Consider the following 288,358-nt stretch of genomic DNA (forward strand, 5'->3'; position numbering starts at 1 on the left):
TCTCAAAACATGGACACATTAAAACATAATTTTTTTGTTTCAAAAATGCTATTATTGTGTAAAACTTTAATAAATAAGAAAAAGTATACATATTAGGTATCGCCACGTCCGTAACGATCTTCTCTATAAAAATTTCACTTGACCGAACCCCTCAGGTGAACGCTGTAAAAATAAATAAATAAAAATTGTGCTAAAACAACCAATTTTTTTTGTCACCTTGCCCCATAAAGTGTCATAATGAATGATCAAAAAATCATATGTAGCCGAAAATAGTACCAATAAAACTGGCACCTTATTCCCTAGTTTATAAAATGGGGGTGCATAAGGGGGGCTTCAAATGGGACATGGCATCTAAAAACCATGTGGCGCTCCTTTTCTTCTGCGCCCTGCCGTGTGCCCATACAGCAGTTTATGACCACATGTGGGGTGTTTCCGTAAACCGCAGAATCTGGGTAATAAATATTGAGTTTTTTTGGGCTGTTAACCATCGATGTGTTAAAGAAAAAATTGGATTAAAATGGAAAATCTGTCAAAAAAGTGAAATATAAAAATTTGATCTTCATTTTCCTTTAATTCTTGTGGAACGCCTAAAGAGTTAACAAAGTTAGTAAAATTGGTTTTAAGTAACTTAAGGGGTTTAGTTTCTACAATGGAGTCATTTATTGGGCTATCCACTATGTAGGCCCCACAAAGTGACTTCACATCTTAACTAGTCCTTAAAAAGTGGGTTTTTGCAATTTTCTTAAAAATGTTAAGAATTGCTTCTAAACTTCTAAGCCTTCTAACATCCTAAAAAAATAAAATGACATTTCCAAAATGATGCCAACATAAAGTAGACATATGAGGAATGTTAAGTAATAAATATTTTATGAGGTATCACTTTCTGATTTAAAAGCAGAGAAATAGAAATTTAGAAAATTGCGAATTTTTCAAGATTTTTGATAAGTTTGGGATTTTTTCATAAATAAAGGTGAAATATATTGACTCAAATTTTTGACTAGCATGAAGTACAATGTGTCACAAGAAAACAATCTCTGATTGACTTGGATAAGTGAAAGCGTTCTAAAGTTATTACCACATAAAGTGAGATACAGTCATGTGAAAAAATTAGGACACCCTTTGAAAGCATGTGGTTTTTTGTAACATTTTTAATAAAAGGTTATTTCATCTCCGTTTCAACAATACAGAGAGATTAAAGTAATCCAACTAAACAAAGAAAACTGAAGAAAAGTCTTTTCAAGATCTTCTGTAAATGTCATTCTACAAAAATGCCTATTCTAACTGAGGAAAAAGATAGGACACCCTCACATGTATTCCCTCTTAAATTGGCTCAGATCTCACACAGGTATATCACACCAGGTGCACATAATTAGTAGATCGTTACTCTGCATGTTGAATGAGGCTTGCCCTATTTAAACCTCAGACATTTAGTTTGGTGTGCTCCTGACTGTTGAAGTGAGAGTGAGCACCATGGTGAGAGCAAAAGAGCTGTCAGAGGACTTCAGAAAAAAGATTGTAGCAGCCTATGAGTCTGGGAAGGGATTTAAAAAGATCTCAAAAGATTTTGAAATCAGCCATTCCACTGTCCGGAAGATAGTCTACAAGTGGAGGGCTTTCAAAACAACTGCCAACATGCCCAGGACTGGTCGCCCCAGCAAGTTCACCCCAAGAGCAGACCGCAAGATGCTAAAAGAGGTCTCCAAAAACCCTAAAGTGTCATCTCGAGAACTACAGCAGGCTCTGGCTACTGTTGATGTAGAAGTACATGCCTCTACAATCAGAAAGAGACTGTACAAGTTTAACTTGCATGGGAGGTGTGCAAGGAGGAAACCTTTGCTTTCCAAGAGAAACATCGAGGCCAGACTGACATTTGCCAGAGATAAAGTTGACAAAGACCAGGACTTCTGGAATAATGTTCTTTGGACAGATGAGTCCAAAATTGAATTATTTGGACACAACAGCAGAGGACATGTTTGGCGTAAACCAAACACAGCATTCCAAGAAAAGAACCTCATACCAACTGTGAAGCATGGAGGTGGAAGTGTCATGGTTTGGGGCTGCTTTGCTGCAGCAGGACCTGGTCAGCTCACCATCATAGAATCCACTATGAATTCTACTGTGTATCAGAAGGTGCTTGAAGAACATGTGAGACCATCAGTTAGAAAATTAAAGCTGAAGCGGAACTGGACCATGCAACATGACAATGACCCAAAACATACTAGTAAATCAACCAAAGATTGGCTGAAAAAGAAGAAATGGAGAGTCCTGGAATGGCCAAGTCAAAGTCCAGATTTGAATCCCATTGAGATGCTGTGGGGTGACTTGAAAAGGGCTGTACGTGCAAGAAACCCCTCAAACATCTCACAGCTGAAAAAGTTCTGCATTGAGGAGTGGGGTAAAATTTCCTCAGACCGATGTCGAAGACTGGTAGATGGCTACAAGAACCGTCTCACTGCAGTTATTTCAGCCAAAGGAGGTAACACTCGCTATTAGGGGCAAGGGTGTCCTATCTTTTTCCTCAGTTAGAATAGGCATTTTTGTAGAATGACATTTACAGAAGATCTTGAAAAGACTTTTCTTCAGTTTTCTTTGTTTAGTCGGATTACTTTAATCTCTCTGTATTGTTAAAACGGAGATGAAATAACCTTTTATTAAAAATGTTACAAAAAACCACATGCTTTCAAAGGGTGTCCTAATTTTTTCACATGACTGTATGTCAGATTAGCAAAATTAGGCCTGGTCAGGAAGGGGGCAAATGGCCCAGATGTGAAGTGGTTAAAAGTAGGGATGAGCGAACTCGAACTGTATAGTTCGGGTTCGTACCGAATTTTGGGGTGTCCGTGACACGGACCCGAACCCGGACATTTTCGTAAAAGTCCGGGTTCGGGTTCGGTGTTCGTCGCTTTCTTGGCGCTTTTGTGATGCTTTCTTGGCGCTTTTTGAAAGGCTGCAAAGCAGCCAATCAACAAGCGTGATACTACTTGCCCCAAGAGGCCGTCACAGCCATGCCTACTATTGGCATGGCTGTGATTGGCCAGAGCACCATGTGACCCAGCCTCTATTTAAGCTGGAGTCACATAGCGCCGCCCGTCACTCTGCTCTGATTAGCGTAGGGAGAGGTTGGGGCTGCGACAGTAGGGCGAGATTAGGCAGATTAACTCCTCCAAAGGACTTGATTAATCGATCGATCTGCAGCTGTGCATCATTGAGCTGCTGAAATTCAATTGCTCACTGTTTTTAGGCTGCCCAGACCGTTTGTCAGTCACTTTTTTCTGGGGTGATCGGCTGCCATTTTGTGTCTTGTGGTGCGCCAGCACAAGCTGCGACCAAGTGCATTTAACCCTCAATGGTGTGGTTGTTTTTTGGCTAAAGCCTACATCAGGGTGAAGCTGTCACACCAAGTGCATTTAACCAGCAATAGTCTGTTTATTTTTTGGCCATATACTACATCAGGGGCAAGCTGCGCCTGTCACCAAGTGCATTTAACCCTCAATGGTGTGGTTGTTTTTTGGCTAAAGCCTACATCAGGGTGAAGCTGTCACACCAAGTGCATTTAACCAGCAATAGTCTGTTTATTTTTTGGCCATATACTACATCAGGGGCAAGCTGCGCCTGTCACCAAGTGCATTTAACCCTCAATGGTGTGGTTGTTTTTTGGCTAAAGCCTACATCAGGGTGAAGCTGTCACACCAAGTGCATTTAACCAGCAATAGTCTGTTTATTTTTTGCCCATATACTACATCAGGGGCAAGCTGCGCCCGTCACCAAGTGCATTTAACCCTCAGTAGTGTGGTTGGTCAAGCTGTCACACCAAGTGCATTTAACCAGCAATAGTCTGTTCATTTTTTGGCCATATACTACATCAGGGGCAAGCTGCGCCTGTCACCAAGTGCATTTAACCCTCAATGGTGTGGTTGTTTTTTGGCTAAAGCCTACATCAGGGTGAAGCTGTCACACCAAGTGCATTTAACCAGCAATAGTCTGTTTATTTTTTGGCCATATACTACATCAGGGGCAAGCTGCGCCCGTCACCAAGTGCATTTAACCCTCAGTAGTGTGGTTGGTCAAGCTGTCACACCAAGTGCATTTAACCAGCAATAGTCTGTTCATTTTTTGGCCATATACTACATCAGGGGCAAGCTGCGCCTGTCACCAAGTGCATTTAACCCTCAATGGTGTGGTTGTTTTTTGGCTAAAGTCTACATCAGGGTGAAGCTGTCACACCAAGTGCATTTAACCAGCAATAGTCTGTTTATTTTTTGGCCATATACTACATCAGGGGCAAGCTGCGCCCGTCACCAAGTGCATTTAACCCTCAGTAGTGTGGTTGGTCAAGCTGTCACACCAAGTGCATTTAACCAGCAATAGTCTGTTCATTTTTTGGCCATATACTACATCAGGGGCAAGCTGCGCCTGTCACCAAGTGCATTTAACCCTCAGTAGTGTGGTTGGTCAAGCTGTCACACCAAGTGCATTTAACCAGCAATAGTGTGGTTATTTTTTGGCCATATCCCAGTCTAATTCTGTCAGTAAATCCATACCGGTCACCCAGCGCCTAAATACTAGGCCTCAAATTTATATCCCGCTAAATCTGTCGTTACCGCTGTACTGTTCTGGCTGGGCAAGTTATTTAGTGTCCGTCAAAGCACATTTTTTGTTCTGGGTTGAAAAACAATTCCCAATTTAGCAATTTCCTAATTTAGTGGTTTCTGCTGTATCAGAGCTATTTTAAATCTATCCCTAAAAGGATATATAATATTCAAGGTGCACATAGGGTCATTCAGAATAACTTCACACACACGCTACTGTGCATTTCCAAGTCTAATTCTGTCAGTAAATCCATACCGGTCACCCAGCGCCTAAATACTAGGCCTCAAATTTATTTCCCGCTAAATCTGTCGTTACCGCTGTACTGTTCTGGCTGGGCAAGTTATTTAGTGTCCGTCAAAGCACATTTTTTGTTCTGGGTTGAAATACAATTCCCAATTTAGCAATTTCATAATTTAGTGGTTTCTGCTGTATCAGAGCTATTTGAAATCTATCCCTAAAAGGGTATATAATATTCAAGGTGCACATAGGGTCATTTAGAATAACTTCACACACACGCTACTGTGCATTTCCAAGTTTAATTCTGTCAGTAAATCCATACCGGTCACCCAGCGCCTAAATACTAGGCCTCAAATTTATATCCCGCTAAATCTGTCATTACCGCTGTACTGTTCTGGCTGGGCAAGTTATTTAGTGTCCGTCAAAGCACATTTTTTGTTCTGGGTTGAAATACAATTCCCAATTTAGCAATTTCATAATTTAGTGGTTTCTGCTGTATCAGAGCTATTTGAAATCTATCCCTAAAAGGGTATATAATATTCAAGGTGCACATAGGGTCATTCAGAATAACTTCACACACACGCTACTGTGCATTTCCAAGTCTAATTCTGTCAGTAAATCCATACCGGTCATCCAGCGCCTAAATACTAGGCCTCAAATTTATTTCCCGCTAAATCTGTCGTTACCGCTGTACTGTTCTGGCTGGGCAAGTTATTTAGTGTCCGTCAAAGCAAATTTTTTGTTCTGGGTTGAAATACAATTCCCAATTTAGCAATTTCATAATTTAGTGGTTTCTGCTGTATCAGAGCTATTTGAAATCTATCCCTAAAAGGGTATATAATATTCAAGGTGCACATAGGGTCATTCAGAATAACTTCACACACACGCTACTGTGCATTTCCAAGTCTAATTCTGTCAGTAAATCCATACCGGTCACCCAGCGCCTAAATACTAGGCCTCAAATTTATATTCAGCTGAATTTGAATACAATACATTGGGCCAAATAATATTTTTGTTGTTGTGGTGAACGATAACAATGAGGAAAACATCTAGTAAGGGACGCGGACGTGGACATGGTCGTGGTGGTGTTAGTGGACCCTCTGGTGCTGGGAGAGGACGTGGCCGTTCTGCCACATCCACACGTCCTAGTGTACCAACTACCTCAGGTCCCAGTAGCCGCCAGAATTTACAGCGATATATGGTGGGGCCCAATGCCGTTCTAAGGATGGTAAGGCCTGAGCAGGTACAGGCATTAGTCAATTGGGTGGCCGACAGTGGATCCAGCACGTTCACATTATCTCCCACCCAGTCTTCTGCAGAAAGCGCACAGATGGCGCCTGAAAACCAACCCCATCAGTCTGTCACATCACCCCCATGCATACCAGGGAAACTGTCTGAGCCTCAAGTTATGCAGCAGTCTCTTATGCTGTTTGAAGACTCCGCTGGCAGGGTTTCCCAAGGGCATCCACCTAGCCCTTCCCCAGCGGTGAAAGACATAGAATGCACTGACGCACAACCACTTATGTTTCCTGATGATGAGGACATGGGAATACCACCTCAGCATGTCTCTGATGATGACGAAACACAGGTGCCAACTGCTGCGTCTTTCTGCAGTGTGCAGACTGAACAGGAGGTCAGGGATCAAGACTGGGTGGAAGACGATGCAGGGGACGATGAGGTCCTAGACCCCACATGGAATGAAGATCGTGCCACTGACTTTCACAGTTCGGAGGAAGAGGCAGTGGTGAGACCGAGCCAACAGCGTAGCAAAAGAGGGAGCAGTGGGCAAAAGCAGAACACCCGCCGCCAAGAGACTCCGCCTGCTACTGACCGCCGCCATCTGGGACCGAGCACCCCAAAGGCAGCTTCAAGGAGTTCCCTGGCATGGCACTTCTTCAAACAATGTGCTGACGACAAGACCCGAGTGGTTTGCACTCTGTGCCATCAGAGCCTGAAGCGAGGCATTAACGTTCTGCACCTGAGCACAACCTGCATGACCAGGCACCTGCATGCAAAGCATGAACTGCAGTGGAGTAATCACCTTAAAACCAAGGAAGTCACTCAGGCTCCCCCTGCTACCTCTTCTGCTGCTGCCGCCTCGGTCTCTTCTGCTGCTGCCGCCTCGGCCTCTTCCTCCGCCTCTGGAGGAACATTGGCACCTGCCGCCCAGCAAACAGGGGATGTACCACCAACACCACCACCACCTCCGTCACCAAGCATCTCAACCATGTCACACGGCAGCGTTCAGCTCTCCATCTCACAAACATTTGAGAGAAAGCGTAAATTCCCACCTAGCCACCCTCGATCCCTGGCCCTGAATGCCAGCATTTCTAAACTACTGGCCTATGAAATGCTGTCATTTAGGCTGGTGGACACAGACAGCTTCTAACAGCTCATGTCGCTTGCTGTCCCACAGTATGTTGTTCCCAGCCGCCACTACTTCTCCAAGAGAGCCGTGCCTTCCCTGCACAACCAAGTATCCGATAAAATCAAGTGTGCACTGCGCAACGCCATCTGTGGCAAGGTCCACCTAACCACAGATACGTGGACCAGTAAGCACGGCCAGGGACGCTATATCTCCCTAACTGCGTACTGGGTAAATGTAGTGGCAGCTGGGCCCCAGGCGGAGAGCTGTTTGGCGCACGTCCTTCCGCCGCCAAGGATCGCAGGGCAACATTCTTTGCCTCCTGTTGCCACCTCCTCCTACTCGACTTCCTCCTCCTCTTCTTCCACCTGCTCATCTACTCAGCCACACACCTTCACCACCAACTTCAGCACAGCCCGGGGTAAACGTCAGCAGGCCATTCTGAAACTCATATGTTTGGGGGACAGGCCCCACACCGCACAGGAATTGTGGCAGGGTATAGAACAACAGACCGACGAGTGGTTGCTGCCGGTGAGCCTCAAGCCCGGCCTGGTGGTGTGTGATAATGGACGAAATCTCGTTGCAGCTCTGGGACTAGCCAGTTTGACGCACATCCCTTGCTTGGCGCATGTGCTGAATTTGGTGGTGCAGAAGTTCATTCACAACTACCCCGACATGTCAGAGCTGCTGCATAAAGTGCTTCCGGCGTTCACATCCTGCTGCTGCTCGCCTGTCTGCGCTACAGCGTAACTTCGGCCTTCCTGCTCACCGCCTCATATGCGACGTGCCCACCAGGTGGAACTCCACCTTGCACATGCTGGACAGACTGTGCGAGCAGCAGCAGGCCATAGTGGAGTTTCAGCTGCAGCACGCACGGGTCAGTCGCACTACAGAACAGCACCACTTCACCACCAATGACTGGGCCTCCATGCGAGACCTGTGTGCCCTGTTGCGCTGTTTCGAGTACTCCACCAACATGGCCAGTGGCGATGACGCCGTTATCAGCGTTACAATACCACTTCTATGTCTCCTTGAGAAAACACTTAGGGCGATGATGGAAGAGGAGGTGGCCCAGGAGGAGGAGGAGGAGGAGGAAGAGGGGTCATTTTTAGCACTTTCAGGCCAGTCTCTTCTAAGTGACTCAGAGGGAGGTTTTTTGCAACAGCAGAGGCCAGGTACAAATGTGGCCAGCCAGGGCCCACTACTGGAGGACGAGGATGAGGAGGAGGTGGAGGAGGATGAGGATGAAGCATGGTCACAGCGGGGTGGCACCCAACGCAGCTCGGGTCCATCACTGGTGCGTGGCTGGGGGGAAAGGCAGGACAATGACGATACGCCTCCCACAGAGGACAGCTTGTCCTTACCCCTGGGCAGCCTGGCACACATGAGCGACTACATGCTGCAGTGCCTGCGCAACGACAGCAGAGTTGCCCACATTTTAACGTGTGCGGACTACTGGGTTGCCACCCTGCTGGATCCACGCTACAAAGACAATGTGCCCACCTTACTTCCTGCACTGGAGCGTGATAGGAAGATGCGCGAGTACAAGCGCACGTTGGTAGACACGCTACTGAGAGAATTCCCAAATGTCACAGGGGAACAAGTGGAAGCCCAAGGCCAAGGCAGAGGAGGAGCAAGAGGTCGCCAAGGCAGCTGTGTCACGGCCAGCTCCTCTGAGGGCAGGGTTAGCATGGCAGAGATGTGGAAAAGTTTTGTCAACACGCCACAGCTAACTGCACCACCACCTGATACGCAACGTGTTAGCAGGAGGCAACATTTCACTAACATGGTGGAACAGTACGTGTGCACACCCCTCCACGCACTGACTGATGGTTCGGCCCCATTCAACTACTGGATCTCTAAATTGTCCACGTGGCCAGAGCTAGCCTTTTATGCCTTGGAGGTGCTGGCCTGCCCGGCGGCCAGCGTTTTGTCCGAACGTGTATTCAGCACGGCAGGGGGTGTCATTACAGACAAACGCAGCCGCCTGTCTACAGCCAATGTGGACAAGCTGACGTTCATAAAAATGAACCAGGCATGGATCCCACAGGACCTGTCCGTCCCTTGTCCAGATTAGACATTAACTACCTCCCCTTAACCATATATTATTGTACTCCAGGGCACTTCCTCATTCAATCCTATTTTTATTTTCATTTTACCATTATATTGCGAGGCTACCCAAATTTGAATGAACCGCTCCTCTGTCTGGGTGCCGGGGCCTAAATATATGCCAATGGACGGTTCCAATGTTGGGTGACGTGAAGCCTGATTCTCTGCTATGATATGAAGACTGATTCTCTGCTGACATGAAGCCAGATTGTCTGTTACGGGACCTCGCTCCTCTGCCTGGGTGCTGGGCCTAAATTTATGAAAATGGACTCTTACAGTGGTGGGTGACGTGAAGCCTGATTCTCTGCTATGATATGAAGACTGATTCTCTGCTGACATGAAGCCAGATTGTCTGTTACGGGACCTCTCTCCTCTGCCTGGGTGCTTGGCCTAAATTTATGACAATGGACTGTTGCAGTGGTGGCTGACGTGAAGCCTGATTCTCTGCTATGACATGCAGACTGATTCTCTGCTGACATGAAGCCAGATTGTCTGTTACGGGACCTCTCTCCTCTGCCTGGGTGCTGGGCCTAAATTTATGAAAATGGACTGTTGCAGTGGTGGCTGACGTGAAGCCTGATTCTCTGCTATGACATGCAGACTGATTCTCTGCTGACATGAAGCCAGATTGTCTGTTACGGGACCTCTCTCCTCTGTCTGGGTGCTGGGCCTAAATTTATGACAATGGACTGTTGCAGTGGTGGCTGACGTGAAGCCTGATTCTCTGCTATGACATGAAGACTGATTCTCTGCTGACATGAAGCCAGATTGTCTGTTACGGGACCTCTCTCCTCTGCCTGGGTGCTGGGCCTAAATTTATGAAAATGGACTCTTACAGTGGTGGGTGACGTGAAGCCTGATTCTCTGCTATGACATGCAGACTGATTCTCTGCTGACATGAAGCCAGATTCTCTGTTAAGGGACCTCTCTCCTCTGCCTGGGTGTTGGGCCTAAATATATGCCAATGGACTGTTGCACTGGTGGCTGACGTGAAGCCTGATTGTCTGTTACGGGACCTCTCTCCTCTGCCTGGGTGCTGGGCCTAAATATCTGACAATGGACTGTTGCATTGGTGGGTGACGTGAAGCCTGATTCTCTGCTATGACATGAAGACTGATTCTCTGCTGACATGAAGCCAGATTGTCTGTTACGGGACCTCTCTCCTCTGCCTGGGTGCTGGGCCTAAATTTATGACAATGGACTGTTGCAGTGGTGGCTGACGTGAAGCCTGATTCTCTGCTATGACATGCAGACTGATTCTCTGCTGACATGAAGACAGATTCTCTGTTACGGGACCTCTCTCCTCTGCCTGGGTGCTGGGCCTAAATATCTGACAATGGACTGTTGCATTGGTGGCTGACGTGAAGCCTGATTCTCTGCTATGATATGAAGACTGATTCTCTGCTGACATGAAGCCAGATTGTCTGTTACGGGACCTCTCTCCTCTGCCTGGGTGCTGGGCCTAAATTTATGACAATGGACTGTTGCAGTAGTGGCTGACGTGAAGCCTGATTCTCTGCTATGACATGAAGACTGATTCTCTGCTGACATGAAGCCAGATTCTCTGTTACGGGACCTCTCTCCTCTGCCTGGGTGCTGGGCCTAAATTTATGAAAATGGACTCTTACAGTGGTGGGTGACGTGAAGCCTGATTCTCTGCTATGACATGCAGACTGATTCTCTGCTGACAAGAAGCCAGATTGTCTGTTACGGGACCTCTCTCCTCTGCCTGGGTGCTGGGCCTAAATTTATGACAATGGACTGTTGCATTGGTGGCTGACGTGAAGCCTGATTCTCTGCTATGACATGCAGACTGATTCTCTGCTGACATGAAGCCAGATTCTCTGTTAAGGGACCTCTCTCCTCTGCCTGGGTGCTGGGCCTAAATATATGCCAATGGACTGTTTCACTGGTGGCTGACATGAAGCCTGATTGTCTGTTACGGGACCTCTCTCCTCTGCCTGGGTGCTGGGCCTAAATTTATGACAATGGACTGTTGCATTGGTGGCTGACGTGAAGCCTGATTCTCTGCTATGACATGCAGACTGATTCTCTGCTGACATGAAGCCAGATTCTCTGTTAAGGGACCTCTCTCCTCTGCCTGGGTGCTGGGCCTAAATATATGCCAATGGACTGTTTCACTGGTGGCTGACATGAAGCCTGATTGTCTGTTACGGGACCTCTCTCCTCTGCCTGGGTACTGGGCCTAAATATCTGACAATGGACTGTTGCATTGGTGGCTGACGTGAAGCCTGATTCTCTGCTATGATATGAAGACTGATTCTCTGCTGACATGAAGCCAGATTGTCTGTTACGGGACCTCTCTCCTCTGCCTGGGTGCTGGGCCTAAATTTATGAAAATGGACTCTTACAGTGGTGGGTGACGTGAAGCCTGATTCTCTGCTATGACATGCAGACTGATTCTCTGCTGACATGAAGCCAGATTCTCTGTTAAGGGACCTCTCTCCTCTGCCTGGGTGCTGGGCCTAAATATATGCCAATTGACTGTTGCACTGGTGGCTGACGTGAAGCCTGATTGTCTGTTACGGGACCTCTCTCCTCTGCCTGGGTGCTGGGCCTAAATATCTGACAATGGACTGTTGCATTGGTGGCTGACGTGAAGCCTGATTCTCTGCTATGATATGAAGACTGATTCTCTGCTGACATGAAGCCAGATTGTCTGTTACGGGACCTCTCTCCTCTGCCTGGGTGCTTGGCCTAAATTTATGAAAATGGACTGTTACAGTGGTGGGTGACGTGAAGCCTGATTCTCTGCTATGACATGAAGACTGATTCTCTGCTGACATGAAGCCAGATTGTCTGTTACGGGACCTCTCTCCTCTGCCTGGGTGCTGGGCCTAAATTTATGACAATGGACTGTTGCAGTGGTGGCTGACGTGAAGCCTGATTCTCTGCTATGACATGCAGACTGATTCTCTGCTGACATGAAGCCAGATTGTCTGTTACGGGACCTCTCTCCTCTGCCTGGGTGCTGGGCCTAAATATCTGACAATGGACTGTTGCATTGGTGGCTGACGTGAAGCCTGATTCTCTGCTATGATATGAAGACTGATTCTCTGCTGACATGAAGCCAGATTGTCTGTTACGGGACCTCTCTCCTCTGCCTGGGTGCTGGGCCTAAATTTATGACAATGGACTGTTGCAGTAGTGGCTGACGTGAAGCCTGATTCTCTGCTATGACATGAAGACTGATTCTCTGCTGACATGAAGCCAGATTCTCTGTTACGGGACCTCTCTCCTCTGCCTGGGTGCTGGGCCTAAATTTATGAAAATGGACTCTTACAGTGGTGGGTGACGTGAAGCCTGATTCTCTGCTATGATATGAAGACTGATTCTCTGCTGACATGAAGCCAGATTGTCTGTTACGGGACCTCTCTCCTCTGCCTGGGTGCTTGGCCTAAATTTATGAAAATGGACTGTTACAGTGGTGTGTGACGTGAAGCCTGATTCTCTGCTATGTAATGAAGACTGATTCTCTGCTGACATGAAGCCAGATTGTCTGTTACGGGACCTCTCTCCTCTGCCTGGGTGCTGGGCCTAAATTTATGACAATGGACTGGTGCAGTGGTGGCTGACGTGAAGCCTGATTCTCTGCTATGACATGCAGACTGATTCTCTGCTGACATGAAGACAGATTCTCTGTTACAGGACCTCTCTCCTCTGCCTGGGTGCCGGGGCCTAAATATCTGAGAATGGACTGTTCCAGTGGTGGGTGACGTGAAGCCAGATTCTCTGCTATGGGACCTCTCTCCAATTGATTTTGGTTAATTTTTATTTATTTAATTTTTATTTTAATTCATTTCCCTATCCACATTTGTTTGCAGGGGATTTACCTACATGTTGCTTCCTTTTGCAGCCCTCTAGCCCTTTCCTGGGCTGTTTTACAGCCTTCTTAGTACCGAAAAGTTCAGGTCCCCATTGACTTCAATGGGGTTCGGGTTCGGGACGAAGTTCGGATCGGGTTCGGATCCCGAACCCGAACATTTCCGGGAAGTTCGGCCGAACTTCTCGAACCCGAACATCCAGGTGTTCGCTCAACTCTAGTTAAAAGGTATCAGTCAGGAGAAGGGTACAAAAGAATGTTCAAGGCATTAGATATACTATGAAACACAGTGAAGACAGTAATCATCAAGTGGAGAAAATATGGCACAACAGTGACATTACCAAGAACTGGACGTCCCTCCAAAATTTATGAAAAGGCAAGAAGGAAACTGGTCTGGGAGGCTACCAAGAGGCCTCCAGCAACATTAAAGGAGCTGCAGGAATATCTGGCAAGTACTGGCTGTGTGGTACATGTGACAACAATCTCCAGTAGTCTTCATATGTCTGGGCTATGGGGTTGAGTGGCAAAATGAAAGCCTTTTCTAACAGAAAAACATCCAAGCTAGGCTACATTTTGCAAAAACACATCTGAAGTCTCCCAAAAGCATGTGGGAAAAGGTGTTATGGTCTGATGAAACCAAGGTTGAACTTTTTGGCCATAATTCCAAAAGATATGTTTGCCGCAAAAACAACACTATAAATCACCAAAAGAACACCATACCCACAGTGAAGCATGGTGGTGGCAGCATCATGCTTTGGGGCTGTTTTTATTCAGCTGGAACTGGGGCCTTAGTTAAGCTAGAGGGAATTATGAACAGTTCCAAATACCAGTCAATATTGGCACAAACCTTCAGGCTTCTGCTAGAAAGCTGAACATGGAAAGGAACTTCATCTTTCAGCATGACAAAGACCCAAAGCATACATTCAAATCAACAAAGGAATGGCTTCACCAGAAGAAGATTAAAGGTTTGGAATGGCTCAGCCAGAGCCCAGACCTGAATCCGATTGGAAATCTGTGGGGTGATCTGAAGAGGGCTGTGCGAAGGAGATGCCCTCGCAATTTGACAGATTTGGAGTGTTTTTGCAATGAAGAGTGGGCAAATCTTGCCAAGTCAAAATGTGCCATGCTGATAGACTCATACTCAAAAAGACTGAGTGCTGTAATAAAATCAAAAGGTGCTTCAACAAAGTATTAGTTTAAGGGTGTGCACACTTATGCAACCATATTATTTTATTTTTATATTTTTCTTCCCTCTACCTAAAAGATTTGTTTGTTTTTCAATTGAGTTATACAGTTTATAGGTCCCATTAAAGGTGGATAAAGTTCTGAAATGATTTATCTTTGTCTAATTTTTTTACATCACAGAAACCTGACATTTTAACAGGGGTGTGTAAACTTTTTATATCCACTGTATGTCTTTTACTGAGGAGAGGCTTCTTTTGGGCCACTCTGCCTGGTTGGTGGAATGCTACAGTGATGGTTGATCTTCTGAAAGTTTCTCTCATCTGCACACAGGATCTCAGCTGGAGAGGTCATTGGGTTCTTGGTCATCTTTCTTTCCAAGGCCCGTTTCCCCCAATTACTTAGCTTGGTGGTGCAGCGAGATCTAGAAAGAGTCATGGTTGTTCCAAACTTCTTCAATTTAAGAATTATGGAGGTCACTTTACTCTTGGGAACTTTCAGTGCAACAGAAATATTTTGTACCGTTCCTCAGATCTGTGCTTCTACAAAATCCCTTCTTTGAGCTCTACAGGCAGTTCTTTCCTTCTCATGGCTTGGTCTTTGCATATGCACAGCTGTGAGACCTTATAAAGACAGAGGTGTCTTTCCAAATCATGTCAAAATCAACTGACTTTGCCACAGGTGGATCCAATCAATGTAAAAAATTTTCAAAGATGAGCAAGAGAAATGGGAGGCTGCCAGAGATAAAGTGGACCTATAACCACAAAATGCAATGCAATCTGAAAGCATCATGTTGTAGAGCAGGAGGAGCTGAATAGATTGATATATAGTTTTATGGAAAAAGATTTAGTAAAACCTGTAATTTATACATGTAAACCCCTGCTTTTTCTGCCTCCTCAGAACACCTATTGGTAAAGGAGGGAGGGTTATCAGTGATTGATAGCATTGTGTGTATAAATGTGTATATAGAGATAGCTGTCTTTTAATGGTAACACCTCTCTCCTGTACTGATAGGTGTTCTGAGGAGTCAGAAAAACCAAAGATATAAATGTATATTTACAAGTTTTACAAAATCTTTTCTGACAAAAAATATTTATCAATCTGCTCAGCTCCTCCTGCTCTATAACATGGTGCTTTTAGATAGCATTTTATTTTGTGGTGACAGGTCCTCTTTAAATTTCAGGTATCACAGCAAAGGGTCTGAATAATTACAGTATTTCCATGTAAAATTGTACTTTTTCCTTTTTGTTTTTTCATTTTAATTTACATTTTTTTGGGGGGGTTGAGTAGAAATTGATGTGTATATCATTAACATAGTTTAAAATACCAGAGTCTCCTGCAGTACATTTACGTCAATAGCTTTCCTACATGACCTCATCGATACATTATTATTCATTCACATGACAGCATTAGAACATTATTATGCATAGCAGAAGTTACAACTCTTTGTCATTCTTGATTCACTAAAAGTTTTTTGGCACAGCCAACATGTGAATACCTAATACATTCTCTGAGGAGCCATATAACACTAATTTTTGATCTAGCTTCCTTTCTTTGCTCATACAGGCTAAAATAATACATTGGACAAAAAGAAGGTAATATATTAATCTGAAATAGGCCTAAATTAGGCGTATTTCAGGCAGAGATTGCGCCACAATTTGCAACTTTTCCCCGTTCATGCCAGGTCTAAAATTGTGGGCATGGTGCGGGGCGGGAAGGGGACGAGCTGGTAGGCCCGTCTTATTTACCATTTTCTACACCTGTTTTAGGCGTAGAAAAATGTCTAAATGTAAGACAGCTAGGAAGGTATCTTACATTTAGAACTGGCAGAGGATCCGCCGAAGTTATGAAGAGCTAAACTATTTGAGATAGGGTGACATAAAATATCTGACTTGGGACAACATGGCTGACTATCCGATAAGACCTCATTCTCCTACAATGTTACTGCAGAATACTGTGGTTGCCATGCTGGTTAACTATGCCTTGAATTTTGAATAAATCACCAACCGTGTCACCCACAAAGCATCCCCACACCATCATCCTCCTCCTGCAGACATCATTGTGGGAACCACATATGTCAAATCCATCCACTCACCTTCTCAGTGTCTCAAAAAGACATAGTGGTTGAAACACAATTTTGACCAAAGTATAATTGTCCAGTGATCTAATGTCCATTCCTCTTGTTTCTTGGTCCAAACAATTCTCTTCTTCTTGTTCCTCAGTAGTGGATTCTTTGCAGCAATTCGATCATAATGCCTCTTTCACATGATCAAGTTTTCCTTGAGGGTGCGATGCGTGAAGCCTGACTGAATCCTGACCCATTTATTGATGTTGATATGTGTCTGGTACTTTATTTCTGTAAACATTTATGTAGGTTCTAAGGCTAGTTTCACATATGCGGCAAGAGATCCTGCAAGCTGTTCCAGCAGAGAACAGCCTTCCAGAGCTCTCTGGATCCGGCATTGCCGGATGGTACCAGAATGCCTGCAGGCCCTATTAACTATAATCGTCATAGTGTTTGATAGTTTTCATAACTGACACTTGATGATACCTTTAAAAGTCTGGAAATTTTCCAGATTGATTGACCATCATGTCTTAAAGTAATGATGGACTATTGTCTCTCTTTACTTAATTTAGTAGTTCTTGGACTAAACACTGTATGGTACTGTATACCAATCCTACTTTAACACAACTGATGTTCTCAAACACATTATAAAGGCAAGAAGTTCCACAAATTAACTCTTGACATACACTTACAAGCAAAAGGGTAACAATGTTTTAAACTTTTTGACTTTCAGGCTGCATATCTCACCATCCATTACAGCTTCGAACCTGAGACTACCATCATTTTATAGACAATCATCTTTGCTATCTAGTAACTTACAAACCGGATTCCCAAAAAGTTGGGACACTATACAAATCGTGAATAAAAACTGAATGCAATGATGTGGAGGTGCCAACTTCTAATATTTTATTCAGAATAGAACATAAATCACGGAACAAAAGTTTAAACTGAGAAAATGTACCATTTTAAGGGAAAAATATGTTGAATCAGCATTCCATGGTGTCAACAAATCCCAAAAAAGTTGGGACAAGGCCATTTTCACCACTGTGTGGCATCACCCCTTCTTCTTCAACACTCAACAGATGTCTGGGGACCGAGGAGACCAGTTTCTCAAGTTTAGAAATAGGAATGCTCTCCCATTCTTGTCTAATACAGGCCTCTAACTGTTCAATCGTCTTGGGCCTTCTTTGTTGCACCTTCCTCTTTATGATGCACCAAATGTTCTCTATAGGTGAAAGATCTGGACTGCAGACTGGCCATTTCAGTACCCGGATCCTTCTCCTACGGAACCATGATGTTGTGATTGATGCAGAATGTGGTCTGGTATTATCTTGTTGAAAAATGCAGGGTCTTCCCTGAAAGAGATGACGTCTGGATGGGAGCATATGTTGTTCTATAACCTGAATATATTTTTCTGCATTGATGGTGCCTTTCCAGACATGCAAGCTGCCCATGCCACACGCACTCATGCAACCCCATACCATCAGAGATGCTGGCTTCTGAACTGAGCGTTGATAACAACTTGGGTTGTCCTTGTCCTCTTTGGTCCGGATGACATGGCGTCCCAGATTTCCAAAAAGCACTTCGAATCGTGACTCGTCTGACCACAGAGCAGTCTTCCATTTTGCCACACTCCATTTTAAATGATCCCTGGCCCAGTGAAAACGCCTGAGCTTGTGGATCTTGCTTAGAAATGGCTTCTTCTTTGCACTGTAGAGTTTCAGCTGGCAACGGCGGATGGCACGGTGGATTGTGTTCACTGAAAATGGTTTCTGGAAGTATTCCTGAGCCCATTCTGTGATTTCCTTTACAGTAGCATTCCTGTTTGTGGTGCAGTGTCGTTTAAGGGCCCAGAGATCACGGGCATCCAGTATGGTTTTACGGCCTTGACCCTTACTTACAGAGATTGTTCCAGATTCTCTGAATCTTCGGATGATGTTATGCACAGTTGATGATGATAGATGCAAAATCTTTGCAATTTTTCGCTGGGTAACACCTTTCTGATCCTGCTCCACTATCTTTCTGCGCAAAATTGTGGGAATTGGTGATCCTCTACCCATCTTGGCTTCTGAGAGACACTGCCACTCTGAGGAGCTCTTTTTATACCCAATCATGTTGCCAATTGACCTAATTAGTGTTAATTGGTCTTCCAGCTCTTCGTTATGCTCAAATTTACTTTTTCCAGCCTCTTATTGCTACTTGTCCCAACTTTTTGGGGATTTGTTGACACCGTGAAAATTTGAATCAACGTATTTTTCCTTTAAAATGATACATTTACTCGGATTAAACGTTTGATCTGTCATCTACGTTCTATTACAAATAAAATATTGACATTTGCCATCTCCACATCATTGCATTCAGTTTTTATTCACAATTTGTTTAGTGTCCCAACTTTTTTGGAATCCGGTTTGTAGTTTATAATGCTGACAAAATACATCTGTCCATCTAGTTCAGCCTGTTATCCTGCAAGTTGGAAGGCAAAAAAAAACTTAGAAGTAGAAGCCAATTTTCCTCACTTTAGGGGGAAAAAAATGAATTCCCGACTCCAAATAGGCAATCAGAATAGTTCCCTGGATCATCAGCCCCTCTCTAGTAACTATAACATGTAATATTATTACACTCCAGAAATACATCCAGGCCCCTGTTGAACTCTTTTAGTGAATTCAAATTACTGTATGTATCTCATACATAAATTGGACTTGCAACTATTTAGCATATGATTAGTTAAGCAGAATCTCGTCATGTAACTGCATTGTTTCTGTTTTGTTCGTAGAACAATTTTTTTCTCTTCCTGTATACTACAAATTACAACCTTTTTCTCACATTCCCTAATAGCTCAGTGTGTTATTAGGTTGATTCCCAAGCGAAAGGTCACAGGCTCAAATTCAGGAGAAGCCATGGAGAAGATTTCCCAAGAAAAGAGAAACAGCATTATTCAGCTCATCGATAGCAGTATCTTGGCCAACAAAATTGCCAAACTGTATCATGTGAGTGGCATGACAGTTGGAAGATTACGAAATGAAATCCGTCCATCCATTCCAAAGCCAAGAGGTGGATGTCCAAGCAAAATATCGGAGTCAACAAGTCAGCTCATTGCAAGGTCTATCAGTTCTGGTGCGACAAACACGGCAGTGGAGGTGGCTCGTATGCTTCGTGATCACAGATCATCATGTAAGTACAGTGTGATGCACACTGGTGCATGAAAAACGGTGAAGAAGCCTCAATTTCAATATCGTAATAAAAAACGTTGGCTCAAGTTTGCAAGAAAGTATGAACATTGGACAGATTGGAAGAGGGTGATTTAGCGCGATGAGACAAAAGTAAATAGACTGTGATGGGTGCAAATGGGTCTGGAAGAAACAAGGGAAAAAGGGGCTAACAGATCAAGAAATTGAAGGAACTGTCAAGTTTGGTGGAGGATATGGAGTTGTTTCATAGCCAAAGGCATTGGATACTTGACCAGGATCGATGGTGGTCTCAATGCTGAGTTGTACGTGAGTATCCTACAAAACGAGTTACTTCATACACTCCAGTACTATGGGTATGAAAAGGACGACATAGTGTTCCAGCAGAAGCATACATCGTGATTGGAGAATAAATGGTTTAATGACAATGAAGTAGAGGTTCTGGATTGGCTCCCACAGTCCCCAGACCTTAACCCAATCAAACACTTGTAAGTAGAGTTGAGGAAAAAGCTGTATTTGTACCCAAGTGAGTCGAACAGTATGCACCAGTATTGGAAACATGTAGAAGAGACCTGGGAACCTTTCGGTCTAGACATGCTTGAGTCTAATTAAGAGAATGCCCAGAAGGATTCAAGCAGTGTTGAAAGCCAAAGGTGGATTTGGAAAATAATAAAAATTTAGAATTTTAGGAGCAAAACAGTAACAATGCAGTTACATGACAAGAAAAGCTGCAAGTCCAATTTTTGTATGAGATAGTCAAGATGATTGTCTACTGGCGTCGCTCTTAGAATCACTGCACACTTCACTTATTTGGGCAGTTACGGGGCCAAAACTGACCAAAAAACTCAAGTGTGAACTCAGCCTTACAGGTCAATGTTAGAGTCAAGAAGAAGCGCACTCCTTTTACAGCATCGTCAGCTGATTCCACATAGATGTCTACAGAACCTGTTCTATTAAACGCTTATACAAGTAGAGCCCCCCCCCCCCGCGCAACAGAGTAGAGAGGGTGTCAGCAGTAAGTTTGTGTTGGCGTTGATTATTTTGCCCTTCTTTTGATCCGTCAGAACAATAACCAGCAAAAAACAGATCCTGTCTGTGGAGCATCCACCTTCACTCAGTCAGCATTTGGTCAGTAATCCATCAGTATTGCTAAAGCCAAAACAGGAGTGGATCCAAAACAGAAATGACACACAAATGGAATATTTGTATGTCTTCTGTGTTTTGTACCCACTCCTGCTTTTGGCTACCAAATCATAAGCCAATTCTGATCCAAAATAGGGACCATGTCATGCAGGACTTACAGCTGTTACATAGATAGGATCCGTTGTGCGTCTCATTTTTCCATTCTTTCTGACAGATCAGAAAAAAGGTAAAATAAATGATGATGTCAGCCAGGCCGAAAGGCAAATTAGTGGCGCAGTCATAAAGTGGGGAGGGTAGGAACAGCATGAGAAGTCCACAGATTGGCCATGTGGCATAGTGGTGAGGTGTAAGCTGCATGAAGAGCCCACAGAGTGGCCCAATGACAGAGTCTGTAGGTGGCAGCAGCATCAGGAGGAGGCCATAGAGTAGCACAATGACAATGTGGAGGTGGCAGCAGCAGCATCAGGAGGCCACAGAGTGGCACAGTGACAGTTTGGAGGTGGCGGCAGCATCAGAAGGCCACAGAGCAGCACAAATATAGAGTGTGGAGGTGGTGGCAGCAGCAGCATCAGGAGGAGGCCACAAGGTGGCACAATGACAGTGTGGAGGTGGTAGCAGCAGCATGAGGAGACCACAGAGTGGCACAATGACAGAGTGTGGAGGTGGGTGGCAGAAGGAGCACTTGGCATCAGGCGGGTGGAAGCATCAAAATAGTAACTGAGGCAGGTAGCCAGAAAAAAACTGTCTTTTTTGTCAAAGTGTTGGCACCATGGATGATCTAGTATGATGCATCAGGCATTGGTGGGTGGAAATCCTGGCTGATCCACGCCTGATCCATCTTGACAAAGGTCAGTCTCTCCACATTTTGGATGGACAGGTGAGTTCTTCTTGGGGTAACTATGGCCCCCGCTGCACTAAACTCCCGCTCTGATGCCATACTACTGGCTGAGCAGAACAGCTATTCCAGGGCAAACTGCCAGTTGCGGTCACAAATCCAGTTTGGCTGCTCAGTAGTCCAGCAGATCTTCAATGTGAGGTGGCAGGGTACTGTCCAAGTATGCCACCACCTGCTGGTTCAGATCCAGCTCCAGGTATAGCTGCTGCTGCTGCTGGTGAGTAGTTTTTTCACAAGGCGGGTGAAGAAAGCTTCTCATCAGCAACTCTAGACTCAAGTTGCTGCTGATGGAGCTGGAACTGCTCCTACCTCCCCACCTTGCCACAGCAGCCATGGCAGTGGCACGTGAGTGCAGAGGGACCCCCCCCCCCCCCCCCGGCCAGACCTGTGAGAGGATGGACGATGGAGCAGACAGGCAGCGGCCAACTGACTATATAGGATATCTCTATAGTAGTTCAGTTTGTCCTCCCTCTCAGTGGGTGTAAAAAAGGCCCCCATTTTGGACCAGTAGCGTGGGTCCAACAAGGTAGAGAGCCAGAAGTCATCCCTCTGCCGAATGGTGACAATTCGGCTGTCACTACCCAAGCAAGTGAGCATGCATCAGGTCATTTGTGCAAGTGACTTGGAGGGACTCCCTACCTCCATCTCCACTGCATACTGCCACGGTGTGTCTGGGTCCTCTGCCTCATCTTCCTCATCACCCTGTAGCTCCTCTTGCTGCTTCTCCTCTCCTGTCACCTGTGTAGAAAAACCACCCATTTCGCTAGACATTGCTTGTGCTCCAATGTCCTCCTCCTCCTCCAGTTCAGCCCCCACAGTGCTCATGTGGCTGTGAGATCTAGGCACCACGTCTCCAGTCTCCTGACTAGCCAAATTTATCAGCATCTGTTCCAGGACATGAAGCAGTGGAATGACATTGTTCAGCCCGTAGTCTTGGCGACTGACAAATAACATGGCCTCCTTAAAGGGCCTGAGCAAACGGCAGGTGTCACGCATGAGCTGCCACTGGCTGACATCGAAGTCACACAGGGAAGTACTCCTGTCCACTTGCTCATTAAGAAATCATTTATGGCCTTTCTCTGTTCGTATAGTCAGTCCAACACATGGAGGGTGGAATTTCAACGGGTGGAAACGTCGCATATCAGCCTATGTTGGGAGATGCTGTTCTGCCGCTGCAGCTCATGGAGGTTGTGCTTTGTGGTGTACGAGTGGCTGAAGTGTATGCAAAATTTCCTGGCCATTTTTAGGATGTCTTGCAGATGGGTGGAAGACTTCAGGAACCGCTTGACAACCAGATTGAACACATGTGCCATGCAGGGCCTATGGCTCAGCCCTCCTTGACGCAGCGCCGACACCATGTTCTTCCCGTTGTCGGTCACTGTTGTTCAGATTTTGAGTTGTCACGGAGAAATCCAGGATTCGATTTCTTGATGAAAGACACGGAGCAGTTCCTCCCCTGTGTGACTCAGTTCGCCCAGGCAAACGAGGTGCAGAACAGCGTGAAACTGCAGTGCCCTGCACATGTGGTATGCTGGAGGGGCACTGTGAATTGTCCCTGCAGTGGAGGCTGAGGACAAGGTGGAGGATGAGGAGGCAAAGGCGGACATTGTCGCAGGACCAACGGCGTGAGAACGTGGAGGCGAAAGCGGCGTCACCTGGCCAAGTTGCTGGTGTGGCTATGCAGGAACCACATTCATCCAGTGGACCTTAAAGGACATATATTGTCCCTGACCATAGTTACAGCTCTACACGTTGGCCCTGCCTTGCACTTTGGCAGACACCGACTGGCCCACCTTCTGTTCTACATACGCGTGCAGGGCTGGAATTGCCTTTTTAGCAAATAAATGACGGCTTGGGACTCTCCACCTCGGCTAGGCACAAGCCATCAGTCCCCTGAAAGGTGCAGAGTCCAGCACTTGGAAAGGGAGGGACTGCAGCACCAGCAACTTGGCCAGGAGCACCTTCCGCTTCTGCATCGTTGGATGAGTGCACGCATACTGTTGTCTCTTGGCAATCGCTTCGGTGATTGATTGCTGATGGAATGAGGAGGAGCAGAAGCATCAGGATCAGCAGATGATGGGAAGGACAGACAGCCTTCAGCTGAGGTGGTGGAGCCTTGCCTTGACTGCCTAAAATCGGGTGCATGCCACAAGTTGCTGCGGTAGGCTGGACCACACCAAAACTGCCACACCGCCGAGTAGGTTAATTTACTCCCAACACTCCGCACTGACTGACTGCTACCGCCACTTCTTCCGTGAACCCCTGCATCACTACTTTCCGGGCCGGTAGGCTCCTGTGAAGAGAGTGGTCTCTACCCCGGGCACATTTGGCTGCCGACCTCCCACTACTGCCACCCTGTTGACTCCCAGCCATGCTAGTGACTTGCTGGCTCCGCCTCAGCCTCACGGGCAAGCTGCGACCCTCTTCTACTGATGATGATGAAATCCCTTATTCACCCAGCTCCCAAGTGCGATCAGCTACATCATCATCATCATCGAGTACTGTCTGCACGTCACTGATGTCCTCATCAACAGTCTCTGGGTTAGGAGCCTGACCGCTCGCAACACCAGCTCCCACGCCATTCTCCTCATCACTACTTGCCCGCCTACGGGAGGAAGCGAAGGATGTCTCCTCCACATCTTGGCTGGCCAGTACTGCTGACTGTCCTCTAGTAGCTCGTCCTCTTTGTATAGTGTAGCTGAGCCCACAGCATATAATACTTCTCTGGCTGAGGGAACAGAAAAGGACAGAGGCAGGTTGAGAACAGGTGAGGGCACAGGGCCTGCTCCCGGGCCATGCCAACTAATGGTTGTGTCTGATGAACCCACCGACTCTTGGCTGGGGGTGTCTCATGTCACTTTGGACGAAGTGGATGACCGAGTCAACCATTCGAGAACCGCTAAATTGCTGCTTAAGACACGCCTGCTAGATGACACCGGGAGCTCAGGCCTCTCGCTGCGACTCTGGCAGCCACGCCCCCTTACTCTACTGCAACCTGTGCCTGCTCCAGAAACATTTAGGCCTCTGCCACTCCCTTGTGCAGGGCCTTGCACTTCTCTGTCTGACATACTGTTAGATCAAATAAATAAATAAAAAGGAAATTAAAACACCCCAAAAAAGTCTGTATTTTTCTCACTTCACCACACAACGGCTAATAAACCCTTTTTTTCCCACTAATACATGCCAAAAAGGGCTTTAGAACATATAACTGCACTGCTGAACAGCAAATAATCTATATTTTTTGCCACTAATACACGCCAAAAAGGGCTTTAGAACATATAACTGCACCGCTGAATGGCAAATATATATTCTTTTGCCACTAATACACAGCAAAAAGGGCTGTAATTTTCTCACTTGACCACACAACGCCAAATCCTTTTTTTTGTGCCACTAATAACGCCAAAAAAGTGCTTTAGAACATATAACTGCACAGCTGAAAGGCAAATATATATTTTTTGCCAGATCTGTAATTTTCTCACTTCACCACACATTGGCAAATACTTTTTTTGTGCCACTAATATACACCAAAAAAGGGCTTTAGAACATATAACTGAATGGCAAATATATATATTTTTTGCCACTAATACATGCCAGAAAGGGGTGTAATTTTCTCACTTCACTACACAACGGCAAATCTTTTTTTTTTTTGCCACTAATACACGCAAAAAAGGGCTTTAGAACATATAACTTCCCTGCTGAACGTCAAATACGGTATACATTTTTTTGCCACTAATACACGCCAAAAAGGGCTTTAGAACATATAACTGCACTGCTGAATGGCAAATATATATATTTTTTGCCACTAATACATGCCAGAAAGGGGTGTAATTTTCTCACTTCACTACACAACGGCAAATCTTTTTTTTTTTTGCCACTAATACACGCAAAAAAGGGCTTTAGAACATATAACTTCCCTGCTGAACGTCAAATACGGTATACATTTTTTTGCCACTAATACACGCCAAAAAGGGCTTTAGAACATATAACTGTACCGCTGAACGGCAAACATATTTTTTTGCTACTAATACATGCCAAAAAGGGCTGTAATTTTCTCAATTCACCACACAACGGCAAATACTTTTTTTTGTGCCACTAATACACACCAAAAAGGGCTTTAGAACATATAACTGCACAGCTGAACGGCAAATAATATATATTTTATATACAGCCTACAGCTGTCAGCCTAGTTGTAGTTTTACAACACCTGGAGGGCCGCAGGTTGAGCATGCCTGCTTTAAAACATATAACTGCACCTCTGAACTGCAAATAATATATTTTTTTTGCCACTAATACATACCAAAAAGGGCTTTAGAGCATATAACTGCACCGCTGAACGGCAAATAATATATATTTTTTTGCCACTAATACATACCAAAAAGGGCTTTAGAACATATAACTGTACCGCTGAACGGCAAATACGGCCTTATTTTTTTCCACTTACACACACTACAAAAGGCTTTAGAACACACAACTGCACCGCTGAGTGGCAAATAATATTAATTCTTTTGCCACTAATACACGCCAATAGGGCTTTAGAACATACAACTGCACCGCTAAACGGCAAATAATATATATTTTTGTGCCACTAATACATGCCAAAAAGGGCTGTAATTTTCTCACTTCACCACACAATGGCTAATAAGCCCTTTTTTCCCACTAATACAAGCCAAAAAATGCTTAAGAACATTTAACTGTACCGCACAAGGGTAAATAAGCCGTAGAATTTTTTTCTTTGTAATAAACCCTGTTAATGGCTGTATCAAACAGCACTTGCACCTCAATAGAAAAAACGGTTTGCTGGAATTACAGAGCTGTATAATGGCAATTTGGATCCACAGTCAGTGCAGCAAGGTGTAATAGGATTGTTCCTATTACCCGGGCTGTAACCTCCCCTACTGAACCCTGTTGTAGATAAATGCTGTGGAATGATTCCTCCCTATCCTTTCCCTGAACTTCTATACAGCAAAAAAAAAAAAAAGTTTTAAAGTCTTTCCTAGCACTGTCCCTAGCTCCTGCTGACGTCTCTCCCTGCACTTAGTACAATGGCTGAATCCGAGATGGCTGAGGGTATTTATAGGGCTGTAACATCACAGGGCTGGCTGGCTGCTGATTGGCTGCATGCATGGCATTGTGGGTGATCCTTCGTTCCCAGAGTTCCTTGCTCCATGTCCTAACACGTGCAGCAGCCATTTTAGGGAAAAATGCGATTCATTACCATGAAGCGTGAGGAAATTCGGATTCAGTGCGAATAACATTTTTGCTGAAATTCGGATTGAATTCTACTTCGTCAACTTCGATTCGCTCATCTCTAATGATGAGATATGGAGCCAGAAAATCAAAATTGTTACCCTTTGTGTATCTGTTAATTGAAAATGATTACAGGCAACCATCTCATGAAGTTGATTGAAAGAATTCCAGGAGTGTGCAAAGCTGTCATCAAAGCAAAAGGAAGCTACTTTGAAGAATCTAAATCTAAAATATAAAACATATTGTGGTTTGTTTAACAGTTTTTTGGTTGCTACTTAGTTCCATATATTCATCGTTCATTTGCAAGCAAAGCACAAGAAACAAACTTTATAATTGTCTTACAATGGTATTGAGTTTCAGCTGTTATTTACATGTTGCATCTGAATACATGTCCAGTGCTAGGAGGGATGCATGCTCAATAACATAGTCCCACTGCCCAGACCATCTTGTGCACCCGCATCAGAGTGATTCTTGACATTCAAAAGAACACCAGGGGATGCCGTAACAAGCATGTAACCACAACAGGTATATTTTTAAAAAGGATAAAAAAAAATGTATTTGGCGTGGTGATGTAACAGAAACATTTAATATTGATTTCCCTTACGTCCAAAAAGCATCACAACCGGGGTATTACTGCCCCTGTGAACAATCAGGACAGCATGAAATCTAATACTGAAGGACTTCTTGGTAGAAACAGAAAACATATGATGGGTGCAATATTGCTCACTTGTAATATATGTAATATACTTGTAATATATGTAGTATAGATAATATACATACATGCATTTGTAATTTTAACACTCTCCATAAACAATGAGACCGAGTTCCCAGGTTTAGGATACAACAAGGGCAGATAAATAAAGCTTTAAAATTTTGCTTATCAGCAATTTAAAAGACTGGTTGAGCAATTAAAGCGGCTGTCCCATAATCGTTAATTTCTAATGATAATTTGTTTTCCCTTAGTCCTAACAGCAGCACAACCGGGGGTATTACTGCCCTTGTGAACATTTAGGACAGGTGGAACTTTTATTAATTAAGTCAAACAAAGTGGTAATTAACCAGGAGTGCCCCCTATAAAGCCCACCGCCAACACACAGACTGTGCGTTTTTTTTCTTTCCTACGGACAGAAAGGACAGGTGGTGGTCTATTGAGACCAATTTCTACTTTATTCCTGCAGTCCAGGGGTCCGTTGTGCGTACCCCTTGGGCTCCCGCCACCCCCCCCCCTCATTTTTTACCCTGTGGGTTTGGAGACAAGCATCTACTCGTCTGACCATAGTCTTTTTTGGTATGGGGTGACATGGGGAGGCGCCTCCATGCGCCGCTAACATAGCCTCGGGGTTCTGTGTAGTACGTACTTCCGGTTCGGCTCCGGACCGGAGGCCGTAGGATAAGTTGTGCCGTCCGGCCCTGGCAGTGAAAGGTTGGGTCCTCTTCCTTATTGGCGTCGGGCTCCAGTGATCCTCCAACTTCCGGTCGCTGCCGGACCAGAAGCGGAGCCGCACAAAGGGTTAAGAAGTCTGTTATCCTTAGTTCCAGCTAACAGGTAGCTAGGAGCTTTTACACTTTTTTGTCAGCTGTAGGCACTAATTTTCTTCCTTTCTCTGTATTTGGAACTTGAAGCAGCAGTAAACGTTGGCTCCTCCCCTCTTACCTATTAAAGTAGACCTTCCATTCAGCTGTCTCTGAGCCACACTTTTGCTGAGAGTTGCTAACATTGGTGCAGTCTAGTGAGTACTACAGATGGTTACTCCCTGCTAGATTGTCCTGCCACCTCTGCTGCTGTAAGCATCCAGCTATTATTTTTTGCAGAAGTCCTCTCCAGGCTCTGGCGAAATGCCCTCTTCGGGACGCAAAACTTCTTCCAAACGCAGACACCTGTCATGTTGGGAATGTGATACTCCGCTGCCTGACGATTATCTCTATAATAAGTGCCAGAGTTGTCGCCCCCCTCCTGAGACCCAGTCTCTGCATATGATATCCTGGGTAAAGGAATTTGTAGGGAAGTCCATAGCTAATGCATTGGCCCAGAGGAGACTTAGACAAAGTTCTCCTAGGAAATCGACATCTCTGGGAGAAGACTTGATGATTATCGATGAAGTCCATTTCTCTGCTTCGGATAGTGAGGAAGAGGAGAACACTACCACCGAGATATTTCTAGTGGAAAAGGTGCAGCAACTTTTAAGATCCATCAGGTCTAAGGACCAGGATGTTGATCAAGGGAAAGCTTCTGCATCCACCTCTAGGGGGCCTAGGGCCTTCAAGGTGGAAAAGTCGCTCAGGAGTCTGATGACAACTGAATGGAAGCATCCTGAGAAGGGACCGGTGATATCTAAGAGATTTAAAACCTTATACCCCTTAATCCAGGACCAACTGGACGACTGGGATCTGGCTCCTAAAGTGGATCTAGTCATAGCCAAGCTGTCGAGATGCACTGTGGTCCCCTCGGAGGATGGGTCTAATCTCCAGGATCCACTAGATAGAAGAGTGGAATGTACTTTAAGAAGAGGCTATTCTGCCGCTTCCGCCTCCGCCTCAGTTGCAGTTGCATCATCAGAGGTTGCTAATTTTCTAAGAAAGAAGCTCCTGGAAATTCAGGCAGATTTAGACTCTGGTGTAGCTAGAGCTGACATCAGTTCCCAGTTCAGGTCTGCTCTCTTAGGTGCGGATTTTCTAACTGAATCGGCTTCTCAACTACTTAAGCTGGCTTCTAAGTCCATGGCCCTTTCCATAGCCAGTAGAAGGCCCCTCTGGCTTAGACCCTGGAAGGCAGACAATGCCTCCAAATACAATCTTTGTGGTCTCCCTTATGAACCTGGTAGACTATTTGGGTCCGAGCTGTATAAGATAATGGAGGGACTCTCCAATAAAAAAGGGATGTGTCTCCCTCAGCAATCTTCTAGAGGGAGAAGTAGGCAATTTAGAGGATCCGGATCCCAATCCTACCGTAGACCTCACAGGGGACAAGGCTTTCGCGGCAGAGAGAATCAGCGCACCCAGGAGCCTAGAGAAAATAATCCGAGCCTTTGACGCCATCTCTACTCCTCTGGCAGACCTTATTGTAGACCCGTATTTTCTCCCCGGCTTGATCACTCTGGTAGATGGATGTCTCCGCCACTTCCAAGGAGATTGCGAACACAAAATTTCAGACCCGTGGGTCCTTCAGGTCATAAGAGAGTCTGTGTGTTGGGGGTGGGCTTTATAGGGGGCATTCCTGGTTAATTACCACTTTGTTTGACTTAATTAATAAAAGTTCCACCTGTCCTGATTGTTCACAAGGGCAGTAGTACCCCCGGTTGTGCTGCTGTTAGGACTAAGGGAAAACAAATTATCATTAGAAATTAACGATTATGGGACAGCCGCTTTAATTGCTCAACCAGTCTTTCAAATTGCTGATAAGCAAAATTTTAAAGCTTTATTTATTTGCCCTTGTTGTATCCTAAACCTGGGAACTCATTGTTTATGGAGAGTGTTAAAATTACGAATGCATGTATGTATATCATCTATACTAAATATATTACAAGTATATTACATATATTACAAGTGAGCAATATTGCACCCATCATATGTTTTCTGTTTCTACCAAGAAGTCATTCAGTATTAGATTTCATGCTAAACTGTCCAGAAAAAATTCAGGCCATTGTACTATGTGAATGTTACATTGTAAACTCTATGGGAGGAATGTGTCATTATAGGTGTATTTCAGGTTATATTTTAGACTGGAGTTGCTATGCGCACCTGCACAGTAATAATAAATTTGGCACAAGTACAATGTGGTTGCGCCTATATCTGTAAAAGTACGCTGGGGGATGCCTGGCATGAAGTTGAGATATTTTAATGGGCATCTGTCAGTAGATTTGTGTCTATGAAACTGGCTGATCTATTACATGTGCACTTGGCAGCTGAAAGCATCTGTGTTGGTCCCATGTTCATATGCAGTGATGGCCAGTTCGCATTGTTCGCCCGCGAAAATAAGCGGGCTGCCATCTTTTTTCACTAGTCCGGCGAGGCACAGGTACGCCCTCACCTGTGCCACGAGCCGGTCTGAAAACAAATGCGGTCACCGTGAGCAGGCAGTTCTGAGAACAGCCCAATGAAGGCCCCCGGTGGCTGTTCTTGGAACTGCCTGCTCCCGCTGACCGCACTTGTTTTCAGACCGGCTCGCGCACAGGCACAGGTAAGGGCTTACCTGTGCCTCGCAGGACTTGTGAAAAAAGATGGCAGCCCGCATATGTTTCGCGGGCTAGCAATGTGAACTGGCCATCACTGTTCAAATGTGCCCACATTGCTGAGAAAAATGATGTTTTATTAAATGCAAATGAGCCTCTAGCAGCAACGGGGGCATTTCTGTTACACCTAGAGGCACTGCTCTCTCTGCAACTGCAGCGATGTCTTCAGCTGCCAAGCACACATGCAACAGGTCAGCCAGTTTCAGAGGTACAAATCTGCATCTTTTAAGCCCCAAGTGGATATATCTTTACAGCTATACTATCTTCAGTATATTTTGGGGTTGGGTGAGAGCAAAACAGATCCTTCAAGGGATTCTGTCATGACATTTTAGGCCTATAACCTAAACATATGGCCAGGTCCGTACTAATAACCTGAATCCGTAACTGTCCTTATTAAATCTGCCTGTGGCTCTATTAGCCCAAAAAACTGTTTTTTTATAACCTGTCAATCACCTACCTAAGGTGCCCAAGGGGACATCGCTTCATACAGTGTGCCCGGCTGCACCCAACTCCGTCTGGTGCCCTTCCCAGTTGAAATCGCCGCCCTCCCTGTGTATAGTGCCGCCTCCGCAATCGTCCGGTCCCTCAGCTGAGCAGAATAAAATGAAGGAGATAATCTTACTTACAATTGCTAGCCAGAACCCCACCCTTATGTCTGTTTATCAGATAGATTTACTAAGCTGTCTTTTCCTAGAAAGCCTAGTCAATGATTTGCATGCACTTTCTCATCTCAGCCTGTAAGTGAATACTATATAGTTATGTGGCAGATGATCCAGAAGAGGATCTCAATACCGAAATTAAACAGATCCGTGGCATTTAATACATCTGGATTTCTGGATTCATCCGATTGTATTAAATGAAAACTGAACAAACAGATTGGTATGAAAATCATTGTAAGTCAATGGGTGCCAGATTGTTTTTTTTTTGTTAAAAAAAAACCCAGATCCAGACCATAGATTTTCATTTCAGATCTGGTTTGTTCCATTTTACAAACCAGACACAAAACCGCAGCTTGCAGTGACACCAAAACGCAACAAAATGAAACGGATGCATACTTATGCATCCTGATCAGCTTTGTCCCCATTGACAAAGAATGGGGACAAAACTGAGCCATTTAATTACGGTTTTGAGATCCTCTGCCGGATCTCAAAATCGGAATTGAAAACGCAGATGTGAAAGTAACCTATCAGTTGCTATAAAGTTGTCCTGGCTTCTCTCTCTGCAGGTGACTTTGCATCTCCTCACCCCCTTTGCGACCAAAAGGAGAAAGGATACTATTTGAATATACACTCACCTAAAGAATTATTAGGAACACCATACTAATACGGTGTTGGACCCCCTTTTGCCTTCAGAACTGCCTTAATTCTACGTGGCATTGATTCAACAAGGTGCTGATAGCATTCCTTAGAAATGTTGGCCCATATTGATAGGATAGCATCTTGCAGTTGATGGAGATTTGAGGGATGCACATCCAGGGCACGAAGCTCCCGTTCCACCACATCCCAAAGATGCTCTATTGGGTTGAGATCTGGTGACTGTGGGGGCCATTTTAGTACAGTGAACTCATTGTCACGTTCAAGAAACCAATTTAAAATGATTGGAGCTTTGTGACATGGTGCATTTCCTGCTGGAAGTAGCCATCAGAGGATGCGTACATGGTGGTCATGAAGGGATGGACATGGTCAGAAACAATGCTCAAGTAGCACGTGGCATTTAAACAATGGCCAATTGGCACTAAGGGGCCTAAAGTGTGCCCAGAAAACATCCCCCACACCATTACACCACCACCACCAGCCTGCACAGTGGTAACAAGGCATGATGGATACATGTTCTCATTCTGTTTACGCCAAATTCGGACTCTACCATTTGAATGTCTCAACAGAAATCGAGACTCATCAGACCAGGCAACATTTTTCCAGTCTTCAACAGTCCAATTTTGGTGAGCTCGTGCAAATTGTAGCCTCTTTTTCCTATTTGCAGCATACCTCGGTTGTAACGAGTGGTTATTTCAGTCAACGTTGCTCTTCTATCAGCTTGAATCAGTCGGCCCATTCTCTTCTGACCTCTAGCATCAACAAGGCATTTTCGCCCACAGGACTGCCGCATACTGGATGTTTTTCCCTTTTCACACCATTCTTTGTAAACCCTAGAAATGGATGTGCGTGAAAATCCCAGTAACTGAGCAGATTGTGAAATATTTAGACCGGCCCGTCTGGCACCAACAACCATGCCACGCTCAAAATTGCTTAAATCACCTTTCTTTCCCATTCTGACATTCAGTTTGGAGTTCAGGAGATTGTCTTGACCAGGACCACAACCCTACATGCATTGAAGCAACTGCCATGTGATTGTTTGACTAGATAATCGCATTAATGAGAAATAGAACAGGTGTTCCTAATAATTCTTTAGGTGAGTGTATATAGTGGCTCACCGCTTGAACCATAAATAACCTGAAAGGCTAAGTGGTGAGAATATGCTTTCAGTGCTCACAGAGCTGAAAAAAGTAATAGGAAAAATATAGATTCCCCTTAAAAGGCATAGGTGGACTATTTAAAATATTTAATACAAAAAAAAGTAAAACAATATGTACCATATAAAAAAAACAAAAAATACAACACAGTATAAAATATATATAATATATACAGTGGATATAAAAAGTCTACACACCCCTGTTAAAATGTCAGGTTTCTGTGCTTTAAAAAAATTTGATAAAGATAAATAATTTCAGAACTTTTGCCACCTTTAATGTGACCTATAAACTGTATCACTCAATTGAAAAACAAACTGAAATATTTTAGGTGGAGGGAAGAAAACAAATAAAAAACTAAAATAATGTGGTTGCATACATGTGTGCACACCCTCTTATAACTGGGGATGTAGCTGTGTTCAGAATTAAGCAATCACATTCAAAATCATGTTGAATAGGAGTCAGCATACACCTGCCATCATTTAAAGTGCCTCTGATTAACCCCAAATAAAGTTCTGCTGCTCTAGTTGGTCTTTCCTGAAATTTTCTTAGTCGCAGCCCACAGCAAAAGCCATGGTCCACAGAGAGCTTCCAAAGCATCAGAGGGATCTCATTGTTAAAAGGTATCGGTAAGGAGAAGGGTACAAAAGAATTTCCAAGGCATTAGATATACCATGGAACACAGTGAGGACAGTCATCATCAAGTGGAGAAAATATGGCACAACAGTGACATTACCAAGAACTGGACGTCCCTCCAAAGTTGATGAAAAGACGAGAAGAAAACTGGTCTGGGAGGCTACCAAGAGGCCTACAGCAACATTAAAGGAGCTGCAGGAATATCTGGCAAGTACTGGCTGTGTGGTACATGTGACAACAATCTCCGGTATTCTTCATATGTCTGGGCTAAGGGGTAGAGTGGCAAGACGAAAGCCTTTTCTCACAAAGAAAAACATCCAAGCCAGGCTACATTTTGCAAAAACACATCTGAAGTCTCACAATAGACATCCTAAACAAGATAGCAATTATGTGGATGTGATAATCAATATAACAATAGGACATGTTGGCTAATCTCTCAATTTTAAAATCAGTTTGAGGGTCTAGTAAGACCGCAGAGTGCTCCTGTCTTTGCTATTATTTTGTTATATTGATTATCACATCCGCATAATTGCTATCTTGTGTAGGATGTCTATTGTGGTATTTGTGGTTCGCTGCGGGCATCCTCCATTGTATGCATTTTTGCTGGGGATCGTCATTCATAACGGGCCACAAGTGCAGGATTTGCTCCCCTATATATATGCACAACTGCATGTGGGTTTGAGCACTTCCTGCCTGTTTAATACCACGCCATTCTTTTCAGTTTGTATATAGAGATGCATGGAGGTGTATAAACTCCAATTTAAATGTACCTGTTTTCCATCCACAGGCTACATTTAGGTGCACCTGTGAGGCCTGGGCCATACCAGCCAGTCTTGAGTGGGACTCGCAGACTCCTCCCACCTCCCATTGCTAGCATGGTTACATGCTGGAGGTAACTGGTGAGTTGTTTGTGAGTTGGCCTCATGCTCCTGTAATTTGCCCACTGGCTCCTGGTATTGCCCACATGGCACAGGTAGGTGAGTGTTAGGTCCCGAGCTACTTGAGAAACCTTGGCGCGGTGCTCGGGCTTGGCTAATCTCTCAATTTTAAAATCAGTTTGAGGGTTTAGGGCTCTTTCACACCTGCGTTCTTGTCTTCCGGCATAGAGTTCCGTCATCGGGGCTCTATGCTGGAAGAATCCTGATCAGGATTATCCTAATGCATTCTGAATGGAGTGAAATCCGTTCAGGATGCATCAGGATGTCTTCAGTTCCGGAACGGAACGTTTTTTGGCCGGAGAAAATACCGCAGCATGCTGCACTTTTTGCTCCGGCCAAAAATCCTGAAGACTTGCCGCAAGGCCGGATCCGGAATTAATGCCCATTGAAAGGCATTGATCCGGATCCGGCCTTAAGCTAAACGTCGTTTCGGCGCATTGCCGGATCCGACCTTTAGCTTTTTCTGAATGGTTACCATGGCTGCCGGGACGCTAAAGTCCTGGCAGCCATGGTAAAGTGTAGTGGGGAGTGGGGGAGCAGTATACTTACCATCCGTGCGGCTCCCGGGGCGCTCCAGAGTGACGTCAGGGCGCCCCAAGCGCATGGATCACGTGATCGCATGGCACGTCATTCATGTGCATGGGGCGCTCTGACGTCACTCCTCTGGAGCGCCCCGGGAGCCGCGCAGACTGTAAGTATACCGCTCCCCCGCTCCCCGCTCCTACTATGGCAACCAGGACTTTAATAGCGTCCTGGCTGCCATAGTAACACTGAAAGCATTTTGAAGACGGATCCGTCTTCAAATGCTTTCAGTACACTTGCGTTTTTCCGGATCCGGCGTGTAATTCCGGCAAGTGGAGTACACGCCGGATCCGGACAACGCAAGTGTGAAAGAGGCCTAAGTAAGACCACAGTGCACCTGTCTTTGCTATTATTTTGTTATATTGTTACATCTGAAGTTTCCCAAAAGCATGTGGGAAAAGGTGTTCTGGTCTGATGAAACCAAGGTTGAACTTTTTAGCCATAATTCCAAAAGATATGTTTGGCGCAAAAACAACACTGCACATCACCAAAAAAACACCATACCCACAGTGAAGCATGGTGATGGCAGGATCATGCTTTGGGGCTGTTTTTCCTCAGCTGGAACTGGGGCCTTAGTTAAGCTAGAGGGAATTATGAACAGTTCCAAATACCAGTCAATATTTGCACCAAACCTTTAGGCTTTTGCTAGAAAGCTGAACATGAAGAGGAACTTCATCTTTCAGCATGACAACGACCCAAAGCATACATCCAAATTAACAAAGGAATGGCTTCACCAGAAGAAGATTAAAGTTTTGGAATGGCCCAGCCAGAGCCCAGACCTGATTCTGATTGATAATCTGTGGGGTGATCTGAAGAGGGCTGTGCACAGGAGATGCCCTCTCAATCTGACAGATTTGGAGTGTTTTTGCAAAGAAGAGTGGGCAAATCTTGCCAAGTCAAAATGTGCCATGCTGATAGACTCATACCCAAAAAGACTGAGTGCTGTAATAAAATCAAAAAGTGCTTCAACAAAGTATCAGTTTAAGGGTGTGCACTCTTATGCAACCATATTATTTTATTTTTATATTTTTTCTTCCCTCTACCTAAAAGATTTCAGTTTGCTTTTCAATTAAGTTGTACAGTTTATAGGTCACATTAAAGGTGGAAAAAGTTCTGAATTGATTTATCTTTGGCCTCCTGCACACGACCGTTATGTGCACCCGTGGCCGTTGTCCCGTTTAACGTGTTTTTCTGCGGTCCCATTGACTTTCAATGGGTCCGTTGAAAAATCTGGAAATGCACCGTTTGGCAGCCGCATCCGTGATCCGTGTTTCCTGGCCGTGAAAAAAATAGGACCTGTCCTATTTTTTTCATGGCCAACGGTTCACGGATCCGTGAAAAAACATGGATGCACACAAGATTGGCATCCGTGTCTGTGATCCGTGGCCGTAGGTTACTTTCATACAGACGGATCCGAAGATCCGTCTGCATAAAAGCTTTTTCAGAGCTGAGTTTTCAGTTCGTGAAAACTCAGATCCGACAGTATATTCTAACACAGAGGCGTTCCCATAGTGATGGGGACGCTTCTAGTTAGAATATACTACGAACTGTGTACATGACTGCCCCCTGCTGCCTGGCAGCACCCGATCTCTTACAGGGGGCTGTGATCCGTACAATTAACCCCTCAGGTGCCGCACCTGAAGGGGTTAATTGTGCGTATCATAGCCCCCTGTAAGAGATCCGGGGCTGCCAGGCAGCAGGGAGCAGACCCCCTTCCCTCCCCAGTTTCAATGTCATTGGTGGCCAGTGCGATCCCCCCCCCGGCCCCCCCTCCCTCTATTGTATTTTTATAATTGGTGGCCAGTGTGCGGCCTCCCCTCTCCCCCCCCCCCCCATCATTGGTGGCAGTGGAGAGTTCCGATCGGAGTCCCAGTTTAATCGCTGGGTTTAAACTCTGATTATCCGATGCCTGCCCTGGCTGTAGGCTGACTACTGTACTGAACCATTGCTGCCTGCCCTTACCTCGGATTGGTTTCACAGATATGCACGAACTCTGCCTGCATCAAACTCACCCTGTTTCTGACTCCAAATATTGCCTGATCCTTTGGGACCATCTGAAGTGGTAGCAGCTCGGTCGGTCACCGCAGCGAAGGCCAGATCCCTGTATAGGCGTTGAAGGGTGAAATCCAGTGGACCACCAGGATAACGCCCTTAGGCCTCATGCACACAAACGTATTTTCCTTCCGTGTCCGTTCAGGTTTTTTTTTGCGTACCGTATATGGAACCATTCATTTCAATGGGTCTGTGAAAAAAAATGGAAGTTACTCCGTGTGCATTCCATTTCCGTATGTCCTTATTTCTGTTCTGCAAAAAAATAGAACGTCTTATTATTGTCCGCATTACGGACAAGGATAGGACTGTTCTATTAGAGGCCAGCTGTTCCGTTACGCAAAATCCGGAATGCACACAGACGTCATGCGAATTTTTTGCAGATACGTTTATTGCAGTCCGCAAAATAAATACAGTTGTGTGCATGAGGCCTTAGAGATAGCCTAAAGTCAAACCAGTTAATTGGCACAGTGGGTCCATCCCACTTTGCCTCTCATTGTAATCATTAGTAATAAAAGCAACAAAAAGGACATCTGTATGATTCCGCAGATAGATCAAAATGTGTACTGTAAGTCCTAAGAGCACCCTCTGTACAGACTTCCAAACCAGAATGACCGCACTTCTCCTCCAATCTCACAGTTGCCAGCCCAATTTTCTTCTTCTGACCAACTTGGTTATAAATTACAGGAAGAATTTTTTATTACAAATTTTAAAAACCAAAATGAATGATTGATAAAAATTAAAAGAAATACATGACCGTGGTTTAGATACCAATAGAAACATATTGGGGACATTTATTAAAACCAGTAATAAGAAAAAGTGGCTTAATTGCCCATAGCAACCTATCAGATTTCACCTTTTATTTTTTCGAGCTCCTTCCTTAGAGTTTTCCTTAGCATCAGTTGTGATAAATCTCTCCAAGACTGCATTTTCTGTAAAATGATCATAACTGGCATGAGCTCCCTGCTTGAAAAATCATGGAAATCTGCAAATATGTGGACAGCTGGCAAACCTGTAGTGCACTCTCCTCCTGCTCACCCAGAAGTCCAAATTATATTGAACCCTAGATTCAAAGACTATAGCTTCTGTAAAACTATTCTGACAGGTTTCCCTTTAATGGCATGTAGAAGAAACACAACCAAATGGTTTAGGATCCAGTCTGGCATTTTCTAATGGTTAATGTGAGTTTTGCTGTTATCTGATGATTTCCCTATGTGTTCTTTGATGTGTTAAAGGAACATCCATAATTTAGAAGCAAATATTTAAATAAAGCATTGTATTTAGAAAAGTCCAATATGATCTATATAAGATGACCGTGCACGTTTATCTAGGTTGTCACTAGAGGGCGCTCCAGCTTTCCTTATGACTTCCTCTCAGGCCTGTAGAACACAAGAATTGCTCAAGCATCTTTCCAAACAAGGATGTTAATTCTTAACGACTTGACATCAAATTACATGAAATCAGTTGCTCAACTCACACATTAAACCTCTAACAATAACAACAGACTTCATGCTTGTGCATGGTAATGGAAACACACAGGTGGGGAGCAAGTGGAGGATTTCTGAATCAATATATACACAAGTGCAATATAGAAACATAGAAACATAGAATGTGTCGGCAGATAAGAACCATTTGGCCCATCTAGTCTGCCCAATATACTGAATACTATGGATAGCCCCTGGCCCTATCTTATATGAAGGATGGCCTTATGCCTATCCCATGCATGCTTAAACTCCTTCACTGTATTTGCAGCTACCACTTCTGCAGGAAGGCTATTCCATGCATCCACTACTCTCTCAGTAAAGTAATACTTCCTGATACTACTTTTAAACCTTTGCCCCGCTAATTTAAAACTATGTCCTCTTGTAGCAGTTTTTCTTCTTTTAAATATTCTCTCCTCTTTTTTTACAAGCTGTGTCAAGGTCCCAAAGCTAGGGAGCTCCATATAGGTTTCATATATAGTATAAAAGGGAACTATAAGAACTCTTCACAGCCCCATTATAAAGATGCTGTTCTTTATGGGTAGGGGACACTAGGGCCTAAATGTGACTGCAACTTCTGAATCCACTACATGATATATGTTATCTCCCCAGCTATATCCTGTCTTTATTCGCTCTGAGAGGCTGTATACCATGACCAGTGCTATGTATGCACAGAGGTTGTAAATCTTACTAATATTTGCTTGGACTTGTTCTGGGTACTTCAATTAACATAACCTAGTAGAGAACAGGGGGTATCTGCAAATGGTTTATTGTTAAAATGTAATGTAATATAATGTTGAGTTATGTAATGTCATGTATTACTCCCAGCATAGCTCTGTATGTTAGTGGCAGAATTAACTAATTTTGACACAGCCCTTTGCAGAAGGTTGTTAGGTGTGGGCTGGCTCCACCTCTAGCTCTAGAGCAGGCATCCTCAAACTGCGGCCCTCCAGCTGTTGTAAAACTACAACTCCCACAATGCCCTGCTGTAGGCTGATAGCTGTAGGCTGTTCTGGCGTGCTGGGAGTTGTAGTTTTGCAACATCTGGAGGGCCGCAGTTTGAGGATGCCTGCTCTAGAGTGTTATAGTCAGAGTCTGAGGGAGAGCTTGAAGAGGGAGGAGGAAGACACCATGTGCTCCTCTCCTCAGGTCAAAAACCTCTCAGATACTCACAGTTTTCTGCATGTTCTTGAAGAAAGAAAGGAGAACAATCTAAAAAATAGAGAATCTGTATGGCCAATCAAGGAGTCAGTCAGCAAGGTAACCTGCGTTTACAGCTATGCAGACTTTGCTGTCCTGGAGGGATAACAAGTTAAGGCTACTTTCACACCTGCGTTAGATGCGGATCCGTCTGGTATCTGCACAGACGGATCCGCACCTATAATGCAAACGCTTGTATCAGTTCAAAACGGATCCGATTGCATTACCATGAACAAAAAAAGATACTGAAAGTCAATATGAGGCGGATCCGTTTTCAATTGCACCATATTGTGTCAGTAAAAACGGATCCGTCCCCATTGACTTACATTGTAAGTCAGGACGGATCCGTTTTGCTCCGCATCGTCAGGCTGAACGGAGCCAAACTGATGCATTCTGAACAGATCCTTATCCATTCAGAATGCATTGGGGCTAAAAGCCCTGAAACGGATCTCACAAGCGGACCCAGAAACGCCAGCGTGAAAGTAGCCTAAGACTTGGAAACAGATATGGAAACAGAAAAACTAAAAGAACAGTGGCATCTGACAGATGTCTTTGACTACAATGAGATCCACTGGGTTTCCATGAGGGAGCCCCAAAATTATTTAACAGAATATTACACAGGGGCTACTACAGAGACTCTACCTAGCCTTACATAGGTCTAGTATCTGGAAGCAATAGGTGTATTACAGTATGCATGCAGCAGTTTACTGCTTGTAGACATGTTGTTTCAAAGATCCATATTTTCTCATTTAGCTATATAACATACTATTGTATGTAACATGTTATTTTCAGAAATTTTGAGTGAACACGGCTTTATGCTTTTCTAAACAACCAGCAAAATCATTATAAGAGCTAATATACACAGGGGCTAACAGATCAAGAAATTGAAGTAACTGTCAGGTTTGTTGGAGGAAGCATGAAGATATGAGGTTGTTTCACAGCCAAAGGCATTGGATACTTGACCAAGATCGAGGGTGGTCTCAATGCTGAGCTATATGTGAGTATCCTACAAGACGAGTTACTTCCTAAACTCGAGTACTATGGGTATGAAAAGGACAACATAGTGTTTCAGCAGGACAATGACCCAAAGCATACATCGAGGTTGGTGAAGAAATGGTTCAATGACAATGAAGTAGAGGTGCTGGATTGGCCCCCACAGTCCCCAGGCCTCAACCCAATTGAACACTGGTGGGTAGAGTTAAAGAAAAGGTTGTACCCAAGTAAGTCGACCAGTATGCACCAACACTGGGAACGTGTAGAAGACCTGGGAGCAGATTTTGGCTGAGACATGCTTGAATATGATCGAGACCATGCCCAGAAGGATTCAGGCAGTGCTGAAAGCCAGAGGTGGATTTACAAAATACTAACAAAATAATAAAAATTAAAATTTAGAGTTTTAGAAGCAAAACAGTAACAATACAGTTACATGACAAGAATCTGCATAACTAACTATATGTTAAATAGTCCAATTTATTTATGAGATAGCATGCTGCGGTTTCTGTCCGGCCGCCTCTCGGCATGTTTGCGTGCTGCGACTGCATCTCCCACCCGTCCCCATTATAGTGAATGAGGCCGGGCCAGACTTCCGGCAGCACACGAGTGCAAGCGTTAGTACACCTGCAGCAGGCTGTTCCCCTGCCGGACAAACTAGCGCTAGTGTGAAAGTAGCCTAAGGACGCAGTGTGCGTCAGAAGTGCATTGGCGATGTAATAAGTGGTGAAAGTGGTGATGAGTCCAAGGTTGGAGTTTTAATATGTACCACGCTGGGCAAATCATTTATTGGATTTATAACCCATACCATGGTGTTGTAACGCCTATATGCATTGCTGTACACGATGTACGACCTATACCATGGAGTTGTACAGCCTATTTGCACACAGCTGTACAGGATTCATGCTTGTGCTTATGAGCTCTTGTCTTAACTTATTAGTTACAGCTGATAAACAGTAAGAAAAAATGTTACAGAAACTTCCTGTTCTAATTTTAAAAATCAGCAAATACAAGAAAAAAAGAAGAAATGACCGTGCATGCACTACATTGTGTAAATTCATTACAATCAACTGAGGGCATTACAGAAAATACTTTCCTAACTTAGGAAGTCAGCATTTCAAGAGACTAGAAATCAGTTATAACTTTAGGCACTCGTCTTAGAAACAGGAACTACTGCACAATTACCCAATACTTGTAGGTTTCCAGCTAAATGTGATACAAGACGGCCGCAGAACTTCTCATATTATAACGGCAGAGCTTCGGTGGAGAGGCTGGTGGCTCAGGATGTCACGGATTCCACTCTCTCTACTCTTCATCTTCATGCTGACGGATCTGGTTTACAATGAGGAACCTTTCCATTTCATGTATCCTATCAACAACATTGCCGTTGGGGGAAAATATGTCATAGTTGCCACCGAGAATTGTCTATACCAATTTACTTACACTCTGCGTTGGCTAAAGACAACTGGACCTCAGGGGAACAATGACACAATCTGCATGAGAGAAGAAAAGCGTGACCACAATACGACTTATAACAAAATCTTACTTGTCTACAATGACACTGTGCTGACGTGCTGGAATAGGAAAGAAGGATTCTGTAGGGAGCTACATATCGACAACTTAAAGCCTGCAGGAGAAATTGTAACAGGTGTGGTGCCCCAGGACCCAAAGCATCCAGCTAGAGGTTTTATATTCTTTGCAGAACAGTCCATCAACTTATTTGTCGCAACATTTCCTAATAAAGAGTTAAAAACAATCATTTTAAGAACAAAAGATATTACTGGCACGTTTATAATTGATAATGAAGCACTTTCTGTTTCATTGAAGGCCAGAGCAGCAGATCTGAACTATGTTGATGCATTCCAGTGGAAGAACATGTTCATCTTCCCTTATTACCCGTCTGTTGGTGGCAGTCCCAGGGTTGTCGTGTTACATGTAGATACAACGACTTTGATATTTCATACCCAGTCCAACCTCATATGTGGGAGCAACCCACAAAGAAAAATCATCTTATCTTCATTTGCATTTGAGTCTTCAGAAGGTCTCCTCTGGGCAGGAATATTTACTACAAACAACACAGCGTCCATAGACAGAACCGCATTATGCATTTTTAATTTCACTGTCCTGGAGACACGAACCAGAACATGTATCAATGAAGACTTTGAATTTAACTATAACAGTTATAATTGTGTAAGTATTAACTCCATTTATGAAACAATTGTATATTAACTGTATTATAATAAGCACAGAAGTGTGCCAGGTGTGACAGCACAACAAACCCCATGGACTTAGCCACTGGGGCTCTGTTATTTGAATGGAAAGACTAGTGCTACGTGTGATGCTATTCTTTCCATAAAATGTAATGGAAACCCCATAAACCTTTACCGAGGTATTGAATGCAGGTGTGAACATAGGGGGTCATTTAATAATCTGAAATACACCTAAATTATGCGTATTTCAGACGCAGATTGGGGTGCAAGGGTTAGTTGCGTCACAATCAGCGACTTCTCCCCACTCATGCCAGGTCTAAAATTGTGGTCATGGCGTGGGCGGGGAAGGGGATGGGCCAGCCGATCCTTTATTTTTATTTTTATTTAATTTTTTTATATGCTTTATTTTCAAATTTTTAAGACAAGAAAAGCGAACATGAAAGAAAAGTAAAGTCATTGACATTCAACTGACAACCAAATGTAATATCAATTGCATATCAATTAGGAGTAATACACCTCCAAATTCGGACGATAACCCTAATATTTCTGATTATGAAGAAGACCAGTGGTCTGCGATTGCCTAACATTCACACAGCACACATACAGGCAGCGACCCACAGAGTCAGTACTATAGATTACCCTGATGTTGAGTTAGCCAACCAGAGGCCCCAAATCATGTCAAAGTGATCCGGTGTACCCCTGGCAGCAAAGATTAGTTTGTACATAGGTAATGCCGCATTAATAAGCAGAACTCAGTAGGATAAGAAAGGACTCTTTGGGGGCTTCCAATTAAGTGGCATAAAACAGTAATAACCTATAGAGAATTCTATTGTGCTTCTTAGGAGTCATTTCATTAATGAGGCCCAGTAGACTAACTTCTGGAGATATAACTGCCGGGAATTCAGTCTAGATTTCAGATAGACATGGACTTTCGTCCAGAGGTCTGCAATAACCGTACACTCCAAAATCATGTGTCTCAACGTCCCTCTGCCCCCACTGGGTCGGCCGGTCTTAATAAATGTGCCCCATAGACTTTACTTATTGCATGCTAAATAAAAATGGAGTGCGTCAAAATGGCAGCAGCACTGGATGAGATGTCAAGGCTGGGACAAGGAGTAGAAATCAGTTTACATGCATGTTACTAAACGAATCAGGCTGATAAATCAACAGTTATCTTTCTCACAACTTTCTTGCCGAGTCTTGGGTGGATTGCAGTTTTAAAGGCGTTGTCCAAGATAATTACATATGTATGAGTGCATACTAAGTTCTTTCTCCAGCTGCATTCTCTGTGGTGTTGGTCCAGTCCTCCTGCCGCTGCTTTACTACAAACTGCAGCACTGATGTGTCCTAATATGGCATGTGACCACTGCAGCCAATAACTGCTCTCAGCAGCTTAAAGTATACAACCGGTCGCAAGACCGAAAATCCCTGTAGGGGCGCTACTTATTTAAACTAAAAGATATAAACTTTATTGAGTCAATTAAAACATGGTCTATAGTAAACCATAACCCCACAAAACTATCAGGAACTGTGTTGGTTTCTAAGTTGCTATTTCTTGTGATCCCCTCAACAATGTTGCAAGGAAGGGAAAGAATGAAAAGGGGGAGGGTGAATGGTTGCACCTTCTGTATGCAGTTGCACTGCACAGAGTGGAGATAGGTCCTTAAATAGGAGATATGAATTGATTTGGGCCCAAATCAATAATTATATATTCCTGTCTCCGCAATCTGCACTCATATGTGCATTGCTTATTCACTGCCTCTTTACTGCCATCAAGGCTATGACATTGACACACTCCCTCGTGCAATGTGATGCGGCTTCATCAGGGGTTCGGGGTATTAGCCTAATACCCCGAACTCCTGATGAAGCCGCATCACGGCGAAACATGTCGGGTGAGGACTAGTATTAGGCGCATTACTTTTAGGCAGGTTATTAGTGCTCTGGTCTGGTGCATGTAAAAATATTACAGTGCAAAACGCGCAATGAGTGTAATTGCACGAGGGAGTGTGTCAATGTCATAGCCTTGATGGCAGTAAAGAGGCAGTGAATAAGCAATGCACATATGAGTGCAGATTGCGGAGACAGGAATATATAATTATTGATTTGGGCCCAAATCAATTCATATCTCCTATTTAAGGACCTATCTCCTCTCTGTGCAGTGCAACTGCATACAGAAGGTGCAACCATTCACCCTCCCCCTTTTCATTCTTTCCCTTCCTTGAAACATTGTTGAGAGGATCACAAGAAATAGCAACTTAGAAACCAGCACAGTACCTGATAGTTTTTATGTTTTGTGGGGTTATGGTTTACTATAGACCATGTTTTAATTGACTCAATAAAGTTTATATCTTTTAGTTTAAATAGGTAGCGCCCCTACAGGGATTTTCGGTCTTGCGACCGGTTGTATACTGTTGTATACTGAGGGTTTACCTCCCGAGGGTCTCTACTAGGGCCCATTTATAAGTGTCCAGCAGCCTAAAGTACACAGTAGAGGTATGGTGGGGGGGGGGGAGGGGGGGGGTTATTTCACCCGGTGGTTAAGTTTAGCTGGGTGAGATAACTGAAATCCAGAAATAGTGCTGCTTCAGCAAGGCATACCTTGCTGGAGATTGTGTTGTTTAAACTTGTATGGGCTGGATTTCCTTGGACTGGGAGACAGGTTGGTAGTGGGAGTCTTCCAGTCCACACCCCTAGTCCACTACAGATATTACCTTTAGCTGAGGAGATCACAGGTGAGGTCAGCTGGGCTATAATCAAGGAGGGATAAGACAACCCCCTGTGTATGACTGGGGGGAGAAAGTGACCCTACAGGAAGGGTTGGAGCAAGAGATCCTGTGTGTAAACTGAGTTTTTTTAGGTGAGTCAGGGAGAAGATCTCTGTATTAGGTAGAGCCCAGATGGACAGGTGTTTATTTTGGTTTATGTTTGTGATGGTGCTGAAGTTATGATCTTATGAGTGCAGGACAATAGCCCCGCGGGCAGCCCGATGTGCACAGCATCATAGTAATCTATGATGCTGTGCTCTCCCGTGCGCATAATGTATGCTGCTACGGGACATATGGCTCACGGACCGTATGTCTCGGAGGGAATACGGTTGTGTGCATGAGCCCTTAGTCTGTTCAAGGGAACTGGGAGGGATTAGAATAGATGCTAAAGACTACATATGAAACTGCATGTTACATATGGGAAGATTACATCTTAAAGGGGTATTATCATCTTATTGATCAGTTTTAATTAGATTATTTTGCCCCCACTGAAAACTTTTTGATATACATTGCATTAAAAATAAGCAACCTATCTCTTTAAAATTTCATTTTTGTATCTGTGTTGTTTACTGGCGCTGCCCATAGATACGGCCACATCTCGCCTGCTGCATCCATGGGCCGCGCCTGCGCACTTCATCTCTGCGATCCTGCAGCTGTCCTGTGCATTTAGACCAGAGCGCGCATGTCTTTATCCCTTTCGGGCGGCCGCGCATGCGCAGAATATCCATCGCGTCTGAGAAAGATCCGCTCATGTGCGGCCGTCCGAACAGTTCCGGCGAGGCAGCAAAGTGAGCGGATGGACGCCTGAGGACCGGGATACTATTTCCTAATAGGTAAGTCTACTGCCCCACTAATCCACCAACGATTATTGAATATGTGCCAATAAAGGGGTTCAGGGGACAGAAAACACTATTGTTTTGAAGGGGACACATTTATCTAATGCAATGAAACAGAGGGGCAGACAATTTGAATAGGAGTGGCACTGGGGGCAACTTTGTGAAATGTAGGGACACTGGGGGCAACTATGTGTAATATAGGGACACTGGGGGCAACTATGTGTAATGTAGGGACACTGGGGGCAACTATGTGTAATGTAGGGACACTGGGGGCAACTATGTGTAATGTAGGGACACTGGGGGCAACTATATGTAATGTAGGGACACTGGGGGCAACTATGTGTAATGTAGAGACACTAGGGGCAACTATGTGTAATGTAGGGACACTGGGGGCAACTATGTGTAATGTAGGGACATGGGGCAACTATATGTAATGTAGGGACACTGGGGGCAACTATATGTAATGTAGGGACACTGGGGGCAACTATATGTAATGTAGGGACACTGGGGGCAACTACAGGTCCTTCAAAAAAAAATAGCATATTGTGATAAAGTTTATTATTTTCTGTAATGTACTGATAAACATTAGACTTTCATATATTTTAGATTCATTACACACAACTGAAGTAGTTCAAGCCTTTTATTGTTTTAATATTGATGATTTTGGCATACAGCTCATGAAAACCCCAAATTCCTATCTAAAAAAATTAGCATATCATGAAAAGGTTCTCTAAATGAGCTATGAACCTAATCATCTGAATCAACTAATTAACTCTAAACACCTGCAAAAGATTCCTGAGGCTTTTAAAAACTCCCAGCCTGGTTCATTACTCAAAACCACAATCATGGGTAAGACTGCCGACCTGACTGCTGTGCAGAAGGCCATCATTGACACCCTCAAGCAAGAGGGTAAGACACAGAAAGAAATTTCTGAACGAATAGGCTGTTCCCAGAGTGCTGTATCAAGGCACCTCAGTGGGAAGTCTGTGGGAAGGAAAAAGTGTGGCAGAAAACGCTGCACAACGAGAAGAGGTGACCGGACCCTGAGGAAGATTGTGGAGAAGGACCGATTCCAGACCTTGGGGGACCTGCGGAAGCAGTGGACTGAGTCTGGAGTAGAAACATCCAGAGCCACCGTGTACATGCGTGTGCAGGAAATGGGCTACAGGTGCCGCATTCCACAGGTCAAGCCACTTTTGAACCAAAAACAGCGGCAGAAGCGCCTGACCTGGACTACAGAGAAGCAGCACTGGACTGTTGCTCAGTGGTCCAAAGTACTTTTTTCGGATGAAAGGAAATTTTGCATGTCATTTGGAAATCAAGGTGCCAGAGTCTGGAGGAAGACTGGGGAGAGGGAAATGCCAAAATGCCTGAAGTCCAGTGTCAGTACCCACAGTCAGTGATGGTCTGGGGTGCCATGTCAGCTGCTGGTGTTGGTCCACTGTGTTTTATCAAGGGCAGGGTCAATGCAGCTAGCTATCAGGAGATTTTGGAGCACTTCATGCTTCCATCTGCTGAAAAGCTTTATGGAGATGAAGATTTCATTTTTCAGCACAACCTGGCACCTGCTCACAGTGCCAAAACCACTGGTAAATGGTTTACTGACCATGGGATTACTGTGCTCAATTGGCCTGCCAACTCTCCTGACCTGAACCCCATAGAGAATCTGTGGGATATTGGGAAGAGAAAGTTGAGAGACGCAAGACCCAACACTCTGGATGAGCTTAAGGCCGCTATCGAAGCATCCTGGGCCTCCATAACACCTCAGCAGTGCCACAGGCTGATTGCCTCCATGCCACGCCGCATTGAAGCAGTAATTTCTGCAAAAGGATTCCCGACCAAGTATTGAGTGCATAACTGAACATAATTATTTGAAGGTTGACTTTTTTTGTATTAAAAACACCTTTCTTTTATTGGTTGGATGAAATATGCTAATTTTTTTAGATAGGAATTTTGGGTTTTCATGAGCTGTATGCCAAAATCATCAATATTAAAACAATAAAAGGCTTGAACTACTTCAGTTGTGTGTAATGAATCTAAAATATATGAAAGTCTAATGTTTATCAGCACATTGCAGAAAATAATGAACTTTATCACAATATGCAATTTTTTTTAGAAGGACCTGTATATGTAATGTAGGGACACTGGGGGCAACTTTATGAATTGTATGGACTCGGGGCAACTTTATGAATTGTATGGACTCAGGGGGCAACTTTATGAATTGTATGGACTCAGGGGGCAACTTTATGAATTGTATGGACTCAGGGGGCAACTTTATGAATTGTATGGACTCAGGGGGCAACTTTATGAATTGTATGGACTTAGGGGGCAACTTTATGAATTGTATGGACCCAGGGGGCAACTTTATGAATTGTATGGACTCAGGGGGCAACTATATGGATATGTAGCAGAGTTAGGTGTGCGGTGGTACATCCCTAGTGATTGCTGTGGAGGGGATAAGCAAGAAATGTCTATATATAAAGTAGTGGTGAGAGAGTACAAGTGGAGGAGTGGAATACACTGATATGCAGCAGAGTTAGGTATGCATGTTATTACTCAAATGTAGTACAGCTCTAATGGTAACAAATCTGCATCTGTGCTGTTCAGTGGTTGTTTTATGGGAGTCAAAAAAACAAATCATATGGATACTAGCAGAGATGCATTTGGGCTGTAGTGAATTACAGTTTCTGCTGCACATATACGGTTTGGAATAGATATGAAAAGTGTTATGTGTAGTTAGTATTCAAGACATCCAAATGGTAGTCACTCTAAAAGACCACTGAGTGATCGGAATCCACAGCAGGACAGATGAGCTTCACAGACACTGCCTGGTGCCAGTCAGACTGATGACTCATAATATAAACATGAAGGAGCACGCTGGACTGAGCTCTCAGTGTGATGTCATAAGGAGGCGTGGCCAGCCTTCACTCTAGCTTTCTAAGCCCGCCCAGCTTTAGAAGCCTCAAACCAGGAAGTGATTTCTGCTGTAACTGCAACTCTGTCTGATTTAGCAAGATGATAACACCCCTTTAATGTGGTAGGTGCTGTGGTGCTGGAGGAGATGAGATGCCCCATGAGAAAGTCACACCCCCTCGACAGCCAGCTTTAATAGAATCTGAAAATCTAGCAGAGCAATTTAAGTAATAAATGTGGAGATCCCCTGGCCACATACAAAAAAAAATCACAGAAATAAAATGAAGACATTAATGCACAAAATAGATATTATAACATCAGAATTAGGGCTTAGTCCATATATAATGCTTGCATCTATTTTGTTAGTGCATTATCTCTTTTTCTGTGATTTTTTTTTCATGTAGTACATGACAATCTCTTTCTAACAAAGCTAGAACCACCCCTGTACCTCACATGGATCCAGAGATTTCCTAATTCATTGATTCAGTTGCTCTGCTACATTTATTGAAAGCTGGCGAGGCACAGGCCCTTACCTGTGCCTGTGCCGCGAGCCGGTCTGAAAACAAATGCGGTCACCGGAAGCAGGCAGTTCCGATAACAGCCCGATGAAGGCCCCCGGTGGCTGTTCTCAGAACTGCCTGCTCCTGCTGACCGCATTTGTGAAAAATTATGGCAGCCCGCATGTGTTCGCAGGCGAACTGGCCATCACTACTGACAAGTAGAGTAGTTAGAGTAGGCTTCCCTATATATTTGGAGGAAAAATGTTAAAGGCTGTTATTGTCTCACTGACAGGATGTCCTAGAGAACATCAGAAAAGCGTACATACGCGATATTAGATTTTTTTTATACTGTATCTTTGTACTTTTTCTATTGTGGTTTTAATATTAAAATAAAAGAGAGATTTTTTGGAGTAAGATAGAAACGTGTGAGAATTGTCAGCTGTTAATTAATCTCAGTGACTGCTGTCAAAGGTTTAGTATGTTAATTGGGAGACAATCCCATAACAGTACTGCACACAGCCTGTCATAGAGCAGAGGGGGCTGCACAGATTGATATATAGATTTATGGGAAAAGATTCAGCAAAACTTGATATTTATCAGCTCAGTAGCCATGTGGGTGGTCCTATCAGTGACTCACAGATCTGTGTATACATAAGGCTACTTTCACACTAGGGTTTTTAATTCCGCTATTGAGATCCGTCATAGGATCTCAATAGCGGAAGAAAATGCTTCAGTTTTGTCCCCATTCATTGTCAATGGGGACAAAGCTGAACTGAATGAAACGGAATGCTACAAAATGCATTCTGTTCCATTTGGCTGACTTTCAATGATGTTCATGACGGATCCATCATGGCTATATGACATAATACAACCAGATGCCTTCATGACGGTTGCATGCGGTTGTATTATTGTAACGGAAGCGTTTTTGCAGATCCATGACGGATCCACAAAAAACGCTAGTGTAAAAGTAGCCTTAGGCCTCTTGCACACACTGCCCGTGCCAGTGCCAGTGCGGTCCGCAATTTGCTGTCCGCAATGCACTGGCACCGACCATGGGCCAGCTGCATGCAGATCGCGACCCCATTCACTTCGTAGTGCTTCCGTTACGTTCCACACCGCATCTTCAGATTTGCGGACCTATTGAAGTGAATTCGTGCTATACATATCACTGTGTTCCTTTGGAAATTTCCTTTCTTGATTTGAATCTGACAGCTTCACCAGACACAGGGAGGATTATTACATCCACTTATAGAAAAATGATGGCAGGTAACACTGTACTCCATGGTAACTCATGTCATCCTGCACATACAATTAAAAGTATACCTGTAGGTGAACTAGTCAGAGCAAAGCGGAATTGCACATGTGAACAAGACTACCAAAAATAATCCACTGACATAGTTCAGAGACTAATGAGACGCAGTTATCCTGACTGGAGTGTGAACAGAGCCTTAAAACTGGTTAGTCAGAGAGACAGAACTGAATTACTCAGAGATGTGGACACACCAAAAGGGAAACCACAGGATAGAAACAGAGCGGTGTTTTCAACCCCATATAGTCCACAATACAACAAAGTTTGTCAAATTATGAAAAAACATCTGTCAGTTCTTCAAATGGACCCAGGTTTTGCTGAAGTAGTCAGTATGGGAATTCAGTGTGTAGCGAGACAAGCAAAGACATTGGGTAATACTTTATTCCCCAGTTTATTTTAAGATAACAGCACTGGCAAAAATAAAACGTGGTTACAACATAAAGGTACATATAAATGTGGCCACAATGTCTGCACCTGCTGCTCTGTTATTTACGTATCAAAAGACTTTACTTCTTGCACAGAGAACCAAACATATATGAACAAACAATATATTAACTGTAAGGGCTCTTTCACACCTGCGTTATTGTCTTCCGGCATAGAGTTCCGTCGTCGGGGCTCTATGCCGGAAGAATCCTGATCAGGATTATCCTAATGCATTCTGAATGGAGTGAAATCCGTTCAGGATGCATCAGGATGTCTTCAGTTCCGGAACGGAACGGTTTTTGGCCGGAGAAAATACTGCAGCATGCTGCGCTTTTTGCTCCGGCCAAAAATCCTGAACACTTGCCGCAAGGCCGGATCCGGAATTAATGCCCATTGAAAGGCATTGATCCGGATCCGGCCTTAAGCTAAACGTCATTTCGGCGCATTGTCGGATACGACGTTTAGCTTTTTCTCAATGGTTACCATGACTGCCGGGACGCTAAAGTCCTGGCAGCCATGGTAAAGTGTAGCGGGGAACGGGGGAGCAGTATACTTACCGTCCGCGCTGCTCCCGCAGCGCTCCAGAGTGACGTCAGGGCACCCCAGGCGCATGGATCACGTGATCGCATGGCACGTCATCCATGCACATGGGGCGCTCTGACGTCATTCTGGAGCGCCCCGGGAGCCGCGCGGACTGTAAGTATGCCGCTTCCCTGCTCCCCGCTCCTACTATGGCAACCAGGACTTTAATAGCGTCCTGGCTGCCATAGTAACACTGAAAGCATTTTGAAGACGGATCCGTCTTCAAATGCTTTCAGTTCACTCGCGTTTTTCCGGATCCGGCGTGTACCTCCGGCAAGTGGATTCCCGCGACCAATCGGCCGCCCTGAGGATATCCTGCAACCGAGCTCCAGAAGTCAACATGGAAGTGGCCGAAGCGCTACGCGTGGAATGAGCCGTAAAGGCGGAAGTGTCCACTCCGGCCAGAGAAAGAATCCATTTGACCCAACGGGCCAAAGTGGTAGTAGACACAGGGGCGAACAGAGAGCGATACGAGAGGAAAAGATTTGGACAGGCGAGAGAGCAGTGCGCTTGGGTCCTAAATTCATACTCGCGAAGGCATGCGACTGGACACAAGTCTGGCCTCGCCGGAAAAGCCGGGTAAGAGACCGAACGAGAGGATGTCTTTGTGTGCCTAGAAACTAAAAAGGACACCCCATCTGGCGTGAATGACCTAGCAGCAAAGTCCAAAGCCTGGACGTCGGAAACCCGTCTGCAAGACGCCAAACACAGGAGAGAAACCAGCTTGGCCGAAAGTTGGCGCAGGGAGAGATCCGTGTTGGAAGGCCAGGAAGAAAAAAGCGATAGAACCTAAGAAACGTCCCAGGTAGAAGTATATCTAGGTTTAGGGGGTCGAGACAGGCGTGCACCCTTGAGAAGGCGGCACACAAGCGTGTGTTGCCCAGCCGGGCGGCCATTGACTCCTTGGTGAGCTGATGAAATTGCAGACCTGTACATGTTGATGGTCCGGTAGGCACGGCCCTCCTCAAACAACGCCGTCAAGAAACGAAGGACGGCTGGAACAGGTGCTGATACAGGATGCAGGTCCCGTCCCACGCACCAACTAGCCCAAGCCTTCGATATGAGCGTCGAGTGCCGGGGGCCCAAGCGCTGGCCAGCAGGCGTCTAGTCGAGACCGGAAGTCCTTGGAATACCCCGGGAACCCCGAGATCCTCCAGGCCAGGAGAGGCAGGGAGAGACTGGCCGGGGGGACCTAAGATCAGGTCCGGAAGGGCCGGCAACAACCTGGGAATATCCACCGTCAACTCCAGTTGAGTTGAGGGAACCATGCTTGAGACCTCCAGAACGGGGCCTTCAGAACCAACTCGGACAACTGCCGCTTGACCTGAAGGAGCACCCTGGGAATGAGGGCAAATGGAGGGAAAGCGTAGAGAAGCGCGCTGGACCAATCCTGGAGAAACGCGTCCGCCGCCGGATCCGGCCTCCAGCTGTAGAACCGCGGAAGTTGGGTATTGAGCCGGGAGGCAAAAAGGTCCACAGACGGAGGGCCCCACAGAGAGCAGATATCCCCGAAGACTTATACCTTGAGCTTCCAATCGCTGCTGCCTGCCCAATGGCGAGAGCTCCAATCCGCCTCGATGTTCTTGGAAAAACAATAGTTTCAAAAGTCCTTCGCCAACCGCGCTAGTAAGGCGGAGCGAGTGCTGCCCAAGTGGTTGACATACCTCACCGCAGACACGTTGTCCATACGCAGGCGAATGCAAGCATTCACCGTGTCGCTCGTAAAACTCCGGATTGCAAAGGATCCAGCCAGCAACTCGAGGGCATTGATATGGAGGTTGGACTCCTCTTGAGACCACAAGCCCCCCGTGGACACCCCGTCGCAGTGGGCTCCCCATCCGAGTAGGCTGGCATCGAAGTCCACAGTGAACTCCGGGCAAGAGCCGAAGATGGCCCTGCCGTTCCAGGCCGATAGGTTGTGGATCCACCAAGACAGTTCGTCTCGTGTCTCGGCATCCAAAGAGATGACATCTGCATAAGAGGCCCCCCCGCGAAGATGGGTGATCTTCAAACGCTGTAGGGCCCGATAGTGGAGGGGCGCCGGGAAGACAGCCTGGATGGATGCTGATAGGAGGCTGATTATGTGGGCCAGATGGCGCAGAGAAAGGGCGTAAAGTGCGTCGCAATGCTTTGCGAATTGCGCGCACCTTCTCCAAGGCGAGGCTGAGGGACTCGGCCTCCGAATCTACCAGGAAACCCAGGAATTCTATGCGCCTGGATGGTGACAGGCAGGACTTCTCCCACAGCAGCCTCCCCTTTATTAGTGACCTCCACAGTACCCCATCTCGTTAACAGTGATTTCCACAATAGGCCGCCCCCTTAACAGTGACCTCTTCAGAGCTCTGTTCCCTTAACATGTGACCTCCACAACACCCTTTCCTCTTAACAGTGACCTCTACAGCACCCTGGCCCTTAAGACTGACCTCCATAGTGGACCTACACAGTGCCCGCCTCTTTAACAGTGACCTCCACAGCATCCTGCCCCCTTAATAGTGACCTCCACAGCGGCCGCCCCTTCATTAGTGACCTTCACAGTACCCAATCTCCTTAACAGTGATTTCCACAACACCCCGTCCCCTTAACAGTGGCCTCTACAGCAATCTTCCCCTTAACACTGACCTCCATAGCGGACCGTCCCCTTAACTGTGACCTCCACAGCAGCCTGCACCTAGGGTGGCCTGAGGTCCGGTTTTAGGCTGGACATTCTGTCTTTCAGACTCCCTGTCCTCCGTCCAGCGCAGGGCCTGGACGGACACAGGGGTGTTCTTTTGAACAGCTCACTCTCAGACAGCAGCACTGTGCTGTCTGAGCATGAGCTGCAGGGAGAAAGTTGCCCTCCCTCGATCCTCTGCATCTGACAGAAGTTGAATTTCACCTTCATTTTATTAATCCTCATTGGCTGTGGAGTGGGATGGGCGTGGCTTAGGGCAGGGTTTTTAACTCCGTCTTTTGAGGGTGGCCTGAATGGCCACCCTACCTGCCCCCTGAACTGTGACCTCGACACCACTCTGCTCCCTTAACAGTGTCATCCACAGCGCCCTGTCTCTTTAAAGCTGACCTGCAGCACTGAAAAAAAAATGGCTGGGTTGTTATAGAAACCTGGTGTAAAACTGTGTGTATGTGGAGACTAAGGGTCTGCGAGCTTCTATTGGCTGATCAGGGACATGTGACCGTGTGTATGGCAGTTGGGATATGAAGAGAAAGACCTGCAGGCTTCTATTGGCTAATGTAGGTCATGTGGAATATCTCAGGAACGGTACATGCTGTGACCCCAGGCCCCCCCCCCCCCCCAAGATTTATTTCCAGGTAGCAAGGAGTATACCAAGTTTTATTGAAATCGATGGTTGCGTTTTTGAGTGATCGCAGAACATACATACATATATATATATATATATATATATATATATATAAAGAAGGACATATATATATATATATACAGAAATCCAAAAACTGTATATAGATGGATCAACAATAATGAGATCTCATAGATGCCATATTTCAAAATATCCCACCTTGTTAATGTTATCACTGTATAAAATTTGCCTGGAATTATTTTTTTCTATATTAATGCTAGACTCATATGTTCATAGAGATAAAGGGGGTACATATCAAAAATGTAAATACATCCCTTTTTTTGCCACCCCACCACCTTTATATACAGTAAGTTTGCCACATGCCACAACCTAACTTGCCAAGGATGTAGGGTCTTTAGAGAGAGGATCTCTGCACAAGTTGTTACCACCCGTTAAAATAAGGGATGTTGTCAGCTTGGGCTGGGTCCCATGTCTCTAATAACCTTAACCCCTTAGTGACCACCCATACGTGTTTTTACAGCGGTCACTAAGGGGCCTTAGGCTGGGCTGCCGCTTTTTTCACATGAGAGCCATGGCCGATCCGTGCTGTTTAACACTTTACATGTCGCGGGCAAAGGCGCCCGCCGCATGTAAAGTGCTCACAGAGGGAGCGGACTCCCTCTGTCTCCCATCGGCACCCCGCAAATGCGATCAAAGGGTACCGATGTGTGGACTATTAAGTAACTTCCAGCAGGGAAAGTGCATTGCATTTTAAAAGCAATCAAAATACCATTTGTTATAGTACCATTGTGGGACTATTAAGTGGTAAAAAAAATACATTTATTAAATAAAAAAATTCCATTAAAAAATACCCTTTTTTCCATTGAAAATACACTTTTCAATAAAAAAAATTGCAAAAATAAATAATCCCCATATGTTTGGTATTTCCGCGTCCATAACAACCCGTACTACATTAATATCACGCAAATAATCCTCTACGGCTAATGCCGTAAAAAAACGGACAGAATTGCTCATTTATTCTTAGTTGTCACCAAAAAACTTAATACAAGTTGTCCTGTAAAAATCAAGCGCTCACACAACTCCATAGAAAGAAAAAAAAAAAAGTTATGGTTCTTGGGAAGCAGCAATGCAAAAACATTTTTATTGCAAAAAGTTGTAAAACGTAAAAAAAAAATATGTATTTGGTCTGACTGTAATCATACTGAACCAGAGAATAAAGATATTATGTTATTTATACCTTAAAATGAGTGCTGTAAAATTTATAACGAAAAAATGCAGTGGCAGAATTGCAGTTTTTTCCATCTCTCTCCCAGAAAGCGTTAATAACAGTTAATCAGTAATGTGTACCCCAAAATGGCACCATTAAAAACTACAACTTTTCCCGCAAAAAAACAGCCCTCATACAGCTATATAGATAAAAAAAAAAAAAAAAAGTTATAGCTCTTACAACGTGACGATGAAAAAAGTTCGAAAAAACGCTTGGTCAGTAAGGCCAAAAACAGGCTGGTCACTAAGAGGTTAATGGTCTGCCCCTGTGGTACAGTATGTACGACTTTGTTTATACTGTAAACTGCATGGCCAAACATGGTGTGAACCCCACCTAACAAGTGTGAAGATACAAAGGGAATTCATCTTTGCACCCATTAGATTCAGACTCATGAGTGTACGGTAATTGGAACTTGTTTTTTCTAGTGACTTTTAATTATTTGGTTTTACATTATTTGGCTTGATCACAATTCTGACTAAATATATCCTTTACTTCTTGAAGAGAAATTTTAGTGATATCATGCCAATCCATCGAGCTCCAATACTCACCCATGGAGACCTAACTGCTGTGCACGTAAAAGAAGTGGAAAAGAGACTAGTATTCTTCCTTGGGACTGGAAATGGAAAATTACTAAAGGTGGGAAACTGGCATAAATGTTTTATTGTGTAAGTGTGAAGAAGATACTGTATCACTGAAGTTGTGTGTACTGTCTACATGATAGAAAGAGGACAACTATGCACAATGACAATTTATATAAATGCAATTAAATAAAATTATGTTCCTAGGACCTGGAATGATGTAAGACTGTATTTTCTATTCTTAAAGGGGTTGGCCACTTTCTGGCTTTTGTTGACCAATATGTAAGATGATTATATGGCATTTACTAAGATAGCCTTTGTTGAAATTCTGTTCCATTCCCTACATTTCATAAGGTCTGCTCCCTTGTTTACAAAGCCTTTTGTGCTGTCCATACAGAGGTTCTGTCCATAAATTGGCCACTAATGGAGGGTCATGTGACCAGGCAAATTACCTCCGTGTGATGCCTTCTCCATTCATACACACTGCACCTGCACTAACTCCCAACTGAACAAGTGCAGATAGCAGGTGCAGTGCATTGAAATGGAGAAGGCATCACATGGAGGTAATCTGCTTGGTCAGATGTCCCTCCTTTAGCAGACATTTTATGGACAGGACCTCACTGTGGATAGCACAAAAGACTTTGTAAACAAGGGGGCATACCTTATGGAATATAGAAAATGGTGCAGAATTTTAACAAAGATTATATTAGTAAGTGCCATATAATAGTCTTACAAACCCATTGGTCAACAATAACCAGAAAGTGGCCAACCCCTTTAATTAAAATGACTTCTTGGATCTTATCTGAATGTTTGGCATGAGCAATAATATTGTTTTTCTTTGCACAAGTTTTATGAATTTCCCTCAAAACAGCATTTTAATTGATTTTAAGCATAGGATATTACTACTGGCACAAGACTTGAGTTGTAAGGAGGAGTAGCCATGTCCACAGAGAAGATTATGACATTTCTAGGTCCTCCTTCATCTTCAGTGTTTCCAGATCAGGATATTAATGTAGCAGAGCAAGCAGGAGTCGATACTTGCAAGTCACTTACAAGTGTTTGTGTAGTTGATCTCAAATGTTATCCTTGCATTTTGCTATGTGGCCTTCTCTAGTCTATGCTTATAGCCAGGGTTGTAACTATGATTCATACGGCCTCATAGCTGCATAAGATGGGGCCCTCACCACCATGTGTAAAAAAAAATAAAACAGCAGCATTGGTAGCAATAATTATAGGTATGGTATGTATAATAATAGTGTGATATATCAGAAAACCCACATGTAGCAAAAAGCCACCATACTGTTATTTCCCCAAAAAGTACAAACATGTTCTTGCACCTAATTACCGCCAGATGACACCCCTTCTCTTCCTGGGCAATAGTTATATCCATGCTTCTAGCCATCCCAGTTGTGTGGAAATTGAAAGATTGCTTGAATCTGTAAATCAATATATGGATCAAACACTATGGTGTCATGTGTTTCTTTACGGTAATTTATATTTTAATTTCCTACATTTTAGACTCAGGTTACTTTAAACTCAAATTACACTGCAAACTGCCCAGAAGTATTGTACACATTTACAAATGAAGCTCCGGTATTCCATACCATTCCCATGGACCCTGTTGACATCAACTATCTATATGTTGCCACTGTTAAAGAAGTAAGTAGTATCCTTTTTTTAGCAGCTGGGGTACCATTTTTTTCTGTGGTGGTTGGCCATACTGGTGTGTGTTTATATGTGGATTTCTTGATACTGCAAGATACGGTAATTGTTATCGTCAGATATTACAATGGTGGAGCACCAAAGTATGGGTGGTTCAAATACCAGACCATCAAGTCGTTGCATTAATACACAGAGATGTGCTGATCAAAGTTACTCATGCTTCAAAAGTATCTTCAATATATTTGTAGCTTTATTCTTCTTGATAAAAGACATATAGTTCATGCGCGGCGTTTCTGGGGACACCCCCCTTATTTATTAGTAAGAGAGCGTGACCCCCGAAACGTCGCGCATGAGCTAGTGTGGTACAGCTCAGCGTCCTCTGAACAAAAAGTGCCTGTGAGCCATATATGTATTTTATCAAGAAGAATAAAGCTACAAATATATTGAAGATACTTCTGAAGCGTGAGTAACTTTTTCCTCATACGCCTGATCAGAATACCAATGAATGGTGGCTGAATTGTATGTGAGAAACTGCAAGTATAGAGTCAAAGTGAGACTCATTTGTCAGCCTATTATTTGCACACAGGGGAGTGCTCTGGTTTAATATAACTGAACTTATGATGAAAACATTTAGCATTTCGGAAGATCTATGATCACAGTTGTGACATCAAAAGCATTTACACATTAAGATCGTCATCAAAATCTGCTGAATCATGCACATTATTGAAGCGTGTAAGGCTGGTTTCACACGGGCATTGCGGAAATAGATGCGGGTACGTTGCGGGAACATGCACGATTTTTCCGCGTGAGTGCAAAACATTGTAATGCATTTTGCACGCTCGTGAGAAAAATCAGCATGTTTGGTACCCAAACCTGAACTTCTTCACAGAAGTTCGGGTTTGGGTTAGGTGTTGTGTAGATTGTATTATTTTCCCTTATAACATGGTTATAAGGGAAAATAATAGCATTCTTAGTACAGAATGCATAGTACAATAGGGCTGGAGGGGTTAAAAAAATTTAATAAAAAATATAACTCACCTTAATCCACTTGTTCGCGCAGCCAACATCTCTTCTGTCTTCTTTCTTCAGGACCTGGGTAAAGGACCTGTGGTGACATCACTGTGCTCATCACATGGTCCATCACCATGGTGATGGATCATGTGATGGACCATGTGATGGGCGCAGTGACGTCACCACAGGTCCTTTTCAAGGCAGAAGAGAAGCCGGGCTGCGTGAACAAGTGAATTAAGGGGAGTTAAATTTTTTTTATTTTTTTTTTAACTCCTCCAGCCCTATTGTACTATGCATTCTGTTTTAAGAATGCTATTAATAATAAAGATCGGGTCCCCATCCCCATCGTCTCCTAGCAACCGTGCGTGAAAGTCGCACCGCATCCGCACTTGCTTGCGGATGCTTGCGATTTTCACGCAGCCCCATTCACTTCTATAGGGCCTGCGTTGCGTGAAAAACACACAAAATAGAGCTTGCTGTGAATTTCACGCAACGCACAAGTGATGCGTGAAAATCACAGCTCATGTGCACAGCCCCATAGAAATTAATGGGTCCGGATTCAGTGCGGGTGCAATGCGTTCACCTCACGCATTGCACCCGCGTGGAAATATCACCCGTGTGAAAGAGGCCTAAGGAGATTTTTGTGGAATACTTTTACTTTGACTACAGTAATTCCGGATCATATGGAGCTAGACAGTACAGTATAATTTTCATGCGTGACTGGAATTTGCCATTAATAATAAAAATACAATTCTTTAAAAAATGACCTGCCCATTATTTAAAAAAAATGTACTTCTTTATCTAGATAAAACGTCTGAAGATTGCAAATTGTGAACAACGTGAATCATGTAATGATTGCTTATCAGCAAATGATCCACATTGTGGATGGTGTCCTTCAGAGAACAGGTTTGTTCATTATCCTTCTTTAATGCTTTAAAGACTGTCATCTAATCGGAAGGAAACATTTCTTACTAGAGTTTAGTAAGAGAAGGACTTTAAAGGTGCAGCTCACATCACATTTTCTGCCTCCATCTGACACCAGGAAAAGCTCCTGACATTTACAGTGGGATATGTCATCCGTAGCCTCCAATTGATAAAATAAACCTATTCCATAAGGTATAATTTTTTTTTCGAGTGATGCCTTTGCATAGAAATTGTACTCTACACTCATTTGGCCTCCATCAGGTGAATGGAGCCCAAAAGATACAGTTAGTGTACGTTACAGGACCTTTTTCCAGCATCTACACCAAGTATAGGCCTATAAGTTACCGTGAATAGTCACTAATATTTTAGGATCTATACAAGAAAGATAAATGTCTGTAATCAAAATAATATTGTATCTTGAGTACGAGATTCCGTTTTTGACTCAACTTATTGGAGATATAAAGAGGTTTCAAAGGCAGGCAGCTAGATTAATAAATGGGATCAGAAGTCTCTCATAATGAGTGGGTATAAAAATCTGATTTTCTTCAGGTTGAAAAAAGAAGCCTTTTAGGTGATCTTATTGTCATGTAGAAATATATATGCGGTCAATACAAAGAACTGGAATTTATTCATTCCAAGGAATTTACAAAGAACCAGGGCACATTCTTTGTGTGGGGAGGAAAGACAATATAGACATCAATGCAGGAAAGGATTCTTTACAGTTAGAGTATTTAAACTATGGAATGCTCTACCATTTGGGGCAGATACTATATCTGCTTTAAAAAATGGCTACATGCTTATCTAATAGCAAAAATAAGAAAAAATAGCAAAAAATAGGAATTGATAGGCATTTCTCAATTATTGATTATTAATACATGTTAATACATAATACATGAAACATGCTCTATAATAGCTCTGTAAACATATTTTTACATGATGCATACACAGTAGCGACATTAAATTATGCAGCTACCTATGACTGTTCACAGCAAATAAGAGGTGCCTTTATTCAGAAAGATATCAGAGTCACACATGCAGTAACACATGACATGGTTATGATTATGCTTAGTTTATTCACAATGCACATGTGTGTCATTACAAGGATTCACTGTGCCTCTTTGTAATATTCCAGCATGCCTCCCAAGTGTCCCTCTTTTGGAGGGACAGTCCCTCTTTTAAACCCAAGTCCCTCTTTGACCCTTAAATGTCCCTCTTTTTGACCTGGGGAATTAATACATACGGTCGTGTGCATGAGGCCTAAAGGTTAGAACCTTTTTGATCTGCTTTGTTATCACATGAATTATTTCTTTTTATTTATTTTAGTAAAAAGTAACAAAGTTATAACATATAATGATCAATCGTACACAAGTAGGAAGTTGAATATCTAAGTTTAGACGTGCTCAGTTAAAAAAAAACCTTTAATTTTATAGATGGGTAATAGGCTGAAACAGCCCTAGTGTGAATCACTTACACAGACTAATACCATGTCAGATGCTTCCAGAGAAAAACAAAAAATAATGAAGTTTTTTCCATCAAGGGCCAAAATGCAAAAGGAGGTATATAAGCAATGCTGGTGGGGGTATATGGGTCATTGAGGTAAACAGGGGTCAAGAATTTGTCCCCAGTTCTGACCCTATGGCTTGCTCAGCCCAGGGACACCTCCTGATGGGAGGGGGGTGACCTGTCCCTGTACCTAGACCTATTGCACCCCTAAATTGCCCTATATCCAATATCATAAGCTAGACTAATGAGATAGTCTCTGAGGATGCTTATGGACGGACACTTAGAAATATAATGATGTATAGAAACACATAAACCCCTACGCATTTCTACCGCAACTGCAGCTCATCAGGGGGTAATAATAAAGTTGTGCAACATAGATGGTAGTCCCGAAAGAAAAAAGATACTTAGCTCCCATATATGATTAGGTCCAGAATGTAGTAGTTTCCGCATCAGAGTGAGATATACTGATGGGAACTTGGACAGAGCGTACGCCGACTGATGAGGGAGCTAACACTCTGAGACTTCAGTTTATTGCAGCCTTACATTATTTAAAATGGCAAATAAAAGTCCTTTTACACAGACCAATAATTGGTCCGATTATCAGGGATGATCTATGTAAAAGTGCCAGCAAACACCCAATGAACGACTAAACAACTGTACAACTGCCTGTAACATCCTTCCATGTAATAGGACCCAAGCTCTGATTTCAGTTTCTCTTATTTCCGTTAAAATAGGTGTACCATGAAGACTGAATGTGGAGCATCCACAGCACTGGGGAAATGGATAGGAATTTCAGATGGATTTGGAAAATGCCTGAAAATTAAAGCTTTTCCCAAAGATGGAAAGGTGTAATACTTAATAGTACATTTTTTACATTCGTATTGTAATTGTTATTCTTTCTGTAAAGTCTATACCATATGAGCCACTCGCGGGCTTGTGGATTCAACGACCCTAAAGGTTTTGTATGTTTTTATACTTCCCTTTTATTTATGTTTAATTATTGATTTGTTTATTATTTTTAATACTTTTTTTTCAAAACTCTTTTAACAACAAAATGAAACAAAGAACCTTGATTCTCAAATTGGGGTGAATAAGGATTCTTTCACACTAGCAGAAGGATGGATCTGACAGGCTGTTCACCCTGTCGGATCCGTCCTGCCGCTATTTGGCCGTGCCGTCGGACTAAAAGTACTGCATGTCCGACTTTTTAGTCCGGTGGCCTCTCACCGCACACTGCCATGCTGCGCCGGAGCTCCACCCCCGTCCCTATTTTAGTCAATGGGGACGGAGCTGCAGTCCGGCGGCACGGCGAAATAGCGGCAGGACGGATCCAACAGGGTGAACAGCCTGTCAGATCCGTCCTGCCGCTAGTGTGAAAGTACCCTTAGCTGTGTAATTTAACTGTTATTGGGGTGTCCACCTGCCTGACACACTAACTATTTCAGTACCAGAAAGAACAGGCTATGAATGTTAGTGCAATGCACAGTGATGGACACCGAGATACACTCTCACTGCAGGCAAGGATATAGCTTATTTAACAAACTTCATGACAAATTAATTCGGAACAAAGCAATTTTTTTGAAAAATTTGGAGAAGTGTCCGTATCAAATTTTTTAAAACTTCGCTAATCTCTAGTCATCAATATCAGATTGGCAGGGGTCCGACACCCATTATCCCCGATCCCCAATGAGCCGTTACAGGATAACGTTTGTTTCCTTGTACCACAAAGCCTATAGAACAGGATAAGAACAGGAGCCGAACAGGATTAATCTGTGTGCCCTTGAATTATACTGCCTATAGGATTTACAAAAAAAACTTAAAAATTACTTTATTGAATTTGCTGCGGAGTGGCAGGCGCAAAACTGTGTGCGCTGGTATCTGAAGGGTTAATTCGCCATTTTTATCAGCGATGGCACATCATCTTCTTGTATAGTCAGAGCTGGAAAGTAAAGGAACGCCCCAATCTAGAGCGCGAAAATCCAGCCTTTCCCAGAGAGAACAGCCGCACAATACAGAAAGAGGAAGTGGAGACTCTTCTCCCCCCCCAAAGCCCTTCCTCCTTCACCATTTGGTATTGCTCATCAAGGAAGCAAGATGGCGTGTCCGCTGAAGCCAAACTGGAGCAATATGTGCTACGGCAATGCACTGCCGGAGTCACTCGGCACTGAGCCACAGGTATGAGTTTCACAAATAGTCAGGAAATCCAAGCCAGGGTCCGAGGCTTTCCCCATGATGGCTGGCTCGGCAGAGGCAGTCGGAGTTACCACTCTGCCGCCCAGGAAGAGAGGCACTTTTGAAGACCTCAACCCAATTGTGCCTAAGGAGGTGACGGCCCACGCCGCCAAAATGTGGGACCATAAGCGAGCCATTCAGGACTGGGCCATCCGCATATGGGAACGACCGCAGCCTCGAGATCCTCTCCTGGAGCGAAGAACTGGGTCAGTAGTCTGGTTCTCAGTCCAGTGAGACAGTGGTTTCCTCTTAGATGAGAAAACTGGATGGGAGCTCTTTGTGGGACGGTGCTCCGTAAAACGCCATTACCTGCTGCAGGCAAGGCACAGTCTTTACTAAGGAGACGTTGTGGAGTACACCCCTATGGAGTCCCTTCAGGGGCCCTTTGCCATAGCTGTGATCCTTATGACGAAATCCCTGGTAGCCTTGACGGCATCGGAGACGTGGCAGGAGGACCCAACTGCTGTCGGGAGGGTGAGCTGGCTGCAGGAGTCGGTAGATGGTGTGCTGCGCTTCCACAAAAAGCCTCTGCCAGAGCCGGAGCCGCTCATTCCCAGATTACCTCTTCTGCCCACGTACCATTTAGGATACGTGTCCAGAACCACTGTCAGTGTTTTATTCACACAAGTACTTTTTTCCTTTTGCCCTCGGGGGAGGCGCCCGTTGCACAGGGCCTAGTTGCAGCTCAGCCTGAATGAGGCTGAGCTGCAATACCACACACAGCTGTTATACTATGTACGGCACAGTCATTAGATTGCTGCCAGGAGCTGTCTGCGCTCATCAGAGCTCCAGTGAGAGTGGGGGCTCCTCAGAACAGCTGATTGGCGGAAGTGCCTGGACTCAGACCTTCACCGATGTGATAATGATGACCTATTTTGAAGATAGGCCATCATTATCCTTTCCTGTATGAGGCCTCGTCCACATTCAGATTGACATCCGTGAAGATATCTGTGAAGAATCCATGTTTGGTCTGTGTGTCTGTTTTTACCCTCTGTGTGTCATCCGTAATTCAGACACTGCACAGCTAAAAATTAGTCACCCGTGCCATCCGTGTTGATTTTCATGACCCCTTGATAGGCTAGGTGTCATGCCTCCCGTTCCATGCATAGGGGACTGCAAATTGCGGTCCCCAATGCACGGGCATCATCCTTGTGGCTGCCGCAGACAGATGCCGACTCATTCAACTTGAATGGGTCTGTGATCCATCTACACCACAAAAAAATAGAACATGTCCTATTTTTTGCAATTTGGAGGCATGGACAGAAAACCACGGAAGCATTCATCGTAGTGCTTTCATAGGGTTCTGTGCCTCCATTTCTCACCCGCACCATCCGGATTGCAGACCTATTCAAATGAATGGGTCCACATCCGTAATGCAGTGCACAAACGGCCGGTGCCCGTATATTGAATGAGCCCTAAAGCTAGGTGCACTTATATTAGTAAATGCACGCCAGCAGCCTTCCTGGTCATAGAAGTGGATATGCACATGTTTGTATAGATGAAGGGTGGGTACTGAGTAAAACTCAGGATGTAGAATGTTTCACAATATTTTCAGACTTCTACATGTATTTTGCAATTCCACATCGCTCCCACGTGAACTTCACATGTTTCTAACAATATTATTTGCTGATTTGATTATTTTAGATTGCAGTAAGCATTGAGAAAAACCCTTCACTGTTTGATCGCAATGCGCCCTGGAATTGTGAAATTATAAATAAAGACACAAGAGAAACCCTTTGCTCAGGCAAAAGTGAGGCTCCATCTTTGAACTGTTCCTGCCAGTTATCTGCACAGAAAACATATGAAACAGGTACTGTGCATCAGTTCTGCTATGCGCCTACTAAGTGTAATACCCTATTTACTAAGGCTACTTTGACAGTTTTCTGCGGATCCGTCATGGATCTGCAAAAACGCTTCCGTTACCATAATACAACCGCATGCATCCATCATGAACGGATCCAGTTGTATTATGTTTTCTATAGCCATGACGGATCCGTCATGAACACCATTGAAAGTCAATGGGGGACAGATCCGTTTTCTATTGGTCAGAGAAAACTGATCTGTCCCCATGGACTTATATTGTGTGTCAGGACAGATGCGTCTTGCTCCGCACCACATTGCGGACAGAAAAACGCTGCTTGCAGCGTTATTCTGTCCGTGATGGGAGGGCAACAAAATGGAACGGAATGCATTTTGGTGCATTCCGTTTCGTTCAGGTCAACTTTGTCCCTATTGACAATGAATGGGGACAAAACGGAAGTGTTTTCTTCCGCTATTGAGATTCTATGACGGATCTCAATAGCGGAATTGAAAACGCTAATGTTAAAGTAGCCTACGATAAAACTTTATTTGGATGTACTGAATCTTGTCACTTTTGTGTAAATGGACAGCACAACAGAACGGAAAAATGCAAATATCTATATGAGGCTAATTTCAGATGAGCATGTCCACTGCTGAAAACATGCTCTGTGTGGGAGTGTAATTTCCCATTATGGACTCTGCTCTTTCCACAGGACTGCACGGCATTTTACTGATTTATAAAGCTGTGTGTCTCTGCATGACCTTGCATCTACTGAATTGTACTGAAATAATGCTGTCAGGTTATGCAGAGATACACCGCATTATAAATCAGTATAATGCCGTGCAGTACTGTGAAAGGAGCAATGTCCATAACAGGAAATCACACTCCCATATTGAGTGCTGTGGACACGCTCTTCTGAAATTAGCCTAAGGCCTCATGCACACGACAGTATTTTTTCACGGTCCGCAAAAACGGGGTCCGTAGGTCCGTGATCCGTGACCGTTTTTTCGTCCGTGGGTCTTCCTTGATTTTTGGAGGATCACGGACATGAAAAAAAAGTCGTTTTGGTGTCCGCCTGGCCGTGTGGAGCCAAATGGATCCGTCCTGAATTACAATGCACCTGAAGGGGTTAATTGTACTATCATATCCCCCTGTAAGAGATCAGGGCTGCCAGGCAGCAGGGGGCAGACCCCCCCCTCCCCAGTTTGAATATCATTGGTGGCCAGTGCGGCCCCCCCCTTCCCTCTATTGTAATAATAGGTGGTGGCACAGTGTGCGGCCCCCCGCACCCCCCTCCCTCCCTCTATTGTAATAATTCGTTGGTGGCACAGTGTGCGCCCCCCATCGGCCCCCTCCCCCTTCCTCCCTCTATTGTAATAATTCGTTGGTGGCACAGTGTGCGCCCCCCCCCGCCCCCCCCTTCCTCCCTCTATTGAAATAATTCGTTGGTGGCACAGTGTGCGCCCCCCATCGGGCCCCCCCTCCCTCTATAGCATTAACAACATTGGTGGCCAGTGTGCGGCCTCCCATCTCCCCCTCCCAATCATTGGTGGCAGCGGAGTTCCGATCGGAGTCCCAGTTTAATCGCTGGGGCTCCGATCGGTAACCATGGCAACCAGGACGCTACTGCAACCCTGGTTGTCATGGTTACTTAGCAATAGTACAATAGTAAAAGATTCATACTTACCTGGGAGCTGCGATGTCTGTGTCCGGCCGGGAGCTCCTCCTACTGGTAAGTGACAGTTCATTTAGAAATGCGCCGCACAGACCTGTCACTTACCAGTAGGTGGAGCTCCCGGCCGGACACGAACATCGCAGCAGCCAGCAGGTAAGTATGAATCTTCTACTATTGTACTATTGCTAAGTAACCATGGCAACCAGGACTGCAGTAGCGTCCTGGTTGCCATGGTTACCGATCAGAGCCCCAGCGATTAAACTGGGACTCCGATCGGAACTCCGCTGCCACCAATGATTGGGGAGGGGGGGGGGGGATGGGAGGCCGCACACTGAGGACCAATGTTGTTAATGCTATAGAGGGAGGGGGGCCGATGGGGGGCGCACACTGTGCCACCAACGAATTATTACAATAGAGGGAGGGAGGGGGGGCCGATGGGGGGCACACACTGTGCCACCAATGAATTATTACAATAGAGGGAGGAAGGGGGGGGCCGAGGTGGGCGCACACTGTGCCACCAACGAATTATTACAATAGAGGGAGGAATGGGGGGACGGGGGGGCGCACACTGTGCCACCAACGAATTATTACAATAGAGGGAGGAAGGGGGGGCCGCACTGGCCACCAATGATATTCAAACTGGGGAGGGGGGGGTCTGCCCCCTGCTGCCTGGCAGCCCTGATCTCTTACAGGGGGATATGATAGTAAACTTGAACGGAAAGGAAGAAAGATCCAGCACCTTGTTTTTCTTGCTTGATGTTTATTCCACAAACCAAATGTACAGCGGTGATAGAAACCTCCAAAAATAAGCCCCAGTACGGTCTACATGTTTCGAACCAGATGGTTCTTAATCATGACCTCCACAGTAAATTTCCAACACAGTGTGTATATAGAAAGGTGAACACAGAAATCCCTCCCCCATTAAACTAGCAGGGCGGTGCTAGTTATCTCAGGTGTTGTAATTAAAAGTGCTAACAGAAATTTAAGTGCACAAAAACACATTCAGAATTAAAAATTGAAATCCAAAATGAGCCATTATGAACAAACATTCTATAATATTATTGCATCCAGCAGGTAGGGAGGAGAGAAATAAGAGTGCAGTCACGAGATATAAAAAATGAACAAATATATGAAAAAATCTGAAAAAGCTCTGTCTGAACACTCCTCTGCATCTAAAGAAGCTCTGTCTGAACACTCCTCTGCATCTGGAAACGCCCTGTCTGAACACTCTTCTGTATCTGCTGGGTGCAATCCATTTTAGTTCAATTAGGCTATACAATAATATCCTTCAAAGTTGCAACATGGTGTAGTTGTTAATGCTATCAGTAAATATACATAAGTTCCTTTCTCTGGTTTAGTCCTGCAGGGAAAAGACCAGAGAAAGGAACTTATGTATATTTACTGATAGAATTAACAACTACACCATGTTGCAACTTTGAAGGATATTATTGTATAGCCTAATTGAACTAAAATGGATTGCACCCAGCAGATACAGAGGAGTGTTCAGACAGGGCGTTTCCAGATGCAGAGGAGTGTTCAGCCAGAGCGTTTTTAGATGCAGAGGAGTGTTCAGACAGAGCTTCTTTAGATGCAGAGGAGTGTTCAGACAGAGCTTTTTCAGATTTTTTCATATATTTGTTCATTTGTTATATCTCGTGGCTGCACTCTTATTTCTCTCCTCCCTACCTGCTGGATGCAATAATATTATAGAATGTTTGTTCATAATGGCTCATTTTGGATTTTAATTTTTAATTCTGAATGTGTTTTTGTGCACTTAAATTTCTGTTAGCACTTTTAATTACAACACCTGAGATAACTAGCACCGCCCTGCTAGTTTAATGGGGGAGGGATTTCTGTGTTCACCTTTCTATATATACACTGTGTTGGAAATTTACTGTGGAGGTCATGATTAAGAACCATCTGGTTCGAAACATGTAGACCGTACTGGGGCTTATTTTTGGAGGTTTCTATCACCGCTGTACATTTGGTTTGTGGAATAAACGTCAAGCAAGAAAAACAAGGTGCTGGATCTTTCTTCCTTTCCGTTCAAGTTTATATGCTTGGGTCTCATCCCATCCGTGCACTCTTAAAACTGTTGATGCAGGTGAGCTGGACTTTTACTATTATTTGTTGGATATGATAGTACAATTAACCCCTTCAGGTGCCGTACCTGAAGGGGTTAATTGTGCTGATCACGGCCCCCTGTAAGAGATCGGGTGCTGCCAGGCAGCAGGGGGCAGTCTTGTACACAGTTTGTAGTGTATTCTAACTAGAAGCGTCCCCATCACCATGGGAACGCCTCTATGTTAGAATATACTGTCGGATATGAGTTTTCACGAAGTGAAAACTTAGATCTGAAAAGCTTTTATGCAGACGGATCTTCGGATCCGTCTGTATGAAAGTAACCTACGGCCACGGATCACGGACACGGATGCCAATCTTGTGTGCATCCGTGTTCTTTCATGGACCCATTGACTGGAATGGGTCTGTGAACCGTTGTCCGTCAAAAAAATAGGACAGGTCATATTTTTTTTGACGGACAGGATACACGGATCAAGGTCTCGGCTGCAAAACGGTGCATTTTCCGATTTGTCCACGGACCCATTGAAAGTCAATGGGTCCGCGAAAAAAAATGGAAAACGGCACAACGGCCACGGATGCACACAACGGTCGTGTGCATGAGGCCTAAGTAAGGGCTCTTTCACACCTGCGTTCTTTTCTTCTGGCATAGAGTTCCGTCGTCGGGGCTCTATGCCGGAAGAATCCTGATCAGTTTTATCCTAATGCATTCTGAATGGAGTGAAATCCGTTCAGGATGCATCAGGATGTCTTCAGTTCCGGAACGGAACGTTTTTTGGCTGGAGAAAATACCGCAGCATGCTGCGCTTTTTTTCTCCGGCTAAAAATCCTGAAGACTTGCCGCAATGCCGGATCCGGAATTAATGCCCATTGAAAGGCATTGATCCGGATTCGGCCTTAAGCTAAACGTCGTTTCGGCGCATTGCCGGATCCGACGTTTAGCTTTTTCTGAATGGTTACCATGGCTGCCAAGATGCTAAAGTCCTGGCAGCCATGGTAAAGTGTAGTGGGGAGCGGGGGAGCAGTATATTTACCGTCCGTGCGGCTCCCGAGGCGCTCCAGAGTGACGTCAGGGCGCCCCAAGCGCATGGATCACGTCATCCATGCACATGGGGCGCTCTGACGTCATTCTGGACCACCCCGGGAGCCGCACGGACTGTAAGTATACCGCTCCCCCGCTCCCCACTACTACTATGGCAACCAGGACTTTAATAGCGTCCTGGCTGCCATAGTAACACTGAACGCATTTTGAAGACGGATCTGTCTTCAAATGCTTTCAGTACACTTGCGTTTTTCCGGATCCGGCGTGTAATTCCGGCAAGTGGAGTACACGCCGGATCCGGACAACGCAAGTGTGAAAGAGGCCTAACAGAAGCCGCCGGAAGAGCTGAGCTATTTTGTTGATAATCACTGAGGGATTCCCTACCTCGATTATGTAAGTGACAGAAGCATAATTACCAAATTCTAACTACTGCCCTACTTCTGATTTACTGATATATGGAAATTTTAAGTTGTAAACTGTTATTCGAAAATTGTATCTACTGGAAATCTAGTATCTTTGCAGCATTTTCTTGCTTTGGGAAGTATAATAAAACTGCCACAAAATACACTCCACTTGACATATATCTAAGTAGCCTTTTCCTGTCTATACACCATAAGGCCTCTTTCACACGACCTTATGTTTTCTTCAGTGTTTTGCGGTCCGTTTTTCATGGATCCGTTCTGCTTTTTGTTTCCATTGTGTTTCCGTTTCTGTTCCGTTTTTCCATTCCGTTTTTCCATATGGCATATACAGTAAAAAAATTGGGCTGGGCCTAAAATTTTCAATAGTGCATACTGCCACGGTGTGTCTGGGTCATCTGCCTCGTCTTCCTCATCTCCCTCTTGCTCCTCTGGCTGTTCCTGCTCCTCCTCTTCTGTCACCTGTGTAGAAAAACCACCCATTTCACAACACAACAGCTAATAAGCCCTTTTTCTTTTTCTCCACTAATACACGCCAATAAAGGCTTTAGAACATATAACTGCGGCCGTGAATGGCAAATAATCCTTATGTATTACGCCAAAAATGGCTGTAATTTTCTCACTTCACCACACAATGGCTAATAAGCCCCTATTTTTTCACCCACTAATACATGACAAAAAAAGGCTTTAGAACATATAACTGCAGCTGTGAACAGCAAATAATTTTAATTTTTTTGCCACTAATACACGCCAAAAAGGGCTGTAATTTTCCCACTTCACCACACAACGACTTTGTCAGCTTCGATTCGCTTATCTCTAATTGTGAGCCCAAACTAGGTATGGCTCGAAACACAGAACAGGTGCAGCTCTTTCCCTTATACCTTATGTCTGTGAAGGCTCCACTCCTGGTTTTGGCTCACCATCACTGATCAAAACAGTGACGTGTGAATGAGGCTTTAAGTGGAATGTTACTTCTTTGAATCCTTTTAGAAGCTGAGGTTTCCAAAATACATGTATACAATTGCTATTTGGTGTGTATTTTACAGGTGTTTACTGCTGAAAAAAGGAATACACAAAAAAAAGCGCCTTTTAATTTAGAGGCTGATTTCTGATTTTTCTGCTTGCTGTGTGAAGCTAGTCTAATAACCTGTTTCATAGGCAGCTGTTGTCTATTAGGACTCAAGCACACAATCGTGGTTTTGGTCTGCATTTTTGGCAGATTGGATGCAAACCCATTCACTTCAATTGGGCTGCAAAAGATGCAGACACCACACGGGAAAGTCTGTTCCGGGGCCCAGCAAAAATAAGAACATGTCTTATTTTTGTCCATTTTACAGACAAGGATAAGACATTTCTGAAGGAGTGAAAAAAAAATGGCAGCAGGCTCTCGGCCGATATCTGTGTTTTGCAGACAGCAAAACCGCTACGGCCGTGTGCATGAGCCTTTACTTTGATGTTTGCAATGCAACTAAATTATGTATGTAATCTCTGTAGGCAGTGCTAGCATATACCAGTCCATATACTGTAGCTGTAATTATGCAGGCATCTAAACGATAAATGAAGCATATAAAGATATACCTGACAACGAAGAGATTTGTGATTCTATTCTACAGCCACGTTAACTGCCGCAGCAAAGAGTGGAAGCACAGCTATCTCAGCACAGTTCCAGTTTCAAAAGTGCTCACAGTACACCGAATTCAGGTACATGACTATTGATATTCAGTATCTGCAGAGGAAATATTGTGAGATGGGGAAACGGCTCTCATTGTCTGAACACTGTTTGTATAGATTAAATTAAATCATCAGGACTGACATTCTGCTGTTTGGCTGGCGTTTTGCTCAGGATGAATACTAATGCACAAGACCAGTTATGTGAGGGGGAATACTGTAGAGCTTTGCAAAATTGTAAGCGGTTGTGCTGCATCGGCAATAACAGGTAAGGTGTGGCAGTTTAGTTGTGCCCACCAGTAGGTAAATTACTGCACTTTCCTCCTGCATCCATCGGAGGGCGCCGTGCTGTGTAGCACAAGGGTCTCAGCCTTCGGGCTAGGTGCATGTAAATTTATTGTATGTTCCCAGCATTTGTGGTTGTGTTTATTGCCATGTTTAAGTAAAATTCTGTTTTGGCAAAAGCTGGTGTTGGGGTTGCTTTCCTAGTTCATGACTTCTCTGTATCCTGGGGAGCCCACCCCAGTACACTGCTTACAATATGATTGCCTCTGGCTAGGACTGAAGGACAGCATATTTATTGATCTACATTTTGTGTAGTATTTTGCATTTATATCTTATGGCCTGATGTCAAGTGGGATGAATTAATTTAGGTCTTCACAACCAAATCTCAATACTCCATGCCTGAAACCAGGGGTGGACTGGGTAAAAGTGGCTTTGGAAAAAAAAAAATTAAAAGTTGCAGGCGGGTCCATTTTGAAAGAAGGCAACATATTAGGCAGGGGAAACATAAGTAGGAGGCCCAGCAATACCATAGGGCAGTGAAATATACCTTTCCTAGTTTAAACAAATACCACAGTGCAGCACAAAATACTGCCATCTGTGCCACAATATTCAAGTATATAGCTGTCCTGAGGATGTCCATACAGTTAAATTCAGGAGGGCTGCTGGCCAGGTGAGTAGGGGATAATCAGATCATTATGTACCCAGCTTGCGGATGTGAGGAGGGCTTGAGTGGCCTCTCTAGGCATCGGGCCATTGGGAGATTTCCCTGTAGGGTCCAATCCACCTATGCCTGAAACCCATTCATGATTTTGTACTCTGTTTTAAAGGGCCTGTCTAGAATCAGAAAAATAAGGCTTCTTTCGTTCAAAAACAGCACCTCCCCTGTATTGCAGCTCAGCCCTATTCACTTTGACGGAGCTGAGCAGTAATACCAGACACAAACCATGGACAGGTGTGGAGCTGTCTTTGGAAGAAGGCAGCATGTTTTTCTGTTCCTGGACAACCCCTTTAAGTCTCTTCCCCCGTTTTTTTGCATTTTAAAACACATGTAGAAAATCCCATGCATTTTAAATATTTTTCCAAGAGTTTGAATATATGTAATTTTGTACGTGCTATATTTCTGGTGTATTTTAAGTACCATAGATAAACCAATGAAAACACCAAAAAAGTGCCATATTTTTTTATATTTTAAAAAGACCATTTAGCCTAAAAAACTGCTATCACCAAAATGCTGTGCATGTGTACTTTTACAACTTTTTACTATAGAGGGGTTATCCAGATATACATTTTTCCCTTTCCCTGTGCTTCACCTGCCAGCGCCTGCAATTTACTAATGCACTTGCGCTCCTTTATTTGTCTCACTCCAGAGATCAGGAGAGTGGTAATGCGACTGTGCCATCTGTGGAGACTGTGGAGGAGATTTATCAAACTGGTGTAAAGGAAAATAGCCAACCATTCAAATTTTACCTTTTTGTTTTTCATAGCTCCTACGGAAAATGAAAGGTGGAATCTGATTGGTTGCTATGGGCAACTAAGCCAGTTCAACTTTACACCAGTTTTATAAATCTCCCCCCTGTATTTCCTCTGACCAGGCCTCCCATGATGCCCAACCGAATGGTCATGATATTAGACCCATGTGATCTTTCTCTACAAGCAAGGTAGGCAGTAGAGATGAGCTAATTGAAGTTGACGAAGTGGAATTCGATCCGAAGTTCAGGAAAATTTTTATTTGCACCAGATCCGAATTTCCTCACGCTTCGTGGTAACGAATCACATTTTTTCCTAAAATGGCTGCTGCATGTGTGAGGACATGGAGCAAGGAACTCTGGGATGGTGGGATAACCCATAATACCATGCATGCAGCCAATCAGCAGCCAGCCAGCCCTGTGATGTCATAGCCCTATAAATAGCCTCAGCCATTTTCCAGTGTACTTAGTGCAGGGAGAGACGTCAGCAGGCGCTAGGGACAGTGCTAGAAAAAACTTCATTGTGCTAAAAAAAACTATATACAAGTGCAGGGAAAGTTTATTCAAGCTGTAGGGAAAGGATAGGGAGGAATCATTCCACTGCATTTATGTAGAACAGGGTTCAGTAGGGGAGGTTACAGCCTGGGTAATAAGAACAATCCTAGTACACCTTGCTGCACTGACTGGAGATCCAAATTGCTACATCTCTGTAACTCCAGCAAACCGTTCTTGTTATTAGGGTGCAAGTGCTGTTTGATACAGACATTAACAGTGTTTATTACAAGGAAATATTTATATGTCTTATTTGCCCTTATGCGGTGCAGTTATATTTTCGAAAGCATTTTTTGGCTTGTATTAGTGGGAAAAAAGGGCTTATTAGCCGTTGTGTAGTGCGAAAATTACAGCCCTTTTTGGTGTGTATTAGTGGCAAAATAAAAATATATTTGCCGTTCAGTGGTGCAGTTATTTGTTCTAAAGCCCTTTTTTGTGTGCATTAGTGGCACATTAGTGGCAAAAGTTAAATATAGTTTCAGTTCAGCGGTGCAGTTATATATTCTAAAGCCATTTTTGCCATGTATTAGTGGCAAAATAAAAATGTATTTGCTGTTCAGCGGTGCAGTTATATGTTCTAAAGCCCTTTTTGTCGTGTAATAGTGGCAAAATAAATTTGGCGTTTAGCGGTGCAGTTATATGTTCTAAAGCACTTTCTGTCGTGCATTAGTGGCACATTAGTGGCAAAAGTTAAATATATTTACCGTTTAGCGGTGAAGTTATATGTTCTAAAGCCCTTTTTGCCGTGTATTAGTGGAAAAGTTATATGTTCTAAAGCCTTCTGTGGCATGTATAAGTGGAAAAAAATAAGTGCCTATTTGCCATTCAGCGGTGCAGTTATATGTTCTAAAGCCCTTTTTGCCGTGTATTAGTGGCAAAATAAAAATATATTTGCAGTTCGACTGTTCAGTTACCATATTTTTTGCCCTATAAGACGCACCTAGGTTTTTGAGGAGGAAAATAAGTTAAAAAACATATTTTGAACCAAAAGGTGCGCTTTTGGTTGGTTTTGAACTAATGGTGGTCTGTGGATGACACTATTATGGGGGGTCTGTAGGTGACACTGTTATGGGGGATCTGTGGGTGACACTGTTATGGGGGATCTGTGGGTGACACTGTTATGGGGGATCTGTGGGTGACACTGTTATGGGGGATCTGTGGGTGACACTGTTATGGGGGATCTGTGGGTGACACTGTTATGGGGGATCTGTGGGTGACACTGTTATGGGGGATCTGTGGGTGACACTGTTATGGGGGATCTGTGGGTGACACTGTTATGGGGGATCTGTGGGTGACACTGTTATGGGGGATCTGTGGGTGACACTGTTATGGGGGATCTGTGGGTGACACTGTTATGGGGGATCTGTGGGTGACACTGTTATGGGGGATCTGTGGGTGACACTGTTATGGGGGATCTGTGGGTGACACTGTTATGGGGGATCTGTGGGTGACACTGTTATGGGGGATCTGTGGGTGACACTGTTATGGGGGATCTGTGGGTGACACTGTTATGGGGGATCTGTGGGTGACACTTATGGGGGATCTGTGGGTGACACTTATGGGGGATCTCTGCATGGCTCTTATTGGGGTCTCTGGATCGCACTGTTATGGGGATCTGTGGATGACACATATATAGCATCTTATGCTATGTGTCATCCACAGATCTCCTCCATAACAGTGTCCCTGTAGTGTGAATGACCCCCAATACAGGGGGTGGGGGTCGCATCTGGTTTTATAATGACAGCAGGGCCCGTGCAGTGACTGTATTCTACTACACGGGCCTCGCTCACTGTATATAATCTTATCTATAATTGTAGGCATTGTTAATATATAAAAGTTCAGGGTAATCAGCGCCTGTATTACTTACAAGCGCTCAGTAGCAGAGAGGAGGGAGGAGGCAGGCCGGGAGTATGGGCGCTGGCAGCGTGAGTCACATCGCACTGCTATTTTTTTGTGGGGGGGGGAGTGCGTCTAATAGGGCGAAAAATACAGTATATGTTCTAAAGTCCTTTTTGCTGTGTATTAGTGGCAAAATAAAAATATATTTGTCGTTCAGCTGTGCAGTTATATGTTCTAAAGCCATTTTTGCCGTGTATTAGTGGCTAAATAAAAATATATTTGTCATTCAGCTGTGCAGTTATATGTTCTGAAGCCCTTTTTGCCTTGGATTAGTGGCAAAATAAAAATATATTTGCCGTTCAGCTGTGCAGTTATTATGTTCTAAAGCCCTTTTTTGCATGTATTTGTGGCACAAAAAATAGTATTTGCCATTGTGTGGTAAAGTGAGAAAATTACAGCCCTTTTTGGCGTGTATTAGTGGGAAAAAAAGGGCTTATTAGCTGTTGTGTGGTGAAGTGAGAAAATTAGACGTTTTTGGGGTGTTTTATTTATTTATTTGATCTCACAGTATGTCAGACAGAGTAGTGCAAGGCCTTGCACAGCGGAGTGGCAGAGGCCTAAATGTTTCTGGCGCAAGCACAGGTCGCAGCAGCGTAAGGGGTCATGGCAGCTGGAGTCACAGCGAGAGGCCTGAGCTCCTGGTGTCATCTAGCGGTCGTGTTTCGACCAGCAACCCAGCGGTTCTTGAATGGTTGAGTCGGTCATCCACTTCGTCCAAAGTGATATCAGACACCCCCAGCCAAGAGTCAGTGGGTTCTTCAGACACAACTCTTAGTTGGCAAGGCCGGGGAGCAGGCCCTGTGCCCTCACCTGTCCTCAACCTGCCTCTGTCCTTTTCTGTTCCCTCAGCCAGAGAAGTATTATATGCTGTGGGCTCAGCCCCACTATACAGCGAAGACAAGCTACTAGAGGACAGTCAGCAGCTACTGGTCAGCCAAGATGTCGAGGAGACATCCGCCGCTTCCTCTGCTTGGTGGCTAGGTAGTGATGAGGAGACTGTCATAGGAGCTTGTGTTGCGAGCGGTGAGACTCCTGACCCAGAGATGTTTGAGGAGGACATCAGTGACATGCAGACAGTACTCGATGATGATGATGATGATGTAGCTGATCGCACTTGGGAGCCGGGTGACGAAGGGGCTTCATCATCAGGAGAAGAGGGTGGCAGCTATCCCGTGAGGCAGTGGCAGAGCCAGTAAGTTGCTAGTATGGCCGGGACTCAGCAGGGAGGCAGCAGTGGGAGGTCTGGAGCCAAACGTGCTCGGGGTAGACCACCCGCTTCGCAGGAGCCTACCTGCCCGGAAAGTAGTGGTGCACAGGTTCACGGAAGCAGCAGCGGTAGCAGTCTGTTAGTGTGGAGTGTTGGGGGTAAAATCACCTACTTGGCGGTGTGGCAGTCTTTTTGTTAAGCCGCCGGAGAAGGTGAACATGGCCATATGTAGAATTTGTGGGCAGAAAGTGAAGCGTGGCCAGGGTGCCAATGTTGGCACTAAGGCCCTGCGTCAACATATGCAGCGTCACCATAAAGTGGCCTGGGAGAACCGTGGCTCAGATGTAGTGGTTCAGCCTGCTGCAGCTACTGCTGCATCACCCATTGGCAGTCACCAGGTTTCAGGCAGTCAAGGCTCCACCACCTCAGCCAAAGTGAGCTGTCTGTCCTTCCCATCATCTGCTGGTCCTGATGCTCCTGCTCCTCCTTCTCCTTCTCCTTTTACTCCTCGTCAGTCATTCCGTCAGCAATCGATCACTGAAGCGATTGCCAAGAGACAACAGTATGCATACACGAATCCAACGGCACAGAAGCTGAAGGTGCTCCTTTCCAAGTTCCTGGTGCTGCAGTCCCACCCTTTCCAAGTGTTGGACTCTGCACCTTACATAGAACTGATGGCTTGTGCCGAGCAGAGGTGGAGAGTCCCAAACAGTAATTTCTTTGCCAAAAAGGCAGTACCAGCCCTGCACACACATGTAGAACAGAAGGTGGGCCAGTCCTTGAGCCTGTCGGTGTCTGCCAAAGTGCACGGCAGCGCTGATGTGTGGAGCTGTAACTACGGTCAGGGACAATACATGTCCTTTATGGTCCACTGGGTGAATGTGGTTTCTGCACAGCCACACCAGCAACTTGGCCAGGTGACACCGCTTCCGCCGCCATGTTCTCACGCCGTTGGTCCTGCGACAATGTCCACCTCTGCCTCCTCATCCTCCACCGTGTCCTCAGCCTCCACTGCAGGGACAATTCACAGGGCCAATCCAGCATGCCACATGTGCAGAACATGGCGGTGTCGTGCTGTTCTGCACCTCGTTTTCCTGGGTAAATGGAGTCGCACAGGGGAGGAACTGCACCGTGTCCTTCACCAAGAAATCGAATCCTGGCTTTCTCCGCAACAACTGAAAATCGGAACCATGGTGACCGACAACGGGAAGAGCATGGTGTCAGCGCTGCATCAAAGAGGGCTGAGTCATGTGCCCTGCATGGCACACGTGTTCAATCTGGTTGTCAAGCGGTTCCTAAAGTTTTCTACCCATCTGCAAGACATCCTAAAAATGGCCAGGAAACTTTGCATGCACTTCAGCCACTCGTACACTGCAAAGCACATCTTCCTTGAGCTGCAGCTGCAGAATGGCATCCCCCAACATAGGCTTATATGCAACGTTTCCACTCGTTGAAATTCCACTCTCCATATGTTGGACCGACTATACGAACAGAGGCCATAAACGATCTCTTGATGATCCAAGCAGACAGGAGTACTCCTCTGTGTAACTTCAATGTCAGCCAGTGGCAGCTCATGCGTGACACCTGCCATTTGGTCAGACCCTTTGAGGAGACAACATTATTTGTCAGTCGCCAGGACTACGGGATGAACAACGTCATTCCACTGCTTCATGTCCTGTAACAGATGCTGGTAAATCTGGCTGGTCAGGGGACTGGAGACGTGGCGCCTAGATCTCACGGCCACATGAGCCCTGTTGGGCTGAACTGGAGGAGGAGGACATTGGAGCACAAGCAATGTGTAGCAAAATGGGTGATTTTTACACACAGGGGACAGGAGAGGAGGAGCAGGAGAAGCCAGAGCAGCTACAGGGCGATGAGGAAGACGAGGCAGAGGACCCAGACACACCATGGCAGTATACAATGGAGATGGAGGCAGGGTGTCCCTCCGAGTCACTTGCGCAAATGGCCTGACGCATGCTCACTTGCTTGCGTAGTGACAGCTGAATTGTCACCATTTGGCAGAGGGATGACTTCTGGCTCTCCACCTTGTTGGACCCCTCGCTACCAGTAAAAAATGGTGGCCTTTTTTACACCCGCTGAGAGAGAGGAAAAACTGAACTACTACAGAGCCATCCTATGTAGTCAGTTGGCCACTGTCTATCTGCGCCATCGTCCATCCTCTCACAGGTCTAACCAAAGGGGCCCTCTGTGCTCACGTTTCTCTGCCATGGCTGCTGTGGCAGGGTGGGGGTAGAAGCAGTTCCAGCTCCATCAGCAGCAATTTGAGTCTAAAGTCGCTGATGAGCAGCTTTCTTCACCCGCCTAGTGAAGAGAGTACTCACCAGTAGCAACAGCTAGACCTGGAGCAGGACCTGAACCAGCAGGTGGTGGAATACTTGGACAGTGCCCTGCCACCCCACATTGAAGATCCGCTGGACTACTGGGCAGTCAAATTGGATTTGTGACGGCAACTAGCACAGTTTGCCCTGGAAAAGGTGTCCTGCCCGGCCAGTAGTATGGCATCAGAGCATGTGTTTAGTGCGGCGGGGGCCATAGTTACCCCAAGAAGAATTCACCTGTCCACCCAAAATGTGGAGAGACTGACCTTTTGTCAAGATAAATCAGGCGTGGATCAGCCAGGATTTCCACGCACCAATGCCTGATCCATCAGACTAAATCATCCATGGTGCCACACCAACACTTTGACAAAAGAGACCGGTTACTTCTGGCTTCCTATCTCAGCCACTATTCTGATGCTGCCACCTGCCTGATGCCACCCATCTGATGCCAAGTGCTCCTTCTTTCATCCACCATCTTCAGCTGGTACTGGTATTGCCACCCACCTCCCCACTCTGTCACCGGGTCACTCTGTGGTCTCCTGATGCTGCTGAAACCTCCACACTGTCATTGTGCCACTCTGTTGCCTCCTGATGCTGCTGCCACCTCCACACTATGTCACCTTGCCACTCTGTGGTCTCCTCATGCTGCTTCTACCTCCACACTGTCACCTTGCCACTCTGTGGTCTCCTCATGCTATTGCCACCTCCACACTGTCACCTTGCCACTCTGTGGCCTCCTCCTGATGCTGCTGTCACCTCCGCACTTTGTCATTGTGCCGCTCTGTGGCCTCATGATGCTGCCAGCACCTCCACATTGTCATTGTGCCACTCTGTGGCTTCCTCCTGATGCTGTCACCACCTCCAGATTCTGTCATTGGGCAACTCTGTGTTCTTCTCATGCTGCTTCCACCTCACAACTATGTCATAGGGCCACTCTGTGGACTCATGCTGTTCCCACCCTCCACACTTCATGACTGGGCCAATATTTTGCATTTCGGCCTGGCTGACATCATTATTAATTTGACCCTTCTTCTGATCTGTCAGAAGGAAGAAAAAATTATACACATACACACAACGGATCCTGTCTGTGTAGCAGCTGTAAGGCCTGTATGGTCCAATCAGAATTGGCTTATGATTTGGTAGCCAAAAGCAGGAGTGGGTACAAAAAACAGAAGACGTGCAAATATTCCGTTCATGTGTCATTTCTGTTTTGGATCCACTCCTGTTTTTTTTTGTTTGTTTTTTGCATTAGCAATACTGATGGATTACTGACCAAATGCTGACCGAGTGAAGGCGGATGCTCAACAGACAGGATCAGTTTTTTGGGGGGTTATTGTTCTGACGGATCAGAGGAAGGGAAAAATAATCAGTGATGTCAACACAAACTTACTGCTTACACCCTCTCCACTCTCTCTAGTATAAGCGTTTAATAGAACAGGTCTGTAGACATCTATGTGGAATCAGCTGATGACGGTGTAACCGGGGTGCACTTCTTCTTGGCGCTAACATCGACCTGTAAGGCTGAGTTCATACTTAAGTTATTTGGTCAGTGATTCTAAGAGCGACACCTGTCATCTGCATGGCATACGGACTCACAGTATTTCTTTACCAAAGCAGACTCCCTATGCATGTTACTGCAATGGAAAGTGTTCTACACCACTATAAAGGCTCTCTGCTGCCAGGAAATAGCAGTTTTTTAAACGAAATTTGCCACAAATATATTTGGATCGAACCAAATTTTTTCAAAAATATTTGTCGAACCGGCAAATCGAATTTTTGAAAAATTCGCTCATCTCTAGTAGGCAGAGTCCACTGCTTGTTATATCGAAGCTGTGTGGGAGGAAGCATTAGAAGGAGACAACAAGGGGATGATGGAGGGTGCAGTGGGTGGAGTTTTTGGCCCAGGGAAGAGTGTTGAAGCCTGGCTGATGTTACAACGTACAGCCCTAAGGGATGTGTTGTGCCTGCTGCTCATCTACACCCACAACCTGCCACCCACAGGTGCTCAGCGGGAGCATGGAGATTGAAGTGAAGACTCTCTGTAGGAAACTAGATGAGGTTGCATTTTATAGCATCTTGCACAACCCCTTTAACATCTGGCTGCAGTGTTTTACAATAACAAAAAATCTTTTTTTTTTTTTTTTTATAACCTTACTTATAACCTAGTCCTTATTTTTCTAAAATACATCTTCCACAGATATATGTCTGTGTTTACTGAGATATATTACTTTGTGTTTCCTACAGTTGCTTGGATTGCATATCAAGTGGTTGCCTATGGTGCACCAAAACATCTAAGTGTACATCCCCACTGAGTCAATGTGAAAATAATGATTATGTAGATGAGGTAAGTGTAATGAGAAAAAATAATAGTAAATTGTGACAAAATAAAGAAAATGTGAAAGTTATTGGTGAAAAAATGATCTGAGCTTATTTGGAATCATATGTCTACGGCTACACAGCGACTTATATCATGCGACAAAAAAGGGTAGAGCTAAACAGTAACATTTGTCGCACGACCTCTTGTCGCTGAAAAGTCATGCAACATTTTTGTAATTTTGGTCAATAGTGTCGCATCAACTGTGACAGTTGCTAAAAATTTGTACTTGGAAGGATCTTTTGCGACTGTCGCGTCAGTCACAGCATGTTGCAATTGCATTGCAACACCATTGACTATCATTACAAAATGATTTTAGAGTTTTTTTCCCTGCCCTTTTTTTTGCACACAATTAGGGATATTTATTGTTTTACGTCAATAATGTGGCATAAAAAATTTGCCGATTATGATCTATGGCATTTGCGACTTTTCACTTCTCTTGTCACTTTTTAAAGATTGTGAGAAAAGTGGGTGGGGCTCGGGGAGGTGAATTTCCTCCCAAGGACTGATAGATTTAGGCCTCATGCTCACGACTATATCCGTTCTGCAAATCGCGGATCTAAAAAATACTGATGCAGTCTGTGTGCTGTGCTCATTTTATTTGCGGACCCATGTGCTTTACTCATCCGTATGTCAGTTCTGCAAAAAAGATAGAACGTGTCCTATACTTGAACACAAAATGCAAACCATGGGGCCATTGAAGACAATGGGTCCGCAAAAAATGCAGATGCAACACGGACAGTATCCGTATTTTGTGGATCCACAAAATACATACACTTGTGTGTATGAGACCTTACTATTATTTACACCCAGCATTGGCGTAAATCATATGTGAAACCTACAAAAAAGCAGCCAATTCACACCATGTGCTAATAAAAATAATCCTTAATAATTACACAGTTACAAGAGATTAAAAATCAGTATGCTAGAAAGACGGCACAAAAAGACTGTTAGATGTTGTAACAGGATATAGCACCATGTGGCACATACTGAATGCATAGGAAGTAAAACTATGTAAGAAGGGTCTAGGAATCATAGACAAAATACATAAAGTAATAAACACCAGTGTGGCTAAGTACAAGAGATCAGTGTCGAAGGCACATTGCAACAACCACAACTATATGCCAATAATGTCCACAGATAAGTGATAAACAAAACTGTCAACCATGGTAAACTCTGAAACCAGGATGGTGCCCACCCCGATGCACGTTTCACCATATCTTCAACCATCTATTTATACAGAAGGTGTTAGCAAAATGCCTGAAAAATAGCAAGGGCTACAGCACGCTGCATTCTTAAAAATAAATTAAAAGAAAACCTTGAGTCTTTTATAATGTTCCCTATTAAAACCATATTTTTTTTTTTATGCTCCCGCCTTAGTTACTGAGTGGCTAGAATAATATTTGATCTGTGTTTTTTTTTCTTTTTTCCTTTCTCTCTTATTTGGTGGCGGTGGGAATTGTAGAGAGGGGAGGGGTGTTCTGGGTGTAGAGATCTGCTGTTTGCAAACCATGGAATAATGTAAAGAGAGGGTGGGGGGGTGAGGTTTAGCTTGCGGATGGTTTGCGATGCGTCTCATGGGGCTGGTAGTGGATGATAGAGGGATTGAAGGATTTTTTTCTTTGGGCTACCTCTAGCGGATTTGATGTCTGTAAGAATTGTAACTTGGAATGTGCAGGGGCTTGGTGATAAAACTAAGAGACAAACTGTTTTTTATTTAATTCATAGACATTTGCTAGCTATTATATGTCTTCTGGAGACCCACTTGACTGAGGAATCTGCCCCCGCGGAACAATAGAGGATGGGTATAACAAGCATTCTATTCTATGTATACAAGACACTCTAGAGGAGTGACAGTTCTTATTCATAAAAAAGTAGATTTTGTTTGTGAATCATCTTCTGTTGACAAGCAGATTAGTTTTTTGTATGGGAAACTTTATGGAATGTCTTGCATTTTGGCTTTTATTTATATTCCTCCTCCCTTTCATTTTTGTACACTTAGTCGTCCACTGCTTTTTATGGAACAGTGGCCGGAATGTCCTACGTTAGTTAATGGGGACTTTAATTGTGTCATGGACCCTAAGGTGGATAGGATTTCCCTAGGAGGGGGCGTACCCTCTGTACCTAGTCAGGGCTCCTCATTGGCACGATTTTGGCTTTGTTGATGTCTGGGGGTCTCTGGGACAGGGGAGAAGAACTTATTCCTGTGTTAGTAAATCCGGGAATTGCGTGTCCAGGATTGACCTGGTGTTAATTACTCAAAGATACTTAGGTTGTATAAAGCAGATGAGATATGAAGCCAGGTCACTTTCAGATCATGTACCACTATGTCTAATTAAACAAGAGATGTCCTATTTTGGGGCCGTTAACTACAACTCTGCAAAGATTTAATCGGAGTGGCATACGTTTAAGGCCTTTAGGAGGGGGGAATTTGTTAGTAATATCTCTAACCTAAGAAGGGGATATGGAACCAGAGAGAGGAGTTTAAGAGAAGCTGCTACATTTATGGCAAACCAGTTCTTTAAGAACAATACAGAAGAAAATAGAAGGGCCATGCAGAGTGCAAATCAGCTATATTCTGACTTTCTTTTGGAAAAAGCCCAACAGAAGTTATTCTTTATGGGACAGAAATATTTTTGTGAATCGGTTAGGCCAGGAAAGCTGCTTGCTAAGGTAATCAGTAACCAGTAGAGAATTAAAAGCAAATTAAGGAGGAACTCCTTAAGCATTTCTCTGAGATATATCAAGCACGTAATAATATCTCTATGTAGATGATGGATTCTTATTTAAATTCCATCACTCTCCCGGTGATTACTGAAGTTCTGAGGGAATCCTTAGAGCAGTGGCATACATAGAGAAATAAGGGCCCCATAGCAATGATCAAATCAGGCCCCCCACACAGGACAGAAGGGTTTCTACCTAAACCCCTTTCATTGACCCTTGGGCCATTTTTCCACTGCTTCATTTGCTAAAAGTTGTTCCTTTAGAGGGTACAGTCCAGACCACCTCCAGTAGATTATCTCCAGTAGAAGAGGAGATAATCTCAACTAAGACTGGGTCCGCTCTTGCCCTGGGCCCCATAGCAGTCGTATGGTCTGCCGCTATGGTAGTTAAGCCCCTACCATAGAGGCAGACTTTAACCTGCAGGAGTTAGAGGCAGAAATTAAATCCTGTGTAGGAACTCTTCCCCTGAGTCAGAAGGGTTTCCATATTAGGTTTACCGAAAGTATGGTGAAGTTATTCTTCCCTGTCTTTTAAGGGTATTTACTGAATGTAGAAGGTGGTAGTTTGCCGTAATCAATGTCAGAAGCAGTAATCACATTAATAAAAAAAAAAAGGGGTAAAGATCATCTAGATATGGGGTCATATAGACCGATATCGTTAATGAATACTGATGTGAAGCTTCTGGCAAAGATTTTGGCTACAAGGCTTACTAGGGTAATACCTTCATTAATTCACCTGGATCAAAACATGCTTATTCCAAATAAAGGTACCCATCATAATCTGCACCATTTATTTGCAAATCTACAGGCATCTGGGAGGGGGTCCCGCTCCATCCTGTCCTTACTTAGATGCTACTAAAGCGTTTGACAGGGTGGAGTTGGAATTCCTCTGAAAGGTGCTGGGAAGGATGGGATTTGGTAAGAGGTTTGTAAATATGATCAAGCTCCTGTAAACTGCTAAACTGAATGTTAATAGGAGCATGGCAACCTATTTTAGGTACCCGTCAGGGTTGCCCACTTTCCCCATTATTATTTGACATTTATATTGAGCTCTTAGCAGCTAGTGTAAGACAAGATACCACGATCGAGGGATTTGGGGTACAGTGGGTAGAAGATCGTATCTCCTTGTATGCAGATGATGTTTTATTCTTTATAGATCACACTAATCAAACTCTGCCAAGAATTATTCACACAGTTAAATACTTTGAGGTTTCAGGATTAGATATTAACTGGTCGAAAACTACTCTCTTGCAAGTGGATAGCTTTGAATTGTTAAATGAGGCCTCTTGAGGGTATTGGTGGTCGCTGATTCATTTGAATATCTGGGATCGACAATAACATCAAACACAGAGGATTTTATACAATTGAACTTAATGCCATTGATTGTGAAAGTAAGATCATGACATGGCTCAGACTTCTATTGTCTAGAACCAATAGAATATCATTAGTCAAGATGGTTGTCTTACCTCAATTCCTTTATGTTTTAAGGAGTTCTTCTACATGGATTGGGGACAAGTTCTTCAAACTAATTGAAAGTATTATTAATGATCTGGGGAAGAAAGCGGGTAAGGATGAAGATGGAGTACCTTTATAAGCCCTTGAAGGAGGGAGGGTTGAACCTTCCCTACTTCAAGGGCTATTTTTTGGCAGCGCAGTTACAGCTGTGTTATGATTGGGAAAAAAGTCCTTTGGGCAGAATGTTAGTTAGACTATCCCCATACGATAATATATTTACTTTGTTGGAATCGGGGCAATTGAGATATGCTGAACAAGAATATCAAGCGATTGGAAAGCGATTTAGTAGGTGCAAATGGCTGGGGATAAAAGGATCTCTTTTTTTACTCCCCTTTGGCATAATTTTTATCTACAGGACTTTTTTAACTTGTCAGTGGATCAATTCTGGCAAAAAAATATTGTCTATGTATCACAGGTGGTGAGGAATAGTTCCGTTTAGTTTTCTATCTGAAAAGGGTAATTTGGGATGTTTTAGGTATTGTTAGTTACGTTCAGCACTGGTTATCACAAAAGAAAAGTCTCGGTTGGAAATAAACACTTGCACGTCTCTGAATAATGTGGTGGGAAATCGAGGCCAGAACGTCAAGGTTTTTTAATTATATAAGCTATTAACCAAGATCTGTCTTAAGAAGATCTGTTCTCCTGGCCAAAGGCATGGGGAGCTGAGTTTCTGACGATTGTTTGAGATGATTGGAAAAATATTCACGACAACTTGAGATATGTATCACACAATTTTAATCATACACTCACCTAAAGAATTATTAGGAACACCATACTAATACGGTGTTGGACCCCCTTTTGCCTTCAGAACTGCCTTAATTCTACGTGGCATTGATTCAACAAGGTTCTGATAGCATTCTTTAGAAATGTTGGCCCATATTGATAGGATAGCATCTTGCAGTTGATGGAGATTTGAGGGATGCACATCCAGGGCACGAAGCTCCCGTTCCACCACATCCCAAAGTTGCTCTATTGGGTTGAGATCTGGTGACTGTGGGGGCCATTTTAGTACAGTGAACTTATTGTCCTGTTCAAGAAACCAATTTGAAATGATTGAAGCTTTGTGACATGGTGCATTATCCTGCTGGAAGTAGCCATCAGAGGATGGGTACATGGTGGTCATGAAGGGATAGACATGGTCAGAAACAATGCTCAGGTAGCCCGTGGCATTTAAACGATGGCCAATTGGCACTAAGGGGCCTAAAGTGTGCCCAGAAAACATCCCCCACACCATTACACCACCACCACCAGCCTGCACAGTGGTAACAAGGCATGATGGATACATGTTCTCATTCTGTTTACCCCCAATTCGGACTCTACCATTTGAATGTCTCAACAGAAATGGAGACTCAGCAGACCAGGCAACATTTTTTTAGTCTTCAACAGTCCAATTTTGGCGAGCTCGTGCAAATTGTAGCCTCTTTTTCCTATTTGTAGTGGAGATGAGTGGTACCCGATGGGGTCTTCTTCTGTTGTAGCCCATCCGCCTCAAGGTTGTGCATGTTGTGGCTTTACAAATGCTTTGCTGCATACCTCGGTTGTAACGAGTGGTTATTTCAGTCAACGTTGCTCTTCTATCAGCTTGAATCAGTCGGCCCATTCTCCTCTGACCTCTAGCATCAACAAGGCATTTTCGCCCACAGGACTGCCGCATACTGGATGTTTTTCCCTTTTCACATAATTCTTTGTAAACCCTAGAAATGGTTGTGCGTGAAAATCCCAGTAACTGAGCAGATTGTGAAATACTCAGACCGGCCCGTCTGGCACCAACAAGCATGCCACGCTCAAAATTGCTTAAATCGCCTTTCTTTCCCATTCTGACATTCATTTCGGAGTTCAGGAGATTGTCTTGACCAGGACCACAACCCTACATGCATTGAAGCAACTACCATGTGATTGGTTAACTAGATAATCACATTAATGAGAAATAGAACAGGTGTTCCTAATAATTCTTTAGGTGAGTGTATATTAGTACAGTTTAATATTGTTCACATGATATATATCAATCATATTTTGTTGAATAAATGTGGTTGCCCACAATGTGATCTTTATATGGCTGATTATTTTCATATGTTCTTGTCTTGTCTAGAGTTAAAAGAATATTGGGGTTCAGTTTATAAGGTTACTTTCACACTCATGTTTTGTGCGAATCGTTCATGGACAGATCCATTCAGATAATACAACCGTCTGCATCACAGCTTATTACTCAAAAACTGAAGTTGCCGATTCCGTTTACATCACAGTGCTTGATTCTGAATGATCTATCTAAGGTCAATTGCGTTAAGCCTAAAAAGATACTGCTGATTAGAATAATGTTTTTGGCCAAAATATTATTTACACAAGCTTGGTTCTCATGAAATACTCCAAGGTTTAACTCATGGATAAATCTGGTGAAAAAGTTGAAAAGTTATGAAAATATCTTATATAGGGAAAGTAATACTGGGGAAAATTGGAGTAATATCTGTTCATCATGGAAGTTCTAGAGAGATAACTTTTGGTTGGTAATTTGCTTAGATGTTATGGTTATTTTCCCTTTTTAATCTTTTCCTTTCTCCCCACTTCCTCCCCTCTTCCCCCCGTTGGCCTTGGTCACGGAGGGAAAATGGGATGAATCGCAAGGGGAAAAAAGGGGAAAAAAGGGGTAAAGGTAAGTAATAATAATTTTTTTTTATTTGCACGGATGTTTTGGTAATTTAAAAAATAAAATTAAAAAAGCATAATTTTATTAAATCTGTTTGAAAATTAACAATCCAATATATTTGGGATCTAATATTATGCCGACTATAAAAACCCTCTTCTCCTGATGACGAAAAGTATGTCGAGGGGGCCACCATTCCAGTCTGACAGGGTAAGCACATTTCAGTGATTATTGATGTTTAGCATTGCAGTTAGATAGATAGGGAAGTATATTCTAGCGGTGTTATGGGCAGTTCTGAATAGCACATCAGTGTTTGTTACTTGTATATGGTATTTTTCTCCATTGTGCATATTTGTATTGTTTATTATTCAACCTTTATTACACTGTTGTTAAACTTGTTATACTGTAATAGATTGGGTACATATTTTCTACTTCAGAGGGCATATGTGTATGGCTCCTTGCAGGTTTTTATGGTTGGCATAATATTGGATCCCAGATATATTGGATTGTTAATTTTTAAATGGATTTAATAAAATTTTATGTTTTTATTGGGGAACATGAAAGACTCAAGTTTTTTTTTCTATTAATTGAGTTGGTTCCGTTGCAAGCTTGGGAATATATAAATTTGGACATATTTTTTGTAGATTATTCTTGAAAAGAAGCCAGAAAGACTAAAAATGCTAAAACGAAATCATCTTTAATCCACACTCCCATGGTATGCAAATTAGCGCTTGTCTCCTTGACTTGTAACTGTTATTTTGCATATGGTGGTGGAACATGGGTTAAAGATAATTTTCGGCAAATTTACAAGTGAGAAAAAAGGCACAAGAGGCACTTAAGGAGCAACATGACCGAATAGGTAAAGAGTGGACTTTCAGTCAGACCTCTCCAACTTGCTGGACCTGTGGGGGGAAGAAAACCGTACTTGCTCTCCACTTTTGGCTTCTGACTCCTTTAGAAGAAAAAAAGGGGGGGGGGGTGAGCACTCAACACCTGGACCATAGGATACAGGATATATTTATTAAGATAGGACCTACCAAGTCCAATGAATAAAAAGCAATCGCAAATGGCATACACTAAAATACAATAAAAAATGGTACCAATATAAAAATATGCTGATGATGGGGTGGAAACCTTATTGATACATCCTGGACAGTAATATCACTTAAAGGCACCTAATTCCTATAAATGAAAAAATCGCATATAATAATGGCACTGTTGGTATTTGTTGTGCCGCAATCTGTAGTCCATACTATTCAATATCTGATTCCTAAAAGTAAGAAATGGCATACATTAAAGGCACTGGTGGTATTTGTTGTGCCACAATCCGCAATTCAAATGGAAGTGTCCCAAAGGTATCTGTAAAGAGTCACTCCAGGTGCTGGTTTATTTCTTAATGCATACAGGTGTATAATTCCAGCACTATGACACGATAAGTCCCTCCAAAGGTTATCCTCTTCCAGCTATTGATATAGCCGCCCAAAACGGTAAGTTTTAAATCACTACTGTTCAAATTAGCAGTCCAGGTTCCTACCTGAGTCCTGATACTGCGTCCCGCTGTTGTATCTCACGGTCCTTCCACGAGGTGCGTGCAGTGTCGGTCGCTTCGGCGTCTCGCCTTGCACGTCTCAGACATATGACGTCACACTATCGTGGGACTGGATAAGTAGGATCAATGTCTTAGTAGTAGCGTCCATTACTGTATACTGGAACGGTAGTTGTAGATGAAAATTCTCCTATCACATGGCCATGCAATTCCTTAATGAAGGTTCCGTAGATTGGGTGGGCGCTTCTTCCTAACTTTAATATTAATCCACTCATGTTTGGCTTTTAGTCCCTAAATCTAGTGACAGACTGGCATGGCTAAACAGGAGGGGAGAGTAGCTGAAGTTCACAGTTTAATATCATTCTCTGTAATTCAACCACAGTGTTATGGAAGCATCAGAATTTGATCTTGCGCTTTATCTTCACAGAACAAATGCATATTGATTGAAGAAAATGCAGCACAGGGATCTTCAGCTAATGTAAGGTTATACAGTCTGTAGAAAAAAAGACTGATTTTATATACATACATAGGGGGCATTTATTACACAAGTTGCAGATATTGTTGCATGCCATATGGTATTTCAGTGGGTGCACTTAACTGCTTTTTTGCAAATGGATTAAAAGTACTTTTCTTCCAGAACTAAATGAAAGATATTATTACATTCAGCTGAGTTAGGCTACTTTCACACTAGAGTTTTTGCTGGATACAGCAGGGTCCAGCAAAAATGCTACCGTTACTGATAATACAACCATCTGCATCTGTTATGAACGGATCTGGTTGTATTACCTTTAATATTGCCAAGACGGCTCTGTCATAAACTCCATTGAAAGTCAATTGAGGACGGATCCATTTTTTCTGCCACAATCTGCCACAATAGAAAACTGATCCGTGTCCGTTTTCTATTGTGGCAGAAAAAATGGATCGTCCCCATTGACTTGCATTGGGAGTCATGCCTAATCCGTCTTGCTCCGCATCCCAGGACGGAAAGCAAACTACAACATGTTGCAGTTTGCTCTCTGGTATAGGAACGCAACTAAACGGAACGGAATGCATTTTCGAGCATTCCGTTCTGTTCAGTTCAGTTTTGTCCCTATTGACAATGAATGGAGACAAAACTGAAGTGTTTTTTTTCTGGTATTGAGATCCGTCATTGAGTGTGAAAGTAGCCTTAGTCCTACACAGTACTGTATCTGGTTAATCAAAGAATTTCCTGGTGATGAACTCCCTTTAACTTAAAGGAGTATTCCCATCTCAATGATCACTTTTAAATCTGTTAATGATTTGACAGCGATCATTTTTGTAAATACATTTAATTACCCAATTTCCACCCTTTTTGAGAAAATAAGTCCCCTCTTACCTGATCGTTGTGTTTTGTCTCCCCTGGTTACGGCCAACTTTCCTGTTGAATCCCACCGGGCCGCGCTTGCGCAGAAGACTGAAGATTTTCTCCTGGCCGGGCCGCACAATGTCCTGAACGCGCAAGCCGCCATACAGGCCAGGAATAAGTCACCATGGCGCATGCTCGGCAGCGTGTGCGTTCAGGACATTGTGAGGCCCGACCGGGAGAAAATCTTCAGTCTTCTGCGCAAGCGCGGCCCGGCCGGGAGAAGACGTCAATCAAACCAGCCGAATCCAGGAAGAGAACGTCGTGCTCAACGAAGGTAAGTATGAAAAGTGAAGATGGGAATACCCCTTTAAACTCCATTTATAAAATGACACTGAATACCCATTCACATCAATTCCACCTTCTCAGTTAAGAAAATTGCATTTCCTGTGTTCTGCTGATAAGGGTAGGAAACAGAAGATGAGCAAACCCCATACCACAGGTTTGGCATGTGCTGTGTATGTATGTATGTATATTGTGTATTTCTGTATAATGTATATTTTCTCTTCTTATACAGTAACTCAGGCACACAGCAGAGGTGTGAGCCCAGTGCCAGTATGGCATTGTATAGAGGCCGTTTGGTTCCTGTTGGGTGCTGTTTGTACAGAGATATATGATTTTGTTTCCTGGCAGATTCACACAGAATCTGACATAGTAAAAAAAACTCTGCATTATTCTGTATAGGGTTAGGAGGCACCCACTCACATGCATAGCAGCCATACTATCATTCCATACGAAATAGAGGCATAATACAGCCATGTACATGAGGCCACATGGGGTTTACTGAAGTTGAGACTTAACTGTTGGATGGTTTAGTAAGACTTCAGCATTGTGCTGGGTACTGCCAACCAACTCCTCCCACCCCCACCCCATACACATGGACTGTCTACTCAGGCAGGCATGCATGTCCTGGCAGTGGTTCATTGCCCCTGGGAAGAAAAGGATCATGTCTGTTGAAATTCAGAATGCAGCAACCTTCATTCCTCCAATATCTACCACAGGGGGAAAGTCAGGCCTAATCTAAGGATAGGCTATCAGTAGTATGATTCTATTATGATCTTAGCAGTGTGCCATAACATTAAATGATAGAAATTTCTTTAAAAGTCCCGTAAGGAATTTTCTTATCTGTATTCACTACCCTAAACACTGTAGTTGTGCCCCATATACCTGTTTTTCGTGACAGAACTTTCCTTCTCCTGTTCTCAGCTTCAATGTGCCCTGGCAGAATGTTTACATGCAGAACTTCCTGTTTTCATCAGCCTTCTGCTCGCTTCTCTTAACCATACCCAGCATACATTGCTCTGTAATGTTTCAGAGGGCTTGCTCCACTTAATAAACATGGAGGGAAGGTGTAGGGGGCATGACTTCTGCAGAGGGATTAGTGTGGCAGGTGGAGCAAGTCCTGAAAAACCGTATAGAGTAAAGCAAGCTGAGTTTAGTTAGAAAACACAACAGGAAGCAGATGAAAACCGGAAGTTCTGCATGTAAACATGCCAGGATACAGTAGAGCAGAGATCATGGGAAGGAAACTGCTGGCATACATAACATGGTTTTTGGGCTGCTTTGGGGAGATAAAAAAAAATTCTTGGGACTGTAGAGCCCCTTTAAGCTTTACATATATAAAAATAGACAAATTGAAATAAATATAAGAAATTAATCTTCAAATAATTATCATTGTATCATTGTAACATACATACAAACATCTGTGCCATAGAGAAAATTTGCATTCAGAATATTAATACTGTACTATCTTTATGTCTTGCCTTCCCCAGGTCACCATTGAGTTTGTAGAAGTTGACAGGGTTCTTTCAGTGGGAAAGAAAAATGTCCTCATTGGTGGTAAAAATTGCAGCGGCTATCAAGGGTCTTATTATTTGGTACCAGCAGCTGCAAACCTCAGGTGTAAGTATGTGCATGCATGAACAGGATACTTGTTTAAAGTGGTTGGCCACCTTTTCTTTTTAGGAGGGGGGGGGGTGGCAAACCTTCCCAATGGCCAGACCTGAAGCATATTTACCTGTTTCCAGCTGCTGGATCCTTGCTCCTTCGCTCTCTGTCCTCGGCTGCCTCACTCGGATTCCCTGCTGTAAACATTCACTTTGATGCCAAGGGAAGCAGATAAGGCTGGCAAGCAGTGGGGAGCAGGTGAGAATGCTTCCATTTTGGAGGTCTAGCCAAGAGGGATGTTTGCCAAAAACCACCTAAAAGGTGACCAACCCATATAAGACTTTAGATATTGTACAATGACACACCTAAGGGAACAGACACACATTCAGGTTTCCTGATGCAGTTTTGCATACCAAAAACAAGGAGTGACTTCAAAACAGAAAAGTAATATACACTCACCTAAAGAATTAATAGGAACACCTGTTCTATTTCTCATTAATGCGATTATCTAGTCAACCAATTACATGGCAGTTGCTTCAATGCATGTAGGGTTGTGGTCCTGGTCAAGACAATCTCCTGAACTCCAAACTGAATGTCAGAATGGGAAAGAAAGGTGGGCTACAACAGCAGAAGACCCCACTGGGTACCACTCATCTCCACTACAAATAGGAAAAAGAGGCTACAATTTGCACAAGCTCACCAAAATTGGACTGTTGAAGACTGGAAAAATGTTGCCTGGTCTGAGGAGTCTCGATTTCTGTTGAGACATTCAAATGGTAGAGTCCGAATTTGGCGTAAACAGAATGAGAACATGTATCCATCATGCCTTGTTACCACTGTGCAGGCTGGTGGTGGTGGTGTAATGGTGTGGGGGATGTTTTCTGGGCACACTTTAGGCCCCTTAGTGCCAATTGGCCATCGTTTAAATGCCACAGGCTACCTGAGCATTGTTTCTGACCATGTCCATCCCTTCATGACCACCATGTACCCATCCTCTGATGGCTACTTCCAGCAGGATAATGCACCATGTCACAAAGCTTGAATCATTTCAAATTGGTTTCTTGAACATGACAATGAGTTCACTGTACTAAAATGGCCTCCACAGTCACCAGATCTCAACCCAATAGAGCATCTTTAGGATGTGGTGGAACAGGAGCTTCGTGCCCTGGATGTGCATCCCTCAAATCTCCATCAACTGCAAGATGCTATCCTATAAATATGGGCCAACATTTCTTAAGAATGCTATCAGCACCTTGTTTAATCAATGCCACGTAGAATTAAGGCAGTTCTGAAGGCAAAAGGGTGTCCAACACCGTATTAGTATGGTGTTCCTAATAATTCTTTAGGTGAGTGTATGTCCTTAATATCTCCTAACACGATCCACTCCTGATTTTGGCTTCCAAGCTTCATCAGAAAACCTAAAGGTGTGGGCATACCCTAAGGATGCATTTACGCGACCGCATGAATTTTGCAGTCTGCAAAATATGGATGATGTCCGTGTGATGCCCCTGTTGCATTCGTTTGTTTTTTTTTGTGGATAAAACGGACAAGAATAGGACATGTTTGTTTTTGTTTTTTTGCGGCCCCATTGAAATGATTGGGTCCACGTCCAATCTGCAAAATATGCAGATCAGATAAGGACCAAAAATAAGGTTGTATGAATGGGGCCTAAGGGGATGAGACCAGATGGTAAGGCCTGCCCACAGAAGCCATGTGTATGATACATTTTATTTATCTGATTGCACTATAATAATTTCTCTTTCCATAATTTTCCTTTTAGATTGGAAGTTTCCCGTCATATAAATAGCACACATGCCGAGATCACTCTGCCAGAAAGTCAAAATGAAGTCAAGAGACTTTGTGTAGATTTTCATGGAAATTGTTACAACAAAAGTATTTCATATGAATCAGCGTCATGTGCTGCCATTGTTCCAAATAATACCTGGCTCAGGTAAGATTACCAAAAACACATTTTACAAGTGTATGTCTACAGTAATAATATGATGAACACTAGAACATGACAAATGACTAATTTCTTTTGACCAGGTTTCTAACACAAGTAAAAATGCAATTTATGGTGTTTTCTGTACATGTTTAGCCTATGGAGAAAAAAGTCATGCCTTCTGAATTCTACTTTAAAAAAAAAAAAAATAATTCCAATGACCCGCACAATGCCATTAAACCTTATGAGACTGAAACGCTGCATATGTCACATTTTTTAGAAGACTCCCAGACAAATATGTGACCACAGCACTTACAGCTCATGCACACGACATTATTTTTCTTCCAGGTGCGGATAACCATTCATTTCTATACACCATGTATTCCTATGGGGAGAATTGTAACACATACAGGTGAAACTCGAAAAATTAGAATATCGTGCAAAGTTCATTTATTTCAGTAATGCAACTTAAAAGGTGAAACTAACATATAAGAGACTCATTACATGCAAAGCGAGACATTTCAAGCCTTTATTTGTTATAATTTGGATAATTATGGCTTGCAGCTTATGAAACTCCAAAGTCGCAATTTTGAGGTATCCTTTGCTCAGGGGATATGGATTAATTAGCTGACTACAGTGTGACACTTTGAGCCTAGAATATTGAACCGTTTCACAGAATTATAATTTTAAGCTGCATTAATGCAATTCCTTGTAAGTTGCATTGCTGAAATAAATGGACTTTTGCACGATATTCAAATTTTTCGAGTTTCACTTGTACATGGTTAAATGGTCACTAACTTTCCAAACAACTTTGCATAAATCAATTGTACAAGTGAATATAAGAATCTTTGTAATATATCTTATTTGAGAAAAATTCCTTATTCTAGAGTTATCAGCTGTTTTCGTCCCTCCCTCCATTTAGTAGCTAATAATAAGTCTTCTATCTCACCCAACTGCTTTATTCACATATATACTGTTCAGTACTTTTCTCTAATGTCCTATATGGAGCTACTGAGTGAGTGAGAGAGATTTAGTTTGAGGAGGCTCAGAGTCTCCTCAAAATTATAATGTAGACTGTAAAAAAGAAAACCGCTAAAACATGCCAGATACAAGTCAGATCATGGTCATATATAATGCTGTCACTCATGTATACACACATTACAGCTTATTCTAAAACGTTATCTGAAAGTTTAAGTACGTTTTAACTTTCTGTGCAAAATTTTTCTGTCTTGGAAAGTATTTCCATAGAATTTTCTACATATATTGTGGATTTTCAACATGGAGTTTTATCATAATCAGCAATTTTATGTGAATTTCTGCATCAAAATCAACAATCCAAATCCATAGCACATATTCCATAAAATCTCCAGTAACTCCGATATGTTTTTTTGCTGTGGAAGTTTTTACAGATTCTGTGGGGTATTTTTATGCCACATGTGAAGGCACCCTTATAGACATTCATAAGTAATGAAAACTCCATGGGCCAGATTTATCATTAGCTCAGGTCAGAATAATGGAGTGAAAAAGTCATAAATTTGCGACTTTTTTCTGCTCTGCACTATGCTCGCCAGTTTTCTGAATGTGGGCGTGTTTTCTTATGTAAATGAATCTCTAGACAGATTTACTATTGGGACTATTTAAAAAGTCGCAAAAAAGTCGCAATTTCACTCCAGTGAGGACCATGCTTATCTTATAAGACTTTTTAATAGAACATGCGACTTTTTCATAAAAACGTGCAACTTTTTCGTAAAGATGTGCGACTTTTGTAAAGCTGCTTACTGACAGATAAACTGCTACCGTCAAACCACATTTATTACAGTCTTAAAGGGCCGATCATAAATCTGACTTGGCTAAAACTGACTTTAGCCATATGTTAAAGTGGAGTGAGCTGTCAGAGTCGTGATAAATCTGGCCCCATGTGTCTGTTCCTATTACTCTATCTATCTTATGTCTATATACATTTTTATTTTAGTGGTGGTCGAAAACTCAGGCTATCTGGTAGAAATCTGGACTTAATAGATGGTATCACCATTTCAAAGAATGTGATTCTAAAAAACGTAAGAGCAATAAATTCACTCTCAGAATACAAGATTGTGTTAAAAGGGCTCTCTGTATATTTGATGTATTCTTGCATCTGATGTGATTGTAAATTGTGTTGAAAATATTTGCAGAAATGTAAAAATGGCCATAGACAAAACAATTATGAATTCTAATGATTTTATCATTGTTTATTTATGGGGTACATAAGTGGTCAGGTGAACTCCTTTCCGAAGCACAGGGACATAGCTGAGCACTTATCTCACCTGTTATCTGCACATAATATAGAGCTTCACAGTACAGATACTGTCCGAGACCAGAGTTTACATAGGGCTCTGTATTCTCATACAAGCTGTTCTGCAGTGTCATTAGGAGGACGGATTTCATGCTCATAAATCTGACAGCGGCCATTTTAACTCCTTCACTGATTGTCCCCTAGACAAAAACAAGCCATTATAAATAACTAAACTAAAGAGTTTATTTATAATAGCATGTTTTTCAGTATTTTCATTTTTTTCTTTCCTGGAGAACCCCTTTAAGTGTAGATTGTGCAATGCCATATTACTAGCTTACTTTCCTATAGAAGCAATGATTCTTTCTGAGGCAGAATATCTCTGTACATAAGAAGTCCTATGGAACATGCCCCACTTTTTTCCCATTAGATTTCCATATCATCTGACAGCAAAAAAAAAACCTGTTCCTGCCTGAGTATGAAATCAGACAGTAGGGTCCCAGATAATAAGTCAATAGGTTTTGTACAATACTACGGTCTGTGCAACCAAACTTTGTATGGAGCTGTAAAATTTATATTTTGCCCCTTGGAGGATATCATGAAATGAAGCATGATATACAATGTTTATGGGGTATCTTTTGTATCTAATACTTGTGTATTACCACATTATACCATGTTATTTGTGTTTTACAGAGGAATGAGTGCTTAGGAGATTCATCTCACTGCTATTTTATAGCTCCAAAAATAGGTGAATCTGCACAGACTTACCATGTGAAACTAGCCATTCAAGAAAGTACTGCGACGTGTGGAGAAATCATTTACAAGGAGGACCCTATTTTCATAAAATTTGTTACACTAAATAAAAATGATAATGAGATTGAAGTCATAATAGAGGTAAATGTAATAGTATAATTTTATTTTACGGTGACCAAACATGATCTGTGGAATGTAGTAGCCTTTTTCATGTGCTAAGCGCTGCTATAAAACGTGTCTGGCACACAAAGGGTACTGCGGATGCATCAAGGCTTTACCTGCCCAATGACAATCTGGGTGATCAGAATATAGTATAATCCAGCACTGCTAACATCAGCCAAGCCGGATCACACAGGTGTACTGACAAGGGAGAAACTCCAGCATATTGGAGGGAAGGATGCAGAAGTGATCTAATGTAGCTCCGACCTTGATACAGTCCATGGAGTGGTGAGAAGTGCAGTTTACTTAAAAAGTCCATGGATGTTAGACTGTAGCTTTAAAAAACCAAATTAGGTGAGATCAGAGACCCAGCCGCACTACAGACTGGTTACACAAATATACGTCAAAGGCCTCATGCACACAACTGTGCCGTTTTTTTAGGTCTGCAAACCGCGGATCCGCAAAAACCGGAAGCCGTCCATGTGCCTTGTGCAATTTGCGGCCCATTGTAGACATACCTATTCTTGTCTGCAAAACGAACAAGAATAGGACATGCTATATTTTATTTGCGTGGCCTCAGAACGGAGCAACGGATGCGGACAGCACACGGAGTGCTATCCGCATCTTTTGCAGCCCCATTGAAGTGAATGGGTCCGCATTTGAGCCGCAAAAACTGCGTCTCAGATGCGGACCATAACTACGGTCGTGTGCATGAGGCCAAACTTAAAGGGGTTGTCTGCTTCAACAAATGGTATTTATCATGTAGAGAAAGTGAATATAAGGCACTACTGTATTGTGATTGTCCATATTGTTTCCTTTGCTGGTTTGATTTATTTTTCCATCGCATTATACACTGCTCGTGTCCATAGTTACAACCACTCTGCAATCCATCAGCGTAATCCGTGCTTGCACACTATAGGACAAAGCGCCGGTCTCTCTGATGATTGGGACTGCAGAAGTGTGCATAGGGTGGAACTTTCTACTATAGTATGCAAGCACGACCACAGGGTGGTCGTAACCATGGAAATGGGCAGTGTAAAATGTGATGGAAACGAATCAAGCCGGCAACGGAGGTAATACGGACAATCACAATACATTACAATAAACCTTTCTTCAGTACCTTTATGCTAATGTTAGCATATGATGATTATTGAACACTGCTTGATTCAAGTTTCATTAATTTACAGAAAACAGAGGATGAACTGGAAATCCAGGCTCATGAAATCGAAGTCCAAATACATTACATCGAAGAGGTACCAAGCTGGAACTCATGTAATATAACAGCTATCAATCAGAAATCAATACATTGTAAAGCAAGGAAGGTTTCAAAAAAAAAAGTAAATTCTGAAGAAATATGGATTGAGGTAAGTTACTACAATCTAACAACCAGGTAGTAAATTGCATAAAACAGCATTGATATGAGAAGCTCTTCTCATTTTGTCATTGACTTGTTATACCTAAAAGTATATATAACGCACCGCTGAGTGTAGTGGTCACATTGATATATAGCAATTGTTTAAAAAAGTCACTCTGCAACACAACCAGAGCAAAAACCTCCTCAAGAACCGCGATGGCCAGTTCGCAGTGTTTGCCAACGAACACATGCGGGCTGCCATCTTAACTCATGAAGGCCCCCGACGGCTGTTCTCGGAACTGCCTGCTCCCGGTGACTGCATTTGTTTCAGACCGGCTCCCGACACAGGCACAGGTAAGGGCTTACCTGTGCATCGCCAGACTTGTGAGTTAAGATGGCAGCCCGCATGTGTTCATTGGTGACCACTACGAACTGGCCATCACTGCTCAAGAATGAACAATATAACAACCAGGACCCATGTAGCAGATAGAAATATCAACCCCCAATTGTATGGGATTCCTGCATTTCCATCATATGACACAATAGGTCCAATTGTCCTGAGACTAGTACACGTGTTCAAAGCAAGTAGAGTACCATGTAGAGCAGATCTGCAGACCTGGATGCAAGGCGGTTCTAGGTGAAATGGGGCCCTGGGAAAAAAACAATAAGGCCCCCCCCCCCGCCCCATGACACTTGCGGACTTTAACGCCCCGTATTGACTCTGGAGATTTAATTTGTGGATGTTCATACAGAAGAAACTGTATATTGTGTGGCACAGTGTAGAGGTATACTGTATATTGTGTGGCACAGTGTAGAGCAGGCATGTCCAAACTGCGGCTTACAGCTATTAGGGCATGCTGGGAGTTGTAGTTTAGCAACAGCTAGAGGGCCGCAGTTTGGACATGCCTGGTGTAGAGGTATAGGAGAGGGATAGCAGAGCAGGGAGAGGATGGTGCTGCTACTAGGGGGCTCATACAATGGGGAGTAATAAAGCCCACCATAATGCCTGCCCCCAATAGAAATAATTCTCCTTATAATGTGCAAAAAATACCCCCTTGTAATGCCCCCAGTTGAGCTAATGTCCCCATAGTGCCCCCATAATGTGCCAGTATAAAATACCCTTATATAGTGCCCCCAGTAAATGCCCCCATAGTCCTCCTCTCCCCCTCCCTCCTAGTGCCCCCCCATAAAGTACCAGTATAAAATGCCCCAGTACATGCCCTCAGTGTCCCCCATAATTTGTAAGTATAAAATACCCCTTCTTAGTGCCCCGTAGATGACCCCATAGTACTCCTTTCCCCCCTTTCCCATAGTACTCACCATAATGTCTCCCAGTATAAAATGCCCCTATACATATAAAATACCCATTCTTTGTGGTCTCAGTAGATGCCCCTATGGTTCCCACCAATAATGTGCCAGTAAGAAGTGCCCCCATAGTGCCACTCAATAATGTGCCAGTAGAAAGTGCCCCCAATAATGTGCAGTAATAAGTGTCCCCTTAGATGTCCCCCAATAATGTGCCAGTAAAATGTGCCCCCATAGATGCCCACCAATCATGTGCCAGTAATAAGAGCCCCCCATATCCTGTGCCAGTAACAAGAGCCCCCCATATCCTGTGCCAGTAACAAGAGCCCCCCATATCCTGTGCCAGTAACAAGAGCCCCCCATATCATGTGCCAGTAGCCAGAGGCCCCCCCATGATGTGCCAGTAGCCAGAGGCCCCCCCATGATGTGCCAGTAGCCAGAGGCCCCCCCATGATGTGCCAGTAGCCAGAGGCCCCCCCATGATGTGCCAGTAGCCAGAGGCCCCCCCATGATGTGCCAGTAGCCAGAGGCCCCCCCATGATGTGCCAGTAGCCAGAGGCCCCCCCATGATGTGCCAGTAGCCAGAGGCCCCCCCATGATGTGCCAGTAGCCAGAGGCCCCCCCATGATGTGCCAGTAGCCAGAGGCCCCCCCATGATGTGCCAGTAGCCAGAGGCCCCCCCATGATGTGCCAGTAGCCAGAGGCCCCCCCATGATGTGCCAGTAGCCAGAGGCCCCCCCATGATGTGCCAGTAGCCAGAGGCCCCCCCATGATGTGCCAGTAGCCAGAGGCCCCCCCATGATGTGCCAGTAGCCAGAGGCCCCCCCATGATGTGCCAGTAGCCAGAGGCCCCCCCATGATGTGCCAGTAGCCAGAGGCCCCCCCATGATGTGCCAGTAGCCAGAGGCCCCCCCATGATGTGCCAGTAGCCAGAGGCCCCCCCATGATGTGCCAGTAGCCAGAGGCCCCCCGTCTCATGTGCCAGTAGCCAGAGGCCCCCCCGTCTCATGTGCCAGTAGCCAGAGGGCCCCCCCCCCGTCTCATGTGCCAGTAGCCAGAGGGCCCCCCCCCCGTCTCATGTGCCAGTAGCCAGAGGGCCCCCCCCCCGTCTCATGTGCCAGTAGCCAGAGGGCCCCCCCCCCGTCTCATGTGCCAGTAGCCAGAGGGCCCCCCCCCCGTCTCATGTGCCAGTAGCCAGAGGGCCCCCCCCCCGTCTCATGTGCCAGTAGCCAGAGGGCCCCCCCCCATCTCGTGCCAGTAGCCGCCAGTATTGTACACATATATAAAAAAAAAAAAAAAACACTTATACTTACCTCCATGTCAGTGATGCGATGCAGGTCTCTTCCGGCCTGTGTCCTGCGCTTTTCGGCTCAGGCGGCGCGATGACCTGCATCGATATCTGATAGGCTGCCTGCCTAGTGCCTTTAGCCTATCAGAGGAACAGGGAAGGGACACACCTCTCCCTCCCCTGCCCCACAGCACAGCAACATCACTGTCCTGAGGACAGCGATACAGATGACTATGGAGATGAGTGCTTCCACAATGAAAGCGCTCATCTCCCTGTGTGACTGTCCTGCCGCCGTTGCCCCCACTTGCCTCCACAAAAATATAGTTAGTGCTGGCGGGGGCCCCTAAGGACTTGGGGGGCCTGGGGGCAATTGCCCCCTTGCCTATATGGAAGCGCCGACCCTGCCTGGATGGATATTTCACCAGAGAGAGAACAGGGCTGGGTTGGATTTCTTTCCCTATTCCGCCCCCACTTTGCCTAGTATTTTCTTCCAGGTAAAACCCTCTGGAAAAATGTCACTTGAGCTGCTTTACCCTAGAGCCAACCATAAAGCAGGTGATACCAACCGTCTGGGCTCTAATACACAGGGTTTCTCTATTTCACCATACAGCACATTTCACGGGGGCAGGGTGGGAGGTTCAGGCTCAGACAGCTAGCTTCCCAGGCTTTCTGACACTGACTGACAATCTGAGACCTGATTTTATTCCACAGTAATGACCCCAGCAGTAACACCTGAGATCACCTCAGGCTAGGAGAAATAGTCGTGCTGGAAGGGTGTGGACTGATGGATCCTACTTCCACCTACCCACCAGACCAAAAAAATCCAGCCCAGAATCCAAACTACACTTTCCTAAAACTACTGCAGCTTTCAGGATTTCATTTACCTCTCCCAGCTGAGGATTCTGGGTGAAATGCACACCCTTTTCAGCAATATATATATATATATCTATCTGGTCGTATAAACTGGTTGTGGATGTTTAAACAAGAGTGATATTGTGGTGTAACACAGTTCCTTTTTAAAAGACCTTTCCAATGGGCTATATGTTTCCTTCCTGTAGCCTGTATCCACACTGTTTATACTGTCCTAAATGCAATTAAAGGGGTTATCCAAAGCTGTGACCCCCCCAGCTCCCGCCCCCCTGCCCACAATGCCTGGGCCTCAAACAAAAACAATACTTACCTGGTTCCTGATGCCTGTGTCCTCCCAGATCCCATCACGGCCACCGCTGTATCTCCCCAGGTGATGTCACAATGGCCTGCAATTGGCTGCAATCTCCCAAGTCTGCGGAGGTTGTGATCTGCACGAAGGGCGAAGCAGCCGCAGCCGTGAAGGGATCCGGGAGGAAACAGAAGTTGGGGACCAGGTAAGTGTTGTCTGTATGAGGGGAAAGGGCATGGTGGGGGTGGGGTTACAGCTTTGGATGTTATTGTAGCCCAAACATTGGCCGGTAGATTGCCTAATGGATAGAAATGAGCGAATCGAGTTATATCCCAATCCAAATTTTTGAGTGTCACACAAATTTTCAGGTCAATTGAAGCACTTTTGATTCTGGTACAATCAAGTCAGAGCTGAATTGAACTAGTGAACCAATTTGGCCAAATATAATCCGAAGCTAATTTTAAGCAATTCGCTCATCTCTAATGGAGCCAAGGACAAATGAATGTACAAGGTGGGATAAAATCACCAACACCTTAAAAACTGATGTGCTATGTGTTTTTGTGTTGCTAAACAGGGAGATAGTTTGCTTATTGGATACCGTGAATCGTAATTTTCTAACATTAGAATGTACGTAGTGTATCGTGTGAGATTTTGTTAGATTCTATATAGTATGTATACAGTATGTGTATGCCCTCAATGTAACAGATTTTCTTGCAGAAGTTTCTGTGACTAAAAATATGTTCTCCATTCAACTGAATGTGGTTGTTTTGGTGACAAGCACATGGATTCCTGCAAGTCCCATTCAGAATTTTCAGTCACAAAAATTTCTGTAACTAACTCTGACTTGTGTGAAGACACCCTTATACAGGGTGGCCCACGAAAAAGTAGCCCACCTCCAGCGATAATATGACAAGTTAAACGAGCAAGTGGATTATAATATTTTTTTTTTAAGTACCCACAAGTCACAAAAGATGCTGAAAGTGGTCCCGGTTCACGTCTATGCATCTTTGGGCACGTCGGATTATGTTGGCCGATACTGCTTGTGATGCTGCAGAAGAAGAAAAATGTCCTGCTTTTCCCAACACGATGGGGCAACATGCCGCACCTCACCGAACTCGCTGGCACTGTTTTATGAACTGTTTATGGAGGAGCGAACTGTGAGCAAGGGGTTATGGCCACCACATTCCCCAGACTTGTCCACAAGTGATTTTTATCAGAGGGAAAATGTAAACCAGAAAGTGTCCGCTAACAATCCACATCCCCTGGAGGAACTAAAGGAAAACATCACAAACACTATCCACAGCATCACAAGCAGTATCAGCCAACATAATCTTATGTGCCCAAAGATGCAAAGACGTGAACGGGGACCACTTTCAGCATCTTCTGTGACTTGTGGGTAATTGAAAAAAACACTTGCTTGTTCATCTTGTCACACTATCGCTGGAGGGGGGCTTCTTCTTGACATCTTTTACCTGTTGTACAGTAATTGGCTCCTGGTCCTAGAAGTAGGTTAGTTACAGCATTGTGAGCACTTGACTACTCTAGAATTATGTGCATAACAGTCAGTCAGGCTTCATTGAAATTAATACCCCCATCATCCTACTCTTCCCCTTTCCCATGCCATTCCTTTCCCTTTGGTAATGTACTTGGTCTCTTCCAGTTTGCCATTACAACTAAATAATGTATAGTATCAAGATACATTTTCACATGAGGTTTTATAGAAATACTTGGAGACCCCTATACAATTACCGATCAGTGCTTCTTGTTAGCTATAGTCTAGGAGCTGTCCAGGATTAAAATAAAACAGTCTTCTTTTTCCAGAAACAGTGAATTGTACATGGGTTGAATCTGGTTTTGTCCAATTCACTTGAGTAAAACAGAGCTGCAATACCAGAGACTGGAAATCATCACTGTGCCTTATTAACCCTGTAATAATAACTCATTTCATCATTCTTTAAGGTTATATTAGGCAACTTTAAAACGGAAATAAAAGCACTCAACCCAAGCACTGCTCCATATTATTTCATCTTCCTGGTTATTCCGCTTCTTGTAATTGTAGTTATTGGTAAGTATTTAGCTGGAATTATTTCAGTCTAATTGTTCTTATCACTTTGATATCAAACAGAATTCAATGAACAATACATAGGCTGGTAGTGTATGCATTAAAGTGAACAGGGTTGTCTTAAATAGGGATTTTTACCATAACATTCAGGTACAGAATACTATAGCTACTTATGATAAACTGATGAACAACTGGAATTTGCTTAACTGTTTGATACAGTTAGAAATACATGACATATTGTGAAATGATAAAATGTTACATAATAGAAATTGCATTGATACATTTGCTGTAAATAATTATAAAGCTGAAAATGCATTCAAATAACACACAAGAATACCATGAGCAAATGTAAAGTTGTCTAATACAAAAAGCAGACCCCTGAATCCAAATACCTCTCATTGTTGCATGTAGTCAACTGAGCACTACTTCCATACTCATGGACATGGGGTGAATCACCCTTATATTTCTTTATTTATCCAATTAATCGCGGAAAAATCCATAGAAGTACAAAAACATACATAACCAGGGATGTTGAGATGCACCTCACGCTATCCTCCTCCCCTTGGCACGATGTTTCGGGAGAAACCCCCCTCCTCCTTATGCAAGAGTAAGGGAGGGGGGGGGGTGTTTTCCCAAAACATCAGATAGAGGGGAGAAGGATGGAGTGATATGCATCTCGGCGACCCTTGTGGTGTATGCAGTAGATTTTTTTTCTAAAATCTCCAACTAAAGCGTTTGTCACCACTGACCTGAAAACATTCTGAAGCAGGAAGGTTGAGTTTGATGAGAATTTACCATTTTTGTGTTAATAGATGATTATCATTAAAATTCTAAAAAAAAAATCTGGATTGTTAATATTTTTTTTTTAGAATTTACAGTTTATTTTTAATTTTAGTAGTACTATGCCATTGAAAATTAAATAAAAATTATTGTCCTTCTGTAGCAGTCAACACAAATGTTAAGACCTCCTAAATAGACAGGTAAACCATGGTCAATTTACTCCTGCTGTGAGGGGAAGTTGTTATCTGCAGGGTAATCCTTATTCTAATAGTATGTGTAGAATTGGGATAAAAGTTTGACAGTTCTATTGTTCTGTTGATTGCCTAAATAAAGTTGACCACAAAAAAAAACATTGCATTTGTCAGTGTAATGTGTGATCCTCTAATTGAGTTGCTTATCCCCCCTACTCTCTCTGGTCAGAGCGAATGGTCTGACTGAGAAAGTAAAATGAGCTGGGCTAAAAGTCCAAACAAAGGGGATAACTAAAGAAAAAGGACAGGAAGCAGAATACAGTCAGTGACTTCAAAAATAATATCCAAATAGCCATCCACCCATTTTTATTTATTTTTTTCATTGAAGAAAACACACATAGAATATTCACATACACTGTAGACTGTTAATATGTCATTAAAAAATGATGGAAAGATTACTATTGCCACCCAGGTTTCCTAGCATCCTAGTTGGCAAATCTTCTTAGTGATGAATAAACTGTTTGGTAGTACAAAGCTGTATGACCACCCTTGATGGCCGCGCTAGTAAAACCCCAGAAACAGATATTTCTAGGATATTAGTAGTGTGGCTGAATCAAAGTTTAGCCATTTAAAAAAAAGTAAAATGTCAAGTCAAATATTTTTTTATTTTAAAAGGGTTGTCCGTTTTTTTTCTACTGATGAACTATCCTCAGGATAGGTCATCAATGTCAGATCAGTGGAGGGTCAACTCCCGACACCCCTGCCGATCATCTGTTTTCAACAGAAAAAAGCGGACAACCCCTTTAATAGAAGTGCACTTCTAAGATCAGCAATTCCTGTGCTACTTCTGGAGTATAAAGACCAAGGGGGTAATTAATTAAACTGGTGTAACGTAGAACTGGCTTAGTTGCCCATAGCAACCAATCAGATTCCACCTTTCATTTTGGACAGCTCCTTTGGAAAATGAAATGCCCATTGGTTGCTATGGGCAACTAAGACAGTTCTACGTTACACCAGTTTGATAAATGACCCCCAAGACTATATAGCATATGTAATCAGACTGCTTGATATCAAATCATTGTGTTAAAATATTATGTACGCTTCTACTATATTAATTTTGGAAATTTGTGAGGTTTAAAAGTAAACACTTTTGAAAACTGCAATCATATAGATGTATAATATAACAATATATTCAGTAATTCAAGGGACACATCACATAAGCTGCTTAAAGAATTGTAGCTGTTGTATGCCCCATCTTAGTAATGTGTATTAAATGTCCTCTATCATATATACAGCTGCCATTTTCATCACAAGACACAAATCCAAAAAACTGAGCCAGAAACTGAGCAAAGAGCTTGAAGAACTGGAGTGTGAAATAAGGAAAGAGATTCGTGAAGGTGCGTTTGCTCAGCATAAACCTTGACAATGGCCTGACTTGTTATTATGACTATTTTCTATACTTTATCTTTCCAATACATTGTATGGGAGGGTAAGGGTGGTAATAATATGCACAGTACACAATGTCTGCATGATGAAAATGGAAAGAGATAATGTAACGCTCTTGGGACCCAATACAAAAGCTGTTACAGAGCACTCGCCAGCCATGTTTCATATAATATTGGTGCCTTCTTATGTGGCAGTGGGACCTTGGGCTTCCTCAGGCACCATGGCTTGGGTGTGAATGCAACCTCTGCACCTTCTGATAGCTACCCCCTTTAGTTTTAGCAGGTTAAGGGCTTATGCGCACGACCATATGTATTTTGCGGTCTGCAAAAAGCACATCTGCGAAAAATACAGATGGCGTCCATGTGCATTCCGTATTTTGCGCAACGGAACAACTGTCCCCTAATAGAACAGTCCTATCCTTGTCTGTGAAGCAGACAATAATAGGACATGTTCTATATATACAGTGAGGAACAGAAGTACTTGAATACCCTGCGATTTTGCAAGATCTCCCACTTAGAAATCATGGAGTGGTCTGAAATTTAACTTGTAGGTGCATTCCCACTCGGAGAGACAGAATAAAATAAAATAAAAATCAGGAAATCACATTGTATGGTTTTTAAAGAATTTATTTGTCTTGCACTGTTGAACATAAGTATTTGAACACCTGAGAACAGAAGCCTTTGTTTGCAATTACAGAGGTCAAACGTTTCCTGTAGTTCTTGACCAGGTTTGCACACTGCAACAGGGATTTTGGCCCAATAATCCACACAGATCTCCTCTAGATCTGTAAGGTTTCGGGGCTGTCGCTGAGCCACATGGCATTTCAGCTTCCTCCAAAGATGTTCTATTGGATTTAGGCCTGGAGACTGGCTAGGCCACTCCAGAACCTTGATATGCTTCTTACGGAGCCACTCCTTGGTTATCCTGGCTGTGAGCTTCGGGTCATTGTCATGTTGGAAGACCCAGCCACGACCCATCTTCAATGCTGACTGAGGGAAGGAGGTTGTTGCTCAAAATCTCACAATAAATGGCCCCATTCATCCTCTCCTTAATACAGTGCAGTCATCCTGTCCCCTTCGCAGAATAGCACCCCAAAGCATGATGTTACCACCCCCATGCTTCACAGTAAGGATGGTGTTCTTGGGATGCAACTCATTCTTTTTTTTCCCCCCCCAAACACGACTAGTGAAGTTTAGACCAAAAAGTTCTACTTTGGTCTCATCTGACCACATGACTTTCTCCCATGCCTTCTCTGGATCATCCAGATCAGGCATGCTCAACCTGTGGCCCTCCAGCTGTTGCAAAACTACAACTCTTGTCTCTGGTGTCTTTTGACAGCTCTTTGGTCCTGCCCATGGTAGTAGTTGGCGTCTAACTGTGGGTGGACAGGGGTCTTTAGAGAGCTCAGACAGGTGCTACTAAGTTAGATTAATGAGTGGAGTAGGGGTGGACTTTTTAAAGGCACAGTTACAGGTCTTTGAAAGCCAGAATTCTTGCTGTTTCTCAGGTGTTTAAATATGTTCAGCAGTGCAAGACAAATAAATTCTTTAAAAATCATACAATGTGATTTCCAGATTATTTTTTATTCTGTCTCAGAGTGGGAATGTACCTAAAATGTGAATTTTAGACCCCTCCATGATTTCTAAGTGGGAGAACTTGCAAAATTGCAGGGTGTTCAAATACTTCTGTTCCTCACTGTGTATCTATATCTATCTTTTCATAGGACAGCACTGAAGATACAATGTAAAGTAGTCAGTGTACAGATTGTATAACAGTGTAAGGCCTCGTTCACATCAGCGTTCAGCCTTTCCATTCTCCTGCTCCGTTATAGGAGCAGGAGAACAGAAAGGACGGATTGGGCACATAACTGAGGCGAGCGGAGCCTACGGACCCCATAGACTATAATGGGGTCCGTTAGGTTTACGCTCAGAAAATGATTTTGGAGCGGAGACAAAAGTCCTGCATGTTCTAAATTTGAACACTGAAAAGGAAACGTGTATCAAATTTACGTTTTTCTAATGGATTCATCAAGTTCATGAATCGAAGTGTGGATTCACTTTGTACCTTTGTTTATAGGGCACAGATACATAGAATCTAAATACAGTCTAGGTATGCTGCATGTACAAAGCAACATAATTTTTTTTTTCTTACAATGTGCAGATAGTATTGTACCCCCCTCCCTCCCCCCCCCCCCCCCCCCCCCCCCCCCCCCCGAGCACAGCTATCACTGACTGACATCTATCTCTGTATACATACTTACACAGAGAATGCTACCAATCACTGATAACACCTTCCCTGTGTACAACTATCAGTGACTGACAGCTATCTCTATATACACACTTACACAGAGAATGCTATCAATAACAGATAAGACCCACTGTACAAATAAAGTTTTATTGATTCTTTTCCCATAAATCTATATGTCAATCTGCTCAGCTCTTACTGCTCTATTACATGCTCTGCATTTCATGGTGATAGGTCCTCTTTAATTCTGTATTGAGCTAGAATTATAAATAGCCAAAACCCTGAGCTTGCAGTAACAAGCAAATATTCACTTATGCCACGTTGATTAAAATAATGTCTAATTACCATAGTTGGCTATTTCTTTCCACAAATTTAAAGCCATACAGGCTTGCTATCATATAGCAGAGAGTTTGCCCCTCTACTCTTCTGCTCCTCACAGCAATGTGATTTTCTTTCCATATGTGAGGAGGACATCTTTCATACAGGTGACAGTAATGGGATTTCTGTGGCCCCACCCAGTTGCCCACAGGTAGCATTACTGAGACGGAGCCTAGACTCCTTGGCCTCTTGTATAAGTTGGCTCAGCAGGTGACAGGGACAAAGAATAGTAGCCAGGAGTTATTAGACATTTGCTTGGATGACATATTCTGGCGGGAGCTAATGGACAGGAATTGGCTGAAAGAGTTGTATTACAACTGACATTTAAGACATGTAAGTAAGATCAGTTTGGTTGGTGGGACCCCCCATTAATCTCAAGAATGGGTGGATTCTTAGGTGGCCACACATGCATGTGAACCCTCCATTGACATCAATCAAAAAAAGATATGATCTTGAAAGTTTGAGTAAAAATTTTCATTCATAGATATTATTTTTGTGCAGGTTTTGCAGAACTACAGACAGATAAAGAAGTTGTGACCGTGGAATCAATAGGGACCATTCCATTCTTTGACTACAGGCATTTTGCTTTAAACACTTTATTTCCTGAGGTAATTTGTGCTTTTTAACACACTAATAATCTTTGTGGTGGGCCACCTTTTGGGGGGAAGGGTGTTGCTGCTTGGTACTGGCTCCTTTGCTCCCCGTCGTCAACTGGGTGTCAAAGTGGATGTTGACAGGGGGGCCCCCCTTCGAGGAAGCTGAGGACAGGATCAAAGAGGTCAGGACCCAGGTACGCATGTTTCCCTTTTGCAAATCTGATATAAACCCCCAAAAGGTGGCAAACCCCTTTAAAGGCAATTAGATATATAAACCTGTTGTCTAGTTTTTTTATGGTCGACTCCTAAATGCATATTTTGTTGGGGAATATTGTAGGCAAATCTCTGGTTATTTCAGTCTTATGTCAGAGAATAAACTGGGAAGCGCGTATTCAAGGATAAAGGCAGAAAATAATAGAGTTTATAACATTTCAAATAATAACAGGGTGACAAAAAGGACAAATATGTATAATAGAAAAGTATTTTGTTACACGGAATAGGGTTCAAAAGATGAGCATATGATGAATTATTTTATGGGTTTAGCTTTATATTCACATAATTACAAACCACATCATAAACTTAGGTGAAGAGTAGACTTTATCTGAATCTAAGAATAAACCCAAGAATAAGTCAAGCCATACACCTAACTATTAATGTAGCTCAAAATACAATATAAACCTAATTACAAACATTTCAGATTCTGTCACATGCCATTTTTCGGCAGAATCTGCGACTTCTTCCCCGCCCAGGTCTAAAAAAAAGGGGTTGTGGCGTGGGCGTGGAAGGGGGTAGGCCGGAAGGCCCGCTTAATTCATAATTTTCTACACCTGTTTTAGGCGTAGAACATGGTCTAAATTTAAGACAGCAAGGAGGTTGGCTTTACATTTAGAATCGGCAGTGAATACACCGAAGTTAGGTAGAGGCCGGCGCCTCTACATACCTTTTGGCGATCTACCACCAGCACAGGGACTTAAGACTGGCGTCTAAAACACCGGTCTTAATAAGGGACCCTAATAGATGGCAAAACATGATTTGAGTTCTGTCATAAGCGCTAACTGCATACAGTGTCATCAATGTATAAGGGAATGCAGTGAAGCTTCCTCTACTGGTGGCTGCTGATTATATTATAATTTGAAATATTAATTCTATGGGGCACATTTTAGACGCTGATCTTAATAAAGCCCTGCAGTGGCGGTGCTTTATTACATTTAGACAATTTTCTATGCCTAAAACAGGTGTAGAAAATGGTAAATGAGATGGGCCAACCAGCCCATCCCCTTCCCTGCGCACACCATGCCCACATTTTTTGACTTGGCGTGAGTGGGAAAAAGTCATAGATAGCTGTGCAAAGGAACTCATTTAGGCATAAAATATGGTATTGTTAAGGGTTCATTCACACGTCCGCAAAATGGGTCCGCATCCATTCCGCAATTTTGCGAAACAGGAATGGGGCCGGAATGTGCTGTTCGTATCCGCATTTGTGGATCCGCACTTCCGTTCCACAAAAAAATAGAACATGTCCTATTTTTGTCCACAATTGCGGACAAGAAAAGGCATTTTTTATGAGAGTGCCGGCAATGTGCGGTCAGCAAAATGAGGAACGCACATTGCCGGTGTCTGTGTTTTGCGGATCTGCAAAACACATATGGACATGTGAATGGACCCTAAGGCTGGATGTTTAAGTGAGATGAACAGAGAGCTGGGGTGCTGCTTGACAACATCCTTTTGCTTTTGAGTAGCATATTCATTGCAACCAATCTGTCTGAGAGAAATCTGTTGTGGAGGGCAAAACTGGATTGGCCCTGTACACAGAATGAGAAAAGCATTTTGGCCACAGTGAAACTTTTATTATAAAATCCATTAGGTTTCTATAAAGATAGCTGTAGAATAGATGATAGGAAATCATCAAGGCATACATTCATACATTTTATGATTTTATAACTTTGATGGCATTAATTAAAATCTTTTTATCCCTAGGGTGACAAAACTAAACAAGATTTATGTGAAAAACTATGTGAAAATATTCCATCAGTGAGTAGAATCTTTGCACTGTAAAGTTACTACAGAATTGTGAGCTTCCATCTTGTACAGTGACATCCACCCTTTTGTGAAAGTAGATGTGCAGTTTGATGTTGCAGCTACAAGTTCAGGCTGTTACCATTGATATGTTCTAAATTTGAACACTGAAAAGGAAACGTGTAGCAAATTTACGTTTTTCTAATGGATTCATCAAGTTCATGAATCGAAGTGTGGATTCACTTTGTACCTTTGTTTATAGGGCCAGATACATAGAATCTAAATACAGTCTAGGTATGCCGCATGTACAAAGCAACAGAATTGCAGCGAACTGAACTAGATCACTTAGTGGCCAGTTTATTTTGAGTACAGCTGGAGAAGGTCACCTGGGCCGACCATTCCCACTTGCTTAAATGGGAGCTGAGCTGTAGTATCGGCATTGTCACTACACAGTAGACGGAGACTTGTGCTTCAGACCATGTCCACTGTATAGTTTCTGGCACCAGCAGCTTCCTTGAACAGCGGATCTGGGGAAACGGTGCCAGGTCCCCCCCTCCCCACCAGCTGATATTAAGGACAGGTCATCAATATCTAAATACCAGGAAATCCCTTTAATCAGTAATCTTTTTTTTACCCTTAATCATAAAAGCTATGGTCTGGTTGAGACTTAAACATCATATCCCACCATTATCTGACCTGTAGAAACACATTCCTTACCATCATTACTATCACTGTATTTTGTGTAGTGTCCATATTCCATACTATACCTGCACCTAATGCAGACTGGCACCCTGATATTTCATTATCCAAGTCTGTTTGAGGAAAAAATGAGACCATACCAACCCAGCCAACTGCCACTTTTCTTTCCATGGGCCAACTATGATAATAAAATATGATCTTTTTGCTTATAGCCATTCCAAACCATAAAGTCAACTCAAGATGAGGAAATAGTAAATACTCTGAAGACATTATTCGAGAATCAAAATTTCCTGGTTCTACTCATCCACACCTTGGAAAAACAGACTGATTTCTCAATCAAGGACCGGTAACTACATTAATTTATATATTTTCCCTTAAAAAATTTGCTTTTATTGTGCTTAAATTCTACTTTCATTCAAATGTCTTATTCAGCTTTTTGGCTGAAGTGAACAAAGAAATTCAGGTGCAATGACAGGGAACGGCGCCGCCCCCCCCCCCCCCCCCCATCATTGAAACCCCTTAGATGCCGCGTTCAATGCTTATCATAGAATCTCACAGTCACATTGAGGTCTTTGAGGGCATAATCAGAGTTTAAAAACAAAAAAATACATATCGTATTTTTCGCCCTATAAGACGCACCTGGCCCATAAGACGCACCTAGGTTTTTGAAAAGGAAAATAAGAAAAAAATATTTTGAACCAAAAGGTGTGCTTTTGGTGGGTTTTGAACTAATTGTGGTCTGTGGATGACGCACTGTTATGGGGGATCTGTGGATGGCACTGTTATGGGGGATCTGTGGATGGCACTGTTATGGGGGATCTGTGGATGGCACTGTTATGGGGGATCTGTGGATGGCACTGTTATGGGGGATCTGTGGATGGCACTGTTATGGGGGATCTGTGGATGGCACTGTTATGGGGGATCTGTGGATGGCACTGTTATGGGGGATCTGTGGATGGCACTGTTATGGGGGATCTGTGGATGGCACTGTTATGGGGGATCTGTGGATGGCACTGTTATGGGGGATCTGTGGGTGGCACTGTTATGGGAGGGGATCTGTGGATGGCACTGTTATGGGAGGGGATCTGTGGATGGCACTTATGGGGGATATGTGGATGACACTTATGGGGGATATGTGGATGACACTGTTATGGGGGCATCTGTGGTTGACACTGTTATGGGGTGGATCTGTGGATGGCACATATATAGCATTTTATACAGTGTCCCTGTGTAGTCATCCTCAACACAGAGGGTGGAGGCCGGCAACTGGTGTTGAAATCGTGGCGGGGCCTGGTGCAGTCACTGTACTCTATTACACCGAGCCCCGCACATAGCAGTATTCATATGAAAAAGGTAGACAATCCATATGTAAAGTGTAGGCAATCCATATGTAAAGTGTAGAAATCCTCTGCGGTAGGGCAATCCACCTAGTACTCACTATGAAACTCCAGTACTAGCAGGCAGGCTGGCCGGTCACTCACTTCGTCATGTACATGCTCCTCCCACTTTTTTAATGAAGCAGGCGGAGCATGGCCCTGATGACGTGAGTGACCGGCCAGCCTGCCTGCTAGTACGGGAGTTTCATAGTGAGTACTAGGTGGATTGCCCTACCGCAGAGGATTTCTACACTTTACATATGAATACTGCTGTGTGCGGGGCCTGGTGTAATAGAGTAGAGTGACTGTACCGGGCCCCACCGCGATTCCAGCAGTTTCCGGCCTCCAGCCCCTCCTCACTGATACATCGCAGGCCGCGCTGTCCAGCATCGGTGCCCGCGATGCATCAGTTTTAGCAGAGTAATTGCAGCATTCGCCCCATAAGACGCACTGCTATTTTCCCCCCACTTTTGGGGGCAAAAATGCGTGTCTTATGGGGCGAAAAATACAGTACTCATCTCATCCATTTGCTCACGGACAGGCCGTCGTAGCCATCTTGATTGAAGAAAATGCGCCAAATCTCACGCATGCTGACGTGATGAGGTCACCACATCACCACGATGCCCGGGCGCAGTGACGTCACTCAGTGCATGCAAGATTTAACGCATTTTCAAGAGCAAATGGATGAGGTATGTATTTTTTTGTTTTTTACTGCCATTTCAGGGGAAATTGATTCGTTACCACAAAGCGCTAGGAAATTTGGCTTCATGCAAATTTCATTTTTCCTGAAATTCTGCTCGAAGTCCAATTTGTTAACTTCGATTCACTCAACACTAGTAATTATATATTGGAAGCAAATCATAACCTGTAATTCTTTATTGTTTTATTAGATGTATGTTTGCATCCTTCCTGACCATTAACTTTCAGAGTAATCTACTCTATCTCACTGGGCTACTTGAAAGACTGATTAAAGATCTCATTGAGCAATCAAGTAACAAACAGCCAAAGTTGATGTTAAGACGAACAGAGACAGTTGTTGAAAAGCTATTGACCAACTGGATGTCTACTTGTCTGTATGGCTTTCTGAGAGTAAGTAACACTTTTTCTTTTTTTCAGTGCATGCCAAGCTAGCACTTCTTTAGGCATAGTTCATATTTTAGTGATTTGTTCAGTGATTGTGAGCCAAAACCAGGATTGGAGCCTACGTAGAGATGAGCTACAATGGAAAGATTTGCAGCTGTTTTGTGTTTTCAACCTGCACCTGGTTTTGGTTCACAATCACTGACCAAATCAATGATGTGTGAACTAGGCCTTACAGGTGAAACAAAAAAATCTAGAATATTGTGCAAAAGTTCATTTATTTCAGTAATGCAACTTAAAAGGAATTGCATTAATTCAACTTAAAATTAGAATTTTGTGAAAAGGTTCAATATTCTAGGCTAATTAAGCTAATACCCCTTGAGCAAAGGGTACCTAAAAATTGTGACTTTGGGGTTTCATAAGCTGTAAGCCATAATCATCCAAATTATAACAAATAAAGGCTTGAAATATCTTACTTTGCATGTAATGAATCTCATATTAGTTTCACCTTTTAATTTCCATTCCTGAAATAAATGAACTTTGCACGATATTCAAATTTTTCGCGTTTCACCTGTATGTGAAGCTAAATCTGCTTGCTATCAAGTGGTTGCAATCACTAGAAAATCTGTTCTGTGTGCCCAAACAGTGTATTCTAATCATACTTAACGTTGAGATTACAGCACTAAAAATGAAAAGTTGTGAAATTGTGGAAATCACAAGATCAATAGACATGTTAATGATATGCAAATGATAAAAAATGGAAACAAAATATTCAAAACATCTTGATTTATTCAATAATGATTATGAATACCACGCACAGAAATACAATCACTTACACCTTGGCATAGTATCAACAAGGTTATTAATAGTTGTCTGATAAAGGTGCTGTTATGCTGAATGCACTTGGGCAGGCAAATTATCAAGATCTGCTGCTGGTAGCTCCCTTTGCAATTGTGGACCACTGACATCCCAGATGTGCTTGATGGGAGACAAGTCTAGACAGGGGTGCACCTAGCCTTTCTGCTGCCTGAGGTGAAAACTGAAACGGCGCCCCAACCTCCCAATGCCAATTTCTTAACCTAACCCTTCCCTCCAGTCCTACTGTTAAAGACATACTTGGAAAACCGTACATACAAAGCTATAAAACATACAGGGTAATACAGCGCCAAATACTGTGCTTCCCAATACTATACTGCGGAAACAGATAATCCCCCTTCCGCTGCCCCCTTCTTGCCCCTACCTGGTGCTGCCTGAGTCAATCCCCTCACCTTGCCTCATTAGTGGTGCACCCCTGAGTCTACAGAGGCTGCAGTCCATGTTAGCACGTTTAGGCCACACAGGCTGCTCACAGTAGCATAGAATATAGACCTCCATTGCAATCTTGCTGTGCACCATAATAGCCTTTTAGAGTGGTGGTGTGAGGTTAATGGAACACCTGTAGTTGGATGTCTGGCTCGTAACCCAATGTCATTCAAATGCATTCTGATGGTTGTTTAGACACTGCTCGCCCCCCTAGGCTTCAGATATGACGTCCAATTGCACTTGCAGTACACAATGGATCACTATGCACCATTCCTCTAAACAGACGATCCATTCAAGCAAGGGTTTAACTCTGTGCACCTCTTGCTGTCATTCCAGTTCATGATTGTTCTCATAACCACCAGGCCATGCAATGTTGAACAGTGCTAACATATCGGCCTAGGCACATAATGACAGGGGCAGACTGGCAACTTAAAGTGGCCCTGGAAAAAAATACTAAAAGTGGCCCCGTTTTGTAGTTGGGTGCAAATTGATGGAAGGCAGGCACCCCAACAGAGCCAAATACCACAGTCCATCACAAAATAATGCCAGCAGCACAAAATACATCCCCAAAAACTTCCACTGGCTGGCTGTGAGGAGTGCCCAGGTGGCCCCCTGGGCATTGGCCCACCAGAAAAATTCCCTATAAGGTCTATGGCCAATCCGCATAACGATCTTCCAGAGAGCGAAACCAACATCTCTCAGTTCAGAGTTCCTGTCCCTTTCCGTTTGTGACAAGTGGCGACAAGTTGCAAATTGACCAACAAGAGACATTGCACATTCATCCCACACGACTTGATCCAATTTTTGATGTTTCATGAAAAACTTTGCTTTCAATTCTACTTTTATGCCCTGAATTAGAGCAAGGTGCTTGAAAATTTGATTATTTGCATATTTTAGCAACACCTGCTACTTCCTCAATTTGCATAACCATATGGCTTGTCTTTCTTGGTGCTACAATTTCAACGTTAATGAGTGTATATCATGTCAAAGTTGCTTAGTTCTCTTTTAATGTTAATAGAGCACACCCTTGCAATGGCAATGTCCAAACGGTTTGTTCTGTTGGTGATGTAGCTAATTGCATCCCTGCAATTGCAAGCTTCGCATTATCTCTGCTTCTACCTTGTCCACCCCTGCTCTTTTATTGGCCAGCCTTGTTCACGTGAGCAATGCTGGCCAAGCCAAGGGCAGCAGGAAGTGTGTTGGGCAACCAAATACACAATATACAGCAGGCAGTCTGAGAAGCAGTGCAGACATCTTAGATTGCAGGAAAAGAGCCATTAACGGGTCTACAACTAAAAAGATTAAAAGAAGGGCACCATGAAAGTGCTCTGTTTGTTCCCAGTTAATATAAAAACATTTTTTGTTGAACTGGAGGGTCACTTTAACCACTTGCTGCAAATGGACGTAGATGTATGTTCTGATTGCATGTAAGTTGCTGCAATCAGACATACAGCTACGTCCGAACTGTTAGTGTCACAGCCCCAAAGTCTCCATTCTCACTGAGCAAAGACATGGGAGAAGCTGGCAAAGGACCAATCAGAGTGGTCCCTTGCCAGCAATCACTATGATTGGTTAGTAATCATCTGAAGAAATAGGGAAAGGCACCACTCACCACACTCGTGGAATCTTCTTTTATACTGTACAGAGTAAGCAATCGGAGCATAGGCAGTGTTAAAATGCATTCAGGCTCTGATTTCATGCCTGGAATAAGGTATGGCCCCTTTTGTACTCCCTGTGCCCCCGATGCCCACATCTTGCCTCTGCACTGTGTCATACTGCCCCCCCCCCCCAGCCTTACTGCATTGAGATGGCGGTGGCTCAGGAATGGAGCTGCCGCCATCAGCGTCCCGATGGTTACCATGGCAACTGGACGCCAACATGTACTGAAGTCTGACAGACCCTGCCATAGGCAGCGTCTGATCAGGCCTTCTGTCAGTGTAATGCCTCATTCGCAAGTCCGTTTTTTGGTCAGTGATTTCCATCAGTGATTGTGAGCCAAAACCAGAAATGGAGCCCCCACAGACATAAAGTATAAGGGAAAGATCTACACCTGTTTTGTGTTTAGAGCCCCGTCAGTTTTTTTGGCTCCAAATCACTGCAGTAAATCACTGACCGAACACTGACATGTGAATGAGGCATAAAACTGACAGTACAGGGAGTGCAGAATTATTGGGCAAATGAGTATTTTGACCACATCATCCTCTTTATGCATGTTGTCTTACTCCAAGCTGTATAGGCTCGAAAGCCTACTACCAATTAAGCATATTAGGTGATGTGCATCTCTGTAATGAGAAGGGGTGTGGTCTAATGACATCAACACCCTATATCAGGTGTGCATAATTATTAGGCAACTTCCTTTCCTTTGGCAAAATGGGTCAAAAGAAGGACTTGACAGGCTCAGAAAAGTCAAAAATAGTGAGATATCTTGCAGAGGGATGCAGCACTCTTAAAATTGCAAAGCTTCTGAAGCATGATCATCGAACAATCAAGCGTTTCATTCAAAATAGTCAACAGGGTCGCAAGAAGCGTGTGGAAAAACCAAGGCGCAAAATTACTGCCCATGAACTGAGAAAAGTCAAGCGTGCAGCTGCCAAGATGCCACTTGCCACCAGTTTGGCCATATTTCAGAGCTGCAACATCACTGGAGTGCCCAAAAGCACAAGGTGTGCAATACTCAGACATGGCCAAGGTAAGAAAGGCTGAAAGACGACCACCACTGAACAAGACACACAAGCTGAAACGTCAAGACTGGGCCAAGAAATATCTCAAGACTGATTTTTCTAAGGTTTTATGGACTGATGAAATGAGAGTGAGTCTTGATGGGTCAGATGGATGGGCCCGTGGCTGGATTGGTAAAGGGCAGAGAGCTCCAGTCCGACTCAGACGCCAGCAAGGTGGAGGTGGACTACTGGTTTGGGCTGGTATCATCAAAGATGAGCTTGTGGGGCCTTTTCGGGTTGAGGATGGAGTCAAGCTCAACTCCCAGTCCTACTGCCAGTTTCTGGAAGACACCTTCTTCAAGCAGTGGTACAGGAAGAAGTCTGCATCCTTCAAGAAAAACATGATTTTCATGCAGGACAATGCTCCATCACACGCGTCCAAGTACTCCACAGCGTGGCTGGCAAGAAAGGGTATAAAAGAAGAAAATCTAATGACATGGCCTCCTTGTTCACCTGATCTGAACCCCATTGAGAACCTGTGGTCCATCATCAAATGTGAGATTTACAAGGCGGGAAAACAGTACACCTCTCTGAACAGTGTCTGGGAGGCTGTGGTTGCTGCTGCACGCAATGTTGATGGTGAACAGATCAAAACACTGACAGAATCCATGGATGGCAGGCTTTTGAGTGTCCTTGCAAAGAAAGGTGGCTTTATTGGTCAATGATTTGTTTTTGTTTTGTTTTTGAATGTCAGAAATGTATATTTGTGAATGTTGAGATGTTATATTGGTTTCACTGGTAAAAATAAATAATTGAAATGGGTATATATTTGTTTTTTGTTAAGTTGCCTAATAATTATGCACAGTAATAGTCACCTGCACACACAGATATCGCCCTAAAATAGCTAAAACTAAAAACAAACTAAAAACTACTTCCAAAAATATTCAGCTTTGATATTAATGAGTTTTTTTGGGTTCATTGAGAAAAATGGTTGTTGTTCAATAATAAAATTAATCCTCAAAAATACAACTTGCCTAATAATTCTGCACTCCCTGTATAGTGCATTGCAATAGATGACTATTGCAGTGCACTGTACAGCAATCAGACCCACTGGATCTTCAAGATCCAAGTGGGACTTGGTAAAAAACAAAAAGTTTTAAAAAAAATACATTAAAATAATTCCAATAAAAAAATCAAATAAATGGCTTTTTCCCATCTGCTCCCTGTTAGTTTATTAAAAAAAATGAAAAAAATTTAAGTATACATAATTGGCATTGCCAACAACCTGCCCTATAAAAGGATCACATTACTTATACTGTACCCCGTGTCCTACAAAAAAACAAGCCCTCACACAGTTGCATTGGTGAAAAATTCTTATGTACCCCAAAATTGTACCAATGAAAACTACATCTTGTCCCACAAAAAAACAAGCCCTTACATAGCTCAGTCAACAACAAAAAATTAAGTAGGAGTGTAGTTTCCAAAACACATAATTATTTTTTTTTGTGTGCGTGCGCTGACTATGTCCAGCCACTGTTAGTGCATCGCCCACCACACCGCTGAGTTTGAATCGTTTTTTTTTTTTTTGGGGGGCTTTTTTTTTTTATTTAGTTTTATTATTTTTTTTCTGTTAGGTTAAGGGTAGTATACGTGAACACCCGTCCCCCACACACACACGCACACTAAATAAAGTTTTACACACACACACACACTTCCCCATGGCCCGCAAGACGTTCTCGACCGAGGAGGCATACGGCCTGCTTGTCTCCGACTCCTAGAGCCCCAGTGAGGACGAGGATGACCCCACTTTCCTCTTGTCATCCGCGTCTTCCTCTAGTGATGATGATGAGCCTCCATGGCAGTGGAGACGCCGACAGGCAGAGCCAGGGGGCCCCCATGCCAGGGACCCTGTACCCCACATTAGTATGAGCCGCCCTGGGGCTCGTACTAGTTTTCCAGCCCACCAGATAAGTTCACCTACTGGTGAACTTGTCTGGTGTACCCCAGAGGATTTTGATCCCATGATTCCTGACTTTGTTGGCCAACTAGGAATCCAAATTTCCACAGTGGGCTTCACTGAATATTATTATTTATTTATTTATTTTTCAGTGATCACTTTGTGAATCTGATGTGAAGCAAACTAACTTGTTCGCCCAACAGTTCATTGCTCAACACCCGGGCTCCTTTTTAGCTAGGTCCGGTGGCTGGACTCTGGTCAGTGCAGCCGAGATGAGGACGTTTTGGGGCCTCGTGCTGCACATGAGCCTAGTCAAAAAAAACAGTGTCAGGAAGTACTGGAGTGGGGACGTCCTCTACCAGACCTCACTCTACTGTATGGCCATGACACGTTCCTGTTTTGAGGCAATTCGGAAATGCCTGCATGTCTCATTGCTTTCAAGGGGAGACTCGACTAATTTTCCGCCAGTATGTTCCCTTTAAGCAGGCGAGGTATGGCGTGAAGCTGTACAAACTTTGTGAGAGTACCTCAGGGTACACCTACAAGTTTTGTGTGTACGAGGGGCGAGATTCCCGTATTCAACCCCCAGAATGTCCCCCACTCTGGGTGTTAGCGGGAAACTTATATGGGACCTTATGCACCCACTGCTAGATAAGGGTTACCACCTGTATGTAGATAACTATTATACTAGTATACCCTTGTTCCAGTCCCTCGCCGCCAGATCCACGTCCGCTTGTGGGACCGTGCGGAAAAATCAACGCGGCCTCCCTACCCACCCCCTCCAGGTACCTATCCTCAGGGGTGAGACCCGTGCCCTTACCAGTGGAAACCTGTTGCTGGTCAGATATAAGGACAAGAGGGATGTCCTTGTACTGTCCACATTTCACGGTAACGGCATAACCCCTGTCCCTGTGCGAGGTACCGCGGCAACGGTCCTCAAGCCCGATTATATTGTGGACTACAATCGGTATATGGGAGGAGTTGATCTCTCTGATCAAGTCCTCAAGCCATATAATGCCATGCGCAAAACCCGGGCATGGTACAAAAAAGTTGCAGTCCACTTGGTACAGGTTGCCTTGTACAACTCTTTTGTGTTGTCCTGGATCACTGGCAACACAGAGGAAATTCCTGCAGTTCTATGAGGCAGTCCTCAAGGCTCTGATCTTTTCTGACCGGGAAAGAGCAGGCCGGAGTACCTCGGGAACTGGAGGCGCCTGGATCGTTCCTGGCCAACACTTTCCAGGTGTGGTCCTCCATACTGGAAAGAAGGGATGGTCCCCAAAAAAGTGCAGAGTGTGTCACAGGAGGGGGATACGGAAGGACACCACCACTCAGTGTGACACGTGCCTCGATCATCCGGGCCTCTGAATTGACAGTTGCTTCAGGGAGTACCACACTTCCATGGAGTACTAAATTTATAATCTCCTTCCCCAATTTTCAGATGAACACAGTCCAAAAAATAAAATAAAAACGGTGTAAAGAAAGCAAATTTTCTGTCACCTTACATCACAAAAAGTGTAATAGCAAGCGATCAAAAAGTCATATGCACCCCAAAATAGTGCCAATAACACCGTCCTCTTATCCCGCAAAAAATGAGCTCCTACTTAAGACAATTGGCTAAAAATTATTTAAAAAAATGACTCTCAGACTATGGAGATACTAAAATGTTTTTTTTTTGTTTTAAAAAAGGACATTATAGTATAAAACCTAAATAAATTTTAAAAAGTAGACATATTAGGTATTGTCACGTCCGTAAGAATCTTCTCTATAAAAATAACACATAACCTAACCCCTCAAATGAACACAGTCAAAAAAATATAATTAAAAACGGTGCCAAAACAGCAATTTTTTGCCAAATTTTCCATTTTAATCCATTTTTCCGTTACAAAGCAAGGGTTAACAGTCAAACAGAACTCTACATTTATTGTCCTTATTTTGTAGTTTACAGAAACACCCCATATGTGGTCGTAAAAGGCTGTATGGCCAAACGACAGGGTGCACAAGGAAATGAGCGCCATATGGTTTTTGGAAGATTTTGCTGGACTGTTTTTTGGACACCATGTCCCATTTGAAGCCCCCTTGATGCACCCCTAGAGTAGAAACTCCATAAAAGTGACCCCTTCTAAGAAACTACACCCCTCAAGGTATTCAGAACTGATTTTACAAACTTTGTTAACCCTTTAAGAGTTATTGGCAAATGGAGATGAAATTGCAGAATTTAAATTTTTTGACAAAAATTGAATATAGAGCAACCAAAAATCATATGTACCCTAAACATTGTCCCAACAAAACTGCCACCTTATCCCGTAGTTTCCAAAATGGGGTCACTTTTATGGAATTTCTACTCTTGGGGTGCATCAGGGGGGCTTCAAATGGGACATGGTGTAAATAAACCAGTCCAGCAAAATCTGCCTTCCTAAAACCATATGCCATACCTTCATTCTGTGACTGTGTGCCCGTACAGCAATTTACGACAAGTCCTCCAGGCACCACCTTCCCCGCTCCGTTCTCAGTGTAGCTGTGGGTCCCTGAGGTGGGACCCAAACCTATCAGACAATGGGGGCATATCCTAACTACATGCCCCTATTGTCTCAGATGGGAATACCCCTTTAAGACCAAAACTGTCTGCAGAGGCAAAGGGTTAAGATCTCCTAGGTTATTGAAAGCTCTTGTCACACCCTCTTCTTGAGTTAGTCTTGAGGTGATTGGCTGAAGGTCTATGGGTGTCATCATACACTGGCTGTCCTCGTGGCCTACATTGCTGGAGGGGCGGAGGAAGGGGCTTAAAAGGGCTCTTGATACCAGAGATTGGAGGCAGAAAAGGACCATGCACTCACTTAATCCTACATTTGCCTTTTTATAAGGGTGAATTTTGCTGCAGTTCCTACATGCTAACCCCCACTTGATTAAGGTGGAAAAAAAACATATCAGCATAGTAAGAGGAAGCAGAAGTGTTATTTCCTCCAGAACCTGTCCCTGACCAGCAGAATAGACGGGATGGTTTTTTCAAAGAACAGTGAAATGTTTGTGGTTAAATATTTTATGAAAGCAGACACCTTCAGACCTCAAAAACTGTGCATGAGCATAAATACACAATGTTGCTAGTCAATAATCTCTTTGTCTTGTCACATACAGCTAAAATGCCTTTCTTTTCAAAAAGATATATATATTTTCCCCTTTATTAATCACTCTCGTATAGGAATCTGTGGGAGAACCATTGTACAGTTTGGTTTCTACATTAAATCAGAGGATTCACAGAGGCCCAATAGATGCAGTAACATGTAAAGCTCTCTACACTTTGAGTGAAGACTGGTTGTTGTGGCAGATAACAGAATTTAGTAGTGTGGTGAGTATTATTTACTACCTGTTCATTTTAACAATTACTTCATCTAGTTATGCCAGAAGGTGTATTTTAAAGGGGTTATTCCGGTTACCAAAAAATTCACTTCATTTTTTTTTTTATGACATAACACTTACTGATAGAAGGTCATCATCCATGATCCCCATTCTGGCACTAGAGATTTCACCCACGTGAAGTAGAGTCAGAGCTTCCTGGGGACGGCAACCCGACCCCAGTATCACATGACTAAAATCAGGACAGACTGCAACTCCGTCCCGTTGTCAGCGGTGCCACCAGTTACCTCAGATAAAGGGGCTGTACAGACTTCAAATGACTGCCCCATGGAGTCGTATGATAACTTTTGTGCCCGGACACTAAGTAAGTGTTTGTTAGGAAGGAGATGGCAGTAGTGCAAGGAAGCCAGGAGGATGCCAGAAAGATCATGCAGGTCCCACCTCCAAACCAAGAAGTTCCAGGGCTATAGAGTCTGAAGAGTAGTAATCAGCAGAGCCTTCCACTTAGTGAAAACAGAATTTGTACAATGTTGCATACATATCTTAAACCGGCTAAGCAGTTGACTATCCCTGGATATTAAATTCTAATAAAAATCAGTTGTGCGGGGGCATTAAACCTGTACCTATAGAAGACCTGCCCTCAAATATCCCCCCCGTCATTAAAATAATCTATGCATTATAGTATATTTCCAAATAATAGTCATAGATTTACCATGTAAGGCCTATTTCACACTTCAGTTATTTGGTCAGTTATTTCCATCAGTTATTGTGAGCCAAAACCAGTAATGAAGCGTGCTTAGAGATAAAGTATAATGGAAAAATTTCCTCCTGTCCTGTGTTTTTGATCCGCACCTGGTTTGGGCTCACAAAAACTGATGAAAATAACTTACCAAATAACTGAGGTGTGAACTAGGCTTAAACCAATATACAAGGGCCAAATAATGTTGCCACATATTACAACCACATAGTGTCTGATAATGCCATGATACTATTTTTCCATTTATAGTAGGTATAATACCACTTTAATTTAGAATGATTCCCATTTCTCAGCTCTATTGTTTGCATGTGAAATGTTGTGCAGCCATTTTTTATCAACCATGTTTGCTTGATGGATATGCACCTGTGACTATGAATATGAATGTGCTAGTCTAAATTTTCTTGTAGTATATATTGAGGGTAGCGCCTCTTTTAGACTGAGCAACGCCCATCTGCCTGGGGTTTCTGAGCAGAGTATAAATGTAGCTGGTTCCTACTATGCCCTGAAAATGTAGGCTTGGGTAAGTCCAAGAGAGGGGGTATATTAGTGTTAGATACCCGTCTGCGGAAGCCACCTTGACACCTGGTAGATGGGCCCAACACACGTTTGATCAAAAATGTGCGCAGAGAGCTTCTATTTTTCAATTTATAGTAGGTATAATACCACTTTAATTTAGAATGATCCTCATTTCTCAGCTCTATTGTTTGCATGTGAAATGTTGTGCAGCCATTTTTTTATCAACCATGTTTGCTTGATGGATATGCACCTGTGACTATCAATATGAATGTGCTAGTCTAAATTTTCTTGTAGTAATGCCACCATACTGTCACTGAATTAAAAACACTACATACAGACCAATATTACAACCATACAGAGACCAGATACTAGATACCAGTTTGACACAGGCAATCTGCAGACCACATAAATTAATACAGTACAGTTAAATCAATAGGATACATCTTTTCTGATTGAAGTTGTACATTTTATTTTCTTCTCCATTCGACAAACCACTATGGAAACTTCTCCTGCTGACTACAGAGTTTGCTGATCAGACCTCTTCAGTGCATCACTTCATCTAATTTCTATCCCCTATAGCAAAAGATCCACACAAACCTATAACACTGCCATTGTGCTGCTGCCAATACTATGCCGGCTGCGTGTGAGGGCCGAATAGGATGCCGGTGCGTAGTGGGAAAATGACCAATTTTTCCGCGCGAGTGCAAAGCGTTTTAATGCGTTTTGCACGCGCGTGAAGAAAATCGGCATGTTTGGTACCCTGACCCGAACCCGGACTTCTTCACAGAAGTTTGGGTTAGGTGTTTTGTAGATTTTATTATTTTCCCTTATAACATGGTTATAAGGGTAAATAATAGCATTCTTAATACAGAATGCTTAGTAAAAAGTAGAGGGGGTAAAAATAATAAACAAATTTAACTCACCCCATCCACTTGGTCGCGTAGCAAATCTCCTCTTCTTTCTGCTTTCTTCAGGACCTGGCTAAAGGACCTTTGATTACGTCACTGCGCTCATCACATGGCCCATCACCATGGGGATGGACCATGTGATGAGCGCAGTGACGTCATCAAAGGTCCTTTAGCCAGGTCCTGAAGAAAGAAGAAGAGATCCGCTATGTGACCAAGTAGATGAGGTGAGTTAAATTTGTTTATTATTTTTAACCCCTCAATGGACATTTTACTAAGCATTCTGTATTAAGAATGCTATTATTTTCCCTTATAACCATGTTATAAGGGAAAATAATAAAGATCGGGTCCCCATCCTGATCGTCTCCTAGCAACCATGCGTGAAAATCGCACCGCATCCGCACTTGCTTGCGGATGCTTGCGATTTTCACGCAGCCCCATTTACTTCTATGGGGCCTGCATTGTGTAAAAAACGCACAATATAGAGCATGCTGCGATTTTCACGCAACGCACAAGTGATGCGTGAAAATCACTGCTCATGTGCACAGCCCCATAGAAATGAATGGGTCCGGATTCAGTGCAGGTGCAATGCGTTCACCTCACACATTGCAACAACGCGGAAAACTTTCCCGTGTGAAAGGGGCCTAAGTGTCTCCATTAATGTACTAACAATGCTGCTCCATGCCTGTAAGCCATCATATTGTTTTTTATCCATTGTTAACTGCTTATAGTTACTTTACGCTATGGGGCCAGGATGACATCTATTTTCATCTCACTTCATTGGAGCATTCCCACCATCCTTCTAAGATATTAGGTTCAGATTGTATGATTATTTTGTGGTAATTTCCTTACAAACCACCAGCATATAAAGCATTATGGATTTGACAATGGAAAATCCAGCCATTTTAAAGTAGAATTCAATTTATTATCATTATAGCAATACAGAATTGTACAGTACAATGATACACTATCATGCTAGATGCATGGTTAGATCAGTAGCAGTCTGTATGTTGTATTCATATTCTGGTTAGTGTTACTGGTGTGACCAGTTTAAGAGCCTGTAGAAAAAACCTAGAATCTAGTGGCTCTGGTGCAAATGTCCCTGTGCCTTTTTACATATGCCAGAGGCTGAAACAAAAAGTGGTTAGGGTGTGTATAGTCAGAGGGAATGTTGCATGATTTCTGCAAATATCTTATTGTAAATGTCCAATATAGGTGGTAGGGCAGCTGCAATGATATGCTGGGTGGTTTTCACCACTCTCTGCAACATCCTTATGTTCAACAGCAGTAGCGCTACCATACCAGACTGTGATGCAACTGGTTAGGATTCTCCCCACTGTAGACCTGTAGAAGTTGCAGAGGATGTGCTGTGACAGGAGGAAAGTGAAGGCGTTGTTGGACTTTTTTTTTTACTGATGTAAGAAGTGACCAAGTAAGATCCTCAACTGCTTGGACACCAAGTAACTTATAGAGGTTGTCTAACTTTAGCAAATGGCATTTATCATGTAGCCAAAATTAATACAAGCCCCTTACTAATGTATTTTGATTGTCCATATTGGCTTCTTTGCTTTCTTGATTCATTTTTTCATTGCATTATACACTGTTCATATCCAGAGGTTACGACTACCCTGCAATCAAACAGTGGTGATTGTGCTTGAGCACTATAAGAAAATCGCTGGCCACCAGAGTATGCAAGCACGGCCACTGCTGCTGAATTGCATTTGTTCGTATTCCCTGGATATCAGCAGTGTATAGTGTGATGGAAAAATGAGTCAAGCCAGCAAAGAAGACAATATGGACAATCACAATACATTAGTAAGTGCCTTGTATTAACTTTCTGTAGATGATAAATAACATTTGCTGAAATGAGACAACCCCTCTAAAACTGCTCACCCTTTCCACCAATGTCCCATCAAAGCTAAATGTTGTGTGCATTCTATTCCCCTTCCTGAAGTCAACAATCATCTCCTAGAATTATTATAGATATTTTATGGCTTTATGAAAAAAATGGTAAGCATAGATTCACAAAGTACAGACATGCTTTATAGATACATATACCCTAGGGACAACTGTTATCCACTGGAAATGTTTTCCAACCTCGAGCCAAACCTATAGTAATGTAATTCTGATTGACGGGGTTGAGAGATTCCATGTGCTTAACGGAGGCCAGGAAGTTGCCACTTGAACCATGTGCCTGACGACATGAGAGGAGAACAATGTGAATAGCCCCTTATTTGTTGTGTATGGTTCAGACAAAAAAAATATATGATTAAGTGCTCTTGCATGGCAAGACCACTTATTGTTATCTCACATATATATTATTATTACTATAGCCAAATTTACCACCCTAACTCCTCCCACAGTTTTTACACTACATAGACAGTAATATACCAAAATGTGCAGATTGGTGTGCCATTACTTTGTGGAACGTTTTGCCGAATGGTTCTCGAAATATCAGCGTTTTTGTGGCGAAATTGGTTCCATAGGAATGAATGGCGGAATGTTCAAAACTAGAGTGTGAGCTGACAAAAGCTAGAGTGTGAGCTGAAAAATTAGGACATGATTTATAAACTCCCTCCCACCTACACAAATCTTATATCAAAACGTTCAGCTATCCCTGCTGCCACTAAAAATGTCCATGGCTAAGCCATAGTCCTGATAGTTTTCACAATATGACCATTTGTTTGCAACTCACGCGGCTCATTGACATTCATTGAAACTCCACTCTAGCCAAATTTGAAGAGACTGCGACTGTGCCTTCATTTTTAATATTTCAGAGACATACTATGCACAAAATGTAGGTCTGGGTCTTGTGATTATCACAATATAAATCTTTTCGCTGTAGGATTTATCATTTTTAAACTACAACCGTTTGAAGATGGCAACTGCCAGTGAAGTGAGCAAGTTGGGGCCGTTTGTTTTTAACCGCTCTTCTCTGCCCTTGCTGTAGAGTGAGTTGCCATAGCAACCCAGGTGTGTGAGCAGCCAGCAGAGTGACAAAAGCTAGAGTGTGAGCTGAAAAATCAGAATATGATTTCTAAACTGCCACCACTCCCTCATTTTCAAGCCCACCTACACAAATCAGCTGCTAATGATTTTATAAATGTATGTTTTAATGTAACTGTGAAGCACTTTGGGCAACAACATTGCAATTAAATGTGCTATATAAATAAATAAAAGTTGAAATGCATTTCTAACTCTATTAAGCTTGCCATGTGTACTTTTTAAATTTGATCAATCAATTGGTTAGTGTAATGTTTACTATCTTTACTCACTCCAAACACTCCACACAGTTACTCTGCCCAGTTCAATCTTTCCACAGTTACTCCAGCCACTACAACAACACAACAGTTACTCAAGCCACTCCACCCAGTTACTCCGCCCACTCCAGTTGTAGACTACTGGTGGAGGCAAGAACAATTCACACAATTTCCCCAGAAATTGTAGCTTTTATAGTTTAGAAATATAATGCAATTATGACATCAATATCACATCAGTTGCTATAAATGAATGATGCAGTTTATTGTTGTTTTAGGAGCTAAATGTCCATTTTCCAAAAACATCAGAACACGAAGACGAAGATACCAGTCAATATCTTAAAGTAACAGTTTTAGATTGTGATACAATTGGACAAGTGAAAGAAAAAATTCTTCAATCTTTCAAGATTAATAAAGGATATTGTTTTGAACATCCACTTTGTGATATTGGTTTAGGTAAGATCTCAAGATATGTTTGTATTAAGAGTTTAGCACTGTCTCAATTAAGGCAACCACGATGCTTCCTTTACACAACTAAATCATTTTTGCTCTTACTATACAATAGCTAAGGGATGGATTTAAATGATTTGATACATTTTGAAAATATTTTTACTGTTTTACAGTTTTTATTTTTCATGGCGTAACCATGAAAGTAATTGCAAAATATGTGCATATGCCTTTTGTTTAAAAAGGACCTTTCATCAGAAAAAAGTGTGTGCAATTCTTATGCTACCTTATCGGGCTGCTGCCACTGATGTCCGGACACTTTCTTTTTTTTAAAAAGAACCCCCCGTTCACCCTCTGTGCTCCCCGTTTGTTTTGTCGCCTCATATGCAAAGTGAGGCGACTTGGTTATAGTAGGAGTTGACATTTTAGTTCTGCTGGGCGTGGTTATCTTCTCCCTGGCAGCGAGCGCATCTTATCGCAGAGCCCCTCTCTTAGCCAGGGAGAAGGAGCTCAAGTTCTCGCGAGACAGACAAGCTCGGTCTGGAGGTCTACAAGCTCAAGCGAGAACTTGAGCTCCTTCTCCCTGGCTAAGAGCGGGGCGCTGCGTTTGGATGCACTCGCTGCCAGGGAGAAGATAACCGCGCCCAGCAGAACTAAAATGTCAACGCCTACTATAACCAAGTCACCTCATTTGCATATGAGGCGACAAAACAAACGGGGAGCACAGCAGGCAAACGGGGGGTCCTTTTGAAAAAAATAAAGTGTCCGGACATCAGTGGCAGTAGCCCGATAAGGTAGTATAAGAATTGCACACACTTTTTTTTTTTTAATGAAAGGTCCTCTTTAAAGATGGCTTGTCATCTCTCTGGTTTGTTCTAGTAAACAATTGTATCATCCATAAAATTTCAACTCTGGAGACTTGTTACAGAAGCGGATGCAAATCCGCTGTGCCACTGAACTGACTGACTTGGGGCTACTCCTAAGGAAGTTATCCTGGCATCTAGAATGTAGTCTTCCCTGCAGGCAAACCACCAAGTGGCTACCTCCTGAAGTAATTTCACTCCAGAGGCTGCTGACCCATGGGGCTCAAAAGACACCAGTGGGAAGTAACAAGGTATCAGGCAAAAACAGTAGTCGGGAAACAATCCAGGCAGTGTATGAGTAATCCAGCAAACAGTCCAAAGGTCAGTGCAGGTAGCGCAGATTCAGAATGAGGAACAGAAAGAGGTCAGGTCAGGCAGCAATGTGGCAAATACTGAAATAAGCAGAATTCTGTACATGGGCAGACAAACAAGACAATTGTGGACCTTTGCAGGAAACTAGCTAATTAGAATCTATTGCTCAGGCACCTTCTCACAGTGGAGTTAAGGGGTTGTCCCACAAAAAATATCCTACAGTTTTCAAACTAGCACCTGGGTCTAAATACTTTTGTTATTGCATGTAATTAAAAATGTCACATAGCCACAGAGTTATTTCTTAACATGTATCTGTGTAGCGCCACCTGCTGTTTTTGTTTGTTTTTCTTATTTCTTTGGTCTATTTACTGACAAGGCTGCACATGCTCAGTTTCATCCTTCAACTTCCTCCTGAGCTGTGATAGGGAGAAAGCTCCAGAAGAAAGACACGCCTCCTGGGAAAGTATGCTCCCCTTGAGCTGCCACCTTCATAAAAATCTAGCAGAGCAGTGAATGGGAGTTCTCTGGGTCCATGTGAGGTACAGGGCTGGTTCTAGCTTTGCTAGAAGGAGTTGTCATTTACTATAGGATGTCTTTCATTTTTTACATTTATCATGGGATAACCCCTTTAAAGGGATTGTCTCACTTCAGTAAGTGGCATTTATCATGTAGAGAAAAGTAATACAAGGCACTTACTAATGTATTGATATTATCCATATTGCCTCCTGTTCTGGCTGGATTCATTTTTCCAGCACATTATACACTGCTTGTTTCCATGGTTACAGACCACCCTGCAATCCATCAGCAGTGGTCGTGCTTGTACACTATAAAAAAAAAAAGCACCATCTTAAAGTGAGCTCCCACGGTCCAGGCCACCAGTGAGAATAGCGCTTTTTCCTATAATGCGCAAGCACAACCACCACTGATGGATTGCAGGGTGGTCTGTAACCACGGAAACAAGCAGTGTATAATGTGATGGAAAAATGAATCAAGCCAGCATAGTAACCAATATGGATAATAAAAATATATTAGTAAGTGCCTTGTATTAACTTTCTCTACATGATAAATCCCACTTGCTGAAGTGAGACAACCCCTTTAAATACCCTAAGGTGGCCAGCCTTTGTCTCAGAAAGACTGAGGTAAATAGATACTGAAGACATGTCCAGAGGGACATGGAACCATTCGGACTAATTTACCAGAACTCTGCATTTTCCATTCCATTGTGATACCTCACAGATATATATGGATAAAGTAAAATCTGGGTGTTAACATTTTTCTTGTCAAAGTGTGTAATGCTGTTGGCTGGACACCCAACTTCAAAACTGGACTTCATCTACGGCAGATAGGTAACAACAATGTCTCTAAGTACTCATATACCCCCAGGACTTACATTAGGGCAAAACAATGTAACATCCACACAGTTGCATGAAAACATACTACCAAACGTATTAATACTAACAGGTAACAAGACTGCAAGAAAATTGGAACTCACCAGTAGATGACTACAACAGGATGGTAATGGTGGAACGAATGGATGATGATGAAACAAATGGATGATGGGGAATGATTAGAACTGATGAATAAACAGATTCCAGCTGACCCTTGGTTTAGATTTCGCTGTATCTTTGCCACTGATCCTTACTGTCCCTTAAGAAATGTCCCTAATTTGTAATACTGACCCTAACGCAAACAACATGAGGGCAAAGAGACAAAAAACTCAAACTGAAAAGCAAGGACACTTTTCCAAATCAAGACACGTTTCCAGAAACAAATCAAGACAGTTTCCATGCACAGTGACAATGATATATTCCCTCAATGTACTAGCCTGTAAGAGCAGAATGCTATATTCCCCAAAACTGGGTAAAATCGTTGACTTATATAACCATCCGTACCAAACATTGCCTCATAAGAGTACGACCACACGCTACGTACCGTGTACTATGTGGCCGTGCAGGCCGCAGCTGGCTCTTGTTAAACTAATGAGAACACACTGTTTAGTCCATTGTATTATTAATTGCTGCGCAGCACTGTCAATACCACTGTGGTCATTAATAATGTAGACCGACAAACCAGTACTGTCTTCCAGCTCTGGTCAATACAATAAGGGGAATTTTTAACATCAGTTCTTCAGGTATAGCATTGCTTTAATTTGCACCAAATAAATAAAATGTCACTTAATATACAGTATTTGGTGCATTTTAAGACTTTCTATGCCAACCCTTTACTGGAGTAAGTGGCAGTATGGCAGTAAATATAGAAAAAAGATTGCGGTACTAACCACTGGAAATCTTCTTTATTCCAAAATAACAATTAAAAGCGGCATTGTGGTATGTAAAAAGGCAACTGCTGTTTCGTGCACTGGTGCTTCTTCTGGGATTTGTGCCATGCTGTTAACCATTTCATTACCATCACACTAAAAACAGCAATTCAATTCATTCAAAGGTGGCATTTCTATCATTAAGACCTGAAGGAACCATCACATTAATTTTGATAATTAATATTGCTTCCTTCCTAAGCAATTCTTTGTGTCCCTCACCCCCTGCGCCCAAAGTGTGTACGATCTGCAGGCCTGCAAACCAAAGTATGTGTGCATCTCCATTACGCATGTTTTTTACATGCTCAATAAGTCGAGGTGTGCCTCGCCCCTTAGAGATTGATCTCAGATGTTCTCTAAATCTTTCATACAGACCGCAAATCGTCTTTCCAATATAGAAATAATTGCATGGGCAGAAAATAGCATATACCAAATACTTTGTTCTGCAGTTTATAAAGTCATTTACTACCTAATCAACACCTCCCATATTCATCTGCCTGAAGCCGCAATTAAAGTGACAATATGAACAATGCCCACGTTTGAAGGTACCTCTAGGAGCCATTCTATCCAACCAGGTAGTATGTGGTCTGGTATATCTGCTCCTAACTAGTACATCTTAAATGGTTTTACTTCTTCTGAAAGAGATGATCGGTTGTCCTTCCACCAATTCACCTAACCCTGCATCTCCCTCAAGTGCTTATATCCCTGTAAATGACTCTCTGGCCTCATGCACACTACAGTATTTTTTTGCGGTCCGCAAAAAGGGGTTCTGTTGTTCCGCGATCCGTTTCTGTTTTTGTTTCCTTGTGTCTTCCTTTATTTTTGGAGGATCTCCAAACATGAAGGAAAGTAAAAAAAAAATCTAAGTTTAGTTTGCCATGCAAATGATAGGAAAAAAACAGACGCGGATGACAATCTTGTGTGCATCCGTGTTTTTTCACGGACCCATTGACTTGAATGGGTCCGCGAACCGTTGTCCGTGAAAAAAAATAGGACAGGTCATATTTTTTTCATGGACTGCAAACACGGATCACGGACGCGGATGACAAACGGTGCATTAGCAGAGTTTTCCACTGACCCATTGAAAGTCAATGGGTCCGCAGAAAATCACGGAAAACAGAACAACGGACACGGGACACAACAACGGTCATGTGCATGAGGCCTCGTTTGAATGAACTGCATTGCTGTTTTTAGTGTGGTGGCAATGAAATGGTTAACAGCATGACGTGGGTGCACCCAAGCAAGGCCCAATGGTAGTGCCATCACCTTTCCATGTACTCTGCATCCTGTACCGCAATGACGCTTTTAATATTTTTTTTGGAATAAAGAAGATTTCCAGTGGTGAGTTCCACAAACTTTTTTCTATATTTACTGCCATTTACTACGCTAACATCGCTGAGCACCTATACCGCTGTTTTGTACACACACTCCAGGTCCCGGTGAAGGTGGTGGGAGTTGGTTGCTGTGCAGATTCTTGCGTTGCAGTGCTGCTCGTTGCCTATACTGGAGTAAGATTGCAACCATTTTTGTGACTTTTTGAGTGGTTTAAGTTGAGTGGCATCGAGTGGAGTGCACAAATAAGGCCAAAAAGTCATAAAACCATATTTTGCAACTCTTTGACACCAGAATTCTGGAGTGCAGGACATTATAAATTCCCTTCAGTGTCCCACTGCTGTTACTCCACACCTGGTGTACCAGCATTGAGTCATGAGGTAATAAACTGCTTTATTAAGGCTACTTTCACATATGTTTTCCTTTCAGGTTTTGGGATCTGGCACAGGCTCTCAAAACTGGAGAAAAACTCTTCAGTTTTGTCCCCATTCATTGTCAATGGGGTGAACAAACCGGAACAAAGTGGATCAGAATGCATTCCGTTCTGTGATCGGGCACATAACCGCTTTTTGTGTCCAGCATGGGAAACTCGACAAGCCAGATATGGCAGCTAAAACCATTCTAAGTCAATGGGCGCCGGATCCGGTTTCATTTTGATATAATATAACCGGATCCGTTCTGAACAGATATAGCCAGTTGTATTATGTGAACTGATGCATTTTACTGTGGTTTTGAGGACCCCTGCCGAATCTCAAAACCAGACAGCAAAAACACAGATGTGAAAGTAGCCTTAGGCTGCTAATGCTCTATACTTTATTTCTACAAAATCTAACTATAGAAGAATGGTCGCACGTCTGTAGTTTTTCTGTAACTTTGTTTCACTTCTATTACCAGAGCTTCACCACGGTCAGACATTTAAGGAGCTCTCAGACATAGATTCTTCTAATGTAATGATGGACGGTAACATCAAAAAGTTAAACACCATAAAACATTATCAGGTAATTATATACAAAAAGGTCACTTCTAAGTCACTGTTTTCAACAAATGTATTTAAAGTGGTACAAACTGAAGGGCCATATAAAAAATAACTGGCATAAATAGTATCAACATTTGTTTAACCCGTTAAAGGGGTAACTTGGCCAGTACTGTACAAAGCAGAAATGCAATCACCTATTTCCCCTCCAGTCCATTTCAGAGCTGTGGGCCGGTCTGTGCTCCTTCCAGCCCCCGGCTTGTAAACTTCCGGATGGGGTTACATGCACTTGCAGGGAGACCATACAAGTATTTTCAGTGCACACTGGCTGTCACTAGGGTTGAGCAAATCGAGCTTCAGATTATAGATCCGAAGTCGATTTGTTAAAAAACTTTTTGGACGTTTCCGTGTACAGCATTAAAATATGTGCTCAGTTTAATAGAAATCCGAAGTCTGCTTCAGTACTGACGTACCCGTCAGTACCAAAGCCGACTTCGGATTCCTATTTTAAAATGTTTTTAACCCTTTTTACCCCAGAGTTTTTTTGTTTTTGCATTTTCGTTTTGCGCTCCCTGCCTTCCCAGAGCCAAACCTTTTTTTTTTTTTTCGTTCACACGAGGGCTTGTTTTTTCCAATACCACTATTTCATATCATATATGATGTAGTGGGACCAGTTACTTTCATCCTCCAGGTCAGAAAGAATCTTGAAAAAAAAAAAACTAGAAAAAAATCAGTTTTATTTTTTCGTACCATATTTTGACCCTGTAACTTTTTTGTAGGTATGGAGCTGTGTGCCATTTTTTTAAGAACCATCTGTACTTTTCATTGATTCCATTCTGGGGTGTATACGACTTTTTGATCAATTTCTATTTATTTTTCTGTTGCAAGTGAAGCGACCAAAATAATCTGCCATTTGTACGTTTTTTCCTGTTTTGCCATTTGCCCTTTGGGTAAAATATTTTTATATTTTTATAAAAGGGCCCATCCCTCTGTCTAACCACTGCTGTCACAGTTGCTATTGTTTTCTCTGTACAACATTAGAGTTTGGCCTCTTGCACACGACCGTATGTCTTTTTTTATTTATTTTGCGGTCTGCAAAAAAACGGATTCGCCAAAAAATACGGATGCATTCCGTGTGCATTCCGTTTTTTGTGGACCGGAGCATCTTGCCCCTAATAGAACAGTACTATCCTCGTCCATTATGCGGACAATAATAGGACATGTTATATGTTTGAATGGAACGGAAATATGGAAACGGAAGGCATACGGAGTACCTTTCTTTTTTTTTGCGGATCCATTAAAATGAATGGTTCCATATACGGACTGCAAAAAACGGAACAGAAACAGAAAAAAAAATGTTTGTGTGCAAGAGGCCTTTAAGTGACTACTGAAGCTTGATTTATTATTGCTATGTACAGTCTTATGGTATGAGCTCCCCATAGTGATGGTTGCAGGCAGTCATTTTAATGTTACTTGAATGGAAGAACCAGCTATGGAGCTCTGTAATACAAAAAGGGACGCTGACACTTATAAAGATACATTCTGAAATTATTCAACTGTTTGGCCAATTTATATTCAATAAACCCCAAAAAGAGTACATTAGTATGTGTGAATAATCTACTGTATAAACAAGAACAATCATTATGTGTCTTATTTTTCTCTCATTGACTCTATATGAAGCAACTGTTCGGTTGCTCATCATTGGTAGATTTTTCTCTATTTTTATAAATTATCTCCACATGTAAATGCACCTACACAGGATAAGTGATTGATTGCTGGGCAGGTCCGACTGCTGTAATGTACCCGATTTCCCGTGTGAATGAAACAGTATGGACCACTGCTCCATTCACCTTTATGGGACTGACAGAGATAGCGCTCATGAACCACAGATACATTACTAGGAATATAAGTATACATTATTATATTCCTGAAATTATGTTTTCATTTTATTTACATTATGCAGCTAGGGACATAATCCTAGGTTCACCCTATAGAACAGTAGAGATGTTGGTTGAGATCCTGTCCTGTGAGATTAGGAAACCGTTTCCTCAAAAAAATATTGCATGGACCTGTAATATGTTCTTGTGAAGTTGACCTTACTGCAATCAAACTCCAGTTATATAGAATAAAATCAGTTAGATTTTTTACATTACCACTGTTAAATAATTAATTGTTCATGATCTTGACAATTTTTTCTAGATTGATAATGGCGCAACAATTAAACTCATTGTGAAAAAAAATGGTGACCTACCAGGTAATGTAATAATTACTGTACATCTTTCAGACTGCGGTGGACTGATTCTTGAGAATAAATTCTTTGTTCCATTATTAGTGTTTTCAGCCTCAGGCCTTCTGCACACGACCGTAGGTGTCCCTGCATTTGCGGGAGATGCAATACCGTTTCGTGTGCATTCCGCATCTCGGATGCGGACCCATTGACTTGAATGAGTCCGCAAATCCGGAGATACAGAACGGAAGCATGGAACGGAACACTTCAGAAGCACTACGGAGTGCTTCCGTGGGGTTCCATTCGGTACTTCCGTTCCGCTAAAAGCTAGAACTTGCTCTATCTTTTTTTGTGGAACGGACGGATGCCGACCCAATGCACGGAACGGAACGAATACATTCGCGTGCAGGACGCCTTACAATGCATTTGAAAAGTCTTCAGACCGGTTAACTTTTTCATGTTCATGTTACGGCCTTTTGCTAAAGTAAGAAATAAAAATCTAGTTTTCCCAATCTGCACTCAATACCCCATAATGAGAAACAGAAAACAGAATTTTAGAAATTGCTAATAAATTATTAATGAGGTAAACTAAAATTTTGCACGGATATAAGCATTCAGACTCTTTGCTATGACATTTCTCTTGAACTTTGTAAATAGAACAAAGCCCAGCAATGTATAAACAAGTAATCCTCCTGCATAAAATCAACACGTTTCAACCATAAAACAGGTCTTCTTCATGGATTTATAGTATAAAGTATTCAGATACAGGCATATAACTGCAACACAAAAGGCATCATATATATGATTATGTGCACACTATGCACTTTAGCTTACATAGGCAGTACAACCAGAAAACTGAAGGTGCGTTTTCTTGAGCAGCTGAATGCTATCACCAACAAAAATAAAAATCGTAACATCTCTGGCGCATCTAAACACTTTTTGGAACAACATAATAGTAAGGTTGCGTCCCTCAGTTTAATTGGTGTAGAAAAAGTTAAATTATACAAGCGAGGGGGCAGCTTCAAAAAATTATTATTGGAGAGAGAAGCTTTTGGGATTTTTACCTTAAACACAGCTCACCCTTATGGAATGAATTATCATACAGATATTTTATTACATTATTAATATATGATTGTTTCGTGTCATTATATGATTTACTCTTTTTTAGTGCAAGTCAGTCTTCAGCCACAGGCATGGACTTCAAGAGTTAATATTATCTACATTTTACCCTACACCTGTACCGCAGGCTTTCCTTAACATTTTCAATAGATTTTATCCCCCCCTTTTTTGCTTAAAAAGTAGTTATATGCCTGTATCTGAATACTTTATGCTATAATTCCATGAAGAAGACCTGTTTTATGGTTGAAACGCATTGATTTTATGCAGGAGGATTACTTGTTTATACATAGTTTTTTTTATGAAGAAATAAAGAATCATTGATTTTACTCACTGGATCCATTTGGACTTTTTTGCCATTTCCCTTGAAATGGCACAGATCTGTAGAAGGGTATAAAAAAAAATTCTGCTCCACTGAAAGTTCAGTGGCCCCCATAATTCTTAAATTGAAGAAGTTTGGAATAATCAGGACTTTTCATAGAGCTGGCCACCCCACCAAACTAAGTAATCAGGAGAGAAGGGCCTTGGTAAGAACAGTGACCAAGAACCCTATGGTCACTCTGGCTGAGCGCCAAAAAATGCAGATGAGAGAAACTTCCAGAAGGTCAACCATTACTGCAGCACTCCACCAATCTGAGCTTTACTCCTCAGTAAAAGACACTTGAACGCTGCCTGAAATTTGCTCCTAAAGGACTCTCCGACTGAGAAAGAAGATCCTCTAGTCTGATGAAATCAAGATTGAAATCTTTTGGCCTCAATTCACAGCGTTATGGAGGAAGCCAGAAACTGCTCATTGCCTCCCCAATACCATCCCTACAGTGACACATGGTGGTGGCAGCATCATGCTGGGGGGATGAAAACTTTAATTTAGTTTAATTTTAGCACAAAGCCATTATATAACAAAATGTGAAAGAGTCTGAAGACTTTCCGAAGGCATTGTCTATGTTGCTGTAAGTGTGCTTGTTGAAAATCTCAAATGAAATTTATGGCAGAAAGGATTTATGTAAGGAAACAAACAGAAGAGAGATTGATACCACAGAATATCAGTACAACAGTCAGGGGCGTCGTTGGGTCAAAACATTTGGGGCTGGAGCCCCGGATGTTTTTTCCAGTGGCCTGAATGTTTATGCTGGTGGGATTTTTATTTTATTTTATTAGGCTATTCCTAGCCGTCTGGGCAATCCCACAGATCATCCTCCAACCCCCCTTTTACTTGTTCTACTACTTGCAGGCTGAGCGGGCATGAGTTCAGAATTTCCGTCACTTCGGTCGCAATTCTGTTCTGTTCGCATGATCCAGCGAGACCCGCCGTGAGAGGTCACGGGTCTCGCAGGATCACGTGTCACAGAACAGAATTGCGGACAGAAGTGACTGAAATTCTGAATTCATGCCCGCGCAGCCTCCAGGTAGCAGAACAAGTACAAGGGGAGTTGACGGGTTCCAACTTGCGACACTTGTTGATGGGTTCCTTCACAGATTACAACTGATTCTGGCATCCCTGCAGCACAATCTGTGATTAGTTTATAGTTGGGGAGTTTGCTAAATTTTAAATTAGGCTGACCATAGGTTAGGATGATCTGTGGGGTTGCCCAGACGGCTAGGCCCTTCACTGTAGTTATTAACCCCTTTCAGCAGTCCTCTATTCACTGAAGGGGGGACTGCTAAAAGGGGTTAATAACTACTGTGAAGACCCCCCCCCGGTGGTGATGAGGGCGTGGCTTCAAGGGGTGGGGGCGTGGCTTCACGGGGGCTCATGCCATAGATGTCTTTAGACCCTAGCATCGCCCCTGACAACAGTGAAACAAAAAATTGTAGTAGGAAATTCAAGTCTGGAGTTCTGTACCTAATTGACCACACCATGGTAAAAGAACAGTGCCACTCCATTCTTTGTTAAAAATAAAAATAAAAAATTAAAGGCCATGGACACCTTGTAAGTGTGTATACATAGATTGCTGTCAGTCATTGATAGTTGCACACAGGGAAGGTGTTATCAGTGATTGATGGCAATCTCTGTGTAAATGTGTACTGTACAGTACAGTCGTGGCCAAAAGTTTTGAGAATTACATAAATATTGGAAATTGGAAAAGTTGCTGCTTACGTTTTTATAATAGCAATTTGCATATACTCCAGAATGTTATGAAGAGTGATCAATGAATTGCATAGTCCTTCTTTGCCATGAAAATTAACTTAATCCCCAAAAAAACTTTCCACTGCATTTCATTGCTGTCATTAAAGGACCTGCTGAGATTATTTCAGTAATCGTTTTGTTAACTCAGGTGAGAATGTTGACGAGCACAAGGCTGGAGATCATTATGTCAGGCTGAGTGGGTTAAAATGGCAGACTTGACCTGTTAAAAGGAGGGTGATGCTTGAAATCATTGTTCTTCCATTGTTAACCACGGTGACCTGCAAAGGAACACGTGCAGCCATCATTGCGTTGCATAAAAATGGCTTCACAGGCAAGGATATTGTGGCTACTAAGATTGCACCTCAATCAACAATTTATAGGATCCTCAAGAACTTCAAGGAAAGATGTTCAATTTTTGTTAAGAAGGCTTTAGGGCGTCCAAGAAAGTCCAGCAAGCGCCAGGATCGTCTCCTAAAGAGGATTCAGCTGCGGGATCGGAGTGCCACCAGTGCAGAGCTTGCTCAAGAATGGCAGCAGGCAGGTGTGAGCGCATCTGCACGCACAGTGAGGCGAAGACATTTGGAAGATGGCCTGGTGTCAAGAAGGGCACCAAAGAAGCCACTTCTCTAAAAAAAAAAAAAAAAAAACATCAGGGACAGATTGATCTTCTGCAGAAAATATGGTGAATGGACTGCTGAGGACTGGGGCAAAGTCATATTCTCCAATGAAGTCTTTCCGATTGTTTGGGGCATCAGGAAAAAGGCTTGTCCGGAGAAGAAAAGGTGAGCGCTACCATCAGTCCTGTGTCATGCCAACAGTAAAGCATCCTGAGACCATGTATGGGGTTGCTGCTCATCCAAGGGAGTGGGCTCACTCACAATTTTGCCCAAAAACACAGCCATGAATAAAGAATGGTACCAAAACACCCTCCAACAGCAACTTCTTCCAACCATCCAACAACAGTTTGATGAAGAACAATGCATTTTCCAGCACGATGGAGCACCATGCCATAAGGCAAAAGTGATAACTAAGTGGCCCGGGGACCAAAACATTGACATTTTTGGTCCATGGCCTGGAAACTCCCCAGATCTTAATCCCATTGAGAACTTGTGGTCAATCCTCAAGAGGCGAATGGACAAACAAAAACCCACTAATTCTGACAAACTCCAAGAAGTGATTATGAAAGAATGGGTTGCTATCAGTCAGGAATTGGCCCAGAAGTTGATTGAGAGCATGCCCAGTCGAATTGCAGAGGTCCTGAAAAAGAAGGGCCAACACTGCAAATACTGACTCTTTGCATAAATGTCATGTAATTGTCGATAAAAGCCTTTGAAACGTATGAAGTGCATGTAATTATATTTCACTACATCACAGAAACAACTGAAACAAAGATCTAAAAGGAGTTTAGCAGCAAACTTTGTGAAAACTAATATTTGTGTAATTCTCAAAACTTTTGGCCACGACTGTACATAGATAGCTGTCACTCACTGATAGCTGTATACAGGTGAGGTGTTATCAGTGATTGATATCATTCTATGGGGGAGAGTTATCATTCCCTGTGTGCTTGAAAAGTGGAGTTAAAAAGTCACACCTGTTCCTTTTTTTAACTGTGACGTTTAAAAAAATGGTCGCATCTCCTCTTTTTTGCCGTCCTCACTTTTTTTTTTATGGGGCGTGGCTAGGGTGGGAAAGAGTAACAGCGGCCCTCAGCTGTTGTAGAATGGGGCTTGGCTAGGGTGGGAAAGAGTAACAGCGGCCCTCAGCTGTTGTAGATTTCTGGTTAGGCGCACAGACTGCAGGAGGATGTGCCTAATTTATGATGAGGCATTCACCTCATCATAAATTTGGAGCATCCTCCAGCAGCACAGGGGATATCAAGACAGGTGCAGAAATCCCTAGTCTTGATAAATCTCCCCCATATGTATACAGAGAGAGCTGTTAGCACCTCCCCTGTGTACAACTATAAGTGACTATCAGTGATTGATAGCATTCTCTGTGTAAGTGTGTATACAGAGAGCGCTGTCAATCACTGAAAGTTGTACATGGGGAAGTGTTATCTGTGATTGATCGCTTTCTCTGTGTGCGTATGTATAGAAAGATATCTGTCAATCACTGATAGCTGCACACAGGAGATATCTTTTCAGTGATTGATGGCATTCCCTGCATAAGGTCAGTCACTGATAGCTGTACACGGGGGACATATTATCAGTGATTGATAGTATTCTCTGTGCAAGTGTGTATACAGAGATAGCTGTTATTCACTGATAGTCGTACACAGCGAAGGTGTTATAACTGATTGATAGCATTCTCTGTGTAAGTGTGTATACAGAGATAGCTTGTCAGTCACTGATAGTTGTACATGGGGAGGTGTTATCTGTGATTGATAGCAATCCCTGCATGTGTATACAGAGACTGCTGTCAGTAACTGATAGCTGTACACAGTGCAGGATTATGAAAAGAATGATAGCATTCTCTGTGTGTGTGTGCATAAAAGCATAGCTGTCAGTTACTTATAGCTGTACAGGGTTGACATCTTATCAGTAATTGAGAGCATTCTATGTGTAAGTGTGTATACAGGGATAGCTTTCAGTCACTGATAGTTGTACACAGGGGTGGTCTTAAGTTAATAAAAAGCAGAGATATAAATATATAAATTACAAGTTTCACAGAATTGTTCCCACTTAATTATATATCAATCTGTTCAGCTCCCCCAGCTCTTTAATAATATATATGCTGACCGCAGAATACATTGCATTTCGAGGAGACACGCTCTCTTTAAATCAGTTTGTCTGAGCTCCAGTGCAAAGATAAGCTACTAGGCAGCTCCTCCTTAGTTTTCCCTGGAAAAGGGACAAAGCAGCCAGTAATATAATATATGTAAAAAAGTATCAGTTGCAGAGGACAAGCAATTGAAACGTTTTAATAAATATCGTTTCATTTTGGAAAATTAGAATTTTTAGCCCACAATATGTGCATTGCAATATTAAAAATTGGTCCTTAAAGAGAAAATATTGCAGACCACCAAAGACCGCCTACAGTCACCTGAACATCCATTACATGGATAATTTCCAATGAGGAGCGAATATTTAAAAAGCAAGAAAGAAAAGCACTCTGTAAATGCACATGATACTTCACTAAACATTCTTAAAACAGAATAGTATGGAACATTAAAATAACGCTGCTTTACTCTATACTATCTTTAAGAAAGGCAGACATACTAAATACTAAGAAATTCTAAAAATCCATATAACTATTTTGAAAATTCAACTATCTACATAAATTGCTATGGCAGTAATATCAATTATAAAGAAAAATTTATTAAATTAGAAATGTATGCAAAATAGATGCATTTTCCCTAGTGTAAACTCCTAAGCCTAGCATACTGTATCATTATGATATGATTATTTAGCATTAAATGTTTCAGAAAAACCCACAACCCCCTTGGTAAGGTTTTAGAACCCCTAATATGGTGAATCTAAAGCAAAACATGCAGGTGTTCATACTAACAAAATAAAAAAGGAAGTAACATATATTGAGAAGCTGTCCGAGACACTCTGCATGCATCGCATTGTGCTACATCTTACGTTTACTGTCTGAATACATAGAATGATAATTATAAGCATTTTGTATAAGGTAAACTAATGAGATGAAGTGAAAACTGCAAAGGAGGAAGTTCACTGACTACAAGTACTGTACACAGAGCAACATTTTCACAGATACGCACTCAATCTTTGCACTTTCTCTACCCCAATTAAGGCTACTTTCACACTGGCGTTTTGGCTTTCTGTTAGCGAGATCCGTTCAGGGATCTCACAAGCGATCCAAAATGGATCAGTTTTGCCCTAGTGCATTCTGAATGGAAAATAAGCTCAGAATGCATCAGTTTGCCTCCGATCAGTCTCCATTCCGCTCAGGAGGCGGACACCAAAACGCTGCTTGCAACGTTTTGGTATTCTTCTGACGAAACTGAGCCAAACAGATCCGTCCTGGCACACAATGTAAGTCAATGGGGACGGATCCGTTTTCTATGACACAATCTGGCACAATAGAAAACGGATCCGTCCTCCATTGACCTTCAATGGTGTTCAAGACGGATTTGTCTTGGCTATGCTAAAGATAATACAAACAGATCCGTTCTGAACGGATGCAGACGGTTGTATTATTTGAACAGATCCGTCTGTGCAGATGCGTGACGGATCCGCACCAAATGCAAGAGTGAAAGTAGCCTAAGACATACAGTACAGACCAAAAGTTTGGACACACCTTCTCATTCAAAGAGTTTTCTTTATTTTTATGACTATGAAAATTGTAGATTCACACTTAAGGCATCAAAACTATGAATTAACACATGTGGAATTATATACATAACAAAAAAGTGTGAAACAACTGAAAATATGTCATATTCTAGGTTCTTCAAAGTAGCCACCTTTTGCTTTGATTACTGCTTTGCACACTCTTGGCATTCTCTTGATGAGCTTCAAGAGGTAGTCACCTGAAATGGTCTTCCAACAGTCTTGAAGGAGTTCCCAGAGATGCTTAGCACTTTTGCCTTCACTCTGCGGTCCAGCTCACCCCAAACAATCTCGATTGGGTTCAGGTCCGGTGACTGTGGAGGCCAGGTCATCTGGCGCAGCACCCCATCACTCTCCTTCATGGTCAAATAGCTCTTACACAGCCTGGAGGTGTGTTTGGGGTCATTGTCCTGTTGAAAAATAAATGATGGTCCAACTAAACGCAAACCGGATGGAATAGCATGCCGCTGCAAGGTACTGTGGTAGCCATGCTGGTTCAGTATGCCTTCAATTTTGAATAAATCCCCAACAGTGTCACCAGCAAAGCACCCACACACCATCACACCTCCTCCTCCATGCTTCACGGTGGGAACCAGGAATGTAGAGTCCATCCGTTCACCTTTTCTGCGTCGCACAAAGACACAGTGGTTGGAACCAAAGATCTGAAATTTGGACTCATCAGACCAAAGCACAGATTTCCACTGGTCTAATGTCCATTCCTTGTGTTCTTTAGCCCAAACAAGTCTCTTCTGCTTGTTACCTGTCCTTAGCAGTGGTTTCCTAGCAGATATTCTACCATGAAGGCCTGATTCACACAGTCTCCTCTTAACAGTTGTTCTAGAGATGTGTCTGCTGCTAGAACTCTGTGTGGCATTGACCTGGTCTCTAATCTGAGCTGCTGTTAACCTGCAATTTCTGAGGCTGGTGACTCGGATGAACTTATCCTCCTCAGCAGAGGTGACTTTTGGTCTTCCTTTCCCGGGGCGGTCCGCATGTGAGCCAGTTTCTTTGTAGTACTTGATGGTTTTTGTGACTGCACTTGGGGACACTTTCAAAGTTTTCCCAATTTTTCGGACTGATTGACCTTCATTTCTTAAAGTATTGATGGCCACTAGTTTTTCTTTACTGAGCTGCTTTTTTTTTTGCCATAATACAAATTCTAACAGTCTATTCAGTAGGACTATCAGCTGTGTATCCACCTGACTTCTCCACAACGCAACTGATGGTCCCAACCTCATTTATAAGGCAAGAAATCCCACTTATTAAACCTGACAGGGCACACCTGTGAAGTGAAAACCATTTCAGTTGACTACCTCTTGAAGCTCATCAAGAGAATGCCAAGAGTGTGCAAAGCAGTAATCAAAGCAAAAGGTGGCTACTTTGAAGAACCTAGAATATGACATATTTTCAGTTGTTTCACACTTTTTTGTTATGTATATAATTCCACATGTGTTAATTCATAGTTTTGATGCCTTCAGTGTGAATCTACAATTTTCATAGTCATGAAAATAAAGAAAACTCTTTGAATGAGAAGGTGTGTCCAAACTTTTGGTCTGTACTGTAAGTGTAACACCATCTTATTTTTTACCCCTGGCAACAAAAAGGCTGCCTACAGCCCCAGCATTAATTTGCTAATTCTCTGTTATTCATGCAAATCATTTTATAATTTCAAAGTTTAGAGACGAACATGATCTAGCCTAAGAAAATTGGAAAAGGACAGCTAGTAGCTAAACACTAAATGCAAACTTTGCATGACAGCAAGCAGGCTACACAATATGACCACAGAGCAGAAGTCACACACACAGACCTACAAACAGGCTATGGCAGCATGATAAGCGGCTGCAGCTATGCACAAAACACAAAGAACTAAGACATTTGTGGAGGAAATTACTGGGTTTCTCAATAGTCACTTCCTCTGGAATGTCCTGATACAAGCAATACTAGACCAAGCTAGTATACTCCAAACGGTGAAGTTAAGGCCTCTTTCACACTACCGTATGGCTATTTCAGTGTTTTGCGGTCCGTTGTTCAGTTTTTTTGTTTCCATTGTGTTTCCGTTTCCATTCCGTTTTTCCGTATGGCATATACAGTATACAGTAATTACACAGAAAAAATTGTGCTGGGCATAACATTTTCAATAGATGGTTCCGCAAAAACGGAACGGATACGGAAGACATACGGATGCATTTCCATATGTGTTCAGTTTTTTTTGCGGACCCATTGACTTGAATGGAGCCACGGAATGTGATTTGCGGGCAATAATAGGACATGTTCTATCTTTCAACGGAATGGAAATACAGAAACGGAATGCATACGGAGTACATAAAGTTTTTTTCACTGAACCATTGAAATGAATGGTTCCGTATACGGAACGCAAAAAACGGCCCACAAAATGCAAAAATAAAAACGGTAGTGTGAAAGAGGCCTAAAGGAGTTGTCTGAGATGAGCTTTTTTAATTGAGATGAGATTTTTTTAATTGGGGCACAAGCTGTAAAAGGTGTAACATATCAAAATAAGTATTTCTTACCTGCTGAATCGCTTGCAGCTCAAGCGCTTCTGTTTCAGTAATTCCCATCGGTCTTTGTTTACAACAACATGTGACTGCTGCAATCAATGACTGCCTATGCGACCAGTGATTGCCTGCAGTGGCCACATGCTTTTGACATGCTATCAAAGCTGCAGCCCTGTAAACAAAAAACGTTCAGAGGACTAGAATCGTACTGGAGCAGTGGGAGATTTGGCAGGTAAGTCATGCTTATTTTGTTATTTTACACCATCCCTTGCCTGTGATTAAATTTTTGCTAATCTCGGACAACACCTCTAAACTGATCACCAACATGTTAATACAAATTTTGAAATTTATTTAGGAAATTATTTTACCTTCCATAATTTATCAATGAGAATACACACAGTGCATGTTATGTTGGCATATGATGGCAGCACTACAGTGATATATTGCAATTGAGCATATAGCTTAAGGCTACTTTCACACTTGCGGCAGAGTGATCTGGCAAGCAGTTCCGTCGCCGGAACTGCCTGCCCGATCTGGCAAAACGTATGCCAAATGATGGCATTTGTAAGACTGATTAGGATCCTGATCAGTCTTAAAAATGCCTGATCAGTCAGAAAAATGCATTGAAATGCCGGATCAGTCTTTCTGGCAAAACAGATCCAGCATGCGCAGACCGGAAGGATGGATCCAGCATTCCGGTATTTTGAATGCCGGATTCGGCACTAATACATTCCTATAGAGAAAAAAAATGCCGGATCCGGCATTCAGGCAAGTCTTCAGTTTTTTGGGCCGGAGATAAAACCGTAGCATGCTGTGGTTTTATCTTTTGCCTGATCAGTCAAAATGACTGAACTGAAGACCTCCTGATGCATCCTGAACGTAATGCTCTCCATTCAGAATGCATGGGGATATACCTGATCAGTTATTTTCCAGCATTGAGCCCTTTTGACGGAACTCAGTGCAGGAAAAGAAAAACGCAAGTGTGAAAGTACCCTTAGACATCATGAAGATGAAAATGTCATATATGCAATCTGTCATCCATATTCAAACTATGATAAACCTCTCAACATTTACCTAAATGCCTTCTGTGTATTTTTGTTTAGATATGGAATATTCCAGGGACCATTATTGTCATTTGGTAAGTATATATAGTTATACATTATATTATTAATAATGTGTGGTTATGTTAGGCCAAAAAATAAAGGTTTGCAGAATGTCTGTCTGATTTCAATGTTCTTATGTAGAAGAAAAAATATGTGGTTATTGTATTCTATGGGAGAGGGGTACATACCCCTAAAAAGTGATCTATCTTTATTTTAACACACACCAGAAAAGTAGCATACACCACCGTGTATTGCCTTTATCTTGGAAAATTACTTGTATTGCCCCATATTGTTTTTTTCTGGGTATAGTATTGTATTGTAATATTTGCCACTAATGACCAAGAAAGTTCTCGCAGTGTGAAGGTAATAACAGCTCAAACCATTTGAATACTGGTTGGGCTTACATTAAAGCCTCCAGCTTAGCACCTAGAAAGTGTGATGTCAACAATATAACTGTGAAACATGAACTGACAGCAGAAAAGCACAATTTGAAAAAGTGAGAAAAGTATTCCAGTAATAATTTCATATATATAGTCCAACAATGATAAAAGTAAAAGGTCATGCAAGTAGTATTCGGACACACCCCTTAAATAGGCTTTTGAGAGTAAAATATGACCTGTCCTATCCAGGAAAAACAAGACTCATATCTCTAGCTGTTATACAACCTGAGATATGTGAGGTGGAAGCAATCCTCTCCAGGCAGCTGTGTTCTCAGGAGGAGCAGGAGAGGACAGGCAGTAGGGGTAGTGCTGACAAGCTGCAGGCAGAGGAGGAGTGGTATAGATCCTCCTTTCACTGTGTAACTGTACATTGTCCCACCGTTGTACTGCTCCATTATTGGAGTAGAACAGTGAAAATAATAGGAATGGAGTGTCACACACACACAGAGGGTAGGGTAGTGGCCACTGAACTCCACCCTCACCCCTGTCCCGCCTACTTGCCTCGCAAGTCCTAGCGACAAGGGACAACTGGTCGACAAATCCTTAGCTAGGATAGTGCAGGGAAGACAAACCACACATAAACAGAAAGGTCAAACAAGCCGCGTCAAAACCAAGAGAGCAGAAAAGGTACCGGAGGAGCAAGCAGAGAATCGTCAGGACAAGCCGAAGTCAAACGAGGAGAGCACGCCAAGACCAGAGGATGAGACGGACGGGAAATCGGAACCCAAGCAGGAACAAACAAACCAGATGAGTATCATGCAGGAAGGACCTAAATAACAGGCAATCTATGGCCAGCAGATTGCCTGTTTAAATAGAGCGCTGGTGGAGTCATGTGACGTGCCAGCGTCACATGACTCATGAGTTCTGATGCAGCCGAGCGCCGAGTGATCAGCTCGGCGCTCAGCCCTATTGCGGTTGTCATGGGAACGGGCAACGCTGGGCACGCTGATGACACGAGCGCGCCCCTGCTGTCCCCGCTTCCCAGAACACCGCATCGTGACATGGAGTTTCTGCCAAATGACAGAAATCAATGCCAACAGATGGATCCCAACAGCTTCAACAGATCTTGGAGCCTCTGATGAAGATATAGTTACATAGTATAGCTGAAAAAACACATCCATCTATCAATTTAAACCACGGTATGGGTAGGGATGTGAATTAATGGAAGGGAGTGAGAAGCCAGAATTCAACCCATTTTCATAAGCATTAATGTTATTTACATCTTAGAATTCATGTAAACCTTTTTAAACTGTCTACTGTTACTGCTGTGACCACCTCTGAGGTAGACTATTCCACAGATTCACAGTTCTGATGGTGAAGAAGCCTAAGACCTTTGAATATGTAGAATAGTCTACCTCAGGAGGTGGTCATAGCAGCAACAGTTCAAAAACGTAGTTTAAAAAAATGACACCCTCTGTGCGTGTTATCAATCCCCCCCCCCCCCCCCCACCACCACCTCAAATTTGCTCTACGATTGTCACATATGGGGGTGAGTCTTTCTTTTACAGAAAAGGAGATGAGCGTTTGCGTCTGTACGTAATTAGGCTGTTTTATTGATGTTTATTGTACGGATCACAATATCAAACCTGTTGAACCAAACACACTAACATCAATGAAGTTTACATTTAACACTGTCCCTCCTGCCCATTAGCATAAAACATGAACTATGCTTCTCTAGTGATACCATTACATGCAGTAATAGCAATAACGAAATTATGACTTTCGCATATACTAGACAGAGGAAAAAAGTTTCCTTCAGTCACTGACTGTCACTATAAACTATCATTTTCAATCCGTTTTATGAAATGAACAAGCACGACAAACCAGAGCAAACTGCCCCTCTGCATAGGACTGCAGTTCAGGGGCAGCACTGCAATAGGTGTAGATGTATTTCTCATACTATTGTGGTTCTTTGCTTCTCCTTAAGAGCTCATTCAGTCACACCTGTTCACACAAAATCATATTTGGGTGCATTTTAATATAAAAATAAAAAATTAGTTGTGTTTTTTTAATGCTGCAAAACTCAAAATATGATCACATTACTGGTAAGAAATAACACCCCATAGTAAGCTACCCGCCTTTTTACACATGTAAACTTGATCGTTCTTGTTTGGTGGGAGTGGTTGAAACCTTACCTATCCACAGGATCAGTGGAGGTCTGCCCACTGAGGCCCCCAACGATCACCAGAATAGTGGTCCTGTGCACCAGTATGAATGCAGCAGCTGTACTTGCAATCTCCGCCTGTCCCACAGATAATGAATGGAATGGCGGAATGCTTGCTCAACCTGCCACTCCATTCATACAGGCGCCCAAGACCTGTGGATAGGGGATAACTTGATTTCATAGCACAACCGCTTTAATCTAGTATTTTGGTATCTGCAGGAATAACTTTAGGTAGAATGTAGAAGCATTTTTGTTATACTTTTAGTACGAAAACCCCGTTGCACTCATTAGAGCAAAATGTGCAGACTAACATCAAAGATTGTTTTACTGTTTTCTTTCAAGGAAATGCCTGAATCTGGGGAAATAGAACTACAAAATCATGAAAACAGAGGCAAACACAAGTTTAAAGTAAAGGAATTATATTTGACAAAGCTGCTTTCTACAAAGGTATGCAATAAAACAGACAAAATATAGGAAATAAAGTATTATCTAAGGGGCTGTTGAAGTTATCCCACCGCGTGTCTTTTGCTGTCTTATCAGAGAGCAAGCTATAATTGAAGGAGAGAAACTGAGCTCTGTAATATATAGGCTTATATTATTTGGAGTAGGAATTCTGAAAAAATAAAAATAAACAGCAGAGCAAATCCCCACAGGACTCCTAGAAAAGAAAGTAAGAGTCCTGGTTACCGGCCAACACACAAAACAGTAACAGCTAGCCTTCTGCATACACACTGATATAGGGAGAGCTGTCAATCACTCCTTGTGGGTGAGTAAAAAGAATGGAGGGCCACAGCAGCGTCTCGCCAGAAAACTTCTTTATTCAGGAACACTCCTCACAACAAGGCATATAAAAAGTAGTTTGCAGCAACGTTTCGGCTAGGAGTAGCCTTTGTCAAGCATGTTAACAAGTTAAAATCACAGCCTATAAGTAGCACATGACAGGCCCACCCACACCGCTAAGCAGCCAATAAGATTCAAATTTATGTATAACACACCTGTGCATGAAATCAATGGGGACCGACATGCTGAAATAGATTAGCCAGCTGTAGAAAAACGTACCTATGTGAGGCCATCATATACATGGCTCCTCCGTCCCTCCAGCGTCCCATGATCAGCAGTGCGCATGTCTGCATACGTCATCGCATGCGCCACCACGCGGCGGCGCGCGTATGACGTGCCCAAGTGAATCCGAATGCATAGTCCACGCCGGACAACTTACATCATCAGGCGGCGGCTGACTAGCGTCACAAGGCCACTCCCACCTGGCGTTACGGATTGGAGTATGCATAAGGACTCAAATGGGGCTGTACATGGAGGGCGATCGCACCACTGTAGTACATGAACAGTGTGCAAAAAACGCTCGCCAAGGATAACAACAATCAGGCATAGAAAGCGCACTGCCATTAATACTAGCGCAAGGAAGGAACAGGGAGACATGCAAAAACACATGGGCATCACATAGGTACAGCAGGCATAATAAAGAGAACAGGAATCACTAGATATTGGTGACACATAGTATTTTCACTGTGCACAGGTTACCATTGATAAATAATATATCATACACAGGTGTGTGTAGACAAAACTACAATGATAATCATGATGCTATAAAGCGGTGTGATTAAGGCACATAATTAAAAAAACAAAGCAAAAAATACTGTAACAGAGGAGAAATATGAAGTCAGCCATATAAAAAGGCGGTCTCTGAGACTAGGGTTCCGTTTGTGTCCATCTTCGGCCGGGATAGCGGCAATATTGCCAATATCCTCAGAAAGGAATGGCATATACTCCAACGGGGTTTGCCAGATATAGAAGAGTTCAAATCCCCGCCGCTGATGGCATACAGACGGAACCCTAGTCTCCGTGATAGACTGGTTAAATCCGATGTAGGTGGCCAGTCACCGACACAAAAACTTCTTGCACCGCGAAAAAACGGGACTTATCCATGTTTATCTTGCTGTAATTGTGGTAACGTTCTCAAAGGTGAATATTTCTCCCACCCTTACAGTGGGAAAAAATATAAAATCAAGGGCTATTATACCTGCAGGTCACGGGATGTGATTTATGCCATCCAGTGCCCCTGCAGCCTTATTTATGTGGGAGAGACCACTATGGAGATTAGAGAACGTATTAACAAACACAAGAGTACCATACGCAAGATGAACATGGATAAGCTTGTTGCGAAACACTTCGTGGAGGCAGGGCATTCTGTTAACCAGCTTCGCTTTAGAGTTATTGACAGTGTGGGCCCTTTACGGAGAGGGGGTGACAGGGATGTGATATTAAGGAAGAAGGAACTCAAATGGATCTACACACTGAAATCCCTACAGCCATTTGGTTTAAATCTTGAATTTAATGTGGCTGGTATCAGCTAAAATCTGGATTTAATCAAGAAATATATTTTTTATATGGCTGACTTCATATTTCTCCTCTGTTACAGTATTTTTTGCTTTGTTTTTTTAATTATGTGCCTTAATCACACCGCTTTATAGCATCATGATTATCATTGTAGTTTTGTCTACACACACCTGTGTATGATATATTATTTATCAATGGTAACCTGTGCACAGTGAAAATACTATGTGTCACCAATATCTAGTGATTCCTGTTCTCTTTATTATGCCTGCTGTACCTATGTGATGCCCATGTGTTTTTGCATGTCTCCCTGTTCCTTCCTTGCGCTAGTATTAATGGCAGTGCGCTTTCTATGCCTGATTGTTGTTATCCTTGGCAAGCGTTTTTGCACACTGTTCATGTGCTACAGTGGTGCGATCGCCCTCCATGTACAGCCCCATTTGAGTCCTTATGCATACTCCAATCCGTAACGCCAGGTGGGAGTGGCCTTGTGACGTTAGTCAGCCGCCGCCTGATGATGTAAGTTGTCCGGCGTGGACTATGCATTCGGATTCACTTGGGCACGTCATACGCGCGCCGCCGCGTGGTGGCGCATGCGATGACGTATGCAGACATGCGCACTGCTGATCATGGGACGCTGGAGGGACGGAGGAGCCATGTATATGATGGCCTCACATAGGTACGTTTTTCTACAGCTGGCTAATCTATTTCAGCATGTCGGTCCCCATTGATTTCATGCACAGGTGTGTTATACATAAATTTGAATCTTATTGGCTGCTTAGCGGTGTGGGTGGGCCTGTCATGTGCTACTTATAGGCTGTGATTTTAACTTGTTAACATGCTTGACAAAGGCTACTCCTAGCCGAAACGTTGCTGCAAACTACTTTTTATATGCCTTGTTGTGAGGAGTGTTCCTGAATAAAGAAGTTTTCTGGCGAGACGCTGCTGTGGCCCTCCATTCTTTTTACATGCCATTGGACCGCATTAGATCTGCGTTCCCCTGCCCAGCTGCTGCGTATTCACCATTCCTGCTCTTCATAAGCCGTTTGTGTTGCTGCTCCTGAACCAATCTATTTTCCTTGTGGGTGAGGTCATCAGGACTCTCATGGTCTCCTCTAAGAGTCCTGTCAGGATTTACTCTGCTTTCTACTCAGAAATGATATAAAACTGTATATCACTATATATCCCTCTATTATATCAGGCTCTGGGGGCACCAGAAATCACTTAAAAGGTTCACGTTGACTTTTTATATATGTACAGCTTGCCTAACTGACTACACTTAGCAGAGAATGTATCAAGATTGATGCGCCTAATTTATTAAGAGGTGTAAGCTTCAGTCAAATTTATGAAAGCTATGTGTTGTTACTAGGCTGAGGGAGGCCACGCTCCCTCCACAGAAAAATGGACCAAGTGGTCATGGTGCTTTAATTAACTCTTTGTTTTAATGCTAAATTAGTAACAGGTTGATGGGGATCTAGCAGAGGAAGAATCTTTTTGAGATCTCAATTAGAGAGGAGCGAATTTTTGAAAAATTTGATTCGGCTGCTCGGCCAAACTTCATCAAGGAATTTGATTTGTTATGAATTGCCTTCTAATGTATGCAGCAGGTGCAATGACAGGGAGCGGCGATCACATTGCCCCCACCCTCCCCCGGCCATTTAACCCCTTGAATGCCGCGTTCAATGCTGATCGCAGCATCTGAGACTCACATTCCCCTGTTAATCCTATAAACTGTCCGTCTGTGCTGGTGATGTCACTGGGCCCACTGTTAGGTATATGTCTACACTTAGCATAGAGAGGAGAAGCCCGGGACATCACCGGCAGTAAACAGAGCCTTGCACTGCATGATATAGCACGGCAAGGGGGAGCATCGGACCAATGAAATACTGTGATGCTCCACTCATATATAGTAAAAGAATAAAGAAAAGCTCATATCCAGGTTCAGCCCTGAACCCAGAGAACCCCTTTAAGTTGTCTTCATTAAAGGAGTCACTCATATTCAAGTGTTTTATCCCAACTACCAGTAGATAAAGATTTTCAGCCTCTGCTAGGTCCTTCTTTAACCAATAGTAAGGTATACATACTTAGGCGCACATGAGACTTCGTGTTATAATAGGTACTTTTTGTTTCTGTTTTAACATAAATTAATAAAATTACGTTTTAATTATGATAACCACTACTTACTGTTCTTCCCTAAAAGCACAGGAAAAAACACCAGCATTTACCCTACATGTGAACTGACAGGAAGCAGCTGCTGCTTCAGAGAAGTGAGATCCCACTCTGTAGTGTGTGCTGCCACCCGGTGGCTATATTATATAACAGCCTCAATTAACAGCTATGGGGAACATTGGCTACTGAACAGGACTTCAATCCCTTCTGTTATGTAGCAGCTGCTGATGTAACTGGGAAACAGCGAAACACGTTTTATCCCTGGAACACACATTTATATATGCCCCTGCACATATAGGTTGACATGCAAAAAGATTATTTCTACTTTTTTGTATGTCATTAACTAATTTAATGAGTATCTTAATTTTATATACAGAGTAACATGTTCAGCTGGGCATGTATTCCATCGCATCTTCCCCTGTAAACAGAGGAACCTTACAATCTAGTGTTCTCGTTCACATGTAAGTGGGTTGAAAACAGCCTTGATCTCACCCTACAAGAAAAGTGTTTTCCTTAGGCCTCTTTCACACGACCGTCTTTTGTTTCCGTTTTGCAGGCCGTTTTTTTGCGTTCCGTATACGGTCCGTATACGGAACCATTAATTTCAATGGTTCCGCAAAAAAACGGAATGTACTCCGTATGCATTCCGTTTCCGTATTTCTGTTCCGTTGAAAGATAGAACATGTCCTATTATTGCCCGCAAATCACGTTCCGTGGCTCCATTCAAGTCAATGGGTCCGCAAAAAAATGGAACACATACGGAAATGCATCCGTATGTCTTCCGTATCCGCTCCGTTTTTTCTGAACCATCTATTGAAAATGTTATGCCCAGCCCAATTTTTTCTATGTAATTACTGTATACTGTATATGCCATACGGAAAAACACAACGGAACAGAAACAAAAAACCGGAACAACGGATCCATGAAAAACGGACCGCAAAACGCTGAAATAGCCATACGGTAGTGTGAAAGAGGCATTAGGGCCAGTTCATACAACTGATTTGAAATACACGTTTAAAAAATCAACAGGGAATCCACATGTCTTTTTTCAGTATGGAAAAAAAAATCTGAGTGGAATACATGAGACCAGTAGTCTTGTTGGAAGTTCCACCTGTGCCTGACTGCATTCTTCCTGCCAACCTAAAGTGTGAAGCCACGGGCCAAAAAGATCTTTTTGTAAGGTCTTTTTACACACACAAACAATAATACAAAAACTCTAGGGATAATTTGGTATATGCTTTGAATTGTAGCTGATCTGACTGGAGAAAGCCCATGAAAACATCAGAAAAGTATAAAAACTGCATACAGATGTTTTCTTCATGACATTTTGAACCCATGGACGAGCTGCTAGAGGGAAACGACACTTTATGCTTTGAGTACCTTCTTTTTACTTAATTTCAAGAACACCACCGAACAAACCTGAGAGTAAATAGTCTGACATTCTAATTAACTGTAATATTAGTCGTTAAATGTAATTATTTATTTTATAATACAGTAGCTGAAAATGAAAAAAGAACACATGGAAAACTTAATGCGATCGAGCTGAGATTGACAAAGGTGGTGGTGCACCCCTTATTTTTAGGTTTTGCAGCAGGGTATAAGTTGAGGCAGGGTCACATTAATACTGGGTGGTATCTCCCCTTGCTATGATACAGGCTGATACTCTGGCATGGTAATGGTCATACAGATACTGGGTATTCTGTGCTATATCATTTCAAGCACTTTTAATTTGGATCCATATTTCAACAAAGGTGGTTGTTAGCTGACGTGCATGCAAAATTTGTCGCAGATATTCTTGATACAGAAGGCGTCTGTTGATTGAGCTGGCCATGGTGCATCCCGATAGTTATCATGTCCCTAATTTTGCACCAGAAGTAATAATGCCTCCATAGTGCCCACAGTAGTTATAATTCCCCCTATAATATGTGCATGTACAAAAAATACCCCCTTGCAATGTGTGCTAGTACAAAAATGCTCCCTTATAATATGTGGCAGTACAAAAATACCCCCTTTTGTGTGCCAATACCAAAAATGCTCTTTTATAACGTGTTCCAGTACAAAAAAAAACCTATTAGTGCCCTCTGTAGAACAAATGTCGCCATAGTGGCCACCTTAGAATGTGTGCCAGTACACAAATGCTGTCTTATAATGTGCGCTAAGTACAAAAAAAATTACTCCTTATGTGCCAGTAAAAAAATGCTCCCTTATAACGTGTGTCAATACAAATAAACGACACAGTTTTAGTTCAGCACATAAAGTATGAGTAATACCCAATATACGGGACAAATGTAACAAAGGAAATTGGCTCAGTGCTTTAGTAAAACCACATACCCGTGATAAAAGAGGCGTCTGGCATCCACCCTTTTGTACTTAGATAAGTCAGAGTCTGATTTTATCAAAGGCTAGGTTCACTACTCCAGCAGAGTTTCCAGCAGGAACCTCTATCACAGACTCTGTAAAAAATACTTGTAAAAAAATGCTACGTGCAGCCAGGACCAAATTAAGGTTGGAGGGGGCCCCCATAATTTTAACTGTGCATCCATAATTGCTAATGGCCACACAATTTTGCCAGTATTACCAACAGAATAGTGGCTAATTGACAATCTTTTTGAAAACCCCACCCACATGGTTTTTAGCATGTCATCACATGGAACCATACCCTTAAGCCGAATGCACACGGACGTTTTTCACGGCTATGATCTATACCAATGTATTACTGTACTGTGGTGGCAGCAGGGAGCGCACGGCGTCATAGCAACCAATGACGCCGTGCGCTCCTGCTCTCAGCAGGAATCCAGGCCGCGGTTCCACGGACCGCTCACGGCTGTGAAAAACGGCCGTGGGCATTCGGCCTTATGCCACCGCTTTTCAGCCTGGCAGATTCCATGATGAAAACCTATCAGATTGTATCATAGTTAACAGGATTTCATGCAACGCAGGCCCCATAGAAGTGAATGGGGCTGCGTGAAAATAACAAGCATCCGCAAGCAAGTGCGGATGCGGTGCGATTTTCATGCATGGTTGCTAAGGTGACGATCGGGATAGGGACCCGATCATTATTATTTTCCTTTATAACATGGTTATAAGGGAAAATAATACCATTCTTAATACAGAATGCTAAGTAAATTAGGGATGGAGGGGTTGAAAAAAAATTATAATTAAACTCACCTCATCCACCTGTTCTCGCTGCCCGGCTCATCTTCTTTCTTCTTCTTTGATGACCCGGGAGGAAAAGGACCTTTGGTGATGTCACTGCGCTTATCACATGGTCCATCACCATGGTGAGGGACCATGGTGATGGACCATGTGATGAGCGCAGTGACGTCACCAAAAGTCCTTTTCTTCCCAGGCCTTCAAAGAATAAGAAGGAAGACGAGCCGGGCTGCGCGAACAAGTGGATGAGGTAAGTTTCATTTTTTTTTTTTTTTTTTTTAACCCCTCCATCCCTAATTTACTAAGCATTCTGTATTAAGAATGCTATTATTTTCCCTTATAACCATGTTATAAGGGAAAATAATAAAAATCTACGCAACACCAATCCCAAACTTCTGTGAAGAAGTCTGGGTTTGGGTCTGGGTATAAAACATGCCGATTTTTCTCACACGCGTTCAAAACGCATTAAAACGCTTTGCACTCGTGCGGAAAAAATCACGCATTTTCCCGAAACGCACCAGCATCTTTTCCCGCAACGCCGTTTGAACCCAGCCTTACAGGGAGTGAGTATAAGGAATGAATTTCAACGACTAGTATTTGACAACTATAGAGGAAGATAAACCACTAACCTCCCCTCCATACACACACACACACACTAGAGCTCCACCCCTTACATTGTGACATCACCGAGGACCTCCCCACTTCTCCTCTGCACTGCTGAGCTCTCTCGTCCTGCACTGGTCACATGATGATGACATTACACAATTTCTTCTCCACCTGGTATCTTCTCTGTGCAGCTATGGGCCTGAACATACTAATCAATTATATGTGTGGTCTGTGGATTGGATATATTTGAGTACACGGGCACCCAGAGACTAGGTGAATCGACTTAGTGATCATGTGCCCAACAAAGGGGACCATGTGGTGCCCCTTTCAGGAGTCCAGGGTGATGTGCCCTGTGCAGTCACACATCCCTTCCCTAAGGCCAGCCCTGAATGGTGAAATCCATAATGGAAAGCTGCCAGATCCCTGGCTTATTCCAGATCTTTTGCTGTGTTTTTTCTGTTACTAGAAGGGGAACGGAAGAGCATTTCAGATGTGAACCTAGTCTTAGAGAAACATTTCACTGAAAACATGTAACATTGAATTTTTTTTTATACCGAATTCTAATATTCTATGCAAATCTGAACTCTAATTGGCAGTTCAGCTGTACTAATAAAATAACTGTTCTCACATCTGTTCCATTTCTCAAGTAACCAGTTGATCTCTTTTAGGTTGCTGTACATTCTGCTGTAGAGAAGCTGTTCAGAAGCATTTGGACAGTCCCTCACAATAAGCCTCCGATGGCCATAAAATACTTTTTTGATTTCTTGGATGCCCAAGTTACAATAAAAAAAATCACTGATCCTGATGTGGTACATATTTGGAAGACAAATAGGTATTTCTTCTTTGATATGTTGTTGAACATGCAAATAGCAAGTAACTAAATGTAATATTATCCTTTATATTTAACTGCAACAAATAGGGCAAGCTATGGATATAAAAACTGAAGCATGCCAATAATCTGTAGAAGATTTTCATTCTGTTTGTGAATGGGGTTTGTTAAAACTAAAAAGGGACATAACTATAACTGACTAGGTCCCACAGCAAATTATTGAACGCCCCCCGTCCCCTTAATGCAGACCTCAGGAGTGGTGAGTAATATCAGTGCTAGGACTAGTCACACCATACCCACCACTCCCTGGGACCTGAAAATAATATAATTTGTCCTCCTCTTTGGCTCCTTCCTAAGTTCGCACCCTATAGCATCCTCTCCCCCTGCTTCCATGGTAGCTATGCCCCTGATTACACATGTCAATGCAAGTCTATGGAGAGGGGAGGGACAGGAGTAAGCAGGAACTCTGAGACTGGCACAGCTACATAGAAAGGCTATAGCTCAGCACAAGTACTTCATTCACAACAATACAGATCAGTACTTCTCTGTGATGTCCTCTGTTATCCTGAGACTGCTTCTAAGTGAAATAGAGAAGTTAGGAAGAAGATTCTCCTCAATATTATATGTGCAGTTGGTTGCAACTAGTCTCTGCCCACCAAGTCTGAGAGAACTACAAGCCAGATATTCAGCATGCACATGGGGGAAATAGTGTTATTCCCCATGTACACACACTGAACTATTGATAAACGCAAAGTTTGTTAAAAGCTTATTGATGCTCGAAAATATGCTACAAATTTGTGATATGTATCAGCTGATACATAGTCATATTCCTAAACTTATTATTTTCATTCTCTATTATCCCTAGTTAGTACCCTTTTTGAGGCAAAAACTTAGTATGCCACCCCCCTACAAATAACTGGCATAAATACACTGATAAATTGGCCCCTGTAAATACATTTAGTACGTGATAAAACTGGCTATCTGCAGCCACCACTAGAGGGAGCTTAGTGCATAGGAGTTTATACATTTATGATTGTACTTGAAGGGGTTTTCTGGGATTACTATAGTGTTTAACAGGTATGCACATGTAATTGCCTGCCTCTACATCTTCCCATGCCTTTATTTTTCTTTTCTGATCACTATAAAAGAATAACTGTGGGAATAATCTACTAAAAGTTATGACACACAAACCTCTATTGGCAACTATTACTTTACATGTCCTCTCAATTAAACATAGAAATGATACAAATGACACAGATAAAGAGGGCCGCTTAGATAAATCTTGGGCACTACCTAATTTAGGATTACTTGGTTTTACCTGGGATACTCAGATATTGTGTTCTCGTTATGTTTTATTATAGTCTTCCTCTGCGGTTTTGGATTAATATATTGAAAAATCCACAATTTGTCTTGGACATAAAAAAGACAGCTCTTCTGGACATCTGCTTGTCAGTGATTGCTCAGGCTTTCATGGATGGATTTTCTCTTGCAGAGCATCAACTAGGAACGGTAATGTATAGCGGCATGCTGCGGTTTTATCTCCATCCAAAATTCTGGAACACTTAACTGAATGCCATATCCGGCATTTTTCCCCATTGACATGCATTAATGCTGGATCCGGCCCCAAGTATTCCGGCAAAACGGATCTGGCATTGCGGTCTGCAAAAAAAAATGCCGGATCCGTTTTTTCCAGATGACACTGGAGAGACGGATCCGGCATTTCCATGCATTTGAACAAATGCCATCAGTTTGCATGTGTTTTGACGGATCCGTCAAGCAGTTCCGGAGACGCAAGAGTGAAAGTACTCTTAGATGTCCAGGTTTAAATCAGGCATTTGTGGTGAACTTCAGAAGTCATATATTTTTGAGGTAATAGTGCGGGTCTGTTTAAAGAGGTTTTCTGGGATTTTGATACTGATGACCTATCCTCTGGTCCAACATCCAGGACCCCCGATGATCAGATGTTTGAGAAGGCACTGTTGCTCCAGTGACCACCGCGGCCTTCTCTGTGCTTACCAAGCACAGCGCCATACACTGAAGTGAATGGGGCTGAGCGCAATACCAAGCACAGCCACTATACAATGTATCAGTATCAAAATCCTGGAAAACCCCTTAAAAGCGGAAACCAATAGTTCCTCCTTACTGAGGTTCAATTTGCTCAGTATGTGTGGGGTGTTCACCTAATAATCTCTTTATATGACCTCATCTTGATTTCCAGATGGAAATCTGTCACCATGAAAATCATGGTTAAACCAGGCACAATGTATTGTAGGGCTAGCTCAGCTGAATGTAATAATACTTTTCACTTAGTGGTCCGTTGCTTCATTCTGGAAAAAAGTATTTTTACTGCATATGCAAATTAGCCATTAAGTGTACTGAGGGTAGGTCCAAGACATTCTGTGCACTTTAGGCTGAGTTCACATCACCGTTATTTTTCTGCCCTGTCCTGGGCCTTTTATTGAATTTAATGAATATGGAATTCATTTGTATGTGATAACCAATGTCACGTACTGTATATTCTATTTCTCTATTCAGTCAGCTCCAACTAACAAGCTCCTTTATGCAAAAGACATCCCTTTGTTCAAAGAAGAAGTTAAAGCTTACTATAAAGAAATTCGAGATACTCCTACATTATCCTCCACAGAGTTGACCGACTTCTTGACTTCAGAGTCAAAGGTAATAGCCAAGACAAGAGCACTTGCATATTTTCTGTACATATATGTATACTGTAATCCCTTAGTGTAGTTTACTAGATAAAGAGGAAATACAAAATGGAAATATCTGACAAAAAGGATTGTATGTGGTGTGTATTAATATGAATGTTTTAGTATAATAAAGAATAGTACATACAATACAGTAGTTATGCCCAGATGTGCCCCTTCACAGTAGTTATGCCCAGATGTGCCCCTTCGCAGTAGTTATGCCCACATTGAACCACCTCACAGTAGTTATGCCCACATTGTACCCCCTCACAGTAGTTATGCCCACATTGTACCCCCTCACAGTAGTTATGCTCACATGTGACCCTTCACAGTAGTTATGCCCAGATGTTACCCCTCAGAGTAGTTATGCCCAGATGTGCCTTCTTCACAGTAGTCATGCCCAGATGTACCCCTTTCACATTAGTTATGCCCAGAAATGTTCTTTTCACAGTAGTTATGCCCAGATGTGCACCTTTCACAGCAGTTATGGCCAGATGTGCCCCTTCATTGTAGTTATGCCCATATGTGCCCCCTCCTTCACAGTTGTTATGCCCAGATGTACCCCTTCACAATAGTTATGCCCAGATATGTGCCCTTTCACAATAGGTATGCCCAGATGTGCCCTTTAAGAATAGTTATGCCCAGATGTGCCCCTTCACACTAGTTATGCTAAGATATGTGGCCCCTTCACAGTAGACATGGCCAGATATGTACCCCCTTTACAGTAGTCATGCCCAGATATGTGCCCATTCATAGTAGTTATGCCCAGATATGTGCCCACTTCACAGGAAGAAAAAAAACTGTAAATACTCACCTAGTTCCTCCTAAGATCATCACAGCCCACCCTGTGCTCCCCAGCAGCAGGCAGGATACTGTCATACATCGTGTTGCTGTGCTGTGTAGAAGGAGGCTAATTCCCTGGTCTGCACCACTCCTCCTACACATCCCGGCAGTGTGAAGTGTCGGCAGCTGAGCTGAATGGTGAAGAAGGGAGAGAATGGCTTCCAGCTTCATTGTCACAAGCAACTGTGTCTGTGTCCTATGGATACAAAGACAGCCGAGAGCAAGACATACCTCAGCTGTTCCGGGACCGCAGGACAGCCACCGAAATCAGGGACTGCCCCGCGGGATCCAGGATGGTTGGGAAGTATGGATAAATGGTTAAATATTTCTACATTTATAGGAGAATGCTGTTACTTGGGGGTTTGTTGCAGATTTTGCAGTGGATTTCACTGGAAATTGTTATCCTGCAGATTTAAAATCTGTACCGCAGGCCAATTTCTGCACGTGTTCCATGCAGATTATTTATGTAGCGTGCAGACGAGATTCTTCATCCAATTTGCTGCTACAGTAAAATGCTGCAGATTTTCCTCCACTATTTTGTATATTGCCATTATGGACGTACCCTAATTGTTTTTGAATGTGCATCTGTGGATCAGAAGCCTTTTTCTATGTGGATAACAATAAACCACTTATACTGAACTGACGTTGTTTTCTACATTTCAGAAACATGAGAATGAATTTAAAGAAGATGTGGCTGTGAAGGAACTTTTTAAGTATATCGAGAAATACTTTGATGTGGTATGTAGACAATTATAATGTACTTTGTGGGGAATTTATTAAGACTGACATTTAACATTTTTAAGATGTTGCACATATTAACCATATTTTTTGAAACTGCACATATGGCATTATATGTTTGGTACAACATGATGAAACTGATGCAGATTACACTATTATTGCCTACAAAAATACTAGAATCTCTGGCAGGATGGCAAAACTGCCTGAGGAATGGAGCAGAAACAATGGGGGCATCTAGCAATGCATTTACGCCACTAATTTGGAGTAAATAAGTTGCAAATTATGGCGCACGCCATATGTGCACTATTCTGAAGTGGCAAGAAAAGGTGCAGGGCTTGGAGCTTAAAAAACTGGTACCAGGGTCAAAATTATATCTGTCAACGGCATTTAACATTAGATTTACCGGTATGTTCGCATAACTAAAATCTGCCGCTTGTAAAACAGTGTCAGGTCAGTAGGCTGAATTGCCTCTGTGTTAGGCCTCATGCACACGACCGTTATTTTGGTCCGCATCCGAGCCACAGTATTTGCAGCTCAGATGCGGGGACCCATTCACTATACCATAGTGCCGCCAGGGGGGATTGGCCATAGACCCTACAGGGAAATTTCCTGGTGGGCCGATGCCTAGGAGGTCCACCCAAGCCCTTATCATGGCTGCCAGCCGGGTTCATAAGGAATTGATTATCTCTTTTGCATCTGACCAGCAGCCACAGGTGCCCTCCTGAATTCAACTGTATTGACATTCTCAGGATAGCGATACAGTGGAATACTGTGGCATTGGTGGCAGTATTTTGTGCTGCACTTTGGTATTTGGTTTAGCTGGGGCAGTATATTGCTCAACACTATGGTATTGCTGGCCCCGCCTACTTATGTTGTTCCTAATTATGTTGTCCCATTTTCCATCAGATTGGGCCACTTTTACCTTTTTTTTCCAGGGCCATTTTTAGTTCCCAGTCAGCCCCTTAATACAGCACAAGATCCTGCCTCAACAGAATCAAATATCACAGTGCAGAGGGATGTCCGATAAGTTGGCTACCTGAATATAAACACAACATTTCAATGTAATCCCCCTTGACTTCAACACACTTATTCCACTTCGCCACTTTGACCAGATGATCTTCCAAAATCACGGCCTCCACTTTATGGCACATTTACTCTGAAGACGCTTCGACAGGTCGCCCTGAATGGGGGTCATCATCAATTGATTCCCTACCCAATTTAAACTGCTTCGCCCAAAACTTTATTTGGTAGTAGGAAGATACATCATCACCATATACAGAATTCATCCTTTCATGGATTTCTTTAGGCTTCTTTTTTTCCTTTGTAAGGAATTTAATCATGGAACGAAGCTCCAGATCCCTCACTTTCTTTGTACTGCACTTGCCCTCCTGTCACTTCCAACACTTTCATCAGACTGAACTGCTACTGTGTGTGTTACATGTCCAGACATGTCTCAACCTGCACAGACAAGGTAGCTCTCCAAGGGCTCATGCACACGACTAAAGCCTGTTTTGCGTTCCGCCTTTTTTACGTGTCCGTAATGCGGACAAGAACAGGACATGTTCTACATTTTTTCAGATGCCATGGAATGGATGGAATTTTGAGGCCCCTATGAAGTGAATGGGCCGTATCTGACCCGCAAAAAATGCAGATCAGATGCAGACAAAAAATGTGTTTGTGTGCATGAGCCCTAACACTAACAGAACATGCTGGGGTAGATAACTTATTGAACATCCCTTGTAATACTACCTCACCTGAGGAAGCGATACAGGTTAAATCAGGAGGGCACCTGCAGCCCCTGGCCAGATGCATAAGTACCTGACGTTTCTAACATTAAAGGGGCTGTCTGAGTTTTGTGGAAAATAAATAAATAAAGCAGTGTAAATCTGATGGTCAGCAATATATACATGCAGTTGCGTGTAACAACAATCTGTGGGGGCGTGTAACAACAATCTCTGAGGTTTTCCTCATAAATATTTGTGGGAATACCTTTCCCCTCCCCCTGCTCTGCAAAAGGAGTGAATAAAAGTGCTGCCCTGTCTGCAGCCTGACTGCTGGGATACTCATGTTGTATGTGTGGGACGACGTCCCAGACTCCCAGCTGTACAGTACAGTCGTGGCCAAAAGTTTTGAGAATTACATAAATATTGGAAATTGGAAAAGTTGCTGCTTAAGTTTTTATAATCGCAATTTGCATACACTCCAGAATGTTATGAAGAGTGATCAGATGAATTGCATAGTCCTTCTTTGCCATGAAAATTAACTTAATCCCCCCAAAAACTTTCTACTGCATTTCATTGCTGTCATTAAAGGACCTGCTGAGATCATTTCAGTAATCGTCTTGTTAACTCAGGTAAGAATGTTGACGAGCACAAGGCTGGAGATCATTATGTCAGGCTGATTGGGTTAAAATGGCAGACTTGACCTGTTAAAAGGAGGGTGAAGCTTGAAATCATTGTTCTTCCATTGTTAACCATGGTGACCTGCAAAGAAACGCGTGCAGCCATCATTGCATAAAAATGGCTTCACAGGCAAGGATATTGTGGCTACTAAGATTGCATTTCAATCAACAATTTATAGGATCATCAAGAACTTCAAGGAAAGAGGTTCAATTCTTGTTAAGAAGGCTTCAGGCGTCGGCGTCCAAGAAAGTCCAGCAAGCTCCAGGATCGTCTCCTAAAGAGGATTCAGCTGCAGGATCGGAGTGCCACCAATGCAGAGCTTGCTCAGGAATGGCAGCAGGCAGATGTGAGCGCATCTGCACGCACAGTGAGGCGAAGACTTTTGGAAGATGGCCTGGTGTCAAGAAGGGCAGCAAAGAAGCCACTTCTCTCCAAAAAAAACATCAGGGACAGATTGATCTTCTGCAGAAAATATGGTGAATGGACTGCTGAGGACTGGGGCAAAGGCATATTCTCAGATGAAGCCCTTTTTCCGATTGTTTGGGGCATCAGGAAAAAGGCTTGTCCGGAGAAGAAAAGGTGAGCGCTACCATCAGTCCTGTGTCATGCCAACAGTAAAGCATCCTGAGACCATTCATGTGTGGGGTTGCTTCTCATCCAAGGGAGTGGGCTCACTCACAATTTTGCCCAAAAACACAGCCATGAATAAAGAATGGTACCAAAACACCCTCCAACAGCAACTTCTTCCAACAATCCAACAACAGTTTGGTGAAGAACAATGCCTTTTTTCAGCACGATGGAGCACCGTGCCATAAGGCAAAAGTGATAACTAAGTGGCTCGGGGACCAAAATGTTGACATTTTGGGTCCATGGCCTGGAAACTCCCCAGATCTTAATCCCATTGAGAACTTGTGGTCAATCCTCAAGAGGCGAGTGGACAAACAAAACCCCACTAATTCTGACAAACTCCAAGAAGTGATTATGAAAGAATGGGTTGCTATCAGTCAGGAATTGGCCCAGAAGTTGATTGAGAGCATGCCCAGTCGAGTTGCAGAGGTCCTGAAAAAGAAGGGCCAACACTGCAAATACTGACTCTTTGCATAAATGTCATGTAATTGTCGATAAAAGCCTTTGAAACGTATGAAGTGCGTGTAATTATATTTCACTACATCACAGAAACAACTGAAACAAAGATCTAAAAGCAGTTTAGCAGCATACTGTGAAAACTAATATTTGTGTCATTCTCAAAACTTTTGGCCACGACTGTACAATGACGCACACAGGTGTACAATGCTCTGCAGACACCTCCTCACAGCCAGCAGAAGAGTACAGAGGAAAGACCTACTTTAGTCTTTGTCAGCTCTGTGTTTGCAGGGTGAGGAGGGAAGATCCTGTATAGAGCATTTGTCTCTTCAGTGCCCAGAGAAGAGGAAACCCTGCATCTGCTTAGTACCTGATTCTGTGCTGCCGATGGTAGAAGTGGTTAAACTTTGCGGAAGAATCCAGTAGGAGGGGAGACACAGGGCAGATCCGGCAGTGCTGGGATCCGTGGCTTGTCACTTCAACCAGCACAGTCTTCACAGGGAGGTTCGGTGCACCAAGGGAGACCTGCTCCTCCTGCTCCCTCAGCTTCTTTCCCTGCTCTGATGACATTCCGTGCACAAGCCTGACATCACAGGTCATGTGACCTCAGCTCACTAGGAGAACAGGGCCACTGTAGATGAAGGAAGTGAACTGAAAACCCATTACATTTGTTTAGTTAGAAACATACAAAGAACAAAAAAATAACCTGGGCAACACCTCTAATACTGTGGTGGATTTCTGATGCATGTAAATAGGGTTGGAGAAACCCCATTTATAAGCATGGGATGTGGATTTCACAAAGATAAGGCACAGAATCCAAACTAAGGCCTGCATGAAACTGACATGTGTGAATATACCATTAGATGTTGAAAGGATGGCTTAATTGGCACTGGCTTCCTTTCACAGACAAACATTATTTAGTTTTGTACACAATGTAAAAGAGAACCTGTTTGAGCTGCAGACGGCATGTCATAGAGCAGGAGACGGTCCTATCAGTGATGACAGGCTTCCCTCTATGACTGTGTATACACAGATAGCTGTCAGTCACTGATAGGACCGTCTCCTTGGCTTCAAAGACCAGAACAAGCAGGAATTTAAATGTGTAAAATACAAGTTTTACTGAATATTTTCCTACAAAATTATATATTGATCTGCTTAGCTCTATAAAATGCTGCTTGCATATTAATTCACATTTCATGGTGACAGGTTCCCGTTAAAGTCTTGGCAGTAACATGGTGATAGAATGGATTGGGATAGTTACTGTTTTCCTAATTTACTTACATTTCAGATTATAAGCACCCTGGAGAAGGAGACTGGCTTTGACTCAGAAGTGAAGGAGTTGCAGAAGCTGAAAAAAATACTTGCAGACAAAAATAAATGTGCGTGGGAATAGTGACGCCACAAGTATATGCAGCATTGATCCTTAATCTACATGGACAGATGAAAGTCTGGCTTTTAGATCTGAAGATTTTATATATATATATATATATATATATATATATATATATATATATATATATATATATATATATATATATATACACACATTTTAAAATATATGCTGCTTACTTCATATTGTGAACTCTGCTTTACAATTAAGTTATCGTTTCTATTTTCCTGGAAATCTTGAATAACAAAATGTTATTATAAATGTAATATTGTAAATTCTCAAAAAATAAAAAGTATAGGAAAAGACAGCTTACTCGTCTCTTTGCCATTCTTTAGAAAAATGGGCAGAATGACTAGAAGACTTTTTTTGCTTGCTTGATAATGAGGAAAGGAGAGGACTAAGGAGGTTAAAAAGTGCCCATGTTGCCATAAATGGTGCATAGGTGTAGATGCCTCCTCTAGGACACTCTTCTGGATAATGGGATCCTGTGATCCCCGTACATCGACTGTGCAGCAGCTTTCTCTGTTGAATTGAATAGACATCTTGGTACAAATGTCTCGAGTGGAGTGAATGACAGGTATGGACTGGTTGCCAGGGATGTCTTCCTTGGTTATTGTTTAGGTAACACCTCTTTACCTCTGTAAAACTTTGTAAAAACCAAGTGTGAAACTGATGTACCACTCATACTGAATAGATTTCACAGCATGCATATCATATTGTCTATTGTGATACACACAAGCTCCACTCCTTTCTGTGGCCAGCCCCTTCCTCATTGTCACAGCCCTATCAATCAAAGCAGCCAGGGAGAGGCTGTCCACAAAAAAGAGTGGAGCTTGGGTACAACAAGAGCAATGGCGACGTCCTCATTGCACCAAAGACCTAATTTACATAATAGGAAAAAGTATCATAACTCAGGAACGGAACCTTAGATCAACAAAAAAAAACATGGGCCTACAGAATTGAATAAATGGCAAACCCAAACTATAATACTCCTGCTGCCTGTCAGTCAGAACATTAGCAAAGCCAGTCTCCTGCAAAGACAGCCTGTATTATGTGATCATCTTGGGAAATTGTGACTTTTTTTTTTAATTTTTTTTATAGCTGCCCTGCTTTAGTGTAAAATTGTTACCACTTAAAGAATTGTATAATAGTATATGAACTTATAATCTTACATTTTATAAATCAAATTTTTTGGTTGGCGAGCTCCAAAAGCTTACTGAAGTATAAAAGTGTAAAGGACCTAAATTGCCATGTTTTCTAAGGGCACATGCAAATCTTCATATTGTACTTCCCTACTACCCCAGAGTAGTACCAAGCAAAAAAATAGCACCCATAGTAGTCTGTGGGTCCTTGAAAAAGTTGTCCTTGAATAACCATGGCCAGGAGAGACGAAATGACAAATGACCAAGCGGCCGACACTCCACTGTTTCCATAATTTTTATGAGGTTGCTGATGAGGCGGGTATCACAGGTGTCTTAACGATACCCAGGGAGCGCCACAGAGTCTCCAGTAATGGCGATAAAATTTGGCAGTTATAGTGGAATACACTATGAAAAAGTTACACTTACTTCACCGGGGAGGAGGGTATAGGATAAAGCTCAAGACACCTATACCTCAACCTCCCCCGCCGAGGTCGCTTCAAATGATGTAGTAATAGCTTCCTGGTCCCCAAAAGGATGACACCGGGGCTCCAATATGGTTAGGAAGTCTTTTATTAATTCAGCTCGACGCGTTTCGGGAATATATCCCTTTTTCAAGAGCATATACATATAACACAAAGACACAAACTTATATAGGGGAATACAAACACATGGTATAGGGTCATCCTCCTTAGGGGAGGGGAAAAGGTCAAAGGAATGGGGTTACTTCCTGTCCATTGTTTCATCCACTGCTTGTAGTCAGAAAAACCCGATCTCTTCAAGAGATTCCTATTAGTTTTTTGTAAAGAATTCCCAATATATTCATAAATAGGCAGTATTTAAATGCCTGTCCCTAAAAATCAAAGAAGTGCCATGCGTTCCACCGTGGAACGCAAAAGTTTCCCCAGTCTATATGACATTATGGAGCTCAGTATTGAGCTTGGGGCAGATGGAGACATGCCTCCTAGGTGTTGGTGAGTCGATGCGCTTCAATCTGTGAGCACATCGACTGGGGCTATTAATGGTGTGGGGCTTTGCTTTGGAGAAAATGCTCCGATGCGTTCCACTGTGGAACGCACCAGACAGGAAGTGAACTATATCAGTTCTGATGCGTTCCACAGTGGAACGCATCGGACAGGAAGCAGTCTGCATCGGCTACAAAGCGCTCCACTGCGGAGGACAGGGGCGGATTTGAGACAAGAAAAGTACGCCCCATTCACCTGAAAGTGGGAGGGTAGATGTGTTTCATCTGTGGGTGGGCAATACTGTTCCATAAACATATAGGGATATACAAATAGATATCAAATATATATGCATATAAGTGAGATTGGATGTGTGAAGGAAATAAGAACTATACATAAATAAATAAATAGATTACTTAAAAAGTAAAATAAAATAAAGAACAGACACCTATAAAATATATATAATATATAAAAATATACATGATATATACATGAGAGGAGGGTACCTAAAATATAGATAATCAAGGGATTCGCTTAAGCCAAAAGGAATTAGGGTATTAAAACGGAAAATCCAATACATCTCCTTCCTACACAGTTGTTGGAAGGATTTCGGGACCCATTCAATGGGAGTCAGACGTAGGAGTGATGTGTCGCCATCATGTTTCTGTGCAAAGTGTCTTGAGATACTATGCTTGTCATACTTTTTCCGAATATTGGAGCGGTGGGAATTAAGTCTTTCTCGGATGCTTTGGGTGGTCCGACCTACAGTACAGACCAAAAGTTTGGACACACCTTCTCATTCAAAGAGTTTTCTTTATTTTCATGACTATGAAAATTGTAGATTCACACTGAATGCATCAAAACTATGAATTAACACATGTGGAATTATATACATAAACAAAAAAGTGTGAAACAACTGAAAATATGTCATATTCTAGGTTCTTTAAAGTAGCCACCTGATTGCTGCTTTGCACACTCTTGGCATTCTCTTGATGAGCTTCAAGATGTAGTCACCGGAAATGGTCTTCCAACAGTCTTGAAGGAGTTCCCAGAGATGCTTAGCACTTGTTGGCCCTTTTGCCTTCACTCTGCGGTCCAGCTCACCCCAAACCATCTCGATTGGGTTCAGGTCGGGTGACTTTGGAGGCCAGGTCATCTGGCGCAGCACCCCATCACTCTCCTTCATGGTCAAATAGCCCTTACACAGCCTGGAGGTGTGTTTGGGGTCATTGTCCTGTTGAAAAATAAATGATGGTCCAACTAAACGCAAACCAGTTGGAATAGCATGCCGCTGCAAGATGCTGTGGTAGCCATGCTGGTTCAGTATGCCTTCAATTTTGAATAAATCCCCAACAGTGTCACCAGCAAAGCACCATCACACCTCCTCCACCATGCTTCACGGTGGGAACCAGGCATGTAGAGTCCATCCGTTCACCTCTTCTGCGTCGCACAAAGACACGGTGGTTGGAACCAAAGATCTCAAATTTGGACTCATCAGACCAAAGCACAGATTTCCACTGGTCTAATGTCCATTCCTTGTGTTCTTTAGCCCAAACAAGTCTCTTCTGCTTGTTTCCTGTCCTTAGCAGTGGTTTCCTAGCAGATATTCTACCATGAAGGCCTGATTCACACAGTCTCCTCTTAACAGTTGTTCTAGAGATGTGTCTGCTGCTAGAACTCTGTGTGGCATTGACCTGGTCTCTAATCTGAGCTGCTGTTAACCTGCGATTTCTGAGGCTGGTGACTCGGATGAACTTATCCTCCGCAGCAGAGGTGACTCTTGGTCTTCCTTTCCTGGGGCGGTCCGCATGTGAGCCAGTTTCTTTGTGGCGCTTGATGGTTTTTGTGACTGCACTTGGGGACACTTTCAAAGTTTTCCCAATTTTTTGGACTGACTGACCTTCATTTCTTAAAGTAATGATGGCCACTCGTTTGTCTTTACTTAGCTGCTTTTTTCTTGCCATAATATAAATTCTAACAGTCTATTCAGTAGGACTATCAGCTGTGTATCCACCTGACTTCTCCATAACGCAACTGATGGTCCCAACCCCATTTATAAGGCAAGAAATCTCACTTATTAAGCCTGACAGGGCACACCTGTGAAGTGAAAACCATTTCAGGTGACGACCTCTTGAAGCTCGTCAAGAGAAGGTGGCTACTTTGAAGAACCTAGAATATGACATATTTTCAGTTGTTTCACACTTTTTTGTTATGTATATAATTCCACATGTGTTAATTCATAGTTTTGATGCCTTCAGTGTGAACCTACAATTTTCATAGTCATGAAAATAAAGAAAACTCTTTGAATGAGAAGGTGTCTAAACTTTTGGTCTGTACTGTATATACTGTAGCCCACAAGGCCATTCCAGCATGTAGACTATATTTGTAGTGCCACAGTCCATGTAACTCGAAATGGGGACTTTTTCTTTCGAGGAGTTGATGGTAACCTAATTTGCGCCATGGGTGATGGTGAGGCAGCATTTGCACCGTGTGTGCCCACGTTTGTAAGATCCCTTGGGTTTCTCTACAGATCCCAGGGGTTTTATTCTGAAAATAGTGGCAGTACTAAGTTTATTTAGCTTCGGACGGGATGGTGCTAGAATCTGCTTTAAAGTCTTGGCTCTACGGAATGTCATGTGTGGTATCTTTGGTATTGATTTACTCAAAATGGGGTCCTTTAATAGTAAAGGCCAGTGTTGTTTTAAAATTGCTGTAATTGAGTTGTGAGATGATGTGTATCGGGTGATGAAATTATAAATATACTGATTGTTCTCACTGGGTTGCGTTTGATGTTTCGGTCGTAGACACTCTGTCTGGGTAGTTTTCCCGACTTTATTGATGGAATCTGAAATCAGGCCCTCTGGATATCCCTTCTCTAAAAACCTAGACTCTATAATTTTTAGTTGATCTCTTAGAGTCGCATCGTTGGAGCAGTTTTTTCTGACCCGCCTCATTTGGCCATACGGTATATTCCGTTTCCACTTGTGGTAGTGGCAGCTTTTGTAATCCAAATAGCTGTTGACATCGACTTCTTTAAAGTATGTGCTCGTCTCAATTCTATTATTGTTGATGGTTAATTTCAAATCGAGGAAGACGGTAGTCGAGGGATCCATCTGCGCAGTGAATTTCAAATTCCAATCATTGTGATTAATGTATGAAATGAAATTGTCTAATGTGTCTTTGTCCTTCCCAGATGAAAATGATGTCATCGATGTACTGTCTATAAAGTTTAATGTTGGGATGGTCCAGTAGGCCAAACATTTCTTCGAATGCCCCCATGAACAAATTAGCGTAGGATGGCGTAAATTTCATGCCCATCGCTGTTCCACGGTTTTGAATATAAAAACCATCGTTATAGGTAAAATAATTATGATTTAGGATAAAATTTATTGAATCTAAAATAAAACGAATTTGTTTAGGTTGCATATAGGGGTCCATAAAAAGAAACTTATTGATTGCTTGAATGCCCAAAGTGTGTATGATATTACTGTACAGAGAAGACACGTCTAAAGTTACCCATATCATCTCCTTACACCATTTGAAGTTTTTCAATATTGTGATAAGTTGACTGGAGTCTCGTAGATAAGATGGTAGATTTACTACAAACTGGATTCTAAAAAAGTTGGGTCGCTAAACAAATTGTGAATAAAAACTGAATGCAATGATGTGGAGATGGCAAATGTCAATATTTTATTTGTAATAGAACGTAGATGACAGATCAAACGTTTAATCCGAGTAAATGTATCATTTTAAAGGAAAAATACGTTGATTAAAATTTTCACAGTGTCAACAAATCCCCAAAAAGTTGGAACAAGTAGCAATAAGAGGCTGGAAAAAGTAAATTTGAGCATAACGAAGAGCTGGAAGACCAATTAACACTAATTAGGTCAATTGGCAACATGATTGGGTATAAAAAGAGCTTCTAAGAGTGGCAGTGTCTCTCAGAAGCCAAGATGGGTAGAGGATCACCAATTCCCACAATGTTGCGCAGAAAGATAGTGGAGCAATATCAGAAAGGTGTTACCCAGCGAAAAATTGCAAAGACTTTGCATCTATCATCATCAACTGTGCATAACATCATCCGAAGATTCAGAGAATCTGGAACAATCTCTGTGCGTAAGGGTCAAGACCGTAAAACCATACTGGATGCCCGTGATCTCTGGGCCCTTAAACGACACTGCACCACAAACAGGAATGCTACTGTAAAGGAAATCACAGAATGTGCTAAGGAATACTTCCAGAAACCATTGTCAGTGAACACAATCCACCGTGCCATCCGCCGTTGCCAGCTGAAACTCTACAGTGCAAAGAAGAAGCCATTTCTAAGCAAGATCCACAAGCTCGGGCGTTTTCACTGGGCCAGGGATCATTTAAAATGGAGTATGGCAAAATGGAAGACTGTTCTGTGGTCAGACGAGTCATGATTCAAAGTTCTTTTTGGAAATCTGGGACGGCATGTCATCCGGACCAAAGAGGACAAGGACAACCCAAGTTGTTATCAACGCTCAGTTCAGAAGCCTGCATCTCTGATGGTATGGGGTTGCATGAGTGCGTGTGGCATGGGCAGCTTGCATGTCTGGAAAGGCACCATCAATGCAGAAAAATATATTCAGTTCTAGAACAACATATGCTCCCATCCAGACGTCATCTCTTTCAGGGAAGACCCTGCATTTTTCTACAAGATAATGCCAGACCACATTCTGCATCAATCACAACATCATGGCTGCGTAGGAGAAGGATCCGGGTACTGAAATGGCCAGTCTGCAGTCCAGATCTTTCACCTATAGAGAACATTTGGCGCATCATAAAGAGGAATGTGCAACAAAGAAGGCCCAAGACGATTGAACAGTTAGAGGCCTGTATTAGACAAGAATGGGAGAGCATTCCTATTTCTAAACTTGAGAAACTGGTCTCCTCGGTCCCCAGACGTCTGTTGAGTGTTGTAAGAAGGGGAGATGCCACACAGTGGTGAAAATGGCCTTGTCCCAACTTTTTGGGGATTTGTTGACACCATGAAATTCTGATTCAACATATTTTTCCCTTAAAATGGCACATTTTCTCAGTTTAAACTTTTGTTCCGTGATTTATGTTCTATTCTGAATAAAATATTAGAAGTTGGCACCTCCACATCATTGCATTCAGTTTTTATTCACGATTTGTATAGTGTCCCAACTTTTTTGGAATCCGGTTTGTACATATTTCTGTAGGAGACAATCAATATAAGCGGAGAGGTTGGATGTGATAGGGTCTATCCCTGATATTATTGGTCGACCGGGAGGATTGGTCAGTGATTTGTGAATTTTCGGTAGATAATAGAAATATGGTATACACGGATGTTCTATCAAGAGATGTTTCCTTTCTTTTTTTGTAATGATGTTATCCGTGTATCCTTTTTCTATAAGGCCCTCTAGTTGTTTTTTATAGGAAGTTGTGGGGTCTGTTTGGAGTTTGCTGTAGTATATGGTGTCTGAGAGTATGTTCATGGCCTCTCTGTGGTAATCTTCTGTATTCAAGATCACTACCCCCCCTCCCTTGTCTGCATTTTTGATAACTATGTAGCGGTTTCGGGACAGTTCGATCATGGCCTTTTTGGGGTTTTTTGAAAGGTTGTGTCCACCGGAAGGTGTACCGTTGTTTTTCTCTGAAAAGGACAGTTTTAGGACGTTCAAAACTAGATTGTAGAAGGTCTCGATGTGGGACCCTCTGCTCTCCAGAGGATAATAGTTGGATTTGGGCTTGAGGGATGAATGTATGGGAGTGAGAAAAAGTTATTCGACTAGGTTATCAACATCAACATCAACATCGTCCTCGCTTGAAATGACCTTCGGAGGTGATCAGTGGATGGTTGGCCTAATCATGAAATGACGTTGTAGTGTAAGTTTACGGATGTACTGATATAAATCAACAAACAGTTCGAAGAGGTCTGGGTTATTATTAGGGCAGAATGATAGACCTCTACTTAAAATTTCAATTTCCTCTTTGTTTAAAATATGTTGCGAGAGGTTAAATTTACCTTTGGACCTCAGATGCTCCGGTGGATAGTCTACGTTACACAGTGAGGTGGGCACATTTTTTTGCTGGCAGGATCCCTTGTTCCTCCCTTTTCCTCCCCTGCAGCCCCTTCTTCTATGTCTGGTCCTAGTTTTCTTTTCAATTGGTTCCGAAGCTGGCTGTAAAAGTGAGTGATATTTTCTTGTGGGCGTAGGGGAAGTGGAATTTTGGATCGAATTGGGGGATTGTGACGTAAAATCAGAGTGAGTATTTGTATACTGGAAAGTATTGATCTGGGAGGGGTGGGGATGGGAGAGAGTTGATGGAGGGGTGGGTTCTCCGAGAGGTTGTGAGGTAATTCTAAAAAATGATCCGGGCTGGGGGGGATTCACTGTAAGTGTACACATTAGGATTGGTATTGGGGGCTATTTCTCCAGAGGGGAAAGGGGATGGGGACCTATTGTTGGTATGCTCCAGTGAAACAGCAGATGTTTGCATTGGCGAAGGGGTATTAATATTGATCTGAGTCCCATCGTGTCCATGGTCTTGGTTCCCAGTGTACAGTATCGTATCCGATGGAGTCGTTTCTATGTGATCGGTATGTATTTCATTTGATCCAATTGCAGTGGTGGATGGACCCTGAGCTCTTTTTTTGATGTGTGTATTGGTGGAATAGGTGACGGTTTTATGGAGGGGGTACCTTTTAGAGGGCAATGGGATTGGGATTGGGATTGGGGCCCGCTCTAGTTGTTGGTGGGAGCGACGCCCATGCTTACTATTATAAAAAGTTCTGGTCCTCATGTTGGTTTTATAAAATATTGGTATGGGGGGTGAGGGCCTATGTGGGGGTGGGTCTTTTGGCACAGGGCCGATGGTCAACTCTACTGACTCTTTTTTTCTGTGGCCATAATTGTGTATTGAGGTCCCTCATGTCTCGAATAAGTTTTCTACATTTCCTAAGGACCGTGGTGTACTCTTGTTTGCGTAGGGAAATCCCATCTGGGGTGAGGGTTTTCTGGGATAAGGTCCTCCTGGGGTCTAGGTGGAGTTTAATGCGAGACCATAGTTTATTGTACAGTGATTAGCGTTTCATAATAAGTAATTTCATAGACTGTATAGAGCATTATTTGGTTATGTTTGTCCATGCAAGTATGAAGTTATCATCATCTGAGAAGGTCGGCTTCAAGCGTGAGCGTAGGCCTCTTGGTATCAGACTTAATTTCAAGTAGATCTAAAAAAAAAGGCAGTCTAATTTGTGATGGAGATAATTCTGTATGTCACTTCTATATAGTTTTGATTCGTGTATGGTTGATTATCAGTTCGATTATCGGGTGTTTCGAGTGATATGATCAGTGAATTTTCGATCAGAGGTACAGGCATCTGTGGTGGTGGGTATAACCCAATGTCACTTATCTCCAATATGAGGTCCTCTTTTTTGATTATGATGTTCCATCTGTGTAGTTCGTCAGAAATTCTTGTCACAAAGGTTGGTAGATCCTCCAATAGATACGTGGTTAGTCCCGAGTCAGCCTCTTGTCTTCCGACCGAAATGTACAAAAATAGGGGGGTGGGGGTAAGGGAAATGAAAAAGGCGCCAAGGGATGACCACAATATTGAAAAGAATGTATATAGAATGTGTATAAAATGTGAATGGGAGCTACATAAACAGCATAAACTAATCAAAAATTACAAAAAAAAGTTTGCCTGGCTACATTTATAAAAGAAAAATAACTGAAAATAATGTACACAATAGATATAACATATGGACTAAGCCTTCACTCTGATATGATAAAACATGGGACTCTTACCCAATATACACTGAACAAAAATATATACTCAACACTTTCGGTTTTGCTCCCATCTTGCATGAGCTGAACTCGAAGATCTGAAACGTTTTCCACATACACAAAACGCCCATTACTCTCAAATATTGTTCATAAATCTGTGTTAGTGAGCACTTCTCCTTTGCCGAGATAATCCATCCCACCTCACAGGTGTGGCATATCAAGGTACTGATTAGACAGCGTCTATATTGCACAGGTGTGCCTTAGACTTCCCACGATAAAAAGGACACTCTGAAATGTGCAATTTATATCACAAAGCACAATGCCACAGATGTCGCAACGTTTGAGGGAGAGTGCAATTGGCATGCTGACTGCAGGAATGTCTACCAGAGCTGTTGCCCGTGCAATGAATGTTCAATTCTCTACCATAAGGCGTCTCCAAAGGCGTTTCAGAGAATTTGGCAGTACATCCAACCGGCCTCACAACCGCAGATCACGTGTAACCACAACAGCCCAGTTCCTCCACATCCAGCATGCTCACCTCCATGATCGTCTGAGACCAGCCACCCGAACAGCTGCAGCAACAATCAGTTTGCATAACCAAAGAATTTCTGCACAAACTGCCAGAAACCATCTCAGGAAAGCTCTGCATGCACACCTGTGCAATATTCATGCTGTCTAATCAGCACCTTGATATGCCACACCTGTGAGGTGGGATGAATTATCTCGGCAAAGGAGAAGTGCTTACTAACACAGATTTAGACAGATTTGTGAACAATATTTGAGAGTAATGGGTGTTTTGTGTATGTGGAAAACGTTTCAGATCTTTGAGTTAAGCTCATGCAAAATGGGAGCAAAACCGAAAGTGTTGGTTTATATTTTTGTTCAGTGTATTTTGATCAAAGCACATCTGTGCCTGCCTACCAGCGCCAAGGTGGTCTCAGGTCAGGCAGCTCCTACACTAAACCTACCCATGCCGTTGGGCATCTATAGGTGAAACTCGAAAAATTTGAATCTTGTGCAAAAGTTCATTTATTTCAGCAATGCAACTTAAAAGGAGTTGCATTAATGCATCTTAAAATTAGGATATTGTGAAAAGGTTCAATATTCTAGGCTCAAAGTGTTACACTCTAGTCAGCTAATTAATCCATACCCCTGAGCAAAGGGTACCTGAGATTGTGACTTTGGAGTTTTCATAAACTGTAAGCCATAATCATCAAAATTATAACAAATAAAGGCTTGAAATATCTCACTTTGCATGTAATGGGTCTATCTCATATATTAGTTTCACCTTTTAAGTTGCATTACTGAAATAAATGAACTTTGCACAATATTCATTTTTTTTTTAGCTTTACCTGAACATTCAGGAGAGAGCTACACTGTTTCTATAATGCAGGAGTTACAAGAACAGCATAAGTTAAAGAACTACGCTGTTTGCATAGCTCACATTTACTGCTATGGGACTTGCAGGGGTTAAAGGGGTTTTCTGGTTTGCATCAACATCCTGTAAAATAATCATTTATGATGGTAGCTGTAATTATGTAATGTATTTCTTTTACCTTTATTGCTCCTATCTTCTGGGTTGTGGTCACATGACCATGTCCCTGCAGCTCTTTCTCATTTCCTGTCATGTTATGTCCATGGGCGTGTCAGCAATAGGGGAGTGTCTATGTAACTAGCTGGGGGTTGTTAGAGGCAGTGCTAGAGCTGTGGCAGAGATAGAAGTGCATCATGGGTTTGGTTGGATACCGCAACAGGAAGTGCTACAAATTGGAAAAAAGCATAGGGAAGATGTACATGAGGTAAGCAACTATATGAACATATCTGTTAAGATATAACAGATCTTAGAAAATCAATTAAGTGACCAGACACTGTGATTTAGCACACATGGTGGCATAATAGTCCTAACTTTTTTGTTTGGCCACAAGAATAATTTTTGCAATGTTTTTACATAACACATAGGGTTATTTATTAATATGTTCTTTAACCCTTTCAGTACTGAGCCACTTTTCACCTCAAATCCCAGGCCGATTTTTGTGCGCAGCTGTTCTACTGCTTACCACATAGTGCCAGGAGCCGTGTTCAGCAGTGATCTGCTGCCAGTGTTTCCTTTCAGCCATGGCCACAGCATGCTTGCTGCTCGTTTCCTGCAGCATTTCCTTAAGGGCCGGCGCGCGTCACTTCCTGTGTTTTTAGGGGTTGTATCACGTGACCTCACTAATCCTAGCCCTCCTGCACATATATAAGTGGCTCAGCCCCCTTCCCAGATGCTTCAGTGTCAAGGTCCTTGTGTCCTGCTAAGGTTCCTGATATCCGCTTGTGTTCCTGACTTGTACTTGTGTTCCTGGATTCTGCTACCCGTTTGATCCCTGCCTGCTTGCCTTGACTCTCCTGTTGCCGACCTGGATTGACTGACCTATACCTGTGCCGCCTGCCCTGACCTATTGCCTGTCTGACTTCGCCTCTGCCTCATCCTTCGGTCCTGCACTGTTGCTCCTGGTAACAACTCAGCCTGCTGACAACGCCTGTACCTCTGGTACCTCCTGGTCCGCCTGGACCAGCTGCATCGTGTACCTAGCCTTCTCAAGAGGTAGCAACCTGGTGTTCCCCTTGGGAAAGTCTATCCCCACCATCAGGGGTACTGTGAAGATCGAGGGGTTCACTTAGACCTTAGAGGAGGTAGGACATGTGGCACAGTAGGTTCACACCCGCTGGTTCGTGACACTTATTCAACCATTCTATGATTGTTTTCTTGTGACACACTGTACTTCATGAGAATGGTAAATTTGAGTCGATATATTTCACCTTTATTTATAAAATCCAAAATTCACCCCAAAATTAAAAAAATTCACAATTTTCAAAATTTGAATCTCTACTTTTGAGACAGATATTAATACCTCATGAAATAGTTATCAATCAACATTCCCCATATGTCTGCTTTATGTTGGCATAAATTTGTAAATGTCATTTAATTTTTTTAGGATGCTAGAAGGCTTCGAATTTTAGAAGCAATTTTTCAAGTTTTCAACAAAATTTCCCAAACCATTTTTTTAAGCACCAATTCAGTTATAAAGTGATTTTGAGGGGCTTACATAATGGAAACCACCCATAAATGACCCAATCTTGGAAACTACACCCCTCAAATTATTAAAAACTGTAACAAACTTTATTAACCCTTGAGGTGTTCCACAAGAATGAACCCCTTAAGGACCGGGCTCATTTTTACCTTAAGGACCAGGCGATTTTTTGCAAATCTGACCAGTGTCACTTTATGTGTGAATAACTTTAAAACGCTTTTACTTACCCAAGCTATTCTGAGAATGATTTTTCGTCACATATTGTACTTCACGACACTGGTAAAATGGAGTAAAAAAAAAAATCATTTTTATTTATAAAAAAAATACCAAATTTACCAAATATTTGGAAAAATTAGCAAATTTCGAAGTTTCAAATTCTCTACTTCTATAATATATAGTAATACCTCCAAAAATTGTTATTAATTTACATTTCCCATATGTCTACTTCATGTTTGGATCATTTTGGGAATGCCATTTTATGTTTTTGGGACGTTACAAGGCTTAGAAGTTTAGAAGCAATTTTCCAAAACCCACTTTTTAAGGACCAGTTCAGGTCTGAAGTCACTTTATGAGGTTTACATAATAGAAACCACACAAAAATACTACACCTCTGAAGGTATTCAAAACTGATTTTACAAACTTTGTTAACCCTTTAGGTGTTCCACAAGCGTTAATGGCAAATGGAGATAACATTTCAGAATTTAAATTTTTGGGCAAATTTTTCATTTTAATAATTTTTTCCAGTAACAAAGCAAGGGTTAACAGCAAAATAAATCTCAACATTTATTGCCCCGATTCTGTAGTTTGCAGAAACACCCCATATGTGGTCAAACTGCTGTCTGGGCACACGGCAGGGCACAGAAGGAAGGGAACGCCATATGATTTTTGGAAGGCAGATTTTGCTGGACTGGTTTATTTAGACCATGTCCCATTTGAAGCCCCCCTGATGCACCCCTAGAGTAGAAACTCCCAAAAAGTTACCCCATTTTGGAAACTACGGGATAAGGTGGCAGTTTTGTTGGTACAATTTTAGGGTAAATATGATTTTTGGTTGATCTATATTACACTTTTTTTTGAGGCAAGGTAACAAAAAATAGAAATTCTGGAATGTCATCTCCATTTGCCAATAATTCTTGTGGAACACCTAAAGGGTTACCAAAGTTAGTAAAATCAGTTTTGAATACCTTGAGGGGTGTAGTTTCTAAGATGGAGTCACATTTTTTGAGTTTCTACTCTAGGGGTACATCAGGGGGGCTTTAAATGGGACATGGTGTCAAAAAAACAGTCCAGCAAAATCTGCCTTCTAAAAACCATATGGTGTTCCTTTCCTTCTGTGCCCTGCAAACTACAGAATCAGGGCAATAACTATTGAGTTTTGTTTGGCTGTTAACCCTTGCTTTGTTACTGGAAAAATGGATTAAAATGGAAAATTTTCAAAAAAAAATTGCTGTTTTGGGGTCGTTTTTATTTTTTGTTATTTACACTGTTGATCTGACAGGTTAGATCGTGTGCTATTTCTATAGAGCAGGCTGTTGCGGACATGAGAATACCAAATATGACTGGGTTTTTGTTTCAGTTTTACATAATAAATTTTTTTTGCAAAAAATGATTTTTTGATAGTGTATCCACATTCTGAAAGGCTTTTTTTTTTTGTCTTATGTATGTTCTTATTTTTTTAGGCATGAAATGTCGGTTTGATTGGCACTATCTTGGGGTGCATATGACATTTTGGCCGCTTGCTATTACACTTTTAGTGATGTAAGGTGACAAAAATGGCTTTTGACACCGTATTTATATAATTTATTTTGTTGTGTTCACCTGAGGGGTTAGGTCATGTGTTATTTTTATAGAGCAGGTTTTTATAGATGCAGCGATAACTAATATGTATACTTTTATTTATTTAAGTTTTACACAATAATATCATTTTTTAAACAAAAAAAAAATCATGTTTTAATGTCTCCATAGTCTGAGAGACATATATATTTTTTTATTTTTTTGGGCTATTGTCCTATGTAGGGGCTCATTTTTTGCGGGAGGAGGTGGCGGTTTGATTAGTACTATTTTAGGAGGCGCCTAACTTTTTGATCGCTTGCTTTTACACTTTTTGTGATGTGAGGTGACAAAAATTGCTTTTTTGACACAGTTTTTATTTAAAACATTTTTATGGTATTTACCTGAGTGGTTAGGTCATGTGATATTTTTAAAGAGCATGTTCTTACGGACACGGCGATACCTAATACGTATATTTTTATTTATTTATTTTACTTTAACGCAATAACAGCATTTTAGATTTAAAAAATAAATGTTTTAGTGTCTCCATAGTCTGAGAGCCATATTTCTTTTACTTTTTGGGCGATTGTCTCATGTAGGCACTCATTTTTTGCGGGATGAGGTGTCGATTTAATTGGTAGCATTTTGGCAGCACAGATGTCAGCCGTTTCAAGCAGAGTGTCAGCAATGTGCTGATACTCTGCTAACCGCTCGGCCATCCTGGAAATGAGAGAGGGGGCGGGCGGATGATTGCCGTCTGCACCGCCAGCACTGCCAGAGGGGGTTAAAAATGAAAAGATGTGTAATTTTTATATTTCTGATCTCCGCGGTCACAGACCACAGGGATCAGAAACTTCCGAAAGCAGGTTTGAACCGCAGGGCGCCCCCTGGTGGTAAAGATGTAAATGATAATGAAGCTTTATTTTCTGTATCTGCTATTTTTCATGAAGATCTATATGACTTGATCAAACGATTTGAAGAAATGCATATAAGTAGTGTGGAGCAAAGCACAGCTCCAACTCAGTGTTTGAATGTGCAGGAGAATATGATAGGGCTAGAGTGCGTACCACACATTCCAGAGGTGGATATGCAGTACCCACTGGGTTTTATGGTTGCTGGGGAAGTGTCCAATGTGGGGATTAGCGTATCGGTGCCCCTAGAGGTCAGAACTGATAATGATGACACAAGTAATATAAGTGACGCATGTGCCGTGGCCGATAGCAAATCAGAGAAAGAAGCTACCTGGTCAGTGTCTTGCGGAATTAAAGTAGTTGCTAGTAGTAGCCTGTGGGTTTTTTGTCTGTCAGACACTGATGTTGGACGAGAGATTGCAATCTCCATCCTTGTCTATCTCAAATGCGTTTGATGGCGTTGAGGTCAGGGCTCTGTGTGGGCCAGTCAAGTTCTTTCACAGCAAACTCATCAAACCATGCTATTGGACTTGTGATGAAACTGACACTGCACAGCAAGTGCAACACCCCTAACACTACAGGGAGCCTGCCTACAGCAGAATAAATGCCCTGATAACTTTGTGAATTAGTTAACTCTAAGTAGTCCCTATTGGCGGTCTTGCGTTCACTGGTTAGCTGCTAGCAGGTATAGTGAATAGGGCGAGAACCAGATGGTAAATAACATGAAAGCCAAACCAGAAACAAGAATCCATAACTGTAAGAAGCAGAGTCAAAACCAGGAATGACAAACAGAACAATAACAAAAGGTATGACAGTAGTTGGGATAGATGAATCGGGTCGAAAACGCAGGATTTTTTTTTAATTCAGAGAAAACTAGCCTACAGGAACCAGGTTGAAAATACAAAGCTCGAAAAGTGCAGTCCCACAGCATCATTTACGTAGAGCACAAATCTCATCGATTGGCTCTCAAGCCAAGCCTCCTGCCTTTCAGGCCATGTCCTTTCCTACAGTCTGGCATTTGGGGAAGAGATTGTTATAGGACCTTGCTTTGTGCACAGTCATGCTGGAATAGAAAAGGGTCTACCCCATGTTTCCAAAAAGCCAGAACTATAAATTTAAGATTCTAATTCACTGGAAGAAAGTTGCCTAGGCCAACCCTTTAAAAGCGACCCTATAGCATTATCCCAGTTTGCACAATGTAGTCTGTCAGATAATGTTCTACTGGCATTCACCAAACCCAGACTTGTCAATCAGACTGCCAAATAGAGAGAAGTTATTCATCACCCCACAGAACTCATTTCCACTGCTCTAGGGTCCAGGAGCAATGTACTTCACACCGCTTCATTCAACGCTTGTTATTGTGCTTGGTGATGCAAGACGTGCACGAAGCCCCCAGCGAACTGTTTTTATGCTGATGTTAATGCCAGGAAAGGTTTGGAACTGTTTTATGCACTATATACCACTAGGTGACCCCACTAGATCTATGTGGTCTGCCACTGGTTCCTAAGTGTTTCCACTTTGCAATAATACAGGGATCAGCAACCTCCAGCACTTCAGGTGTTTTAAAACTGCAACTCCCAGCATTCACACTTGCTCAGCTGTTCTCAGAACTTCCACAGAAGTGAATGGAGCATGCTGGGAGTTGTAGTTTGACAACAGGAGTGCCAGAAGTTGATAGCTACAGTAATAGCATTTACAGTTTATCGTGGAATATTTAGGAGGGGAGACATTTCACAAACCTGACTTGTTGCAATGGTGCCAGCCTCTTACAGTACCATGCTCAAATAATTAAAGAAACTAACATTGATACAAAAAGTGCTCAAAATATTCAGTAGTCAGGGTTAGGTAAAGGTTCAGATAGCTACGGCTGGGTATGGCCAGACAAGTCTCAAATAAGTCAGTGGGGGGGTTTTAGGTGCAAAGACAGCATATATAACTAAAGGACAAAATAGTGTATTTAGCATATATAACTAATTTCCTAGGAACTCTGACCCTATAGATCTAGTCTTATCAATGGGGAGCACCTCAAGTGGCTGTTGTCGGCGCACGCTCCCTGAGAAGAGCGACCTCCAGCTGGAACCTCGGACCTGTACTAGGTTACACTGTTGCTCACTACACCCTCATAGCCCCAACGCCAAGTTGATTCCCAGATACTCGTAGTGTTCAAGTCAGCTTGTAGTTTATGGATATCTTCCATATACTGAACAGTACTATACAGCTTGATGTCATATACAAAAATAAAAACATTGCAATTAATCCCATCCTCTATATCACTGTAAAGGGAAGTTCCTATATTGGGTATATATATATATGTACACACAGTACAGACCAAAAGTTTGGACACACCTTCTCATTCAAAGAGTTTTCTTTATTTTCATGACTATGAAAATTGTAGAGTTACACTGAAGGCATCAAAACTATGAATTAACACATGTGGAATTATATACATAACAAAAAAGTGTAAAACAACTGAAGAACCTAGAATATGACATATTTTCAAAGTAGCCACCTTTTGCTTTGATTACTGCTTTGCACAATCTTGGCATTCTCTTGATGAGCTTCAAGAGGTAGTCACCTGAAATGGTCTTCCAACAGTCTTGAAGGAGTTCCCAGAGATGCTTAGCACTTGTTGGCCCTTTTGCCTTCACTCTGCGGTCCAGCTCACCCCAAACCATCTCGATTGGGTTCAGGTCCGGTGACTGTGGAGGCCAGGTCACCTGGCGCAGCACCCCATCACTCTCCTTCATGGTCAAATAGCCCTTACACAGCCTGGAGGTGTGTTTGGGGTCATTGTCATGTTGAAAAATAAATGATGGTCCAACTAAACGCAAACCGGATGGAATAGCATGCCGCTGCAAGATGCTGTGGTAGCCATGCTGGTTCAGTATGCCTTCAATTTTGAATAAATCCCCAACAGTGTCACCAGCAAAGCACCCCCACACCATCACACCTCCTCCTCCATGCTTCACGGTTGGAACCAGGCATGTAGAGTCCATCCGTTCACCTTTTCTGCGTCGCACAAAGACACAGTGGTTGGAACCAAAGATCTAAAATTTGGACTCATCAGACCAAAGCACAGATTTCCACTGGTCTAATGTCCATTCCTTGTGTTCTTTACCCCAAACAAGTCCCTTCTGCTTGTTACCTGTCCTTAGCAGTGGTTTCCTAGCAGATATTCTACCATAAAGGCCTGATTCACACAGTCTCCTCTTAACAGTTGTTCTAGAGATGTGTCTGCTGCTAGAACTCTGTGTGGCATTGACCTGGTCTCTAATCTGAGCTGCTGTTAACCTGCGATTTCTGAGGCTGGTGACTCGCATTAACTTATCCTCCGCAGCAGAGGTGACTCTTGGCCTTCCTTTCCTGGGGCGGTCCGCATGTGAGCCAGTTTCTTTGTAGCGCTTGATGGTTTTTGTGACTGCACTTGGGGACACTTTCAAAGTTTTCCCAATTTTTCGGACTGACTGACCTTCATTTCGTAAAGTAATGATGGCCACTCGTTTTTCTTTACTTAGCTGCTTTTTTCTTGCCATAATACAAATTCTAACAGTCTATTCAGTAGGACTAAAAGCTGTGTATCCACCTGACTTCTCCACAACGCAACTGATGGTCCCAACCCCATTTATAAGGCAAGAAATCCCACTTATTAAACCTGACAGGGCACACCTGTGAAGTGAAAACCATTTCTGGTGACTAGCTCTTGAAGCTCATCAAGAGAATGCCAAGAGTGTGCAAAGCAGTAATCAAAGCAAAAGGTGGCTACTTTGAAGAACCTAGAATATTACATTTTCAGTTGTTTCACACTTTTTTGTTATGTACAGGTCCTTCTAAAAAAATTAGCATATTGTGATAAAGTTCATTATTTTCTGTAATGTACTGATAAACATTAGACTTTCATATATTTTAGATTCATTACACACCAACTGAAGTAGTTCAAGCCTTTTATTGTTTTAATATTGATGATTTTGGCATACAGCTCATGAAAACCCAAATTTCCTATCTAAAAAAATTAGCATATTTCATCCGACCAATAAAAGAAAAGTGTTTTTAATACAAAAAAAGTCAACCTTCAAATAATTATGTTCAGTTATGCACTCAATACTTGGTCGGGAATCCTTTTGCAGAAATGACTGCTTCAATGCGGCGTTGCATGGAGGCCATCAGCCTGTGGCAGTGCTGAGGTGTTATGGAGGCCCAGGATGCTTCGATAGCGGCCTTAAGCTCATCCAGAGTGTTGGGTCTTGCGTCTCTCAACTTTCTCTTCCCAATATCCCACAGATTCTCTATGGGGTTCAGGTCAGGAGAGTTGGCAGGCCAATTGGGCACAGTAATACCATGGTCAGTAAACCATTTACCAGTGGTTTTGGCACTGTGAGCAGGTGCCAGGTCGTGCTGAAAAACGAAATCTTCATCTCCATAAAGCTTTTCAGCAGATGGAAGCATGAAGTGCTCCAAAATCTCCTGATAGCTAGCTGCATTGACCCTGCCCTTGATAAAACACAGTGGACCAACACCAGCAGCTGACATGGCACCCCAGACCATCACTGACTGTGGGTACTTGACACTGGACTTCAGGCATTTTGGCATTTCCCTCTCCCCAGTCTTCCTCCAGACTCTGGCACCTTGATTTCCGAATGACATGCAAAATTTGCTTTCATCCGAAAAAAGTACTTTGGACCAGTGAGCAACAGTCCAGTGCTGCTTCTCTGTAGCCCAGGTCAGGCGCTTCTGCCGCTGTTTCTGGGGAATGCGGCACCTGTAGCCCATTTCCTGCACACGCCTGTACACGGGGGCTCTGGATGTTTCTACTCCACACTCAGTCCACTGCTTCCGCAGGTCCCCCAAGGTCTGGAATCGGTCCTTCTCCACAATCTTCCTCAGGGTCCGGTCACCTCTTCTCGTTGTGCAGCGTTTTCTGCCACACTTTTTCCTTCCCACAGACTTCCCACTGAGGTGCCTTGATACAGCACTCTGGGAACAGCCTATTCCTTCAGAAATTTCTTTCTGTGTCTTACCCTCTTGCTTGAAGGTGTCAATGATGGCCTTTTGGACAGCAGTCAGGTCGGCAGTCTTACCCATGATTGCGGTTTGGAGTAATGAACCAGGCTGGGAGTTTTTAAAAGCCTCAGGAATCTTTTGCAGGTGTTTAGAGTTAATTAGTTGATTCAGATGATTAGGTTAATAGCTCGTTTAGAGAACCTTTTCATGATATGCTAATTTTTTGAGATAGGAATTTGGGGTTTTCATGAGCTGTATGCCAAAATCATCAATATTAAAACAATTAAAGGCATGAACTACTTCAGTTGGTGTGTAAAGAATCTAAAATATATGAAAGTCTAATGTTTATCAGTACATTACAGAAAATAATGAACTTTATCACAATATGCTAATTTTTTTAGAAGGACCTGTATATAATTCCACATGTGTTAATTCATAGTTTTTGAGAATGAGAAGGTGTGTCCAAACTTTTGGTCTGTACTGTGTGTATATGTATGTATGTATGTATATATATATATATATATATATATATATATATATATAATGTAGAGAAAAGAAGGCAGCACTCCAATGGAAAGTGAAAAAGTGGACGGTTTATTCACTCATCAGCTCAGCGACGTTTCGGCTCTCACTATGGAGCCTTTTTCCAGCTGAGTAACATGTGCCAAATTACATCTATATATAGTGCAAACAATTAATCAGGTACAAATTGATGTAAAATATAATAAAGTGCAAATGCATACATATTACAACCATAATATCAAGTTGATCAATGTGACAAAGTAATTCAAAGTAACAGCATTATAAATATATTCATAAACGTTTCGTGCTGTGAAGGAAACGATACAAAATCGCAAAAACTTCATAATTGTTAATTAAAAGTGATCAGTGAACATATGTGTAAAATATAGAAAATTAAAACCTTAGAATGAATCACATCAGGCATGGTGGACGTGATGGGAGCTTGTTGGCGTCCGGAAAGGAACACGGCGCATGCGCCGTAACCGCCGCTATCGCGAGATTCACAATTATAATACAAGAGGTAGAAACCACATCAAAGATGGCCACTATAGAACATAACTTCAGGGCGCATGCGTGTGCCGGAACACCGCCCATAGAATTTTGACAGGTACTATTATAGTACACGAGCGCCGCAGCAAAAAGCAGAAAGGGCTGATGGAGACATCAGGGGCCGGCGGGTCAACGTCGGTCACCAATGGGGTATCTGTATTTACATGGTGGTACGGTTATCACACCGTCATCACCAAGTAATCCAGAATTACAGCGCATCCGCTCCATGGCCCTCAAAGCAGTGTAGCGGAATCCATGTAAAGAAACCACCATCTGCCAGAGGGGCATGGAAAAAGCTGCATCGGGGCTCATAATATATCAATATCATATTTGTATAATAGGGCAGTAGCCGTCAGCGTGGGTGCAACCAGAGTCCCAGGAGGGGCTAGGGTTACACAACCTCGCAGACAACAACTGTCCAAGAGTATCCATAATACATACTGTAAAATACAGAGAAATAAACAAGTGAATAGAGGTCGCCAACAAGATTCCTACAGTCATCGCCAGATGTGAACATTTGTATGCTGTATTTCAGAATCATATCCTACAAAAAGAGAAGGAAAAAGAAGAAAATATTTTCTGTTATTGTATAGCACATGTAGTTCTCCACATACATTATCAGACAAAGAGAGAAAGAACATAAAGCATGACTAGACAATCCTAAACTCTACATTTAAACCATGCGGCTTGAGGGTGCCAAGTGTGTAGATCCAGTAGAGCTCGCGTTTTTTTAAAAGTTTTACTCGGTCACCACCTCGCCTAGAGAGAGATATCTGCTCCAAGATTCTAAACCGCAGATCATTCTGTGTATGTTTGGCTTCAGTAAAGTGTTTAGATACAGGGAGATCCATTTTTTGTTTTCTGATGGAGAACCTATGTTGATTGAGACGAGTCTTGACGTCCCATGTCGTCTCCCCGACACATAGGAGGCCACATGGGCACGTCAATAAATAAACAACATAAGAGGAGTCACATGTTAGGTACTGTCTGATCTTAAACCTCTGACCAGAGGTAGGGTGCACAAAAGAATCGCCTCTCTGCATCAATTTACAATTGATGCAGTTGTAACAGGGATAACACCCTTTGCGGGTGGAGCCAAAGTAGCTTTCGCATGTCTCCCTGTTGGAGCCAATATCTGATTTGACCAGTCTATCACCTAGATTGGGACTACGTCGATAGGAGCATAGGGGTGGTAGTTTAAACTCTTGCACTTTATCAAAGTTGCTAGTAAGAATTCGCCAATGCTTTTTAATTATAGCAGCAATTTTGCCACTATTGGTGCTGAACTCCGATATAAACGGAATTCGGGCCTGGGAACATTTATGGTTACCAAATCCCTCTCTGATAACATCTCTGGTGAGTGGTTTGACTCTATTAATCTGATCATGGATCAGTTTTTTAGGGTACCCGCGTGTCTGAAATTTGGATCCCATTTCTTGCAATCTTTTATCAACTGTAACTGGATCTTGGACAATTTTTTTGACCCTTAAAAGCTGACTAAAGGGAAGAGACCTAATCATAGGCTTAGGGTGATGACTGTCATAACGTAACAACGTATTTTTATCTGTCGGTTTCACATATAAATCCGTCACTAATTTGTCATTGTGGATGCTAACTTGAGTATCCAGAAATTGCAAAGAGGTCGCTGAATGTAAACTTGACGCTAGGGTCAATTGAATTAAAAAAACTGTGGAACGCGATGAGGTCCTCCGTGGCGCCGACCCAAACCAGGAAAATATCATCGATGTAGCGCCACCACCCCAGCACATGGCTGAAGTGGTGGCTCACATAGACGACAGACTCCTCAAGATGTGGCATGTAAAGATTTGCATAAGTCGGCACCACGCTGGACCCCATCGCAGTCCCACGTAACTGTAAAAAGAAATCATCCTGAAATAGGAAATAATTTCTAGTTAAAATGAACCTCAACAAGGAAATCAAAAAACGTTGACAGATGATACTATAGTCGGTTTTATGTAGAACCTGTTCAACAGCCTGTATGCCCAGTTTATGTTCTATAGAGGTATAAAGGCTTACCACGTCGAAAGACGCCAATAATGCCCCCTGTGGAATGTGTATATATATATATATATATATATATTAGTAGTAAATAACTGACTGTAAACTTTATTTGTTTTAATAAATATATTTTATTGTTATAATACAGTATATAGAGTCTTCAGCCACCGCCGCAGTTCAGTATAGGCATGCACGCAGTTCAGGAAAGTTAAAGAAACAGGTAGAAATAGGTTATGCATATCCACTAATATTATTAATATCAATCCCAAATATGAATAATTAATATTTCCTATAACAACCACTAACAAAAAATTAAAATAATAGGGGACCTATTCTTTCCCATATGTTTATAGACATGGACTGCTTGTCTACGTGCTGGATTTTATACACCTGTACTAATGGGACTAAATAAAACATCTGAATGCAAGGATTAAGAGGTGTGTGTCCCATAATTTTTGTCCATATAGTGTAGGTGCTGCAGTAGTTTAGGCAGAGGTGCTATGTACTATCATTTTTTAACTGTGTAATGGCTTGGATGTATGGCTTAAAGGACATGACTGAATCAAAGGTTATCAAAAGGAAGATGAGCTATTAGGCTACTTTCACACTGGCGTTTCTGGGTCCGCTTGCGAGATCCGTTCAGGGCTCTCACAAGCGGCCCAAAACGGATCAGTTTAGCCCCAATGCATTCTGAATGGATAAGGATCCGTTCAGAATGCATCAGTTTGCCTCCGATCAGTCTCCATTCTCTGGAGGCGGACACCAAAACGCTGCTTGCAGCCTCCATTCCGCTCTGGAGGCAGACACCAAAACGGCTCCGTCCTGACTTACAGTCAATGGAGACAGATCAGTTTTCACTGACACAATATGGTGCGATTGAAAACGGATCTGCCTCCCAGTTTAAGTAAAAACGGATCCGTTTGCATTATCATGCATTATTCATGTTAATGCAAACGAATCCGTTCTGAACGGATACAAGCGTTTGCATTATAGGTGCGGATCAGTCTGTACAGATACTAGACGGATCCGCACCTAATGCAGGTGTGAAAGTAGCCTTAGCTGTAATTGATAGATCTAGTAAGGGGGTAGAGTATCATAAATGGAAAGATAATAGGTCAGATTTACAAATATCGTAGACAGGCTGTCTAGACATGCAGCAAATCTTTCACAGTGGCTCATGGGAACTGTACAGTTTCCATGGGGTGTATATCTGTCGCATATTGAGGCGCAAAGGTTATTGGTGCAGCAATCTGCGACTTTTTCCCGTTCATGCCAGGTCTAAAAAAAAGGAGTGTGTGATTATGTAACCTCAGTATTTTCTGACGGACAAGAATAGCAGGGCTGTGGAGTCGGTAGATAAATGCTCCGACTCCTCAGGTTTTTTGTACTTCCGACTCCTCTGTATTTAATATGCGAATGTATTTTATACATTCCTTGAAGGAAAGAAAGAAGTTCTTCTAAGCTCTTCTAGCACAGAGAGGTAGTTGGGCAGAAGCTGCTGCCTTCTCCTTTGTGTGCTGATCTTCTGCTGAAGATAGGGCAGTGGGAGGATCCAGGAAGGGACATTTATTTTAAAACATGATTTCCCTAGAAGAATCCCATAGTCATGTTTAAAGTTTAAAGGGACACTGACAGGGCCAATAAGCATATTGAGGTATATATATGGCACTACAGGTCTTATAATGGGTATTACAATCATATAAGTATCCCCCCTGTCCACATTATACATACAGTAAACTTTTATAACCTGCTCCAACGGTCGTCAATCTGCCCAAGGGGCGGTGTTTCACCTCTCTTGCGCCCAGCCAGCCTCCCCAACTGCCGCTTTGAAGCGCCGCCCAGCTCATGAATATTCAGTTTGCTGGGCGGCTTCTGCGGTCCCCGCTCTGAAGCGCTTCGCTTAACAGTGCCCGGCGCATGCGCCGGATCTTGTGAAGTCCGGTACAGTAAGCGCCGCCCAGCTCATCAATATTCACTTCGCTGGGCGGCGCTTACTGTCCCCGACTTCACAAGAGCCGGCGCATGCGCAGGGCACTGTTCAGCGCAGCGCTTCAGAGCGGGGACCGCAGAAGCCGCCCAGCAAACTGAATATTCATGAGCTGGGCGGCGCTTCAAAGCGGCAGTTGGGGGAGGCTGGCTGGGCGCAAGAGAGGTGAAACGCCGCCCCTTGGGCAGATTGAAGACCGTTGGAGCAGGTTATAAAACTTAAAGTTTACTGTATGTATAATGTGGACAGGGGGGATACTTATATGATTGTAATACCCATTATAAGACCTGTACTGCCATATATATACCTCAATATGCTTATTGGCCCTGTCAGTGTCCCTTTAAGATAACATTCTGAGTTTACACGTTTTATAGCCTTAGCTGAATGACAGCAGTTTTTCCAATGGTTTACAGCTTCAGTCTTGAACTATTGACCCTCCATTCCCTTCACTTATACAAGTGTCTCTAGTCCTGCAAAACACATATTTACTTAATCCCTTATCAGTGAGAGGCGAGGCTAACCATGGGCATTGTGTTCCCTGTAACATCAGAACACAACACAATGGAAAGTATATGTATTGCCACTCCTAATTGTGCATTGCGTGCCATATAGTGAAGCATATGAAAAGCATGCTTCTTCACATCACTGAACGAGTTTGTTTTGCGGTTACGTGAGGCACTGCATGCATTGGCCTTTATTCTTACAGTAGAGAAGTCATTAATTATAACTGTTTATGAATTCGGACATTTAAACTTGCTTTTTTTATTTTTTTATTCCAATTTAAATTTAGTAGGAGTCGGAGTCGGTTCATTTTTTGCCGACTCCGACTCCAGGTACCCAAAATTGACTCCGACTCCTCGACTCCGACTCCACAGCCCTGAAGAATAGTTCAGTTCTATGAAGGGACAGCTGTTCCGTTCCGTAAAATACGGAATGCACAAGGATTTGAATTTTTTGCAGATCCGTTTTTTTTTTGTGGACAGCAAAATACATACGGACGTGTGCATGAGCCCTAACTCAGAGGCTCACTTGGCTTTCTACCTTGGTCTAAAGTCTCTATGGCCTGTGTTGGATAAGCCTTCATTATTTCCCAGAGTTCTCCTGCCAATCCACAGGGTAGCTATACAGCCCTGGTCTGCTACTAAGGAGGTCCACGCCTTCAGGAATATATATTAGTGCTGAGACCCCTTCTTTGGGACAATCTCATGATCCCACCTTTGATCTCCTCCCCAGATTCTCAATTCTGGAAATCACATGGAGTCCGTTGTCTTGGTGATGTTTACCAGGATGGCACCATACGTACATTTAACCACCTCCAGTCTAAACACCAGCTCCCTAGAGCCGCTTTTTACCACTACCTGCAGCTCAGGCATGCCCTAAATGCCCACTTTCCTGGGACGCAGGTAGCCGTATCCACCTACCCCCTTTTAGGAATATTTTGGTCCCAGGGACCCCGAGGCTTCATTTCAGCCTTGTATACCCACCTACTCGACACTAAACTGAACCCAACTCACCTCAATGTAATGGATAAATGGAGAGCCATGATCCCTGATGTATCAAATGAGGATATCTCAGACATCTTGGAGTCACGTCTTGGGGTCTCCCCAGCTATCAATAACCAATTTATTCAGCTTTGTATCGTACATCAGAGCTAACCATCTCCCTCCCAATTGTATAGAATGGGAAGCCTCTCCCACAGTAATTGTCATCGGTGCTCTGAAGAAAATGCAAACTTTTGGCACCTAATCTGGGACTGCTGCTATATCAAAAGGTTCGGGCAGGATGTCAATGATCTATTATCTACACTGGTGAACCTACCTCTACCAGTCCACCCTACTATATGTTTATTTGGCATCCTTCACTATACTAAGATATTTCTGAAAGAAGCACTATTCTTGGCACGAAAAGCCATTGCACTTCGATGGATGGGAGATAGGTGCCCAACTCTCAACCAATGGAAAACTTTAGTGAACACTATTATCCCATATGAACACGTTGTATATAAACAGAGGTTGCGACTCTAAGTGCAACATGATCTGGGGATCATGGTGCTCCTCATCTTTGACGCAGTACTCTGTACAAACGTTCATTAGTACATTGAATGCCTTGTCACGTCACATCACGCTCTGCTGATACTCAGATATAATATGTGGTTCTCTGGATAATATCATGTATCTCTACTGTAAATCCCTATATATATATATATATATATATATATAATGTTTTATGAAACAGAAAAATGTTGTAATTGTTTTATTTGACCTTTTCAATAAAAAAAAAGAAAAGTTGCGTGGTATATGGGCAGGCCCGTCTCGCCTGTTTTAGGTGTAGAAAATGGTTTGAATCTACACCAGTAAGGGAGCTGGCGTAGATTTAGACAGAAGGCGGGTATGCCTAGGTTATGTAGAGGCCATCGCCACCGCCAAGGGTATTAAGACTGGCATCTGAAACGCTGGTTTTAATAAATGACCCCCACAGCTCTCAAAAGGGACATATATCAGAAACACGCAGAAACAGCTTTGCGTAAAATTCGTTTAATGTTATCACAGTTTCCTATATGAAATATTTAGCATAGATTTCACATTTTCGATATCTGTAGAAGGTTCACACTCTAGTGCCTGCAACAATAAATACGTTGAACGGTCTGAAAACCTTGCTACCCTGTTTCACTAAGCTCTTCTTCCTCCCGATTCCTTTGCTGGTGCACAGAGCTGAGGTTTTCAGTCTTGCTACGTTCTGCAGGAGGACCAAGTTCTTCCAGTTGCTTCTCCTGAGTCATTTCTAGTTCCTCAAGTCTTTTTCGTAACATAGAAATTTCTCTTTGATGCTGTTCCTCCTGGAAATGGATCAAATACAAAATTTCGGTATATCTGTTTTACAGTGGCCAGATATTACATGCATGAGAATGAACATATGCATTAATTTCCACTAACACATACTAGTAGGACACTGCATACTTAGACCTTGGCTTTTTTTTTTTGTGGATAGCAGAATGTGCGCATGTCCAGTTTTCAGACCACTGTGCCAAGACGAGCACATTTGCTAGAAAAACTATTGGGGTCATTTATCAAACTGGTATAAAGTAGGAATCTGATTGGTTTCTATGGGCAACTAAGCCAGTTCTACTTTACACCAGTTTGATAAATGACCCCATATCACTTGTGCATTACTCCAAACTGAAGCTTGCGTAGCATAAGCTTTTTTTCCTTTATTAAGAGACAATGGGAGGGTGTGCAGTGCAGAACAGAGCCATTTAAAGGACCCCTGTATCCCAGGGTCTTAAAACATGGGACCTCTGGCTTTGTTTTCAGCACTTTTCTAGTTAGGAAAGTGTCAAGCATTTTTCATGAATGAATCAAGCTTTGCAGTATCCAGAAGCCTTCCCACACATTCGTACATGTCAGGAAATGTGCTGCAAGACTTCAGAAATATGTGGCTTGGCTTAGGACTATATTTTTATAACCATTAAGGTTATCTGGTGGTTCTGGAGAATAAATGTGTACTGCTGCTGTCAGCCGCATTGAAAAACACACATCTTTGAGATTACTAGTTACCTGCGCATTTTGAAAAGAAAACGCCTCTGGAACGATTGTGGATGACAGGTAACTGCTTGGATTCAAGAACCCAGAGGCTCCAACATTTGGACCAAGTATTAAAGTGCGGAATTCGTTATGTCGTCGCTGAAGATCCTTCATTCTTTTCTGAAGACGTACATGGTCTTCTTGGGGTATATTCTGCCTATAATAGGGGTGGATATTGAGAAGAATTGAACATGTCTGGTCACAGGATACAGCTGCAGAACACTTGGATTGTTCATTAGGACGTGCTTCAGAAAGAAGGGCAGTAAAACACATTGCCAATTCTCTGTGCTCTGACTGACACAGTTACTTGTTATACTGCACAAGGATGGAGTGTGCATACCAGTAACAGTACTGGAAAGAGGAAGATTGCAGGAAGTTCACATACCAGTAACAGTACTGGAAAGAGGAAGATTGCAGGAAGTTCACATACCAGTAACAGTACTGGACAGAGGAAGATTGCAGGAAGTTCACAGTGGTGATGCAGAGGCTGCTCATCCTTTTAAAAGGGATGGCCACTTTATTACAATTTTATACCAGGGAATATTACCAAGCATTATATCTCACTTACTCATATGTCCATTACAAGTTCTGGGCTGTTTTAACGATTTATGAATCCCCCACAGCGAAACATACTCCCCCCCCCAAATCCCAGTCCAGTAATAGAGTGGCCAAACCCTTTGACTTTTTTTAAATTTCTTACTTCTATACTGATGCTGTACTAGTGAGAATTAGTAATTACAATTCCTGTGGAGATTTCTGTCTGGGATAGTCATGGAGTAGCTTGGGGATCTAAAACATTCACATCTATGTACACAAACATCTGCCACTACTGAGGGCAGTTATGATCATGACATTAATGTCAATTCAAGTCGAAAAATGGGCAGCACTCCATAAAATAAAAATAGAAAAAAAGTTTATTCACCCAAGCAGGACATGCGACGTGAGTTTTGGGGTCTTCACCCTGTCACCTAAAGCTGGAAGTACTGCCTCGTTATTTGTAAGGTACATATCGTGGCGGAGAAGCAGACCTCTGTGAGGAGTTGCACCCGGTCTGACTGTGCTGCTGCTATATTTGTGAGTTTATATATATATATATATATATATATATATATATATATATATATATATATATATATTATATATTATATATTAAAACACTACAGTCCCATAGTCTGGGGCTGCAGCTTATATACTGTTGTACACTAAAGAACATTTTATGAAATGTCACTGTGATGTCAGAAGATTTATGAAAGAACATCTACACTTTAGGTAAATTAAAATGTATGCTTTAAGAAATCAGCATCAATACAAAAGAAGAAAAAAAAAAATAGTGGATCAGGAACATGGATCAAAGGTCAGAGTATCTTAGATATTCATATGATCTAATGTGTTTGAAAACTGTTAACAAATGAAAGGTCATATGTCAGCAGTGTATAGTGTAAGCAACGCAGAGTACTCATTTGCATTCGGACACTGTGCTTCCACATACCAGAAGTAAAATGAATTGAGAGGACTCCACTTTGAATCCTCTCCATTATGTGAGTGAGCTTCAGGAGTCCTCCCAATGTATTTTACTGCTGGTTTGTGGGAGCACTGTGTCGGAATGCAAGTAAGCATTCCCCGTGTAATAACAATTCTGGAGCATCTATTCTTATGTCTGTATGTTGTCCCATTCCTCTGTTATTTCTACTAGAAGTGATGACTGAATTGCTAGCAGTCTGCAGTAAGGGTACAGAGGGAGGTAACCAGTTGGGGGGGGGGGGGGGTACCTGCACAGACTCACTCTATCCAATCAGTGCTGCCATTGTCAGTCTGTGCAGGTACACCCCCCCCCCCCAAATGGTTACCTCCCTCTGTACCCTTACTGCAGACTGCTAGCAATTCAGTCATCACTTCTAGTAGAAATAACAGAGGAATGGGACAACATACAGACATAAGAATAGATGCTCCAGAATTGTTATTACACGGGGAATGCATGGAGCTAATAAAACAGACATGTCAGGAGTGGTGAAAGGTCCTCTTTAAGCTATGATAAGGATACTCTCTCATCTTTGGGGGTATAAGAACCTATTGTTTGAGAGTAACATTACCATTTGCCATGTAACCACCATACTATCCAAGACCACCCAGCTTTCCACAATCAGCCTGATTTTTCAATCTACTCTGTAGACTGGTCTGTCACACATACACATTAAGGCCTTTACAAGAACAATTGTCCCAAGAATTTATTTCAGTTGTCAGATTCCAAAAGAGGTGGACCATAATTACTACTCTGGCTGTCGTTTGCTATGGGTTCTAGGCGAAACGGCAAGTAGCACTAGAAATAAGGTACACGATTTGTTTAAGTACTGCACTATATGTTTTGAAATAAACCAATTTATTACATTTCTGCTTGTCTTAAAATGTCATATTGTACAATTTTGTTGGCAACATTTCAGAATGTAAAAAAGATCTTGTGGATGGACTACATTGGTAAACAGCTTATCTGTTCACTTTCTGCTCAATAAAATAAAAACCTCCCGGAAAACACTTTAGTTGTCAAATCCCAACAATATTTAACAGATTGACAAACTGACTGTCTGAGGATCAATGCAAGGCTCTGATAGTTTGGATTTTAATCAACGGTATTTTTTTTTTCTCCTCGCATAAACAGCTATAAAAAGGTATTCAGCAACTGCCTATCTCCCTCTACATACTGAAATGACAAGCAAGTTGGCTGTCTTGAACATAAATGTTTATTGAGAATGATGGATGTTGGCAGAGCAATCGTCTGCATGACTAAGCCAGCATAAGGCCACACATATTGGTTGCCAGGTACGGTGCAATGGCACAGACAAAAATAAATAAAATCAACTCACCTATTTAACACAGATTTTTCAGTCTCAAGTTCCTCTTTCTTTGCCTCCAAGAGCTCAATTTTTTCTTTCAATTTTCTGCATCTGTTCTCATGTATATGTTTTCTCTGCATGAGTAAAGAAAGTGTTACAATCATTACGTACAAAGTCTGGAACAACCCAGATGGTGCAAATATTAAAAAGATGCAGATTTTATTTCAAGTGATGTGCATCAAAGTGTAACTGTCAAGTTTTAATGAAAAAAATCCATTTTAGCATATGTTACTGCTGCAGCAGCATTATGCATAAAGCAATCTTTAGTTTCTTCAGTTACCACTGTTTTCCTTGAGTTTTCCCCTTGGTTACGGCTGTTTTGAACCCTACAATATGAGGAACTTCTCAAGATGGCTCCTCTGCCAGTTCTCTGAGGCCAAAACGGCTTTCCTTCACTTCACATACACACTTGCTGTAGCCAGCAGCTCCCTGCCAGCCAATCAGATTGGATTACTGAGAGACACGCCTCCTCACTCTGAAGCTTAATGCAGGCATGCAGTGTGGAGGATCACCACTAGAGATGAGCGAATTTCCGGTTATGAAATTTGTTTGCGATTCGTTTACTGGTAAAAGGTGAATTGCATTATGGATTCTGTTACCACGGACCATAACGTAATTCTATGACGGAATGCCTTTAGAGGCATTCAGTTATTCATTCCGTCATAATAGAGGACTATGGGCTGCAAAATGGATCTGTCCCGTTCCCGTTATGCAGGAGAGAACTCCCCTGCATAACTGAAACGGAACGGATCCGTTTTGCAGCCCATAGACTTCTATTATGACGGAATGAATAACGGAATGCCTCTAAAGGCATTCTGTCATAGAATTGAGTTATGGTCTGTGGTAACGGAAGTCATAACGCAATTCACCTTTTACCAGTAAACGAAGCGTGAACGAATTTCAAAATATGAAATTCGCTCATCTCTAATCACCACTCTGTCTTCTGTTTACACTAAAGGGAAGACAGACAAGCCATAGCAACGGTCTTTCAAGGGATCAGTAGAAAGGGACAGGGGACAATAATGAAGGCTATTATTATAAGGTAATTACAGATCTTTTGACAATCAATCATTGACAGATGAACTCAGGTATAGCCTAGCTCTAATAAACTAGCAAAATAAAAAAATATGAGAGTTACACTTTAAATATTGGTGGTTTATGCCAGTGTAATTAAGTCTTCTGCACACAGCTTAAAACCATAAATATGCTTTTTAAAAGACTGGATAAGGGCATGTTCACACATGGCACGTTTGTTGCAGAAACAGTTGAATATGGTTTGTAAAAATACATGCTACAGAAAAAACCCAATTATATATTACCAGATTTCATTCGCAGAAATCTCTACATGAATTCTGTCCTTCAGTGAACATACTCTTATCAGCCAAAAAGATGCAAATAGCTTATCATGGTATTTCCATTACAGAACTGATTTATAGGTCTTAAAGGTTTTTCGCAGCCTACAGATACTGTTGTCCTATTCTCTGGATAGGACATGAATATCAGATCGGTGGGGGTCTGACACATGCAAATGCTTTATTTTTTTTATACATATCTGTGGATGGCTTTTTGCAGCTGAGAGTTGGTCGGGCCCCCTTCCCTTACTGATCTGATATTGATGTCCTAGCCTGAGGATAGGTCATCATCATCTACAGACTGAAAAATGTTTTAATTTGTATACTAAATCTTTTAAAAAATGCTCAGAAACTAGTGTTTCCACATGTGATGATGGATCACTATTAAGTCCAATACAGATTTCCGGCATGGCTCCCCACTTTCATAAACAGGAATAACACAATGATTCCACACAAGATTTGTTGAGAAATACCTGATGTTACATGACATCATCTATCTCATAATTAAAATCTGATTGAAGCAGTGCTGACCAACAAGATATATTGGTGTCCAGTGATTTAAATGGGTATTAGGAGTCCCCCCCCCCCCCTCACAGCAGAGATATACTTTAAGAAAAATGTAGGATGGGTTAATGTCCTATGTTGCCCATTATCTGACTAACATCTAATACGGATGAAGTGGAGGTAAGGTGAAGCTGTACTCCACCAACAGCACATATACATACGTGAATATATAACATCTATATTTAAAGTAAAAATTGCCTCTTTGCTTCCCTAACTTATAGACCGCATGCAAAACCCAGACGATCAAGTCCTTTAGAGCGTCAGGGTTAAGTTAGGCAGGGACTAGGTACAAGTTCCAGTTGAGGTCTCAAAACGGCTGCTCTGCTTTTGTGGGTGTCAGGGCTTAGCAATCATTATTTGGACACCAGTCCGAAAGATTTTAGGGCAAGTATGAGATCCCTCCGATATCAGCACTCAATTTCATGCCCTTAACTACACCCACCCAGAATATCATTGAGTTGATTTGCTTATGCACCCGCTAAAACAGTCAGAAGCAGCACTAGATTTTGTTCAAGCTTTTAATTTTTACCATATTAAAAGTTTTAATCACTACATTTAATCTCTACATGTGAGGGAATGGGGGAACATTAATATTTGAGTCATGCACTGAAGGACTGAACCTTTGGTCTGAGAAGTAGAGATATATACATACATGTAAAGGGAGCCCTTTTGACAATGAGAATCTAAATCTGTAAAAGGTAGGAATCTAATTACCTTCTTCTGAGCCTCAGCTGCTCTTTGTATTTTCTCTTTAAGATGCTTATATTTTTCTTGTAGCTGAGACAACTCCTCCTGCAATGTGTGTTTTTCTTGTAGCCATTCTACCTGGTTACCTTCTAATTCTCTACACAAAAGAAGGAAAAACTAAGTGGTCAGTCAGAGATATATACACAGACTGCTTCAACTACATTTGTATATAGGAATATCCTTAAAGGGATACTCCGATCTCAGTCATTCATGGCTTAGAACAGAATACCAGTTGCACAAAGCACCCAGAGTGGACAGGGCTATAGAAACAGCCAAGCAAGTGTTTCCACAACTGTGCATATGACAGATACTTCATTCTCAGCCATATGAAAAACTAAAAAGGTAGAAATAACCCTTTAAATATGCAAAGCAAAAAGCATAAAAATTTAATAAAAAACACTGGGATCCATATGGACAGAAACTTGTGCCCACTTACAATTCATTACAAGGGTAGTATTCGTATGCTTTGGACCATCAAAGGGGCCGCCAATGAAGCTGATCACAGGGTGTCCCTGTCAACGGTTTAGGAACCCAACAAGTGTTTCTAAGGGAAATAAGCATCACACAGTTCCAGCTGAAACCAAAGAGCGGTCTTGGGTCATTCAGAGCAAAAGACTCCCTTTGTAGCCACTCTAATGCTAATAGATGAGTCAAGGCCCAACTCTGTTTTCTCAGACTTTTCAGTCCACACATACTGGAATTTTCCAACCACAGATCTTGACGAAAATCCAGATATTTCTGCGTATTTCACACCTATACATTGAAATTGTGCGACTTGTGAATGGGGTTTCGCGGCAAAGAGTTTGACCCTCACTGCTCTGTTATTGTGAATGCCTATCCTATGACAGGACCATCAATATACTTAAAAACCTATTTAAAGTTTATCACAAAGGTTAAAACGGTTTTCCACAAGGGTGGGACACAGCTTCCAGTACTCCAGCTGATCAGCTGTTTGAAGGACCTGCAGAGCTCAGGAGACCACTGCGGCCTCCTTATACAATAACAAACACAGTGCTATACATCGTATAGTGGCTTTGCTTGGTACTGCAGCCCAATCACAGTCACTTGAATGGGGCACCAAAGCCATGTGACTGATGGACATAACTCCTCAAACAGCTGATAGGGGGGTGTCAGACCCCAAGCTACCAGCTATTTATGACTTATCCAGGGGATTTAAACCCAGAAAACCACTTTAACACTCCAGCTTTGCATCAGGATTTTGGTGCAGGAGCAGGAAGCAATGGAAACATGCATGGCTCATGTCATCTCCTGCAGAAGCATGTATTTGACCATACTGCCGCACAATCCAAATAAAAAAAACTCAAGCAGGCTTACCTTTCTGCATCTTGTTGGACTTTTTCTGCCTGACCTCTAGCACAGCGATTTTCTTGTTTGAGTCGTTCTACCATGTCCCGGAGATTTTCATTAGCACGTAATAAATTGTTTTCTGACTCGGACAGTGACAGTACCTGAGTTTTCAGGTCACTAATTTCCTACATGTAAAACCAAACATGGAACAACTGAAGACTTCTGCTCTGTAAAGTGAACACATTTGACCTCTTCCCACACCACAATATAATAGTAAGTCACAATACGCAGGTTGTTCCTGCAGGGACTGCCATACTATTATGTAAGGGTGCCCACTGTAGCTAACAGTCAGCATCCTGTTGTAATGGCGTGAATCAGAAATAATTCTGATCCTAGTCATTAACCCTTTATATGCCAAGGTCAATAGAGATGGCAGCATCTAAGGAGTGTAACAGAAGTAGAGACTTCCCTAAATTTCCCACATGATTGAATTGCTGTTTTTAACCATTAACACCCTCTAGAAAATTATAATTAAAGCACCCCAAAATGCTATAAAGCTATAAATGTGACTTGTCTAGGAAAAAAACAAGTCCTCATGATGCTACACTGATGGAGAGCTGTTTAGATGTAGCTATTCAATTAACTGAAAGCTTACAATTAATTATTTATTGAAAACTTTAAGACAATAGGAGAATTCTGCTTTGGAATGGTTTGGAGATTCATGTCTGACCATTTTGGTTACATTTTAAAATTTTGCTGAAGGCATTACAACAGGACATATCTAAACCTAATGTTTGGAAACCATTGCCAATGGGATATCAAAGCAGGTCAGCACTCTAAAATAAAAGTTGAAAAACAATTGCTGCAATGAATCTTTTTAAAAACCAAAACAGACCATTTCTATGCATATAATTAGAGTTGAGCAAACCTGCCTTCTGGCAGGTTCGAATTTGGGCTCAGGTTTTTTGTGAATTACGTTATGGATTCCGTTCTAACGGAATCCATCACGTAATGTAATGCCGGCATGCCGCATAATACAAGTGTATGGCCAGCTCCTAGGGTTCCGTTCTGCTGGTAATACACTTGTATTATGATGGCATGCAAAACAGAATGCCTCTAAAGTCAATCCGTTTGGCATGCTGACATTGAATTAAGTTATGGATTCCGCGAGAACGCAATCCATTACGTAATTCACTTAAAACCCGAACTCAAACCTGTCAAAAGGAAGGTTCGCTCAATTCTACATATAATGATAGTTACCCGTTTTAAGTCCACTTCTTCAAGTTTCTCTTTTTTTATTTGCTCTGCATAGGACACTTGATGTTGGAGTTTTGACCTATCAGAGACATGCAAAACAATAAAATACAACCACAGAGATTATTCAAATGCATGATTTACCATCAACCAAACACAATGCAATCAAAAGGGTTGGTTTTGATATTGAAGGTCGAGCCTCAGGATAGGCCAACATACCACACCCCTGCCAATCAGCTACGTGGCCAGGAGTCAGTGCTGGAACTACACAACTGCAATCGTTGTGTATTGGATGGAGTTAGTAACTGTAGCGCTGCTTCCACAGAAGAGGATGGGAGTGGCACTGCAGTATCCATCTTCATCCGCTGCACAATGAATGGAGCTGTGCAGGCTGCAAAAATGTTTTCACAAGAAGCCCCCTTCTATTGTCTGATTCCAGAAGACAGGATTTTAATCATTGAATCTCCAATGCAGTAAGGAAGTAAGAAATGCTATAAGGAAGCATGGGCCATATAGGGGCAGCACTAAAGAAAAAAAATAAGTGAATAATGGGGTTAGCACATAGTTGGGGGATGTAGTAGTGGCACACTGACAAAAGGTCAAATGAGGACCGCTGCTTCCCTGCGTGCATTAACTTTACGAAAGTTGATATAGTGGGCAAAATTTTGCCCAAGCTTTCTTTTGCTTTAATTCAGGTCACTTTCTCTCTCCATGAGCATGTGTTGATGAGAAGGTCTGCAGGGAAACTGTAAGGCCGGCTGCACACGTTGCAGAATATGCACAGTTTTTCTGTGCAGATTCCAATGCGGAAAAAATGCAGTGTATTACAGTAACAGCAAAGTGTATGATATTACACAAATCTCATGTACACTTTGAGAATTTTTTTCTTTACGGAAACTGACCTGCTGTGCAGATTTCCAAAACTGCAGAATGTTAATTTTCTTTGTAGTTTTAGTTGCAGATTTCGCCCTTTTCAATGGGAGCAAAACTGCACCTAATTCGCACCAAAATCTGCAATTAGAAATTGCAGATTTTAGTGCGGATACGATGCAGAAATGCACATAAATCTGCATGGATATTATGTGCATTCACCTGCACTTGTGTGCAGGTGGCCTAAGGGTACATTCAAATGTGGCAGATTGGTTGCAGAAATGTATGTGAAAAATGAAACATTCATTCTGTACATCTGAATGAGGTTTCTGCAGCATGTGCATGTATTTCTGCATGTCCCGTTTGAAATGTAAAGATGTTAGTAGTGTTCCCATCTAATAAATGTTATGGTGCATCATAGGATATGACATAATATTATTACAGTGGACAAAGTTCCTTTCAGTTTTTCCCCAGCTCCATTTTGCTGCAATGAACCCAATGTGCAGGGAACTGCATACAGCTCCATTTAAAAGGGAATGGGTCAGCAGTTCTGACCCTGCTAAGCAGCAGACATCACTAGGTAGGGGTTGGGGAAAGCAGTACAAACATACCTTTTGTGAAGCTTTTCTCATAAGAAGTAATGTGAATATGATGTTTTATTCTGTCAAAGTCTGCTCCTGCAAGCAAATGGAGCTTCACAGTGAAGGGCTCTCTGCATTGAGCTGCTTCACAGCTCCTCAACTCTAGATAAATAGTTGCAGTGATCGCCTGGTTGGATACTACAGCGGTCATTCCCAGAAGAGGGGACCTGAAGCAGCACAATGCAGAGAGCACTTCACAGGGAAACCATGCCCTGGGTTCTTGCAAGAGCACAGTCTGGCAGAATAAAACATGATATTCACACTACTTCTGACAAGAAAAACCACAAAAACTGATGTTTGTACTGTACAGTGCTTAACTAGTACTGTCAGCAGATTAGCATTATCAAAACTGCTGAAAGACTCCCTTTAAATGAGCCGGATCATGAGTAAATAGGAAATGAGTGTGTCACACATGGTAATGATCATACCTGGAAGATTTATTGAATTTAGTTACCACTTTCAGCAGTACCAAGAGGGACTTCAAATGTTTCCCAAAGTAGTGCTCTTTCATTCCTTACTCCACGTGAACAACATTAAAGCCACCTAACCTTAAACTCAGAAGTTCTCTTCTAGCAGATTCCTCTGCTAACTGTGCAATGCAACATTTTTCTTCCATCTGACTGATTTCAGAATTCTTATGTTGCTCTTGCTCTTCTTTATACTTTTCTAGTTCCGTGATTCTGTTTTCCAGTTCAAGCCTAATAGGAAAAACAACCCATGTGAATAAAAAAAAGCCATAGAACAAATATTAATTCAGTAAAGACAACACTCAGATTGGATATTTTTACAGCCTACCTTTCATCTTGCATTATGGCAATTTGTTGAAATCCTGCTTCTTTAGCTGCTTGTACTTTACGTATTAATTCCCGTTCCTTTTCAGCCAGTAACTCTTTCTGGTGGTCCATTGATGCTTTAAGAATTTCATTTTCTGTCTCTAGTGCTGAAGATTGAAAACTTGACATAATTAATTATGCTTTAAAAACAACTGAATGGAGGGCATTTACTAAAGATCAGTGTTTCACTCATCAGTCTTAATAAAAAGTCCACTGACCAATTTATTAAGAGGTGCACGTCTTTTAATAAATTTGTCTGTCTGTGCACCAGAAACTAAGCTCAGCCTACTTTTTTAAGTGTCGAGAGTGGCGGAAAACACAAAACAGCTGCAAAATTTTGGGCAAAATTTGCTACTTTTTTTATGCCAAATATTTGGTGTCAAACTTTTGTAAATCAGCCCAAATATATATCAAGGCTTCAGCAACACATTTAATCTGAAAACTAAAAGAGGAAATTAGATGACCTATTTTCAGTTTTCTTCAAATTTTCATTACATATCATTACTGCAGAAAAAATTATAATATATAAATATATGTATTCCAAAATCATATAGATAACTTTTCAAAATTATGGTAAAAAATAAATAAATGGTCTTCTGTAGAGATGGTCCACAAAAAGAGGGGGCTCATATGCAAAAAGGAAATTAACCTGGTATTATCTGGTGGAGTATCAGATTCACCACCGATGCCACGTAGGGACAATAAGTAGAATATAGGTGCCATTTACACTATGAAAAGTATTATACAACAAGATAACAGACAAAATATATTTTTAAGCTACAAGAGATTTATTACCATCAAGCTGACTTTGAATCCTGTCTTTGTCTTTTTTAGCGTCATTGGTTGTTCTGGTAGCTTCTAATTTTATATTGTCAATTTCAATTTTTTGGGAATGTTTGAGCTCTTCAATCTAAATGTTAAGAAATACAAAAAGATTATAAAAAGATTATTAAAAGCTGAAGGTTAGCATGACTTCAGATTAAGGCCTTATTCACACGTCCATGATGACTTCTGTGACAAGAGGGTCAGTGGTTCATTCATGAGGTCTGTGAATGATTTGTGTTCAGAGCTGTCCCACTGAAGTGAATGGGACGGCAGCGTTGTAATTACACTGCTTGCCGCTGCAATGTCAACAGCCAGCAGGTAAACAGTGAAGAGAACATAGCGCTTGTATGAGCACTGCATTCTCTTCATACAGCTGATCGGCAGAGGTGTCAGCAACTGGGCCCCTGCCGATCTGACACGGATAACCTATCCTGAGGAGAGCAGAGGGCCCATGCACAGGACAGCCAGCCTCAGGAGTAATAGACAGGACGCAGCACCAGCTGAAGACTGAAAGGGCATTTACACTGCATAATACTGGTCTGATTGCCATAACAATTAACGCAAGACTGAGCAACAGCAGTATTAACATGTTCTCAATCTGGAGAAGCTCTGTGCTGATGACTGTGGGATATACAGCTATCTAATTTTATATTGATTATGGTATTGCTTCAGTAAAATATTACATACATTTAGGGCTGCAACGAGTACTCGATAAAATCGAGTAATTCGACAAAAAAGAAAAAAAACAAAAAACCTTGATACAAATTTTTGTGACCATGGAGTGAGAGTGAAGAGCTTGCTATTTCTCTCGCTCCGTGGTCTCCCGCTGGCCCGCTATACTCACCTTTTCAGCAGGAGGCCTCAGGACACCCCACGGCACGTCTATGGTCCCGTGCTGCACTGACCTCCTGACATACACACGCTGTGACCTGACGCGCTGTGTGACGTCAGGCCCAGATCATTGCGGAACGATGGAGTGTCGGTAGCGCCCCTTCTGGAAAGGTAAGTTGGTGACAGCGAGGGGGTGGGGGCGCAACTAAGGCCGGGCACCTGAAGTGCACAGCGTCATAGCAACCAATGACGCTGTGCACTCCGGGTGTCAGGAAGAGGGCAGGCTGCATGGACAGAAGCTCTGTGTGGTAGCTGCAGCTCCAGCTTGCAGGGGGCGTGTCCTCGAGATCCCAGGATAATACAAGAAAGGAAGCAAAAGGTGCCCATAAATAGTGCCAGCCAGAGTACCCACGATAAAAAAGGGTGTCTGAATGCTTCTATGACTAGTGCCAATTTGTGTCACCATATATGATGGCAGCTAGAGAACCCTTCTGTATAGTGCCAACTAGAGTGCTCCCATAAATGGCTCCAACCAGAGAATCACCATTAATAGTTCCAGTCAAAAGGCCACCAGGAACAGTGGCCCCCATCAATAGCACCAGCCAAAGTGCCCCCTATCAATAGTGCCAGCCACAGTGCCCCCCATCAATAGTGCAAGTGGCAGAGACGATGGCACAAGGGGGAGTGGAGCTAATGGCACTGAGTGGGGAGAGCTGAAGGCACTGGGGGAACGGAGCTGAAGGCACTGGGGGATAGTGCCTTTTACGATTAATCGATAGAATACTCAATTTCTAAAATAATCGTTTACTGCAGCCCTACATACAGTGAAGAGCTAATGATTACATTGATGTTCCATTACAACTATAAGACGCATCATTACTGGAGCATTAGAGGAGGCAGTTTAATTGCACTTTGATGTTATTTTCCCATCTCAAAGCCGTTATATAGCTACAAGATCAGACACTATCATCACTGCCATTATCCTGCAATAATATTATGCCGATGTTAATATACATTGATTAATCCTGCATTTATCATTGGAGGAATCGAATTGTTTGCAGAGTTTGGAGGAGAAGTATTTTTACAGCCTATACTAGAGATAGACTTGTACTATTACTGTGTAACATGCCTTATACCTATATGTATATATACACATATTATGTGTATGGACTGGCCATATATTTTAGCAAAAGGACCTGGCTTCTCACTCCATGGTCACTCACTCCAATGTTTCTGTGGGTCGTTAAAAGATATCGACAGTATCCTCCATAACAGTGACCTCTACAGCACCCCGCCCCTTTAACAGTGAACTCCACAGTTCTCCACCACTTAACACTGACCCCCCCCCCCCCTTTAGCTGCCCTGCCACCTAAAAATGGGACCATTACAGCAGCCCGCCCCTTTAACGGTGAGTTTCACAGCACCCTACTCCCTTGACAGTGACCTCCTCAGGGGCCTGCCCCCTTAACAGTGATCTCCACAGTGCCCACCTCTTTAACAGTGACCTGCACAGTGTCTGCCCCTTCAATAGTGACTTCCACAGTGTCCCCCCTATTTAACAGTGACCTCCACAGCGCCCTGTCTTTTTAACAGTGACATCCACAGTGCCCGCCCCTTTAACAGTGACCTCCACAGTCACAGGGCTACATGACGACATGTGTTGTGCAACATTTTGTCTCAACAACTTTTATAATGATTGGCTATGGTGTCACACTGCGACATGTGGCGACTGCGACGCGACAGTCACAAAAAAAAAAAAAATCTATCCAAGATGGATGCATGTAGCAGCGTGGTTGTGCTCTATGGGTCATACGACTTATTGTAGTCCTGTAGCCCTAGCCTAAAGCTGACCTACAGCAGTGAAGAAAAATGGCTGGGTTGTTATGGAAAGCTGGAGTAAAACTGTGTATATGGAGACTAAGGACCTGCAAGCTTCTATTGGCTGATAAGGGACATGTGACCGTGTGTATGGCAGTTGGGATTTGAAGAGAAAGACTTGCAGGCTTGTATTGGCTAATGCAGGTCATTTTTTGGGAATATCTCAAGAACGGTAAGTAGGGATGAGCGAACTCGAACTGTATAGTTCGGGTTCGTACCAAATTTTGGGGGGTCCGTGACACGGACCCGAACCCGGACATTTTCGTAAAAGTCCGGGTTCGGGTTCGGTGTTCGTCGCTTTCTTGGCGCTTTTGTGACGCTTTCTTGGCGCTTTTTGAAAGGCTGCAAAGCAGCCAATCAACAAGCGTCATACTACTTGCCCCAAGAGGCCATCACAGCCATGCCTACTATTGGCATGGCTGTGATTGGCCAGAGCACCATGTGACCCAGCCTCTATTTAAGCTGGAGTCACATAGCGCCGCCCGTCACTCTGCTCTGATTAGCGTAGGGAGAGGTTGCGGCTGCGACAGTAGGGCGAGATTAGGCAGATTAACTCCTCCAAAGGACTTGATTAACTGATCGATCTGCAGCTGTGGATCATTGAGCTGCTGATCCTCAATTGCTCACTGTTTTTAGGCTGCACAGACCGTTTGTCAGTCTCATTTTTCTGGGGTGATCGGCGGCCATTTTGTGTCTTGTGGTGCGCCAGCACAAGCTGCGACCAAGTGCATTTAACCCTCAATGGTGTGGTTGTTTTTTGGCTAAAGCCTACATCAGGGTGAAGCTGTCACACCAAGTGCATTTAACCAGCAATAGTCTGTTCATTTTTTGGCCATATACAAAATCAGGGGCAAGCTGCGCCTGTCACCAAGTGCATTTAACCCTCAATGGTGTGGTTGTTTTTTGGCTAAAGCCTACATCAGGGTGAAGCTGTGACACCAAGTGCATTTAACCAGCAATAGTCTGTTCATTTTTTGGCCATATACAAAATCAGGGGCAAGCTGCGCCTGTCACCAAGTGCATTTAACCCTCAATGGTGTGGTTGTTTTTTGGCTAAAGCCTACATCAGGGTGAAGCTGTCACACCAAGTGCATTTAACCAGCAATAGTCTGTTCATTTTTTGGCCATATACAAAATCAGGGGCAAGCTGCGCCTGTCACCAAGTGCATTTAACCCTCAATGGTGTGGTTGTTTTTTGGCTAAAGCCTACATCAGGGTGAAGCTGTCACACCAAGTGCATTTAACCAGCAATAGTCTGTTTATTTTTTGGCCATATCCCAGTCTAATTCTGTCACTAAATCCATACCGGTCACCCAGCGCCTAAATACTAGGCCTCAAATTTATATCCAGCTAAATCTGTCCCTAGTGCTGTAGCTGGGCGAGTTATTTAGTGTCCGTTCAAGCACATTTCTTGTTCTGGGTTGAAATACAATTCCCAATTTAGCAATTTCATAATTTAGTGGTTCCTGCTATATCAGAGCTATTTGAAATCTATCCCAAAAAGGGTATATAATATTGAAGGTGCACATAGGGTCATTCAGAATAACTTCACACACACCCGCTACTGTGTATTTCCAAGTCTAATTCTGTCACTAAATCCATACCGGTGACCCAGCGCCTAAATACTAGGCCTCAAATTTAATTCCCTCTAAATCTCTCGTTACCCACCGCTGTACTGTTGTTGCTGGGCAAGATATTTAGTGTCCGTCAAAGCACATTTTTTGTTCTGGGTTGAAGTACAATTCCCAATTTAGCAATTTCATAATTTAGTGGTTTCTGCTATATCAGAGCTATTTGAAATCTATCCCTAAAAGGGTATATAATATTGAAGGTGCACATAGGGTCATTCAGAATAACTTCACACACACGCTTCTGTGCATTTCCAAGTCTAATTCTGTCACTAAATCCATACCGGTGACCCAGCGCCTAAATACTAGGCCTCAAATTTAAATCCCTCTAAATCTCTCGTTACCCACCGCTGTACTGTTGTTGCTGGGCAAGATATTTAGTGTCCGTCAAAGCACATTTTTTGTTCTGGGTTGAAGTACAATTCCCAATTTAGCAATTTCATAATTTAGTGGTTTCTGCTATATCAGAGCTATTTGAAATCTATCCCTAAAAGGGTATATAATATTGAAGGTGCACATAGGGTCATTCAGAATAACTTCACACACACGCTTCTGTGCATTTCCAAGTCTAATTCTGTCACTAAATCCATACCGGTGACCCAGCGCCTAAATACTAGGCCTCAAATTTATATCCCGCTAAATCTCTCGTTACCGCTGTACTGTTGTTGCTGGGCAAGATATTTAGTGTCCGTCAAAGCACATTTTTTGTTCTGGGTTGAAGTACAATTCCCAATTTAGCAATTTCATAATTTAGTGGTTCCTGCTATATCAGAGCTATTTGAAATCTATCCCAAAAAGGGTATATAATATTGAAGGTGCACATTGGGTCATTCAGAATAACTTCACACACACCCGCTACTGTGTATTTCCAAGTCTAATTCTGTCACTAAACCCATACCTGTCACCCAGCGCCTAAATACTAGGCCTCAAATTTAAATCCCTCTAAATCTCTCGTTACCGCTGTACTGTTGTTGCTGGGCAAGATATTTAGTGTCCGTCAAAGCACATTTTTTGTTCTGGGTTGAAGTACAATTCCCAATTTAGCAATTTCATAATTTAGTGGTTTCTGCTATATCAGAGCTATTTGAAATCTATCCCTAAAAGGGTATATAATATTGAAGGTGCACATTGGGTCATTCAGAATAACTTCACACACACGCTTCTGTGCATTTCCAAGTCTAATTCTGTCACTAAACCCATACCTGTCACCCAGCGCCTAAATACTAGGCCTCAAATTTAAATCCCTCTAAATCTCTCGTTACCGCTGTACTGTTGTTGCTGGGCAAGATATTTAGTGTCCGTCAAAGCACATTTTTTGTTCTGGGTTGAAGTACAATTCCCAATTTAGCAATTTCATAATTTAGTGGTTTCTGCTATATCAGAGCTATTTGAAATCTATCCCTAAAAGGGTATATAATATTCAAGGTGCACATTGGGTCATTCAGAATAACTTCACACACACGCTTCTGTGCATTTCCAAGTCTAATTCTGTCACTAAATCCATACCGGTCACCCAGCGCCTAAATACTAGGCCTCAAATTTATATCCCGCTGAATTTGAATACAATACATTGGGCCAAATAATATATTTGTTGTTGTGGTGAACCATAACAATGAGAAAAACATCTAGTAAGGGACGCGGACGTGGACATGGTCGTGGTGGTGTTAGTGGACCCTCTGGTGCTGGGAGAGGACGTGGCCGTTCTGCCACATCCACACGTCCTAGTGTACCAACTACCTCAGGTCCCAGTAGCCGCCAGAATTTACAGCGATATATGGTGGGGCCCAATGCCGTTCTAAGGATGGTAAGGCCTGAGCAGGTACAGGCATTAGTCAATTGGGTGGCCGACAGTGGATCCAGCACGTTCACATTATCTCCCACCCAGTCTTCTGCAGAAAGCGCACAGATGGCGCCTGAAAACCAACCCCATCAGTCTGTCACATCACCCCCATGCATACCAGGGAAACTGTCTCAGCCTCAAGTTATGCAGCAGTCTCTTATGCTGTTTGAAGACTCCGCTGGCAGGGTTTCCCAAGGGCATCCACCTAGCCCTTCCCCAGCGGTGAAAGACATAGAATGCACTGACGCACAACCACTTATGTTTCCTGATGATGAGGACATGGGAATACCACCTCAGCATGTCTCTGATGATGACGAAACACAGGTGCCAACTGCTGCGTCTTTCTGCAGTGTGCAGACTGAACAGGAGGTCAGGGATCAAGACTGGGTGGAAGACGATGCAGGGGACGATGAGGTCCTAGACCCCACATGGAATGAAGGTCGTGCCACTGACTTTCACAGTTCGGAGGAAGAGGCAGTGGTGAGACCGAGCCAACAGCGTAGCAAAAGAGGGAGCAGTGGGCAAAAGCAGAACACCCGCCGCCAAGAGACTCCGCCTGCTACTGACCGCCGCCATCTGGGACCGAGCACCCCAAAGGCAGCTTCAAGGAGTTCCCTGGCATGGCACTTCTTCAAACAATGTGCTGACGACAAGACCCGAGTGGTTTGCACGCTGTGCCATCAGAGCCTGAAGCGAGGCATTAACGTTCTGAACCTGAGCACAACCTGCATGACCAGGCACCTGCATGCAAAGCATGAACTGCAGTGGAGTAAACACCTTAAAACCAAGGAAGTCACTCAGGCTCCCCCTGCTACCTCTTCTGCTGCTGCCGCCTCGGCCTATTCTGCTGCTGCCGCCTCGGCCTCTTCCTCCGCCTCTGGAGGAACGTTGGCACCTGCCGCCCAGCAAACAGGGGATGTACCACCAACACCACCACCACCACCTCCGTCACCAAGCGTCTCAACCATGTCACACGCCAGCGTTCAGCTCTCCATCTCACAAACATTTGATAGAAAGCGTAAATTCCCACCTAGCCACCCTCGATCCCTGGCCCTGAATGCCAGCATTTCTAAACTACTGGCCTATGAAATGCTGTCATTTAGGCTGGTGGACACAGACAGCTTCAAACAGCTCATGTCGCTTGCTGTCCCACAGTATGTTGTTCCCAGCCGGCACTACTTCTCCAAGAGAGCCGTGCCTTCCCTGCACAACCAAGTATCCGATAAAATCAAGTGTGCACTGCGCAACGCCATCTGTAGCAAGGTCCACCTAACCACAGATACGTGGACCAGTAAGCACGGCCAGGGACGCTATATCTCCCTAACTGCACACTGGGTAAATGTAGTGGCAGCTGGGCCCCAGGCGGAGAGCTGTTTGGCGCACGTCCTGCCGCCGCCAAGGATCGCAGGGCAACATTCTTTGCCTCCTGTTGCCACCTCCTCCTTCTCGGCTTCCTCCTCCTCTTCTTCCACCTGCTCATCCAGTCAGCCACACACCTTCACCACCAACTTCAGCACAGCCCGGGGTAAACGTCAGCAGGCCATTCTGAAACTCATATGTTTGGGGGACAGGCCCCACACCGCACAGGAGTTGTGGCGGGGTATTGAACAACAGACCGACGAGTGGTTGCTGCCGGTGAGCCTCAAGCCCGGCCTGGTGGTGTGTGATAATGGGCGAAATCTCGTTGCAGCTCTGGGACTAGCCAATTTGACGCACATCCCTTGCTTGGCGCATGTGCTGAATTTGGTGGTGCAGAAGTTCATTCACAACTACCCCGACATGTCAGAGCTGCTGCATAAAGTGCGGGCCGTCTGTTCGCGCTTCCGGCGTTCACATCCTGCCGCTGCTCGCCTGTCTGCGCTACAGCGTAACTTCGGCCTTCCCGCTCACCGCCTCATATGCGACGTGCCCACCAGGTGGAACTCCACCTTGCACATGCTGGACAGACTGTGCGAGCAGCAGCAGGCCATAGTGGAGTTTCAGCTGCAGCACGCACGGGTCAGTCGCACTACAGAACAGCACCACTTCACCACCAATGACTGGGCCTCCATGCGAGACCTGTGTGCCCTGTTGCGCTGTTTCGAGTACTCCACCAACATGGCCAGTGGCGATGACACCGTTATCAGCGTTACAATACCACTTCTATGTCTCCTTGAGAAAACACTTAGGGCGATGATGGAACAGGAGGTGGCCCAGGAGGAGGAGGAGGAGGATGAGGAAGAGGGGTCATTTTTAGCACTTTCAGGCCAGTCTCTTCGAAGTGACTCAGAGGGAGGTTTTTTGCAACAGCAGAGGCCAGGTACAAATGTGGCCAGCCAGGGCCCACTACTGGAGGACGAGGAGGACGAGGATGAGGAGGAGGTGGAGGAGGATGAGGATGAAGCATGGTCACAGCGGGGTGGCACCCAACGCAGCTCGGGTCCATCACTGGTGCGTGGCTGGGGGGAAAGGCAGGACGATGACGATACGCCTCCCACAGAGGACAGCTTGTCCTTACCCCTGGGCAGCCTGGCACACATGAGCGACTACATGCTGCAGTGCCTGCGCAACGACAGCAGAGTTGCCCACATTTTAACCTGTGCGGACTACTGGGTTGCCACCCTGCTGGATCCACGCTACAAAGACAATGTGCCCACCTTACTTCCTGCACTGGAGCGTGATAGGAAGATGCGCGAGTACAAGCGCACGTTGGTAGACGCGCTACTGAGAGCATTCCCAAATGTCACAGGGGAACAAGTGGAAGCCCAAGGCCAAGGCAGAGGAGGAGCAAGAGGTCGCCAAGGCAGCTGTGTCACGGCCAGCTCCTCTGAGGGCAGGGTTAGCATGGCAGAGATGTGGAAAACTTTTGTCAACACGCCACAGCTAACTGCACCACCACCTGATACGCAACGTGTTAGCAGGAGGCAACATTTCACTAACATGGTGGAACAGTACGTGTGCACACCCCTCCACGTACTGACTGATGGTTCGGCCCCATTCAACTTCTGGGTCTCTAAATTGTCCACGTGGCCAGAGCTAGCCTTTTATGCCTTGGAGGTGCTGGCCTGCCCGGCAGCCAGCGTTTTGTCTGAACGTGTATTCAGCACGGCAGGGGGCGTCATTACAGACAAACGCAGCCGCCTGTCTACAGCCAATGTGGACAAGCTGACGTTCATAAAAATGAACCAGGCATGGATCCCACAGGACCTGTCCGTCCCTTGTCCAGATTAGACATTAACTACCTCCCCATAACCATATATTATTGGACTCCAGGGCACTTCCTCATTCAATCCTATTTTTATTTTCATTTTACCATTATATTGCGATGCTACCCAAAGTTGAATGAACCTCTCCTCTGCCTGTGTGCTAGGCCTAAATATATGCCAATGGACTGTTGCAGTGGTGGCTGACATGAAGCCTGATTCTCTGCTATGACATGCAGACTAATTCTCTGCTGACATGAAGCCAGATTGTCTGTTACGGGACCTCTCTCCTCTGCCTGGGTGCTGGGCCTAAATTTATGACAATGGACTGTTGCAGTGGTGGCTGACGTGAAGCCTCATTCTCTGCTATGACATGCAGACTGATTCTCTGCTGACATGAAGCCAGATCCTCTGTTACGGGACCTCTCTCCTCTGCCTGGGTGCTGGGCCTGAATATATGCCAATGGACTGTTGCAGTGGTGGGTGACGTGAAGCCTCATTCTCTGCTATGACATGCAGACTAATTCTCTGCTGACATGAAGCCAGATTGTCTGTTACGGGACCTCTCTCCTCTGCCTGTGTGTGTGCTGGGCCTAAATATATGCCAATGGACTGTTGCAGTGGTGGCTGACGTGAAGCCTCATTCTCTGCTATGACATGCAGACTGATTCTCTGCTGACATGAAGCCAGATCCTCTGTTACGGGACCTCTCTCCTCTGCCTGGGTGCTGGGCCTAAATTTATGACAATGGACTGTTGCAGTGGTGGCTGACGTGAAGCCTGATTCTCTGCTATGACATGCAGACTGATTCTCTGCTGTCATGAAGCCAGATTGTCTGTTACGGGACCTTTCTCCTCTACCTGGGTTCTGGGCCTAAATTTATGAAAATTGACTCTTACAGTGGTGGGTGACGTGAAGCCTGATTCTCTGCTATGATATGAAGACTGATTCTCTGCTGACATGAAGCCAGATTGTCTGTTACGGGACCTTTCTCCTCTGCCTGGGTTCTGGGCCTAAATTTATGAAAATTGACTCTTACAGTGGTGGGTGACGTGAAGCCTGATTCTCTGCTATGATATGAAGACTGATTCTCTGCTGACATGAAGCCAGATTGTCTGTTACGGGACCTTTCTCCTCTGCCTGGGTTCTGGGCCTAAATTTATGAAAATTGACTCTTACAGTGGTGGGTGACGTGAAGCCTGATTCTCTGCTATGATATGAAGACTGATTCTCTGCTGACATGAAGCCAGATTGTCTGTTACGGGACCTTTCTCCTCTGCCTGGGTTCTGGGCCTAAATTTATGAAAATTGACTCTTACAGTGGTGGGTGACGTGAAGCCTGATTCTCTGCTATGATATGAAGACTGATTCTCTGCTGACATGAAGCCAGATTCTCTGTTACGGGACCTCTCTCCTCTGCCTGGGTGCTGGGCCTAAATTTATGACAATGGACTGTTGCAGTGGTGGCTGACGTGAAGCCTGATTCTCTGCTATGACATGCAGACTGATTCTCTGCTGACATGAAGCCAGATTCTCTGTTACGGGACCTCTCTCCTCTGCCTGTGTGTGTGCTGGGCCTAAATATATGCCAATGGACTGTTGCAGTGGTGGCTGACGTGAAGCCTCATTCTCTGCTATGACATGCAGACTAATTCTCTGCTGACATGAAGACAGATTCTCTGTTACGGGACCTCTCTCCTCTGCCTGGGTGCCGGGGCCTAAATATCTGAGAATGGACTGTTCCAGTGGTGGGTGACGGGAAGCCAGATTCTCTGCTATGGAACCTCTCTCCAATTGATTTTGGTTAATTTTTATTTATTTAATTTTTATTTTAATTCATTTCCCTATCCACATTTGTTTGCAGGGGATTTACCTACATGTTGCTGCCTTTTGCAGCCCTCTAGCTCTTTCCTGGGCTGTTTTACAGCCTTTTTAGTGCCGAAAAGTTCGGGTCCCCATTGACTTCAATGGGGTTCGGGTTCGGGACGAAGTTCGGATCGGGTTCGGATCCCGAACCCGAACATTTCCGGGATGTTCGGCCGAACTTCTCGAACCCGAACATCCAGGTGTTCGCTCAACTCTAACGGTAAGTCCTTCCCGGACACCCGATTTACATATATAAATATATATATCTATCGTTTATTAAATAACAGCCTCCGGCAACGCTACAGAACACCCATCTGTGTCTGACGTCACTGGGCTCACTGCAAGACGGAATTCTCTGCTTAGCATAGTGATGTAAAGCCCGGTACGTCATCGGCACAAATCAAAAAGAGCCTTGCGCTGCACAATGCAGCATGAAAGCATCGGAGCAAGGAAATGAACCTTTGCTCCACTAATATGTAGTCTACAAATAAAGAACAGCTGAAATCCAGGCTCAGTCTTGGACCTGGAAATCTCCTTTACATCCATCAGAGCACTTTTCCTGGCCATGACAGCTTTCCTGACCTGTGGAGTCAATTTATGTTGTGGATTTCACCTATTGCAATGCAAAGGGTGAAATTTGCAGCTAATCAGCAGCAAAATCTGTGATCTATCCACATGTGATAAAACATGGGTTCAGAGTTCTTCATACAACATCCAGACAATCCACATGGAGCTTAACAATTTTATAAATTAACACAGCTCCCTGATACATACACAGTTGGCATTTACCTTAGGCCTTATGCACGTGACTGTATCCGTTTTTGCAGTCTGCAAATCATGGGTCTGCAAAATATGGATGCATTCTGTGTTGCATCTGTACTTTTAGAAGACCTATTAACTTCAATGGGTCAGTGGTCCATATGTATAGGACATGTTCTATCTTTTTGCGTAACGGACATATGGATTTAGAAAGCACATGGAACATCCGTATGTCTGTTCCACAAAAAGATAGAACATTTCTGCAAAATGCAGTCAATGAACCCATTGAAAACAATAGGTAAGTAAATAAAACACATACGGTAAACAGACTGCATCTTTATTTTGCGGACTGTAAAACGCATACGGTTGTGTGCATGAGGCCTAACCTGATGGCCCAGACAAGACACAATTGTATCCATTTCTCAGATGAAAGCAGGGCTATTACTTTATGTTTTTTCATCCACCCAGAATTGAAACATGCAATAGATTATTAGAAATAGACATGAAAAAATGGGTTCACCTGATTGGGACTCCCTTCCCTCCACAAGCTCTCTGTCAGAGCAGCTCTCCCTCTGGCGTATCAAGCCATCCATATATTTGATGAATGGCCATTTATCTGAATACAGCGGCCTCTGTAGGTAAAATGTCTGGCTGGTCATGGCTGCAGCCTGACCCAAGACGAATGGCTGATGCCACGGCTCCACTTTGGGTTATCGGTCATTAGACAACCCTTTAAAGAGATTGTGTCACTTCAGTAAGTAGCATTTATTATGTAGAGAAAGTTAATAAAAGCCCCTTACTAATGTATTGTGATGGTCCATATTGCTTCCTTTCATTTTTCCATCACATTATACACTGCTCGTTTCCATTGTCACGACCACCCTGCAATCCATCAGCAGTGGCCATGCTTGCACACTATAGGAAAAAGTGCAGTTCTATGTGCACTTCCATGTTCCTGGCACTACCACCACTGATGGATTACATGGTGGTAGTAACTATGGAAATGAGTGGTGTATAATGTGATGGAAAAATGAATCCAGCCAGCAAAGGAGGCAATATGGACAATCACAATACATTAGTAAGTGACTTGTATTAACTTTCTCTACATAATAAATGCCACTTGCTGAAGTGAGACAGCCCTTTAAAAGCTTCAGTTGCATAACAATGCCTTTGGTACCAAGTACATAATCCACATATATAGCTTACTTTACTAGTGAGAGAATGCACATCTCTTTCAGCTCTGTGCAGCTTCTTAGTTAGGATATCATTTTGTTCTGAGGATGCCTGCAACTCATTCTCCAGACGTTCGAGCTGCAGTTTCAAAGACTGCTTTTCGGCCTAAAGAAGACAAAATGGACATGATGAAATATTTAAAAAACGTAGGTCTCTATAGAGAATTCTAGTCCTGTTGCTCTGTATCATCTGAGGGACTTGCACAGTTTTTGCCTACTAGCTGGCTTGGCACATTATGACTGAATCACGTGCCTGCAATATTTTCAAGGTTTATTAACATTAAAGGGGTTGTCTCACTTCAGCAAATGGCATTTATCATGTAGAGAAGGTTAATACAAGCCACTTACTAATGTATTGTGATTGTCCATATTGCTTCCTTTGCTGGCTTGATTAATTTTTCAATCGTATTATACACTACTTGTGTCCAGCAGTGGTGGCCGTGTTTGCAAGTGCCAGCCTCTAAGGTAGCGGGGACCCTGACAGCGCAAATAGGCAGGCATGCATAGTGCTCCTGTCCCGGCCATAATCCCTGTATATTTCAATGGGAAAATGAATCAAGCCAGCAATGGAGGCAATATGGACAATCACAATACATTAGAAAGTGCCTTGTATTTACTTTCTCTACATTATAAGTGCCATTTGCTGACATGAGACGACCCCTTTAAAACATTTCTGTACAGAAAACAATTACAACCTCAAGAGATCGGAGAGCTGCTTGAGTCTCAGTCATCTGTCGCACTTGTATCCTCTGGACATTTTCTGCTTGCACACCATAATGCTCTCTCTCTGCTCGCAGCTCTTTCACCTCAGCTTTTAAATCCTCCAATTTTTGGCTTAATAAGACTTTCTCCCCCAGCAGAGCCTCTAAACGTTTGCCATCTCTTGAGGAATCAATACTTATTATTTGACTATGAAGCTCTTCTTTATCTTTTTCAAGCTGAGCAACCTACAAAAATAAGAGTATCAAAAAAGGATTAAAAATCATCACAATGAAATATGGAGTATTGAAGATTTTCTGTCTTTAAAGAGGACATGTCACCTTTCCATGTCTGTTTTAGTGGTTACTTGCCTTCCCCCTGTAATAACCATTCTGGAGCATCTTTCCATGTTACTCTATGTTGTTAAATTCCTCCCGGAATTGATTAATAAATTACTAGCTGTATACAGTGAAGGTCCAGCTGGGTGTTACCATTTGAGTCTTTGCACAGTCTGATACTATCCAATTAGTGCTGTAGTATTAGGCTACTTTCACACCTGCGTTTAGGTGCGGATCCGTCTGGTAACTGCACAAACGGATCCGCACCTATAATGCAAACGATTGTATCCGTTCAGAACAGATCCATTTGCATTACCATGAACAAAAAATAAAAAAATAAAATGGAAGGCGGATCCGTTTTTAATTGCACCATATTGTGTCAGTGAAAACGGATCTGTCCCCTTTGACTTACATTGTAAGTCAGAACAGATCCGTTTGGCTCCGCATCGTCAGGCGGACATCAAAATGCTGCAAGCTGCGTTTTGGTGTCCGCCTCCAAAGCGGAATAGAGGCTAAATTATGAATTCTGAACGGATCCTTATCCATTCAGAATGCATTGGGGCTAAACTGATCAGTTTTGGGCTGCTTGTGAGAGCCTTGAAACGAATCTCACAGGCGGACCCAGAAACGCCAGTGTGAAAGTAGCCTTAGATTGTGCAGGGACTCAACTGGTAACACCCAGCTGGAACCTCATAGCAAACAGCTAGTAATTCATTGATAACTTCCGGAAGGAATAATAAAGGAAGGGCACAACATAGAGTCATGACAATAGACGCTTTAGAACTGTTATTGCATGTGGAATGTAACTAGTTACTAAAACAGACATGTCTCAGGAGAGGAGACCGGTCCTCTATACTAAAGTAATACAGGAATCAAGAGATATGGCAGCCCTCATTCCAAAGTGCCTACACTAAAAACTTTACTAGACTAGAGAGTTTACAGTAAACTCCCCTCCTCCAGTTCCCAAGAGTCACTATAAACAGGCAGAAGAGGAAAGGATCATATTCCCCAAATAAAAAATGTTCAAGTAACAAACTCCCCCAATACAGCCTCAGATAGGATAAGTTAACCAATAATTCAGAATACCTAGGGGGACATTTATTAAGATTATTAAGGATCCATTCACACGTCCGCAAAATGGGTCCGGATCCATTGTGCAATGTTATGGAACGGATCCGGACCCATTCATTTTCAATGGGGCCGGAAAAGATGCGGACAGCACATTTCCGTTCCACATCCGCCCTTCCGTTCTGCAAAAAAACAGAACATGTCCTATTCTTGTCCACAGACATGGACAAGAAAAGGCATTTCTTTTAAAAGTGCCGGCCATGTGAGGTCCGCAAAATGCAGAACGCACATGGCCGGTGTCCATATTTTGCGGATCCGCAATTTGCAGACTGCAAAACACTTGGTGACGTGTGAATAGACCCCAATTCACCAGTCTCACTCTGTGGACCACTGGTGTCAGATGAGCCACAATCAGTAACAGGAGCACACCCCCACGCACCAGAGCTGAAATCTACGCCAACTAGGAACAGATGCAGATTTTAGGTATAATTGTGAGCATGGCACAAGTGGTCAGCATGGCACAATACCTCCAATAATTATAATTATTGCGCTGAGTGTACCTATATTATATAGTTATTTTAAAACATAACTTTTATTTTGTCGATATTTAGAATATAAAGACACTTATATTGAAACAATGTTTGTGTTACACTGCTTTCTTGGGGGAGTGTCAGGCGTGACAAAAAGATGCCAATTTTCCTAACAGCGTTTTTTTTGAACCGGGGTCGCTTTTAAACAAATATTCGGGTGGGTTGCTCTGCCTGAGTTCTATCCCTACATATACTAGTGGTGATGAGTGGGGAGAACCCTATCTGGCTGTATTCCGGGCACCCGCCCTTACAAGGGCGCCCACAACCGCTGGAACCTCGGATCTATCGCTGTTTCACCTTGACAACTCGATTCCCTATAAACTGTCTGACGCGTTTCACCACTAGGAGCAGTGGTTCTTCAGGGACAAAAAGACAAAACCGCCGGGGCGCCTAGTGCAGTGGCAGCGCTCCCGCATGCATATCAAGGCAGTGGCCACTGCACTAGGCGTCCCGGCGGTTTTGTCTTTTTGTCCTTGAAGAACCACTGCTCCTAGTGGTGAAACGCGTCGGACAGTTTATAGGGAATAGAGTTGTCAGGGTGAAACAGCGATAGATCCAAGGTTCCAGCGGTTGTGGGCCGCCCTTGTAAGGGCGGGTGCCCGGAATACAGCCAGATAGGGTTCTCCCCACTCATCATGACTAGTATATGTAGGGATAGAACTCAGGCAGAGCAACCCACCTGAATATTTGTTTAAAAGCGACCCCGGTTCAAAAAAAACGCTGTTAGGAAAATTGGCATCTTTTTGTCACGCCTGACACTCCCCCAAGAAAGCAGTGTAACACAAACATTGTTTCAATATAAGTGTCTTTATATTCTAAATATCGACAAAATAAAACTTATGTTTAAAAATAACTATAATATAGGTACACTTAGCGCAATAATTATATTTATAGACACCTCTGAGTCATAATACACTGGGCCACGACTATAGACTTCCTGACCTTGAGTATTTTTTATTACTAAAATACCTCCAATAAGTTAAAATTTTTTGTCTAAGTGGGTCTTGCATCAAATTGTGCTACTTTTTGATGCCATAACACTGGTGCAGCAGATTTAAGAAATGTGAACCCAACACTATGGGTAGCATTAACCAGATCTTGACCACCTGTTGACTATAAGTGTCAGGGTGGCAGATCTTCATCTATACACAGAAGTATTAAAACATCTGTGTAGAGATCACACGCCTATAGACAGACTCCCCATAAAGAAGCAGGGACATTTTTTATTGTCCCTGCCTTCCCCATTGCTCTATACACTAAGCTCAATGAATGCAGTCAGTGTATGGTGATCAGAGGGCCACAATGCTGCTTCCTGTTCTGGTCCCAGTGCTCATGTGATCACGGGGGGCCAGGAGCCTATGGAACTGGCTGGATCAGACCCAGATCAGCTGCAGTGTGGCTGTAGATTGATCTACCACCTTTCTGGGGCTGAAATCAGCAATAAAATAAATAAATAAAATGTAACGTTAAATGTCCCCAAAAGGTCTTGTATAAACTTATTGAGGGCACAAACTTTAAAATAAGAAAAAAATTAAAAGATAAAAATAAAATAATAATATTAAAAATGTCAGGGCAGAGTATAGAGATGGACTGTACGGTCCCCTATTCTCTCACTAAATTACTCCACGGTTTGGTAGGGTCACTTAGGGAGAGAAAAGGGACACTACAGTCCATCACTATACTCTGCCCTTTGAGCAGAAAGATACATGAGATATCCATTGCTGATGAATTGTATGTTTCTTCTGAACCTAAAGGATGAACTAGTACTGTCTATAGTGAAACACAGGATTTTTCATCCAGCGATCATTGATCTTCCTGCTGGACTGGTTTTTGTCATTTTATAGGATGTGTTCCTGATTCAATCCGTGTTTTTGTTATCCGAATTTTGATATTGGAGCTTCATACGATTTATATATATATACATAAATAAATTAATGGTTAAATTTTAATAAGGTGACATTGTGCAGTTTTGGTAAGCGACACTAGGGATATCTACTTGGCAGGGGTAGAAATATGTACTTGGAAGTGATACGTGTAAGTATCCATCACTTAATTGGAAGAAAGTGAAAGTATATACCTATATTAAGGGGAATACTACCATCAGTGAGGTCCAGTAGGTTTTTATGCCAATAATACGCAAAGGCCAAGTAACATCTTTATGGACCTCTGGTTCTTTTTGCTTATGCATAACATTAAGTGGGCTTTGGAAAATGAAATCTTGCCTGAGCTTCAAATCTGATGTTTTGTTCTTCTAACATTCGATGTTGTTCTTCCCTCTGGTGCTCAAGCTGAGCTGTAAGGATACCATTTTCATATCGAAGTTTGTTGTATTCCCCTCTGTATTTTTCAACTTCCTGCAAATATTAAAAACAAGATTATAGAAATGATAAAGAGTTTTCATATCAGCAGCCTCCAAATGTAAGTTCTGTCACACAAGTGAAACACGAAATCTGCATCTTTTTGTACAGCGGTGGTGGTCAACCCATCAGGGCATATAATGGACATTATTAGAGGTGGTAGCCACTCATGTCCCCTCACCATTATTTAGAAATAGAGGAAAGTTGCTGCAAAGTGTGATGTTCAAGCTGAAGATGCAAGAATACAATTTTGGATCCGTTTGCCTCCGCATCATCAGGCGGACACCAAAACGCTCCAGAGCGGAATGGAGGCGGAACAGAGGCAAACCGATGCATTCTGAGCGGATCCTTATCCATTCAGAAAGCATTAGGGCAAAGCTGATCAGTTTTGGACCGCTTGTGAGAGCCCTGAACGGATCTCACAAACGGAAACCAAAACGCCAGTGTGAAAGTAGCCTTAACTGACAGGAGCAGGTTCCTGCTGTCCATATCCATCAAGAAAAAGAGAGGGCTAGCAGAGCATTGCAGACATTTGGTGTGAGACATGCCACTTTAAAAGCCAGGGCAGGAGGGACAAGAACCAGAGGTATCCTTATCACCTTTTTATTGATGATGTTATCCTGAGCTTTAAAATTTAAGATTACACTTACCGGTAATCACTTTTCCATAAGCCCATGACAGCACCCTTGAGAGACCGCCTCCATCCAGGACAGGAAACAGGAACTTTCGTGGAGAGCTCATAAGGAGGAGCATGGCCCCGAGACCACCAGTTAATCGCAAGAACTTGTCCTAGACCACACTCTTCTCTTTTTTTTTTTTTTTTTTTGTATATGTATATATATATTTTTTTTTTATTTTTTTTTTAATATATATTTTTTTTTTTTTGTATATATATATATATATATATATATCAGGGTGGGAATAAACCCGGGTGCTGTCATGGGCTTATGGAAAAGTGATTACCGGTAAGTGTAATCTTAAATTTCCCTTTCGCCCATGACAGCACCCTTGAGAGACGACTAGAATAGAAATCCCTTTATTTCTTAGGGTGGGACTACCGCCTGGAGGACTTTCCTACCGAAGGCTAGCTGTTCTCTATTGCCTAGGTCCAATCTGTAGTGACGGAAGAAGGTGCCAGGCGACTGCCATGTGGCTGCTCTACAAATCTGCTCTAAGGTAACGTCAGCCCTTTCTGCCCAAGTGGTGGAGACTGATCTTGTAGAATGAGCACCAAAGTCCCCCGGGGGAGCCTTTCCAGCTGAAGAATAGGCCAAATTAATGGCTCTCACGATCCATCTAGAAAGGGTTTTAGAAGAGGCTGGGAGGCCCTTATTTTTCCCACTAAACTGAATGAAGAGTTTTGAGGTTTTCCTCCACTGACTAGTAACCTCCAGATAATGAGATAGGCATCTTTTTACATCTAAACAGTGCAGTTTTTCCTCTTTTTCATTTCTCGGATCTTGGCACAGGGAAGGAAGGATAATGTCCTGCGTTCTATGAAACATAGAAACCACTTTCGGTAAGAAGGAAGGGTCTGGTTTAATGAGAACCCTATCATCTAAGATGTTAGTGTAAGGAGGCGAGGTAGAGAAGGCTGAAATCTCACCAACCCTCCTTGCTGAGGTAATTGCCACAAGAAACGCTGTTTTGAAAGACAAGATCTTTATAGGTAACTGTTTAAGTGGCTCAAAGGGAGGTTCTGTGAGGCTAGTGAGGACCAAGTTGAGGTCCCAGGGGGGAATTGAAGGTCCAGGTATAGGCCTAAGCCTGCTGATGGCTTTAAAGAATCTTCGGACCCACGGGTGGCTAGCGATGGGAGAATCAAAGAACGCACTCAAAGCGGATACCTGTACTTTAAGAGTACTTGGCCTCAAATTTTTTTCATGTCCAGCTTGCAAAAAATCTAAAATCCTACACATAGGTGGGGGATTTAAAGGATTCATTGGATCCTTGGCAAACTTCTGGAAGGTGTTCCAAATCCTGAGATAAATAGAGGAGGTGACATCCTTTCTGCAGGATAGTAAAGTGGAAACTACGCTCTTGGAGAGTCCTCTACTTTCTAGGATTTCCCCCTCAAGAGCCATGCTGTTAGGTGTAACTGCTTCACACTCGGATGATTGACTGGTCCTTGGGATAGAAGATCTTGCCTCTCCGGGAGAATCCAAGGGTCCGTCAAGGATAGCTTCCTCAACCAGGTGAACCAGGTTCTTCTGGGCCAGAAAGGAGCAATTAAGATCACTGTTGTTCTTTCTTGTCTCAGCTTCTGTAAGAATCTTGGAAGAAGCCTTAATGGAGGAAAGGCGTAGAGGAGCTGGTTCGGCCAGGGAAGGGAGAAGGCATCTATCCCTGTTGGTGAATCTCTCGCGCTGAGGGAAAAGAAACGATGACACTTTCTGTTTTCTCTGGTGGCAAACAAATCCAGATGAGGACGACCCCAAAGTCGAATTATTTGATCGAACACCATTTGGTTCAGACACCATTCCCCCTGGTCTAGTGCATTTCGACTTAAGAAATCTGCCACCTTGTTTTCTGTACCTTTTAGATGTATTGCCATAAGGGACGGCACAGAAGGAATTATGAGGGAAAAGATATCCGTTGTTAACTGCATAAGATTTTCTGATCTGGTTCCTCCTTGTTTGTTCAGATAGGAGACCACTGTGGCGTTGTCTGAAAAAACCTTTATAGATTTTCCCTGTAGTAAAGGAAGAAACTCTTTTAAGGCGAAAAAGACCGCCCTCAGTTCCCTCATGTTTTGGGAGTCTAGACTCTGCTCTCTTTCCCAAACACCTTGCCTTAAGTACCCTTGGCAACAGGCCCCCCAACCGGAAGGACTTGCGTCGGTGGTAAGGGTAACAAAGTCTTGTTGGAACCAAGGGAGCCCCTGGGACAGGTTTACGGGGTTCAGCCACCAGTGAAGGGACTGGATCACTTGGGGGGTGAGTGTGAAAGGTGTATCTAATGGGCGGAGGGAACCCTGCCACTCCTTCAGAATTTGCCACTGTAGGGGTCTGGAGTGAAGAAGGCTCCAAATGACCGCTGGTATAGTGGAGGTCATTCTGCCCAAGACCGCCATTGCTTGTCTGATAGTAGGGTTCTCTGCCGATATCAGGGACTGAACCTGTTGTATTAATCTCTGAATCTTGTCCTGGGGTAGAATACAGAGTAGTTTCTTTGAGTCCAGTATCATCCCTAAAAAGATACAAACTTGGGAAGGTATTAAATGGGATTTTTCTCCGTTTATTTGCCAGCCGAGGTCTTCTAGGATCTGCACTACTTTTTTGAGGTGTGCTTCTAGAATGGATTTTGACTCTGCTACCACCAGGAGATCGTCTAGGTAAGGAATTAGTAAAATGTATTTTTCCCTTACATGAGCCATGACTTCTGCCATGACTTTCGTGAAAAGTCTGGGAGCTTGAGAAATCCCAAAGGGAAGGGCTGTGTATTGTAAGTGCTGGATGTGACCTCCTATAGAAACCGCGACTCTGAGGAATTTTTGACAGTCTAGCCGAATGGGAATGTGGTAGTACGCATCTCTTACGTCTATCGTAGCCATGAAGCAGCCCCTGAATAGATGTTTTATGACTGATTGGATCGACTCCATTCTGAATTTTTTGTAAGAGAGGAATTGATTTAAATCCTTTAGATTTATAATAGTTCTGAATGTTCCATCCGGTTTGGGGACCAGAAAAAGGGAGGAGTAAAAACCCTCGCCCTTCTCTGCCTCCGGCACAGGAATTAGAACATTTTTCCGAAGTAGGGATGCAATCTCTTGTTGTAAGGCTAGATTTTTCCCCGGGTTTCCTAGAAAATTCGTGATTTTGAATCTGTCCGGTGGGGGGGAGACAAACTCTAGACAAAACCCTTCCTTTATAACGCCTAAAATCCAGGGACTTGAGGAGATTTTTTCCCAGGCGTAGAGGAAGAGAGAAAGTCTGCCCCCCATGGGAGAGAAACAGTCATTGCTGTGATGGTTTAGAGGTTGAGGAGGATTGGGAACTGAAGAGAAACCCCTTGCTTTTCCTATTCTTGTTGTCAGCTCTGAAGTCTTTCCTCTGCCCCCTAAAAAAATCCTTCTTGTTTTTGCGAAAAAAACGTTGTTTTTTCGGGGGTCTGGAGACAGGGAATCCTTTTTTATTGTCCGAGGCTTTATCCAAAAGGTCGTCTAAGACGGATCCAAAAAGATAATCGCCCTGACAGGGAATTGCACAAAGCTTATTTTTAGATCCCGTGTCTCCCGACCAACCTTTTAGCCAAATAGCTCGTCTGGCTGAATTTGAAAGAGCAGCTGACCTAGCATTTAATTTTAAAGCATCTGCTGATGCATCAGAAATAAAGTCTACTGCTTTAAGTAGAGTGGGGAAAACGGCTAACAATTGATCTCTCGGGGTCTTGTTCTGAATGTGAGATTCCAATTCTTCTAGCCATAATTTCAGAGACCTAGCAGTGGATGTGGCGGCAATATTTGGTTTGAACGCTTGAGCTGAGGTCTCCCAAACCTTTTTTAGGTAAACCTCTGCTCGCTTATCCATAGGGTCTTTAAGAGAACCCAAGTCCTCAAACGGAAGGGCCGATTTTTTTGCAACAGGTGCATCCAATTTAGGAGGTCTGTCCCAGTTTACTGAGTCTGCCTCGTCAAAGGGATATTTCCTTTTTACATTTTTTGGCACAAAATTTTTTTTATCGGGTCTTTTCCATTCCTTCTGTATTAAAAACTTTATATTCTCGTTAACGGGAAATACTCTAGATTTTTTCTGCCCGAGATCACCAAACATGATATCCTGAACGGATCTTGGGTCTTTGGGTTCGTCTACTTTCATAGTCGCACGAACTGCTTTTAGTAAAGCTTCCGTATCATCGGGGGAAAAAAGTGGCCTGCCCGTGGATTCTTCATCCTGGGACGAGTCTGGGCTATCTAGGATTTCTCCCGTATCACTATCCTCTAAGGGATCTGAGTCAGATCTATTAGCCGTGCTTGATCTGGTTCCCAGGGAGGTAGAGGCTACAGCGGGAAAGCTCTTTTTGAAATCTTTCAGGGAATCCGAGACCTCCGTCTTCACCATCTCCCTAATACTCTGTAGAAGGGATGGGGACTCCTCCTCCACTAGTTTCTCAATACAACTTTGACATAGCTTTTTCAACCAAGAGGGGGCCAGTTTCTTTTTACAGACGGCACACTCCTTCCCTCTGGTCTTTGAAATTGCCTTTCTAGGGCCCTCTTTTGTAGTCTAAATGCAGGAAGAAACAAGAGGGAAAGGAGATTTAGCCTAAAAAATGAAATAAATGGTGGGGAATGATCCCCCTTACCCCACCAGGAGTACCGGTCTGATCTCATGACCCTCCTGTTGATCGGCGCGTTGGGCACTCTCCTCCTCCATACTGCTGTGGGATAGAGAGTGACTCCCCGGATCCAAAGGAAATCTGGCTTCCTGTAAGGCTGGCTGGCTGGCTGGGCTGCTGCTGACCGTGCGCCTGTGGGTCCAATCTCCTCGGTCTGGTCCTGCTGGAAACCCTCTGCGGCCTAAGTAGGAGAAGGCACTTCCTACTTCCGGAACGCACGCTACGTGCGTTCCAAAAACCGGAAGTCTCTACCGAGACCCGGATCTCGCTGGGATCGCGAGATTTTGGTTCCCCCTGCGTGAGGCGAGAAGAAGGCCCCGGCCCGCCTGAGCACTGTCAGGAAGGACCGGCGTGCCGAACGCACCTCTCGGTGAGCCCGGGACTGCAGAGTATCGCCAGCGCAGCGTAAGCCAGACCCCAGCAGCAGACACCAGACTCCGGCCGGCGGCTCCTAGAGGAGACTTATGCCGGAACAGGTAACCCCACTTTAGAAAATTTCCTCCGGGGCCCTGCAGCCTAGCTTTCTCTCCTCTTCTCCACGAACCGTCTTCTGTCTAGGACAGGAAACAGGAACTGGTGGTCTCGGGGCCATGCTCCTCCTTATGAGCTCTCCACGAAAGTTCCTGTTTCCTGTCCTGGATGGAGGCGGTCTCTCAAGGGTGCTGTCATGGGCGAAAGGGAAATACAAGCTATTCCTACTATTGTAATCCTGCCTGTGCGGATGAGATGCCTTGAGCATAGGAAGAGTCATTCTATTGTCAGAGCTTAGTGGCCACTCAGTGAGAACACTGAAACATAGATCGTGACATTGCACATCTTTTTTTTTTATTTTTAATAAATGACAGTAATCAGTAAATACAGGTAGCTTAAAAATGTTGATTCTGAACGTCATTTTTGTCTTTCTATTCTTGCACTCCCCCTTGTACCTGCAAATGGGTTGAGCACTGCATGCTGATGAAAGGAAGAGTCCTATCCATTGTATCGCACAAGCTTGCATCAGCATACAGTGCACGACCTGCTTATGGGCATATAGCAGGGAAATGCTAGTGAGTTTATATTAGACCTGCAGATCATCTAGGCGATTGTCGGGAAAGAATCGTTTCTGCCCGGCAATCGCCTGCTCAATCTCCTCTACAATATGGGGACAAGAGATCGCTATGCCATTGCTCGTCCCCATACTGAATCACTGTTTGCCGGCAGCAGATCGTGATAAAACAGCCCGATCTGTCGCTGGTAAACAATGATTTTTAAACCTGCTGAAAGATTCCAATTACCGGATGAATGAGCATTTGCTTGCTCATCAGGTACTTGGCAGCAGTATTACATTGCCAGATCATCGCTAACGAGCCTTCATACAAATGCTTGTTAGTGATGATCTTAACGATTATCTGCAGGCGTAATATAAGCTTAAGAAGAAAAGAAAATGACCAATTTAAAAATTCAGTCCTTTTATATTTTTGCTGATTACAGTAGGGGTGTGTGCATGTGCGTGTGTGTGTTTTTGTTGGGGGGGGTTTCGAAGGAGTAAAAAAAATTTTTTTTTAAAAAAGCTGATTTTCTGATAACGAATTCGTTTTAAACAGAGTAGCCTGTTTATAGACCTTTACAATACAGTAAAGTAATGATGACAACATGCATCTCCACTTCACTAGCAAAAATCAGTCAAGTATAACAGAAAAACACCATGGCATTGACCTTCAAAAGATCTGAATTCAAATACGTATCACAGGTAGACCTACGTCATTGAGTTTTCTAATATGTTCCCGCATCGGAGCTTCTAGTTCCTGCTGGATTTGACGTTTCAGCAGCTCCAGTCTCTGAGGCGACAGCACCTAATAACACAAGTGTGGGGAACAAAGAAGAATAAATTCAATAACTGAGGCATCAATGTCCCCTGTGAGAGGGTGCAAGAATAACTACTGTATTGGTCATTGCTGAATATCTGTCTATCCGCATACACTGCAGTAGCGGTGGGACACAAATCTGGAAAATCTCTACAATCATTTTACTATAATTATCAGTCACCTTTTTTTTTTTTTAAGTGCACCTGCCATTTCAGTTTAGTATTAATATAGTTTAGGGCAGGCATGCTCAACCTGCGGCCCTCCAGCTGTTGTAAAACTACAACTCCCACAATGCTCTGATGTAGGCTGATAGCTGTAGGCTGTTCAGGCATGCTGGGAGTTGTAGCTTTGCAACAGCTGGAGGGCCGCAGGTTGAGCATGCCTGGTTTAGGGTCAGGGATGTTGAGCATTTTTGCAATATACTTTACTATTGACATGTGAATTTTGGACTAGAAAGAGGGTGTAAATGGTCTCTGAAGCAACACTGTAAATGAGCATTGCTAAGGAGAGTCCATCGTCAGTGTTCTACTGAGTGCTAAGGAGGACTATGTGTACATACAGAGGGCTTCTCAGCCTGCCTCTTATCTCACCACCCCAGCACCTGTCTCACTATACGTACCATAACTATAACTGTCCCTGCCTAGCTAAAAGGTGGCAGCTCTGTATAGGTCTCTCTTCCTTGGGCTTCTCTCTTCGTTACTGAGTGCAGGGACAAAGGAAGACAACAGGATTTCCAGAGCTTAGCATTGAAAGTACAGTAAGTATACAGTAACACAGAACGCTGCGTCCCTACACCTCTCCCTATCCTCCTAGCACTAAGAGATACACTGGGAAGACAGGGAGAGGAGCTGGTTTCAGCATTCTGCGCTGACAGTAAGCATGCCATGTTACTGTACACTTACCTCAGCCCCCCTAGCTTAAACCCCCTTAATGACCAGACCACTTTTTACAATTCTGCACTACACTACTTTCACCGTTTATTTCTCGGTCATACAACTTATCACCCAAATGAATTTTACCTCCTTTTCTTCTCACTAATAGAGCTTTCATTTGGTAGTATTTCATTGCTGCTTTTTTTTGTTATTAATCACTTTCAGTTGTAAAATTTACATTTCTATATAAATTTTTCTCTAAATTTATTGTTCTACATGTCTTTGATAAAAAAAATGCAATAAGTGTATATTTATTGGTTTGCGCAAAAGTTATAGCGTTTACAAACTATGGTACAAAAATGTGAATTTCCGCATTTTGAAGCAGCTCTGACTTTCTGAGCACCTGTCATGTTTCCTGAGGTTTTACAATGCCCAGACAGTAGAAACACCCCACAAATGACCCCATTTCGGAAAGTAGACACCCTAAGGTATTTGCTGATGGGCATAGTGAGTTCATGGAAGTTTTAATGTTTTGTCACAAGTTAGCGGAAAATGATTGTAAGAAAAAATAAAAACGGAGCTCACGAGCGGACCGACGAACGCTAGTGTGAAACTAGCTTAACTTCGGATCCCCTGAACGCTTGCTCCTGTGTGCGCGCGTTCACAGGAAATCTCGCCTCTCGCGAGATGACGCGCCGGCGCGTCCAGAAGGAATAACCCGGCCGCCCGCAGGACGCAATCCTGCGTTAGGCGGTCGGGTAGTGGTTAAATAGGAGCCATTTTCTACGAAAAACCACATTGCGAATCCACACTGTGCACAACGTTTTTTTCCAATGTGTTGCAGACTAAATACGCCCTTCATAAGAAAATGCTATAAAAAAAATAAAAAAAAACTCTGGCAGCACGTTCAGTTGCTATGACAAAAGTGGTCCCAGAAGAGCTAAGAAATATCAGGTGGATGCTTACATATTCAGTTACATGAGACGAGAATATTTACAGCATGAAAGTGGATCCATCCCTGTAAGAACAGCACATTAACGATATAGGTCTGACTTCTGACACAAAATACATCTTACTAATAGGAGCACTGAAAGTATACAGCAGACTTTTAGTTAGGAGTCCGGTATATTCATGAGGGAGCGTGCCCCCTGCTCATCAGGGTGTTGGCAGGCTGCTTTGTACAGCAGACTGAGGGGCGCCCCCTTATAAGTAGGAGTCTGCTGTATTCCTTTAGTGCTCCTATTAGCCAAATGGCACTTACGTTTATGTGCTTTTATGGCTACCAGTAAAATGGAATAAAATACTACTCTTACACAAAAGAGCAGCATATTAAGCTGAAAGATCAGCTTCAAAATGGCTGTCTCACCTGGAATATTGGTGGCATATTGCACTTATCACTAGAACAAACCTCCCGAAGAGAATGTGAGAACACAACGATTGTGTGGCTGCCCTCCAATTCTTTCTATGAGAGTACGGAAAAAATAGAATAGCACAGGTTCCGCTATTTCCAGCTGTTCCATAGAAGTGAATGGAGCAGTGGCCACATATGCGCAGTGCATTCTCCAATCACTTCTACAAGACTTCAAAAAATACCAAGCTCGCCAAAGAAATTATTGGTGGGTGGCTGTGAACGAGCAGTGTGCTCCCTGAACTTTGGGTGCTCCATTCTAGAGATATGTGCAGGCCCCAGAGGTGGGATACGCACCTATCTTACATGGGTGGCATATTGTAGCGATATGCCGCCAATGTTTCAGATGAGACAACTCCTTTAACCCCTTAAGGACTCAGCCCTATTTCACCTTAAGGACTTGGCCATTTTTTGCAAATCTGACCAGTGTCACTTTAAAGGGAACCTGTCACCGGGATTTTGTGTATAGAGCTGAGGACATGGGTTGCTAGATGGCCGCTAGCACATCCGCAATACCCAGTCCCCATAGCTCTGTGTGCTTTTATTGTGTATAAAAACCGATTTGATACATATGCAAATTAACCTGAGATGAGTCCAGTCCCTGACTCATCTCATGTACAGGACTCATCTCAGGTTAATCTATTTTTTCCAGTAACAAAGCAAGGGTTAACAACCAAACAAAATGCTATATTTATTGCCCCGATTCTGTAGTTTGCAGAAACACCCCATATGTGGCCGTAAACTACTGTACAGGCACACAGTAGGGTGTAGAGGGAAAGGTGCGCCGTATGGCTTTTGGAAGGCAGATTTTGCTGTTCTGGTTTTTTTGACACCATGTCCCATTTGAAGCCCCCCTGATGCACCTCTAGAGTAGAAACTCCATAAAAGGTACTAGTTTAGGGTACATATGATTTTTGGTTGCTCTATATTACACTTTTTGTGAGGCAAGGTAACAAGAAATAGCTTTTTTGGCACCGTTTTTTTATTTTTTTATTTACAACATTCATCTGACAGGTTAGATCATGTGGTATTTTTATAGAGCAGGTTGTCACGGACGTGGCGATACCTAATATGTATACAATTTTTTTATTTCTGTAAGTTTTACACAATAATTTCATTTTTGATACAAAAAAAAAAAACATGTTTTAGTGTTTCCATAGTCTAAGAGCCATAGTTTCTTTTTATGTTTTTGGGCGATTATCTTGTGTAGGGTATGATTTTTGCGGGATGAGATGACGGTTTGATTGGTACTATTTTGGCGTACATGCGACTTTTTTAAATCACATTTATTACCTTTTTTGGGAAGTAAGGTGGGCAAAAATTTTATTTTCTTATATTTTTATTTTTTTATGGCGTTCACCGTGCGGTGAAAGTAACATGACTGTTTTATAGATCAGGTCGTTACGGACGCGGCAATACCTAATATGTGTAGTGTATTTTAACTTTTTAATTTTTATTCAGTGATAAATGTGTTTGTTTGTTTTTTATCTTAACTTTTTTTGGACCCAGACCCAATTGGTTCTTGAAGATCCAGTGGGTCTGATGTCTGTATAATACAGTACACTATATAGTGTATTGTACTGTATTTTACTTACACTTTGTCTGAACAGATCTATGCCCTTAGCACAGATCTGTTCAGCACCATGGACAGCAGGATGCCTGAGAAGGCGTCCTGTTGCCATGGGAACCTTCCCCACCTGCTCAGTTGTGGCCACAACTGAGCAGATGGGGAAGGGGAAGGAGGGGGGCTCCCTCCCTCTGTGACCCCATCCTGTCTGGGGGCTGCAAAGGCACAGCAGCACCCCCAATGGGAGAGGGAGGGAGCTCCCGACTGTTAACCTTTGTTCTTCCATATCGCGGTGACATCGCATATACCACTGGACGCCAATGAATATTCAAGAGGAGGCAGGAGGGGATCGCGATCCCGCCTCCCGCACCGTCTGCAACCCCCCCGGCACTACCCACCGACATAAAATCATTCAGCGGTGGGGGGGGGGGAAACTTTATTTGGGGCATTTTAAAGTTGATCAGAATCTGCAGAAAGCGCAGCAAAATGCAGGTCTGAATTGACCTGCGGTTTGCTGCGATCGCCGATACGGGGGGGGGGGGCGTTGTGACAGGATGCCCGCTGAATGATTTCAGCGGGGATCCTGTTTCGATTAACCCCCGAAGCTCTGCAATCTCATTTTAAACTCATGACGTACCAGTACGTCATGGGTCCTTAAGGACTCGGGAAACATGCTGTACCGTACATCATGCGTCCCTAAGGGGTTAAGCCTCATTCACTTGAACTTTAGAATTGCTGCATCTTGTGTATCAGTAACAGAAAAATAAAAATAAATGATAAAAACGGTAATGCTATTCTTCCCAGTGCCCTTTATCTGTGGAGGGTGAAATGATCCACACAAAGTACATGATGTGGTAATGTGAATGAGGTCCAAGCTTACTTGCAGCTTCAGCTCTTCTGCTTCTCTTGTTTGATCCAAAAGTTCCCCTCGCAGTTCAGTAAGTAAGAGCTGGAATTTTTCCTGCACGTTCTGCTTCTCTGCCGACAGCTGTTTACATTCATTCTGAGACATCATGAAGTTAGCCTGCAGCCTGCAAGAACAGAAGTATTCACACTGACAAGGTACCCATTGGGCACAATAATAGAAAAAGGGGTTGAAAATAGATTTAAAGGGTTTATGTCATCAGAAAAATCATTATGTAGCTGGCTGACATTAGCAATGTGCTAATGTCAGCAGAACATAACTGTATGACATATCTCCCTGCCTGCCGCTGTTTGCACTAAATAATGACTTTTATAATATGCAAATGAGCCTCTAGGTGCTAGTGGGGCGTTGCTGCAGCACCTAGACGCTCCGTCCTCTCAACGTTTGGCACTCCCATGTAAAGGTGATTCACATCCTCGGTTTCCTCCGTGCCCCGCAAATCCCGCGCCGGCACTAATAGAATATGCCTGTTCTTGTCCGCAATTGCGGACAAGAATAGGACATGTTCTATTTTTTTTCGGGAATGGAATTGCGGACCCGGAAGTGCGGCTCCGCAATTCTGTTTCCGTGCTGCCCCATAGAAATGAATGGGTCCGCAATTCCGTTACGCAAAATGCGGAACGAAATTGCGGATGTGTGAATGGGGCCTTAAAGATCTGATAAAAAGAAAACCCCAGAGAAAATAAATCACTAAAATCAGATACCTCCTATCTTCAGATCTTTACGGTTACTGATAGCATAGACTTTGATCGCATGCCCCAGGTTACTGCAGGCAGCAGGGACCTTACCTGGAATGCTCAGCCTTCAGGGTTTCATAGTTGGTCCTGTGATTTTCACATCTCATCTTTTCACTGATTAACAGTTTATGCAGCTCAGTGTCTGTCATATGGGCACTGCCACCCAGCTGGGGAGGCAACACAGGCATGGATTCCATCTTGATTGTGCCCACTGCTAGGTAAAATGGCACTAAATAAGAGACAGCTGTGGGTTTACTTTCTTTCTGTCTTTTACATCATCTCCCAGAGGAGGAAATTACCTCTGTACCTAGAAGGTAAAGGGAGGGGCAGAGAAACAAAGCACATGCACTCTGATCATCAGGACAATCATATACTGCATACAATGAATTAAGAAGATTTCAAGGGGTCGAGCCCTACTTGTTAGCAGGGTTCCTTGGCACAGGTTACAATGTGTCCCTCTTGCTGGTAGCCCCAACAATACACTCTTATTTGAAGGCAAACCGGGCAGTAAGTACTCACTTTCTCTGTAGTGCCATCATAGGGGCATTGAGCATTACGTAGTGCCTATTCATATTAATGGGTTGTATGAGTAATGAAGGACAGGACAGGTGCTCCAGAGTGAGAGATGCTTTTTTTAACCTCTGTCCAAGAGTTGACGTTGGGTTATCACAGGAGTATTCTAAAAAATGAAAATCAGACACCATGTAGTGCAGGGATGGCCAACCTGTGGCTCTCCAGCTGTTGCAAAACTACAACTCCCATCATGCCCAGACAGCCTACAGCTATCAGCCTACAGCAGGGCATGGTGGGAATTGTAGTTTTACAACAGCTGGAGAGCCGCAGGTTGGCCAGCCCTGATATAGTGCATGACAACCCCTAACAAATTTAGAACCAGCCCTGTAGCTCACATGGATCCACAGATCTCCCCATTCATTGCTGCAATCGTTCTGCTAGATTCATTTCAAGGGGTGCAGGGCTCCAGACTAAAAAAAAATCAAGGAGCCATTGGCTCCTAACCTGAAATTTTTAGTCGCCAAACTTAAAATACATATAATTACGGTATAAAAAAAATAAACACACACACGTCTTACCTAGGTTTGACTCGATTTCGATAACATAAAAAAGTATTGCGATACTCGATACCATGTGAAAAAATAAATAAAACGCCAAAAAAGCAGTGTGCATTCCATAATGGATCAGTTCGATCCAAATTTTTGTTGGGACAAGGTGACTGCATAGGAGATATTTTTTAATATTTTAATAGTTCACACTTTTTCAGGCGTGGCGATATGTAATTTTTTTTATTGTTCATATATTTTATATGTAAAATTGGGTAAGGGGGTGATTTAAACTTAATATTTTGGCGTTTGTTTTTATAAACTTTTTATTTAATACCTACCGGTATTTCCCCCCTTAGGGGCTAGAACCTGGGATCTTTCATCCCTTGTCCTATTCCCCCTGATAGAGCTCTATCTACCTACCGGTATTTCCCCCCTTAGGGGCTAGAACCTGGGATCTTTCATCCCTTGTCCTATTCCCCCTGATAGAGCTCTATCAGGGCGAATAGGACTTCACACTCTCCCTGCTGCCCTGTGCATAGTGCACACAGCAGCAGGGAGCCGACTATTGCAACCAGGGCTTCTGTAGCGTCCTGGCTGCCATGGTAACTGATCGGAGCCCCAGGATTACACTGCTGGGGCTCCGATCAGAAGCTGCCACTGCCACCAATGATAATACTTGGTGGATGGGGGGTTGGGGGCGCACTGCACCACCAATAATTATACTTAGAGGGGGGGGGGGGGGTTGGGGGCACACACTGTTTATGCTTAATACTTGAATGGGTCCGCAATCATGGAGATGCGGAACGGAAGCACGAATTGGAACCCCACAGAAGCACTATGGAGTACTTCCGTGTAGGGTTGTTTCGGGTATCAAACTTTCGATATCCAATACGATACTTTTAGCCCAGTATCGATACGATACTGGGATTTGTCTTTTATCGATACTAGGCTGTGCTACTGCACAGCCCAGTATCAGAGAACATGGACTGCGCTGCTCTCAGCGCGGCCATGTTCCCTCAGCAGCACGGGGAGAAGGAAGCAGTCTCTCCCTCCCTCCCCCCTGTACTGCTGCTGCTGCCTCCAATGAGAGTGCAGAGGGGCAGAGGAGGGGAGGGGCTGTGGCCACTGCGCCGGCAATGATAACTAACGTTCAATACGTTACAAATGCAGCTAGCGGCAGAAACACATTGCTGGAACCCGACCTCTGACAGGGCTCTGCTGTGCCACACCTGAGGGTTTAACTGCCGCTGATCGCAGCGCCCTGTCAGAGGTCGGGTGCTGGCAATGTGTTTCTGCCACTGGCTGTATTTGTACAGGGTGGGCCATTTATATGGATACACCTTAATAAAATGGGAGTGGTTGGTGATATTAACTTCCTGTTTGTGGCACATTAGTATATGTGAGGGGGAAACTTTTCAAGATGGTGGTGACCATGGCGGACATTTTGAAGTTGGCCATTTTGAATACAACTTTTGTTTTTTCAATATTAAGAGGGTCATGTGACACATCAAACATATTGGGAATTTCACAAGAAAAACAACGGTGTGCTTGGTTTTAACGTAACTTTATTCTTTCATGAGTTTTTTACAAGTTTCTCTTTGTTTACAGCCATTGACATGTCGCCGAGGTTAACATGCGCGGAGCGGATAGAAATTGTGTTGATGTCTGGTGAACGCAGTCAGGGGCGTACATATAAATCACTGGGTCCCATAGCAAGAATCTTAATTGGGCCCCCATTGCTGTATGTACTATATATCTGTACACACTGCATCTATTATAACTCGTACTTCACATATCAGTACACTGCTGTATATACTATATATCTGTACACACTACATCTATTATACCTTGTACCTCACGTATCAGTACACTGCTGTATAGACAATATACCTGTACACACTATCTATTATACCTTGTACCTCACATATCAGTGCACTGTTGTATATACTATATATCTGTACACACTACATCTATTATACCTTGTACCTCACGTATCAGTACACTGCTGTATAGACAATATACCTGTACACACTGTATCTATACCTTGTACCTCACATATAAGTGCACTGTTGTATATACTATATATATATATATATATATATATATATATATATATATATATATATATCTGTACATATTGCATCTATAATACTGTGTAATATACGCAGTGTGTGTGTATATATATATATATATATATATAAATATACACACACACATACAGGGCTATAATAGGTATAATAGATGCAGTGTGTACAGCTATATGTGGTCATTTATATAGTATGGTCACTGTGTGTCAGGTACATGAGTTAGTGGTCACTGTAACTGTCTGAGGTATTATATATGAGTGAGCAATGAAAAAAAACAGGGCATGGGTGGGGGGCAAATGAAGAGAAAAGTGGAGGACCTCCTCTTACCACTCCAGTCTGTATGGATCAATGCAGAGCTGATTGTCAACTTCTAATACTTGCTATTAGGGGTTAAAGGACCTGTGATGATGTCATCACAGGTCCTGGCAGATATACCTTTCAAACCTGGGAACTACACCATTTTTGGTGCAGTTCCTTTGCTAGATCCTGCAGGACCTGTTGTGTTGAATATGATGTCATCACAGGTCCTGCCAGATGCACTGTTCTAACCTTGGAACTACACTTTACACTGTGCAGTTCCCTTACAGGACCTGTTATGACATCAAAGGTCCTTTAGCTTTAGGAAGATAGACAGGGGCAATTAGGGGGCAGGGCCTCTCCTCCACTGCGGGCCCCCCTTCCTCATGGGCCCCATAGCAGCTGCGTGGTCTGCCTATATGGTAGGTACGCCACTGAACGCAGTAACCGGGTCATTGCAGCAGATTTCAATGCAAGACAGCCTACGAGACCACCCATCTCCCATGCTACAGTTAGCAAACTGCTTGCTAAGTTTCATGAAACTGGTTCAGTGTTGGATTTGCCAAAATGTGGACGCATGAAATCTGTCACTAATGAAGAAACATCAGTGGCTGTCCTAGCTTCATTCAGCAAGAGCCCACAGCGTAGCACTCGCCGCATGTCACTGGAGAGTGGCATTAGTCGAACATCCCTTAGGCGGATATTAGCTACTTACAAATGGCACCCTTACAAACTCCAGCTACTGCAGCATCTCAACGAGGATGACCCAGATCGGCGCACTGAATTTGCAGAATGGTCAAAACAAAAATTGGAACAGGACCCTCAGTTTACGCAGAAGATTTTGTTCAGTGATGAGGCAAACTTTTATGTGAATGGTGAAGTTAACAAACAAAACCATCGCTATTGGTCTGACACTAACCCACATTGGATAGATCCCTCCAAGACTGTTGGAACCAAAAAATTGAAGGTATGGTGTGGTATATGGGGTACAAAGATAGTGGGGCCATTCTTCATCAATGGAAACCTCAAGGCCACTGGATATGCGAAATTGCTACATGATGATTGGTGTTTCCCTCTTTATGCACTGAAGCTGGCACGTTCCCTGAGTTTTTCCAGCAAGATTGTGCACCACCACATTATGGGTGTCAGGTCCGAGCATTCCTAGATGAACAGTTTCCTGGAAAGTGGATTGGTCGTCGTGGGCCAGTTGAATAGCCCCCAAGGTCTCCCGATCTGACCCCCTTAGACTTTTACCTTTGGGGTCATCTGAAGGCAATTGTCTATGCTGTGAAGATATGAGATGTGCAGCACCTGAAACTACGGATACTGGAAGCCTGTGCTAGCATTTCTCCTGCAGTGTTGCTATCAGTGTGTGAAGAGTGGGAGAAGAGGGTTGCATTGACAATCCAACACAATGGGCAGAACATTAAACACATTTTATAAGTGGTCAGAAACTTGTAAATAACTCAGGAAAGAATAATGTTACGTTAAAACCAAAGCACACCATTGTTTTTCTTGTGAAATTCCCAATAAGTTTGATGTGTCACATGACCCTCTTCCTATTGAAAAAGTTGGATTCAAAATGGCCGACTTCAAAATGGCCACCATGGTCACCACCCATCTTGGAAAGTTTCCCCCCTCACATATACTAATGTGCCACAAACAGTAAGTTAATATCACCAACCATTCCCATTTTATTAAGGTGTATCCATATAAATGGCCTACCCTGTATATTAAAGGTTCAGTATCATTGGTGGCGCAGTGCGCTCCCCCAGTATTAAAAACATTGGTGGCAACAGGGTCCCCTCTCCTCCTCTCATTGGTGGCAGTGGCAGCTTCTGATCAGAGCCCCAGTAGTGTAATTGCGGGACTCCGATCGGTTACCATGGCAGCCAGGACGCTACTGAAGCCCTGGCTGCAAATGGTAAGCTACCTGCTGCTGTGTGTACTATGCACAGGGACAGTGTGAGGTCCTATTCACCCTAATAGAGATCTATTAGGGTGAATAAGACAAGGGATTAAGGCTTGGTCTACACGGTGACATTTGTCGCGCGACAATTTTTATAATGGTAGTCTATGGTGTCGCACTGCGACATGACAGTCCCAGAAAAATCCATCTTGAATGCGACACCATAGACCACCATTATAAAAATTGTCGCGCGACAAATGTCAAGATGGATTTTTCTGGGACACGTCGCAGCATGTCGCAGTGCGACACCATAGACTACCATTATAAAAATTGTCGCGCAACATTAATGTTTCGCGACACATGTTGCAGTGTAGTTGTGCCCTATGTGTCGCGCGACACATGTCATCGTGTAGACCTAGCCTAAAAGATCCCAGGTTCTAGCCCCGAAGGGGGAAATATTTAAGTATAAATCACCCAATTTTACATATAAAACATATACAATAAATAAAATGTTTCATATCGCCACGTCCGAAAAGTCCAAACTATTAAAATATTTAAAAAATATCTCCTATGCGGTGAACTCCATAAAAGAACAAAAAATAAAATAAAAACTGCGCGATTCGTCACCTTGTTCCCCCCAAAAAATAGGATCGGACTGTTCGATTATGGGCCGGACGTTCCATAAAATGCGAAATGCACGCTGCTTTTTGGGCATTTTTTTTTTTTTCGCGTGGTATCGAATGGTATCGAGTATTGCAATACTTTTTTATGGTATTGAAACCGAATCTAAATTTTGGTATCAAGACAACCCTACTTCCGTGGTGTTTCTGTCCGTGCCTCTGCACCGCCACACAGACATTGCCCATGCATTGGGGACCGCATATGCATGCAAACGGATGCACAACGTTCATGTGCAAGAGGCCTTAACCCGAAAGCACGCGGTTCTGGATTTTCCACCATTTAGATGCAGTGGTCACACTTGAACATGGCATCTTAAGTATTAAATGCCTACAACTGGCATTATTGTTGGTCGCAGACATGAGCCACGGGCCTCTGCTGTTTGAAACAGCAGAAACCAGCTGGCTATGGCGCCCACCATGTTTAAAGACCCTCCCAGCGCTGGGAGCCTAAGGGTTAAATAATAAAAAATAAATAAAAAAACTTAAATGTTGATTTACTAAGGCTGTGTTGACATACAGTCAGGTCCATAAATATTAGGACATCAACACAATTCTAAAATTTTTGGCGCTGTAAGAAGGGGGGTGCCGGCAGGGCACAGCAGGAGATGAGCGCTGTGCTTCCATTGTGGAAGCGCTCACTCATCTCCAAAGTCATCTCATCTGTATCGCCGTCCTCGGAACAGCAATACAAATGTCTGTAATGCGGCAGGGCAGGGAGAGGTGTGTCCCCTCCCTGTTCCTCTGATAGGCTACCGGCCTATCAGAGGCCGATGCAGGCGGCGCGATGACGTCATCGCGCCGCCTGAGCCAGCGAGGGACACAGGCCGGAAGAGGCTGCATTGCATCCTGGACGAGGTAAGTATAAGTTTTTTTTTATATGTAAAAATGACAATCCTGGCACAGACATGAGGGGGGCTGCTGGGCTGGCACAGACATAAGGGGGGCTACTGGCACTTGACAGCGGGGGGCCCACTGGCACTTGACAGCGGGGGGCCCACTGGCACATGATGGAGGGGGCTCTTATTACTGGCACATGATTGGGGGGCATCTATGGGGACACATCATTGGGTGGCACTATAGGGACATCTACAGAGGCTAAAAAGAAGGGGTATTTTATATGGGGGCTCTGTATAGGGGCATTTTATACTGGGACACATTATGGTGCGTACTATGGGGAAGGGGGAGAGGAGCACTATGGGGTCATCTACAGGGGCACTGAGAAGGGGTATTTTATATTGGCGCATTATGGGAACATTAGCTCAACTGGGGGCATTACAAGGGGGTATGTTTTGCACATTATAAGGATAATTATTTCTACTGGGGGGCATTATGGTGGGTTTTATTACTCCCCCATGGTATGACCCACATGTAGCAGCACCAGCCTCTCCCTGCTCTGCTATCCCTCTGCCCCTTAATCCTTATTATGAAATCTTTCTCATTAGGATAAAACACATCATCAGCTCCGCCGAGGCCCCCGGCCAAAGTGTGGAAGTGGCGTCTGAGATCCCCAAGGGCCAAGCCAAGTAATTGTAAGTTTTCATGTGGAATATGTTTGTTATACAAATATAACATACACTGTGCCACACAATATACAGTATCCCTCTACACTGTGCCCCACACTATACAGTATCCCTCTACACTGTGCCCCACACTATACAGCTACACTGTGCCCCACACTATACAGTATACCGCTACACTGTGCCCCACAATATACAGTATACCGCTACACTGTGCCCCACAATATACAGTATACCTCTACACTGTGCCCCACAATATACAGCTACACTGTGCCCCACACTATACAGTACGCCTCTACACTGTGCCCCACAATATACAGTATGCCTCTACACTGTGCCCCACAATATACAGTATACCGCTACACTGTGCCCCACAATATACAGCTACACTGTGCCCCACACTATACAGTACGCCTCTACACTGTGCCCCACACTATACAGTATGCCTCTACACTGTGCCCCACAATATACAGTACGCCTCTACACTGTGCCCCACACTATACAGTACGCCTCTACACTGTGCCCCACACTATACAGTACGCCTCTACACTGTGCCCCACACTATACAGTACGCCTCTACACTGTGCCCCACACTATACAGTACGCCTCTACACTGTGCCCCACACTATACAGTACGCCTCTACACTGTGCCACACACTATACAGTACGCCTCTACACTGTGCCACACACTATACAGTACGCCTCTACACTGTGCCCCACAATATACAGTACGCCTCTACACTGTGCCCCACACTATACAGTACGCCTCTACACTGTGCCCCACACTATACAGTACGCCTCTACACTGTGCCCCACAATATACAGTACGCCTCTACACTGTGCCCCACACTATACAGTACGCCTCTACACTGTGCCCCACACTATACAGTACGCCTCTACACTGTGCCCCACACTATACAGTACGCCTCTACACTGTGCCCCACACTATACAGTACGCCTCTACACTGTGCCCCACACTATACAGTACGCCTCTACACTGTGCCACACACTATACAGTACGCCTCTACACTGTGCCACACACTATACAGTACGCCTCTACACTGTGCCACACACTATACAGTACGCCTCTACACTGTGCCACACACTATACAGTACGCCTCTACACTGTGCCACACACTATACAGTACGCCTCTACACTGTGCCACACACTATACAGTACGCCTCTACACTGTGCCACACACTATACAGTACGCCTCTACACTGTGCCCCACACTATACAGTACGCCTCTACACTGTGCCCCACACTATACAGTACGCCTCTACACTGTGCCCCACACTACAGTACGCCTACCCCACACTATACAGTACGCCTCTCCTACACTGTGCCCCACACTATACAGTACGCCTCTACACTGTGCCCCACACTATACAGTACGCCTCTACACTGTGCCCCACACTATACAGTACGCCTCTACACTGTGCCCCACACTATACAGTACGCCTCTACACTGTGCCCCACACTATACAGTACGCCTCTACACTGTGCCCCACACTATACAGTACGCCTCTACACTGTGCACCACACTATACAGTACGCCTCTACACTGTGCCCCACACTATACAGTACGCCTCTACACTGTGCCCCACACTATACAGTACGCCTCTACACTGTGCCCCACACTATACAGTACGCCTCTACACTGTGCCCCACACTATACAGTACGCCTCTACACTGTGCCACACACTATACAGTACGCCTCTACACTGTGCCACACACTATACAGTACGCCTCTACACTGTGCCACACACTATACAGTACGCCTCTACACTGTGCCACACACTATACAGTACGCCTCTACACTGTGCCCCACACTATACAGTACGCCTCTACACTGTGCCCCACACTATACAGTACGCCTCTACACTGTGCCCCACACTATACAGTACGCCTCTACACTGTGCCCCACACTATACAGTACGCCTCTACACTGTGCCCCACACTATACAGTACGCCTCTACACTGTGCCCCACACTATACAGTACGCCTCTACACTGTGCCCCACACTATACAGTACGCCTCTACACTGTGCCCCACACTATACAGTACGCCTCTACACTGTGCCCCACACTATACAGTACGCCTCTACACTGTGCCCCACACTATACAGTACGCCTCTACACTGTGCCCCACACTATACAGTACGCCTCTACACTGTGCCCCACACTATACAGTACGCCTCTACACTGTGCCCCACACTATACAGTACGCCTCTACACTGTGCCCCACACTATACAGTACGCCTCTACACTGTGCCCCACACTATACAGTACGCCTCTACACTGTGCCCCACACTATACAGTACGCCTCTACACTGTGCCCCACACTATACAGTACGCCTCTACACTGTGCCCACACTATACAGTACGCCTCTACACTGTGCCCCACACTATACAGTACGCCTCTACACTGTGCCCCACACTATACAGTACGCCTCTACACTGTGCCCCACACTATACAGTACGCCTCTACACTGTGCCCCACACTATACAGTACGCCGCTACACTGTGCCCCACACTATACAGTACGCCGCTACACTGTGCCCCACACTATACAGTACGCCGCTACACTGTGCCCCACACTATACAGTACGCCGCTACACTGTGCCCCACACTATACAGTACGCCGCTACACTGTGCCCCACACTATACAGTACGCCGCTACACTGTGCCCCACACTATACAGTATGCCGCTACACTGTGCCCCACACTATACAGTATGCCGCTACACTGTGCCCCACACTATACAGTATGCCGCTACACTGTGCCCCACACTATACAGTATGCCGCTACACTGTGCCCCACACTATACAGTATGCCGCTACACTGTGTAGGGGTTAGGCTCCTTTCACACGTCCGCAAAATGGGTTTGCATGCGTTCCGCAATTTTGGGCCTAATATAGGTGCTGGGGAGTTTTTTTGACACTCGCCCTGAGAGAAATTTTACCTGGAAACTGCACTGGTCAGGTGTGTGTCATTCCCTCATTATCCCAATTACAATGAGCAGATAAAAGGTCCAGAGTTCATTCCAAGTGTGCTCTTTGCACCCCATGCCATCTCCCTTCTGCATGGGGCTGCAGTGCACCTTGCCATTCTCTGTTATGGGGCTGACATAGACAGAGCGCAATCTCATAGAAGTGAGCGAGTGGTGGAACAACATATGCGCTGCACCTCCATTCAGAGGGCCGATTCGGGGACCCCGTTCTCAGGATTGCTATGGATCCCAGCAGTCAGACACCCCAGGATCCCACATGGCATTTTTTATTTTTTTTTGTGGAATAACCTCTTTAACCATTAGTGCTTTTAAAGCATATTCCAGCAGTTGGAAACCTATGGCACTACAGCTGTTGTGAAACTACAACTCCCAGCATGCTTCATTCACTTCTATGGGAGTTCTGAGAACAGTCAAGCAAGTGTGCATGCTGGGAGTTGTAGTGCACAACAGCTGGAGTTTTCTGAGCCCTGGTATATTCACACATGGCAGAAGAGGGGTAACCTGAAGCTTCTGGGCCCCAATACAAAATGTGTAAGAGGACCCCCACCTACCATGTGAGGACCAGCAGGGCTCGGGTATGACTTCTACCTGGTCACCCATTACAGCTATGCTCCTGTGTGGCAGATCCGATGTAAACATTTCTGCAACCAAGAATCAGCCCCATTATCGGGCACACGAATGTCGGCCAGTCACACACTTGAGAGTACCCTGGGGTTGAGAAATCTCACTGTGCAGAGAAATCTCACTGCATAGGCAATGGCATGCAGGTGAAGAACTGGAGCAAGCGTCCTGTTCCCATAGCAACACCGCCCCCCAGTAGGTACACCAACCCGCCTACAGAGAACTGCGGGCACCCACTGCACAGTTGTGTGCCCCCTTCCTTTACATACACCCCGAGCACTGTACATGCACTCACCAGCCCTTGTTGTCCCTGACAGAAAACAGAGTCTCCTGAGGAGAAGTAGTTCATTCCTGAAACATTTTAAACATGGCGCCGTAGCTCCTCCCTCCCGAGCTTTCCTTCAAGGAATCGGGGTGAACGGACGTGGGAGGGTAAGGTGAAGCCAGAGCGGAGACATTTCTGAGAGCAGAGTCTAAAGCAATCCTTAGCTCTAGCAAACAAACACAGCTCGGTTTGGACATGCGCAGTGGGGACCAGTCGATGTGTGGTAATGCGCGGGAGGGCGCGCCGCGCGCATTGAGCGGGAAGACAGGCGGGCTGCGCTGTACACTGCCCACCATACACACTCGCCAGCATGGAGGTTCATTGCTATCCTCAGGCTATGCCGTAACTATATGACGGCTGTTTCTGCAAGGGCTTCTTCTCATAGCTATTGAAAATGACAGACCACAGGAATTTTGTTTCTGTAACAAATCTAGTAACTTCTAATACAGAGTGTTATTAAGGGTGCACCACCAATGAGGCCATCGCTTCAGGTAGGGGTATGAGGGGGGCAGCGGAAGGGCAATGAGCTCTTTCATTGTGGAAAAGGGGGTTTTAGGTTAAGAAATTGGCATTGGGGGGTGCTGTTTCAGTTTCACCAAAGGTCCTTTTCCTCCCAGGTCATCAAAGAAGAAATAAGGGCTCTTTCACACTTGCGTTCTTTTATTTCGGCATAGAGTTCCGTTGTCGGGGCTCTATGCCGGAAGAATCCTGATCAGTTTTATCCCCATGCATTCTGAATGGAGTGAAATCCGTTCAGGATGCATCAGGATGTCTTCAGTTCCGGACCGGAACGTTTTTTGGCCGGAGAAAATACCGCAGCATGCTGCGGTTTTTGCTCCGGCCAAAATTCCTGAAGACTTGCCACAAGGCCGGATCCGGAATTAATGCCCATTGAAAGGCATTGATCCGGATCCGGCCTTAAGCTAAACGTCGTTTCGGCGCATTGCCGGATCTGACGTTTAGCTTTTTTAGAGTGGTTACCATGGCTGCCGGGACGCTAAAGTCCCGGCAGCCATGGTAAAGTGTAGTGGGGAGCGGGAGAGCAGTATACTTACCAGAGTGACGTCAGGGCGCCCCAGGCGCATGGATGACGTGATCACATGGCACGTCATCCATGCGCATGGGGCGCTCTGACGTCATTCTGGAGCGCCCCGGGAGCCGCACGGACTGTAAGTATACCGCTCCCCACTACTACTATGGCAACCAGGACTTTAATAGCGTCCTGGCTGCCATAGTAACACTAAAAGCATTTTGAAGACTGATCAGTCTTCAAATGCTTTCAGTACACTTGCGTTTTTCCGGATCCGGCAAGTGGAGTACACGACGGATCCGGACAACACAAGTGTGAAAGAGGCCTTAAAAGACGAGACTGGCAGCGCGAACAAGTGGATGAGGTGAGTTTAGTTATTCGAATTTTTTTTTTTTTTTTTAATCCCTCCATCCCTAATTTACTTTGCATTCTGTATTAAGAATGCTATTATTTACCCTTATAACCATGTTATAAGGGAAAATATTAAAATCTACAGAACACCTAACCCAAACCCGAACTTCGGTGAAGAAGTCCGGGTTTGGGTCTGGGTACTGCATAAAGTGTGAAAGAGGCCTCAATGTGCCGTCAGTATTACAGGCAGGTCTAATTTATCGCTGTGTACATAAATGTGCAGTGAACCAAGACTCATAGTTAGGCCTCTTTCAGACAGGCGTTGTGGGAACACCCGCGATTTTCCGTGCAAGTGCAAAACATTGTAATGCGTTTTTCACTCGCGTGAGAAAAATCGCGCATGTTTGGTACCCAAACCTCTTCACAGAAGTTCGGGTCTGGGATCGGTGTTCTGTAGATTGTATTATTTTCCCTTATAACATGGTTATAAGAGAAAATAATAGCATTCTGAAAATAGCGCTGGAGGGGTTAAAAAATAAATAAAATTAAACTCACCTTAGTCCACTTGATCTCGTAGCCCGGCATCTCTTTTGTCTCCTTAGCTGAACAGGAACTGTGGTGAGCATTCATTGCAGGAACAGGACCTGTGGTGACGTCACTCCGGTCATCACATGATCCATCACCATGGTAAAAGATCATGTGATGACCAGAGTGACGTCACCACAGGTCCTATTCAGCAAAGGAGACAGACGAGATGCCGGGCAGTGCGATCAAGTGGACTAAGGTGAGTTAAATTATTTTTCTTTTTTTAACCCCTCCAGCGCTATTGTACTATGCATTCTATATTCAGAATGCTATTATTTTCCCTTATAACCATGTTATAAGGGAAAATAATTATCGGGTCTCCTAGCAACCGTGTGTGAAAATCGCACCGCATCCGCGGATGCTTGCGATTTTTGCGCAACCCCATTCATTTCTTATGCAACGCATAAGTGATGCGTGAAAATCACCGCTCATGTGAACAGCCCCATAGAAATGAATAGGTCGGGTGCGGGTGCAATGCGTTCAACTCACACATCGCATCCGCGCGAAATACTCGCCCGTGTGAAAGGAGCCTTAGGGTCCATTCACAAATCCGCAATTCCATTCCGCGGAACGGAATTGCGGACCCATACATTTCCGGGTCCGCAATTCCGATCCTGAAAAAAATAGAACATGTCCTATTCTTGTCCGCAACAGCGGACAAGAATATGCATATTCTCTTAGTGCTGGCAATGTGCGGTCCGCAAAATGCGAAACGCACATTGCCGCTGTCTGTGTTTTGTGGATCTGCAAAACACACACGGATGTATGAATGGACCCTTAATCCGTTCTATTAGCTGTAGAGTTACTGTGCATCAGTATTACAAGCCATTGTTACTTTTAGGCAGATTAGCCTGGGTACCAGATTTAGAGTCCATTCACACGTCCGCAATTTAGTAATCCGCATCCGTTCCGCTAAATTGCGGAACAGATGTGGACCAATTCATTCCACAAAATATGCGGACAGCCTTTAGTGTGCTGTCCGCACTTCCGTTCCGTTATGCGGATCCGCAAAAAAAAAATAGAGTATGTCCTACTATTGTCTGCAAATTGCGGTCCGTGGTCCCATTGTAGTCAGTGGGTCCGCAAAAATGCGGAAATGTGCAGTATGTCATCCGCAATTGCGGATCCGCAGGAAATATAAAAAAGTAGGTCTGCCCCCTGAACTTCAGAACCCAGGAAAGCAGTGTATTGAGAAGGAGGCAAGATTGATTAGAGCAAAAATGTCGTCTTATGATGTGGAAAAACTCATCGTATTGATCCAGGAACGCCCATCCCTATGGGACACCCGATCTGATGTCTATCACAACCGTGCCAAAAAGGAAGAAATAGCAACAAAAGAAAGGAAGAAAAAAAGGAAGAAATAGGGAAGAAATAGCAAAACAACTAGTCACATCTTCATGGTCTTCAGCATCAATCCTGAAAAAAGAAAAGATTTGTGAGTATTTAAATTTATTGATAAAGTATAATGTGTATTTTAAAGTATTGCTTCATACTTTTGGTCCCTGAGTGGGCCATATGTCTTGGAACAGCATAGATGGTGTACATTTGCACATATTATATGCTTCTTCATGACATATGCCAACTTACTTTTGTGTACATATTGTAAATTACTGTATATATTTTTTGTGCTAGAGGCCTAGTCTGAAAATGTCTTGCATTGCATACATTTAAAATTCCCTTTCTTCAATGCATAACTTATTGCATGGCAACGATGTCTTACATGTAAAAAAATAAATAAAAAAATTATACTTTAATAACCACATTTTATTCAATATTTTCAAATATTTTTTATATGAATTGATTATTAGGGCTTATGCTCGCGGCCATTCCGTTCATTGGGGACTGCCATATGCAGCCCACAATACAGCCACGGCCGAGTAAAGGCCATTTGCATGAGCCCTAAAACTAGAAGGATGTTTGTATCAGACTCGGGCCTCTTGCGCACAAACGTATTTGTTTTTTTTGCGTTCCGTATACGGAACCATTCATTTCAGTGGATCCACAGAAAAAATGAAAGGTACTCCATATATCTTCCGTTTCCGTATTTCCATTTTTCCATTCCATTCAAAGATAGAACATGTCCTATTATTGTCCGCATAACGGACAAGGATAGTACTGTTCTATCAGGGGCTAGCTGTTCCGTTCCGCAAAATACGGAATGCCCACGGACATCATCTGTATTTTTGGTGGATCTGTTTTTTGCAGGCCGCAAAATACTGAAAAAGCCATACGGTCGTGTGCAAGAGGCCTCATACACACGACGAATGCCCTCCGAGACATATGGTCCGTGAGCTGGCCATATTTCCCAGAACAGCATTGATCATTTGCACAGGAGCAATATTACACTTTGAGCCTTAATTCAAATTTTGTCTTGTAATTTTTAATTAATTATTATAAATTAATAATAATTTGTAAAATATTATTGTCTTTTTAGTAAAACTGATCAAAAAGTGCTGGAACACCTGCCGGGACCAATTTTGCAGAGAAATTTATGCTAAACAGAGAAGTGGTGATGGTGTACTAAAATAAAAAACATATATGTACTGTAGGAAGGCGCAAGGGTCCATCATTGACGGAAGGTATGTGTGAACGAGATTCCTGGCCTCGGCGAGGTAAGAGCCGGTAATTTTAACAGGGGGTTCAGACCTGAGCGTTCCGAAACGAGCGCTCTGTATGCGCGATTGTACGGGCGTTTGCAATCGCGCATACAGAGACAGGCGTGCACACATTGTCGCGCGTTCCCGAATATCTATGTGCGGGAACGCGCGACAAACGCCCCCAAAAAAGCTCAAGAACTTGTTTGAGCGTCGGGCGTTTTACTGCGCGATCGTACGCGCTGTAAAACGCCCAGGTGAGAACCATTCCCATAGGGAATCATTGGTTTCTCCGTGTTGAGCGTTTTACAGCGCGTAGGAACGCGCTGTAAAACGCTCAGGTCTGAACTTAGGGTTAGTGTCAGCGGCAGTTAGTGCTGACTGACACTATTTGTTAGTTAGTATGGCTGTAGAGCCGATCCGGGCCAGCTCTTATTGGGAGCAGCAAAAAGGGCCGGGTGGGTGGCTGCTCCCCACACTCCAGGCCCGGTTTTGGCTGATATATAAAAACCCAGCCAGCAGTCTCAGCTGAGTGGATTATCCTCCACATCACAGTGAAGCTGTGGAGAAGCTGTGGTTTTGGGAGCTCTATGCGCTAAGGTCTGAAGGCTGTGTGTCAGGCGAGCAGGCCGACTTTCTGAGGCTGAGCATTCACACGGGTGCGAACTGACACCCAAGATACCAGGTGAATGTTATTTAGTTGTTTCTGTGTGTGAACAAGCACCAAGCCGGAAAAGGGACTATTGTGTTATATTATGAGTGTGAGTAAACACTGAAGTTTGATTTAAAACCTGGTCCATTGCCTGTATATTGTGTCCGCTAACCTGCCTACCAGAGCGAATCCCCACAGTACACAAAACATTTTCTATTCTTGAAACCGATTGTAGAATTAAGACCGTAAGTCAATTTTAAATTATATATTTATTGTCTATGTTAATGTTAAAATATTAAATCATTATATTTTTTTAACAGAACTGTAGATAATCTGACTCTCAAGAATTCGGGTTCCAGACCTCAATCCACACAGGAGGCAGATCATCAGGAGGATATGCCTGAAGAATCTTCTGCTACTGAACAGCTCCAGCCTTCAGAGCCTATTGAACCATGTCCTGTAAGGCTGGGTTCAGACCTGAGCGTTTTACAGCGCGTCCCTACACGCTGTAAAATGCTCAACAGGCAAGAACCAATGATTCCCTATGGGAATGGTTCTCACCTGAGCGTTTTACAGCGCGTAAAACGCCCCAAGAATCGCGCTGTAAAACGCCCCAAGAAGTACATGAGCTTCTTTGGGGCGTCTTGTCGCGCGTTCCCGTACATAGACTTCAGCGGGAACGCGCGACAATGGGCGTTCGCTTGTCTCTGTATGCACGATTGCAACCACCCGTACAATCGCGCATACAGAGCGTACGTTCAAGTACGCTCAGGTCTGAACCCAGCGTAACAGAAGACTTCACTGAGGCCACCGCAGAAAGGACCAGTTTGCCCTTCATCTGGCAGACGAAGGCGACGTCCACTGATCGCTTCCGATTTAGGTCTTCGAGGCCAGGTTGATACTATGGTCCTCGAATATATACATTGGAATCGATCAGACAGCAAGGAAGAAGTGGCTTTTAAAAGGCCTTGCTTCCTTCCTTGCGTCATGTGCCAGATGAATGGAAAATGCGGTGCATTTCTGCGGTGGCCTTACTTATTGATCAATTTGCTGGGCCTCAAGAGCCACATGAAGTGGTTAACTGTTTGGAAAAATCTGAGACAGAATGCTAAACATTTTAACCTCTCCTTTCTGTCTTAACAGACCAGACCCCCAAATTGTGCACACCCCTGGCTCTTTTTCAAGGAAATTATTTGATTAATAATTTATTTTTTTGTTTATAATAAAAAAGTTATATTGTTAATAGTTAATATTGTGTGTGTATGTTATTAAAAGTGAGATATTTTAAAAAAGTATATTTTTAATATTGATGACCTATTTAGGTCATTATAATTAAATAAATTTTTTATTATAATTTAAGATTTTAATAAGGCCACATGCACACGGCCATTGCCAGGCTGTGGCCGTATTGTGGCCCGAAAACAGCATGTCCACAATATGCAAGCACTGGACGTGTGCACCCCGTATCACGAATGCGGACCCATTCCACATCCGGAAGGTGCTGTGTGGAACGGAAGCATGGTTTGGAAGCCCACGGAAGCACTATGGAGTGCTTCCGTGGTGTTCGTTCTGTACAGTCCTCCACACCGCAAAAAAATAGAAAATGTTCTATTTATTTGCGATGCAGACGGATCACAGACCCATTCAAGTTGAAAAGGTCTGGATCCGTCCTGGTCGCCACACGGACGTTGCCCGTGCATTTGGGACTGCAAATTGCGGTTCCCAGTACATGGACCGGCAGCACAATGGAGAATCATCTTTTTAATGATACGGTACATTTTAATCACACCAATGCTTGAGCAGCATTGGGTAAACAATAGAAGTTATCATGTCCCCTCCACTTTTAGGTTCAGAGTTGAACCCGGACATAACCATATTTCCACCCAGACAGCCCCCTGACAGGAGCATTTCATGCTGTGATGCCCTGCGCTTGATCGTGCATGGAAAGGGTTCTTTTAGTTAAAAGTACATACTGCCAGGCAGATTCTTCCGGCAAACTGTGTGTTTGGGAACATCACCTACACTAATGTGCGGGCTTCTGCGCTGCCCTAGCTAAAAAGGCTAGGGCAGTGCTGAACCTAGCCCATCAGAGCCGGTGATGTCACCAAACACACTGCTTGCAGGAAGCATCTGCCTGGCAGTGTGTTTTAACAAAAATAACCCTTTCCATTCGCGATCAAGTGCAGGGCAAGGGAGAGCATCGCAGCATGAAATGCTCTTGTCAGGTGGGCTGTCTGGTGGAAAATGATGATGTTATATACTTACCTTTCCATTACGCCCCATGACATCACCTGTGAGAAATCCGCCCCTTCCGGACAGGAAACAGGAACTTCCCAGATCTTTAAATAGGGTTCACCACTCTCTATCCTCAGTTTCCTCCTGTTACTTGTCCTTAGGGGGATGCATCTTTCCCGGATTGTTCAGGGGGCCTGCAGGGCTTCTAGGGTTTATATGCCATACCTATTAGAAGTTCCTGACAGCGTAAGTCTCCACTAGGAGCCGCTGTAAAAGTCCGGCATATTGCGGTCCTTTTTTTTTTTTTTTATGCCATGGGGGGGGATGCCTGGCGGTCACCTCATTACCTTCATACCTGGGGCTGAGTGAAGTTCCAGAGGGAGGAGGTCCTCTCTCCCTGGTTTGGCGTGCTCCTACAGGTCCTGTTTCTGGTGCGCATCCACAGGCGTGCCAGAAGTGATGTGTGTTCCACATGTAACAGAGAAGGGGAGGGGCTAAAAACATGGCGGGCGTTGGGCAGCCCATGAAAAGAGCTAAGTTGGAAGGAAAGGTGGATACAGCCTGGGCAAGTTCAGAGGACGGCGAGACTTTCCTTCCAGTCCCCCTCAAGTGTATCGGCATCATGCAGGAGGAACGGGATGCTCAGCAGCGCATGGAGAAACAGGAGCAGCACACAGAAACTGGCATGGTACTCCTGGGAGGGGTTGTACCCTAGCCTCCCTTTGGGGCTATTATCTCTTTATAATATTCCCCCAGGAAGGGCTACACACAAGTCAAAAGGGAGAGAATGTGGGACTTGTAAAAAGAAGTTGAGCCCGTCTTATCCAAAAGCCTGCTGTGAACCCTGCCAGGACAAATTGGTAGCGGAAGAATCCCTATCTTTGTTATAGAATATACAGAATCTGGTCAGGATGGAAGTCCATTCCTCTGTGGAACAATTAAAAAAATTGCTTCTGGGTTCTTCCAGGCAGAGGAAGGCTCAAGAAAGAGAATTAGACTTCTTAGAGGGAGTGGGAGTGGTAGAAAGCAAAGACTCCTCTTCTGAGGACCTTACGGGAAGGCCCCTGTTTAAAGTGGAAGACAGGGACCTTCTTTTAAAAGCAGTGAGGACCACCATGAAGATAGAGGATGAAAAAGAGTCAAAGTCCAGCTAGGAATTAATGTTTGACAGCCTGAAACCAAGAAAGGCCAGAGTATTCCCTGTTTAAGTTTGTATTAAGGAGTTGATAAAGAGGGAATGGAACAAACCGGATAAAAAGTTTTTTGTTCTCAGATCGGTTAAAAGGATGTCGCAGACTGGCATGATGAGGATGTCGCAGACTGGCAGGAGGTTCCGAGAGTAGATGCTCCAGTTACGAAAGTTAATAAGAGATCAACGCTTCCATTTGAAGATCTGGGCTCCCTTAACCTCTTACGGACACCCTGATATCCGAGTCCTTAAGGACACCGGGCGTACAGGTACACTCTGTGTATTTCCGATGCTGCAGCTTGCCCCCCCACACACACACTGTGGCTGGCACTCTTAGCGTCCGGCCACTGTTAGCGCATCGCCCACCCCACCACTGATCAGCGAGTTTGAATCGTTATTTTTTGAGGCTTTAATTTATTTATTTTTGTCTGTTAGGTTTACGGTGGGTTAGGGTAGTGAACGTGAACACCCGTCCCCCCACACACATTCACATTAAATAAAGTTTTACACACACACACTCCCCTATGGGCCCGCCAGACATTCTAGGCCGAGGTGGCATACGCCCTGCTTGCCTCTGACTCCGAGAGCCCCAGTGAGGACGAGGATGACCCCAATTTTTTCTTGTCATCTGCGTCCTGCTTATCATCTAGTGATGATGATGAGCCCCCAAGGAGGCGGAGCAAGGGGACCCCCATGCCAGGGATCCTGTGGCCCACACTAGTATGAGCCGCCCTGGGGCTCGTACTAGTTTTCTGGCCCATCAGATAAGCCCCCTACCAGTGAACTGGTGTACCCCAGAGGATTTTGAGCCCATGATTCCTGACTTTGTTGGCCAACAAGCAATCCAGATTCCCCCAGTGGGCTTCACTGAATATGACTTTTTTTAGTAATTTTTTTCAGTGACCACTTCAGTGAATCTGATGGTGAAGCAAGTGAACTTGTTCGCCCAACACCCAGGCTCCTTTTTGTCTAGGTCCGATGGCTGGACTCCGGTCGGTGCAGCCAAGATGAGGACGTTTTGGGGCCTCGTGCTGCACATGGGCATAGTCAAAAAACCCGGTGTCGGGCAATGCTGGAGTGGGGACGTCCTCTACCAGACCCGTATTGAAGCCCCAGAATGTCTCCCCAATCAGGGTGTTAGCAGAAAACTTGTGTGGGACCTTATGCACCCACTGCTAGATAAGGGTTACCACCTGTACTTGGATAACTTTTATACTAGTATCCCCTTGTTCCAGTCCCTCGCCGCCAGATCCACGTCCGCTTGTGGGATCGTGCGGAAAAATCAACGCGGCCTGCCTATCCACCCCCTCCAATTACCTATCCCCAGGAGTGAGACCCATGTCCTTACTAGTGGAAACCTGTTGCTGGTCAGATATAAGGACAAGAGGGATTTCCTTGTACTGTCCACAATTCACGGTGCACAGCAATGGTCCTCAAGCCTGATTATATCGTGGACTACAATCAGTATATGGGAGGAGTTGATCTCTCTGATCAAGTCTTCAAGCCATATAACGCCATGCGCAAAACCCGGGCATGGTACAAAAAAGTTACGGTACTTGGTACAGGTTGCCTTGTACAACTCTTTTGTGTTGTCCCGGAGTGCTGGCAACACAGGGAAATTCCGGCACTTCTCAAGGCCCTGATCTTTTCTGACCGGGAAAGAGCAGGCCGGAGTACTTTCCAGGTGTGGTCCCCCATACTGGAAAGAAGGGACAGTCCCAAAAAAAGTGCGTCACAGAAGGATACCACCACTCAGTGTGACACGTGCCCCGATCATCTGGGCCTCTGCATTGACGGTTGCATCAGGGAGTACCACGCTTCCATGGAGTACTAAATTTATAATCTCCTTTCACAATTTTAATTCTATTTGGCCACAATCGCACAGAAAAAAAAAAACTATAGCTCTCAGACTTTGTAGACACTAAAACAATTTTTTTTTTTTCAAAAATGATATTATTTTGTAAAACTAAAATAAGTTTAAAAAAGTATACATATTAGGTATTGCCGTGTCCGTAAGAACCTGAACTAGAAAAATACCACATGACCTAACCCCTCAGATGAACACAGTCAATAAAATAAAAAAACGGTGTAAAAAATGCTTTTTTTTTTTTACACCGTTTTTATTTTTGGGACTGTGTTTATCTGTGGGGTTGGGTCATGTGTTATTTTTTATAGAGCAGATTCTTACGGACGCGGCAATACCTGTCAGGTTTTTTTTAGCCGATTGTCTTAGGTAGGGGCTAATTTTTGGCGGGATGAGAGGACTGTTTTATTGGCACTACTTTGGGGTGCATATGACTTTTTGATTGCTTGCTATTACACTTTTTGTGATGTAAGGTGCCAAAACAGAAACTTTTTGCCAAATTTTCAATTTTAATCCATTTTTTTCTGTTAGCAAAACAAGGGTTAACAGTCAAACAAAACTCTATATTTATTGCCTTGATTCTATAGTTTTCAGAAACACCCCATATGTGGTCGTAAAATGCTGTATGGCCAAATGGCAGGGCGCACAAGGAAAGGAGCCGCCATATGGTTTTTGGAAGGCAGATTTTGCTGGACTGGTATTTTGACACCATGTCCCATTTGAAGCCCCCATGATGCACCCCTAGAGTAGAAACTCCATAAAAGTGACTCCATCTAAGAAATGGAGATGGAATGGAATATAGAGCAACCAAAAATCATATGTACCCTAAAAATAGTCCCAACAAAACTGCCACCTTATCCCGTAGTTTCCAAAATGGGGTCACTTTTTTGGGAGTTTCTATTCTAGGGGTGCATCAGGGGGGTTTCAAATGGGACATGGTGTAAATAAACCAGTCCAGCAAAATCTGCCTTCCAGAAACCATATGGTGTTCCTTTCCTTCTGCGCCCTGCCGTGTGTCCGTACAGTAGTTTACGACCACATATTGGGTGTTTCTATAAACTGACAGAAATAGTGTGGTGTTCAACAGGCAGGAAAAGCTCAAACCCATATGCAGTTATGCACATATATACACGGGAGCAAATCCTGCACTTGTGGCCCGTTGCTAATGGCGATCCCCAGCAAAATTGCATACAGTGGAGGATGCCTGCAGCGGACCACAAGTACCACAAGAGACATCCTACACAAGATAGCAATTTTGTGGATGTGATAAACAGTAAAACAATCTAATAACAAGGACAGGTGCACTCTGCAATCTTACTAAGCCCTCAAACTGGTGTTGAAATTGAGAGATTAGCCAACATGTCCTACTATGAGGACATGTCTGAGCCCGAGCACCGCGCCAAGGTTTCTCAAGTAGCTCGGGTCCTAACACTCACCTACCTGAGCCGTGTGGGCGAATTACAGGAGTGTGAGGACCGATTCACAGACCACTCACCAGTTAACTCCAGCATCTACTATGCCAGCAATTGGAGGAGGGAGGAGTCTGCAAGTCCCACTCAAGACTGGCTGGTATGGCCCAGGCTTCACAGGTGCACCTAAATGTAGCCTGTAGATGGATAACAGGCATATTTAAATCGGAGTTTATACACCTCCATATACAAGCCAGCTTAGGCTACTTTCACACTAGCGTTCGGGGCTCCGCTTGTGAGTTCCGTTTGAAGGCTCTCACAAGCGGCCCGAACGGATCCGTCCAGCCCTAATGCATTCTGAGTGGATGCGGATCCGCTCAGAATGCATCAGTCTGGCACCGTTTGTCCTCCGGATCCGTCCAGACTTACAATGTAAGTCAATGGGGACGGATCCGTTTGAAGTTGACACAATATGGCTCAATTTTCAAACGGATCCGTCCCCCATTGACTTTCAATGTAAAGTCAAAACGGATCCGTTTGCATTATCATGAACCCAAAAAAAAATATAATAATAATTTTTTTTTTTTCATGGTAATGCAAACGGATCCGTTCTGAACAGATCTAAGCGTTTGCATTATAGGTGCAGATCCGTCTGTGCAGATACCAGACGGATCCGCACCTAAACGCAGGTGTGAAATTAGCCTAACAGAAATAGCGTGGTGTTCAACAGGCAGGAAATGCTCAAACCCATATGCAGTTATGCACATATATACAGGGGAGTAAATCCTGTATATATATATATATGTAGAAAAAATTAGGGCAGCACAGTGGGTTCAATCAATAGAAGGGTGCACGGCTCAAAGGATAAGCAGTCCTTGTATACAAAATATAAAAAAAAGGCAGCACTCCAAGGATAAAATGAAAAAACAATCACCTTTTATTCACCCATGTGGGCAGCGCAACATTTCGGCTCAGCACTAGAGCCTTTCTCAAGCTCTAGTGCTGAGCTGAAACGTTGCGCTGCCCACATGGGTGAATAAAAGATGATTGTTTTTTTCATTTTATCCTTGGAGTGCTGCCTTTTTTTTATATTTTATATATATATATATTTATATATATATATACAGTACAGACCAAAAGTTTGGACACACCTTCTCATTCAAAGAGTTTTCTTTATTTTCTTGACTATGAAAATTGTAGATTCACACTGAAGGCATTAAAACTATGAATTAACACGTGGAATTATATGCATAACAAAAAAGTGTGAAACAACTGAAAATATGTCATATTCTAGGTTTTTCAAAGTAGCCACCTTTTGCTTTGATTACTGCTTTGCACACTCTTGACATTCTCTTGATGAGCTTCAAGAGGTAGTCACCTGAAATGGTCTTCCAACAGTCTTGAAGGAGTTCCCAGAGATGCTTAGCACATGTTGGCCCTTTTGCCTTCACTCTGCGGTCCAACTCACCCCAAACCACTGTGGGGGCCAGGTCATCTGGCGCAGCACCCCATCACTCTTCTTCATGGTCAAATAGCCCTTACACAGCCAGGAGGTGTGTTTGGGGTCATTGTCCTGTTGAAAAATAAATGATGGTCCAACTAAATTCAAACCGGATGGAATAGCATGCCGCTGCAAGATGCTGTGGTAGCCATGCTGGTTCAGTATGCCTTCAATTTTGAATAAATCCCCAACAGTGTCACCAGCAAAGCAGCCCCACACCATCACACCTCCTCCTCCATGCTTCACGGTGGGAACCAGGCATGTAGAGTCCATACGTTCACCTTTTCTGCGTCGCACAAAGACACGGTGGTTGGAACCAAAGATCTCAAATTTGGACTCATCAGACCAAAGCACAGATTTCCACTGGTCTAATGTCCATTCCTTGTGTTCTTTAGCCCAAAACAAGTCTCTTCTGCTTGTTGCCTGTCCTTAGCAATGGTTTCGTAGCAGATATTCTACCATGAAGGCCTGATTCACACAGTCTCCTCTTAACAGTTGTTTTAGAGACGTGTCTGCTGCTAGAACTCTGTGTGGCATTGACCTGGTCTCTAATCTGAGCTGCTGTTAACCTGCGATTTCTCAGGCTGGTGACTCGGATGAACTTATCCTCCGCAGCAGAGGTGACTCTTGGTCTTCCATTCCTGGGGCGGTCCGCATGTGAGCCAGTTTCTTTGTAGCGCTTGGGGACACTTTCAAAGTTTTCCCAATTTTTCGGACTGACTGACCTTCATTTCTTAAAGTAATGATGGCCACTCGTTTTTCTTTACTTAGCTGCTTTTTTCTTGCTATAATACAAATTCTAACAGTCTATTCAGTAGGACTATCAGCTGTGTATCCACCTGACTTCTCCACAACGCAACTGATGGTCCCAACCCCATTTATAAGGCAAGAAATCCCACTTATTAAACCTGACAGGGGACACCTGTGAAGTGAAAACCATTTCAGGTGACTACCTCTTGAAGCTCATCAAGAGAATGCCAAGAGTGTGCAAAGCAGTAATCAAAGCAAAAGGTGGCTACTTTAAAGAACCTAGAATATGACATTTTCAGTTGTTTCACACTTTTTTGTTATGTATAGAATTCCACAGTGGCGTAGGGATCGCCATAGCAACCATAGCAGTGGCTATGGGGCCCTACGCCACTGGGGGCCCGTCCGGACCGCATAATTATAATTTTTTTCTTATTAACACAGGACACACAGGCAGCCAGCCAGGCCCGACCGCTCGCCCAGTGTAGTGGGAGCGGTGATCGGGCGGTCCGCGGCTCGGGCCTGGCTGGGGGGAAGGAAGCCAACAGGAAGGAGGAGCTGTAGTAGGAGCAGGCGGGCCCGGGCCGGGGCGCACTGTCTGCCGCACCGCACGCACAAGGAAGGAGGAGATACATGACATGAGGTAGGCGGTGGAGGGGGGCGTAGCGGAGGCGGAGCCAGGCTGGCACCAGTGCCGCAGTGCGTGCAGCCTGCAGGAAAGATTTCCTCCGGCTCTGCCTCCTAGAGTCCTAGTAACTAGAGGAAGGAGGACTCAGGAGGCGGACTCAGGCGGGGCCGGAGCGGGCCGGGGGGGGGGGGTTTACCTGTTGTGGAGAGTGGAGGGACTAGGGAGGGTCCCGCCGGCCGCAATGGCGCCAGTCAGATTCGGCGCTATGCGGTTGATATGCTAATCTGACAGTGACTGCCCAAAACCAGTCTGGACTGTCTGGCTGAGTAGAGCAGCTCTCAGATCAGACTCAGAGAAAGTGAGAGAGGGGAACCCACCTCACAGTCACTCCAGAGTCCAGTCCAGTCCTCAGCTCAGTCTCAGTGGAGTCAGTCAGTGCCTGCCTGGTCTCCAGACAGTCTCCAGTGACAGACTCAGTCCTGCCGTTGGTCGTGCCACTCCAGTCTGTGCCTGGCTGGCACCTGCTGTCTGTGTGACTACAGGGTGACTCTAAAAGTAAGTGATGTGATGTGAATATGTGATTCATTTGATTTGAATTTAAGGAAATGAGATTATTGAGAATTTATGATTTCTGAGTTAATCTAAATTCTTAAGAGTACTTTCACACTTGCGGTAGGACGGATCCGACAGGCTGTTCACCATGTCGGATCTGTCCTGCAGCTATTTCGCCGTGCCCGCGGACCGCCGCTCGGTCCCCATTGACTATAATGGGGGCGGAGCTCCGGCGCAGCACGGCGGTGCACGGAGAAATTCGCCAGACTAAAAAGCCTGACATGCAGTAATTTTAGTCCGGCGGCCTTTCTCCGTGCACCGCCGTGCTGCGCCGGAGCTCCGCCCCCGTCCGCATTATAGTCAATGGGGACCGAGCGGCAGTCCGCGGGCACGGCAAATAGCCGCAGGACGGATCCGACATGGTGAACAGCCTGTCGGATCCGTCCTGCCGCAAGTGTGAAACTGCTCATGGCGGTGGGAGATCTAGGATGGGTGTTTGGGTGGGAGCTCTGGAAGGGGTGGTGGAAGGCCCGATAGATATGTGGGGGGGGGGCCATACATTTTTTTTGCTATGGGGCCCATGCATTTCTAGCTATGCCCCTGTAATTCCACATGTGTTAATTCATAGTTTTGATGCCTTCAGTGTGAATCTACAATTTTCATAGTCATGAAAATAAAGAAAACTCTTTGAATGAAAAGGTGTGTCCAAACTTTTGGTCTGTACTGTATATATAGGGGACATGTTGGCTAATCTCTCAATTTTAACACCAGTTTGAGGGCTTAGTAAGTGCACCTGTCCTTGTTATTAGAGTGTTTCTATAAATTACAGAATCAGGGCAATAAATATTGAGTTTTGTTTGGCTGTTAACCCTTGCTTTGTTAATGGAAAAAATGGATTAAAATGTAAAATTTGCCCAAAAATGTAAATTCTGAAAATCTAAAATTTCATCTCCATTTGCCAATAACTCTTGTGGAACACCTAAAGGATTAACTAAGTTTGTAAAATCAGTTTTGAATATCTTGAGGGGTGTAGTTTCCAAAATGGGGTCGTTTTTGGGTGATTTCTGGTCCTTAAAAAGTGGGTTTTGGAAAATGTCAGAAAAATTTCAAGATTTGCTTCTAAACTTCTAATCCTTGTAACGTCCCCAAAAAATAAAATGGCATTCCCAAAATGATCCAAACATGAAGTAGACATATGGGGAATGTACATTTTTGGAGGTATTACTATGTATTATAGAAGTAGAGAAATTGAAACTTGGAAATTTGCACATTTTTCAAAAATTTTGGTAAATTTAGTATTTTTTATTATAAATAAAAATGAATTATTTTGACTCCATTTCACCAGTGTCATGAAGTACAGTATTTTCGCTCCATAAGACGCACTCCCCCCCCCCCCCCCCAAAAAAAAATGGGGGGAAAATGCCCATGCGTCTTATGGGGCAAATGCTAACAGTTTAACATCGCAGTCTGCGATCTACGAGCAAGTGGGGGAGGGACTGGGAGGAGGAGCTGAGGGCCGGCAATTGCGGCGGGGCGGTGCAGTCACTGTACTATAGCCCCGCCCAGCCGCTCCAGTGCTGCACAAATATAAAATGTCTTATTCAATTAAAAGTGATTACACATGCCCCCTCACTCCTATTATTACGTTCATCCTAACAGCTTCAGTAGAATGCCGGCAGGCCGGGCGGGCGGCAGCGTAATTCCCTGATGTCACGTGCCTGTGCCGCCTATTTTATGAATGAAGCAGGTGGCGCAGGCAAGTGACGTCAGTGAGTAACGTGCTGCCTGCCTGCATTGTACAGAAGCTATTAGGATGTACTGTACTATTAGGAGTGAGGGGGCATGTGTAATCACTTTTAATTGAATAAGACATTTTATATTTGTATACTGGAGCGCGGGGGGGGGGGGGAGTTTGTGGATAACATCCATGGATGGCACAGTTAAGGGGTGGGGGTCTGTGGATGGCACTGTTATGAGATGGGGGGGGGTCTGTGGATGGCACATATATAACAGTGGGGGGTTCAGTCAGCAGAACCCTATGCAGGTGCATATTGCTATGGCGAAATACAGATACAAACGCATATATAACAGTGCCAGCCACAGATCCCCCCCTGTAACAGTGCCAGCCACAGATCCCCCCTGTAACAGTGTCCGTCATCCACAGATCCCCCCTGTAACAGTGTCCGTCATCCACAGATCCCCCCCTGTAACAGTGTCTGTCATCCACAGATCCCCCCTGTAACAGTGTCCGTTATTCACAGATCGCCCCATAACAGTGTCCGTCATCCACAGATCCCCCCATAACAGGGTCCATCATCCACAGATCCCCCATAAGTGTCCGTCATCCACAGATCCCCCCATAATAGTGTAATAGTGTCCGTCATGCACAGATCCCCCCATAACAGTGTCCGTCATCCATAGATCCCCCATAACAGTGTCCGTCATCCACAAATCCCCCCATAACAGTGTCCGTCATCCACAGATCCCCAGTAATAGTGCCATCCACAGACCACCATTAGTTCCAAACCCACCAAAAGCACGCCTTTTGGTTACAAATATTTTTTTTCTTATTTTCCTCCCCAAAAACCTAGGTGCGTCTTATGGGCCAGTGCATGTTATAGGGCGAAAAATGCGGTACAATATGTGACGACAAAACAGTCTCAGAATGGCCTGGAGTAAGTAAAAGCGTTTTAAAGTTATTCACACATAAAGTAACACTGGTCAGATCTGCAAAAAATGACCTGGGCAGGAAGGTGAAAATTAGCCCGATCCCTAAGGGGTTAAGGATCTAATGGATAAAAGGGCAGACACTTATCTTAAAAAAAATTGGGAAGCATCTACTTCTTCCTTTAAACCAAATATTGCTACAACTTCAGTCACTAGGACAAAATCTGGTTAGGGGAGTTAGAATCACACATTGCTAACAGAACCCTGAGGGGACAACTTCTAGAAGCAATCCTGACACTGACAAAAGCGGTAGATTTTATTTCGGATGGGTCAGCTGATGCTCTAAGGTTATCTGCCAGATCAGCCGCATTATCAAATTCGGCCAGAAGATCTTGTTGTGGCAGGCCAAGGGTCAGCCACGTGATGATCGTTGCCTCGTGTTCAGGTGAATGACGTAGACGGAGGAAAATGACAGAAGTCTGAGTATAGTTCAAAACCTTGTCTCAACGTAAAACATGATTGGTTTACAGACATTTCAATAATGGCTTTTGAATCCATCTATTGATTGGTTAGTTATTTTTCAAGTTTCACTTTTACAAAAATGTGTTAACTAATGAGTTTAGATTTTAAGCAAGAGAGGCATAATTTCCCTGGAGTAGTACAAATGTTATCTTATCTTAATACACACAGTTCACTTCTATAGGTTTTTTTAGCTTATGCTTGTTCTTTTCAAATGTCACCACATTATATCACATATACAGAGAAAATGAAAAACATCTTATGAATTTTATATCCACTTTCAGAAAAGCTGGATAATTTCCTTAACATTTCCCTCCTTTTTTTTCAATTTTTCTGTTCACGTGGTAGACGTTTTTTCCTTCTGAAGGCTTCATTGTATCATGTGTGTCTTGGTAACTACTAACCTGCCTGAACAAACAAATGACCCCTTCAGACCGTACTTCACAGAGTATACAGATAAGCTGCATAGACCATGCGATGCAAGCATCGATTCCAGTCTGTCTAGTAGTTGTCATTTGATTAAGCATACATACATTTTATTAAAACCACATACGACACACAAACACACTATCTAAGTGGATGTAGGTGCAGCATTGTTGTTCCATGCATCATTGTCCATAGTTCTGGATACACCTTCTTCTACTCCTGTGTTGGAATCTCTAGGATCTGGTAGGGTCAGCTATACCTGCTAGAAGCATCAGCAGTAAGCCTAAAAGTTTCTGTGTAGCTGTGGTCCTCTGTTGTAGAATCAGGAAGATGGACATCATTTGGGCGTTGCTGTCCCTTGGTTGGACAGTGCTGTCAATCATGGCATATCCCTTGACCAATATGGTGAGTAGGCCTGGAACCGCCTTGAAAGTCCACCTCCGTCCTCCTCAAGTCAACGTTATGGACACTTTGGTGATGGAAAACCTGGGACGGACACTTCCTTCCTGCAAAAGATGAGTCTCCATCCGAACTTCCACTTAGGACCTAGAGCTACTTAATACAGAACAGAAAGTAATAAAGCAGTAACCGTACAACATGAGTGATTCCATCTTGGACCACCACTATAGTGACTCCATACTGTTGAGAGTGTAGAGCTTGTGTGATCCCTAGGGTCTTCAGTATGTGTCCCATTATCTCCTCAGTGAAGTGGGTACCTCTGTCTGACTCTATCACCTCTGGAATCCCATATCTGCAGACTACCTATGAAAATATTTTCTTAGCAGTATTTTTGGCTGTAGCCATAGTTACTGGCCAAGCTTCTGACCAGCCTGAGAATACATCAATGACTACAAGGACATACTCATATGTGCTCACCTTGGGTAGCTGTATGTAATCCACCTGCACTCTTTGAAACGGGTACAAGGGTTTGGGAGTGTGTTTCTTGGGGGTCTTTACAAACCTCCCAGGGTTATGTCTGGCACATGTAAGACAACCCTGAACAAACAAACAAAGAGGGTCTGAATTCCAGGTGCAAACCAATGTTCTAACACTAGTGCGCTCATAGCTCCTTTCGACAAATGAGTAGGGCCATGTGCTAAATTGGCCATCATCAGATACAAACTCCGAGGCAAACATGTTCTGCCATTTACCTGCCAGAGCTCTCCTGTCTTCGTGGCCCCCGCCTCCATCAATACCTTTTTGTCCTGAGGCGTTATCTGGGCGTGTAATTCCTGCAAGAGCGACAAATCTGGCATAGTTGGAAAAAACAATGTCAGGAGCGGCAGACCGGCTGCTTGTTTGGCTGCTTGGTCTGCTTGAGCATTTCCCACAGCTAGCGGATCATCTTGCTTCACATGGGCTGGCACTTTAACAATGGCTACCTCTGTGGGCAGCTCTAGGGCCTCTATGAGGCTCTGTACTGCTTCTGAATTTTTAATTGGTTTGCCCGATGAAGTCAGAAATCCCCTAGTTTTCCAGATAACACCAAAGTCATGTGCTACCCCAAAAGCATACCTGGAATCAGTGTAACAATTTATTCTCAGTCCCTTACCCATTGTACATGCGTCAGTGAGTGCCTTCAACTCCGCCTCCTGTGCAGACGCACAAGATGGGAGTGTTTTTTGTATGATTACCTTACCATCCTGGATTACCGCATACCCGATGACAAAGTGTCCTTGTTCGTCATTCCACCATCTGGAGCCATCTACAAAATACTCAGCATCAGGGTTAGGTAATGGTGTTTCAGTAACATTTGGTAACTCTTTTGTTTCTGCAATCATCAATTCATGACAGTTATGATTTGCAACTGGATCAGACATTTCTACTACTCCCACCCCACCCCTCCTCTTCTAAATCCACTGGCATCAAAGTAGCTGGATTTAGAACAGTACATTGCTGTAAGGTAATGTGGGGACTGAGGAGCGTCATCTCATATCTTGTGATTCCGGCTTGAGACAAATGTTTCAGTTTGGTGGAGTGTAGAAATTCAGCAACTGAATGTGGTGCTTGTAAGGTAAGAGGGTGTTGCAGTACCAAGTCTTCCGTCTTTAGCACCAATTCAGAGGCAGCAGCGACAGCTCTGAAACATGTGGGTAGTGCTCTGGCAATACAATCCAAACTGGTAGAATAATATGCTATAGGCTGCATACGATCCCCATGTTTCTGCGTCAGTACACCTGAGGCAAATCCCCCTTGCTCATGACAATACAACGTGAAAGTTTGTTTGTAATTGGGGATGCCCAATGCTGGTGTTGTGGTTAGAGTGAGTTTTAATGTATGAAATGCACTCACAGCTCCTGGTGTGAGTTCAAAGGTCTCTCCTTTGAGGCAGTCATATAGTGGCTGCATCATCTGAGAGCAATCCTTAATCCAGGGGCGACAGTAACTGACAAGTCCAATAAAGGCACGCAGAGCCCTTGGAGTACTTGGCAGGGGGTGCTGCTGTATAGCAGTAACCCTCTCAGTTGTGAGGTGTTTAGTACCTGGAGAAATACAGTGACCTAGGAAAATCACAGTAGATTTACAAAGTTGCAGCTTCTCTTTGGAGGCTTTACAACCATTTTCAGCAAGGAAAATAAGCAAAGATAAAGTTTCTTCTTTGCACTGTTCAGAGCTGTGGCAACAAAGTAACAGATAATCAATATATTGTAAAAGAACAGTGTCCGGTTAGGCCGGCTGCCAGGACTGCAACACAGAGTGTAGAGCAGTAGAGAAAATATCAGGGGAATTGGAAGCCCCTTGTGGTAAAACGACCCATGCATATTGCTTGTGACGAAAAGTGAAAGCAAAATAGGGCCAGCATTCTTCATCTAAAGGAAGAAAGCATTTGCAAGATCAATGATAGAAAAAGATGTGGCGTCTATGGGCACTTGTGGTGTATTTATGACAGTTACAGCATTCACTGCCCTTAAATCATGTACCATACGATAGACTGGAGGCTGACCCTTCACAGTCTGTTTCTTCTTTACAGGAAATAGGGGTGTATTAAAGGGGCTTTTTATAGGGATTATTAACCCTTTCCCCAACAGATCTTTCAGATCATTTGCAATGGCATCTTCCTGTGAAGAATTTAGCGGGTACTGACGCACACATGGCGGCTTAATGCCAGGTTTCAGCTGCACAACCACCGGATTTACTGGTAGTCTGCCCACATCTGTCTTGGAAGTTGCCCACAAATGTGATGGCACTTCAGACAGCCAATCTGGGGGTGTATTCTGAGAGGTAGAGGAGGCACTAAATGTAATTAAGTACATAAGTGCAAACAGAGTCTCTTCAGGCACAGGGGCTGTAATTCGGGGTTTGTATGGACTATCTGAGCTTACAAACACACATGTGACAATAGATAAGGCATCATGAATATTATGTTTAACAGGCTTTGTTAGTGGGAGTTTAACAGTTGTTCCCTCAACCCCTTGACAATAGATGTAATCTGAGGAGATAAGCTCTTCAGGCACATATTTTTCTTGTATTAGGGTATGGGCTGCTCCTGTGTCTACCAAAAAGTCAATTGAATTCCCCGTGTCCTCACATGTGGATGTGATGATTAGTTGTGGACCTGGGATTGCGTCAAGGGGGTAGTTAACTTTGAGGGAACTCACAGGATTGCCTTCACTTCATTGAGAGGTCCGGGCAATAGCCTGACCTCTCCGGGGACATTTGACTGAGTAATGCCCTTTTTTCCCACAATTCCAGCATGTTACTTGGTCCCAGTTACGTGGAGACTGATCCCCACCTGGTATTCTTTCCTGAAACCTGCCCTTAGGTTTAAAAGGTTGGTTAGCCATTATTGGCTTTTTTTTTATTTTGTAAGTCTAGCTCAGCTCCCTTTGCTATGGCCACTAGGTCAGGGAACTGGCAGGTCCGCCAATCAGGGCGAGCCTTCTGCACAGCATCCTGTATGGGTGCTTTTAATCCAGACATAAATGTATGTTTTAGTAGTCTCATGTCCTTACTGTCTCCTATCTCATACCCATAGTCAAGCCAGAGCTGTTCTAAAGCTGTGGCATAGTCAGCTACAGTCTGCTTAGCGTCTTGTGATTGCATCATAAAAGTGTCAGTCTGATTGTCCTGTCTTTTACCCAGGGTTTAAGGGCCATGATAAATTCCTGGCCTGACTGGTCTGTGGCCTTATCCACTGGGACAGTACCAGGGGCCTTTGCCATCATTTGATTCTTAAGTACTTCCCCTCCTTTAGTCTCTAAAAGACTCTCCAGATCCACCCAAGTGGCTTCATATGCGGTCTGGATACTTTCCAATTTACGAAGGAAAGTACTGGGGACAGTACGGGGGTCTGGCAAAGTGTTACACATAGCCAGTAACTCACTAGGAGTCCATGGCCTATAAACCTCATAATGATGTGTTTCCAGTTGCCCAGCTTTTACTGTGGGGAGGGTCTTATTGACTAATGGGTATAAGCCCACACGAGAGTGTGGCTTGGGCCTCCCACAGGCTGAGCCTCTCACTCTTGTGTCTGGGTTCTGTTGTCCACAATTAGGACAAGTCCACCCCTCCGGGCTTTTATATGGAGGTGGTGCTGTGGGAGGGAGAGATTTTTGTGGTTTATGGGGGATAATACACCGTACTTCAGAAGGGATGTTTAATTCTTTTGTTGGCAATTTAATTTCATCCCATATTTCATACATAGTCCCTTTGTCAGTGTCTTTTGCCTTATGGGCAGTCAAAGTTATTCCCTGGGCTACATCATACCACATTGTGGCCTGGTCATATATGTTATGGTCTTCCAACCACCCCTTAAAATTAGTAAGAAATATCTGCCATACTGGTTCATCAAATGTTCCATTCACACCTGCTCCTAATTTCTTTAGCATTTGTCTACAGTCTTTGGTTGCTTCAGTGCCCTTTGCGCATTGCATAATATCAATTGCAGAGACCCATTTCTCTGCTCCCTTCTCAGAGGAACGCTTACTCTGTGTAGCTCCCATCCCGTGGGTGGCTCCTTGTAATTCACTATCCAGGTACTCACACACCTGGTGAATTACAACAGTGCTGTGGACACACTTCCGAGGCAGCACTATCAGTAGTGCCGTGGACACACTTCCGAGGCGGCACTACTAGTGGTGCCGTGGACACACTTCCGAGGCGGCACCAATTTTCCTACTACCAGTGGTGCTGTGGGCACACTTCCGAGGCAGCACTGATCCACTGGTCTGGCAATACTACAATATAGTCTTGCCCTCACACAAGGTAATTCACACGTCCTCTCTGGGGTTACTCGCTGGAAACCCCTTAAACCCCTCTACGTTCTTTCTATGGCACAGAAAGCAAACAAATACTGAAATCCAAATGATTATAACTGCAACCACCCAATCCAAACTGGTATCATAATACCCACACGTGTATACACTGTACAGCACAGGAATTGGCAACAATACAGTAATTCTTCCTCACACAATATCAGCAGGCACTCAGTACATGTGAAACCACACAGTATGACATAACATTGGAACAACCCCTGACCTCAGGCGCCTTTTCAGGTACCAACAAGGAACTGCAGGGCCCCTATCCAAACTTAATCTCAGACACTCACACGTTCGTACATTCATACACCTAAAGACAGTTTTGCACATATAGGGGAAATAATACATTCACCAGAACACGGTACAGGCACCACACGTTCACACACCACACTGCAGAACAGCGAGCAGAGCTCAGGAGACAGGTAGTAACACAATGGGTTACTTACTGCGGTCTTCCTGGGTCCTGGTCTCCGTGTCGCGATCTGCAGCTAGGAGTGTTGTTGTGGTGCCCGCATTCTCCACCAGAAAATGTTGTGGCAGGCCAAGGGTCAGCCACGTGATGATCGTTGCCTCGTGTTCAGGTGAATGACGTCGACGGAGGAAAATGACAGAAGTCTGAGTATAGTTCAAAACCTTGTCAGGACCCTAAAGTAAAAGTGTCCTGCACCCTTTATTTATACACAGTTCAAAGGGTGTAACCCCTCAACGTAAAACATGATTGGTTTACAGACATTTCAATAATGGCTTTTGAATCCTTCTATTGATTGGTTAGTTATTTTTCAAGTTTCACTTTTACAAAAATGGCCCCATAGAAGTGAATGGGTCTTCAGTGAAAAAACGCATTGCATCTGCAAGCAGGTGCGGATACAGTGCGTTTTTCACTGATGGTTACTAAGAGATGTTGTTTGTAAACCTTCAGTTTTTTATCACGCGTGTGAGAAACGCATCAAAACGCATTGCACTCGTGTGGAAAAAACAGCTGAACGCACTCGCAGACAAAGCTGACTGAACTTGCTTCCAAAATGATGCGAGTTTCACTGAACACACCCTGAGCGCATCCAGACCTAATCCGTATCGTTTGTGTGAAAGAGGTCTAAGTATGCATGCTGGGAGTTGTAGTTTCACAACAGCTGGAGTGCCGAAGGTTGCTTACCCCTGGGCTAGATGTTTCAGAGCCTTGGCTGCTATTAGATGTTAACTCTTCATCCTCCAATCCACTCTCTTCTGCTCTTCTTCATGACACTGGATCCTGTCATGCTATCCTCTGGGTTATCATGGAATACCCAGGTGGACCATGGACCTGCTCTGCCATGTACACTGTGAGGTAGACAGTAGACATGAGTGACAGATGGTGGCTTCTTCTCGTGTTGTATTATTAGTAGATGGGGGTAGGTGATGTGACCGGTATATGACGGCTGGCAGTGGTACCCATAGTTCATCACACATTATACTGGCATGTTATAAGAAGATTAGTTGTGTGGAAATTCTAGTCAACGGAGAAAGGGAGAAACTATTAACCCTTTCTACCCTGGGCCAGTTTTCGCCCTCCTGCCAAGGCCATTTTTTGGCAAATCTAACATGTCATTTTATGTGGCAATAACTTAGGAACACTTTTACTTATCCAAGCCATTATCAGATTGTTTTTGCGTGACACATTGTACTTCATGACAGTGGTAAATTTGAGTCAATATAGTTCACCTTTATTTATGAAAAAATACGCAATTTTCAAAATTTCAATTTCTCTGCTTTTAAAACAGAAAGTGTTTATTACTTAACATTCCCCATATGTCTACTTTATGTTGACATCATTTTGAAAATGTCATTTCATTTTTTAGGATGTTAGAATGCTTAGAATTTTAGAAGCAATTCTTAATATTTTTAAGAAAATGTCCAAATCCCAGATTTTTAAGGACCAGTTCAGTTCTGAAGTCACTTTGTTAGGTATTCCACAAGAATTAAAGGAAAATGGAGATTACATTTCTAATTTTCACTTTTTTGGCAGATTTTCCATTTTAATCAATCTTTTTCTGTAACACAGCGAGGGTTAACAGTCAAACAAAAGTCAAAATCTACTACCCTCATTCTGCAGTTTACAGAAACACCCCATATGTGGTTGTAAACTGATGTAAGGGCACACGGCAGGGCACAAAAGGAAAGGAGCGCCGTATGGTTTTTGGAAGTCAGATTTTGCAGGACTGCTTTTTAGACACCATGTCACATTTGAAGCCCCTTGATGCACCCCTACAGTAGAAACTCCCAAAAAGTGTCCCCATTTTGGAAACTACGAGATAAGGTGACAGTTTCATTGGTATTATTTTGGGGTACATATGATTTTTGATCGCTCGTTTTTTGTGAAGCAAGGTAACTAAAAAATGTTGTTTTTTTTTGGCACAGTTTTCATTTTTTTGTGTTTTACAACGTTCATCTGACAGGTTAGATCATGTGCATTTTTAGTGTGTCTATATTCTGAGAGCCATATTTATTTATTTTTTTGGGCGATTGTCTTAGGTAGAGTCTAATTTTTGGCGGGATGAGGTGACCATTTGATTAGTACTATATTGGGGTGCATATGACTTTTTGATCGCTTGGTATTACACTCTTTGTGATGTAAGGAAACAAAAAAAACTTTTTTTTAGCACAGTTTTTATTTTTTATACGATGTTTATCAGATGGGGTAGCTTATGTGAAGTATTTATAGAGCCAGTGGTTACAGATGCGACGATACCTAATGTGTGTGTGTTTTTTTGTTTTGTTTTTATTATAAAATCAGGGGAAGGGGTGTTTTTTTTTTTTTTTTACTTGAAACTTAATTTTTTTATTATAAACATTTATTTTTTTACTTTATTTTTGTCCCACACTGGATCTCCTAGGCTTCCAGAGAAGTCAGGTCTCGGTGCCTCTGCAAGGCATCGGGCTGCCTTTTCACCCATTGGGTCCCTGTCACCCAAAGGGATCCCTCACCCGCCGCAAACACCTTCTATGCTGCGGTAAGTGCTGACTGGGGCATAGAAAGGGTTTTGCTGGCAGATACAGCAGGGGCCCAGCTATCAGTGACTGCCAGGCCCTCGCACTGATCTGGATCAGCATGATGTAATAGTACGTCAAAAGGTGGGAAGTCACCTGCCGCTATGATGTACTATTACGTCATATGTCAGGAAGGGGTTAATTGTGACTGCTGGCAGTGGATGAGACAATACAGACATGAGGGGCTGATTTAAATTCTTTTCACTATTATAAGTTTTTTTGCTAATGTGAATGGAAATAATATATATATAGTGGATCCAACACTTCCTGAACTTTATGGCAGCCATTTTGGCGCATAAAAGGTAGTATTTAGTGTTAGGACCCATCTTACAGAGATCGCCTTGACGTACAGCAGACGGGCTCAGATGGTTTTGTACAAAATGCATTGGCCAAGCATCTCACTTTACAAATAAGCATAGCATTAGCACTATAATATTTTTTGTGACTATGGCATTATTGTACTTTATCTGATTTGCAGGGTGCTGTTGCATTGTCTTTATATATATATATATATATATATATATATATATACACATATATCAAAATACATGTTTATAGGTTTTCATATGCCTGTAAACAATGTCTAATTGGCACATGCAGATATCAGAAAGCACTGATTATTGAGAGATAAGCAGCACAACAGGTAGGTAGGTACCACTTCAAGTAGTGTCTATGCAGTGTTGCTTATCTTCAAATAATCAGGAGCAGATTGAAATATAAAGCGGCCCTGGAAAAAAATCTACACGCGGCCTCATGTTCTAGGTGGGTCCAAATTGGCAGTAGGTGGGGCCAACACACGTAGGCGGGGTGAACAAATAGTGAGATGGGGCAAATAGTGGGTGGGGCCAATGCAACAGTCCAATAGCGGGCAGAGCCTCAACAGTAGGTGGAAGTAGTGCCCAAGCAAGCGAGGCCAGCAGGTGGAGGAATCACACAAGTAGGTGCTATATACTGATGTAGTTACAGCTGATTCTGGAGGGTAACACTGTGATACAAATGTCCTAAAATCATTACTGACGGGTCTGGCTTCTAACATCCTTAGCTTTGACAGCTGTACACTGCCAGGAAAGTTACCATCCTCTTCATCGTGTCTAAGAGCAGTGGACAGGACAGCAGCAGTTGGCAGCACACAGGGCATTACTAGGACCTGTGCTATGTAGCTTACTTCTGGGGAAGGTCAGTGCCACCCTTGAAGAATTTGTACTCCCACACAGGGTTGTCAACCATCCAGAAATTCCTGGATAGTCTGTAAAACTAAATGTACTTTTTCCAATGTACATGAAAAAGGTTGATCTGTCTGATAGCTCACTCTCGAGTGCTAATGCATTGATATCAGTATATTGTGCTATAGACATGTATTACTTATAATCTTTAGCATTCATTGTGGTTTTCCAATTTGTCCTTTAAAAAACATTGGCTGGCCATGATTATTTTTATGGTTAGCAACTGTAATGATATTGGATTTGGATCCGCATTACCACTTGAACAGATTTGATTGGTGGTTACTCTTAAGCTCATTAGCTAAGCTGCCCTACTGGTCTTCACCCTTTAACACCTATGCAAGGATCTAAACTTTGCTGCAGGGAAACCACCAGACTGCTACCTCTTGCAATAGTCTCTGTTTAAGTGACAGTTGACCTACACGGGTCAAGAGAGAATGGTGCAGAGCACCTAGGAATAAGGCAAAACTGTATTCAAGGACAGGCTGAGGCCAGCACAGGCAGAGTAAGAGCCGTCCGAGGTCAGGCAGCTCAGGGTCAGTACAAAGATCAGACAGAGTTCAAGTCAGACAGTGAAGTGTCAAATCGACAAAAGTCTGTACACAAGATGGGCAAACAAGCTAATGTTACTCCTGTGTAGGAAACTAATCAACTAGAACCTATTGGTCAGAGGGGAAGGTACTTTAATTCTGGTGGTTAGTCATTTGCTGGGGAAGCTTTAGGATGCACATGCACTGGCACTTGCAGCAGCAGTGTAGGGCCCAGATTATCCGGACAGGTCTAATTGTCTGGTCAAGTCAATCAACAGGCAGGAGGGCACATATTCACCTGTGGAGACAACCCCTCACAGGTGAGGAATTCTGGTAATGAGACAAATTGATTCATTACAATCGATTTGCTCATCCCTAATACATACATATATAGATATATACAGTAAAAATAGATACATCTAGATGTCGGTGTACATGGCTACGTAGGTTTATGAAAAAGAAACCAAGACACTAGGAATCTGCACACAGGTGAGGAGGCAGCACATTGCAGGAGAAGACAAATGACATATGTCCTCAGGAGGCTTGATCTTCTAGGCTCACATATTACAGGCAGCATCAGTCAGATGTAACTGTCTTTGGTAGTACAAAATCTCTGATTTTGATGGGTTGGTTAACCACCTAATGTATATGGGGTCTCCCAACAGGAGTATTGAGCATGTTGTATTTCAACTGCCCAATTTTTTTTTTTTCTTAGGAGATAAGCCAGCCAGAGGTGTCTGTCAAAGGCTTTCTTCCCCATTCCCTAGGCCTGTGATGGCTAACCTCCGGCACTCCAGCTGTGGTAAAACTACACACCCAAGATGCACACTTGCTTGGCTGTTCTCAAGACTCCATAGAAATGAATGGAGCATACTGGGAGCCATAGTTTCACCACAGCTGGGCTGCTGGAGGTTAGCCATTACCTAAGGGCCAAGCCGACCATGGATATATATGGGACGATCGGGAGTAATAGCTGTTGGCTGACAGTTCTGTTTTATAGTTCATGGATTCATAAGTGTGTGGAACATCTGCAGCATAACATACAGTAAAATGATTGCGAGGCTAGCCTGGCATCCCCCAAAGTTGGACCTGTGACTACTATTTGCGACTAATCCTGTGCTTGCATTTTTGCTTGGTGTTCATTACAGCCCCTAGATCTGCTGCAAAGAGCAGTTCTCACTGTGGAGGATATTTGGTATCCATACACGATACCGATTATGACTCCAGAATTCCTCCCAAATAAAGAAAAATGTCTCTAAGCCACATTGTAGTTACCATGTAATTCTGTTCTGGTATGTAATGCTTTCATTTCTGTGTTATATTTTAGGGAAAAGTGAAATTTCCTCTGATAACAGCCAGGTGCAGACTCCCGCACAGCTGCCGGGCAGGTACATAGTACTCTGACGCTCCCAGTTAATTAACATTGGGAGCATCAGGCATTCCTACCAACCAGCCCGGAGGACAATTCTGGATTTCAGCAGCTGTGCTGTGATCCCGAGGGCGCAGACAGAGTTGAAAGCAATGGTGAAGCAGGGAGTTGTCAGCTTCCCACTCCACCATTCACTGCCTGTGCGCTCTCTACCAGCAGGCACAATGCAGAGCTAATCCCCTGACCTATGCATTCTCCTGCCCAGCTGAGAAGGCGCAATGACATCACTGCATCACTCCTGCATCTGGGGAGAGGATAATATGCTCCAATCACTCCATCCCTTAGGACGCAGAGACAGTTGCTTGTAATGGTGAAGTAGGGAGCAATCAGCTCCCTCATTCAGCTCAGCTAACGGCACTCCCCACTAGCAGGCAGAATTTGGTCAGACATCCCTCTGCTGGTCTGTGTAGGAGGAACATGCAGGGTCCGGAATCAGCCTGTACGCTCCTCCTACACAGCCCAGCAGCGCGATGTGTGACTGCATCATACCTGCTTCTGGGGAGCACAGGGCGAGCTGTGATGATCATCGGGGGAGCTAGGTATTCACTGGGTTTTTGTTTTTTTACTACTGTGAAGGGGGGCACAATGTGGGCCTGACTATTGTGAGTGGGCATAACTACTGTGAGGGAGCGCATGTGGGCAAAATTACT

The 288,358-nt window shown here is 43.3% G+C and overlaps 2 protein-coding genes and 1 long non-coding RNA gene across 4 annotated transcripts; 2 read left to right on the top strand and 1 right to left on the bottom strand.

Annotated features, from left to right (window-relative positions):
- The first annotated feature begins 42,620 nt into the window (after positions 1-42,620).
- On the top strand, positions 42,621-174,565 carry PLXNC1 (plexin C1). Its single transcript, XM_044280514.1, is given in 32 exon segments — positions 42,621-43,624; positions 58,055-58,189; positions 59,650-59,790; positions 61,610-61,710; positions 63,966-64,077; positions 67,108-67,273; positions 74,093-74,180; positions 84,140-84,239; positions 93,119-93,169; positions 95,848-95,977; positions 97,743-97,747; positions 97,750-97,913; positions 99,877-99,961; positions 100,867-101,067; positions 102,273-102,449; positions 108,151-108,256; positions 110,520-110,621; positions 113,794-113,900; positions 115,866-115,919; positions 116,816-116,949; positions 118,870-119,068; positions 128,178-128,324; positions 134,046-134,223; positions 139,930-140,033; positions 142,208-142,262; positions 153,388-153,422; positions 156,334-156,438; positions 164,940-165,103; positions 166,462-166,609; positions 167,636-167,776; positions 169,309-169,383; positions 174,157-174,565. Coding segments are annotated over 32 exon segments (4,521 nt in total). The 5' UTR covers positions 42,621-42,718; the 3' UTR covers positions 174,262-174,565.
- Positions 174,566-202,485: 27,920 nt separating this feature from the next.
- Positions 202,486-257,452, bottom strand: CEP83 (centrosomal protein 83). Of its 2 annotated transcripts, XM_044280516.1 has the most exons (17): positions 257,269-257,452; positions 246,308-246,467; positions 245,840-246,095; positions 245,007-245,157; positions 240,175-240,267; positions 232,964-233,095; positions 228,742-228,993; positions 228,021-228,152; positions 214,801-214,915; positions 213,968-214,112; positions 213,721-213,870; positions 211,668-211,743; positions 210,435-210,592; positions 209,067-209,196; positions 206,407-206,510; positions 203,522-203,705; positions 202,486-202,803 (listed from the first exon to the last, which is right to left on the bottom strand). In XM_044280516.1, exons 3-17 carry the CDS (start codon positions 245,983-245,985, stop codon positions 202,624-202,626), a joined length of 2,148 nt encoding a protein of 715 aa, XP_044136451.1. In that variant the 5' UTR covers positions 245,986-246,095; positions 246,308-246,467; positions 257,269-257,452; the 3' UTR covers positions 202,486-202,623. The 2 variants fall into 2 exon arrangements, with proteins under 2 accessions (XP_044136451.1, XP_044136450.1); XM_044280515.1 differs by lacking the exon at positions 246,308-246,467.
- Positions 257,453-260,334: 2,882 nt separating this feature from the next.
- On the top strand, positions 260,335-262,999 carry LOC122925881. The gene is made up of 3 exons (XR_006387646.1): positions 260,335-260,699; positions 261,699-261,843; positions 262,831-262,999. It is a non-coding gene; the product is annotated as an uncharacterized LOC122925881 (long non-coding RNA).
- The last annotated feature ends 25,359 nt before the right edge of the window (positions 263,000-288,358 follow it).

Source organism: Bufo gargarizans, chromosome 2, assembly GCF_014858855.1.
Source record: "Bufo gargarizans isolate SCDJY-AF-19 chromosome 2, ASM1485885v1, whole genome shotgun sequence".
In the NCBI taxonomy this organism is placed as follows: domain Eukaryota; kingdom Metazoa; phylum Chordata; class Amphibia; order Anura; family Bufonidae; genus Bufo; species Bufo gargarizans.

Excerpts from the sequence above, each read along its gene's own strand:
- CEP83 (XM_044280515.1), bottom strand. The coding sequence starts at position 245,985 with ATGGAATCCATGCCTGTGTTGCCTCCCCAGCTGGGTGGCAGTGCCCAT. Across the intron at positions 228,994-232,963 it reads ACATCAGATTTGAAGCTCAG|GTTGCTCAGCTTGAAAAAGA; the intron begins GCAAGATTTCAT and ends TTATTTTTGTAG. Across the intron at positions 209,197-210,434 it reads GTCCAACAAGATGCAGAAAG|AGAATTAGAAGGTAACCAGG; the intron begins GTAAGCCTGCTT and ends TCTTTTGTGTAG.